This window comes from Protopterus annectens, chromosome 10.part0, assembly GCF_019279795.1.
Source record: "Protopterus annectens isolate FY-2018-M chromosome 10.part0, PAN1.0, whole genome shotgun sequence".
Classification (NCBI taxonomy): Eukaryota; Metazoa; Chordata; order Ceratodontiformes; family Protopteridae; genus Protopterus; species Protopterus annectens.
In genome coordinates this window covers 1,295,992,168-1,296,280,525 of record NC_056744.1, presented here as the reverse complement: position 1 = coordinate 1,296,280,525, position 288,358 = coordinate 1,295,992,168, and positions in this window count along the sequence as shown.

The following is a 288,358-nucleotide window of genomic DNA, read 5'->3' as shown; positions in this document are numbered from 1 at the left end:
TTATAATATCAGTTACATTATAAGAATAATAGGAGGAACATTATTCAATTAGAAATGTCAACACTGATCAACATAACAGTAAGAATACTATTACCCTTAATGTTATTGTCCTCAGAATGATCCTAATTATATAGAAGAATCTCGTAGCAATAAGGACAACACTGAGATTATATTAGTCACTCCATGGCATACAGGAATAAGTCATGACTATGCCACATGTGACCCAAGTTTAAATAACAGTTTGGCTGCCTGTAGGAGCTGGCAGAGCAGGATGAAAACTGCCTGCGCACTCATTCTAGGTGAGGGATGTGGCATTGCCGCACCACATGAGTGACATATAGCAGGTGCACAGAGTGTCTACCACATGAAGCCTGGGACCATGAAACTCACATCACCATGTGCAATTGCATTGTCAGCTGAAGGTAACCTTCCAAAGGCAGCTACAGTGGAGACTGGAAGAACCACTGCAGGTGTTGGGGGGGGGGGTTCTCCACTGCAGGAGAGGATAGGCCATGCCCACAGCATGAACAAAGCTGGCCTGCTCCCTACCACTCAACTCTTGCCATGAGTGGAAGAGTTCATGGGAGATTCCTGAGTTGGGATGAATGGGGAATAGGGCTCTCACCTGTCTGGTAATGTCCATTTCCTGAACTGCAGAACAACTTGCCAGACTGAGTGCAAGTAAAGAAGCCATCTGTCTCCACCCTACAATGGTGCAATTAACAACAATGTGGTTAAATTCAGTTTATTGGTAGACTCTAAAGATAAACCACAAATACTAAAAGTGTAGGTAGGTGTGTGTGTGTGTGTGTGTGTGTGTGTGTGTGTGTGTGTGTGTGTGTGTGTGTGTGTGTGTGTGTGTGTGTGTGTGCATTGATGCTAGTGCTAGGGAGGAAGAAGGGGATCTCTGATGTAAAATGGGTGTGGAGAGCAATCTAAAAATGTGCTGGGTGATGTGTTGCTTAGCAAGGCATTTGTGCACTGATGGGTGGTGCAGCTGGCAAATGAGACAGTGGGCTGAGATTTACACAGTATCACTTTTGTAAGTACAAGAAGCTTGCTGTGGATGTAAACAAAGGCTTGTTTGATGTACTGATATAGGGAATTTGTGATTACAAGCATAACATTTACAGAAAAAAGTACTTAGGGTATACTGTGCAGACTGAAAATTGAAAAAAGTTTTGTGAGAGAGCATGTTAAATTCAAATATGTGTTCACTGAAGTAGTGTAGAAGGTGTTTTCACGAGAAACATTGACCTTGCTGTGGTTGTGTAAACCATTTGAAATTCAGTGCAGAAGTAATTGAAATCCAGTTAGGAAGATCATTGAAAGGATGCACTGCTGAAAGGCAAAAGAACACCACAAGTAAAGGCACATGTGGGAACCCATGAACCAGTGAAGGAGCTCACAGAAGATTTAATAAGGAGGATGAAAGAGTCACTCAGCTTGTGATGATGTTTTATAACAAAAAGAGTCTCTAACATGCAAACAACACTTACAATGATATTCAAATGTATTCCTATAATGTAAGAGCTGGTTCTTTTGAAGCACATGCACCTACCTCTGACAGGGAGGAAAGGTTATGGTAAGGACTTTGTGAATTAAATAAAAAATCATTCAAATATTAGGGAGTAAAAAGACTAGTGAGGTTTATACAGCTGTTGGAACGTGTATGTTAACATGAGCATAAACTGAGAAACTTTGTGAATAAAATATGGCAAAGATAAGCGAAGAAAGCTTTTATGGGACATAGCTGAATTTACTGAAAACAGTTGGTCTCACACCCTATACTGAATTACACACTCAGAAGAATAGCTTGGGTAGAGTGAAGGAGTCAATACCCTGGGTGCAATGTGTTAGCAGAAATGATCAACAGTTGCCAATGATTCAGTATTGAAGTACCAGCGTTCAGATGAATGTTGATACTGTATTTGTGGTCAGAGCTGATCTTATGTGATTTATATGTGACAATGTAACTAACAATCTGCTTGGTTTTTTTTGTTTGTTTGTTTCTCTATACATATATGGGAATGTTTTGGGCTTAGGCAAGAAAGTTTTGATTGACAGTTAGTACTGGGAATGGATGCTGTTTATTATTATTAAGAGAACATACGCAGGCTGTTTGTAGGCATCTGTAAGAAACAGAGAAAACAACATCTTCTCAAGAATGATTTCTGGTGGTTGTTTACCTAATAAGGATTAATAGAGTATAGCAGATCAAAGGAAGACACATAAATTTATCTTTAGTTAGACTAAGAACCAAGGCCTCCTATAGTGAAGGTACTGATGAGGTCAAGAAATACTTTAATGGGTGTAAGGACATGTGGCATATATCCCATGGGTTTTCCCTACAGGATTTTTAAGATATTACACAGTGAAGACTCTAGCTTGGCTGGGTCTTTCTTGTAGTTTTCACCGAATGGTTTGTCTATGTGACCTTTTTACCCTTTGCTTTGAATAAACTAAGCATGGGGATGTAAAACAGTAATGCGACTGTCAGTATCTTATGTTTACTTTTGTATGGATTTATTTCTATTTGTTATTTTTTTCTCAGAAGGGATAACTTGACAAAGTTCCAGATAAAAACACTTCACAATGCCGAAATCATGAAAGATTGAATTTCAAATGGCCGAGACCATATGATCGATATCTCTGAATCCCGACATTGGGAATGGAGATCTGCATACAGTGCGGAATGGGAGATTTCTCTTTTCCTCACTGTAGTGTGAACTCAGAGTTGGAATATTTAACTAGTGGGGGTGTGGAGGGTGCAGGGGGGCCATGCAGAAACATTTAAATTGTTTTTTTTTTTGATTTGTTTCAGAATTTCAATATTCCGAAACATCAATCATATGGTCTCGGTCATATGAAATTCTATGGAGTTTCGAGATTCTGAAGTGAATCCAGATATATATATATATATATATATATATATATATATATATATATATATATTATATATTTTGTATATATATATATATATCTGTCTACTTTGTTTGATAGAAAACACATTTCACTGAAAGTCATTTTGTTAAAGCCTCATTTCACTGAAAATTAATTGCCTGAGCACAATTCACTGAAAGCTCTCTTCACTAAAAACTCATTTGACTGAAACACATTTTGTCTAAACAGGTATATGCCCTGTTCCCCACTGTAGTGTGATCCTGGAGTTAGTATATATAGTAAGGGGGTGTGGGGTAGGCAATATATCTATATATATATATATATATATATATATATATATATATATATATATATATATATGTATTTATAATTTTATATATATATATATATTTTTTTTAAACATTTTGACCTGGTTAGTCCCACTAGTCTAGTAGCCTATTTTCATGAGAGTCTTGGGATGGTATTTATACTACTGAGGGGTATTTGGCCAGAGGATCAGGGGAACTTCCCCTACTCTTGGTAGTCACGAAAATGGTGTGTGTTTGTTACACATCCTAACTTTCTCTTTCCTGTCCAGGTGTGGAGGAGCCAGGAGGAACAGGGAGAAAACATGTCTGATTCAGCTTTTGCTGAAACTGGATTGAAAGTTATTGAAAATGTAGTTGAAATGGTAGAATCGCTACCACAAGTTTTTCCTGATGACGTGGGTGCAGAAGAAACAGTGACATTGGAAGAAAAGCAGATTGTAGCTGAAACAGAGATGAATTCAGAGGAAAACAAGGAGATTGTTTGAAGGAGAGACAGTTACCTTTGAAAAATGTATAATTATAAAGCTCCAATTGGGGGTGGGGGTGAGATGATTATTTGGAAGAAATGGTAAACCAAAGTGAGCCAGAAAATGGAACAGCAATTTCATGAAGCAACATCATGGAAAAAATAGAAGAAGGAAAAGAAGAAGAAGAAGAGACTGTGCCAGAAAACGTTTCAGAGACAAAATCATATGAACAAATGGTTTAATAAGGAACAAAGAAGAAAGAAACAAAAACAGAAGTATACAGTACGTGTGAGCAGTAAAAAAGAATAACGTTTGGACAGATATGAGGTTTGGAACTCTGTCTTTTTGTAACTTAATATTTGAGACTGGACAGGCCATGGAAAATTGTTGGTTGCATATGAGCAAAAGAAAAACATATATCCATGGTCAGAATATGTGGTGCAAGACTTTTACAGACAAACACAAAAAAAAAAATAATCATCCTGTTTAGAACGGAAATTGAAGCAAAAGCACTGAAAGAACATTTGTCAACTATACAGTATGTAAGGAAGTAATGGACACTACCAAACTGTTTAATGAAAGAGGACTGTGGACTGAGAGATAGGAATGTGGAGTAGCACTGAAAATGGAAAATGATAATGTTATGCATGTACCTAGTATTATTAATGTTCATGGTAACAGGCGTTTTGTGAAATACAGGGTCCACCAAAGACTTGGTATTTTTGTGGAAAATAATTTAGTCAATGAGTGTGATAAAAAAGATGTTATTTATGTGGTAAAACAGGGCATAATGCAAAAAAAATGTGATTTAAAGTGCAAAAATGTCAAAATACTGGTCATTCATGGCTAGAATTTGAAATGGATGTGGAAGGAAATGTAAATGAAAATGAAGTTATACAGGAGAAATCGATAGAATGTGTTATACAAGAACATGTACAAAAAGATGTGACTGATAAGGTTGAACATGCATTTAAAGTAACAAGGAAAAAGAAACTAAGGAGACAAGTGAGGAAGAAACTGACGAGCATACAGTAAGAAATAAAAAGAATTTGATAGGGAAAAGAGTTAAAGAAAGGAAAAGAAAATTCAAAAATATAATGCTTAGAGAAAATAAGAAAGGAAAGGGATAAACATTTGCATACGTTCATACGTTGATTCATAGGTAGGTACTAGGCTATCAGCCCTAGAGCCTATGTAACCCTATGCAACAAGGTTCCATGGCTTTTGCCAGCCGAGAAAGTTATTTTCCTGTGCCCCTATCGAGCAGAGCCACAGAAGTGATTCTTGGGGTATTTCCTATTTCCCATCCACTCATCAAGATTTTTATTGAAGAGTGCTAATCTGCTTGACATAGATAGGTAGCCTGTTCCAGGGTATGGGAAGTCTCTGGGACAGGAATCTATCTCTCCAGCATGTTCTATTTATTGTGATGACAAAGTTTAGGTCCCCAGAGCTTGTATTCCGGAGGGATTGGATTTCTTTAGTTGTAGCATGTCCAACAGCTCTGGGTATGACATAGCTTTTTATGTTAGGCAGAGATCACCTCGGAGTAGGTGATATGCTACAGAGTAAAGCTGGAGTTTTTTGAAGCAGTCAGCATAGGACATTTGTTTGAGGCATGTAATTCTCTTTCTGAGGTACTTCTGTGGCCTTTCCAGCCGTTGAAGATGTCATGTGAGGTGTATTCCAAAAGGGGCATTGTACTCAATAATGGGTCTAATAAGGACCAAGTAGAGGGGAACAATGACCCTTTTGTGATGAGGTGTGCCACGTAGAAGGATTTCCTGACTACTGTGGCAATGTGATTATCAAAGGAGAGACTACTGTCCACCTGAGTCCCAAGGTCTCTTATCACACCTTCAGCATTAAATGGACTGCTGCCTACATGGTAGTTCATGGGAACAGAGTTTTTACCAAAGGGGATGACAATGCACTTTTTGGCATTTAGCTTGAGTCCATGGCTTTGACACCAGGCATCTGTCTCAGTAAGGCCCTCCTGTGGGATGTCCAAGTCATTTAGGGACTCTGCTGTGGCACCTAGTTTGCAGTCATCTGCAAACTTCATCAGCCAGAGGCCCTCTGTGTCAGCCCTTAGTTCAGAGAAGTAGATACCAAACAGGAGAGGACCCAGGACTGAACCCTGTGGTACTCCACTTGTCACTGGTTTGAAGTCAGATTTGGAGTCTGTAACTTTTACAGTGTGGGCTCTGTCAGTGAGCCACTTGGAAACCCATCCTGTGATGTATGGATTTATACCCAATATACCCAATTTAGTGAGATTATCAATAATTCCAGAATGGGGGATGGTGTCAAAAGTCTTGGTGAGGTCAAGATAGGCTGTGTGAACTACCTTACCCTCATCCATTCGCTTTGGTGACTGTTTCATAGAAGTCGACCAGGTTCAGGAAGCATGATCTGCTTTTCACAAACCTGAACTGGGTGGGGTCCAGAATTTGGATGTTACCAATGTCTTTGTTTATGAGTTACATGATGATATGTTTCATGGCCATGAAGACCAGACAGGTCAGGCTAATAGGGCGGTAGTTCCTGGGGTACATGGTAGCTCCCCCCTTGTGGAGTGGTATAACTGTTGCTGTGTGCCATTCAGTGGGTACAAAGCCTGACGTGAGGCTATGATTGTACATGGTGCTTAGGTGGGGAGCCAGTTCATTCTGAAGGTAGTGTAGAACGCAGCCTGGGATGTTGTCCGGTCCCATGGAAGCTGTGTTCTTAGCTTCGGAGAGTGCATTTTTTATCTGTGCAGTTGTGATTGCAAGGGCTCTGCATTCTTCCAGTATAGATATTGGCCCTTTAGGGGGTGAGAGGGGGGTAAAGTTAGCACTGAACCTATCAGCAAGGATGTCGACGATATCAGTTGGTTCTGTAATTTTCATGCTATTGTGCTATAACTCAGAGCAGACCTGGGTGTTGCCATTGAGATTCTTGGCATAGCTATAGAATGCTTTGTGGTTGTCCTTAGAATCAGTGGCAATCTTGTTTTCATAGCTAGCTTTGGAGGATTTTGTGAGGGATCTCAGTTTCTTACTGAGGCTGACCATTAAGCTCCTCCACTCATGGGATTTTACTCTCTTCTGCAACAGTTTCTTCCTTCTGTTGCACAGTTTGTTTATAGCAGGGGACCACCAGATTGGCTTCCTTTTTTGGAGGATAGCATCTTGGTTCTATTAGGGATCCATGCACTCATGTAAGTGATTATAGAATGCATTTGTGTAGGATTCTGCAGTCATAACTGTATTGCCCATCTGCATGGATGTCGTGAAGTTTGCCACTTCTGTCTTAAGAAGCATGAAGTTGGCTTTGCAGACATTTTTTACAGTGGTTTCCTTAATGGAGTGTGGGGGTGGGATGTGGCTATCTATGTTGATTAGCTTATGGTCAGATCTGACCAATGAGGAGTTGACTTCAGGTGTGGAACACTGGTCATTCATGTTGGTAATGACTAGGTATAGGATATTGTTGCCCCTGGTAGGGGTGTGGATAAGTTGATCCAGGGCATTGGAGTTTATGAATTCTAGAAAGCATTGAGTGAAGGAGTTGGTACATGAGTAGTTTTCCCAGTTAATGGTGGGGTAGTTGAAATCGCCCATTATTAGGGTGTTTGGTTGAACCCTAATACTTTCCAGTGTTTCAAGAAAAGAGGAGTGGGAGTCCTGGTGGGGGATCTGTAGCAGGCTAAAATCTGGATTGCAGTTTTGCCCAGAGTTAATTGCACTTGGATCATTTCGGATGCATTATATTGGGCAACTAGCCTGAAGGTTTGACTATCCTTGATGAATATGGACACACCTCCACCTTTGGTGTTCCAGTCCAGGTTAGATGGCCGAAAGGTATGGTATGAGTTATAGCCTGGTAATGTAGGGGTGTTCTCTGGAGCCTTGAACCAGGTTTCAGTCACAGCACAGATATCGATGTTCTCTATTTTAAGGAGTCCCTCGAGTGAGTGTATTTTGAAGCTTAGACTTCTATTGTTGAGTAGTATTACCCTCAGTTTTTGTTTGTCTGTACCTGTTACGGTGGTGGGTTTGTCATTTGAACTTTGCTTAAAAAAGGAACTATAGGGGTGGCAAGAGCCTAAGCCAGTATCTGGAATCCCAGGGGTGACAGGTGCAGGCAATCTCTGGCAAAGTGTCGTGGCCTGTTGACCATGTCGTTCCAGGCAGACAGATACTGGATCCCCTTAGAATGACACCAGAAGCTTAGCCAATTGTTGAAGTCAGTCATTTTGTCCTTTTACTGTGGTATCATTCTTTGCAAATGTAGGATGCTACTAAGGGCAAGAGTCATACCTGCCTGGATTACAAGTAAAGAGAGCTCTTCCATGTCTCTTTTCATGTAGTCCAGGGAGGTATGTCTTAGGTCATTCACACCAACATGGACAAAGACTGAGTCATATTTGTACTTATTGTGGAGTGACCTGAGTGCGTGGGTTATGTGGCAGATCCTGGCATCCAACAGGCAGCTAACAGTAGACTTCTCCGTATCTTATCTGGTGAATGGAACATCACTGTGCTTGACTATAGAGTCACCTATGACTAATGTGTTGGGTACGTTGTTTTGCCTTATGGGCTGTGGTTGAGTGGCACACTGAGTCTGTGGGTTATGTGTTTTTTGGGTTATGTTGAGTGGTGGAGGTTGCTTGCATTTCTGCTTCGGAGGTCGCTGTTGTTTGGGTAGATTGTTATTGAGAGCCTCCATGAATGTTTTGCGTATCTATGTGTGGGTTTTGGTTGTGTAAGTATAGTGGGACTATGTGATGAGTGTGGTGTGGTGCAAGTGTTTACCTTCTCCTCTTGACTGACAAGTTCAGCCTTGGATTGAGAGAACCTTGCCTCCAGTTTGGCTAGATAAATGCATCTCTCACAGGTTGTAGTGTTGGGTGGTAGGAGGTGCACATGAGGCAATTGCTACATTGCCCCAAGATGCCCAGATTCATCAGGTAGACAGGAGAGAACATCAGGAGCTGTCCCTTGGACATGCCTGGGTAATCATTATTTTCCTCTAGACAAGTAAGTAGAGCTGTTTTCCTCTAAGCAACTGAGGAAGATAAGTACAAAAAACTGTTAACCACTACGTAATGAGGAAGGTTGTTATACTAACTGTTCTTAAAAGCTGAAAATAATAGCTTTAAATGTGACCAGTATGAAAAAATGTAAGAGGAGAATAGGTATGTTACAATAGTGTGCTGCAGTAGATGCACACACTGTTGTTTTAGAAGATATCAGATCATTAACAGAGGAAGAAAGAACACAAACTGAAAAACTTTGGAATGGTACAGTAGTTTGGAACATGGGGAAAGTAACATGCTCAGACATATGTATATTATGTCAAAAAAGCATTAAAACATTAGATGTAACCATAGTGGAACTAGAACAAATTATGGTAATAGACTTGAGATGGAAAAATATCTGTATATTTTTAAGCATATGGAACGAAAAGAGAGAGAAATGATATTTAAAAATATTTTTGAATATGTTTATGTAAATGTGGCCATTATAGAGGTGGGTGATTTTAATTGTAATTTAAGAAAAAATGTGATGTTAAAATGGTTAAAGAAATTATAAGAAGTGGAAAGTTAAGTGTATGGGAAAATAACCACTAGACCTACAAAAGGAATGACATTAGGACAGAAGTAGATTATGTTTTAATACCTGATAGTTTAAAAGTTAAAAACAAAGGAATTAAATATGCTGGATTTTCAGACCATGTGGCTTTATGGGTTAAAGTACAGGAAAATGAAGACTATATAAGAATAAGAAAATGAATAAATAGAATTAATGAAAATGAATTAGATTTAGAAGAGAAAAAAATAACTTATTGAATTATGGAAAAATCATATGAATATGAGATAGTTTTATGAAAATTGGACTTTTTTGTGGCTTAATTTTACAGATAAATATAAAAAATGTTTTTACAATGTATAAGGAAGAAAAGAAGAAAATAAAAAGAGAGATATAAGATATTAAGTCAAGAAACATCCAGACACTTATTAGAGAAATAAAATTAATTTTATGAAAAAGAAAGAAATATATAAAATAAATCAAATTAAAATTAACTTGTTATATAAACAAAAGTACTGTTTAAAAGGAAAGAAAGAAGTGGTAGCACCATATTTGAGTAAAATAATAAAAGAATGAAAAATAATAAGAGAATTAAAAAATAAGGAAGGTAAGCAAATAAAACAGCAAGAATGAATATAAAAATAAAGAATATGTATTGGAATTATTTGTTAAAAGAAAACATAGAACAAATATATAAAGGTGAAAAAATAAATAAAGATAATAAGTATTTATAACAAAAAATAACTATGAAAGATTTGAATAAAATTCTAAAAGGTATTAAGATCAATTCTGCAACAGGACTATGCGGAATTGAATATGGTATGTATAAAGAAATGAGGGAGTAGCAAAAAATACTTTTTATAGAAGTTATGAATGAATGGTTAGAAACTGGAATTAAAGGAAAAGAGATGTGCACATGAGATATAAAATTTATATTTAAATAGGAAATAAAGAGGAAATAAAAAATTGGAAACCTGTAACATTGAATAATATAGATTGTAATTTTTTATTAGAAAAATAACAAAAAGGTTACACAAAATGGATAGAATATATGACCAAAATGTATTTATAAGAAAAGGAAAAGGAATTCAAGAGTTATTATGGATAATAAGAGAAATAATTGATGATAACATAAATAAAAATGTAGAACTGAAAGTTATGATAGGGGATATAAGTAAAGCCTATGGTAATACTCGCTATAAATAATGGGGAATTTTGCAAGCATATAATGTAAGCAAAAAAATATATATTACAAGTTATAAAATATGTTTATGAAGGAACTATGTGAAACTACAAGTAAATGGTTGGATTAGAGAAGAAATAAAAATAGATTGTGGAATAGGGCAGGGCTGTTCAGCTAGCAATGTAATTTTCTCATTAGTTATGAATGTAATAGTGAAGAAAATTAATAAAATGTTAAGTAGCAGTGGATACAAAATGATGCAGAAAGTACAATTGCCAATAATATATAATTATGTGGGTGATATTGTATTAATTGTTAAAAATAAAGTATGGATGGAAGAAGTAAATGAAAATGATTTAAGTATAAATAAAAAGAAAATAAAAGAATTTGGTTTTGAAGGTATGATAGGGGGTATTAAGTTCAATGAAAAAATATATAGATATATTAGGAATAATATTTGGAAGGAATTACTACAAGCAACAACAATAGGATAATGTATTCAAATAAGTAAAGGATATGACTATTTTTTGGAAATTATATAGATTTTCATATAGAAAAAAGGGCATTTGTTGAACACCATGGTAATAAGAAAAATTGCTTATGTTGCTAACATCTATATGATTCATAGTAAGTAGGAAAAGGTACTAATGATGATTCTATTTTCTTTTATATGGGGATTCAGACTAAATCCAGTCAAGAGACAGATTCTATATATGAAAGAAGTGCAAGGAGGTTTAGCTTTAATAGTACATGCAGCATCTTTAAGTATTAAAAGTAATAATGATAATAATGCATTTTAAATACAAAGAATTGTGGGCAGGAATGGAAGTAAAAAAAAGAAGTAAAAGCACTGTGAATGAAGAAATGAAAGAGTACCAAAACAAACTTGTGTTATTGAAAATAAAAAATAATATATGTGAGGAAAATAGAATGGAGTGGTTCTTGTATATTATGAAAGCATTTTAGTGCATTGATCCATGGAAAGATTTAGACATGGGTAAGAAAAAAGCCATAATGATGCAATATAATAGCTATAAAAAGATTAAAGAATATAATGATTTTTATGGAGACTGTCTATTGGAAATGGCTAGTCAAGAAAAAGCAAGATAGAATATGTAATAAATGTGGAAAGTTTGAGACTACTGAGCATGTGTTTTTGAAATGTGAAAGAGTTAATAATTTGTGGAAAGAAATATGCAAACATAATAGGATGAAAAGTTTGTTTAAAATTTGAGCAAATAAATATGGACATAATAGAACATAATAGAATTTGGTTATTATGGTGCACAAAAACTGGAAGAAGTGAAAGAAATGGACAGAGTAATATTTTATATTTCATGGACTATATGGAACGAAAGACTAAATTAAATTAAATACAATGGAAAATGGATTTTGACAATGATTCTTGAGAAAATAATGCTTTGTTTGTGGATAAAGAGTGTGGAAGAATGGGTAAATGGAAGTTTATTATGTATGGAGATTTGTAAATAGATTTAAATAATGTAACTAATGTAAATATGTAAATAATATATAACGTATATGTCAAGAAAAAAAAATACTTGTCATTGTTGTGAGTGAGACCCATTTTGGAGGAGCAACTCCTGTTTCTGCTCCGGGCACAGAGGTGGTCCAGAGAAACAAGGTGGCAGCTAGAGAGAGAGAATTAGATGATGGAGTGGTGAAAGAAATGAAGGAGGAATCACACATCGAGCCAGAAGAATGTGTGATGGATTCTGAGGAAATATTTCAATGATATCTGCTTGATGGAGATGAGTCAGCAAATGAGGGATGTATAATTACAACCCTCCAGTTGGGAGGGTTGCAAGATGATCTACTTAAAGCAATGGCAGTGCAGACTGAGCCAGAAAATGAAGACGATGTTTCCTGGGAGACATTAGGAGAAAATACAAAAGGAGGATGCAGAGACAATCCTGATGAATAGTGGTGAGATAGAAAAGAGAAAAGAAAACATGCAGAGAAAGTAAAAGAAGGCAAAAGTGGATTAGCAGAAAAGACCGAAGAAAATGAAAAACAGAAGTACATGGTAAAGAAGACAAAGAAATGGACAGGTATAAAAGCACATGTGGTAAGAGCATTTATTCTTATTAAAAAGAGACATTTTGTGACATTATATTTGAGACTGTTTTTTTCGATGGAACTTTTTCTTGGAGAATACAAAAAAAGATGAAGATTGTAACCCATGGAATCTTTATGTAATAAAAGCATTTAAAGGGGAACAAAAAATAAAATTCATGTATAATTTCAAACAGAGGCAGAAAGAAAGTCTTTGAAAGGACATTTGAAAACTTTATGTAAAGAAGTACTGGAATTGCAAAAGTTTATGACAAAACGAGTTTATGGACTGGTGGCAGGAATTATAATATTGTGTTAAAAATGCATTGAAAGATTTAGAACATAATGGTAGAAAGTACTTTGACAAAGAGAAAGGATTTTATGAAAGAAATCAAGAAAAATACAAGAATTGTGATACAAGCAGAGAGATTTTTACAAGTTAAAAGATAAGTATTGAGTTGCATAAGCAGATTAGTAAAAGAAGATGGTAATGCAATGAGAGATACAAATGTAAAAGGAGAAATAGAAAGAACTCAGGAAAGGATTATGAATAGTGTATTACAATATGTACAAGAAATGTGTAAAGAAAAAAGGTAGTGAAAAGACATGGAAAATAAAAAGTTAACAGAAAAAGAGAATATTGAGTTGGAAAATAATTCTCTTTAAATGAGCTAGATATTAGGACAAGTAATATAGTTTTGGCTGCAGGACTAGATGGAATGGGGTATGAAATCTATAAAAATTTAAGGGATTTGCAAAAAAATATTTTAAAGATTTTGACTGAAATTCATAGGGAAGACAGAAGACAATTAAAAACTAAAGACTTATAGTATTGAATAATAATAAGATCTTTATAAAAGTAATACAAAAGAGATCTGAAACTAACATGGAAAATATGGAAGACAGTATATGTAGCATAATGGGGAAAGGTTGTCAAGAATAATTAATGATAGTTTGAGAAACTATGTGTGATATTATGAAAAGAAAAGAAGTGAAAAAAAAAAATCATGATAGGAGACCTTAATATAGCATCTGACATAACTGGACATGAAATCTAATGGGCAACAATGAAAGAATGTAATATACGTGAGAAACTTAGAAAATGATGTATATCAGCATATAATAATAATAAAGTAAAAATACTTGTAAATGGCTGGTTACGCCAAGAAGCACATATAAAGAGTGATGTAAGACAGGGAAATCCAATGAGTTATATACTCTTTGCATTAGTTATGAATGTGATAGTATGTGAAATAAATTACAAAATCAGGAAGGTGGGGTATATAATACCTAAAGGATTAAAACTTTCAGTTTTGTTATTATATGCAGATGATATAATAATTGCAAAAAAATTGGATAAAAGAGTAATAATTTGCACAAATAAGTGGATAGAGGTGATAGGGATGGCATAGATAATGAACTGAAATAATAAAATAGCTAACCAGTAAACTGAAAAGCCTAACTCTCCTTTACTGTATTACCTAACTTCTCACTGATTGCTTTACTTCCACAACTGCTGCTCCTATAGAACAGTGCTATCCCCTTTAGCTACGCTCACTCTGTTCCCCTACCCTACTTAAGGTAGGGGTATATATATATATATATATATATATATACATATATATATATATATATATATATATATATATATATACATACATATATATATATATATATATATATATATATATATATATATATATATTATAATGAATGAAATTTCTGTATTAGATATAAAACTGGGAATAAAGATGTAAGTAGAATTCCATGGGAAAAATAATAGAAGAAATATAATAAACCTGTCTTTTCCAGAAAATAAGTAAATTATCATTCAAGAAAAAAAAAAAGATTTATTTGATAAATTCAGTACTCATGGGAAATAGCATACTTAGCACAGTGTATGTATGTTGCCAACAGTATTTGGAAAGGAATTATTGCAGATAATTGTTTTCATTTATGTGGGGTTCTAGATTAAACCCAGCAAAAAGAGGAGTTTTGCATGTAAATAAAGAAGGAGGTGGTTTAGGGTTAATTAATCCACTGGTATATGCTGCTTCATTAAATTTGTACAAAGTGTTAAAGTGGATAAATGAAAGAGACGAGCCATTAGTAGTAAAACTGTATAAATATAAGTATGATAAATTTTGGGGTATGGTAAAAATAGTAAAAGAGAAAAATAGTGTATAAATAGAGAAATAAAATGTTACCAAGGAAAAAATATTTTGTGGAAAATAAAAATTGATGATATAGAAAAAGATAGAAAAGTATGATGTAAGAAAGTAATGATAAAACATTACTATGTAAAACCATTGGAAAATCTAACAGATGAAAACATTGAATCTATAAAAATAGATGCAAAGAATGTAATCAGAAAGTGGAATGCAAAGATTTTTTTGTGGAGACTGGTAGCAGATAAATTGCCAGCAAAAAGAAATATTTGTGGTAACTTTTTTTATAGGAAGACAGAAGACAGACATGGTCATTGTCATGTTGCTAGACTGATGATTATATCAACATTTTTTTTCATGTACAGTAATGATGAAAAAACAAGGGATCGAGACAGAGAAAGGACAACTTCAGCTTTGAGGAAAATTATATCCCCGTGACAGCCCTTAAGACATATGGAAAATGTATGTTTGTTAAAGGGGGTGGCAAACAAACTGAGATGATAAAAGCCTGGAATCAAGTTATCCTTCACATTAATGCAGTGGTTGGCAGAAACCACACATTAACACAGCAGAAGAAAATGGCAAATGATATGGTAGAATGGTAGAATGTGCTAGAAGCAAGGCCAGGCAGAATGCAATTACCCATACAAGTGGTGTGAGGCTGGGGCCCAACAATTATACCATTGACACCAGATGGAGAATATTTCCTTTCTTTCCATAGGGATGACAAAGACACAGAAGATGATGGCACGGGAATAATCAGAGGAAGTGTGGACACTAGCTACATCTGCAGCAGTAATGTTTGTCTGCTAAGGAAGGTTGGCTATTAAAGACAAGGATGATAATAATGATTTATATTTATGATGCAGTCTGAGGAAAGTGGCAAACAGTCCCCAAGTTTAATGTCAGGATCTCCCACCCACCATGTTAGTAACTTTACTAGAAGGGACAGTGAATCACAAAGTAAAGCACATGCAGACTACTCAACCTTAATGCATATCTAAGTCAGTATCTCCAATCCCAGATGAACACTTTCAGGATGATGGCAGACAATATTAGGTAGCAGTGTCCACAATGGCACCTTTTGCAAAAGAGACACAGTTCCAGGAATTTGTTCCAGCTTTTCTAGTAAACATGTAAAGCATTGGCTATTCAGCAGCAAACGTGCTGTGACATTGTTAGGGATAAGGGCACTACCACAGAAAGTCAGTTGGAAATGACCAGAATCCTCCAGGATATGCATGAGGATTTCCACCACTACTTGAAAATGGCAGAGAGTAGGGATAATGCCATGATCACATTGATGTGTAGTAAAATGGCACACCAAGCATCAGTGGCTGCCTCCATTCATACACTAGTTAGGATTTACCAGATTCAAACTGGAGTGTGTCTTGGGGAGAGGAGGGGGTACTGTCCAGACTCATTGGGGCAGATCACATGATACTACAAGTGCTTGATAAGCACAAGAGATTTTATGTAGGCCACATCAGTGTTTATCTACACTAGCAGAACCTCTCATTTGGGGTCCTAATCACTGTCAGAATGGTGTCTGCAGTATCACCTGAATCAAGAAGTTCACAACATTGGAGGAGAGTAACTTTTCAAAATCACTTCCACTATCATCTAGCCCATCTTTAAAGATGTGTATGGTTCATTTGACCTTGACCAAATGTGATTCAAGTTTGACATTTCTGTCTCTTACAATTTCACCCTCATAAACACAGGTCAGTTTTTAACTTGAAATGGAATACGTTATTAAAAAATAAAGGTGGTGGGTACTTAGGACACTTTACAACTGTATGCATTTCATTCCTGTATTGGCACTGCTTAAAACATTAGGGATCTATGGAAAGAAATCTGCATGACATAACATAAGTTTGCAGTCATTAACAACAGTGCTCTATACATTGCCATTGTCACAGCTGGCTTCAAGAGAAGTAATACACATGTTTTCATGGAAACACAGTAATGAGAAAATTACAGACTAAAATGTGTATCTTGCCATGTAAACAGACCCTGGTGCCACTTCACCCTCACTACTGCACAGGGTGGCATTTTTTTTTCTCTAAGTCATAAATTATTGTGTGACAAAATAAAATTATGTAATATCCAGTACCTCAACAGACAGCACATGTTTTAAACAGAGAAAACATTGCATAATATAAAAAAATATGATATGTTTTCATCCAAATGCAATGTATGAACTCATGTTAACTAGTGAATTAACACTCTTTATTAATTATACCACTTGTGGACATTCAGTAGATGCATACTTAGGTAAAACAACTCAATAGAATATATTGTGCTTAACAGTTAATTGTGATTGCTCCTTATATGGTCATTTATGACATCATTGAACAGGTATCTGTGAGCACTCTGACATGACTTTTCCAAACAATAATATGAGTAAGTGTTCCAAAATAAAAAAATAATACATTATTTTACGATGACAGAGAATGTCAGATAAATAGTGACAGCAAACTATGCACCACACAATATAGCCCACAGATATCACTGCATGCTTCAGTCTATATGATTTTTACAAGAAAAGAAAGACTAACCTGAACATCATGGTCCATAGTTCTTGACTAGATGCCACCTGTTTATCTGTACAGCTGTATGTCATGCAAGGTCCTTCCACCTGGTATCCCTTATTACTGCTTCCAGCTGGTCATTAGTCATAGTGGAACTGGAACTGGGAGGTATAATGACAGCATGGATCAATTCACCACAAGTCATGGATATAATCATGTTGTAAATAATGCAACATGCAGTAAATATCCGGTATGCAGTACCTGGGTTATACTGAAGCGCACCTCCAGACTCACCCAGGCACCTGAAGTGGCTCTTCAAGAGGCCGAAGACCCTCTCAATGACAATATTGGTCTGGGAAAAGGATGTGTTATTGATCTCTTCTGCAACTCCACTTTAAATTTCACACTGGTGTCATCAGCCATGGCTCTAGTAGATATCCAGCATCAACTAAAAGACAAAAAAAAAAAAGTGTAGTGGGGGGGACAAAACAAAGCAAAAGTGGTTTAGTATTCAGCAATACATTTTAACATGAATAGCTACTTAAATAAAAATATATAAATAAAATATACAAAAAATTCTCCACTTACAAGCAAGATGAGCTACTTAAATACAAATATATAAATAAAATATATAAAAATAATTCTCCACTTACTAGCAAGATGACCACTGGACATCCTACCATGCAGGAGAAAAAAGTGGTAGACTGAGCTAGTGTGCCAACTATGGGAATCTTATGCACTGACAGTATGCTGGGCAAAGATGGTGATGTAACCCCACACATCAAACACTAACTGGAAACTGATGGAATGGTAGGCCTTCCTATTGTGGTACACCTTTCCCCGCTGACTTAATTACAATCTGAATACAATATATTACACTGAGTACCTCAGAGAAATGTGCCTCCCTATAACAGACATGAATAATCCTAGCTCGGTCCTGAGGTGATGCCAGAAAATAGATGTGCTGATCCACACATGCCAAGAGTACATTCAGGAATAGATGTACTGGTCTACACGTGCCAAGAGTACATCCAAGAACTCTTACAGTATCCTCAAGGAAGATACCTGTAATATCCCCATTGTGTCCCCAGTCTGCCTCTGGAGGGTCCCATGGCATGTATAGTGAAGGATATACATACCTTAGTGTCCACAGTGATAGTAAGTTCACACATTCCTCCAATACCCTATGGGGGTCATACATACTCTCTAAGATCCTTATGTCCAAACCTGTCAAATATTTCCTGATTATCAACATTAAAGTGAGTTAACCTCTTCCTATTGTTATGCAGCACCACTGGCAATACTAATTAAGAAGCCTTAATCCTCACGACTGGTACCAGTGGGGAAGTACATTGGGAGGATGACAAGTTAAACATGCAGTATTTCCAGATGCAGCTCTCTGTATCAAGTGCAATTTCCAGTAAGAGCACACAGAGATCACAGTCATTCTGGAGAAGGTTTCTCCATCTTTCTCCAAATCACCAGTAAGACTGCCCACTGGCACAGATACAGAACTGGGATCTCAGCTGAGTGACCAAGCCAAGACCTCCAGCACACACACTGTCCAACAAGTGCTTCATGTCCCTGCCCAAGTAGCTGACACACACACTCTTTGATGTTTGATTCACACACACACACACACACACACACACACACACACACACACACACACACACACACACACACACACACACACACACACACACACACACACACACACACACACACACACACACACTCACACCTGGGAAAGACTGGCACAGGTTTCCTAGCTATAGCCCCTTCTGCCCAGACTATAAGGTAGTTTCCCCAGCCACTAGTCACTCCTTATCAGCTACTTTAAGGACCTTAACAAAGGGTGTCCAATCTTACTATATAATGTTACTGTTAATACAAATAATAGTTTGATCAAGAGAAGGCTATTAGGAGTAGCCTCCACAGTGTCAACAAATAATATTTATACAATAAATATATATTTATATAATAAATATATAGTAAAGTAATGACTTTCTTCACTCACACAGTCTCTCAATTCACAACCTCAGACCCAGTACCTCTCCTTCCCCTACCAACATATCCCCACTTACTTCCCTAGCCTAGCTCCCAGCTCTGAGACTGCACAATTCCTCCCCATAGATTTGGACATAGATAATGAACTGAAATAATAAAATAGCTAACCAGTAAACTGAAAAGCCTAACTCTCCTTTACTGTATTACCTAACTTCTCACTGATTGCTTTACTTCCACAACTGCTGCTCCTACAGAACAGTGCTATCCCCTTTAGCTACGCTCACTCTGTTCCCCTACCCTACACTCATTCCCACCCACACTTACAGTACCACATTCTCCTTCAATTCCCATTCCAAATCAGGTTGTAATCAGGTTGTTCTCATTCCAAAAAAGGTTGTAATATTATAATATATGCAAACTAAGATAAGGTTACATTTATGCCATACATACCTTAACATTTCTTTGTTTTATATTTGTTTGTGTCTTTAAGCTTTGAAACACTGGTTATTCTATGATAATTGTGATGATTGATTAATTGGTTATTTAATTGTTTCTGTAACTATTATTTAAGGGATGATGAGCAACACTATCTTGTTCTCTGATGATGCCCCAAGTCTGTGGGTGAAAGCGCTCAGTATCAGTGGATTGTATCATGTATTGTCTTCTGTTTGGTTTGGATTCTGTTTATTAAAGTATTTTTAAGAGACCAGGATTCAAGGTTTGCTGAATTTTTGCTTACTAGTTTGTTCCACTCCTTGATGATATCGCTCTACTTTTTTGGCTGCCTGATTGAACCCTGGAATGTTATACTATGGACAGACCAACAAGAAGAGGTTTTTAACGTGATTTCACGTTTGTGTTCTAATATTCATTTTACTATTTTCGTACTGTGATATTACTATTCACTAGACATTTGTAATTACAAGACTTGTGTACTATTAGCATCATCCCGTGCTTTAAACACAAAGATTTTTACAGACCATTACGTATTTTCTTTATAGGAGATTGATTTGCGCTGTTTGTTACACAGCATCACCTTATGCCTTGATTACAAAGATTTTCAACAGACTGTAACAGACTGTCACGCATTTCCTTTATCGGAGATTGAACCGCGTTGGTTGCTACCCATTTATCTTACGCTGCAGCCTACAACGTTTTTCAGCTTGTATTGGACTCACTCTGATTAGTTTCATTTATTTTGACTTGTGTCACAGTTATTTCAGTCTATTTGCCAGCTATAGGAGATTGAACTGCCTTGTTGTTACTCATTTTCTTACGCTACAGTTTACAGCTACCTTTAGTTTGAATTGGACTTATTTTGACTTGTTTCACTATCTTTGGTTCTATTCACAGTCACCTCAGTTTATTCACTAGCTCCACCATGCAATGCTTGTTACAGGAGCACTTGGAGATTACCAATAAACTTATTCAGGCGCTGCATGAGCAACGCAACAATGCTGTTTTAGATGAGGAGATTCTCATCTCTGAAACACAAGAGCAGTTGCTCACTTTACATTCAACGCCTAACACGAGCATGCATAGGCAGAGGCCTGTTACTAGGCAACGATCTAACACTCCTACCAGAAACGTGACGACGTCAGCGAGTGGAGGTGCAGTGATTCCTCCTTCCAATCCTTCCAGCAACAACAGAGAAGAACGGAATTCACACACTGGGCATTTATTATCGAACCTTCCTTCTTCTCACAACGTGGATTTAAATCAATTTCTGCTACCACCTTTACTTAAGAAGAATGTTGTCAATTCTAGAGATATGGGGAGCCTGAATTCCCAGCTTGTTGAGTTTGAAAAGACATTGAAGGTTTTTAAATCCCTTCAAATGGACAATGCGTTCTTAGAACGCTCACTTGAGCTGAAACAAGTTCCGAAGGGGTTACAGATTTTTAAATTACCTCATGGGTTTGAGGAAGGTACTGCTGTTTTTTCTGACCTTTTATCTTTATTTGACAGAAAAGGTTTCGAATTATTGAAACTTATTATTCGTAATAATTCTGAAAAACTGAACATGTTGAATGAGAAATTATGCCAGTTGGATAGAAATATTAAAGCAGACCTCATGTTTGAACATAACAAATTCAGATTAGACAACATATTTAAAGACATGGACAGGTACATTAACAAAGGGCTTGACATAAAAAAATCACAAAATTGAAAGGGACAGTCAAGATTATAGGAATAACAAGGTTTATACACATTTTAAAGAATACAAAAACATGAGATACTACAATCAAGCCCAAGGACATCACAACCAGGACAGACGTAACCCCACGTCAGGCTTTAAACAAACACACAGAAACAATAGTAATAACAATGAGGAATCACAATCAGTTTTTTTAGATCAGCCAGTGTTAAGGAGGTCAGAAAGAATAAGAGAAAGACAGGGCAGTCACAAATATCCCTCACACAATCACTACAACAAGGGGGAACAGAGAATGAATTCTTGGTACAGATAGATAACTCTTACACTACAGTTCCTAACAATGTTAATGTTAACAATTTGATCACTAACCAAGAATTTGGTGACTGTTCAGTTACAAAATATTCAGGTTTTAGTGTATATAACTACACTAAACATAATATTGATAAGAATTATTTAGAATTATTTAGGAAAGGTTTTAATTTTGTACCTTCTTTTCATTTAGACATTGGCAGTGTGTTGATCAATTTGAAACTATACACCAGACTTTTAAATTTAAAAATATTCTTTTATCAAACTAATAATCCTATTTTAGATTCCGTACATTTTACTCCTAAGCATCACAGTACTTTCATCCCCCCACAACACTTTTTAATTCAGACTTTTGAGAAACTCTGTGAAAATCAAATTAGAAGAGTTTTAAACAAGAAAATGGTTACAAAACATAATTTGACCTCAGTAGAACAGTTTTGCCTAAAAGAATTAACCACTTCTGATCAATACAGGATTATGAAACCAGATAAAGGGGGTGGGGTAGTCATTATGTTGAATATTGACTACTACAAAAGAATGGCAGAATTATTAGATGACAATGACACTTATGAAAAAAGTGACTAGGTACGAAGTTAACAGAGCATACACCACAATTGATTGGATAATTTATGAGTATTTGATCGATGCAAGAATTGATCAGAACATTTTCAAATACATCACTGTGGAATTCCCTATTACACCTTCAATTTTTGGGATTCCCAAAATTCATAAGGATATACACCACCCCCCATTCAGACCCATTGTGTCAGCAAAAGGCTCTAAAACTGAAGCTCTAGCAGCCTATGTAGATTTTAAATGCAAAGATATTTTGAAAAGTTTACCACACATTCTTAGAGATTCATGGCATTGTTTGGAATTAGTTAGAGAATTCTCAAAAAACTTTGATTTTAAATCTAATTTTTTTATGGCTACCATAGATGTTGTTAATCTTTTTTCAGCTATTCCACACGATAAGGGGACGGAAATGTTTGAAACTTGTCTTAACACACACAAAAGACTTAATTTCACTGAAAACCGTTTACTCACTGAAATGCTTGAACTGGTCCTAGAAAATAACTTTGTATATTTTAACAACGACTACTACATACAGAAAAAAGGTGTTGCTATGGGGGCTAGATGTGCCCCCGTTTATGCAAATTTAGTTTTAGCACAATGGGAATCTGAATCTATTTTCTCCAGTATTTATTGGCAGAAGATTTTACTTTATCTGCGTTATTTGGATGACATTTTGATTTTTTGGGGGGGATCTAAGGAAGAGTTTAACGATTTTATCACTTTTTTAGGACAATCTACTGATTTTTTAAAATTCACTTGTCATGTCTTTGACAACAATATTGAATTCTTGGACATTAAGCTTACTGTTGTAAACAATAGAATTGAATCAACATTGTTCAGGAAGAAAACGTACTCAAATTTGTTCCTACACTTCGACAGCTGTCATCCGTTTCATCAAAAAAGGAACCTTGTCAAAGGTCAGATGGTCAGACTGTCTAGAATAATCAGTGACAATCAGGTGTTTGAACAGGAATTGGATGTACTTACGAGTATGTTTTTTGACAGAGGCTATCCTCATGATCTGGTTATCACTATCAGTAAGGAGGTGAAAATTATGAGGTTGACTAAATATAAACCTATTATTACTCTTGAAACACCAGAAGAGACCACCCCTAAGATTACTGTAGCTAGAAATGATACAATTATTATTCCATTTAACAATAGAACACAAGAGATTGTCACTAGTATTGAAGAAGCATGGGCTAGTATTATAGACATTAATGTGGAACATTCAGGTATTTTAGGAGTTGTACCTAAATTTACATACAGTAAAGGGAAAAATTTTAAAAACTTATTTGAGAACAATTTTAACGGCGAATTGCTTAGGCACTCAAAGATGAGCAAATGTGGCTCATGTCATATGTGCAGATTTATTAATGATGGTCCTTATATTTCCATCTACAATTATGGGAAAACTCTCAAATGTCCAGGCTGCTGTAATTGCAATTCCAGTATGGTTGTTTATGCAGCAACATGTACAGTTTGTCAAGCATTCTACATAGGGAAAACTATCAGAAAACTAAAAACACGTATTAGAGAACACGTTAGTGACATTAAAAGGCATAAAACATCTAACATGTTATTTAACCACAGTATAAACTGTACTAATTTTAAAAACATTTTTGTTTTTTGTCATTGATAGAATACCACCTAACACACACAAAGGTGGTGATGTAAAAACTATGTTAGAAGCCAAAGAATGTTTATGGCAACTCAGGCTTAATGCCTGCAAATGGCCTGGCCTCAATGAGCAAATAGCAATTTCCAGCATACTTAAACTTAGATCACATTTTATATGACAAAGTTGTATTATTACCTACTTATTGCTAGAAATTATATATTTTTATATTAATTTACATCATACCATGTTACATCTTTTTATACAGATCACACATTTTACACAATCTGTTCTTTTTTATATAATTCATTTTAGAAGACCTAGTATACTATCCAACTTTTTTAACATATTTATTTAAACACTATACAGTCATATACAACGTACATGTATTATTTATATTTATATTTATTTATATAATATACAATATATACATTTTTATAATTATTATTTATATCTATATTTATATTTATATTCATATTTAAATACATAAGGATTTATATTAATACTTTTTACTATGTTTACATTCTTATTTAGATTTAGATTTATATTATACAATTATATATTTATATTTATATTTATATTTAACATCTAGTATTTATATGTATATACATTTTTTTAATCAACACACTACATTTTAGGTACATTTTAGGACAATCAACAATCAAATACGCATATACTATTTTTGATGTTTTAAACAACATTATACCTAAATAAAAGGTTGTAATATTATAATATATGCAAACTAAGATAAGGTTACATTTATGCAATACATACCTTAACATTTCTTTGTTTTATATTTGTTTGTGTCTTTAAGCTTTGAAACACTGGCTATTCTATGATAATTGTGATGATTGATTAATTGGTTATTTAATTGTTTCTGTAACTATTATTTAAAGGATGATGAGCAACACTATCTTGTACTCTGATGATGCCCCAAGTCTGTGGGTGAAAGCTCTCAGTATCAGTGGATTGTATCGTGTATTGTCTTCTGTTTGGTTTGGATTCTGTTTATTAAAGTATTTTTAAGAGACCAGGATTCAAGGTTTGCTGAATTTTTGCTTACCAGTTTGTTCCACTTCTTGATGACATTGATTCACACACACACACACACACACACACACACACACACACACACACACACACACACACACACACTTACACCTGGGAAAGACTGGCACAGGTTTCCTAGCTATGGCCCATTCTGCCCAGACTATAAGGTAGTTTCTCCAGCCACTAGTCACTCCTTATCAGCTACTTTAAGGACCTTATCAAAGGGTGTCCAATCTTACTATATAATGTTACTGTTAATACAAATAATAGTTTGATCAAGAGAAGGCTATTAGGAGTAGCCTCCACAGTGTCAACAAATAATATTTATACAATAAATATATATTTATATAATAAATATATAGTAAAGTAATGACTTTCTTCACTCACACAGTCTCTCAATTCACAACCTCAGACCCAGTACCTCTCCTTCCCCTACCAACATATCCCCACTTACTTCCCTAGCCTAGCTCCCAGCTCTGAGACTGCACAATTCCTCCCCATAGATTTGGACATAGATAATGAACTGAAATAATAAAATAGCTAACCAGTAAACTGAAAAGCCTAACTCTCCTTTACTGTATTACCTAACTTCTCACTGATTGCTTTACTTCCACAACTGCTGCTCCTATAGAACAGTGCTATCCCCTTTAGCTACGCTCACTCTGTTCCCCTACCCTACACTCATTCCCACCCACACTTACAGTACCACATTCTCCTTTAATTCCCATTCCAAATCACCCAAACAAGAACTATCATCCCACATACCAGCACACTTCACCACATCCTAATCACTACACCTTTATAGCTAAAACTACTACTCCTTTTTAGCTAAAGATTCTACTCCTATACACACCCCACTCCTGAAAATATAAAATGTACTACTCACATCATAACTAACTAAAAGCAGTATTGTACCCATTAACTGTCTTCTCTCTACTCCTGCTTTCCATCCTCACCTCTTACCATGCACTTTATTTCACCTCCCACCACAATGGCAGACAGAATCCATAGCCAATAACACAAAACACATTTCCCTATATCACCACATGACCTTACTTCCTCCCAATCTATTTCCTACTCCTATTATAAACTAACAAACAAAACTAACCCTCACTTTTCCCAAAAACAAACTAAAATAATATACAAACTAACTAAACTCTACCTATACGTTCTCCAAACACTCACTTGCTGTGGAGATATACACCATAATCTGGGTCCAATTCATCAACCCACACCAACTTAAATCAGGCAAATCCTGTATACCAAAGACCTACCTCTTCTCTTCTCAAACATAAATGCAAGAAGTATACTTAACAAAATTCAGGACCTTCATGAACTCATAGCTCTATACAAACCAGATATAGCTGTGTTAACAGAAACTTGGCTTAAACCTGAACAGCACAATAATGAGATTGCACCCCTTTGCTATAATATTATACATAATGATAGGACAGGGAAAAAGGGAAGAGGCATAGCCGTAGTATTCCAAAATCATCTCACTATAGAACAATTGGAGTGCAATTCCCAAGGCATCTAAAATATAGAACTAATTTTTGCTAAATTAAAACTAAACTCCAGCAAACATGTAATTATTGGAGGTGGCTACATCCCACCAGGCAATAACATTGCTATAATGGAAAGCCTGCTATATTGGACGTCTACCTCCCTTCCACAAGAAACTATACTTTTAGAAGACTTTAATATTGATTGGTCTGATTGTTACAGACAAAATCCCTCCACCCACATTAACCTACATGGGCTTACCCAAATCATATGTACACTCACTAGAATTGACAAGACATCCAAACGACAGTCCATCTTAGTTTGGATAATACTGTCCGAACCCACTCTTGCACAACAATCAGGCTGTCTTCCAGACAGTCTGAGTGACCATCAAGCAACCTACCTTATTAGGAACAGATCCTACTACATAAAAAACCCATCCACAGAATAGTATGTAACAAAAAGAACTTCAAAGCTAATGACCTAATCGATGGACTAAAATGCTGTAATTGGTCTCCCCTAAAATAACTATCTTTTGATGAAGCCGTGCAATACTTTCACTCACCTTTCCTCAAAATCCTAAACTATTATGCACTATCCTGTACCACTAGAGTCAAAACTAACCATGCCCCTTGGCTAACAAAAGACACTAAAACTTTAAAGAAAGATAGGGGGCCGGATTCATGAAGGCTTGCATGGAGTCTAAGAGTAGAGTAAGACTCCAGACAGTCAATATGTCTGCCAAGCGATCCAGGAACAGCCGGCAGGGGCATGCATGAGAGCTCCTAAAACGACTCTTGCACGGGCAGTGTTAGGATATTCAAATTACCTCATTTGCTGCTGAAAGCTATGCAAATGAGGTCAATTTGCGATCCAGGAAACACTAACCTGTCCGAGTAAGAGTAGTGTTATTTGCAGAAATGTACTCCGTTGGTAACTGAGTACCATTCTGCAAATAACAAAATGGAGCTATGACAGCTCCAAATAAAGGATGCATCCAGTGGAGGAAGCATGCCAATGGCCAAATATAAGGCCATTGGCATCATTATGTGACGCAAAATAATAAAAAACTATTTTTTTCCCCGATCTCTGATATTTAAGTGTAGCGCAGCACCGCACAAATGTGTGGCACTCTAAAAACCAGAAAAAAAAATTCTAAAAATAGGCATTTTATTAAATATATTCATCTGCCTTGCAGGTGCATGGCAGGCTGCAGACAACATGGCTACTGAGTAGTGGTTGCTAAGGGGGGAAGCTCAGTCTGAGAGATGTAACCAAGCATTAGTAGGCAATCCTATGCAAATGAGTATAAGGATAGTGAATCCCAATTTACCCTGCTATGTGAACCATGTCCCTAGAGTGTAAGAGTAGGATTAGGGGAGTAACAGAGTAGAAGATAGGTGACATCATGAGGGGGGTATGTATCAAAGACTGTAAGCTTATTGGAGCAGAGTGGCATGTGTTTGCTGTGAGTTACTCAGGACTGGAAGAGGCATGTCTACAGTTGTCCGAACTGAAACCCAGAAACTGAAGGTGTACACCATGGCTATCACTAAAGTTTCTTGCAAAGATGCTTACCCTGTGTGCGCACGTGTGCGCACTTGTAAACACGTCTAAGCCTGTGTGCACATGTGTGTGCCCGTGTAAGCCTGTGTAAGGCTGTCTAAGCCAGTGTGTGTGCATGTGCACCCACCTAAGCCTGTGTAAGCCCGTGTAAGCCTGTGTAAGGCTGTGTGCATGCATGTGCACTTGTTTGTGCGTCGCTGCTCCCTGTGGAAACAGAAAGGGAAAAGGAAGGAAAAGAAGTAGTAGGAAGTTAACCAAGGAGAACTAGCAGAGCTGCCAGGTGAAATCAATCAGAATCAGCCAATTACACAGGCAGTACACTAGCCCAGCCCAGCCCAGCACTTAAAACTCTGCAAACAAGATTCCTCCATGTTTTTCTCAGAAACACTGCAACACTGCAGTCTACAAAGAGAAGTGAAAACTTAAAAAGCTTAACTGAGACAAAAAAATGTTAGGGGCTGCCATTGCTATTATAAGACAACATGTGCAAGATGCTGAGGGTGGTGCCATTGCAAATGCTGCTGAGCAACCCACAGTGAAGAGATGGAGAAGAGTGTACAGACCCAGGGTAACCTACCAGGGGCTACATGAGCTGGAGGTAGTAGAGCACTATAGAGTGGACAGATACCTCCTGCAGCAAATTGTTGAGCTGTGCAGGCCACACCTCACACACAGAACCAACAGAGGGGAACCCATCCCAGTGGAAATCAAGGTATGTGTTGGCCTAAGAATACTAGCAACAGGTACCTTCCAGAGACCAACTGGTGATATGATGGGGATTTCACAGGCATCAGCATCCAGGGTACTGCACCAGTTCCTGAATGCCATGTCAGCACATCTCGGTGATCATGTATATTTCCCCAATTCCCGTGAGGTACTGGCCAGCAATATGCGCCTCTTCCAGCAAATAGCGGAATACCCTGAGGTAGTGGGTGCAATTGACTGCACGCACATATACAATCAAAGCACCAGCCGGTGAGCGGAGTAGGGCCTACATCAACCGCAAGGGCTTCCACTCCATCAACTGTCAGGTCGTGTGCGATGCCCAGGGCATAATACTGAATGTGTGTGCTGGCTGCCCTGGAAGCTACCATGATTCCCATATCTGGCATCTGACACAGCTGTACCAGACATTTGCCATTGGGGACATCCCTGACGGTCACCTAGTGGGGGATGCTGGATACGCACTGGAGCCGTGGCTGATGACACCCATCAGAAATGCACACACACCTGAACAAGAACTCCATAATGAGGCACACGCACAAACACGAAATGTAATCGAGTGTGTGTTTGGGATGCTCAAGTCACAGTTCCGGTGCCTGGACACATCTGGTGGAGCCTTGTAGTACTCACCAACTACATGTACCCAAATTGTCATGGTATGTGCCATGCTACATAATATGATCCTGCGAAAACATCTGCAGCAGGAACAGCATGGGGCAGGGCCACACAGCCCCTTACCATTGCCAAGGCCTGCACAGGCATAGCATGACTCAGAGGAGGAACAACATGAGCCTGCCCCAGTAGGCAGAAGGAGGCATGCCCAGTATGTCTTGGCCTTGGCAAAGAGGCAACGCATAGCACATACACTGGCTCAGTAGGAACCCTGGAAATTATACCTCTCTCTGACTCACACATAAAATAAAAGGGATGCTTAACTTGACACTACCTGTTTCCAAACATGTATAGGGAGTGTAGTATGTGCATCCGACATAGGCAGCCCTGCAGCACCACCTGAGGCATGATTGCCATGTTTTAAGCAATATAAAGCAGTGTTAAGCAGCATTTACCAATATTTAGTATATGTAAACAAAATTGCTTGTGTTAACTAGCGCAATGTTGGGCAACGTTGAGCAATGTTGGGCAAGGTCGGGCAAAGTCTTGCAAAGTTGAGCAAAGTCAGGTAAGCTTGCTCATATTTGCTTTACTGTTCCTTAAGCAGTCTGGTCTGTCCAGCATGAAAATAAAAAGCAGTGACAGGGCTCGAATCCAGGATACTGTGTACTATAGTCACAGTACTGAACCACTAAGCCATGATAGCATTTCAGTGGCATTGCCACAGCAGGACAATTGTAATCTAATGCAAACACAAAGAAATGCTGTATCATGCCCTAAAGAGGCATATGGGTAACCTCCCCCACAGGTCTATGCAGACAGAGAACATCAGGCCAGGCGGTGTGATGTAGGTTGTGTAGGCTATGAAGTCGCAGTCTAATATATGTGACATTGGACGCTAGGATCTGTAGCAGAGTAGTATGCCTAAAGCCAGTACGATAGGCAACTGTACATACTGAAATAGTGTACCATACATAGCAGTGCAGGCATAGCAAATGTGTATAAGTGTCAGGTGAAACCTTCATCCTATGTACACCCACAGTAACAATCAGGTATGCCCCCGGGCAGAAATGTACAAAGAATAGCTGTTCCCCCTGTATCTAGAAATGTTGATAAGTCTATGCAAAGTGTCTCATGGAAGCCCTGCAGGTACAGCATGATCCCTGTTGATCTATGACACAAAGGTGAGCCCTGCTGTAAAAATTCAACTTGATTTGCCATACACATATAGTATAAATGCCTATACTGGGCGTGCTCACACACTTAAAGAAATGAAGCAAATGTCAGGCAGCAAATTACTGAAAGTTCATACTGGGAATGCTCACACACTTAGGCTAATTACAGATGTGATAATAAGGGATCTATGGACAAATGTGGATAGTCATCTCTACTTCCAGAAACACATTCACAAAGTGGTCAGCCAATCATGCTATGTCTACACACAAACTGCCAAGGTCTGTGCATGTAGGTCAAAGGAGGTTCCCACTACTCAGCGGTAATCAGACCTGTCAGAGTACCACAACACACTTGTGATGAATCTGACTAGGCATGTTCAGCAGCCAGAAAGACCACTGAAGTACCTTAACAAGAGGATTACTGGCCTCAAATAGTTGCCCCATGCAACAAGACTGAATGTAACCCAATCTGTACTCTGTTGCATATTGTCAACTCAGGAGATATCTGCCCAACAGACAGGTCCATGTCATGGCTACACTCAGATCTGTTCTAAGTTACAGCTCAATGGCACTAAATATACAGACCCAACTGATACTGCCAACATCCTGGTAGATAGGATCAGTGTTAACTTTACCCCCTCCCCACCCCACCCATAAAAGAGCACATCTCTATAATGGAAGACTGCAAAGTTGCTGTCATCATGGCTGCACAGGTAAAAAACACTCTCCAAAGCCAGTATCACAGCAGCCATGGAACCAGATAACATCCCAGGCTGTGTAGCATCTACTTCCCTGAAGTAAAATTTAACATGGAAGGTCTGTGGCAACTGAAATTTCCAGAGGACTGCAAATTAGGAGCCATAATTGTAAACACTAAAGATGTGGATATCCTACAAAAGGGCCTCACTGTGACAGATGGCTGTTGTCAAAGCCATGGACTCTAGCTCAATTCCAAAAGGTGCATTGTCATCCCCTTTGTTAAAAACTCTGTAGCCAAGAACTACAGCATATGTGGTAGTATACATCACACTGAAAGTGTGACAAGAGACCTTGGGTCACAGGTGGACAGTGGACACAACTGTGATAACCACATTCCCACAGTAGTCAGGAAACCCTCCTATGTGGCACACCTCATCACAAAATTTCTCATGCAGAATAAAAGAGAACATTGTTCCCCTCTACTCATCAGTCACTAGAACTATAATAGAGTACAATGCCACTTCTGCTATGTACCTCACAAGACAACCACAACAACTGGAAAGCCTGCAGCAATACCTCACAAAGAGCATTAGTGGCCTGAAATACATGCCATACACAGACCATCTCAAAATGCTCCATCCATACTCCCTTGCATATCGCCTACTCAGAGGTGTTCACTTCCTAACATACAAAGCTATGTCAAACACAGAGCTGTTGTTGGACATGCTCCACGTAAAACACTCACAATCCCTCTGACCTTCGGACCCAAAACCACGAGTGAAATACAAATGGAAGGGGTGTACCCATTTACCTTATGGATACCCACACCTTCAGGTTAGTGGCACTGCATGAAGCCTTGGAGACCATGCAAGTGCAACTAACATTGGTCAAAGCTGCTCATCAGATTGTAGCCTGCTACAAATCATGTACCTTGTCTCAGGAACCTCACTTAGTATTCCTGAGAACAGTGGAAAATACAAAGGTCCTGTCAAACACCATAATATGAGGAGATTACAACTACCCAAACATTGAGTGGGAGAATTACTCATGTACAACGTCCTTTGGCCAATGTTTCCTAGAGTTTATAAACTCTAACACCCTGGAACAGCTGGTCACCATGACCACTACAGGTGACAACATACTGGACATGATCATCACCAACATGGGGTACCAGTGTTCCACAACAGAGATAAACCCCTCGCTGGTAATATCAGATCATAAAGTAATCACACTGGACATCCACATCCCCCCACCCAGTCAATGAAACCACTGTGAAGACATATTCAAAAGCAAACTGCACACTTCCCAAGACCAAAATGGAACGTTCCAAAGACCTCTTGCTATAGGATAATGGTATACAATCTGCAGAATCATTCACAAGTGCATCCTATGAGCATCTACAGGGATGCATGGAATGGGACAACACAAAGAAATCCAAGATGCACTCCTCCGAAAATAAGACAACAATCAGGTGGTTGTTGCCCATAAATAAGCTAGACAACAGAAGGAGGAAATGAACACATGACAGAGCCAACTTCACTATAGGAAAGACATCACTGATCATTATTAGGAAGAAACAATGATCGCTCATAAAATAATCCAAGGACTGTTTCTAAAGACAAATAGCCAAGGAATGTAAGAATAACAACCACATAGCCTTTGGTAGCTATACCAGACATGTAGATGTCAACTTCCAAATATGCTGTCAGCTACTGAAAAAGGAAAGAAATATACTGAACCAGCTTTCATTGCCCACATCCAGGGGGACAAGTTCAGTGTAAACTCATCCCCATCACCCCCAAATGGCCCTGTGCCCATCACAGAAGGATGCTGAGCCCCAGACGTCGTGGGCATGCAGGTAAAGACAGCCATCTCCACAGCTAAGAACACAGCATGAATGGGACTGGATGGTGTCCCAGGCTGCATTTTACACTAGGCCCAAAAGGAACTACACCCTCATCCTACATCCACTGTCCAGACTCAAGCGTACCACAGGCTATGTACCCAAAGAATGGCATACACTAACAGTCATCCAGCTCCACAAAGGGGGAGCCACAACAGAACCTGGAAAACATTGCCCTATATGTCTACTTAACCTTGTCTACAAAGCTATTGAGCAAATTGTTATGGAACCCATAAACAGAGACATTGCAGACCTTCAGACACTGGACTCTACACATCTCTGCCTTGTTAAAGGCAGATCCTGTCTCCTACACCTAGATGACTTATTTCAAACAGTTACCAAGGACGTAGATGGAGGCGAAAATAGTCCACACAGCCCACCTGGACCTCACTAAGGACTTTCTACACCATTCCCCACTCTGTCATCATGGGCAAGCATACCAGCTTGAACATTAACAGCTACGTCAAAGGATGGGTGGCCAAGTGGCTCAAAGATCAAACACACATGTTCAGAGTTGCGGGTGCTATGTCCAACTCTAAGCCAGTCACAAATGACATCCCACAGGTCTTGGTCCTGGGACCCCACCTGTTCAGTAGATACTGCTCAGAGGTACAGGCAAGCATGGGAGTTGTATGGCTGAACAGGTTTGCAGATGACTGCTAACTGTGGTCCATAATCGACTCTATGGCTGACACAGACATCCTCCAGAAGTGTCTTACAGAGACTGATACTTGGTGTAAAAACAATGCCCTCAAGCTGAATGCCAGTGAATGCATAGTCATCCCCTTTGGGTAAAACAATGTGCACACAAATTACCACATAGGTGGTAATCCAGTATGTACAGAGAAAGTCATTATGGCCCTGGGGGACACAGGTAGATAGCAAACTCCCCTTTGATGGTCACATGGCCAAAGTGTTCAGACATTCCTTCTATGTAGCCCACCTAATGTAACCCACATTGTATAGTCTGATGATGTCACCATCCTACAAATATACCTGTGGAAAAGAGACCACACAGTAATGTGCATAGGGCGTTGTGTAAATGGGTACTCCTGTAGTATCATAAAGTAGTTAGGTAGGGGTTTGAATCCTGCATTTGACAAGTGTGCGTGTGTATTTGTGTATGGTCTCCTTGGGAAGGAGCAAACTTTTGGAGAGTAGTAAAACACCTTAAAAGTGGTATACTAATCATTGTCAAGTCTGATGATGTCACCATCCTACAAATATACCTGTGGAAAAGAGACTTCCTAGTAATGTGTATAGCACGACGTGTTAATGCTTACTCTTCTAGTATCATAAAGTAGTTAGGTAGGGGTTTGAATCCTGCACTTGACAACTGTGTGTGTGTTTGTGTGTAATCACCCTTGAGAGGAGCAACCTTTTTGAAGAGGAGTAGAACACCTTAAAAGTGGCATACATATCTATGTCAAGTGTGATGATGTCACCATCCTACGAATATACCTGTGGAAAAGAGAACTCCCAGTAATGTGTATAGCGTGTCATGTTAATGTGTACTCCTATAGTATCATGAAGTAGTTAGATAGAGGTATGAATCCTGCACTTGACAGCTGTGTGTGTAATTACCTTGGAGAGGAGCAACCTTTTTGTAGGGTAGTAGAACACCTTAGAAGTGGTATACTTATTTTTGTCAAGTCTGATGATGTCACCATCCTACAAATATACCTGTGGAAAATAGACCTCCCAGTAATGTGTATAGCACGTCGTGTTAATGCGTACTCCTCTAGTATCATGAAGTAGTTAGGTAGGGGGTTTGAATCCTACACTTGGTGAGTGTGTGTGCTCTATGTGTGTGACACTGTTGGTCAATGTGTTGTGGGTTTTGCTTTTACTACTGCATGACATATCAGTATGCATTGCACATGTGAGCTAGCTGTGTGGCAAATACATATACATACATGTAACCTCAATTATTGCATGTGTGGGAACCCTGCTTTATCCAAGAACACAGCTGTCATCCTTGCCAGACTGTGCTGCTGCTTCCCAGACCTTAGGTCACATCTGTATGCTTGTGACAATGCCAACCACTGCAGTGATGCCTGGCCTAGGTCATCCGTGTCATACACACTCATTACGCTTTCTATTGAAATGTGTGAGTGAGGGTTTATGGCCGAGGTATATGTCAGACCTGTTCAAATACAGCAAAGTCTGTCAATGATGACTATTCATCATAGGTGTACAACAACCTTTGTGGATATGCATGCAGACACCTTGTTGCTTATGTGATCCACCGAGGGATTTCAAAATACCTTAGGAAATGTGATTATCAAAGGAGAGATGACGTAACACTAGGTTGCATGTACACATCGGTACCTGTTCATGTTGGTGGCTACTACCTATGTGGTACTGTGGGGATACTATGTTCCGTAAAGGTGGATGACTATGCTTAGTTTGGCCTATAGCTTTACAGCATGGGTTTGACAACAGGTATCTGTCTGTATGATACCCTTGTGGAGGATGTGTGTGTCACCTGTAAAATGCATTGTAGGCCACAGTATGCATTACCAGACGTGGACAGACATATCCCTACTGTGATTGCTTGTACCTGAGAGAGCTATATGCCAAACAGGAGTGGTCTCAGTAATGGGTGCAAGTGAATACCACTGGTTACTGGCATAGTGTAGTACCTGAAGGATCCAAATGTTGCTGTGTGTCCTACATCTGTGTGTCAGTTGTCAAGACATCATCTAACGATTGGTTATTGTCAGGCTGTTGAAGTCATGTATACTACCAGAATGCAAAACAATGACAGATAGTAACAGTATCACCCACAGCACAGTGTCAAACAATGTCATACACACATGTAGTCAGGTTCCGAAATGTGTGTAGTACAATGCATACTGGCCACCAATAGAAACTATGGAGTGTTACTGTGTAATACAGAGCATGTCACCCTGCCCATGTGTCCATTATGCACGTATATGCAGACAGTGCACCTCCACCATGTTCACAACTGTACACCTGCAAATCTGTGCTACACACATCCCACATTTACTGTCCACTCTCTAACACATGTGCCAATACTGCACACATCAGCCAAGTGGCACGTGGGCGGACAATACACTATTGGAAGTAACACTGGTGTAAACAACACTACAATGACAATCATAGCTTTAATGCATCCTGCCTGCTCAGCTACACCTTCAAGCATATCATTACACTCTACTGCTGACAACATGCTAAAATTGCTATACTGTTATAAAGACACCCTGTGCATCAGCACCAAGGTAGCCTGTTCCTGCATCGATGTTACAGATGACAGGAGGTGGCACAGGTTTCATCATATGCACAGGGTGTGTTGTTGGGTTGCCAGTGGCCTACAGTGAGCCATCCAATCGACATGTATGTGTGTGTGTGTGTGTGTGTGTGTGTGTGTGTGTGTGTGTGTGTGTGTGTGTGTGTGTGTGTGAGGGGCAAGAATACTGGTATAGGCCAATGTTGATGTAATGTGTGTGGGTATGTGTTAGCCCTAGGTGTCTGGATTATGTGTGTGTGTGTGTCTGCATGCACACAATTCCAGCATGTGGCTGGCATATACGGGTATTTGTGGGACAGCCACAAACTGTACTTGTGAGGCTTTACAGATCACCATCTCTGGCCACGGATACAGTACCTGTGCCTGGCAGGGGTGCTACTGGCACTATCAGGTACTAAGCCAGACTGGGTACTTTCCCCAGAGGTAGATGGATGTACACTGGACCCAGGTCCCTGCTGGGACTGTCCAGAGCCATGTGCACGTTGTCTTCTAGGACATTCTATGGACAGTCCACCCCCAACATTGCTGGGGCTGGTACTGGCACTACAGGAGCGGCTGTGGCTTGTGGGATGTCCACGGCAACTGCCAGCTGCTGATGGTGCTGGCATACATACACGTCGACGACTCAGCTGCCCCGCACTGTCCTGACACATGGACATGACATTGCGGAGGACATCTAATGTCTCTCCCCAATGTCTATCAGTGACCTCAGTGTAATTACGGATGGCACCATCTAGGTCACAGATACTGTCAATTACGGCAGTATGTGCCGTCAGTCCCTGTCTGGTGTACTGTTCCATACGTGCCTGTGCCTCCATGACAGCCTGGAACATGAGTGAGGTTGTAAAACCTGTGGCACATCTGCCAGTGGCATGATGAGCAACAGTGCTCTGATGAGAACCCTTGGACATCTGCCTATGTGGTACCCTTCCAGACATCTGGGTATGGCTGCTGTGTCGGGATGCATGTGCCATAGATACCACACTGTCCTGGCCAATGCTGACTGTACGCTGTCCCTCAGCTAAGGGCATTGGTGATGGATGTATTGGCACTATGACTGTGTGCATGGATGGGGAGGACACGTGTACTGTCGATTGGTGGCCCAATGACAGACCCTGGCAAACATGCCTGTGCCTCAACACACCTTTCATCATTATCACTATTTTGCTCAGTGATATCAGTTTCCCTGGTGCAGTGAACCAGCCCAAAGTCAGCACCTGTGAGAGGAAGAAAGGAAACACACTTTACGACCTATACATGATGTCGGCACACATGAACACATGCACACATGAAGGCATGCACACATGAACACATGCACATATGCCCACAAATGCACTCCTCATTAAAACAGACACACACACACACACACACACACACACACACACACACACACACACACACACACACACACACACCACCAGCAATCCAGAACGTACTCAATAGTGGATGATGGTGGGGTACAGTATCACAAGGCAAAAAGTTATAGCACACGTGTCAGCATGCAGGACCTGTGTTGCTCAAGAGCATGAATTGCGGGTGTAGACAGCGCTTGCTAATAACAGTATACATGGCTTTGATGCATGTGTGTTGTTGTTCAGTGATTGGTCTCACCCTGGAATGCAATGTGTACATGGACACAACATTGCTGTGTAAGTATTAAAAGCTCTACAATGTCCTGTGCACCATCACTCACAGGTATACATACCATGGCTGGATGTGTATCTGTGTGTCACATAGATATCCATTTCTGATTAGAGCGTCTGTGTCTTTAGCAGATAAAAGTGGACACAGGTTTAGCACATGCATGCTATGTGTACACACAGGATGAGTGGTGCATGTATACCTGATGGAATACCATTGCTCAACATAGCCATTGTACAGTGGTTATGTTGAGTGTAGGACATAATGTGGCCATGCCAGTGCCAGTCATGACATGGCATGCTACAACACAACTATAACATTAAACATCACACATACACAGTGTGTGTCATGTGACCTATACACTCAATAGCATTACAAGACATATATGTGTCACTTTGTACAAACAGTGATTGCTATGCATATTGTGTATCATTCCATATGTTTGCACACACACAACATTGAGGTGCATAGCAGTTAATGCTATGTGTAGTACTGTGGTCACTGTAACTGGATGGGGTGTAGTACCATGAGCCATCATCATGCAGCATCATGTAGTCACTCAAGGCTACTAATGTGTGCCAGACCGGCACATACCATGCTGTACCAGAACTGCTGTACAATGGCTACATTCACCATTTCACAGCCAGTTGTTACATGGGTTTGTATGGTGCCCAATAGGGGGCATTGCCTAACATGAATGTGTTATATGTTAAAGAGTGTTGCACAGCCACATGAGAGGCATCTGCCCCTCAGGTATATTATGCATGCTGTGTGGATGACATTTGGGATACTGGAGTGTGACCTTACTGCGGGTGTCTGAATACGCCATCTGTAGCATGTGAACGTATACCGCGTATGACAAAGTTGTGTATGTTGTGTGCATGTGTATTGCCTCTGCCTATCCAATGTCCACTACAGTGTTGCCACAATTGTGTGGGATGCTCTGTGTATTGTATGTGTTTTAGGCAGCTACCCACATTACTGGGATGTGCATAGTCTCACAGCAAACATGCACAGAATGCATTATGCGTAGGTGTGTTATGTGTACATGGCCTACAGTTCACCTATGACATGCACATTTAATAACAATATTAAATGTAGAACACACTCACCAGCATGGGTCTGCTGCATTGCTGTCACACCAGAGGGACCTAGAAGGATATGAGACAGTTTGCCAGTGGCAACAAATGTGGCATTGCTACTGTGTGTCTGCAATCTTACAGTAGTACAACGGTTGACAGTCACAGGCCTACAGATTACATTCCTAATTATTAGTACTGTATAACACTAGGCACCACATCCTCTAACTACACAGTACACATCTCACATGAGCATGCTCTACTAATAGAGGTAACAGTAGTCTACAGCTATGCCATGTTACCTGCACGCTCCATGTCAGCTTGCTGGGTGGCTCTGGCCTCCATGATGATACATGTTGCTTGTTGTTGTTGCTGTTGGCCAGGAGCCACCTGGCTCAGGAGCAGCTCCTCCACTCTGGTGAGGGGGGATGGATGGGTACCCCACCACCTGTGGCAAGCTGTTGTCTACGGATATCTGACACATGCTGCCGGACATGTCTAATTAAATCACTGCAGTGATGGCGTACCTGCTCATATGTCCGGTTATGCATGCCTATGTCATTTACCCTACGGACAAGACCTTGCCACAGTGCAGTCCGCTCATGCTGGTCCTGGCTTGTTCTGGAGAACAGCAGGGCATAGTGCTGCACCAGGCTTGTTGTAATCTGTTCCTTCTCTGCCGTGCTGTAGGTGGGGTTACGATGGTGGGCCATTACCCTGGAAGACAATGAAACAATATGTGTGAGCATGTCATGTGGCACACTTAACATTCTAAAGTACAAATATCAAGTAACTGCTATATATAGAAACCTATTGGTTGTCAGAGGATACACTTTCAATACCACATATCAGTGCTCAGCCCACAACTGCCTGACAGTGCCTGCACACTCTATATATCAAACCATGTTTTGCACAGCAACAAGGATAAACCAGTATGTAAGACTATACAACAGTACATGGTACACTGTATGCGACACAATGCACCACCTAGCCACAGGAGGTATATATCAAGCTAATGCATCAGGAAATATTTATTCCATTGCAATGATTGAAAAGTCCAGTTACAGTATTACCAGTATATCACACTAGTCGTTGATGGCAAACCCCTGCCTAACATATGTGCACATTCGTTAATATAGGTGGCATACTGCTGAACTAGACTATACATGTTGCTAGATACGCACTTATATCCTGTAACACATATATGACCAAGGCCATGGTACAGGCATACCCACACACATATCAGACATACATACCAGACACAAAGGTATGGCAAACCAGATGAACTTTACCTGTGTACCATACAGTACTGTGTGTTAGTAGTTACAAAGCCTTATGCCTGAGGTATGTAATCTGTAAGGACTATAGGGAACACACAAAATAGTGGTTCCAAGAAATGTGGACATACACCATACTGTGCTGTGTAGGCATACAGCTTCAGGTAGTACTACAGTTTATACTTGAGTTGGATTCACCAGCAGTAACACTCAATAAGCATACATGTACTGCTTTAGCCTACAATGGGACACCCCAGTTGACACCAAGGGACTATGTCAGACCATATGGCATACTGCTTTTTCTGCCTAGCAATTGCATACACATCTTTTGCTGGGATCACAGCTAGAACACATAATACCATGACAGAAACAGATTCCCACTAAGCTATCACACATATACAGAACACTGACACATTCACCAACACAGTCACTATCACACTCAGTCAAACTCACATAGCAATTATTGCAACAAGTACATGTGGGTGTGTATCGCTTCATAGGTAGGTAATAGGCTATTGGCCCTAGGGCCTATAGAGGTCTAGCCATATGCTACCTTGGCCTTTGAATCACAGGTAAGTACATTTCATGTGGCCCTGTCAAGCAGAGCAACAGAGGTGATTCCTGGGCTGTATTTCCTATCTCCTAAACAATCCTCAGGATTATTTATGACGACAGCTAATTAGGATCTTTGTTTGCTATTGATAGGTGGTTTGTTCCAGAGTATGGGATGTCTCTGAGATAGGAATCTATCCCTCCAGCATGTGCTGTCTGTTGAGGTCACAAGGTTTAGGTCCCTAGAGCATGTAGCTCGTAGGGATTGTGATCTGTCTACATGGAGCATGTCCAACAGCTCTGGGTTTGACATAGCTTATGTTAGGCAGAGGTCACCTCTGTGTAGGCAGTATGCAACACAGTGTAGCTGTGGGTTTGTGAGATGGTCTGCATAGGGCATCTGTTTGAGGCCGGCAGTACTCTTTGTGAGGTATGTCTGTGCCGTTTCCAGTTGCTGTAGATGTCTTGTGAGGTACATACTGCAAGGGGCATTGTACTCAATAATGGGCTTTATGTGTGATGAGTAGAGGGGAACAATGACCTATATTTCCCAGGATGACACACCTTTTGTGATGACGTGTGCCACGTAGACAGATTACATGACTAGTGTGGCACAGTGATTATCAAAGGGGTGACTACTGTCCACCTGTGTCCCATGGTCTCTTATCACACCTTCGGTTTTAAGTAGACTACCACCTATGTGGTAGTTCATAGGTTCATAGGTTGGTACTGGGCTATCTGCCCGAAGGCATTTATTAGCCCAGCCACATTGTGTGGTATTCACCGCCCCTTTAGTAGTTCCCTAGACCCTTGTACTAGCAGCTAGTACCCTTGGCCCCTATCTAGTAGTGCTGTTGGTGTGATCAGCGGTGTGAACTTTCTGTTACCCATCATGGGTACAGAGTCTTTGCAAGAAGGTATACCAATGCAGTGTCAACATTAAGCTTGGGACCATGGTTTTGTCACTAGACATCTGTTGCAGTAAATATGACCCTGTCTCTCTCTCTCTCTCTAAATATATATATCTATCTATCTATGTGTATACATGTATATATATATATATATATATATATATATATATATATATATATATATACACACACATACATATAAACATACATTGGTGTACAATTAGAAATACATATAGGCACATATACAGTCCACCTTTCATGGTGGGGATATCAATTATGCAAAGGTTGTGAGGTATACCGTTATGTCATAATATTGCACAGTGTTGTGCGGAATGCATTGAAGGTATTCTCAGCCCATGTAGCTTTAGCAGGCCTCACTGGCTGCAACACTGCAAACCTGACAAATCATACCCACAGTATTTAACCACCACATGTCATATAACAGCACTGTATGCTGTCTTGTTTGCCACACACTACCACCTACATAGAAATATGCACATAAACTTCAACAACATATATATGTCCACCCTTCACAAACAGTTGCAGTATGTCCCTTGCTCTGTGCACATGTACAGATGCTAATATATCTGACACAGACAGATCTCTCCGTATCTGTGTGCCATACACACACAAGGTCCACACTGTTGTAAGTTTGTGTACCTCACAGCTGACCTGTTGGGCCTTGCTGCAACATGAACAGGTGTCACATGTGAGCACACAGTAATATTAGAGGGTGTATATATAGCTGCAAATGCTAGATTAGCATACTAGCCTGGTACAGCTGTTGCCAATGCTAAGCTACACATTAATATGACTATCATGCATTTCTTACTCCATCACATCCATGTTTATATAACCGTATGCGCTACTCCCACAAACAGACATTGTACACACTACTGTACAGAACACAGATAACATGGATCAGATGTTTGACATTTAATGCTGAACTACATATGTCACAGTCATATCCCACTGCACACAGCTACACACTGATGTCTCCATGTCAGTAGTTATGCAGGGTATCTTTGCATAGATACATACTGCTGCCACATATGGATGATTCAAACTATGTAGAGTACTCTTGATAAACATCTACTACATGCCAGTAAATACATAGCTGTTACATACCTTACATTTGTATTTGTTCGTATTTGTCTGTTTCGTGTGTTTTGTAATAGCGTTTATTTTTATAGCTTATGATTTTTTTCAAGAGCTCCTAAAACGGCTCTTGCACGGACAGTGTTAGGATATGCAAATTACCTCATTTGCTGCTGAAAGCTATGCAAATGAGGTAAATTTGCGATCCAGGAAACACTAACCTGTCCGAGTAAGAGTAGTGTTATTTGCAGAAATGTACTCCATTGGTAACTGAGTACCGTTCTTCAAATAGCAAAATGGAGCTATGACAGCTCCAAATAAAGGATGCATCCAGTTGAGGAAGCATGCCAATGGCCAAATATAAGGCCATTGGCATTATTATGTGTTGCAAAATAATAAAAAACAATTTTTTCCCCTGATCTCCAATGTTTAAGCATAGCGCAGCGCCGCGCAAACGTGCGGCGCTCTAAAAACCAGAAAAAAAATCTAAAAATAGGCATTTTATTAAATATATTCATCTGCCATGCAGGTGAATGGCAGGCTGAAGACAACATGGCTACTGAGTAGTGGTTGCTAAGGGGGGAAGCTCAGTCTGAGAGATGTAACCAAGCATTAGTAGGCAATCCTATGCAAATGAGTATAAGGATAGTGAATCCCAATTTTCCCTGCCATGTGAACCATGTCCCTAGAGTGTAAGAGTAGGATTAGGGGAGTAACAGAGTAGAAGATAGGTGACATCATGAGGGGTATGTATCAAAGACTGTAAGCTTATTGGAGCAGAGTGGCATGTGTTTGCTGTGAGTTACTCAGGACTGGAAGAGGCGTGTCTACAGTTGTCTGAACTGAAACCCAGAAACTGAAGGTGTACACCGTGGCTATCACTAAAGTTTCTTGCAAAGATGCTTACACTGTGTGCACACGTGTGCACGCCTGTAAACCCATCTAAGCCTGTGTGTGCATGTGTGTGCCCATGCAAGCCTGTGTAAGGTTGTCTAAGCCTGTATGCGCGCATGTGCACCCGCCTAAGGCTGTGTAAGCCCGTGTAAGCCTGTGTAAGGCTGTGTGCATGTGTTTGCGCTTGTTTGCACGTCGCTGCCCCCTGTGGAAACAGAAAGGGAAAAGGAAGGAAAAGAAGTAGTAGGAAGTTAACCAAGGAGAACTAGCAGAGCTGCCAGGTGAAATCAATCAGAATCAGCCAATTACACAGGCAGTACACTAGCCCAGCCCAGCCCAGCACTTAAAACTCTGCAAACAACATTCCCCCATGTTTTTCTCAGAAACACTGCAACACTGCAGTCTACAAAGAGAAGTGAAAACTTAAAAAGCTTAACTGAGACAAAAAATGTTAGGGGCTGCCATTGCTATTATAAGGCAACATGTGCAAGATGCTGAGGGTGGTGCCATTGCAAATGCTGCTGAGCAACCCACAGTGAGGAGACGGAGAAGAGTGTACAGACCCAGGGTAACCTACCAGGGGCTACATGAGCTGGAGATAGTGGAGCACTATAGAGTGGACAGAGACCTCCTGCAGCAAATTGTTGAGCTGTGCAGGCCACGCCTCACACACAGAACCAACAGAGGGAACCCATCCCAGTGGAAACCAAGGTATGTGTTGGCCTAAGAATACTAGCAACAGGTACCTTCCAGAGACCAACTGGTGATATGATGGGGATTTCACAGGCATCAGCATCCAGGGTACTGCACCAGTTCCTGAATGCCATGTCAGCACATGTCGGTGATCATGTATATTTCCCCAATTCCTGTGAGGTATTGGCCAGCAATATGCCTCTTCCAGCAAATAGCAGAATACCCTGAGGTAGTGGGTGCAATTGACTGCATGCACATACACATCAAAGCACCAGCCAGTGAGCGGGGTAGGGCCTACATCAACCACAAGGGCTTCCACTCCATCAACTGCCAGGTCATGTGCGATGCCCAGGGCATAATACTGAATGTGTGTGCTGGCTGCCCTGGAAGCTACCATGATTCCCATATCTGGCATCTGACACAGCTGTACCAGACATTTGCCAATGGGGACATCCCTGACGGTCACCTAGTGGGGGATGCTGGATACGCACTGGAGCCGTGGCTGATGACACCCATCAGAAATGCACACACACCTGAACAAGAACTCCATAATGAGGCACACGCACAAACATGAAATGTAATCGAGCATGTGTTTGGGATGCTCAAGTCATGGTTCCAGTGCCTGGACACATCTGGTGGAGCCTTGCAGTACTCACCAACTACATGTACCCAAATTGTCATGGTATGTGCCATGCTACACAATATGATCCTGCGAAAACAGCTGCAGCAGGAACAGCATGGGGCAGGGCCACACAGCCCCCCACCATTGCCAAGGCCTGCACAGGCACAGCGTGACTCAGAGGAGGAACAACCTGAGCCTGCCCCAGTAGGCAGAAGGAGGCATGCCCAGTATGCCTTGGCCTTGGCAAAGAGGCAATGCATAGCACATACACTGGCTCAGTAGGAACCCTGGAAATGATACCTCTCTCTGACTCACACATAAAATAAAAGGGATGCCTAACTTGACACTACCTGTTTCCAAACATGTATAGGGAGTGTAGTATGTGCATCCGACATAGGCAGCCCTGCAGCACCACCTGAGGCATGATTGCCATGTTTTAAGCAATATAAAGCAGTGCTAAGCAGCATTTACCAATATTTAGTATATGTAAACAAAATTGCCCGTGTTAACTAGCGCAATGTTGGGCAACGTTGAGCAATGTTGGGCAAGGTCGGGCAAAGTCATGCAAAGTTGAGCAAAGTCAGGTAAACATGCTCATATTTGCTTTACTGTTCCTTAAGCAGTCTGGTCTGCCCAGCATGAAAATAAAAAGCAGTGACAGGGCTCGAACCCAGGATACTGTGCACTATAGTCACAGTACTGAACCACTAAGCCATGATAGCATTTCAGTGGCACTGACACAGCAGGACAATTGTACACTAATGCAAACACAAAGAAATGCTGTATCATGCCCTAAAGAGGCATATGGGTAACCTCCCCCACAGGCCTATGCAGACAGAGAACATCAGGCCAGGCGGTGTGATGTGGGTTGTGTAGGCTATGAAGTCGCAATCTAATATACGTGACATTGGACGCTAGGATCTGTAGCACAGTAGTATGCCTCAAGCCAGTATGATAGGCAACAGTACAGACTGAAATGGTGTACCATACATAGCAGTGCAGGCATAGCAAATGTGTATAAGTGTCAGGTGAAACCTTCATCCTATGTACACCCACAGTAACAATCAGGTGTGCCCCGGGTAGAAATGTACAAAGAATAGCTGTCCCCCTGTATGTAGAAATGTTGATAAGTCTATGCAAAGTGTCTCATGGAAGCCCTGCAGGCACAGCATGATCCCTGTTGATCTATGACACAAAGGTGAGCCCTGCTGTAAAAATACAACTTGATTTGCCATACACATATAGTATAAATGCCTATACTGGGCATGCTCACACACTCCAACAAATGTAGTGGATTTCATTCAGCATCACACTGAAAGGTCATACTGGGCATGCTCACACACTTAAAGAAACAAAGCAAATGTCAGGCAGCAACATACTGAAAGTTCATACTGGGCATGCTCACACACTTAGGCTAAATATGGATGTGATAATAAGGGATCTATGGACAAATGTGGATAGTCATCTCTACTTCCAGAAACACATTCACAAAGTGGTCAGAAAATCATGCTATGTGTTCACACAAACTGCCAAGGTCTGTGCATGTAGGTCAAAGGAGGTTCCCACTACTCAGCAGTCATCAGACCCATCAGAGAGTACCACAACACACTTGCGATGAATCTGACTAGGCATGTTCAGCAGCCAGAAAGACCACTGAAGTACCTTAACAAGAGGATTACTGGCCTCAAATAGTTGCCCCATGCAACAAGACTGAATGTAACCCAATCTGTACTCTGTTGCATACTGTCAACTCAGGAGATCTCTGCCCAACAGACAGGTCCATGTCATGGCTACACTCAGATCTGTTCTGAGTTACAGCTCAATGGCACTAAATATACAGACCCAACTGATATTGCCAACATCCTGGCAGATAGGATCAGTGTTAACTTTACCCCCCTCACCCATGAAAGAGCACATCTCTATAATGGAAGACTGCAAAGTTGCTGTCATCATGGCTGCACAGGTAAAAACACTCTCCAAAGCCAGTATCACAGCAGCCATGGGACCAGATAACATCCCAGGCTGTGTAGCATCTACTTCCCTGAAGTAAAATTTAACATGGAAGGTCTGTGGCTACTGAAGTTTCCAGAGGACTGCAAACTAGGAGCCATAATTGTAAACACTAAAGATGTGGACATCCTACAAAAGGGCCTCACTGAGACAGATGGCTGTTGTCAAAGCCATGGGCTCTAGCTCAATGCCAAAAGGTGCATTGTCATCCCCTTTGTTAAAAACTCTGTAGCCAAGAACTACAACATAGGTGGTAGTATACTTCACACTGAAAGTGTGACAAGAGACCTTGGGTCACAGGTGGACAGTGGACACAACTGTGATAATCACATTCCCACAGTAGTCAGGAAACCCTCCTATGTGGCACACCTCATCACAAAATGTGTCTCATGCAGAATAGAAGAGGACATTGTTCCCCTCTACTCATCACTCACTAGAACTATAATAGAGTACAACGCCACTTCTGCTATGTACCTCACAAGACAACCACAACAACTGGAAAGCCTGCAGCAATACCTCACAAAGAGCATTAGTGGCCTGAAATACATGCCATACACAGACCATCTCAAAATGCTCCATCCATACTCCCTTGCATATCGCCTACTCAGAGGTGTTCACTGCCTAACATACAAAGCTATGTCAAACACAGAGCTGTTGGACATGCTCCACGTAAAACACTCACAATCCCTCTGACCTTCGGACCCAAAACCACGAGTGAAATACAAAAGGAAGGGATGTACCCATTTACCTTATGGATACCCACACCTTCAGGTTAGTGGCACTGCATGAGGCCTTGGAGACCATGCAAGTGCAACTAACATTGGGCAAAGCTGCTCATCAGATTGTAGCCTGCTACAGATCATGTACCTTGTCTCAGGAACCTCACTCAGTATTCCTGAGAACAGTGGAAAATACAAAGGTCCTGTCAAACACCATTATATGAGGAGATTACAACTACCCAAACATTGAGTGGGAGAATTACTCGTGTACAACGTCCTTTGCCCAATGTTTCCTAGAGTCTAAAACTCTAACACCCTGGAACAGCTGGTCACCATGCCCACTAGAGGTGACAACATACTGGACATGATCATCACCAACATGGGGTACCAGTGTTCCACAACAGAGATAAACCCCTCGCTGGTAATATCAGATCATAAAGTAATCACACTGGACATCCACATCCCACCCCCACCCAGTCAATGAAACCACTGTGAAGACATATTCAAAAGCAAACTGCACACTTCCCAAGACCAAAGTGGAACGTTCCAAAGACCTCTTGCTATAGGATAATGGTATACAATCTGCAGAATCATTTACAAGTGCATCCTATGAGCATCTACAGGGATGCATGGAACGAGACAACACAAATAAATCCAAGATGCACTCCTCCAAAAATAAGACAACAATCAGGTGGTTGTTGCCCATAAATAAGCTAGACAACAGAAGGAGGAAACGAACACATGATAGAGCCAACTTCACTAAAGGAAAGGCATCACTGATCATTATTAGGAAGAAACAATGATCGCTCATAAAATAATCCAAGGACTGTTTCTAAAGACAAATAGCCAAGGAATGTAAGAATAACAACCACAAAGCCTTTGGTAGCTATACCAGACATGTAGGTGTCAACTTCCAAATATGCTGTCAGCTACTGAAAAATGGAAAGAAATACACTGAACCAACTTTCATTGCCCACATCCAGGGGGACAAGTTCAGTGTAAACTCCCCCCCATCACCCCAAATGGCCCTGTGTCCATCACAGAAGGATGCTGAGCCCCAGACGTCATGGACATGCAGGTAAAGACAGCCCTCTCCAAAGCTAAGAACACAGCATCAATGGGACTGGATGGTGTCCCAGGCTGCATCTTACACTAGGCCCAAAAGGAACTACACCCTCACCTACATCCACTGTCCAGACTCAAGCGTACCACAGGCTATGTACCCAAAGAATGGCATACACTAACAGTCATCCAGCTCCACAAAGGGGTGCCACAACAGAACCTGGAAACCATTGCCCTATATGTCTACTCAGCCTGGTCTACAAAGCTATTGAGCAAATTGTTATGGAACCCATAAACAGAGACATTGGAGACCTCCAGACACTGGACTCTACACATCTCCACCTTGTTAAAGGCAGATCCTGTCTCCTACACCTAGTTGACTTATTTCAAACAGTTACCAAGGACATAGATGGAGGTGAAAGTAGTCCACACAGCCCACCTGGACCTCACTAAGGACTTTCTACACCATTCCCCACTCTGTCATCATGGACAAGCATACCAGCTTGAACATTAACAGCTATGTCACAGGATGGGTGGCCAAGTGGCTCACAGATCAAACACACATGTTCAGAGTTGTGGGTGCTATGTCCGACTCTAAGCCAGTCACAAATGACATCCCACAGGTCTTGGTCCTGGGACCCCACCTGTTCAGTAGATACTGCTCAGAGGTACAGGCAAGCATGGGAGTTGTATGGCTGAACAGGTTTGCAGATGACTGCTAACTGTGGTCCATAATCGACTCTATGGCTGACACAGACATCCTCCAGAAGTGTCTTACAGAGACTGATACCTGGTGTCAAAACAATGCCCTCAAGCTGAATGCCAATGAATGCATAGTCATCCCCTTTGGGTAAAACAATGTGCACACAAATTACCACATAGGTGGTAATCCAGTATGTATGGAGAAAGTCATTATGGCCCTGGGGACACAGGTAGATAGCAAACTCCCTTTGATGGTCACATGGCCAAAGTGTTTAGACATTCCTTCTATGTAGCCCACCTAATGTCACCTAATGTAACCCACTTTGTATAGTCTGATGATGTCACCATCCTACAAATATACCTGTGGAAAGGAGAACTCACAGTAATGTGCATAGCATGTCATGTAAATGCATACTCCTGTAGTATCATAAAGTAGTTAGGTAGGGGTTTGAATCCTGCACTTGACAAGTGTGTGTGTGTGGTCTCCTTGGGAAGGAGCAACCTTTTTGGAGAGTAGTAAAACACCTTAAAAGTGGTATACTAATCATTGTCAAGTCTGATGATGTCACCATCCTACAAATATACCTGTGGAAAAGAGACTTCCCAGTAATGTGTATAGCATGACGTGTTACTGCATACTTCTCTAGTATCATGAAGTAGTTAGGTAGGGGTTTGAATCCTGCACTTGACAACTGTGTGTGTGTGTTTGTGTGTAATTACCTTGGAGAGGAGCAACCTTTTGGAGAGTAGAACACCTTAAAAGTGGCATACATATCTATGTCAAGTGTGATGATGTCACCATCCTACAAATATACCTGTGGAAAAGAGAACTCCCAGTAATGTGTATAGCGTGTCATGTTAATGTGTACTCCTCTAGTATCATGAAGTAGTTAGGTAGGGGTTTGAATCCTGCACTTGACAACTGTGTGTGTAATTACCTTGGAGAGGAGCAACCTTTTTGTAGAGTAGTAGAACACCTTACAAGTGGTATACTTATCTTTGTCAAGTCTGATGATGTCACCATCCTACAAATATACCTGTGGAAAAGAGACCTCCCAGTAATGTGTATAGCATGTCGTGTTAATGCATATTCCTCTAGTATCATGAAGTAGTTAGGTAGGGGTTTGAATCCTGCACTTGGTGAGTGTGTGTGCTCTGTGTGTGACACTGTTGGTCAATGTGTTGTGGGTTTTGCTTTTACTACTGTATGACATATCAGTATGCATTGCACATGTGAGGTAGCTGTGTGGCAAATACATATACGTACATGTTACCTCAATTATTGCATGTGTGGGAACCCTGCTTTATCCAAGAACACAGCTGTCATCTTTGCCAGACTGTGCTGCTGCTTCCCAGACCTTAGGTCACATCTGTATGCTTGTGACAAGGCCAGCCACTGCAGTGATGCCTGGCCTAGGTCATCCGTGTCACACACACTCATTACAGTTTCTATTGAATTGTGTGAGTGAGGGTTTATGGCCGAGGTATATGTCAGACCTGTTCAAACGCAGCAAAGTCTGTCAATGATGACTATTCATTATAGGTGTACAACAACCTTTGTGGATATGCATGCAGACCCTTATTGCTTATGTGATCCACCGAGGGATTTCAAAATACCTTAGGAAATGTGATTATCAAAGGAGAGATGATGTAACACTAGGTTGCATGTACACATCGGTACCTGTTCATCATGTTGGTGGCTACTACCTATGTGGTACTGTGGGGATACTATGTTCCGTAAAGGTGGATGACTATGCTTAGTTTGGCCTATAGCTTTACAGCATGGGTTTGACAACAGGTATCTGTCTGTATGATACCCTTGTGGAGGATGTGTGTGTCACCTGGAGAATGCATTATAGGCCACAGTATGCATTACCAGACGTGGACAGACATATCCCTACTGTGATTGCTTGTACCTAAGAGAGCTATATGCCAAACAGGAGTGGTCTCAGTAATGGGTGCAGGTGAATACCACTGGTTACTGGCATAGTATAGTACCTGAAGGATCCAAATGTTGCTGTGTGTCCTACATCTGTGTGTCAGTTGTCAAGACATCATCTAACGATTGGTTATGGTCAGGCTGTTGAAGTCATGTATACTACCAGAATGCAAAACAATGACAGATAGTAACAGTATCACCCACAGCACAGTGTCAAACCATGTCATACACACATGTGTAGTCAGGTTCCGAAATGTGTGTAGTACAATGCATACTGGCCACCAATAGAAACTATGGAGTGTTACTGTGTAATACAGAGCATGTCACCCTGCCCATGTGTCCACTATGCACGTACATGCAGACAGTGCACCTCCACCATGTTCACAACTGTACACCTGCAAATCTGTGCTACACACATCCCACACATACTGTCCACTCTCTAACACATGCTGCCAATACTGCACACATCAGCCAAGTGGCACGTGGGTGGACAATACACTATTGGAACTAACACTGGTGTAAACAACACTACAATGACAATCATAGCTTTAATGCATCATGCCTGCTCAGCTACACCTTCAAGCATATCATTACACTCTACTGCTGACAACATGCTAACATTGCTATACTGCTATAAAGACACCCTGTGCATCAGCACCATGGTAGCCTGTTCCTGCATCGATGTTACAGATGACAGGAGGTGGCACAGGTTTCATCATATGCACAGGGTGTGTTGTTGGTTTGCCAGAGGCCTACAGTGAGCCATCCAATCGACATGTATGTGTGTGTGTGTGTGTGTGTGTGTGTGTGTGTGTGTGTGTGTGTGTGTGTGTGTGTGTGTGTGAGGGGCAAGAATACTGCTATGGGCCAATGTTGATGTAATGTGTGTGGGTATGTGTTAGCCCTAGGTGTCTGGATTATGTGTGTGTGTGTCTGCATGCACACAGTTCCACCATGTGGCTGCCATATACGGGTATTTGTGGGACAGCCACAGACTGTACCTGCGAGGCTTTACAGATCACCATCTCTGGCCACGGATATGGTACCTGTGCCTGGCAGGGGTGCTACTGACACTATCAGGTACTAAGCCAGACTGGGTACTATCCCCAGAGGTAGATGGATGTACACTGGACCCAGGTCCCTGCTGGGACTGTCCAGAGCCATGTGCACGTGGTCTTCTAGGACATTCTATGGACAGCCCACCCCCAACATTGCTGGGGCTGGTACTGGCACTACGGGAGCGGCTGTGGCTTGAGGGACATCCGCGGCGACTGCCAGCTGCTGATGTTGCTGGCATACATCCACGTCGACGACTCAACCATCCCGCACTGTCCTGACACATGGACATGACATTGCGGAGGACATCTAATGTCTCTCCCCAACGTCTATCAGTGACCTCAGTGTAATTACGGATGGCACCAGCTAGGTCACGGATACTGTCAATTACGGCAGTGTTATGTGCCCTCTGTGCCCTTAGTCCCTGTCTGGTGTACCGTTCCATATGTGCCTGTGCCTCCATGACAGCCTGGAACATGCGTGAGGTTGTAAGACCTGTGGCACATCTGCCAGTGGCATGATGAGCAGCAGTGCTCCGACGAGAACCCTGGACATCTGCCTATGTGGTACCCTTCCAGACATCTGGGTATGGCTGCTGTGTCGGGATGCATGTGCCATGGATACCACACTGTCCTGGCCAATGCCGACTGTACACTGTCCCTCAGCTAAGGGCATTGGTGATGGATGTATTGGCAGTATGACTGTGTGCATGGATGGGGTGGACACTTGTGTACTGTCGATTGGTGGCCCAATGACAGACCCTGGCAAACATGCCTGTGCCTCAACACACCTATCATCATTATCACTATTTTGCTCAGTGACATCAGTTTCCCTGCTGCAGTGAACCAGCCCAAAGTCAGCACCTGTGAGAGGAAGACAGGAAACACACTTTACGACCTGTACATGATGTCGGCACACATGAACACATGCACACATGAACACATGCACACATGAACACATGCACACATGCACACAAATGCACTCCTCACTAAAACAGACACACACACACACACACACACACACACACACACACACACACACACACACACACACACCACCAGCAATCCAGAACATACTCAATAGCGGGTGATGGTGGGGTACAGTATCACAAGGCAAACAGTTATATCACACGTGTCAGCATGCAGGACGTGTGTTGCTCAACAGCATGCAGTGCGGGTGTAGACAGCCCTTGCTAATAACAGTATACATGGCTTTGATGCATGTGTGTTGTTGTTCAGTGATTGGCCTCACCCTGGAACGCAATGTGTACATGGACACAACATTGCTGTGTAAGTATTAAAAGCTCTGCAATGTCCTGTGCACCATCACTCACAGGTATACATACCATGGCTGGATGTGTATCTGTGTGTCACATAGATATCCATTTCTGATTAGAGCATCTGTGTCTTTAGCAGATAAATGTGGACACAGGTTTAGCACATGCATGCTATGTATACACACAGGATGAGTGGTGCATGTATACCTGATGGAATACCATTGCTCAACATAGCCATTGTACAGTGGTTATGTTGAGTGTAGGACATATTGTGGCCATGCCAGTGCCAGCCATGACATGGCATGCTACAACACAACTGCAACATTAAACATCACACATACACAGTGTGTGTCATGTGACCTATACACTCAATAGCATTACAAGACATATATGTGTCACTTTGTACAAAAGGTGATTGCTATGCATATTGTGTATCAGTCCATATGTTTGCACACACACAACATTGAGGTGCATAGCAGTTAATGCTATGTGTAGTACTGTGGTCACTGTAACTGGATGGGGTGTAGTACCATGAGCCATCATCATGCAGCATCATGTGGTCACTCAAGGCTACTAATGTGTGCCAGACCGGCACATACCATGCTGTACCAGAACTGCTGTACCATGGCTACATTCACCATTTCACAGCCAGTTGTTACATGGGTTTGTATGGTGCCCAATAGGGGGCATTGCCTAACATGAATGTGTTATGTGTTGAAGAGTGTCGCACAGCCACATGAGAGGCATCTGCCCCTCAGGTATATTATGTGTGCTGTGCGGATGACATTTGGGATACTGGAGTGTGACCTTACAGCGGGTGTCTGAATATGCCATGTGTAGCATGTGAACGTGTACTGCGTATGACAAAGTTGTGTATGTTGTGTGCATGTGTATTGCCTCTGCCTATCCAATGTCCACTACAGTGTTGCCACAATTGTGTGGGATGCTCTGTGTATTGTATGTGTTTTAGGCAGCTACCCACATTACTGGGATGTGCATAGTCTCACAGCAAACATGCACAGCATGCATTATGCATAGGTGTGTTACGTGTACATGGCCTACAGCTCACCTATGACATGCACATTTAATTAGCAATATTAAATGTAGAACACACTCACCAGCATGGGTCTGCTGCCTTGCTGTCACACCAGAGGGACCTACAAGGATATGAGACAGTTTGTCAGTGGCAACAACTGTGGCATTGCTACTGTGTGTCTGCAATCTTACAGTAGTACAATGGTTGACAGTCACAGGCCTACAGATTACATTCCTAATTATTAGTATTGCACAACACTAGGCACCACATCCTCTAACTACACAGTACACATCTCACATGAGCATGCTCTACCAATAGAGGTAACAGTAGTCTACAGCTATGCCATGTTACCTGCATGCTCCATGTCAACTTGCTGGGTGGCTCCGGCCTCCATGATGATACATGTTGCTTGTTGTTGTTGTTGCTGTTGGCCAGGAGCCACCTGGCTCAGGAGCAGCTCCTCCACTCTGGTGAGGGGGGGATGGATGGCTACCCCACCACCTGTGGCAAGCTGTTGTCTACGGATATCTGATGCATGCTGCCGGACATGTCTAATTAAATCACTGCAGTGATGGCGTACCTGCTCATATGTCCGGTTATGCATGCCTATGTCATTTACCCTATGGACAAGATCTTGCCACAGTGCAGTCCGCTCATGCTGGTCCTGGCTGGTTCTGGAGAACAGCAGGGCATAGTGCTGCACCAGGCTTGTTGTTATCTGTTCCTCCTCTGCCGTGCTGTAGGTGGGGTTACGATGGTGGGCCATTACCCTGGAAGACAATGAAACAATATGTGTGAGCATGTCATGTGGCACACTTAACATTCTAAAGTACAGATATCAATTAACTGCCATATATAGCAACCTATTGGCTGTCAGAGGATACACACTTTCAATACCACATATCAGTGCTCAGCCCACAACTGCCTGACAGTGCCTGGCACACTCTATATATCAAACCATGTTTTGCACAGCAACAAAGATAAACCAGTATGTAAGACTATACAACAGTACATGGCACACTGTATGCGACACAATGCACCACCTAGCCACAGGAGGTATATATCAAGCTAATGCATCAGGAAATATGTATTCCATTGCAATGATTGTAAAGTCCAGTTACAGTATTACCAGTATACCACACTAGTCATTGATGGCAAACCCCTGCCTAACATATGTGCACATTCGTTAATATAGGTGGCATACTGCTGTACTAGACTATACATGTTGCTAGATACGCACTTATATCCTGTAACACACATATGACCGAGGCCATGGTACAGGCATACCCACACACACATCAGACATACATACCAGACACAAAGGTATGGCAACCCAGATGACCTTTACCTGTGTACCATACAGTACTGTGTGTCAGTAGTTACAAAGCCTTATGCCTGAGGTATGTAATCTGTGAGGACTACAGGGAACACACAAAACAGTGGTTCCAAGAAATGTGGACATACACCATACTGTGCTGTGTAGGCATACAGCTTCAGGTAGTACTACAGTTCATACATGAGTTGGATTCACCAGCAGTAACACTCAATAAGCATACATGTACTGCTTTAGCCTACAATGGGACACCCCAGTCGACACCAAGGGACTACGTCAGACCATATGGCATACTGCTTTTCTGCCTAGCAATTGCATACACATCTTTTGCTGGGATCACAGCTAGGACACATAATACCATGACAGAAACAGTTTCCCACTAAGCTATCACACATATACAGAACTCTGACACATTCACCAACACATTCACCATCACACTCAGTCAACCTCACATAGCAATTATTGCAACAAGTACATGTGGGTGTGTATCGCTTCATAGGTAGGTAATAGGCTATTGGCCCTAGGGCCTATAGAAGTCTAGCCATATGCTACCCTGGCCTTTGACACACAGGTAAGTACATTTCATGTGGCCCTGTCAAGCAGAGCCACAGAGGTGATTCCCGGGGTGTATTTCCTATCTCCCATACAATCATCAGGATTATTTATGATGACAGCTAATTAGGAGCTTTGTTTGCTATTGATAGGTGGTTTGTTCCAGAGTATGGGATGTCTCTGAGATAGGAATCTATCCCTCCAGCATGTGCTGTCTATTGAGGTCACAAGGTTTAGGTCCCTAGAGCATGTAGCTCATAGGGATTGTGATCTGTCTACATGGAGCATGTCCAACAGCTCTGGGTTTGACATAGCTTAGTATGTTAGGCAGAGGTCACCTCTGTGTGGGCGGTATGCAACACAGTCTAGCTGTGGGTTTGTGAGATGGTCTGCATAGGGCATCTGTTTGAGGCTGGTATTACTCTTTGTGAGGTATGTCTGTGTCATTTCCAGTTGCTGTAGATGTCTTGTGAGGTACATACCACATGGGGCATTGGACTCGATAATAGGCTTTATGTGTGATGAGTAGAGGGGAACACTGACCTATATGTCCCTGGATGACACACCTTTTGTGATGACGTGTGCCACGTAGACAGATGACATGACTAGTGTGGCACTGTGATTATCAAAGGGGTGACTACTGTCCACCTGTGTCCCATGGTCTCTTATCACACCTTCAGTGTTAAGTAGACTACCACCTATGTGGTAGTTCATGGGTACAGAGTCTTTGCAAGAAGGTATGCCAATGCAGTGTCAACATTAAGCTTGGGTCCATGGCTTTGTCACCAGGCATCTGTTGCAGTAAATATGACCCTGTCTCTCTCTCTCTCTCTCTCTCTATATATATATATATATATATATATATATATATATATATATATATATATATATATATATATATATACACACACATACATATAAACATCCATTGGTGTACATGTAGATATACATATAGGCACATATACAGTCCACCTTTCATGGTGGGGATATCAATTATGCAAAGGTTGTGAGGTATACAGTTATGTCATAATATTGCACAGTGTTGTGCGGAATGCATTGAAGGTGTTCTCAGCCCATGTAGCTTTAGCAGGCCTCACTGGCTGCAACACTGCAAACCTGACAAATCATACCCACAGCGTTTAACCACCACATGTCATATAACAGCACTGTATGCTGTCTTGTTTGCCACACACTACAACCTACATAGAAATATGCACATAACAACCTTCAACAACATATATATGTCCACCCTTCACAAACAGTTGCAGTATGTCCCTTGCTCTATGCACATGTACAGATGCTAATATATCTGACACAGACAGATCTCTCCGTATCTGTGTGCCATACACACACAAGGTCCACACTGTTGTAAGTTTGTGTACCTCACGGCTGACCTGTTGGGCCTTGCTGCAACATGAACAGGTGTCACATGTGAGCACACAGTAATATTAGAGGGTGTATATATAGCTGCAAATGCTAGATTAGCATACTAGCCTGGTACAGCTGTTGCCAATGCTAAGCTACACATTAATATGACTATCATGCATTTGTTACTCTGTCACATCCATGTTTATATAACCGTATGCGCTACTCCCACAAACAGACATTGTACACACTACTGTACAGAACACAGATAACATGGATCAGATGTTTGACATTTAATGCTGAACTACATATGTCACAGTCATATCCCACTGCACACAGCTACACACTGATGTCTCCATGCCAGTAGTTATGCAGGGCATCTGTGCATAGATACATACTGCTGCCACATATGGATGATTCAAACTATGTAGAGTACTCTTCATAAACATCTACTACATGCCAGTAAATACATAGCTGTTACATACCTTACCTTTGTATGTGTTCGTATTTGTCTGTTTCGTGTGTTTTGTAATAGCTTTTATTTTTATAGCTTATGATTTTTTTCAAGATATATTTTTTATTTCAATATAATTATTTTTCTTTTCAATATATTATTTATTTTGCAATATTATTTTTTTCAATATATTTTTCTTTTCAATATATATTTTTTTAAATATTTTTTTCAATATATTATTTTTTTTCAATATGATATATTTTTTCAGTATATTTTTCTTTTCAATATATATATTATTTAAATAATTTTTTTCAATATATTATTTTGTTCAATATGATATATATTTTTTCAATATATTTTTTTCAATATATTCTTTTAGTTTTTCTTTTTTTTTTGCTATATATTACCTTTTCTTTCAATATATTTTTGGTTGATCTTTTTTCTTTTTTCCTGCTGCTGTTGTCTGTGTCCGTACGTCTCTCTCTCTCGCTCTCTCTCTCTCTCCCTCCGTACTTGCAATGAAATGATTGCATGTGTGGACAGCAAGTACAGCCTGCTTTTATAGGCATCTGCACATGTGCATGTGATGGCCTCTGCACCAATTGGTGGCCACCATTTGGCAATTGCATGCAGCCTGCTGTGTGGTACTTGCAGTACTCACTGTCATAGCAACCCAATACTATAAATTGCTAAGTCAGGTAGGCATAGCCCTTTCAGCTTTCCAAAGTGGGGACCATGCTTGTTTGCTGTGGACACCGTTGTGTAAGTCAGAAGGTTGGTATACTTCTCATAACTGATGCTAGGGGTGTAGCCAGTGATTTGAATGTTGTACTCAGACCTGAATGTTGCCACTTCCAGTACACAGTTGACAGTGTAGAATTGTACTCACCCCTACAAATGCTAACACAAGATACATGGGAGTATGTAGTTTCTTTTCTACTTATACAATTAGCTGGCATACATACATAGTTATTGAGATGTTTTCATTTTGCACATGAACTGTTTGGGAACTGCTGTACTGTGGATATTAATGTACTCACTTCTGCACAGTTTGTGCTTTTTCTTTTGTTGACATTATCACAGGATGCTCATGAAAACTGGACAATTCCAGTACTGAGTATGCCTACCTACATCCTTGCTGTACCTTGAACACACAGGTATTTTGTACATTTGGGTGTTGATTGTCCTGCTATGATACTGTGTGGGGGTTGTAAAGTGCTGCTGTAACATTATTTACTGCTAGAATGTCTGGTTCTGTTATCACAGTCATGTAATGCAATTCCACAACAACTGCTGGTAAAGTTCCACAGAACAGGTTTTGTGTTATGGCATTCCTATCTTTCCTTTACATTCACTCATTCTGATGCATGATATATATATTTCAGCAACAACATGCTGTATATCTACTGTGGTCTAGTGGTACTTCATGCAGTCTAGTGTGTCCAAGGTCCAGGGTTCGAGATTGCCAGTAGTGTTTTATTTTGCTACTGAGTAGAACAAGGCCCCTCATATGCAGGGTGACTAAGGCACTTTTATGCAGTTGTAAGTGGGTTTGCGTGATGCTTAGCAATACTAAGCTAAGCGCACAGAAGCACAGTAGGGAAAACAGCTTGGGATGTGCAGGACGGGTGTAGGGAAGGTCCATAGCTACCCATTTCTTTAACAGCAACAGCTGTGCATCTACTAGTAATTTGGAGGGAAATTTTAAACCTTCCACCCCTGAGAGAGGGGTGAGGACAACGAAGCATGTTGTACTGCCAATTAAATTTCAGTTTATGTGTCCAGTGGACATTTGTGCAAAATGGGCAGCTATGTATGGGGCATATTTTTTTGCGGGAGCAAATTGCCCTGTTTTTTTCAGGTGAGAGTGGAATGTGGGGTAGGGGAAGTAGGTATATTTTGGGAGGTAGGTTGGGGAGGTAAACAGACAAGACAAACAAAACGCATACAGAGGCGGAATATGACACATAGGGTGGGTGAACACCATTGATGGGGAAAGATGTTTTGAAATCGCAAGCCCATGAGCCCACAGATGGCAACAGTGGAACTGAGATCCCCACCCATGGGCAATCACCACTGCACCTTCACAGGCCCGGAGGGTGGCTGTGCTGGGGCTGTGTAGGAGGGGTAGTGAGTTGCACCACTCTTGTCTCTAGCTGGCGTAGAAGATCAGTGTCTGAACGCTCGATCTGCCTATGCACCACAGCCCAGACTGTTTGGAGGGTGATAGATGGCCCTCCTCTGGCCACGCTTGCACGGGGGGATGAGCCCCATCCCCTGCAGTGATTCCACCCAAAGGTGGCACAGGACCAATGGAGGAGGAGGGCCTGGGCTGGGCACCGGACCTGCTAGTGCCAGGTGCCATCGCCAGCTGAGGTGGGACAGGTGGGTCCGCTGGGACCGGCCTTCCCATACGTTCTATGTTTAGGAGGATTTAATGACAATATGGGTTAGTAATAGCTAACAGCATTCCAATTTAGCTGTAACAGCATACAGTAGTATTCCCATTAACCCAACACACCAGAGTTCCAACAGTTGAACAGCAAGCATAACACATGCATATATAGAACAACAGTGGACATTCCAACAGCATGCAGGCTTGATTGATGGCAACAGGCCACCAAGATTGTGGTATGTGAACAGGGCACATGCATGATAGTAAATGCAGATATTTATGAACCAATAGGACATGTGTCCCAACAAATGTTATGAGATTAGACATACCCATTGAGGTGTGGAATTGCATTGTTTATGCACATACAGTAAGGTGTAAAAAGATACCTCCAGTAACAACTTATACATATTTATAAGTTTACACTAAATTCCTATTGACTGCAGTTATATATCCCCTACATGTATATTTACACTAGGCAATGTCCGTTAAATTGTGAAATGGGTTTTGCTAGTTCTTGATATACCTGACCTGTATCTGACATACAAACTGTCCTGGATGCAGATGTTACTGCTACATATTTATATATTTCATCTATATTTATATATCTACATATCTGGATGTGTTCAGGTGACATTCAGGTATATGTTGACAGCCCCCTACATTTCTAGCAGCACACTGACATTTCTGGGGAACACAATAACAAGCTACTCATGTGCCAGATTAACCTGTGCATGCCGGCCATGAACCGACAGTTGAGGACTGTATATATGCTTAACAGCTACTGGCAGTCCCTTCATGCACTTTATATGGGCCTACCCATGTTTGGGTTGACTGCGCTTAATACAACAGTACTATTTCTATAATGCAAGGGTACAACAACATATCGAAGAAAGTGACACGTGCACACTCCAGGAATTATACCTTTATTAATGGGTTACAACACTCTTTTTCAGGCTCTCTCACTTATTTTATATAACAGTACATGCAGAGAAATTATTCAAGACTTATTGTACCTTTATTAATGGGTTACAACATTCTTTTTCAGGCTGTCTCACTTATTTTATATAACAGTACATGCAGAGAAGTTATTCAAGACTTATTATACCTTTATTATTGGGCTACAACACTTTTTTTCAGGCTCTCTCACTTATTTTATATAACAATAAATGCAGAATAATTACTAACCTGCCTGGTGGCACAGCCTTAGCAGCCTATCTGCATAGGCTTGCTGATTCGCAGCACGGACACCTGCAGCTGTGAAGTAAATGAAGGGATATTGAGGCATACCTATCCATAATATGGACTACAATAGCAATTCTTACATACTTCATTCCATGGCTACATACTCAGTAGTGGGGCATTTTCCATTCCACCGGCCTCCTGTATCCACTGGTTCAGTCAGTCTTCCTTGCGTCTCTTCAGGTCTGAGTAGTGGTGTCTGACCTGCTCACCAGTCTTAGGGGCACCTGTGGCACTGGTGAGATCATGTGCTAGATGGTTCCAGGATTCCGCTTTGTACTCAGTGCCCTGAAACTGGCCCTGCAGGAGTCTTGCATCATGATGATGGACGAGGAGCCAAACCATTACTTTTGACTCCTCAATGCCCCACCGTTGTGCTCGAAAATGAGAGCCCTCTCCGACACCAGCCATACTGTCTGAAGATGGGAGCTACAACCAGTTATGGCAATTATTCTTGCCTATGGAGCTTAAATATGCCTCATTTCCCACACTTGTGATTGGCTGATTTTGAAAATTCTCAGCTAAAAGCAAACCTGCTTAGCAATGGGTAAACTTCCATTGATATATATATTGAGTGTGTTGGAAATGCATCCATAAGTAAAGCTGTCATGACTTAGTGGTTTAGTACTGTGATTATGGTGCATAGTATCCCAGGTTTGAGGCCTGTCATTGCTTTTTATTTTACTACTGGGCAGACCGGCTAGGAGGTGTGGCTGTGTTTAGTTGACTTTGCTCAACTTTGCCCAACGTTGCTCTACGGTGCTCTACGTTGCTCGACGTTGCCCGACGTTGCCCGATGCTGCCCAACGTTGCGCTAGTTAGCATGGTGTGCAGCTCAGCACAAACATGTTTTGCTTCCGCTAGTTGGCGCGATGTTCAGCTCCGCGCAAAGCCATTGCACTAGTTAAAGCAGTGCTAAGCTATGAGCAATTATACTTAACTGTGCTTAATACTAGTAAACTTTGCTTAGCAGTGCTTCACATTGCTTAAGGTACGTTACTTCTGAATTTATCAGTATGCATGACCATTCCACCTTCATATATATATATATATATATATATATATATATATATATATATATATATATATATATAATATCGTTCACTACTACATAGGACATTTCAATGCACTTTACTAACAATTAAAAGGTAAATGCCAGGAGTTATTTTTATGCACAGATTTCCTAAAGAAAATGGGAAGGGGTGTGGTGGGACTCGAACCGGGAATGCTTCCACTTTGTGCGAAGGCTCTACCACTACGCTATTGCTATTTGGCTTAATTTGCATATAAGTAGTTTATTATCCTCTTCGATGTCTTCTCTGCTAACTGTAGCTAAGCAATGGGCAAATCCACGCATACACGTGCAAATACGGGCAGCTATATCGGGAATAATAAAAAAAATAAAATGGAAAGCTTTACATTTTAAACTTGTACAGGGGTTTAGAATGTGGGGGAGTGTAGTGTTGGGTATGTTGACATTTGAGCGGACTCGCTCATTTCTCTTGACATTTGCTGTTTAGGCACTTGCAGGGGAGTGGATATTTGGACTGCTCGCCAGTCTGACATGCCTCCTGCAGTCGTGCATGCTCCATGTTAGCCTTAGAGTTGAGTCAGCACGTCCTCATGAATATGCATGATGCGCTGACATCATACTCTTAGACTGCCATTTCCGAGTAAGACTTAGTCTTACATGAAGGATTAGTGAATCCTGGCCAGGGACAAAGCCTGATTACAATTTCATAAACACAAAACTACTACCTTGAAACAAAACTATTTGGAACTCCACAGCAAAGCCAAAAAACTAATTAAACTTGATAAAAGCAATTACTATAAAACCTTGCAAGAAAAACATGCTGAAAACCCTCAAGAAATTCTGGGACACAATAAATAATTTACTGCACCCAGGAAAATCCACCACTCCTACACCTGTATTACCAAACAACCAGGAAAACACCCCCACAAAATTTAATAAATTATTTACCGAAACAGTCCAAGCTCTAGCCAACACCCAAAATAGTACTACCACCCCCACACCAACAGCCACCCCTACCCAGCTCAATAAACAAAACAGTTCCTCTAGCTTTTTCCTGCACCCAGTGCCTATACAAGCTTTTGCTAACCTTCTCAAAAAACTTAAACCAACCACATTGGCAGCTGATAAACTTCCAGGTGATTTCCTTCAAATATCATAAGCAACAGTAGCCTACCCCATGTCCATCCTCATAAGTAGATCAATATCTGAATATAAAGTACCAAACTTGTGGAAAATATCACATATTACTCCACTCCACAAAGGTGGTAACTCCCTTGAGCTCACCAACTACTGCCCAATTACAATGTCACTTTTGTCAAAAATATTACAGAACGTAGTTCATTCACAATTAATATTATACCTACTGAAAAACAATCTACTAACTAAACCTTCCCATAGCACCACAACAGCACTATTATCATTTTCCAACATAGTCAATCAGCATAGAAACAATGGACCTGTTGTGTCCTCCATATTTTTAGACCTATCTAAAGCCTTCGACATGGTAATCCATAGCATGCTTTTCGAAACTCTATCTTCCCTAAACATAAACTCCTCCACTATATAATGGTTTTAAAGCTATGTATCAGACCATTAGCAAGGACTTCTATGGCAAGACCAATTGTCCTCCCTATTAACCAGTATCCATAGGAGTCCCTCAAGGATCCAGTCTCAGTCCTTTACTATTCAACCTATTTACAAATCAGATAGCTAGTTCCTCACCCTCTGCCTCAATAGTGCAATATGCAGACAACACCACCATTATATGTGCCACCCCTACCTTAAATGAACTTCAAACCTTAACACAAAATAACTTTGCTTTAGCCGAAGCATGATTCACTAAAATCAAACTTATTCTTAATCCCAAAAAAATGTAACTAATTCTCTTCGGCTCTGGTAGATCTCCTCCACAAAACTACTAAGTGAAGTAATTGATAATAATCTTAAGTTTGACATACACATAGCCCAAACAATCAAGAAAGTAAACAAAAAGCTTAGTCTCCTTTACAGGAACAAACAGTTCATGACCAATCATAGCAAAGCCACTATTGCAAGGACTGATCTCTTATCCACCCTCCTTTATGCCTCCTCAGTCTTGACAAATCTTCGCCAGACTGAACTTAACAAAATGGAGTCATGTTACAACAAGATTGCCAAGTTTGCTACTGCCGCCTCTCATAGATGCCATCACTGTCTTTCCCTCAAGCAGCTCAACTGGCTCGAGCTGCCCCAATTACTGCTACTTAAGCAACACTCTATTGCACACAAGCTTTACTACCTCCCTGTCAAAACTCCAGCACTGCAGTATCTAATTCATCCCTACACCACCACCAGAACCTTACAATCCACTAGCCAAAATCTCTTAAATGTCATAAACACAAACATTATGCCAGTAAATCTCTCTTTGCCTGCACTATAGCCAGAAGCTGGAATTCACTTCCAAACCATATAACTTCTACAACATCTGCCTTCCAATTTAAAAAACTCCATAAAACCCAGTATTCAAACAACTGGCTTTGCCCATGAGACTCCCCAGGTTTATCCATGCCACTGTACTGTTGCAAGGATTCTGCTAAGGACCACCTGTTTGTTTCTCTTTCCTTCTGGAATACTTATTCTAACCAATCATATGTACTTTTCAGAACTAATTCCTATCCTAATACACATACACACTTAAAAAAAAATCTTGTACTTTTTCAAACTTAATGGACTGTATATTTTCCTTACAACAAGAAATTGTTAATATCTGCTCAATCTATGCTAAAATGTACTTATATGTGTATGCTCAAATTATCTCTTATGTACTGTATTATTAACTGGAGCTTTTCTTCCCGGGCCTCCACTGAAAATGGACCTGTGTCCAGTCGGACCTTCCCGGTAATCAAATGGAAAACAAAAAAAAATAAAATATGTAAGTACTCTCAGAACTTAAATATCTCTAGACAGGTAAGCCACAATGAAAGGTTTAAATATGTTTAATAATAATAAAAGAACAAGAAAATACTCAGTACATAAATACAGTGACAGCAAAGTCCAAAATCACAGGAAATATTTAAAACAACATTGCAAGATAGTCTCAAATAAATAAAAGTATGTAAGCTAAGCTTTGCTATATTCCTTACTATATCTAAGAGATTTTATATTCCCTAGTACACTTACTTAGTTAGAGCAGCAAGGCAGATGTGGTGAGTGGAACTTGATGTTGTCGGGTCAAAGGCAAAATAAAGATTGCTGTATCTCTCTCTCTCTCTCTCTCTCTCTCTAAGAGACTTCCCAAATTAATACCTCAAACATTACTGCTGGAATAGCTTGCAGAATTACATCATTTATTGTTATCTGACTCTATCCCAGGTATCCCCCCACTTCTGAAAGCTTGCGGTATTTAGCATCCACCTGTGAAAATACCCAGACAAGTGCTTTTGCTCAGATCTATGCAGCTGTTTGAAGTCATAAAACAATAAAACACTTCCACATCTCAAGCCTAGTAATTATTTCTCCTTCAAGACAATACAGTGAGCTGTCTCTTGCTGTCATAAAGTAATTTAATTTCAGCTATTTTTTGATGGAATGGAGTTAACCTCCCCCTGTGTTCCAGTTTTCACTGTTAAAATATATACATTTAAACAGTTACAATAGTGTATGCACATTTCTGTTCTCTTCCAGCAGGGCACACTATGGATCCATTTTTAAACTCAGTACTTTATAAAATATCTTTTCACCACACATATCTGTACAAACCTAGTGTGATATATATATATATATATATATATATATATATATATATATATATATATATATATACATATATATATATATATATATATATAAAACATACAGTTCTAATACATTTGCAACACAAGCATCTTACATGAAGCATGTTGACATTCACAAATGACACATAAACGTTTACAAAATTCCAGACAGCTGTGCTGGCAGTATCTACTTTGTTACACCTCTGTATGAATCATGCTAATATTCACAAATGACATACAATTATTTACAAATTTCCAGATAGCTGGGCTGGAAGTATCTACTTTTGTGACATTTCTTCCCCCCTCAAAGACTCAAGCTGGTCTTTCATGTGACCACTGAGAAACATTGCCTATCTGGGAATACCTTACCCCATTCACTGTCTTGAGATTCCAGCTGCCTTGGCATTGCTGACCTCAGTGCAGTGCTGCACTGTCCTATCATAGGCTTGCAACCCTAGACTCCACCATAGTAACTTGTGATTTTGCTGGCTGGTCTCCTGTAGCTATAAATCTCCCTCAGACTCCTTTTGCCTTCTACTGCAAATACTTAACACAAGGGCCTCCCTATCATGGTAAGGTTTCATCATGTTAACATGGTACAGTCTGTGCCTCTGCCTCCAGCCTAACATTTCTACCATGTAGTTAACATCACTGACCTTCCTTACCACTTTGAAGAGTCCCTTCCAAGCTGTCTGTAGCTTGCTATGTCTGACAGAAATGAGAAACATAAACTGCTGTCCCACAGCATATTCTCTAGCTTGAGCATCCCTTTCAAACCAGACATTTTTCTGCTGTTGGGCTTCTGCCAGGTTCTCCATGGCCAAGCCCATGAGTTCCCTGAGCCTTGTCCTGAGATTTGTGACATATGCTACAACAGACACCTTGTGGGTTTCACACTTACCCTCCCATTCATCACTAATCACATCTAGAGGTCTCCTCACCCTATGCCCATACAGCAAGTCAAAGGGTGAAAAACCTGTGGATTCCTGGGGCACCACCCTGTAAGCAAACAACAGATGGGGCAAATATTTTCCCAATCCCTCTTAAACTGGTCTGCAAATGCCTGCATCATGATCTTTAGTGTAGAGTTTAAGCTCTCTACCAAACCATTAGTCTGGGGTGGTAGGGTGCAGTTTTTAGGTGTTTCACCCCACAGCACTCCCACAGACTAGCCACCAGGTCTGAAGTGAAATTGGCACCACTGTCAGTCAGTATTTCTTTTGGAAAACACACCCTTCTCTCTCTTAGTAACCCTTTCCAGCTCCACAGAAAGTCTGGTATTCCCTAACAGTGGTGCATCACTGCCAGCCTGGGCATGTCTGTTAGTCACTGTTTCTTTTGGGAAACCTATCCTGATGAAAATATCTAACAAATATCTAACAATGCATTTGCCACCTTCCTGCCTCAATGGAGGGCAGAGCCACTGCCTCAGGGTATCTGCTAGCATAATCTACTACCACTAGGATATACTTCTTCCCTGTGGAACTTGGGATACTCATAGGTCCCACAATATCCATAGCTACCCTCTGAAATGGCTCCTCAATCAGAGGCAAAGGCATCTAAGGACCCTTGACTTTGCCTCCTGCCTTGCTTACCTTTTGACACTGCTCACAGGTCCTGCTGTACCGTTACATCCCTGGAAATCCCAGGCCAATAAAAGGTCTGCATAATATGTCTCTTTGTATGCTTTATGCCCATATGACCTACAAAGGGAATGTCATGGGCTATGGCTAGAGGTGCCAGATGATAGGCTATGGGCACGACCAACCATTCTCTCACCCTCTAGCCCTCCCTCAGGGGTCCACTCTCTATGCAGTAACCCTTTGTCCCAGTATACAGATTCCCCTTTTCCTTGACAATCAGGTGCCTCACTGGCTATTTCCCTCAGGCCTTGTAATGTAGGGTTTGAGAGCTGAGCCTTTCTCAACTCTCTCTTGGTAACCCTTTCCAGCTCCCCTTCCACAGGAAGTCTGGTTTTCTCTGACAGTAGTGTCTCGCTGTCAGCCTGGGTACTACTTCTACTCACCTTTGCCCTTGCAGTTACTCTGTCGAAGGGAACATCAGTACCCACAAGCAGCTGTGGTTCATCTTTAGTCTCACTACTACATGGTAGCTCCCTCCCTGAAGTAGCCACCTCACCAGTCCTGGCATCAAGTCTGTGGTTTGTCTGGGTCCCCCCCAGGCTACCAGATCCATGTGCCTGTCTCCAAGTCTGACTGCATGTCACTGCAGCCAAACAAGGCACTGCATTATCATAATCAACATCTGCAGGGATATCCTCAAACACACCTACTTGCTTGCTTCCTTTTCCACCCTCCCAGTCAAGGTGAACCCTAACCAAAGGTATTTGGAATCGGGTCCCTCCTAAAGCTCTGACTGGAGTAGACTTCCCTAGCAAGTAGTGCTCATCTTTAACCATTGTAGGCTTCATAATTATTAGGTCAGATGCTGTATCTTTCTTAGCAGTGGCCTGTTTCCCATCTACTAAGGTAGGATATAACCTCTTGTGATAGTTTGGTACCCTAGTTGTCTCCAGACAACTTACTGCTGGCATTCTGTCATTCCCACTTACTGGCTGTCCCACCTGTTGTTCCTCACCTTGCCTCCATGGACATCTATATGCTACATGGCCCCACTGATTACATTTAAAACATTTAACCCTTGGCCCTAGCTGTGTACCTGAACTAGTGGCTTCCCCTGCTATTGGCGGACTCTGTTGGGGTGGTTTAGGCTGCCTGCCATTGGTTCCCTTAGATCCATGAGCAGCACTGGTTATCCCTTTCTTGTGCAGTGATGCCCTGCTTGCTAGGCATAGGTCTCCCTTTTTTCCTAACTCACCTGCAGTATTACATTCCCTATCTGCTAGCCAGATTCTCATGTCCTCTGGCAAGTATTAACAGCTTGTTCCCTCACCAAAAGGTCTGCCAGCCCTTCAAAAGTGGTGCCCTGACACCCACTCATCCATCTATGAAAACAAGTGCTTAACTCAGCAATATATTCATACACACTTTCATCTGCCTTGCGTATTTGCTCATAACACTTTTTTCTATAAGATTCAGGTGTTAACTTAAAGCACTCTAACAGACAATTTTTAACAGTATTAAAATTTAAGGAATCAGTATCAAACAACTTAGAAATAGCAGCTACAGCTTTATCATGTAGTAAGGGGGTCAAGAACTGTACTCAGAGTCCTTGGCCAACATTATACTTACTATTTACAAACCCTTTCAAATATATGAATAAAACTATCACAATTATCAGCATTTGTGAATTGTGGAAGAAATTTACTGACCTTTATTGATTCTGGGGTTCAGTAACTCCCTTAGAGGCAGCATATCCTTTTTATGTTACCTCTGCTTCTAATTTTGCTCAAATTCTAGACATCTCAGTCTCTCTGCTGCTTCGAATTTCAATTGTTTCTCCTGCTGCAGTCTCTCTGCTGATGCTAGTTCCAAATGGCTAGCCTCCAGCTCAAGTCTCTTTAACTCCAGATGGATTTTTTTAAGTCCTCTAAGGCAGAGTTGAACTGTCCATTTTCTGAGAGCTGTACATCCCCAAGGCCAGCCTGGTTGTCCTCCTGGTTGCTGGTCTGTGATGAGCTGTGGTTAAGGATGCATTAATTTTTGCTATTGTCAGGTTGGCATTTACCAGACCTTTGTCTTGACACATCTCTGCCAACTGACTCTTTGGCAGCTTGCCATACTCCTCTGCTGACATCCTTGCCTGCTCACCCTAACTAAGCTAACAAAAAATAAATAAAACTATTGTGATGTGAAACTCTGAATATTCATGGTGTGTCTGATTGAGAGTACAAGCATCTTTAGTGACCACTGTTTACAGGCTACAGGAGTTCAATATCCATGCCACTAAATCCCAATATGTGGATATCCCACCACTTCCATCCAATAAATGAAATGCCCCACCACTGGCAACAGTAATTAAGGTCCTTAATCCTTACCACTGGCACTAGTGGGGGATGGACATTGGGATGGCAAGTTACACACAGTATTTCTAGATGCAGCTCTCTGCATCAAGTGCAATTTCCCTTAAGAGCAGAGAGAGACTGCAGTCAATGTGGGGCTGGTTTCTCCCTCTTTCTCCAGATCCCCAGTAAGATTCCCCACTGGCACAGCTATAGAGTTGAGATCTCAGCTGAGTGACAAAGCCAAGACCCCCAGCACCCTCTCTGTCCAACCACTGCTTCATGGCCCTGCCCAAGTAGCCAACACCCACTCTTTGAGGTTTGATTTGTATACACACACACACACACACACTGGCACAGGTTTACTAGCTATGGCCACTTCTGACCAGACTAGTTCCCTCTGTTACCAGTCACTCCTTACCTTAAGGAACTTAACAAAAGGTGTCTAATGTTACTGTTAATACAAATGGTAGTTTAACCAAGAGGAAGGCTATTAGGAGTGGCCTACATACTGTCACCAAATAAATATGCAGGTACTTAAATATCTCCAGGCAGATCAGCCACAATGAAAGGTTTAAATATATTTAATAATAATAAAAGAACAAGAAAATACTCAGTACATAATTACAGCAACAGCAGAGTCTAAAATCACGGGAAATATTTAAAACAACATTGCAAGACAGTCTCACATAAATAAAGTATCTAAGCTAAGCTTTGCTATATTCCTTACTCTATCTAACAGATTTTATATTCGCTAGTACACTTACTTAATTAGAGAAGCAAGGCAGATGTGGTGAGTGGATCTTGATGTTATCAGGTCAAAGACAAAATACAGAACGCTGTCTCTCTTTAAGAGACTTCCCAAATTAATATCTCAAACATTGCTGCCGGAATAGCTTGCAGAATGACATAATTTCTTGTTATCTGACTCTATTCCAGGTAAACCACCCCCCTAATTCTGAAAGCTAGCAGTATTTAGCATCCACCTGTGAAAATACCCAGACAGGGGCTTTTGCTCAGATCTGTGCAGCTGTTTGAAGTCATAAAACAATGAAACACTTCCATATCTCAAGCCTAATAATTATTTCTACTTCAAGACAACACAGAGAGCTCCCTAGTTTAGACATCCTGTCTCTTGCTATCATAAAGTAATTTAATTTCAGCTATTCTTAAGTTAACCCCCTGTGTTCCAGTTTTCACTGTTAAAATATATACATTTAAACAGTTATAATAGTGTATGTACATTTCTGTTCTCTTCCAACAGGTCACACTGTGGATCCATTTTTAAACTCAGTACTTTATAAAATATCTTTTCAACACACGTGTTTACAAACCTAGTTTGATATATATATATATATATATATATATATATATATATATATATATATATAGCATACAGTTCTAATAATTTTGTAACACAAGCATCTTACATGAAGCATGTTGACATTCACAAATGACACATAAACATTTAGAAAATTCCAGACAGCTGTGCTGGCAGTATCTCCTGTTTGTTACACTTCTATATAAATTATGTTAATATTTACAAATTACATATAATTATTTACAAAATTCCAGGATGGCAGTATCACCTTTTGTGATAACTGTATCTCTGCCTTTTTGGCTGGAGAGCATCATTGAGACCAAATTAGTTTTGCTTGGCCAAGACAACCAACTCATACCTGGAAATAGCAAGGCTAGCAGCAAGAGTTAGCATCTTTGTGGACTACAAAGCAGATAGCTTAGGTGAAATCCTCTTTATATAACATATCTGCAGACAGTACAATTCCACTATGAATCACAAATAGGTAAGAGAATGTTTCATTACCCCATGGTAGGTCACCTCACTGCTCATTTGCTTATGCTCTTTTAACATCATCGCACATTAGTATAAGTGTCCTCTATGATTAGCAGCTTAGCTGTGCTCATTCTCAGACACCATGTATAGCCTTAACTCATCTGCATAATGACTATGAACACCACTCAACTTGTCAGAAAGCCACAAATTCTACACTGAATACACAAAATACCTCTCAGCTTCTTTGCTCAAGAATTCTAGAAAAAAATAAAAGTAATCAGGAAACAAAGACACAAATTTGAAATAACATTTTCTTGTATCTATTTGCTGACCATGTAAATTCATTGTGCAAAAGTGTCCTTTTTCAGAGATGACCCAGGAGAACTGTCTGAGTGGCTTGCTTAAATGCACAAAGTAGGCCTGTACATTTGACTACTGGAAGCAATTTGTTAATAGCTCAGAGGCTAAAGTACTACACAACTCCAGTTAACTTGAAATGCATTTTCTGAATAACAGCTATAAAATGCTAATGATTAGCAATATTGAGTGGCTGACTGAGTGTTACCCTGGGTAATCTATCATCAAATAAAGAAGTTAAAGATGGGCTGGCAGTTAGTGCAATGGGTTAAGGCACCAAGCTCCTAAAGAGCTGCTTTCAGTAATTAAGGGTATAGGGTTGGTTTGAACTGTATCACTTTGAGCAAGTCACTAAACCAGACAGTGCCCCTGGACTTGGGTAATATATGCATTTTCTGAGCAATAACCATGATGCTCTAATTGTAATCCCCAGCTCCCTTAATGAATTTTCTGGGAGCCACCAGTAAGTCTTGAAGGGCCAAGGCATCATGAAGGGTGATATATTCTGTATCCTCTGACACACATATACACACACACACACACACACACACACACACACACACACACACACACACGCACGCACGCATGCATGTACACACGCACACACGCACACACACACACACACACACACACACACACACACACACACACACACACACACACGAACACATACACAGATGAATTTTCAGGATTAAAATCCTCACACTCAATTCTGTCCCAGCTGATTTGTCTCCTGCTTAATCCTCATGTTATTCAAATCTCCCATTCAGGGAATGGAGGGTGCTTCTGGAGGTGTGTGCATGTGTGTGTGTGTGTATGTGTTTGTAAAGACTAGATGATTCACTCCAGGATAATTTCTTCTTTAGTATTCCCACACTAAAAGTCTGCTTCTCGTTGCCTCACTGCTGACCATATCACTGATTTTATCTCATTTTCTGAATATTACTTTGATCTCCAGATGTCCTCTGAGCATTACCTTAGTCTTTTTGGGCAAACATACCTTTCAGAGATGCTGCCTATGAATCTTATCCACAGGCTTTCTGCCTCCACTTCATGCTCTGTGTAGTGCACCTTTCAGTACTATCATGTTGCTGTCTCTGTTTCTTAGGCATCGCCACTAGAAAACTGTGGACATTTTTATCAAAAAAAAATCTAGAAATATTTTGTGAAATTGCAGGAAAATTACATATAAAAACTCTGCCTAATTTTCATTAATGATAGAATTAATCATAACAGATTGTTAATTTCAACATTTGAGATAATTTAATATATTGTTGTAGTACAATTTCTTAGCAGTATCTCTAGTGGTCTTAAATATCAATTTACAAGCTAAATCAGCCACTTCAAAAAATATTCGTAGATACCCTTAACAACCTAGCCCCTTCTGCACTAAAAGAATAAAAATTAATCGTGCTCTTTGGCTTACCAAGGACACTAAAAAACTATTATTAACAAGAGACAAATCCTGGTAAGAATGGCAAAAAACTAAAGATGACCCAAATTGCCAAAAGTACAAACAACGCAACCAAGCAAAATAAAATTACAAGAAGCACTATTTCTCCCACCAGCTAACCTCCCACAAAATTAAACCCCAAAAATTTTGGAATACCATCTCTCAGCTCTTTAACTCAGGACCAAAGAACCCCCCCCTGCCACCGATAAAACCCCATCCCAAATACCTGAAGCATACTCAACTTACTCAGTCCCTCCAACCAGTCTTGAAACTCTCACCCCATGCAAAACCCAAACCCCTCCCAAACTATTATAAATCCCCCTCCTCATCTTCCAATAGCCCTCAAGACACTACCACAACTCACCAACATCTTCTTCCCCTTACTCTCCAACCTTTGCCCACTCACCACATACATAGGTTACTCCTCAAACTAAAACCTTTTTCCCCCTCCACTGACAACCTCCCACCAGAGTACTTAAAACTTTCTACTGATGCTATAGCTTATCCAGTTAGTATACTCATGGACTGATCCATCATGGACTCCTACTTCCATCTCTGGAAAAATCCATAATAAGCCCCCTACACAAAGGTGGTAAATCTTATGACATTTCCATTTATTGCTCCACCACTATATTATCGATCTTATCCAAACTATTAGAAAAAATGCATACATAAACAACTGCTTAATCCTACCCTACAAAACAAATTACTTACCCCACCCAGCATGGCTTCAGACCTTCACACAGTACAACTACTGCATTAGTCTCCTTCACAGATACAGAAAACAAGACCAGGGAAGCCATACTGCTAATATCTGTAATATTTCTTGATCTATCCAAGGCCTTTGACACCATTTCTAACCCAAAACTACTACAAAAATTGTCTACCCTCGGTCTTTCCCCTACTACGCAACTATGGTTCAACAGTTAACTAACAGACAGGCAACAATGTGTAAAATGGCAGGGAACCCTATCAAACTATCTACCTAATAGTACTGGAATTCCACAAGGGTCCATTCTTGGACCATTACTCTTTAACATCTTTGTTAACAATCTTCATACCGCCTCCCATCAAAGCTCTCTTATACAATATGCCAATGATTCTACTATCATTTCCTCCTCCAACAACATAAAACACCTTCAGCATCTAGCTCACTTCCATAGAGACTTGGCTAAACAATGCACAGCTCCTGCTGCACCCAAATAAAACAAAAATTCTCCTTTTCACACCTAAAAACCTCTTAGCCAACTTCAAGATCATTTCTCTAAACAATACTCAACTAGAAATTGTTTCCCAAGCCAAAGTACTAGGAGCAACCATAGACAATAAGCTCTCCTTTGATCTACATATTCACAATGCAATCAAAAAACTCAGTGCAAACTAAGAATGCTATACCGGCACAAAAACTTCATGAACTCAATCACCAAAACGACCTGGCTACTACTTACCCATTCCCTTCTCTCCTCTATGCTGCTCCCCATACTGACAAACATTCAGATTACCCTAAAAAGCAAACTGGAATCCTGCTATAATAAAATTTCCTAATTTGCTATAAATGCACCCTACAACACACACCACTGCACTGCTGTCAGTACCCTCAAGTGGCTCAAAAGTCTGCACCTCCTACACCACCTACAACTCAGTATGGCACACAAAGTTGTATATCAGCCTGATAACTGCCCAACACTCAACTCACTCCTCCAAACCTACATGTCCAGCAGAAAACTCTGATCTGAAGACAAGCAACTAGTAATAGTAACCTTACACATACCAAACAAAAAAGCTGGACAGTGCCTATACTCTTACACTGTAGCAAAACTCTGGAATGCCTTACCTCTACACCCTCCTTCCTCATACTCCATCCAACCATTTGTTCTTTCCCTCTCACCCCTCAAAAGACATATTTTCCTGATTAATTGAGTCCTGACCAGAAATATTAAGCATCCTCATTTCTCTCTGCCAAGTAACTGTCAGTCTTACTAATGTACTTGTAATGTGTACTATCAGCTTACCTAAAAAGATTGTAATTCGATAAACTAACTGTATTAATCTATATCTGTGTATTTCTTGATTGGAATAATTACTGTTATAAGTGATTGTCATCTGCCAATATGTCAATAGACCTACCCTGTAATTTGTAAGCTACACTTTCAGGGAAATGTACTGATCACTGTACTTCATTCTTTGTAAAATGTTTTTTACTTTGTGGAGCTTTTCTCCCTGCACCTCCACTGAAAATGGGTTTGTGACCCAGTCAGACTTTCCCAGTCAACAAATGTCAAATAAATAAATAAATATATTTTGATCTAAATTTGAGAAAGATGTTTAAATCTCTAATGGAATAATAGAGGTGGAGATGAATTCCATGGTTTTGGGGTATAATATTTTGAAGTTCTGGTCATTGCAGCTATCAGGGATCTATCGCTCTATCTATCTATCTATCTGTCTATCTATCTATCTATCTATCTATCTATCTATCTATCTATCTATCTATCTGTCTATTTATCTGTCAAAACTTTCTATAAAACTATCTGGCTATCTATCAATCTATCTAGATTTTGTAGTGAGGGGGTAAGGTGTGGATGGTCTCATAGTATGCAAGTTATTTTCTCAGATATAGTAGAATAGAATTGCTCCCCATTCATTTCAATATAATTTTAAGTAACCAGCAACAAAATATTACCATTTCTTGCTATAAAGCAGCCACTATTGAACTGATATCTTTTTAAGCAACAACATTTTCATTAAATATTTTAAGAAATTCATCATACAATATAAAAGATTTACCTACAAATGATCTAACCACTCCCCTTTGAATTACTGGCTTCTGAATTATGAGAATCAAAAACAGGTGAATCAAAAAGTGACAAAACTTTCTTTTTTGCAAGGGTGCTCTGCACTCCCTATGTGGGGGTGTTGGCTTAGAGTTTTGAGGCAACATATTGTAGAACAGCAAAAGTCCTGTGTAGTTGTACTTAAAATGCAGAATAACTTTGCAGTGTTGTGATTTGTGAAGATAAAAAGCAATGCTTACTATACTTGTAAGAATGTTCTAACTGAGGAATTCTGTATTATAGGCTTTAAATACTTTTGCTGTGCTAATGTATGTTAAGTGTGTCTGTCATAAAAGGGGATACTGCCAGCACAGCTATCTGGAATTTTGTAAATAAGTATGCCATTTGTGAATATCAACATGATTTATATAAGATGCTTGTGTTACAACTATATTAGAACTGTATGTCATGTATATCAAACTGGTCTGTACAGACGTGTGTTAGAGAGATATTTTATAAAGTGCTGGTGCTTAAAATTTAACCACAGTGTGCCCTGGTGGAAGAGCACAGAAATGTACATGCACTATTGTAACTGTTTAAATGTATATATTTTAACAGTGGAAACTGTAAAACAGGAGGTTAACTTCAGAAAAATAGCTGAAATTAAATTACTGTATAGGTTAGGCCAGAGACATCTGTACTGAGAAACTTCCTGTATTCATACTTCTTAACCATACTGAGTTCCTCGGTATTTACCAGTTTTGAGGGCAAAATAATGGCATGCCACAAATTTCTGGATGGCCCTTTCAATTACAGATTTTTGTTTTTATTTTTATTTATGATATTAAGTTATGCTGACATCATCATGCATGAGCCAGCCTGTCCCACAATGTCATCAACATGCAGGGGCATCTGTGATAACAGCAGCTTTGTGAAGCAGTGCCTGACTGCCTGTCAGACTGGGAGACTTGGGCGTGAGATTTAAAAAAACATAAAAACAAAGTTCAGACACAGTTGTTTACAGCCATGACACAGCCCACCAATGAGCAAGGAACTGATCCTTATTCAGCGTGAAGGTTGCTTTACAGGACTTTTCTCCCTAGTGAGAATATATTATGCAGAAAATGCAACTGAGTGGCAATGCTGATTGTGTAGTCGAAGAGCAGTCAGTGCAAGCTGGGATTGAGCAGTGGGATTTCTGTGAAATAATCTTCTTCTTCTTTCGGCTGCTCCCATCAGGGGTCACCACAGCAGATCAACTGTTTCCATTTCTTCCTGTCCTCTGCATCTTTCTCTGTCACACCAACCACCTGCATGTCCTCTCTCACCACATCCATAAACCTTATCTTAGGCCTTCCTCTTTTCCTGTTACCTGGCAGCTTCATCCTTAGCATCTTTTTCCCAATATACTCTGCATCCCTCCTTAGCACATGTCCAAACCAACGTAATCTTGTCTCTCTGGCTTTGTCTCCAAACCTTCCAAACTGGGCTGGCCCTCTAATATACTTATTCCTAATCCTGTCCATCCTTGTCACACCCAGTGCAAATCTTAACATCTTCAACTCTGCCATGTCAAGCTCTGACTCCTCGCTTTTTGTCAATGTCAATGTCTCCAACCCATGTAACATAGCTGGTCTCATTACCCTCTTGTAGACCTTCCCTTTCACTCTTACTGGTACTCGTCTGTCACAAGTCACTCCTGACACTCTTCTCCACCCACTCCATCCTGCCTGTGCTCTCTTCTTCACCTCTCTTCCACACTCACCATTACTCTGAACTGTTGTTCCCAAGTATTTAAACTCTTTCACCTTTGCCACCTCTACTTCCTGCATCCTCACCATTCCTCTATCCTCCTTTTCATTCACACACATATATTCTGTCTTCATCCTGCTGACCTTTATTCCTCTTCTTTCTAGAGCATATCTCCACCTCTCCAGGGTCTCCTCCACCTGTTCCCTACTCTCACTACAGATCACAATGTCATCTGCAAACATCATAGTCCACAAGGACTCCTGAGTGATCTCATTTGTCAACCTGTCCATCACCATTACAAATAAGAAAGGGCTCAGAGCTGAACTTTGATGTAATCCCACCTCCACCTTAAACGCATCCGTCACTCCCACCGCAGACCTCCGCTGTCACACTACCCTCATACATATCCTGTACTACTCTTACATACTTCTCTGACACTCCCAACTTCCTCATACAATACCACAACTCCTCTTTAGGCACCCTGTCATATGCTTTCTCTAAATCAACAAAGACACAATGCAACTTCTTCTGACATTCTCTGTACTTCTCCATCAACACTCTCAAAGCAAACATCGCATCTGTAGTGCTCTTTCCTGGCATGAAACCATACTGCTGATCACTAATCATCACCTCCCTTCTTAACCTAGCTTCCACTACTCTATATTTCTTTTAAACTGTGTGTTGTGTTTCCAAAACCTAAAGAATGAGAAAAAGATTGGATTTATATGGGGGATGGGAGCAGTTGACTTGCAGCCTGATATGGAGAAAATAAATCAAGGGAAAATGTTTAGCCATAAAAAATACTGGTTGAGACATGTTGGACTTTTTCAAGTGCAGAAGATTATGCCGAGTCACACCTAGTGAGCCTTGGGACGTGCATAGCAAACTTTGCTGAGAGGTTTGATTTTTGACGTCCTGTGCACTGTGACCTCTGAAACTAAGCATACCACCTCTCATTACCTTCATAAATATGACTTTAGTACAGAGAGCATTTAAATAGTTTACTTTATCTGCATTTTTACATCATCTTTTGCTAATGGTATGCTCAGAAACATATTTTAGTTTTTCCTTGTTTGAATTAATGCTTAAACTAGGAAATGAGGGCTGCATTTCTCGTAACCTGCAGTAAGATGAGTCATTTTCTCTGCTCTCCTTATCATTTGCCACTTCCTGTTCTTGACCAACCGTTAATGAGATTGGGATGTTATAATAAACTACAACCTGGATAATTTTTTCGCAATCACATCACCAGAGTGCATATGTGTGTGTGTGTGTGTGTGTGTGTGTGTGTGTGTGTTCAGTCATAGAACTGCAGGCCTTACACCTCATTTGCTCTCACACCATTATGATGACTCATATAAATGCAAAAGAGATGGAAAAAACAAATCACTACATTTTATTTACTTTCTCAAAAACACAAACAGCTATTGTGATTATGTATGTCGGAACATAACATACTAAACTGGTTGGTTCTACTTGGCCCCTTGTACAATGCACATCAGGTAATGAAACCCTAAGCTGTTGAGTGTCTCATGACTCTAACCATTACCGCAGGTCTGTGTGTTTATATGGCTATACCATATGCAGTGCTTTCCTTCAAATGTGTCACTTGTCCCCATAAAATGTATGTATTTGTAACATTTTTTATAACAGCAACAGTCAGTTTCTAAAAACCACATGCATCTCTTACGTGTGGCTTATTTTGTGCTATTTTAGTTGTAATCTAACATTTTAGTTTGAAAGCTCTCGCACTCCCTTTGCTCAAAGTGTACATTCCTTAAACTGATGTTTTCCTTACATCTGCACCCCAACCCTTACTTTTTTGACTGTACCAGTTCTGACAGTTCCAGAATTGCTTTGCTTCCCTTGGAAAAGAGAAGACTCCTTCCTTATAGTTCTGATGGGAAATGTGGATCACTAAAGTTAATCACAAAGAAGAATGGTTCCGTATTAACACAACCAGTACCAAATTCTTTCATAGTTCAAAGAAACTTACACAATACACACAAATGCAGCACTTTTAAATGACACAGTGTGGCTGCTGAACTGGCATTACATTTACTTGTACTGTGATGGGGAGGGGGGGCTTTGAACTGCATGTGCTTGCTTTGTGACTGTAGTACATTTTTTTAAAATCATTAATATCGGCTCTGCAATTTTTTTCAGAGGTGCATGCCAATATCTTGAGAACATTACACATTGTCATTTAGATTTTCCTGACATTTAAAGAAGCTAATGTGATTTTGCAGTGCGGTTATCTCTTTAGAATCCGGAGGGATGACACTGCTTTTACAGTGACTGAAACACTGATTACTGAAAGCTCCTGCATGGATTCATTGCAACTGGAAAGATTATAGAGAGGAAGAAGAGTGACTGACCATCACCCTGGCTTGAGTTTAGACATCTTTTGCATATGTGCTCCAGTTTCTACTTAGCTGTGACAAATGTACATTATTAACGCAACCAGGACTGAATTCTTTCAGAATTCGTCAAATAATGTCAATGCAGTAAAAAGATGTGTGTCAATAAAGTGGATATTATTTTCTGTGGTTTTAGTAACTTAACTTGCATAGTAAGAAAACATGGCAATCAGATAACATGTTTACTGCATTGACATTATTTGATGAATTATTACAGAATTTGGTCTTGGTTGCATTAATATCTAAGTACCGAGTAAGTACCGAAGAATGTAGCTCGTAAAGGATAGGTGGAAATTCTTTATTAAGTTAAACATTATCATGCACATCTTAATTTTAATAAAGCATTTTCACCTTTCATTTATAGAGTGCATTTTTTTCAATAATGCAGCCATATATGGTCATTGTAAGCCTGCTTTTCCCGATGCATAGGATGTAAATAGACTACCATACTAAACCATAAAGTGGTGAAATTGCAATGCAGTCATTTGTTTTAATTCTGGTTATTTATTTTTTGATGCCATAGCTTTTGAGTAATGAAGGCATCAAAGGTGTGAGTCATCTAAACTGTAGGTGAAAATACTTCATTAAGTTGAGCACTTTTACCTTTCAAAGTAAAGCATACCTGCCAGTCTCTCAGAACAAGAAATTTGGACTAAGCCAAAATTAATAGTGGAGTGGGACAAAAACCCAAAAATAGGGACAGATTTTTAAATATTGCTCCTGTAAACTCAGATAGTTGCTAGAATAGTAGGTTTTGCATTATTATCTCTTTTCTGAGGGATATGAAGTCTGAAATTCAAATGTCTGCCATTATTTATTATTATTTAGTGACTGCAATCTTCATATTGGTATCCCACAACTCCATTGGAGTGGGTGGAGTTACATAATTGTGTAAGCAAATTTTATGTTAATCAGCATCCTGATTTTTGTCCAGTTGTACCTACTTTTCATGGGTTATTTATTATTATTTAGTGACTTCAATCTGCATGTTGGTATCCCACAACTCCATTGGACTAGGTGGGGGTTACATGATTATGTAAGCAAATTTTATGTTAATCATCATCCAGATTTTTGTCCAGTTGTACCTACTTTTCATGGGCCTTTCTCTAGATTTTTGATGTTTCTAGGCTGAGAGGTATGCCTGTATTGTCTTCGGAGTGAACTAATTACTAATTTTGAAATGTGAAGGAATACAACTGTTTTATGACTTCCAGCATCTGCCAAGATCTGAGGTCTGTGTATTTTCACAGGTAGATGCTAAACACTACCAGCTTCCAACAGTGGGTGTTTCTCCTGGGAACTAGAGTCAGATGACAAGTGATGTCATTCTGCAAGCTATCCAAGCAGTAGTATTTGAGATATTAATTTAAAAAGTCTATTAGCAAGACAGGGCATTCTGTATTTTGTTTTGGACCTGACAAGAACCATTCAGCACATCTGCCTTGCTCTATAAGTAAGTTTCTAGGGAAAAGTAATTCTCCTAGATATAGTCAGGAATATAGTGATTAGTTTAGATATTTTTCTTTATTTATTTGAGACTGTCATGCAATGTTGTTTTAAATATTTCCTGTGGTTTTGAACTCTGATGCCACTGTGAATATATACTGAGCACTTTATTGTTCTTTTATTTATTATTAAATATATTTAAACCTTTCATTGTGGCTGATCTGTCTAGAGATAAGTTTTGAGAGTACTTGCATATTTATTTGGTGATGCTGTGTGGGCCACTCCTAATGGCCTTGCTCTTAGTCAGACTACCATTTGTATTAATATTAATATTACACAGTAAGATTTGACACCCTTTGTTATTGACTTTAAAGTAGCTGATAAGGAGTTGGCTGGTGGCAATGACTGCCATCTTATTGTCTGGGCAAAAAGGGGGCATAGCTAGCAAACCTATGCCAGCCTTTCCTCGGTGTGTGTGTGTGTGTGTGTGTGTGTGTGTGTGTGTGTGTGTGTGTGTGTGTGTAAATCAAACCTCAAAGAGTGTGTGCCAGCTACTTGGGCAGGGGCACAAAGCACTGGTTGGACAGAGGGGGTGCTGAAGGTCTTGGCTTAGCCACTCAGCTGAGATCTCAACTCTATAGCTGTGCCATTGGGGATCTAGAGAAAGAGGGAGAAAACAGCTGTGGACTAACTATGGTATCTGTGTGCTCTTAAGGGAAATTGCACTTGATGCAGAGAGCTGCATATGGTAATACTGTGTGTCCACCTGTTATTCTCCCAGTGTACATCCCCAACTGCTGCCAGTGGTGAGGATTGAGATTACTTGATTACTGGTTCAGTAGTGGGTCATCACATTATTGGTGTCAGTGGTCACATCACATATTAGGATTCAGTGGTGTGGATATTGAACTCCTGTAGGTGTTTGTACTCTCAAGCAGCCACACAGTAGACATTCAGAGTTTCATATTACAAAAGTTTTATTTATTTTTTGTTAGCTTAGTCAGGAAGGCAAGGATGTCAGCAGAGGAGTATGGCAAGCTGAAAAGGAGCCATTTGGATGAGATGTGCCAAGTCAAAGGACTGGTCCATGCCAACCAGACTAAAGCAGAAATAACCACAGCTGCATCGCAGACCAGCAACCAGGAGAACAATGACTGGCCTTGGGGATGTATAACTCAGAAAATGAACAGTTCAACTTTGCATCAGAGGATTTAAACATCCATCTGGAGTTAGAGATTTGAACTGGAGGCCAAATGTTTGGAAATAGAATCAGCAGAGAGGCTGAGACATCTGGAAGCTGAATAAACTAAGAGGCAGTGGCAGCATGAAAAGGAAATGCTGACTCTTCACCAGGGTCATGGAGGTAACAGGGAAGGGAGTAACCGGACCCGAGAAGCAATAAAAGTCAGTAAATTTCTTCCACAATTTACAGAGCATGATAATTTTGATAGTTTTATTAATACGTTTGAAAGGGTATGTAAATAGTATAATGTGGACTCTTTCTTTTAAAGACATAGTAACATACAAAAAAATCTAACAGTGTGACTACATAAAATTTGCCATACAATTTAAATAATAATGCTTTAACTAATCAGTATAAATATGTAAGATGTTACAAGATAAAGTATAATATATATAATGTTAAAATATGTGAAAGATATAATAGTTCAAGAGCTGTCTTTTTAAGAACTGGGGTCAGGGAGAAATATTCATTTATACCTGGTGTTATGTTGGACTGCAGCTTTATAATCCAATACAATTCCCTTAACTCAAGAGACAATTCACACCAACCACACCTATGGTGTGTTGGTACTTGTTCCAAAATAGCAAACTTAAAACATGTAAATCCATGACACTGAAGTGAGTGTTTATATAGGGAATTATTAATGTTCTCCTTTAGAATTGCATAAAGTTGTTCATAAATCCTAATTTTGAACTTCCTTTCTGTTTTCCCTATATAATCACCTCCATGGGTCTGGCAAATCGAAATGTATAATACACCTTTGGTCTTACAATTACCCTTGGCTAAGTTTACTTTGTAACCAGCTTCCGTTAAAACAATGCTAAGTTCCATAATATAATGGCATTGCCTACAGGCACCACATTTTGTTGTATCTTTTCAGGAAGGGGTGTTAAATAAATAGGTTGTTCAAAAAGTAGCTTCATATTACTCCCAGTTTTATAAACAATCTTTGGTTCATACCCCAAAATGTTCAATATACTGGAGTTATGTCTGAATATTGTCCAATTTCTGGAAATAATTTTCCTAACCTCTGTTGCACCTTCACCATATGGAATAACCAAACTATCACCGTGGTGACTGTAAGATTTTTCCTTTATAATAGTGTCTGTCAAGTTGCTTTTGCCTAATTTGTTTGTGTCTTTCGGCTTTTCCCGGTTAGGGGTCGCCACAGCGGAACTCCGGTCCGCTAATGATTGGCAGTTGATTTTTACATACCGGCTTGCCAGGCCTGATGCACAACCTTCAACGAAGGCACACCCATTCACGCATGTCTCCACGCAGAAGACGCTCTAGCTGAGAATCGAACCAGACAGCTAATAATGGCTTAAATTCAGATTTGATAGATCCCAACAAATTATTATTATTACAGCATTATTATTTAAACTCTATGGCAAATTTTATGTAGACACACTGTTAGATTTTTTTTGTATGTTACTATGTCTTTAAAAGAGAGAAAAAAAATGTTGGTAGTTAATTATTGTGTATCACTCTATAAATTGTTTGATCGGTGAATGCCTTTTAGTTCTGAATAAGTCTCTATTATTTAACTGAGATGAAAGCACTTAACTGTTTTTTTGGAAATAAAATGACTCTTGGTTTTACAATTTACTGGTACAGTTCTTGAAGAGGTATATAGCGCTTATGGTGTGAGCCACTCAAGGGCTTCTATGTTTTTTCAAGTTATTATTTATTGTCTTTTCTCCACATTTGCTTTATTAAAAGATTGCATTTTGCTTGATCTGAAGAAATTAACTGAATGCCGAATTTGAACTGATAGTTTATAAGTGGGGCAAAGACAGCCACTTCATCCATGTGGAAGATTTATTTATTGCACTCTCTTAAAGTCAACACTTGTGGTAAAGAAAATCTTCCCTGCATTTGCTTCATTTAGGTACGAGAGTCCATTTTTGCACTCAGCAAAGCTACCACTAGTGTCCATGGTACTCTAGGTCTAGTATATTCTTTGTCGTACATAATATAGGCATAATATATTCACATGCAAAGGAAAAGAGCAATGCAGCAGTTTAAAAACTTTATTCACAAACACATACAGGATAGAAACATGAAAAGTATAGGATGATGGAGGCCAATATTCATGGCTCAGAAAATGAAGTTATTTAGTTTGAGAAAGACCGGTAGGCCAGACACATCCTTCACTTGTAATGAATTTATGTTTCCCTTCCTAACAAGAAGCCATAACTAAATGTATAAATATATCCAGTTAGTTTCCTTAATAAAGCACAATGTTTAATAAATCAGTAAGTATAATAAATAATGTATTACAAAAAGTAACCAGCAAACTTTAAATTGAGTAAACTTGTGCATTCCTTGCAAAATGTTGCCTCCTTGTTACTACTTGGTACAGGTATTGCTTTTAGCATTCAGGAAGCAGGTAGCTCTGTGCCAACAAGCAGCAGAAATCTCAGACAATTATCTTTCCCTTGAATTGTTTTTACAATAACTCCTCTGTTTTAATATAGACAATTCTTACCTATGGCAATATACACCCTGCTGAACAAAAAATCATTTGCTTTCTTCTGAGCATACACATTGATAGAAACCTAGGCTGGTTATACTGGAATTGTGAGTTGCATGTGAAATGTAGCTTGAAAAGTCCAAATTACTTAGTGTAATAGTAAATGCACTGGATTAAACTAAAATAGGAGCATCTGAAAATTAGAATGCTGTATATCAGCATCTTTAGCCTTCTCATTGAAAGCATTCTGCACTGCTGAACACATTATTTCCAAACCTTTTCCCATATTTTATATGATTGAACAAATAGACAGTAATTTCCTCCATTGGTGAATTACCACAAAGGTGTTTAAATACATTGAGAAACCATAACTGAGAAAGAACACCCACACCCAAGACAAGCATATAATTGCTTTATTTGATTCCCCTCTAGTTTGTATTGAAACTGACTAGGATATTTAGGATGTGAAACTGTATTCTGCTTGCATACTTTAAATCTTTCTGTGACCATGGACATGGCTCAAGTTTCTTTATCGTCTTGGGTGTCTAAAGCGGTTTTCATTCATAGCATCACTTGTTTTTTGTGGCCCTGCTTTTCTTTCTGCTTTTATTACTAAACATGCTAGAAACGATAATTTTGTAACACAGGCATGTTTTACTGTACCCTTTGTGTTATATGAATGCAGGACATAAGTTTTTTATTAGAAACTAGTTAAGTAAATATAGTTATTCATGCAAAAGAGTTATCCAGCTACTTCATACAGTTTACTGAGGGGGGAAGTAAGCTTTTGTGCAACTGTCATATACATTCAAGATTTCCTCAGATAATAAATGGAAAATAAGCATTCATTACTCATAATGCTGCTTTAAAATAACCTTTCCCCAGCAGAGCTACATATGCCAAATCCCAGTTCTATAAGAGTGAGAGTTAGCACTTAAGTATTTATGAAGTACAAGACGTTACTTGCAAACAATATTTAAAAAGAAAAAGAAAATGACATTTATTTTTGAGTTTCCACAAAAGAAGACTAGCAAGGAAGGAATGATGAAAGGGAACAATTTTCAGATCCAGACTCTTTTGATGAGACTTATTTTAACAGGCAGACTGTTCAAGAAAGGTTGACGATGCAGAAATATTAAACACATGTCAATGTCTTAATGATGAGGGCAGTGTTCTTGTTCCTTTTTTCTTTCATGTCTCTCCTCTCTCTCTCTCTCTCTTTCTCAAAGGGAGTCTTTTCCATCATATAAGAAGAGAGAGCATTCAAAAAGCTCCCTCATCTTTGGATAACCCGAGTGTGACCTTTTTGCCTCTCGACAATGTCTGTCCCAGTTTCGTTTTCCTGACCTCATCTCCAGGAAGCCTGATAATATATACAGCAGACCAACATTCTTTTCCACATTATGCCCATTAGCCACAATACTAAGGGACTCAAATTACACCCAGTTGGACAGGACAGATAAGGTTCCATATTCCAAGGTCTTTCTTAATTAGAAAACCTCTGAGAGACTCTAGGACTATGACCTTCAGGAATGCAGCTTTCTCATCCTTCCAGAAAGTCACAGTAGGAGTTTCAGTCTTTGAAGCTTACTACTTCAATCATCCTATGGCAGCCAAGGGTCTATACTTTTCAGAAAAGTTGCTTTGCATAATTACCTCAGCCCAACAGCTATGTATCTGAAAGACATATCATAAAATATAGACTTATTTGGCCCACTGGGCAACCAGCAAAGGTATCAGTCTATTCTCTGCCCATTTTTTTGTTTGTTTTTTTTTTAGTTAGGGAAATCAGCAGGCTCAGATGAGGTCAAACAAGATATAATAAAGATGCTGGGTGAGATAGGGGAAAATTACTCCTGATGGTACTCATAGCAGTGTGGAGAAAAAAGTGTATCCCGGATGACTGGAGAATACGCATACTTGTTCCAGCATATAAGAACAAAGAGGACATTCAGAACTATGGGCGGTGCAGAGACATCAAACTCCTGTTACATTGCACGAAAGTTCTGGACAGGGTGATTGATAAACGGACACATAGAAAGTAAGATGGGAGATGAACAATTTGGATTCAGATCAGGATGCAGCAGAACTGATGCGATGTTTGCAGTGAGACAGACAGTTGAGAAGAAGCTTGAGATGAGGAAAGAGTCCAACTGAGCATTCCTAGACTTGGAGAAATCATATGACAAGGTCCCAAGAAAACTAATTTGGGCAGCACTATGGTGGATCAAAGTCGCATTAACATTGGTAGAATTAGTGCAGGTTATGTGCAAGGACCCAATGGCTCAAGTACAAACAGAGTTTGGTCTCACAGAGGGGTTCCTAGTGGGAGTGGGTGGACATCAGGATTCAGCTCTTGAGTCCACTGGTGTTCCTACTGGTGATGGACTACATTAGCAAACAAGTTGGAGGGGACAGATCAACAAAGTTGCTGTATGCAGATGATGTGGCATTGCAGGCAGACTCTGAGCAAGAATTTCAAAGGATAGTGGATTAGAATGCAAAACTGAAGGCACATGGGTTAAAACTGAGTACAGATAAGACAGTGGTAATGTCAGCAAATTGGGGAGATGAAGCTGAGAATTGAGATAGAAGAGAAGACAGTGCACAGGTTAATAGCTTCAGGTATCTGGGAGGGGTGGTTGAGGAGAAGGGAAGTCTGAATAAAGAGGTCAAAGATAGAATCAGAGGGGCTGCAGCCAACTGGCATAGAGTGTCAGGTGTAGTATATGAAAGAAGAATGCCAAAAAAACTAAAAAAAAAGGTGTGCAAAACAGTGGTATGACTAGTACAACTGTATGGTACAGAAACATGGGCAGTAAAGGCAGATGAGGAAGCTAGAGGTGATGGAAATGAAGTGCCTGAAATGGGTTGTAGAATCCACTCTGTGGGATAGGTGAAGAAATGTGGACATAAGAGCAGAAGCCAAAATAGCTCAATTGCAGAAAAAATCAAAGAGAACAGATTACGGTGGTTTGGGTACATGTGCAGAAACAGAGAAGACAATCTGGTGAGTAAGATTTGGGACAGACAGAACGAAGGTAAGAGGAAATATGGGCATCCGGCAAAGAAGTGGATGGATTGTGTGAGAGAAGGTCTGCAACAGTCAGGCAGGAGTGTAGTAGCGAATCATGAGATGGCAACAGTTAACATAACACCCCGTTCCCATGTAGAAAATAGGAAGAAGGTGGGTTGTTGTTGATGATGATGATGATGAAGATTATTAACATTTTTTTTTTGATATTCCTCCTTCAAAGTGCATTTGACAACCATTTCTAAATTAAGTGGCAGTCTATATTCCACTTCTCTTAATTCACTGAAGAGCTCTAAGACTTTTCTGCTTGTTACCTTCCTGCACTGGTTTACATATCTCCTGTGTATATTCATTTCACACTCAAGGAGCTATGTTTTTTAAGTACACATTTTGGTAGTCCCTTATGGTGGCTAGAAGAATTTATTCATTATAGACTTTTTCTGTCAACCCCCTTAGCTTTTTTTATAAAGGTGACATATAGTAATAATCTTTCATCATTAAAACTAACAAAGAATTTAATGTAAACTATTCTAGTTTTTTGCTTACATTTTTCCATGAGTTTTCAAAGTGTGGTGACTATCTTCTCCACTTTATGGATTCCATAGCTATCTTAGACTTTAAGCAGACAGAGGTGACACTTTCTGGAAAGATATGTAACAATATAGCTACCTTGGTAGAGAAAAATTGGACAAGAGAGCACTTTTGTTTGCTCCTAGAGAGCTATCCAACTGCATTGCCCTTTGTCATTTCAAAACATATGAAAGATCTCCTGATAACCTGTAGTGTGCATCCATGGCCTTTTTCTTCAGTGCCACCTGTAGAGTGACCACAGCCCAAAAGCACAGAAGTTAATATGTAGGATTACTGACTGGTAGATCTGCATTTGAAACAGGCTGGGGCACAACTGGGTGTCAGCAGTAGCATTATCTGTAAAGAAGAAAGGCCTGGCAATCTACTTCAGTAATATGCCACAAGAACTTTATGGGGTCTACCCACAGAGTCAGCTTGAGTTGATATTGACTTGAGGGCACTTACTTCTTTATTTACCTGTAGAGTATAACTGTATAGCAGCAAATTGTTCTTTCCTGAACTTGTTCATCAGACATTCCTAAGTTCAGTCCCAAACCATTAGCTTTTCAAGTCAAAATCAGAAAAGAAAAAGACTTCTGATGACTGTAAGAAGCTAACTGGTCCATTGACTTCCATGCAGTCAAAAAAAAATGCACCCTAAATTCTCCAAGTGAAGAGGGTTGGGCTGAGACTGCAGGAAATCCATGCTCCTCCTTAGGTCTTCAACAGAATAGGCTGCTGGCAGACATTTGAGCTCCTGACTTTATATCCTTTAGCAAATGCATATTAATGCAAAACCTATTATACTAGCAATTTTCTATAAGTGCAATATTTAAAGTTTCTCCCTATTTTGGGGCATTTGTGCCCCTTGTATTTTTGGCTTTGTCCAGATTTCTTGCACTAAGACATTGAGAGATATGGTACAGGTTGTTTTAGTTGCTGTGGATAACAGGCAGTTATAACTTGCGAATATTAGTTTGCTCTCTCAAATTTCTTTAAGGGCTCCTAGGCATGTTTAAAAACTAAAAAGAAGCAGTGAAATGGATAGCTGAAAGGTTATTTTAGAATATAAACAGACCAGAAACGTATTATTCACCCTGTGCGTTTCAGATGCCAATCTGTCTAGATGAGATTTTGTTGCCAGAATGGGGTTTGTTTAATGCCCACAACAGTAGCAATTGTGCTCAGAATTATTAAAAGTTATACAACATTGCCTCACTGAAACAAAGGATTCTCTGTGATGCGCAAATCTGCTCATACCAGGAGAACTGCTGAAACATGTTGGTCAAGAATTTGTCTGCCTTGCCAAAGTCCAAACAAAACAAAAAACTGCTTCTGTGTCAACATTTCTGTTCTCATAATCATGCCTTCTAACACTTTACACCTGGGGTAATTGCCCCATTTACCCAAGTGCTATGCTATGCTACTGATAGTTTATACTTACCAACTAAATGACCATGAGAAATCCTACCATGCAACAAGGGATGGCACAGTGAGCTTGTGTGCCAAAAATGAGAAATCACGGGCATTGCCTGTATGCTGGTCTGACAAATATTGGTGATTCACCCTCATGCATCACACTCTGCCTTGCAGTTAATGGAATAGTAGCACGTCTTGTTCCAGTATCACTTCCCTGTTATCCAGATGGGGCTGTAGTAGCAACATGGGTGCAATCTATCACACCAAAGACTTCAAGAAAGTGTGTCATGCCTTAGAAGGCATCCATAGTATTGGCTTGGTCCTGAGCTGACACTAGAAAATAGATAAACTGCCAATAATATGCCAAGGAACTGTTGAAGTATCCATGAGGCAGAAGCCTGGGAGATACCCAAGCTGTCTGTGAAAGGTCCTCATGGCAAGTATAGTCAGGACTATATATACCTTCATATTCAGAAGATTAGAAAGACCACAAATTCCCAGAGTTCCTGTCTGTAGGCCATACAAGCTCACTAAAGTCAATACAATGTACCTTTCTACAATAAACCTATCCCATAATTCCTGATTAGCAAACTTGAGGTGAGTAATCTTTCATCTTTATTCTTCTAAGCTGGTGAAAACCTCTTCTCCTACCAAAGTTTGCTGTGACCTAGACAAGCAACTCAGAGTGGATACAGCTACACTGGCAGCAAGAGCAAGCATGGGAAAGTTCAACTTGGAACAAAGCCACTTTTCAAAGGAGGCCTGGAGAGAAACACTCCAGATGCATGTCTTTGTAACATGGGAAGAAACCAGAGTACCCAGAGAAAACCCACACAAATGCAGGGAGGACTCCACTCAGAAGGCACCCCAGCTGTAAATCGAACCAGAGGACCTCTTGTTGTGAGGCGACAACGATACTGCTGCACCACTGCATTGTTCAGAGAATACATAATGGATAGGAAAGGTATGCATTGTTTTGCACCATCTGTGCATGGTGCAATTGTGCATCAAAAAACAACTATAAATCACCATATGTGCATGGTGCAGTTGTGCATCAAAAAGCAACTATAAATCACCATCTGTGTTTGGTGCAATTGTGCATCAAAAGCAACTATTTATTGCTCAAGTGCAGGAAGAGCCCCTTATTGTTTTAGGATCTCCACAGATTTCTCACACATTCTCCATTTACATCTCATTATTCCCTCATTTATTTAACTTTTTTCTCAAAATGGTTTAACACCTATGCCTCAATGCAGCTACTGTCTCAGAATCAAGCAAAAGCTGTACTTGCTCAAAGACAGTGTACTTACTCAATGCACCTATGTATAAATACTGTATGTATCACCCTATTTGTGCTGAGAGGCAACCCCTGAACTTTTTATTGTTGCCAGCAAATGTGTAAGGACATATTTTGCCTCTGTTGCACAGAGTATTTGTAATAACTGGAAGATTGTGGACATTTTGGCTGAGTTGATCAATAAGACAGAACAAGCATCTATTATTGTATATAAATGACACAACGAATTTGAAATTTCTGTGAGAGAAAGGCAACAGACATAAAAACACAAACAGATTCCCAAAGGCCCAAGGGCACTTTCGGCTTTTGTAAATATTGTTAATATATAAGGAAATACCTTATCCTTTAGTTGAAGTTTTTTGTAGAAGCACTGGTCTGAAGAAAGATTTCAATTGCAGTTCTCTGTTTATTGTTCATTTGGCACAGTGTAATAACCATGAACTTTGTTACATAGACAAAATGTCATGCAATTTATATCATAGAGTATATGAACATGTGGGTCTACCTGATAACACCGACACACCAAAACATAGACAATGAAATAACTGACACAACAAAACCAAAAGTTCAAAAACACGAAACTTCACATGCCCGACAAACCACAATCCTGACAATCAACAAAACAAATAACTTTCCCGAAAAACACACAAACAACACAAGCACACCAAAAACCTTACAAACCTACACTAAACTTTACATACACAATTATATATGCACTAACCTTAACCTAAATCCTAACCCTTAGGTCCATTACTATCGCACACTTACCTTAACCGCACCCTAACCCTAACTCACTTAATTTGCCCCTAACCCTTAAGTCTGTCACTATCGCACACTTACCTTACCAGCACCCTAACCCAAACTCACTTAATCCACCCCTAACCCTTAAGTCCATCACTATCGCAAACTTACCTTACCCGCACCCTAACCCTAACTCACTTAACCCACCCCTAAACCTAATGTCCATTACTATCACACACTTACCTTACCCACACCCTGACCCTAACATCCATCCCTATCGCACACTTACCTTAACATGTCGTTGATCACAGTGTCGGGATTCTCAACTGTTGGTCTTCTCTGTTGTCGATCTTCCGGTGTCTGTTATCTCGTTGTCGTTCTTCTCAGCTTTCAGCGTAATCAGATAGACCCGAACATCTATATGCCATAAAACAGTTGTGAACTAGGAGTTGGCCAATTATTGACCTTGTCAACAGGAATAGGTAGAAAGCAATTAGTCTATAATTAGAGTACTCAGTGGATGGTGCTCCTTTATGTAAAGGTAATATATTGACATTTTTCCTAATTGCAGGCACATGATTTTCTTTAAACAATCTAGTTATTAGTATATAGACTGGTTTAGCAAGAGAGTTAGTTGCTATTTTCAGATATGCAGGTAGGAGGTCATCCACTGCTAGGATGGTGTTTTTTGATTCAGGATATATATTTTATGGATGATGTTTTAAGGAGAAGTGGGCTGTGTAAGAGATGGATTGACTGAAGGGTAAGGAGCTGGTTTTGCATTATTTTTACATAATGAGGAGATTAACTATATGACATATGAATTGAATTCACGAATAGTTTTTTCTGAAGGATGTTCTGGTGTTGGAATTGGTTGTGAGGTGTGGCCTGGGTTTAACAGGTTTCTTATGTACATCTAAAGTGGTATAGGATTGTTTTGATTAGTTTTCGGCAGGTTATACTACTGATTTCTTTTGTCTAGTTTTAGACAACCACTCTCTTCACATCACTTCCTCTCACTAAACAAACTTTAGTGGCTGGAATTTCAGTACCTAACCCTACATCACAACTCCATTTCCATACTCAGCAACCCCTCCGCCTGTCTTGCTCTCACCTCCGATGTTACTCCCTACCCCCCCAGCCTCTCCAGAGTGCTGATCAGCATCTTCTCTTAGTTTATAAACCCAAAAGGAATATTGGCACACTACTTTACAAACACTCTGTCTCACTAAATTGGAACAAACTCCCTTTCCATATTAGATCCAACCTTTCCTTTCCCTGTTTTAAAAATGAGACTAAATCCTACCTACTAAACTTGAAATTATGTTGTTGCATTGACCACACACAGTCTTAGTCTCTCCCACTGTATAACCTGTTGCATCTCCTAACTTTCTTTGTTAGTAACTTCTGCTTAAACTAATCTCCTAAACCCTCAGCTCTACTACTATAGTCCTACTATAGCCCCCTCCCATTCTCCACATTATCTGCCCCCCCACTTCCTATCAATGTCTATACATTGCCCTTCTTTTGAACAATGATTATCTTTTTGTTTTTACTCTCATGTGTAGTAAATTTTAGTCCACTACTATCAGTGCAGCCCTTAATGTTCATCATTTTTTTATTTTGTTTTTCTCCATATAAATGTAGTTGTTAATAGTTTTTGTCCTGTATGTTTATCTTTGCTTATGTTTGCTGGGGGTCTTCCCCTTGGCTCTCCACTGAAAATGGGTTGCTTACTATCAATGCAATGTAACTAGTTAGTAACCTTTTCTTTTTACAATTATTTTATATTGTGATTGTTATTTAATATTTGTATATCATCACTTTATTTTTACTTTTGTTTGGTGGGGCTTTTCTACTTGGGTTTCCACTGAAAATGGGTTTGTTTGCAAACTCAGTTGGACTAATCCAGTTAACAAATGTGAAATAAATAAATAAATGTATAAATAAATGTTATTTTTTAATAATGTTTCTAAGTTGTCTAAAGTGCTGGAGGTTTTCCTAAGTTTTCTATTTTCTTTTTTTTTTTTTTTGTGTAAAATAGTTTTCTGTCCTTTCCTCTTAGTTTCATGAGTTTGGCATAGTTATGTTTTATACTCTTGAAAGTCTTATAGAATTCTTGTATGGCACCAGTGTTTGTAGCATGGTACTGGTATATAGTTTTAATGTGGAGATAAATGAGTTTATTTTGAAGCTGATTAGGTTGCCAACTAATTTATAGTGGTGAAGTTTTGAAAGAAAGTTGAGTACTTTCATTACTAAACTGAGTAAATGGTTACTAGGAGTGTCCGATAGGGTACCAGAAGATCAGATATTACTGGAGTGTGAAGTAAACAGCCAGTCTAGAAGAGATGCTTTGATGGAGGATTTATTATATATTGTTGGCATTTTAATAAGCTGCGTAAAACCATAGAAGTTAATGTTAATATTGGGAGTGTCAAATCCAGTTTTGGACCAATTATTAAGTCTTCTAGGATTAGGGTTTTGTGAGGTCCAGGATAGTATGTCTTCAAAAGTACATACATTATTACTAGGTGGGGATGTATATAGCAACTATATACAATTTTATTTTTTTATTTTAGTTATTTATTTATTTTTTGGGGAGTAGTTTGAGAAAGGACATATGTTTTGCATTGTTAAACTGGGGATAATTATATAGAGAGAACAAATTTATTGGGGTATGTAATAGCAGCATCTCTAGCCTTTTCATTGTTTTCTGTCAATTCTAAGAATATTATATTCTGGCTCTTATGATATCTGGTGTGGGATGAGCTTATAAATGCATGCAGTTCAGTTACAGTGGTACAGACACTTCCTAGGCTAACATTAATGAGTTTTAGCCCTGTTCTTTTTGAACTGTGGGTTAACAATGGTGGGATGGTAGAGTGTGAGAGAGTGACAGTTGAGACAGTTGCATGTGCAGGGACAGGATTTGGATGGATGTCACCACAGACTAGTAGAGGTGTAGGGTGATTTGACATAGCCATTTTGGTTTTTATGCTTGTTTTCAGTCCTAGTTTATAATATGGATTCTTATATTTTATATGTGCATTTGAAGAAGTGGGAGTGTAAAACATTGAAAAAGCTTTAAGATATAGTGATTGGTGAATCACTTCAGCTTGTAGTAGAGATTTGTGATACAAAGCTTTTGATGGAGTTGGAGAACAGGAATGTATAGTGTGTTGTTAAAGGAAGAAGTAAAAGGTGAGAGATTAAATGGAATAAATAGCTTAAGGTTTATAAGTAAGTATTAGGCTAGATGTCCTTGCAGGACATTATAGGCCTTGCCAGTTTACTTTTTGTGCTAGAATTAACCTATCACATTTGGTGTTACACTGGCCTTATACATCCCATGGTCTATAATTATATATTACTCCTATTGAGAAAAACTGGGATCATAGCATAGATAGTTTGAGGGAATCCATGCATGGGATAACGCATTTAGGAGCTGCCTCTGTCCATTATTAGTAAAGAGAGTAGTACCGTGGCAAATTTTCCATTACCTATCAATAGAGCCAAGATGTGCTTGAATATAGACAGGGATGAGCTTTGTTATACATGGATGATGAGTCTATTCCAGAGCAGCAGTATCCTTGTGAGATACTCTTATCCCTTCAAACCATTTTGTTTATGTAGCAGAAGATATGTAGAGCTCTAGACTTAGACTTTCGCATGCCATTTGATCTGTTGTTGTGCAATAAATCCATCAGTATTGGGTAGTAGAATGCCTTGTATGCCAGACACAGGTCACCTCTTATAGTCTATAGGATACCAAGTATAATGACAGGACTTTGAGTCAGTCCATGTAGGACATATTGTTTAGACCTTGTATTCTTTTAGTAAGGTATGTCTGAGGGTGTTTCAGTTGTTGCATGTGTCTAGACAGATACATGCCAAAGGGGTCATTATACTCAATGACTGGCTTAATGAGAACTGAATAAGAGGGACAATAGCATCCCTAGATCTAGACACAATTTCTTTGTTTTTAAGCTGTATAACATGGAATGACTTTTTACAACAATGGACAAATGTCGGTCAAAAGTTAGGTCACAGTCCATAAAAATTCCCAAATCCCAAACAACTTGGTCTTAGGGGGATATTATCAATGCCATAGTTCCTGCCAGTAGATGACTTCTCATAGGATATGTTGATGCAGTTTTTGGCAGTTAGTTTCAGTCCATGATTTTGGCACCAGTTATTTATTTTGGACAAACCTTCCTGCAGGATAGGTAAGCCATTTTGAGGATTCAGTAACTGCTTTCGTACTGGCTTACTTCAGAGAAGTAGATACCTAGCAGGAGAGGTCTCAGCACATTACCCTGGGGGACCCTACTGGTGGGGCTGGTCTCTTTGTGGAGGAAACATCCCCTATTTTGATTTCCTATGTCCTATCTGTGAGCCAGCTGGCAACTGAGCAGGTGACATAGGGGTTTGTTCCCAGTTTATTTAGCTTTTCTTCTGTGCTTGAGTGAGGAACTGTGTAAAAAGCGTTGGCAAGGTCGATGTTATGTGGTGGTACAATTTTACCTTCATCCACTGATTTGGTGACCTTTTCAAAAAAATCCACCACGTTCCCTTTATCCTGATTGATTAATTTCATAATGCATCTTTCCATAGCTTTGCATATGAGGCTTTAGAGTTATGGGTCTGTAATTGACTGGGTGTGTGGAAGGTCTTCCCATATTCAGGGGAATGACTGCAGCTGTTCTCCATTTGCATAGTACAAAACCTGTACTGAGGCTGAGGTTGAACAGTGTTACGTCATGTGTGATAGCTAGATGTGTGCCAGTTTCAGGTATATATTGAGTGACAGATGGCTGGGAGAGAGAGAGAGAGGTAAAGTTAGAGCTACATGTATTGGCCAGTAGGTTTTCTATATCTTCAATACCTTCAATGTAGGTATCATCATTCACAATCAGCTCAGCACATTACTGCATTCTGCTTCTGAGATTACAAGCATAACTAAAATAGGCCTTGTGAGTCATAGGTTCATAGGTAGGTACTAGGCTATTGGCCCTAGGGCCTATATAAGCCTAGGCAAAAGGTGCCCTGGCTTTCACCACCCAAGAAAATTATTTTCCTGTGTCCCTGTTGAGCAGAGCCACAGGAGTGATCCCCAGAGTGAATTTCCTATCTCCCATCCAATCATCAAGATTTTTGACTTGAGTAACTATTGTAACCTCAAGCTTGGCTTTGTTCAATTTTATTAAGCTCCTGTGTTATTTGTTTATTTCAGTCACAATGGCTCTATCATTCTTGTAATTACTTATACTTTTGGTCAAAATTCTATTTCTTCCATTGTAAAGCTTGCTGACATTATGGTTCCATCATGTAGGTTTCGTTCTGGGGTTTACACAACTCTAGTTCCTAAAGGGTACAGCTGCATCTATGCAGCTCTATGCAGCTGTTTGCAAACTAGTATAGTGTAGCAGTGTCCATTTATGTGTATTCAATGGAGTTAACTGGATTTTTTTGGAAACTGAAGCTTACCAATGTATCACTTAGGAGTGGGTACTTTTACTTGGATAAATTTCTAAACTTACCTTGGAAGGAAGGGATGCCAGGTTTCAATTTTACTTCAAAGGAGACAACTTTATGATCAAACCTAACATGTGATGAAGATACGCAAGAAGTGGTGCAAGATGCCCCCATATTAATATGGGCAAGATCCTAGATGGTGCTGCTCCTAGTGGGTATTCTGATTAATTGTTCCAGGGTGTTTATATTGACAAAGCCCAGAAATGTCTGTACTTGTGCACTGTAGATTTCCTAATCTATAGTTGGATATTTTAGATCACCAAGGAAAATTGTATTATGTTTAATACTGAGTGACTCTAGGTCCTGTAGATAGGTGATTATCAGTGACATGCTAACTAATTACTTGCAGCATTCCTTCTAAACAATTTAAATAACATGTATCCGTCCACTTTGAGCCACAAACCTTTGTATAAAAGAAAAACTAATTATAGCCTTGTGACAATAATTGCAGCACACAACACACACACACACACACACACACACACACACACACACACACACACACACACACACACACACACACACACACACACACACACACACAGTCTAACCCATTTGAAGTCAGTCTTAATGGAAGGAACTCTCCCCAAGACGGGCCTAACCAACTGGAATAAGTAACTTGTAGAAGTGCATGAGTAACAAATTCTGTGCTGGATCCAAATTAAAGTTAAGATCCCATGAGAAAATATAACTGCAAATGGTTTTACACAACATGTTACATTAGTATCACAACTGCAGAGCACTTACTGCACTGTGAACGTAGCAAATAACAAAAGAACATAAAACATTAAGCAAAACTATAAACTCTTAATACTGGAAAAGTATCATATTTATAACCATTATCACTAGCTTATCAAGCACGTTAAACCTGAAAATACTACAAAAGTTCTTGTAACAATTCTGTTAACAGCTTCACACAACTAATTAATAACCCCACACATTATAGCAAGACATCATGTTCTTTATTAGACTGGATCCTAGTATCAGACCCCAGCAAATTCGCCACCACAGGTACAATGTCAGACTCTCTCAGTAACCATATGCCAATCTATTCAACCAGACATCTCACACATGCACTTCGGTACAACTTGCTTATATATTCTAAATAACCTTGCACCTCCTACAAGGTTGAGACTAAAAGCAAATAATGCAAGTTGGCTATCCAAAAAGAGTGGGATGTTAATGCAAGGTAGATAAAAGTGTAGAAAGAATGGTAAAATGTTTATTTATTTAACATTTATTTACCGGGAAAGTCCAACTTGGAACAAAGCCAATTTTCAGCAGAGGCCTGAGGAGAAACATTCCAGATGCATGTTTTTGTAATATAAAATACCATAATATCTCAAAAACATATGAATGCTTTGCCACTGTACTAAAAAGCAAATAAATGAATATAAAATAATATACTATAACAACATTCAGAACAAAACTGGACACAACCCCAAAAATTCTAATCAGCCATTAAATAAATCTGATATCCTGACCAAAGATCCAGTCCTAGCCTCTTTCCCAATAACTCACCACACAAAACTGCAATAGAATAAAACTCTTATTTCATAGATTGCATCGTGCCCCTAACCAAGGATTCTCCAGCATCTAATTCCAACTCTGTCCAACAGCTGCATATCACTACATTCACTTTCACCTTCAAACCTGTGCCCACATCCTATATAAAAGTACTTAAACAATCCCAAACCATTCTATACTTCAGCTGATGATCTTTCAAGCAAGTACCTTAAAATATGAGATTTTAACATTGCTTATCCTGTCTATATCCTTTTAAACAGGTCAGTCCAGGAATTCCATGTCCCTCTATCTCTGGGAAAAAAACAAAACACAGATTATCCCTGTACACAAAGGAAGAAATTCAACACACATTACTAACTTTGCACCTATAGCAATCTTATCACCTCCCCCCATCCAAAAATACTTGAAAACTGTATTCAAAACAATTATTAAACTACCTCCTGCAAAAATAACTCCTATCCCCTACACAACATGGCTTCCTTCCTTCCCATAGTACTAACATTGCACTTCTAATCAGTATAGATACTGTCAATCAAGTTAGTCCTGATGCAGGGAAAGCATTCAACAGAATAAGCTGGAATTTTTTTGAGTAGGGCAATGGAAGCATTTGCATTCCCTGATACAATAATAAGATTAACTAGGATGATATATGAAGGATTAGAATTAAAAATCAAAGAGGGAGGGTTCCTGTCTGATAAACTGTGTCTGAACAGAGGAATGAGCCGGGATGTCCCCTTTTACCTTTGTTATTTGCGTTATAGTCACAACCATTGGCAGTTAAAATAAGGGACTCAGAACTTTAAAGACATAATTGGTGTGGCAATCAAGTTAAGTTGGATGTATTTGCAAACAATATTATTTTCTACCTGATTAAATTAGAAAAGAACATCTCAGTATTGCAAAACATTCTAAGACAGTTTTGAGTGTTTTTTAGCATATAAAGTTAAAGAAGATAAAGTTTGTACTCATGCATGAATTGGTTCAGTAATATACTTATAGTCAAGATAAAATAAAGTATTTAGGAGTAAGGGTTAAAAAGGATTCTGTTATGGCAGCTAAGGATATGTTGGAAGAGACTAAACAAAAGATAATACAAAAACTGAGAAACTGGAAACTCTTGTCTAATGGCTGGGAGGAATTCAAGAAATAAGGAGAGAATGGGATTTTGGGTCTAGATCCTTAAGGAGAATAACAACAGTCATGCAGAATATTATATTCATAAAGTAGCAGAAAGTATTCTAAGAACTAAGCCAACATGGGACTGGAGAAAGGAGATTCGGCCGATAGGGATGACTGCAATTGGGGGTATAGAGAATAGGCAAGAGGAAAATGAAATTTTTCTGCATGAAACTGACAAAGGAACCAATGTATTGGAAACAAATAATTATTGAGGGAAACGTAATAGAATGAAAAGAGGCCAAGAAGACATTTGGACTGCAGGCTAGAGACTGTCTTCCTTATCAGGATGGATTTCACAATATAGGCAGAGAGAAAGGGACAGAGGAATCATAACTGGAAGCCCTACTCTGGTTGAGTTTTTACTTCAATCTGGGGTATAAGTCACTGTTATAAAAAGGATAATTAGTAGGGCATATTAAATACTGCACTATAACGATGGGAACTAATCCGAGGATGCCAAAAAGATGGGAAAGAGAGATTGGATAAGCAATTCACAAAGATACAATAGGAGGACATATGTATGGCTCCCAAATGTATCAAATTCTAGGGGATTTAGGACTTTTTGTTTTGAAGTGTTTGCATAGGTATTTTTTTATCCCAAGTAGACTCCAAAGAATTTTTCCTCAGGTAAATGGCAAATGCTGGTGGTGTGATGGGGAAGGAAGAGGTAACTTGTAACATATGTTTTGGGAGTATACTGTGTTTACAGACTTTAAAAATTCCCTGTCTTGAATACTGGATGACCAAATCGGTGTAACTAATGAAATTATTTTTTTTAAGCTGGGATATAGGATCTGAATTGCGTAGACATAGTAAGGCCTTGTTAAGTTTAATTCTGTTGGCTGCCAAAAAAGCAATTACTAGAAAATAGAAATCAAAATCTAAACCATGCATATCTGAAGTAGTGAATATCATAACTGAAGTAAACGAACTGGAAGTGAAATCTTTAGAAAAGGGCAGCAGCAAATTCTTCTTCTTCTTTCGACTATTTCCCAGTTGGGATCACCTGTCTGCTCATGATTGGCAGTGGAGTTTTACGGTGTCGAGTTGCCAGCCACAGAAGGCACAAACACACACACACACACACACACACACACACACACACACACACACACACACACACACACACACACCTAGGGCCAATTTAGAGTATCCAATCCACCTACAGCATGTCTTTGGGATGTGGGAGGAAACCAGAGCACCCGGAGGAAACCCATGCGACCACAGGCACAGCCCCCCCCCACTTACTTTCATGTTATATTCTCTACTTTTGGATTTATATTGTTTAGAAAAAACAAAGTAAGTGGGGGGCTGTGTCCCCCAAACCCCCCTAAATATATATACTAACTCCAGGGTCACACTACAGTGGGGAAAAGGACATATTTATTTTAATTGCCTTACAGTGCTCTAGACACTGCCAGCACCAATTGTCAGTCAAATTAACTGTCAGTCAAATGAAGTGTCAGTGAAATGAAGTTTCAGTCATTTGGTCTGACTAAAATGTTTGTCAGTCAAATGAGCTTCCGATGAAATGAAGGTAACCCAAATTTGCTACATCTGGAAATGCTTCTTAAAGGCACATACACACACTCTGTTCTACATCCTCTATCTTTGAGAAATAGTCCATATACTAAATGACAGTATTCAATGACATGCAATTTTCAAAAATGATCTTTTGACATGCAATTATACAGAACTAATTATTTGATATCCAATCATACAAAATTAAACACATATAAAACAATTATGTCCTAGTTGCTGTGTATTTTAAACTAGGTCTGGAAATATGACCTGATCATGTAACATAAAAGTCAGAACTGGATCTAGCAATGGGGACTGTCTTCAAGGACTGCTCAACTTTAGGGACAACTGCGACATCATCGGGAATGGGAATGGATACCGACACATGTTCTTCGGTATGAACACTGTCACAGTTGCTCTGAGATCTAGAGTCTATATCACAGGTACAATGCTGCAATATTGTTTCTAATACAGGAAGAAGATGTCTGCAGTTTGTCCTTATTCTATACCCTCAGATTCCACTAAGTAGGATCTCAGCCCAGCACATGTACGTCTCACTTCATCAATTCAATCAAAGCCTTTTGTCGTTTGCATTCTCACTGTCTCTCCTTTCAATGGATGAAGAAATCGGCTCATTTTATCATAGCTGGATTTCTGAGAAGAATGCTTCTTAAAAAGTTGTTCTTTGTTTGCTCTGGTGTTTTTAGCATTAAGCACCAACAGACTAGAACTGATAGGCAGGATTATTCTGGTTTGCCTAGATAGAGGTCTCGGAGCAGGCAAGCCAAGTAGGTTGTCACGGGTATATTTCTGAGATTAAGTAAATTCAAGAAGGTATTGGTATTGTCATGCTTTGACCTCTCTAGTAATTGCTTTGTACTCTGTACTGCAGGTTCAGCAATGCCGACTGTGAGTATTCAGGACTGCTAGTAACATGAATAAAGTCCCACTCTTTTGCAAATCTCTGAAACAACTGACTGGCAAACTGAGAACCATTGTCAGAAATAACTTTGTGTGGACTACTGTGGACTGAGAAATGACATTTCATCTTAGTAATAACAGCAATGGACATTAAAATATGTAGCAAATTGATCTCAAACCAGTTCAAATAAGAGTCCACCCACACAAAGTAGTGCTGATTGTTCTACTCAAATATGTCAGTGGCTTCTGTTGACCAAGGTAGCTCAGGAATATGGCCTAGCTGAAGTGGCTCTTTTTGCAAATGTGGTTTAGTACTGTTGCATACTGAAAAAGAAGAAAGCACTTTATCAATATCTTTTGATAGAGAAGGCCAAAATACTAGCTCTCTCGCCCTTCTTTTGGTAGAATCATAACATGGGTGGCCATGATGAAAAATCTGAATGTATTCATGCTATAAGAAAGAAGGAACAACAACTTTTGGACCTTTGAAAATGATACCATCTTCCATCAGCATCTCATCTTTGTATGGAAAGTAAGGTTGTACTTATGGAGATACAGGGGATTACTTTGATGACCATCCTACATTGATGAAGTGGTTGAGCTTTTGCAAAATTGCATCAGTCTTTGTATGATCTCTCAGCCCGTCAAGTCTCATGGTAGAAAAATTATGCACTTCCATGACATAAAATTCAAAATTCTCTGCATCAAGTTGTTCTGTGGTATTTCTGGATGATCTGGATAAGGTATCAGCCACATAAAGAAGTTTATGTTTTGTAAAGACCATTTTGAAATTATACTTTTGCAATTTGAGCATCATTCCTTGTAGTCTTGCTGAAGCTGAATGCATAGGCTTCTTTAAAATGGTGACCAGAGGTTGATGGTCAGTTTCTATCTGGATAGCTCAGCCATAAATATAATCATGGAACTTTGAACATGTGAACAAATTTGCCAAAAGTTCCTTCTCAGTTTGAGCATACTGCATCTCAGATTGAGTAAGAGTTCTAGATGCATAGGCAACAGGTCTGCCCTATTGAAGAATAACTGCACCAAGACCGAACTTTGAAGCATTACAGGGAAGAACTACTGGTTTGTGGACATCATAGTATCTTAATGTAGGTGGGCTAGCAGTTTGTTGTTTGAGGTTATCAAATGCTGTTTGGTGTGGTTCTAACCATGACCATGTAACATTTTTGCATGTCAGCTCTCTCAAAGGTGCTGATAACTCACTAAAGTCAGAGATAAATTTGCCCAAATAGTTAACCATACCAAGAAAACACTATAAAGCTTGGAATTTGTCTGGAGCTGCCATCTCTAGAATGGCTGATTGCTTAGAAGGATCTGGTTGTAAGCCTGCACTGGTAAATAAATAACCTGCATAAGTAACTTCTGCTAGTCTGAATTTTCAATTCAGAGGATTGAACTTTAAATTCACTTCACACACTCTGTCCAGAACTATCCTGAGGTTTCTGTCATGCTCTGTTTCACCACTGCCTCAAACTAGTAAATCATAAACTATTATTGCAGATGGCTAGCCTGAAAAAAAAATGCTCTGTTGCATGCTGAAAGGCTTCACTGGCAGAATTTATTCCAAAAGGCATCCTGAGGAATCTGTATCTACCAAATTGGGTACTGAATGTAGTCAATAGTGAATATCTATGATCAAGCATCACTTGCCAAAATAAACTCTTTACATCTAAGACAGACAAAACAGTGGCATTTGACATGAGGGCGGCAATCTCCTTGACTGTACGCATAGGATGATCAGGTCTTTTTAATGCTTTCTTCAAGTCTCTTGGGTCAATGCATATACTGATTTCATCTGAATTTTTCTTATGAGCAGCTACTATGGAAGATACCCACTCAGTTGGTTTTGACTGCAAAAATCACACATTGCTGCTCCATTTTGTCTGACTGGATCTTGACCTTGTCCTGCATAGCTACTGAAACTCTTCTTGCTGGTCTGACCACTGGACTGACCTCTGAGTTTACTTTCATGGAGTACACATCTGGAAGTTTGCCTAGCTTGTTGTCGAACACATCAGTATTCTCTGAGAAAATAGTGTCACTTATGCTGGAACTGGGACATGTGCTTACATTTGTACTTCTTTAGTAAAAGAAAGTAGCTTCATTCTTAAACTCTCCCTGAGACCTAATAATAATGACTGCACAGGTCTTCTGACTACATAAAATTGCAAGTTGTAAATGTTTCCAGCCGAATAGCATGAAAGCACTACTGAGCCTTCGGTTTGAATCTATTCACCTCCATAAGCAGCAAGCTTCACACAATTGACCAAATTAAGTTGCTCACCAGCTTTCACTTTAGCAGATATTTCTGCTGACATTACATTACATTACACTTTGAACCAGTGTCTAAGTTGAGCTCTGTGAGTTTATCATTGATTAGGACAGTACAAAATACTTCATTCTTTGTCAACAAATCCACTGCATCAACCTTTTTAAAGACTACAGATTCACCATATACATAGAAAGTAGGGCTGCTGCTTTCTATATGACCAACTTGCTTTTCTGAGTGACCTTTCTAAATAACTGAATGAGGCTTGCATGATTTACAAAACTTTTGAAAATTATTCCATTTTTTACACTTATGGCATTGCTAGCCAAGTGCTAAGCACTTTTCTTTTTTAGAATCATGGACAACACCATAATTATGACAGTTAACAATAAGACTTGACTAGTATTTTGCTGACTCACTCTTATACTGCACTGAGCATGCCCTTTTTATGAGCTAGTCTTGGAACTTGCTAGAAAGTTACGGGTTCTCCCTGCCAGACCCACAGAGGTTGCTGCTGCCATGTGCTTAGGTCTGTTTCTGCTTGCCACATGTTGTATGCTATCTACACTTGCTCTAGAGGCTGCCGAAACCATGCTCTTATCACTTGCAAGCATACTTGTGTACCTTTCTTGTGAGCTCATGGATTTGACAAATCTGTATGGCTTTGCTTAACATTAAATCTCTGTCACGAAGCAAACTCTTTCTCACTGCAGCATTATTAACACCACACACAGGCCTGTCTTTTAGTAACTCATCTTTCAAGTCACTAAATCTGTAAGTTTTAGCCTTATTTCTCAAGTCAGTGATATAATCTGCAAAAGTTTCACCTGGCTTTTAGTCTCTTCTATAAAATAAGTGCCTCACTAATGTAACATTTGTCTGGGGATTGCATATTTCTCTAAATTTACATTTTAAGCACTCAGGGCCCTCTCTTGATTCAGCCGGTATCACAATATGGCAGTTTTCCCCGGCCTGCATATACTTCTGGTACATACACAAATGAACGCTCTCCTTCAATAGCCTCTCACCCAGCTAAGTTAAGCAAAATGAATGCCCTTGTGCATGCATCTTTATCAGAAAATGCTGTTTGTATGAAAATATCATATTCCAGTTTGAATACTGTCCAATTCTTTGCTATATTATGTTCAAACACAAGTGGACTAGGTCTGCAAAATGGCTTTGCCATAACAACACACAGTAGTAAAGGTGCTTGAAGTTATGTACGAACATACACACATAAATATATATGCCAGAACTTTATGCCAGTACCTGTAATTATGTCCAATAGAACAACAAACTCTTTGAAATAACTGTACTTTGCCAAATAAGTCTCTGTAGCACAAGAATACTTTGAAATCACTGTACTTTGTGAAACCACTCCTTATCAGTGTAAGAAATACTTTGAAATGACTGTACATTGCAAATAAACTGTACACAGCAGAAGAAGCTCAGAGTATGAACAATTCGAAACAAATGCACTTTGCAAATAAACTCTACACAGCACAAGAACCTTTCAAAATGGCTGCACTTTGTGAAATAACTGTACAGTGCAAGAAACACTTTGAAATGGTGGCACTCGGTGAATAAATATACACAACAAAAAAAAAAACATTTTGAAATGGCTGCACTTTGCACTTTGCAATATAACTGCTCTTTGCACACAGCAAACTCTTTGAAATAACTGCATTGTAATAAAGCACACATTTCTGCAAACACATTGCACACTCTGAGATACTTCAAACAACTCTAGTTATGCTTTGAATGGCTTTGTTCAATGAGAAATAGTAGTTTGTACCCAAAACACAGTCTTTTACTAAAAAGATGCAGTCGCCTTGCTCTTTAAGCTTAATTTACCCTTTTATTGCACTCGTTATGCCCTTTTAATCCCTTATCATGCTCATTATAGTTTTCTTGTGGCCAATTAATCTAAACATGCTTGTTAGGAAAACCAAAGGTAATTCTGAGCCCCATATGAATATCTCTGCTAGTTTTATCAAATATTGTAGTTTCAAACATTTCATTTAATTAATAATGCATTTTGTGCCTTTTGTTTGATTAATAATGTGTTTTGTGCCTTTTGTTTGATTAGTAATATGTTTTGTGCTACTCGTTTGATTAATAATATGTTTTGTGCCTTATGTGCTGTTTCATTTTCTTTGCCAAATTAATCATTTCTGCAGTTTTCTTTACCTTAAGTTCGTTTCTGGCCCTTTTTATTTATCTGAGCTCTGTTTCGCTCAACCATTTCAATCTGCCTTCACCTTCAACTCTGCACCTCATGGCTTGAAGAACTTGTTCTCTTAATCCCAGTTCTCACACCATGTCACTCGTCTTGTCACGATAAAACAGACAAACATTCATGGGTTCAGTTCAAGCAACTTCACTGCACACAAACACATCAGAAATGTGGCTTTGTAACTTAAATAAACCCATAAACAAACTGACTACCACACTCATACGTGTTAACACTCTGGCTGTTCTCTCAAAATGACACTGCTGCCTGCATGTGCTCACTATTTGTATACATGTGCTACGTCTAAAATGCTTCTTAAAGGTACATACACACGCTCTGTTCTACAGTATTATACTAACTTATCTTTAATTTCTCTATAAACACACTACAATTTCACTAAATATTTATCGTTGTCATATAATCTGTGTCAATTCTTAACCAATGTTTTCACATTATGCATATAATCTTGAATTTGATTTATACATCCACAACAACATCAAGAAAACCCATCAAAACTAGAAACCCTTCATAGAGTAAAGAAATTCCTTACAAACTCTGACAAGGTAACTAGATACCCCACTTACCTCTACCCTCTCTCCTGTATGGAGTTCTTACCATAACTAACCTACAGGCCTCACTTGAACAATGATACAACAAAGCTGCTACATTTGCTTGTAAAAAAACCTTACCGGACCCACCTCTGTATAGCACAAACAACAATTAACTGGCTCCAATGTCCTCACCACCTGTCTTTTGCCTGGTTCATCTTAACCCACAAAACCATCTATAATCCATTTGCCTGCTCAGCAACTAGCCCCATACTCCAAACCTAACAAACTGTCAAATGATAAGTAACCGCTTACCATCTACAAATCTCAAGGGGCTGCCAGGGACAGTCTCTAGTTAAATAACGTAGCAAGAACTTGGAATGATATTCCTATATCAGTCAGATCTGTGTCACACTTTCATCTTTTCAAACCAGTGTCTTTTAAAAGTAATGCATTATAAAATTTGCTATTGTAAATATTAATTGCATTAAATGTGTTATCTTGGAGGTTTTCTCCCCAGGCATCCAGTATAAAAGAGGAACTGTGCCCAGTCAGACTTTTCCCATAGACAAATGGCAATAAATAAATAAATAGATATTCCCATTATTTCAAATATATAGTTATAAAGAACCATAGTAGGGTGAGGCTTTGTTCAATAGAATTTTTTTTTCTTTTTTGAATGCTGTGCCATGCAGTATGTCTCATATTTCTAATTAAAAGCTATTTCTCTGTCAGTCATTTTGTTTCATATTTCCTAAAGGAATACATTTCTTATCTTTGAGACACTATGACAGAATTCTTTGTCTTCAGCATCTTTATTTCATTTTAGTAACTTGTGGATTAAGTTAGAAAGTGAAGAATGTAAACTGTCTGGCGGAGTCATTCTGTTTGAGAACGTTTTCCTTAGAGGAGCAAAATTTAAATACACCAAACAAGACCTCTGCAGCAAAAGAAGATTACACTAATGAAACAAACCAGAATACACACTAATGAAACTAACCAGAGTAATAGAAAGGTCACAGGACAGGTCACACATCTGAATCCTGTAATTCTTAGAATACAGAGCAGTGTACTTGTACAGCTACATCACAGACAGATAGCAGCACTCCCCAGGTCTCCCTAAGTGTTACTCTGGTACAGGACAGGCAGGGTTAGGTAATCACTAAGTCACTCAACACTATGTGCCAGCCTATACCAAGGTGTAGAGGCAGGGATGGATCAAACTACCCATCCTCCCTAAGCTAGTTAGCTTTATACATCTACAGTACCACCAATTACAGTCTCATTATGACTTGCGTGTTATCATGTCACATCACTTTCTAGGCTCACCCATCACTTCCATGTGACAAGTGATTTCTGCTTCCTACTACTTCCCTGTACCTCTTCTTCCTCATGCACTAATAGCGCATGGAGGCATAAACCTATGCAGTTGTCAAAACATAAAACAATTTCCCACAGAACTTCTTTTAAAAGTACACCATCACATAAATTTGCTACTCATGCAGTCATTAGTTCTAAACCATCAGTACCCTGTCATTTCACTACAAATATCCATGACATATTAAATTAAAATATGTTGCAGAATATGCAGTGCATTTATATTAGAAATGGAGATCCCCCACTAGTCAACTTCATAAGTTACTTACTTACATGTGATGACATACATCACAGCCCTTGGCTACTGTCTTGCTACTTCATAGTGCATGACCAAATTCTGTCTGTTTGGTAACATACAACAGGCCTCAAATTATGCCTAAATAATGTACACAGTATCCTAAATAAAGTCTGTATCCTCCATAGTCAGGTGCCCTTCTACTTACCTTATATAACTGTAGCATCTGAGACATGTTTAAAGCCTCACATCACAGACACTGACATTGTGCATTAAAGCTAGGATAACTTGCTCAGTGGTCAAATCCATAAAGGATGGGGGGAATCAATATCATGTATTCCAGAACATCAACTGCACATCCAGATCGCATGCATTAAAAGATAACTGGCTATCCACCACCATGTCATCTCTCACTAAATCAAGCAGCTTTAGTTCCAATGCCAGAGAAATATCAACAATGTCTTCAATTGTATAAAGTTCATTTAAAATCAAGGGTTGTCTATAGCGTTTTTCTCTTTTTATAGCATATAATAGGTAGAGGAAGAAAATTATTATTTTAAATAATGATTAGCAAAGTAACATGATGATTGACAAAAGCAACAGGGGATATTTAGTTCAGTCCATACTTTATGGGGGTGTGATAATAAAATAACAAACATGAAGCACAGTAATTTATTTATTTATTTATTTTATTTATTTAAATTTGTTGACCTGGAGTGTCCGACTGGACGTGGGTCCATTTTCAATGGAGGCCCAGGGAGAAAAGCTCCACAGTAAAATAAACAGACAGTAGTTACATTGGATTACATAGCGATTAACAATTTAACATAGAGATTACTTACAACATATTTACAGATGAAGAACATAGTACATCAGTAGACAACTAGAATCTTTATCTGTGAAGTACATAACAGGCATTAACAAATGTAACAATGAGAAGTTCCTGCTGTATAATAAGTACTAGGCTTATGAGCATCTGAGCTTGCTATCATCAAGGTAGTTAGTGGTAGGTATTAGAAGTAATACTAAACATTTAAAGCTGGGCTTCCCCACTCCTGTTTGATACATATTTAGAGCCCTTAGTTGAAAAAATTCATGAAATGGACATGTTAAGGTTATGCTTAGGAATGTATGGATGAAAAGATTGTTCTATTTGCTGATGATGTAATTCAGAAATCCGGATAAAGATATTGACCTCTTATTTAAAGTACTGCACAGTTTTGGAGTCTTAATGGGCTATAATGTTAATGAAACTAAAACCAGAGAGCTATAACTTTGAACTATATTTTTTCCCTCAAGATAGTTCAGATATTCCTGTACCTATGAGAACATGAAAGACTCAAATATCTGGGAGTTTGGCTAAAACAGGATGTTAGTTTCGATGGCAAAGAAAGGTGGGATAACATAGTGACACAGATAACAAATAAAATAAAACAATGGGGAATTGTATTTATGGAAGAAGATGGCAAAGTAATGCCCATGGAATTGTTTTTAGTGTCATGGATAATATACCTAGGGCAGGCTTCCTTCTGTTGATCTGAGAATAAGATGTGGAAGAGACTAATAAGGGAATTACAACAATTTTTGGGGAGAAAATTGGAAGGAAAGGGTGCAGTAGGACAAAGTGTGCCTGGCTAAAGAAAACAGAAGTCTAGGTATGATAGACTTTGCAACTTTAAGCATTTTATGTTTTGCAATTACAAGAATATCAATAGAAGTGGAAAATTATGTTAAATGAATTACGGGGTGTACAACAGAAACTGAAGCTTTGGGAGGCAGTGGAAAAGTTAGAAAATGGAGATAACCCCTGGGCTTATATTAAGGATATGGCCACAGGTAAAGCCAGACATGGTTTCAATGTATTCTACTCAAAAGGTAAAAAGTCACTAAACAGAAAGACATATGACCAGATAAAGACCCAGACCTTTGGAGAGCAAGAGATAAACACTTAAGATGGTGGGAACAATTGCTGAAGGCAGGAAAGATAAAATACTAGGAGATGCTTAAAAAGCAATTTAATCTAAATGAGAGGAACAATATAAACTATTTGCTGTTTCATAAGAGTTAATAAAAAGGAACATCTCTCAAAGGGTAAGCAACAAAAACTTGTTGAATTCATCTTGAAGCTAGAATGAACTTGGCCTCAGGGAAAAGGTTGTTAGAGAGGGTCATATAGCTTTGTTATTACTCTCAAACCAAACATATGTTCAACTCAGATACAGAAGGCATGAACAACTGGGTGCTTTTTAAATTGATGTAGAATGGAAACAGATAAGCATTAGCCTTGAAATATTCCACAAAATAGAGAAAGTTGAAAATATTTGCATGGAAATAGTTAAGCTAGTATTTTATACTCTAGATAGGCTCTCAAAAATGTTCCATTGTGTATCAGAAGTGTGTTGGAGATGTGAAGGATGAGAAGGAGGCATGTGGGACTATAACTTCTGGGAATGTAATCAATCAGAACAATTTTAAAAAGGCTTACACATACTAATGGGAGAAGTACTAGGGCAATAGGAATTTTTCAACAAGGACCTGTTTTTCTTTGGTTGGGATAAACATTAAAACTTGGGCATGAAAAAGCACTAGGAACATTGTTGGTTATAGCAGAAAAGAAATTAAACACAAAGAAAAAAATAACTATTAGAGAGGTTGAAAAGAAAATGAATGAGATTAAACAGAGCTGAAAATACTGGTGTAAACATAAATAAAATGTTGCTATGAGAGTGGGAACCAATGGAGTAGAGACTAAATTTGTGATATGCACATTTACCCTAAACTGGAATATAAGGTAGAAACAAAGCAGTGTGAAATGTCAGAAGGATAGTATCCACATACATAGTATAAACACAACCTTGGGTCTCCACTGAAAAGAGTTCATTAGGTTAGTGAGACTAATACTGTCAACAAAGGATAACAAAATAAAGTAAAATAAAATATGTGAGTTGCAGCATTATGTTAATAGTTTTGTTGGTATCTGTTTGATCCCCCAAATACATCTTATAGGTTCATAGGTTCATACTAGGCTATCTGCCCTGGGGCAATTATAAGCCTAGCCCGATTCTGTATGGCTTACGCCACCCCTTGATTTGAGTATACTGTGCCCTTTTTAAGGTTTAGTTTACTGTGCCTCTGTCTAATAGTGACACGGGAGTAATCCCTGGGACAAACCTATGATCCCCCATCCACCTATCGAAATTCTTCTTGAAGAGATTCAGTGAGGTGCTCTGCCTCACATGAACTGGAATTCTATTCCAGAGCAAAGGGAGCCTCTGGGTTATGAACCTGTCCCTCCAGCAAGTTCTATTTATTTCTGTGCTGAGGTTCAAGTCCCTCGAGCGTGTGGCTCTAAGGGATTTAGATTTACTGAGGTGGAGCATGTCCATTAATTCTGGATTTGACATAGCTTTGTATGTCAGGCATAGATCGCCTCGAAGTAGGCAGTATGCAACTGAGTAGAGCTGGAGTTTTTTTAACTGAGCAGCATATGGTATCTGTTTGAGACCCTTGATCCTCTTGGTGAGATACTTTTGGGGTCTCTCTAATTGCTGCAGGTGTTGGGTAAGGTACATCCCAAAAGGAGCATTGTATTCTATGATGGGCCTGATGAGGGATGAATAAAGGGGCACGATTACCTCTCTTGATCTAGATGTGAAATGCTTCATGATGAGGTGGGCTATGTAGAAGGTCTTTCTAACCACTTTGGCAATGTGGTTTTCAAAGGAGAGATTGCTATCAACTTGGGTCCCCAGGTCCCTAATAACTTTCTCTGTACTTAATGGGTTTCCACTTATGTGGTAATTTGTGGGAACATTGTTTTTGCCAAAGGGTATGACTAAACATTTTTTGGCATTTAGCTTTAAACCATGGCGCTGGCACCAGTTATCTGTCTCTGTGAGACCTTTTTGAAGGATGTTTGTGTCAGCTGGAGAGTTGATTATGGCGCCCAGTTTGTAGTCGTCTGCAAACTTGGTGAGCCATAGTCCTTCCATGTTTGCCTGTACCTCGGAAAAGTAAATACCGAACAAGAGTGGTCCCTGGACAGAACCCTGTGGGATGCCACTTGTGACCGGTTTCGAGTCTGACATGGCTCCAGCAACTCTCACTCTGTGGGTTCTCTCTTTGAGCCAGTTTGTGACCCATCTTGTGACATAGGGGTTTATATTTAAGCTGGATAGCTTATCTATGATGCCCGAGTGGGGTATTGTGTCAAATGCCTTTGCAAGGTCCAGATAGGCTGTGTGGACTACCTTCCCTTCATCTATGGCTTTGGTGACTGTTTTGAAGAAGTCAACCAGGTTCAAAAGGCAGGATCTGCCCTTGACAATGCCAAACTGGGTAGGATCTAGTGTCTGTAGGTCCCCAATGTCTTTGTTTATGAGCTCCATGATGATCCTCTCCATAGCCTTGCAGACTAAGCTAGTCAGGCTTATGGGGCAATAGTTTCCAGGGTCCGTAGAGGCTCCACCTTTGTGGAGTGGGACCACTGTTGCTGTACACCATTCTGTGGGCACATATCCTGTAGTGAGGCTGAGATTGTATAGCTGTTTTATTTGAGGGATTAGCTCCTCTTGGAGTTCATGTAGGATGCAACCTGGGATGCCATCTGGTCCCATGGAAGCAGTGTTTTTTGCTTTGGAGAGGGCAGCCTTCACCTGTGCATCAGAGATGTTTGGGAGGCAGCCCTCTGCCAGGATAGATACTTGCTCTTTTGGGGGGGGGGGTGGAGAAGTTTGCACTGAACCTGTGCCAGGATATTGGCGATGTCTGTGGGTTCAGTGTATTTTTTGTCATTTAGAATCAACTCAGAACAAGTCTGGGAGTTGCATCCCAGGTTCCTAACATAACTGAAAAAAGCCTTATGATTGTCTTTGGTGTCCTGTGCAATTTTTCTCTCGAAGCTGGCCTTGGAGGATTTTATGAGGGATCGTAATTTTTTGCTAGTACTGATCAGAGATGCCTTCCCTATTAGGGATTTTGCTCTATCATGTAGTAGTTTCCTCCTTCTGTTGTACAGTTTATTTATGGCATTATCTTGGATGATGTGATACTGTTGATGCATATAGTTTGATTTTAGTTTATGTTTACAATTTAAGTGTTGAAATTTGTTTACTTATGTGTCTACAAATATTGGAATAATTACCATCTATATAATGACTAAACTAGAAAGCTGTCTAGGATATATCACTGATGTTGCATCCACTGCTTAGACAATTAATACATTTCACAGATTTCACTAGATGAAATTTAGTGGCTATCATAAACCTGTATAATTTGTATGTCTGATTCTTTGCGACAACAACTGTACATACTTCTTGTTTATGTGAATGTTATTTACGATTCAATAAAGTTGTTGAAAGTTTAAAGAAAACATCAGTTGCAAAGCCTATTCTACCTGTATGCCATTCTTAAGTAGTCTTGTATCATTACTAGTCATAATTAACAACTTTAAATAACCCAGGTTCCATCTGTATACTCCAAGATCTCCTTGGTAACAGAGGATATACTGTGTTTGTTCACTGCAAGCCGTAATTGTGAAACAAAAATAGTTGGAGACTTCAACAATGATTAGTATATAGCCATTTACAAATAATCCAACACTTTGATCTTCTGCAGCCCTTGAAAAGCATTCCAATCCTTCACTCAATCCCTTCAGGTAGATTCAACACATTAAAATATCAATACAAACAGACAGTGCCAATCAATGGTGGCTAGTGACTTCAAATCAAAGAGGATGCTGCAGGAGACAGATGAATGGATGGGGCCAGTGGGAAGGGGTGTGGCCAACTAGAAAGGGGTGGAGCTATTCTCAAAACTACAACAACTGCAACTTTAATTAAATACACTGCCCTGGGTGCCATGTGGTGCCATGGTGCCCAATCACAACAAAATTAACTGTAGAAGAAAACATATTTCAAAGCATTGGCTACATGACAGTTTACTTAATATCTAGATGGAAACAAAAAGGTTGCGAGGCATGAAAAAATAAATTACTTTTTAAATACATTACTTGAATGCCAGTCAAAATAAAGTATAAAAAACAAGCAGCACTCCACTCAAACCACTTCTCCTTGCACTGCAGTTCTAATTATAATTTATATTCAGCTTTATAAAAGTACCAAGTAACATGCTGAAAGTAGCAATATCTGTGATACCCCCACTTGTAAAATGTTTCTTATCCAATAAAGACCTGCTGCCTGACAACTATCTACTTGTTTCATGGGGAAAACATAATCAAAGTAAAAAATGAACAGCAAACCAGAAATAAGCTCAAGATAAATTGCTTAAAGGAATATTGCACAGGTTATGGACCACACATGATAGATTGGCATTCTGTTTAGTTTACAGGTAAAGCCTGCAGAGATGACTGCAAGACTCCAACAAATGTAATGAGCTTCTGAAAATACTGCAATCCTGTCCTTTATTACAACTACTGTCAAATGCATTTCAATACCTAAGGCTTATACGTTATCTAGTTATGTAAATATTCTCTGCACAGCAACAACAGAAAGGCTTTCAGTGTTGGTAATTCTTTAACAGTATGCTTATTAAAGCTTACTTGCATCTTACAATCTCAGACAAGCTTACCTGATGGTCATTAAAGCATTGCTACTTAAACATAGAACAACAGGGCACTGCAACAGCATGCATTTTCTGAATAATAAGAAGCACAAATGGACAGTATAAATTATGTTAGAAAACCAGAACATTCTGCAAAATCAAGGACAGATGAAAAGCCATTGTTGTACTTGTGACTACCTTGGATAGGGGTATACTCTGCACACTTACACTGCATGACTGCTCCTTGCCCTTCTTGGACACATCCAGAGTCACTACATGGGGGAGTGGGGTGCAACAAGTATGTCACAATTTGAAATGTCTCTGGCTGACGGTGATGGCTCTGACACATTTGGCATACCGCTCAACCTCAGAGCAAGAAATCTGGACAAAGCCATACATAAAAGTGGGACAAAGACCCAAAAATAAGGACAATTTTTAAATATTGCTCTTATAAATTTAGAAGGATAATAGAATAGTAGTAGGTCTTGCATTAGTATGAATTTTCTGAAGGGTATGAAATCTGAAACTCAAATGTCTGTCATTATTTACTAACTTCAGTCTTTGATGATTTGCCACTAATTTGCCATAAAACCACAATTTTATGAAATACGGGCCAAAAATGTGCTGCAAAAATATAAAATTGCCACACAATACAGCTGGGTACCTGTCAAAGAAGGGGCACTTTTTTAATATTAGTACTGTTAACTTGAGCAGCTGACAAAATAAGAGAATCTACATGCATTTCTAAAATAAAAGTAATCTATAACTCTGATCATTACAGTTATTTATAACTGTAAACCCTCCATGTTTTCTTCCAAAATTGCCATTTTGCAGAGGGATTATTAGGGGGAGAGCAACATTTGAACCAAATTATGAACCAAAATCAGAGACAGATGAGAGGTTTGGATATTCCTAATTCTATAAAGCGATTTATTTGCACATACCTCTCAACCTGTTAATGCATGAAAATTGGACAAGGCCAAATATATTGGGGGAACATACAAACAGTACTAAAAATTTCTCTTGTATAAAGTTAGTTGATAGAATAACAGGTCTTGCTTTAGCATGCATTTTTCTGAAGGTTATGAAGTCTAAAACTCGATGTCTCTCATTATTTAGTGACTTCATTCCTAAATGATTTGCCAGAAAACCACAAATTTTATGAGGAACAAACCAAAAATAATAAGAAAAAAATCTATTCATTCTGCAAAAATCTGGACAGTTGAAAGGTATAGTTCAGCTGGTGCTGTCTTTGAGTTTGCTGACCTTCCTCCCTCACAAAATCATGGTCGAATGAAGCCTCTCCCATGCAACCATTCCAATGTCCTATTGCTTGGCTATTTCACCCCATTTACCATAAATACTGTAATGTATTTTACTTCTGTGATGATTTGGGTTTCACTTGAAAGTTTCATTTTGCATTTTACAGCACAAACACTACGCAGACATCTGCTAAACAAAGCAATGCAGTCTCACAATGAAAATAGACTTAGCATTAAAACTTCTCTGCCCTTGAAACTCACATTAATTGAAACAGCATTGAAACCCACATTCAAAGAAAATAAATGTTGCCAGTGGCAGATAAAGATTAACTTTGGGTTGTTTTCAAATCATAGACCCCTTGCACATGAAACATACATGCGTTCTTTGATACACCTTCCTGACTGTATTAAATTATATTCCTTTTATAATACAGAACAGTTGTTAGAGGCCGTTTTAAATTTATTATTTTGAACATTTTTCCAGTAAACGATGAAACAAAATGCATTCACCAATAATGACAAAACTGCCCAATTCAGAACATTTCCATCATAAAAGTCTACTCAAACTTGTACAATCCACCAGTATCAGTAAATATGCATAATCACTGAAGAAGTAAAAGTCATCTAAATAATTCCACATTAAAGAGATTTGTAACTAATGAAGAGGTTGCTGCTAGCAAACAACAACAAAAAGCTAGTAATATTGCAATTGGGAATGGATGCAAAACTAATAACAGGTTCATAGTTACTAGGTATCCGCTTCCCTGAGAGAGTCCAGTCACAATGTAAAATGTCCTTCCCATGAGAGTAGTCTCCAGGCTGCAGATGTTGCAGTCCAGATATCCTCCATTCTATGTGGTCATCACTGCATAGAATTCTGGGCATCTGACTACAGAGATGTCTTCTTCCTAATCCGGACAGCTATTGCAGCAGTCCAGATTCCTGTGAGTTCTGGGAATGCGGAGCATGCATGCACGGAGTTCTGAGACTCACAATTTTTTTCTTTTTTTCTTTCCATAGCTGGGGGGCTGCAGTCCTGCAGTCCTATAGCATGAGCCGCCCCTGGTGCCAATGGTATAGATAGCAGACAAGGATTGATATTGCCAGATTCAATTGTTTTACTGTGATTTCACACAGCAAATACAGGAAGGCAATCGCTGTCAAAGGCAATTCACTTCAATGTGCTTATACAAAAAAAAAAAACATTTAATCCACAAGTTTTATTCATCTTATAAAACAGGCAAATACATCCCCGTGTTTAGTTTTTAGATGATGTTATTAATTATGTTAACAAACTTTTCTAATTATTCTCAGTGCCCTATCCCACCAAAGTGGAAAACAATCGAGTCTACAGTAGTACCATGGGAAACAAGTGCAAACATGGGCTTTTAAACCAGAAAGTTGAAAGAGATGGAGAAACTGCCCAAACAGACAATAAACTACAATTTCTGGGCCAGAAACCACTCCTCTTGTGGTAGATAGGCTACCTAGTGCTTACCGCTCCCACTAACAAGCTAGAAGGTAGCCCTCCAACACAGAAAGTCTTGGGGGGCTCAGAAGCCAGAAGCTTACAAACAGTCCTGAATACAACAAATCTATATCTGGACTAGACTAGTTACAGGAAAGGTGAGAAACAAGTGCAAATGTGGGCTTTTAAACCAGAAGTTGAAAGAGATGGAAAAAACTGCTCAAACAGCCAATAAACTTCACTTTCTGGTTAGTAGTGACATTCAATCCATTCCCTATTGCAATATTACATACTAGAAGATGAACATTAATGGCCATATTCAGTTGCAGCTGAGACTAGCCATTTGGAAATTGTTTGCAGTCAAAGTAACACCTGCAAAACTCTGCTCTTCATGAAATTGATTATCTGCTAATATTGCAATAGTAGCATACATTTCACAAATAGATAGCTGAATATATTGGTCCCTCTCCTCCAAGCATTTGTTGCATCTGAATGTTTCAACACAGGGATGTTCAGTACTGCGAGTGACGATTTGTTTTAAGTTGCAAAACATTCTGTCATTGCAGCAAAGACATCTACAACATTACACTTTTTTCTTTTGCAGGATGGATATCTTCTCAACTTTACCATGATAATTTTAAAATAACTGTTTCCTTATGGTCCACTCTGTATATGTTTACAGAGTAACACACTGCATTTCCAAACAAAGAATGAAATACATGATACAATGCAGGATGAAATGGAGGGTTAAAGCATTGCCATACCTTCCACGATAGCAGCGAGCATAGCAGAAGTATGACCTGTATCTGTCCTCTAAGGCAAAATTCACACACATTAAGGACTGCTTATGCCACACTGTTTTTTTCCTGTTTCTCTCCTAGCTCCACAGCTCTTGAGAAGGTAATTTACAACAAAAAACATTTTCCCAGCTGGTGTCCCAACCTGTTGGGTATAAGGATCATAGTAGCCACAAGACCCAAAATTCTGAGGTATTCTCTCACAGTGACCAAAGTCTGAGTGGAAAACCCTAGGAATAGATCTAGATATAGATTTGTTTTTTCCTGTGGAAGAAAATCTCTTGGAATTGCAATGTCTAGTTGACATCCCAGAAAAGCAATCCTGTGAGAAAGAGTCAAGAAGACTTTTAAGTGTTGTCTTGGAATGCCAGCTTATGTAAAAATCTCTACCCAACTGAGAGATCCCTGACGCTTTCAAAAAGACTCTGCAAAGATAAGCAAGTCATCTATATTTAGAAAATGTGGATACCCTGCAGCCTGCAATGAGCTATAATTGGAGGTAGATACTTTGTGAACATTCTTGGTACAGTGGATATTTCAAACGGTAAGGCAGATAACTAATAATGTGATCCAGGCACACAGAACCTTAAGGAAATTCTAAAGTCTGAATGAATAAGAAAGTGATGATAAGCATTTTTTAACTAGTGTTACCAGGAAACTTAGAAGAGGTAGAAGTAACAGGTTGTTGAGTGACATCCCTTTGAATTTGGGCACTATCATAAACAGATTTAGGAAAGAAACTGGTCTCCAAGCAGTTCCTTTCTTTGGCATTAAAAACATCCTGGAATAAAATCCCATTCCCACCTGGGAAGGGGTAATTGGTTCAGTCTCTTCCTGGTACATCAAGTGATAAAGGACGGTTGGAAACAAAAGAGTCTGGTTTTAAGGATGAGGAATTACCCTCTACAAAGGAGGGATTCCTATTGTCATCTGTAATGTTGATGAATCATCTTATGAGCCCATTTGTCTGAAGAGTAAAATTCAGATTTTCTGGAAAAAAGGGGCTGCCAGGGTGGGAGAGGGATACAAAGCCTTTTAAACAGTCATTCTGACATACTGGACAGTCCTCAATTTTGGGAGTTTCCAAAATTCTCCTTGGAACCAACTTGTCATTTCTTCTTAAATGTCTGTTTACTTGCATTTTGACTGTTTATTTTGTTAGATAGTCCCTTGGAAAATCTGGAAAAGTATGGCTGAAAAAATGATAGAGATTCACTATACCAGCTTACCTCTTACATCACACTTTTCATCACCTCTGCAGATGTGGAGAGCCACAAAACCCCCCAATTACTCCAAATTTATTTTTACAAAACTAACAAAACCAAAACAGCATTTATCCAAACAATAACAAAACTTCATCAGCTCTCAGCATAAACACCCCAACAAGAACAACCGAAATTCTGGGCATTTAACAACAACCTACCTCTGGTAAAACTGGAAACCCCTATCCCCCGAAAAGAAAGAAAAGAGAGAAACAAAGAATACCTTTACACCTCTTCAACAATTCACCACTCCTCTAGCCAGTCAATTAACCTCTTCATCTCTCCCTCAGCAGTTCCACATTCCCACGTGTACCCCCCCTAGTGCCCCCCCCCCTTACTGTTTCTCATCAAGCCCTCATCCCAACTTAACAAGCCCTATCCCACTCAAACAGCAAATTCTTACTATTAGCAGTCAGATGTATCAAAATTACCCCAATCTCACATTATCAATATAACCATTTCATTTGCTACCATCCCTCTATTTGGAAAATTTTTCTATACCAGCTTTCCCCCATTTGATTCCTCCTATACGGATTCAGCTTCTATAGAGGAGCCAGCGAGGAGGTCTCAAACTAAAAATTGTCCCAAGATATATACACATACCTTCTTAACTACCTCACCTGTAATCATCTCTTGAGCAATGAACCAACGGCTTTCTAACCCCCACACAACTACTACATCCACCATTTTGTCAATGTAAACTCCATTAATAACTATGGCATAGTAAATAACACGCCCTTCTTCCTCTTGTTCTATTCCATTAATAAAATCAATTCCCTATCACAACTAATCTCTGCAACCCTCTTCTAACCCTCCTCATGCTGATCTGGACAACCTCACACAATGCTTACCAACAATGCCAGCCTCTGGCCTCAAATACCCAAGCACTAACCTGGTTCAATGTAAATTTGCATGGCAACAAGCATCTGCTCTCCTGTGGCAACCATTCAGGTTTTGCTCCTCTCACAATGACCTTCACTCAGTCATCCCTCAATCTCCCTCCATCCTGCTTCCCGATCTTCATCAATGACCCTCCTTCAGTCTCTCTCCCCCCTCTCACTCCACCACACAACTCTGTGACTCCTCCTTGATCAAAAATTGATGTCTCTCGGCAACTCAACTCCAACCCAACCAACAAAACTGTACTACTCCCAAGTAGAAAAACTTCTCACCGACCGGAAGATCTAAACTCCCCAACAAAATATAACTACTTCCATGTTCCCAATAATGGGACCTTCATAAACCCCTAAGTCACCAGTACCAAATTACTAAATAACTACCCATGATCAAAAGCTCAAACTTGACATTCATATACCCCAAACATTTTAAATCTGTTAACAAAAACTTCATTCCATGTGCGAAAATTCTCTTTACTATCTAACCACAAAAAACCCTTTCTCGCAAACTAACCTCTGCCCTCTATGCCTCCCTTTAACTTCTAATGCCAATCATGACTTCTGCCCCCTCCTCTCCTCCACCACTGTTCATACAACCCTAAATTCCTAATATCGCACAATATACTTTCTTCATTCTGAGAAACTGCATTGGTTGAAACTACACAGCTCCTTTCTCAAAACTAATCAACTCCGGTGTCCCTGTAAACCAAAATCAACCAAATGAAGAACCTTTGGTAGTATACTCCCTCCCATAACAAAACAACTGAAGTCTCACATCATCCAACAGCACCCCTAACCTAACTCCACTCTGAAATAAACTGGCGGTGATGCCTGGCTCTGCATAACTCATTGGTGAGCCCCTCCACTCCTACCTCCCCTTCCTAAAAAATTAACATAACCAAACTACCTATGAAATCTCACCTAACAAACAAAATACTAATGAAGACTGAAACTTAATCCTAAACTACAACCAAACTCCTTCTCAAGGCAAATCCCTACTCACCATATCCCTCCCAGACCATGTCCCCACAATTATATTTAAATATTCACACAACCCTACTTATCTACACATTGATGAAGGGCCAACAACTAAATCTCTAGCCAAAGGAACATTTTAAATCTTATTTTTAACATCACCTGAGAGGTTCTGAGAATGCAGCCATGCAAACCTCCCCAAAACAATAAAAGTGAATATGACCCTTGAAGTAGTATAAACAGAGTCACATACACACTATATACAATGAGCAGTGAATTGAACAGCAGAAGAAATTAAATTATTTAATGGAGATTTTTCGTCATGAGAAGAAACAGCAGACAAAGCATTGTTCATACTTTCACAATTAGGACAAATCTTAACATATGAGCCTAACAATTCAAAATTCAGAAAATTAAAGTTGCAGAAGCATACACTTTTTTCCCATTCTTTACAATAATCTGCCTATCCTTATCAGAAATAGTAAGACTGGAGTTAACTAAGTGCTTTAGCAGCAAGTATGATTAACTTTTTCTATAGCTGCTAGGTCAGGTTTGGGAATAGTGTATAAAAACTTAAAAGACTGAGGAATTTTATGCATTCTGTCTGCCATTTTAGGGGCAGCTGGGTGACTGTACAGAAAATTGCAGGTAGTAACACACACATATCCTCTAGAGCCAACAGAATTGGAATGGGTGCAGGTTCTAGAAATTCCTTGTGTAATAGCACATAGGATGTTTTCTTATGAACTCAGAAACCTATGTTCTCCTACTGAAAATACTGGTACTCATGCATCTCAATCTATTAGAGCAAGAAATCTGGACAAAGTAATAAATAATGGGGAAAAGGCCTAAAAAAAGGGACAAATTTTAAATGTTGCACTTACGAACTTCAAACGTTGATAGAATAACAGATTTCACATTAGCATTAATTTTCTGAAGGGTATGAAGTCTGAAACTTAAATGTCTGTCATTATTTTCTGACTTCAGTCCTCAATGATTTGATAATGATTTACCAGAAAACTAGAACAGGGAAGCCTTCCCTGTTCCCTCTCCCAAGACTGACAAGAGTGGCTCTATCTTGCTAATGAGGAGAGTCCAACAGCTGCAAAGGACATGGCTAATCTCTGGTCCATAGCTAAAAGATGAGTGATCTGAAGTACAGCAAATAGCCACCGGTGAGTCACCCACCTCTAGCACAGGCAAATTGCTAGCCTGCTGTGATGGCAAAAGCCATTTGTTTAACTTTTTTCTTTTTATGGCTGGAAGAAGGACTGACTGTGGGACTGACAATTTGTTTCACAGTCAAGCCGAAAATGATCCATTTTTCCTAGGGAAAAGCAGCAAATGCCAGAAAAAACAAAACACCTGTAAAAGTCACCCTTTTCACAGACAAACACAGTTGAAAAGTACATTTTACCAGCCCCACAAAGTAAAATAAATACAATTTCTCCACAGAAGAAATGGTTTTAATTTACATTAAACAATCTGTCATCTGACAAATAAAAAGTATGCTTCAATTTAAAAGTACAGCACAATCTTGCGGCAGTGAATTAAAACACAAGTTCCTAGCTTTAAAGTAACTTTCCTGAAGATTAAAGTATCAGTAATAAAATTATTAAATGGAAGGCTGTTTCCCCACAGGGAACTTATCTGCCCAGCAAAGACACAGCACAAGCCAACCATCGATCCTTGAAAGCCTCAGCAGGAAAGCTCTGAAGGGCTTCACACCCAAATTTGTCTTTTAGTGAGCTCAACTCCAGCTGCCAGAAAGTTTGGTTGTGTGGAAGGTGCCCTGAAAGTTAGCCACCTGGCAGGATATAACCCATATAGCCAAGGCAGCTGCAGTAGTGATCAATATATGATGAACATATGCTATTACTGACTAATAAGACAACACAATGTTATAAGGGGAAGAAGAGTGAATTGCATATGCTGCATTGAGACTGGGCAAAACATTTTAACAATAGGGGTAAGTAAGAATATGGAGTAACACAATATGTAGGGCAATCAATGTCTAAGAGGGTAAATGAGATTAAGGGTGCTATGGGGTCTTCAAGAGCATATTGCTTCTGTTTTGTTTAGGAGACATAGTTTGTACTGTATGTTATATGTATAACACATATTCGCAATAATTAAGAAAGTGACAAATAAAGCTGGGTTTGATCAGTATCTACAGGGTCTGTGAAAAGGATCTTTGTTGTATTCTTCTCCTTCATTTTCAATAAAAAGAATGCAAACAAAATACTGAGCTGCAGTGTTCAAATTAAGTTACTTTTGGACAGAGACAGCTTTGATTTTCACTAGCCTAAGTTCAAAGAATGGCTAGCAAAACATAAAAGGCAACTGCCATGCAAAACCAAAATAGCACTGCTCATAAAAACATGGAAGAAACTTGCAATTCTGAAACCAACCTCACTGTATGTAATGGAAAGAAAACAATAAGTAAATATAGTCACAACCAGAAAAACAAATGTGGAAACCAAACCAAGAAAACAAAAGTACGGATAACTCAGGAACTCCAATTTAAATATCCTGGGGTTTATTAGGCTCCAATAAAATCCACAGCAGCAAAAAATACGAACAGCACAGTCCGAACTCCACAAGCATAAACGCCCTTCAAAGTCACTGCGTTTTCGTTTTCAAAGTACACACTTCATCAGATGAATAATGAACTCACTTGACCATCTTTATATACTGTCACTAATAAATAGAATGATTGATAAATTGATAAATTAATTTATATTATGTTACAACTGAAAAGTTTTACCCTAGTCTAATACATTTGAATAATATAGTATAGTTTTCATTGTTTGTATTAACTATTAGCTGATTTTTTAAAAAAGGACTAAATGCTTTGATAGACATGTTAAAAGTTAAATAAGAATCCACTTTAAACATGTTAAATAATAATAAAAATGTCATTACAAAATACAAGCATAACCCATTATATAAAACTTTTGGCGACATCTAGTGACCATTAAAATTATTATATCACAACTTTAATACCTTCCTACCTTATTATAAACCATATGTGTAAATATGTTAAAATTCTAAAAATGATCTTAATGAAATCAATTTTTATATACTCAGTTACATTGTTAAAAATTGATAAACTAATTTGATATTACTTTAATATTAATTCAATAAAATACTTATCATTACAAAAATATTAATAAATGTGAATAAAAATGAATAAATAAATAACCTTGTAAAAAAAGTGGGATAAAGACTGTATTATATTGCACATAGGGACTTAAATATACAGAGCTATTTGATTTACTAGGAGTTAAAACACCCCTAGTATTACAATTTAGCTGCCCTTAATTTGAGTAGAGGTAGAATACTAGTATGTTCATTGAGCCCTGGTGGATTGTAAGATTCTAATGTCATTTGCCACCAGAGCTCTCTGTACTCCAACTTCTCTTCCCAGGGCCCTCCTCTAACATCTTTGTCTGTATGCTCAATGACAGAAAAAAGAAAACTAGCTTGATGACATTCTTGACTATGTTTAAACAAGGCATTAGTTTCCTTTCCATTTTTAATATCGTTAAAATGTTCAAATATACGTCTTTTCAACTTCCTTTCTGTCTTTCCTATGTAGAAAGATGGACATTTTGTACAACTTACAAAATACACTAGACCCATTGACTCACAATTATAGAAGTATTTATCATTAACTAACACTCTATTCCTACTCCTGATGTTAATTTCATTCCCATTAAGAATGTATATACATTGGGCACATCTACCACACTTGTAAGTGCCTTTTCTTCTTCTTTCATGGGAAGATAGGGCATGTTTACTTTCCAAAATGTTCCTCATACTTCTAGAATTTTTGTACACAATGTTAACAGGCCCCTTATTGATCTTATCCAAATCCATCAATTCTGTGAATCTGTTCCATTCATTACAAAATATGTGTCTTATTTTATTGTTGATAGCATTATATTCTAGAGTGAGGGCTGTGTGATAATCATCAGTGTTTGTTGTTCTACTCACACTTTGTCCTGTTGTCATATCATTGTCAATTACCTTTATTATAGGTTTGAACTTGGTCTCTCTACCATTCATGACCTCATTTCTAATATCTCTAATAAATTTTTCTGGATATCCTCTATCCTTAAACATATTTTCCAATAAATCACATTCCACAATAAAATCTTCATCGTTGCTGGTCATTCTACACCCTCTGACATATTGACCTTTGATAATATTCTTCTTTACGTGCAGAGGGTGTGAACTATCAAAATGTAAGTAGGAATTACAGTATGTTGGTTTTCTATAAACCTTAGATTCTAAACCTCCTTTCTTTTTATAGATTTCTATATCTAAATATTGTAATACATTGAGGGAACTTTGATAGGTAAATTTCAAAAAAATTTGTTGTACTATTTAAATATTCCATGAATATTCTTAATTTTTCTTCAGTCCCTGTCCAAAAAATTACAATATCATCTAAAAATCTGTGATAGCTTATCCAGGAAGAGCTAAATGCACTATTCAAGACAAATTCCTCTTCCCATTTTGCTAGAACCAAATTAGCGGAGGTGGGGGCACATGCTGCCCCCATAGCTACTCCCTGGATCTGCTTATAAAATTCACCATTAAAGCATAAGAAGTTATTCTGTAATACTGTTTCCATCAACCAGACACACACAAGCTTGTCATTATTAGTCAACTTTGGATACTCATAAACAATTTCTTCAAAATATCTAGTACCCTCCTTATAAGGAATAGAGGAAAACAAGTCAATGACATCTATTGTGACAAAGACAATGCTCTCTATGTTGTTAATGTTAGGTATTAATTTCAAGAGGTCCCATGAATCCTTTAAAATTTGTTTCTTTTCCAACCACACCTCTTTTACCTTGACATGCACAAATTTGGCTAGTGCATGTGTTTTTGACCCTACATCAGATACAATAGGTCTTAAAGGGGGGTCTGTCTCACTCTTATGAATCTTGGGTATACCAAATATCATAGGAATTTTTGGTTTGTCCACCCTTAAATAAGCTAGTGTCTCACCAATGATTAAACCTTCTAATAACATATCTTTCAGTTTCATATCTATCTTGTTATAGGCAATATTTATCTCATGTTTAGATACATGCTGATATTTATTGTTATCCCATAGGATTTTATACATCCTGCTTTCATACTCCATTTTCTCCATTATAACTATACCTCCCCCTTTATCCGGTTTCACAACCCTTAGGTTATGATCATCCTTGAGTTCTGTTAATATTTTCATTTCTTCTTTGGTTAAATTGTAATGAGGTCTTTGATCTTTTGTTACCTCTTTCCTTATCTCATTCTCAACTATTTTTTCCAAATTTCTCAACAAAGGATGGAGGGGGGGGGGTTATATGTAGATCTACGTCTTAAAATGTTTACACTGTTTTGGGGACCTTTATTAGGGAGCACCAATTGTAAATTTACTTTTCTCAAAAATAGTTTGATTTCTATTAATGATTTAGCTATATCACCTTGTATAGCAGGTATGTATTTTAAACCTTTAGATAATAATTCAAAATGACCTTTATGTAAATTCAAATAACTAAAATTGTAAATATGAAACTTGTTATATGTCCATCTATTGTTAAACTGGTTGATTTCAGTTGGGGGGTGGGGGTAATTGTTTTCAGAGTTCATGTCTAATATCTCCCTCTGCCCCTTCTTCCCCCTCTCCACTGAAAATTTTCTCCTTGTTCTACCTGTCGATTCATAATTCTTTCGGATCTCCTAAGTGGTGGAAATTCATCCTCATAGGATGAAAGTCTGTCTAAAGGTTCCAAATTATTACTAATATCCACTCTAGCCCTCCCTTTGTTGTTATAAATTACCTCCTGAAAATGTTTCCTAAAAGGTGGATTAGGATAACTTATCTTATTTTTATATTCATTCATGTCTCTCTCCATTTTCTTAATTTTTCTCTCAACCAGATCTTCCATATTACTATCTATCTCCTTTCTGATGTTAAAATATTTATTTTTTTCTTCCTCTACAGAAAACATGAGGTCACTAGTAACAACTTTATTTAAAATCTCAATTTCTTTCAAAAGCTCATCTTGAATTCTGATATTTTCCCTTACCATAAGTTTCAACATCTCTATCCCACACCTGTTAAACATTTCTAATAATTCTGAATGAAAAAGCGAACCTGGTACCACATTGTTGGGATATTTATACATTCTCAACCCTTTAGGTACAATATTTTTGCAAATACATTCATTTAAATAGGAATTTTCCACATTCAAAGTCCTATGCTTATGCATTAATTTAAACAAACTGTGTAAATTGTCTTTATATGCATTACTGTTCATTTTAACTGAAGTATCTTTCACACTGTGTTTAAAGGTGTATTTTTGCTGTAGCCAGTCATTAATCTCCTTAATAGGAGAAACAGTACCTTTGTTATTAGAACCGCGTTGTGTTCGTATGTCTCTTTTCTCCCTAGGTGAACTGTGGTCATTTCCTTCCCTCGTTCTGCTTTGTAACGCAATTGGGGTAATGGCAGGATCAAAACTACCCTCATTTGATTCAATTCGGCAGCCGGTGTCCCCTCTCGCACCCATGAGCTCCGATTCTTTTACAGTCCTAGGTTTTACCGATTGTAAAACCGACCCTTCGGTACTTGCGGGGATATTAACAGCATTCGGTTTTTGCGTAACAACGAAGGAGGAAGCAATAGGTGTAAGGAGGTTGACCAGCTCAGTTAGCTGGCCAATGAGCTTACGCGTTAACCCCAGGTCCTCCTGCGACATTGCAGCAGCTTCCTGGTTATCCATCCACGAAAACACTAATAACCAGAAAAACAAATGTGGAAACCAAACCAAGAAAACAAAAGTACGGATAACTCAGGAACTCCAATTTAAATATCCTGGGGTTTATTAGGCTCCAATAAAATCCACAGCAGCAAAAAATACGAACAGCACAGTCCGAACTCCACAAGCATAAATGCCCTTCAAAGTCACTGCGTTTTCATTTTCAAAGTACACACTTCATCAGATGAATAATGAACTCACTTGACCATCTTTATATACTGTCACTAATAAATAGAATGATTGATAAATTGATAAATTAATTTATATTATGTTACAACTGAAAAGTTTTACCCTAGTCTAATACATTTGAATAATATAGTATAGTTTTCATTGTTTGTATTAACTATTAGCTGATTTTTTAAAAAAGGACTAAATGCTTTGATAGGCATGTTAAAAGTAAATAAGAATCCACTTTAAACATGTTAAATAATAATAAAAATGTCATTACAAAATACAAGCATAACCCATTATATAAAACTTTTGGCGACATCTAGTGACCATTAAAATTATTATATCACAACTTTAATACCTTCCTACCTTATTATAAACCATACAAGAAATATGTTAAAATTCTAAAAATAATCTTAATGAAATTAATTTTTATATACTCAGTTACATTGTTAAAAATTGATAAACTAATTTGATATTACTTTAATATTAATTCAATAAAATACTTATCATTACAAAAATATTAATAAATGTGAATAAAAATGAATAAATAAACAACCTTGTAAAAAAAGTGGGATAAAGACTGTATTATATTGCACATAGGGACTTAAATATACAGAGCTATTTGATTTATTAGGAGTTAAAACACCCCTAGTATTACAATTTAGCTGCCCTTAATTTGAGTAGAGGTAGAATACTAGTATGTTCATTGAGCCCTGGTGGATTGTAAGATTCTAATGTCATTTGCCACCAGAGCTCTCTGTACTCCAACTTCTCTTCCCAGGGCCCTCCTCTAACATCTTTGTCTGTATGCTCAATGACAGAAAAAAGAAAACTAGCTTGATGACATTCTTGACTATGTTTAAACAAGGCATTAGTTTCCTTTCCATTTTTAATATCGTTAAAATGTTCAAATATACGTCTTTTCAACTTCCTTTCTGTCTTTCCTATGTAGAAAGACGGACATTTTGTACAACTTACAAAATACACTAGACCCATTGACTCACAATTATAGAAGTATTTATCATTAACTAACACTCTATTCCTACTCCTGATGTTAATTTCATTCCCATTAAGAATGTATATACATTGGGCACATCTACCACACTTGTAAGTGCCTTTTCTTCTTCTTTCATGGGAAGATAGGGCATGTTTACTTTCCAAAATGTTCCTCATACTTCTAGAATTTTTGTTCACAATGTTAATAGGCCCCTTATTGATCTTATCCAAATCCATCAATTCTGTGAATCTGTTCCATTCATTACAAAATATGTGTCTTATTTTATTGTTGATAGCATTATATTCTAGAGTGAGGGCTGTGTGATAATCATCAGTGTTTGTTGTTCTACTCACACTTTGTCCTGTTGTCATATCATTGTCAATTACCTTTATTATAGGTTTGAACTTGGTCTCTCTACCATTCATGACCTCATTTCTAATATCTCTAATAAATTTTTCTGGATATCCTCTATCCTTAAACATATTTTCCAATAAATCACATTCCACAATAAAATCTTCGTCGTTGCTGGTCATTCTACACCCTCTGACATATTGACCTTTGATAATATTCTTCTTTACGTGCAGAGGGTGTGAACTATCAAAATGTAAGTAGGAATTACAGTATGTTGGTTTTCTATAAACCTTAGATTCTAAACCTCCTTTCTTTTTATAGATTTCTATATCTAAATATTGTAATACATTGAGGGAACTTTGATAGGTAAATTTCAAAAAATTTGTTGTACTATTTAAATATTCCATGAATATTCTTAATTTTTCTTCAGTCCCTGTCCAAAAAATTACAATATCATCTAAAAATCTGTGATAGCTTATCCAGGAAGAGCTAAATGCACTATTCAAGACAAATTCCTCTTCCCATTTTGCTAGAACCAAATTAGTGTAGGTGGGGGCACATGCTGCCCCCATAGCTACTCCCTGGATCTGCTTATAAAATTCACCATTAAAGCATAAGAAGTTATTCTTTAATACTGTTTCCATCAACCAGCCACACACAAGCTTGTCATTATTAGTCAACTTTGGATACTCATAAACAATTTCTTCAAAATATCTAGTACCCTCCTTATAAGGAATAGAGGAAAACAAGTCAATGACATCTATTGTGACAAAGACAATGCTCTCTATGTTGTTAATGTTAGGTATTAATTTCAAGAGGTCCCATGAATCTTTTAAAATTTGTTTCTTTTCCAACCACACCTCTTTTAACTTGACATCCACAAATTTGGCTAGTGCATGTGTTTTTGACCCTACAGCAGATACAATAGGTCTTAAAGGGGGGTCTGTCTCACTCTTATGAATCTTGGGTATACCAAATATCATAGGAATTTTTGGTTTGTCCACCCTTAAATAAGCTAGTGTCTCACCAATGATTAAACCTTCTAATAACATATCTTTCAGTTTCATATCTATCTTGTTATAGGCAATATTTATCTCATTTTTAGATACATGCTGATATTTATTGTTGTCCCATAGGATTTTATACATCCTGCTTTCATACTCCATTTTCTCCATTATAACTATACCTCCCCCTTTATCCGGTTTCATAACCCTTAGGTTATGATCATCCTTGAGTTCTGTTAATATTTTCATTTCTTCTTTGGTTAAATTGTAATGAGGTCTTTGATCTTTTGTTACCTCTTTCCTTATCTCATTCTCAACTATTTTTTCCAAATTTCTCAACAAAGGATGGGGGGGGGTTATATGTAGATCTACGTCTTAAAATGTTTACACTGTTTTGGGGACCTTTATTAGGGAGCACCAATTGTAAATTTACTTTTCTCAAAAATAGTTTGATTTCTATTAATGATTTAGCTATATCACCTTGTATAGCAGGTATGTATTTTAAACCTTTAGATAATAATTCAAAATGACCTTTATGTAAATTCAAATAACTAAAATTGTAAATATGAAACTTGTTATATGTCCATCTATTGTTAAACTGGTTGATTTCAGTTGGGGGGTGGGGGTAATTGTTTTCAGAGTTCATGTCTAATATCTCCCTCTGCCCCTTCATCCCCCTCTCCACTGAAAATTTTCTCCTTGTTCTACCTGTCGATTCATAATTCTTTTGGATCTCCTAAGTGGTGGAAATTCATCCTCATAGGATGAAAGTCTGTCTAAAGGTTCCAAATTATTACTAATATCCACTCTAGCCCTCCCTTTGTTGTTATAAATTACCTCCTGAAAATGTTTCCTAAAAGGTGGATTAGGATAACTTTTCTTATTTTTATATTCATTCACGTCTCTCTCCATTTTCTTCATTTTTCTCTCAACCAGATCTTCCATATTACTATCTATCTCCTTTCTGATGTTAAAATATTTATTTTTTTCTTCCTCTACAGAAAACATGAGGTCACTAGTAACAACTTTATTTAAAATCTCAATTTCTTTCAAAAGCTCATCTTGAATTCTGATATTTTCCCTTACCATAAGTTTCAACATCTCTATCCCACACCTGTTAAATATTTCTAATAATTCTGAATGAAAAAGCGAACCTGGTACCACATTGTTGGGATATTTATACATTCTCAACCCTTTAGGTACAATATTTTTGCAAATACATTCATTTAAATACGAATTTTCCACATTCAAAGTCCTATGCTTATGCATTAATTTAAACAAACTGTGTAAATTGTCTTTATATGCATTACTGTTCATTTTAACTGAAGTATCTTTCACACTGTGTTTAAAGGTGTATTTTTGCTGTAGCCAGTCATTAATCTCCTTAATAGGAGAAACAGTACCTTTGTTATTAGAACCGCTGTGTTCGTATGTCTCTTTTCTCCCTAGGTGAACTGTGGTCATTTCCTTCCCTCGTTCTGCTTTGTAACGCAATTGGGGTAATGGCAGGATCAAAACTACCCTCATTTGATTCATCTCGGCAGCCGGTGTCACCTCTCACACCCATGAGCTCTGATTCTTTTACAGTCCTAGGTTTTACCGATTGTAAAACCGACCCTTGTACTTATGGGATATTAACAGCATTCGGTTTTTGCGTAACAACGAAGGAGGAAGCAATAGGTGTAAGGAGGTTGACCAGCTCAGTTAGCTGGCCAATGAGCTTACGCGTTAACCCCAGGTCCTCCTGCGACATTGCAGCAGCTTCCTGGTTATCCATCCACGAAAACACTAATAACCAGAAAAACAAATGTGGAAACCAAACCAAGAAAACAAAAGTACGGATAACTCAGGAACTCCAATTTAAATATCCTGGGGTTTATTAGGCTCCAATAAAATCCACAGCAGCAAAAAATACGAACAGCACAGTCCGAACTCCACAAGCATAAACACCCTTCAAAGTCACTGCGTTTTCGTTTTCAAAGTACACACTTCATCAGATGAATAATTAACTCACTTGACCATCTTTATATACTGTCACTAATAAATAGAATGATTGATAAATTGATAAATAAATTTATATTATGTTACAACTGAAAAGTTTTACCCTAGTCTAATACATTTGAATAATATAGTATAGTTTTCATTGTTTGTATTAACTATTAGCTGATTTTTTAAAAAAGGACTAAATGCTTTGATAGACATGTTAAAAGTTAAATAAGAATCAACTTTAAACATGTTAAATAATAATAAAAATGTCATTACAAAATACAAGCATAACCCATTATATAAAACTTTTGGCGACATCTAGTGACCATTAAAATTATTATATCACAACTTTAATACCTTCCTACCTTATTATAAACCATACAAGAAATATGTTAAAATTCTAAAAATGATCTTAATGAAATCAATTTTTATATACTCAGTTACATTGTTAAAAATTGATAAACTAATTTGATATTACTTTAATATTAATTCAATAAAATACTTATCATTACAAAAATATTAATAAATGTGAATAAAAATGAATAAATAAATAACCTTGTAAAAAAAGTGGGATAAAGACTGTATTATATTGCACATAGGGACTTAAATATACAGAGCTATTTGATTTATTAGGAGTTAAAACACCCCTAGTATTACAATTTAGCTGCCCTTAATTTGAGTAGAGGTAGAATACTAGTATGTTCATTGAGCCCTGGTGGATTGTAAGATTCTAATGTCATTTGCCACCAGAGCTCTCTGTACTCCAACTTCTCTTCCCAGGGCCCTCCTCTAACATCTTTGTATGCTCAATGACAGAAAAAAGAAAACTAGCTTGATGACATTCTTGACTATGTTTAAACAAGGCATTAGTTTCCTTTCCATTTTTAATATCGTTAAAATGTTCAAATATACGTCTTTTCAACTTCCTTTCTGTCTTTCCTATGTAGAAAGACGGTAATTTTGTACAACTTACAAAATACACTAGACCCATTGACTCACAATTATAGAAGTATTTATCATTAACTAACACTCTATTCCTACTCCTGATGTTAATTTCATTCCCATTAAGAATGTATATACATTGGGCACATCTACCACACTTGTAAGTGCCTTTTCTTCTTCTTTCATGGGAAGATAGGGCATGTTTACTTTCCAAAATGTTCCTCATACTTCTAGAATTTTTGTACACAATGTTAACAGGCCCCTTATATATCTTATCCAAATCCATCAATTCTGTGAATCTGTTCCATTCATTACAAAATATGTGTCTTATTTTATTGTTGATAGCATTATATTCTAGAGTGAGGGCTGTGTGATAATCATCAGTGTTTGTTGTTCTACTCACACTTTGTCCTGTTGTCATATCATTGTCAATTACCTTTATTATAGGTTTGAACTTGGTCTCTCTACCATTCATGACCTCATTTCTAATATCTCTAATAAATTTTTCTGGATATCCTCTATCCTTAAACATATTTTCCAATAAATCACATTCCACAATAAAATCTTCGTCGTTGCTGGTCATTCTACACCCTCTGACATATTGACCTTTGATAATATTCTTCTTTACGTGCAGAGGGTGTGAACTATCAAAATGTAAGTAGGAATTACAGTATGTTGGTTTTCTATAAACCTTAGATTCTAAACCTCCTTTCTTTTTATAGCTTTCTATATCTAAATATTGTAATACATTGAGGGAACTTTGATAGGTAAATTTCAAAAAAATTTGTTGTACTATTTAAATATTCCATGAATATTCTTAATTTTTCTTCTTCCTCTACTCAAATTAAGGGCAGCTAAATTGTAATACTAGGGGTGTTTTAACTCCTAATAAATCAAATAGCTCTGTATATTTAAGTCCCTATGTGCAATATAATACAGTCTTTATCCCACTTTTTTTACAAGGTTATTTATTTATTCATTTTTATTCACATTTATTAATATTTTTGTAATGATAAGTATTTTATTGAATTAATATTAAAGTAATATCAAATTAGTTTATGAATTTTTAACAATGTAACTGAGTATATAAAAATTGATTTCATTAAGATCATTTTTAGAATTTTAACATATTTCTTGTATGGTTTATAATAAGGTAGGAAGGGATTAAAGTTGTGATATAATAATTTTAATGGTCACTAGATGTCGCCAAAAGTTTTATATAGTGGGTTATGCTTGTATTTTGTAATGACATTTTTATTATTATTTAACATGTTTAAAGTGGATTCTTATTTAACTTTTAACATGTCTATCAAAGCATTTAGTCCTTTTTTAAAAAATCAGCTAATAGTTAATACAAACAATGAAAACTATACTATATTATTCAAATGTATTAGACTAGGGTAAAACTTTTCAGTTGTAACATAATATAAATTAATTTATCAATTTATCAATCATTCTATTTATTAGTGACAGTATATAAAGATGGTCAAGTGAGTTCATTATTCATCTGATGAAGTGTGTACTTTGAAAACGAAAACGCAGTGACTTTGAAGGGCGTTTATGCTTGTGGAGTTCGGACTGTGCTGTTCGTATTTTTTGCTGCTGTGGATTTTATTGGAGCCTAATAAACCCCAGGATATTTAAATTGGAGTTCCTGAGTTATCCGTACTTTTGTTTTCTAAATATAGTCACAGCTATTGGTCATAGGTTCATATAGGTTCATAGGTTCATAGGTTGATACTAGACTATCTGCCCTAGGGCATTTACAAGCCTAGCTAGAGTGTGTTTGGCTTTCACCACCCTTCTTAGATTAGTTGACTGTGCCTCTGTATAGTAGGTCACAGAAGATAGCCCATTTAAGGTTAGTTTACTGTGCCTCTGTCTAGCAGTAACACAGAAGAGATCCCAGGGGTAAATTTACGATCTCCCATCCAAACGTCAAGATTCTTCTTGAAGAGGGTCATGGAGGGGCTGGTATTTGGTTCAGAGTGAGAGGAGCCTCTGAGATATGAATCTGTCCCTCCAGCATGTTCTATTTATTTCTGTGCTGAGGTTTAAGTCACTGGAGCATGTAATTCTGATGGATTTGGATTTCTTGAGGTGGAGCATGTCCATTAATTCTGGGTTGGACATGGCTTTATATGTCAGGCACAGATCGCCTCTGAGTAGGCGGTAAGCAACTTCTTTATCAAGTTTCATCTTTTTTAGCCAGAGTTTTCTACATTGAACCTTCTTTAATATCAAACGATGTTCAGAAAGCCAGTTTTCTATAGTGTTAAAGCTGGGCTGGGTAGAGTCATCAGCATATTGGATACAGCTAACTTTTGGGATGACAGTATACAGGTCGTTAATGAAGATGGAAAACAGCAGGGGCCCTAGTATAGAGCCTTGTGGTACTCCAAGGGTGTTGGGTAGTAGGTTAGACAGTTTGTTCTGCCAAATAACAGCCTGCTGTCTGCCATTCAGGTAGGCTGTAAACCATTGAAGGGCCTTAGTATCTAGACAGAATGTTTACCGGGTGTGTATTAGAAGTTGGTGGTCAACCATGCTGAATGCCTTGGAAAGATCCAAGAAGAGGGCGGAGGATATGTGATTGTTGTTGCCATTATGGTTTATGGTGTTGGTAAAAGCTAGTAGGGCTGAAGTAGTGTTGTGGTGAGGACAGAAGCCGTGTTGGGTATCTGCCATGAGGTGATTCTGGATTAGGTGGTGCATGAGTTCTCTGTGAATACATTTTTCCATAATCTTTGCAAGTGGAGAGAGTATGGCTATTGATCTATAATTGGAGAATTCAGTAGAGCTGCCTCCTTTATGAAGTGGGATTACATAAGATATTTTCCAGATGGTGGGAATTCTAATTCTGTTATGGTTCGATTAATTAGTATTGATACTGGGTAGGCAATAGCATCAGCTGATTTTTGAAGGTACTCGGTTGGGAGTTGATCAGCAGAGAGTGCAGTGGGTTTTAATTTTTTGATCAAGGTACGGATAAGTGATGTGGCCACTGGTTGGATGCTGAATGAGGGTAGGTTTCTAGGGGTTGTACTTTCAGGACCAGGGGAGCTAGGAGGTAGTTGACTTGCTAGGGCTTGAATTGTCTCAGTAAAGAATTGGTTAAAACTACCTGAAACATCCTCGGGGCATTTATCAATAGTAGCAGCTGGGATGGTGGTAGAAGTTTGTCCAGGATGAAGTAGATTATTCAATCCTGCCCAAAACTTCTGAGGATTGTTTTGAGTTACTGTCTGTAAGTTGCAGTAGTATTGTTTTTTTTGTCTTGTAAAATGGATTTTTTAGTTTCATCCCTAGATTGCCTATATTTAATTTGATCTTGGGGGGTCTTTAGTTTACATAATGCCAGGACAAGTTGTGATGGGACAAAACAATCATGGGATTCAGATAAGGCTACTGACAGCAGTTAGTCCTAACATGAGTGGACAGCCACTTGGGGACATCCTTTCTGATTCAGAAACATGTCCAGTGCAGTGATTCCACACAGCCATACTGAGGCATTTCATGGGAGGAGCTAATGCTAATTAGCTATGCCCTCTCTCTCTCATAAATGCTTGAGAAAACTTTGTTACTCAGATGAGTGGTTCAGAAAATCTCTCTGCTTTGTAAATTATCTCAAGTTGCCTTGTTAATTAATATTGCCAAAATGCTGCATTCCTCCATAATAGTCAATGGGAGAGATTGGATTACAGGTACAACCAGCTAAGTAGTAGTGAAGATGGGGTGTGACTGCATGTATTTGCATGGCAGTGTGTGTGTGTGTGTGTGTGTGTGTGTGTGTGTGTGTGTGTGTGTGTGTGTGTGTGTGTGTGTGTGTGTGTGTGTGTGTGTCCATTGCATTTATGGTAAAGGTAAAAGCAGGAGACCTTTGTGTTGGTGAGAATAACAGCATTTTAGTTTTTTGCGATTTAATATCAAACCATGTTCAGAAAGCCAGTTTTCTATAGTGTTAAAGCTGGACTGGGTAGCAGACCATAAGTCTGTTGGAGATGTGGCGGAGCAGATCAGGGTGAAGCACATGCATTGCATTGGCTCAGCACCCCCTTCTTCACTTTCCCATACACATGAAGACCTTCATACAAACAAGCACATGCATACACATGTGCATGGGCACAAATACACACACACACACAAAATTGCAATGCAAGTGGCTTAAAAACCTTCACCCCTCAGGCTTGAATTGTCTCAGTAAAGAATTGGTTAAAACTGTGTGTGTGTGTGTGTGTGTGTGTGTGTGTGTGTGTGTGTGTGTGTGTGTGTGTGTGTGTGTGTGTGTGCGCGCATGTATACTCTCTAGTACTCTGAGACATGCAAATTAACTGATAATGTGAGCTAAATGTGTCTTTCTAAACATCGTTTGATATTAAATCCCAAAAAAACTAAAATGCTGTTATTCTCACCAACACAAAGGTCTCCTGCTTTGCATGTGTGTGTGTGTGTGTGTGTGTGTGTGTGAATGTGTCTGAATGGGTATGAGTGGTCTCTGATGACTATGTCTGTGTGAATGTGTGTATTGGCATGGATGGTCACAGTATGGGGGGGTGGAATTAAGGGATCAATGGTGTAGGTGTGTGTGTCTTGTTTTTGTGTATGTGTATGAGTGAATGGTTAAGCATCTCTGTGGACATGATCAGCTGAGGGGAGAAGGTTTTTAAGCCACTTGCATTGTGATTTTGTGTGTGTGTGTGTGTGTGTGTGTGTGTGTGTGTGTGTGTGTGTGTGTGTGTGTGTGTGTGTGTGTGTGCCTGTGCACATGTGTATGCAAGTGCATGTTTGTATGAAGGTCTGCATGTATATGGGAAAGTGAAGAAGGGGGTGCTGAGCCAATGTAATGCATGTGCCACCAGTGATATTACAGCTGAAAAGTGCTGTTTAACCTTGACAGTGATTACACCCTACTCTGAGACATGCAAATTAACTGATAATGTGAGCTAAATGTGTCTCTGAGATAGATTTTATGCAGTCACCTAAACTCCCCCTATTAGCTGTTGCAGTTTTTACAGCATTGAGGTTCTTGCTAAATGCCAGGTTTTGTTAGACCATATATTTATAAGTATAATAAGCGTCACCTGTGTTTAGGCCCACTCATTCTCTTAGAGGCAAGAATCAGGAATTAGGGAATGAGGCAGTGTAGTGGTCCTTTGGAGGTTCCCTTTCAGTCCCTCTTAATTCAGCTGACTTGTAATGGGTGAGGAATGTGTCTTCCAGTCCATAATATCATTGACTCAGCAGTATATAACTCGCCTAACTCTGAAATCCTACTCTAGCCTCTTCCATGGGCAATCACCTGCTCTCTAGTAGGTTTCATCAATGTTGTGGGCCATGCCACAACCCAAGGATGTGCAAGATGTCATCAGCGATTCCAGTCCATCCTTTTCCATCTGCCACTGATCGAATACAGGTTTTGTCAGTATAGGACAATATGCATGCACATACATGTGTGTATGTGTCTGCATCCATGTGCGTGTGTATGTGTGTATACGTCTGTGTGTGTGTGTGTGTGTGTGTGTGTGTGTGTGTGTGTGTGTCTGTGTGTGTGTGTGTGTGCACACGCATGCATTCACATCTTTAACAAAAACTAATCAAACAAGTACAGATACAATGTTTGATGTTAATGTGTGTGCTTGTTTCCTGGCAGCAATATCTCTCAATACTCGAAGAAACTGTTATGGAACACAAGCTCCCACATAATGTAAAGTAGATAGAAAACAGCTAAAGTGGATGTTAGAATGCATTTCATATTGGTGCTATTCTCTTTTGAATTCTCTTTGCATAATGTCATGTCAGGTGTTTGTTCTTATTTGCTAAAAAGCAGTAGGGTTACTTATTTCCTTAATTATTGACATAATTGTTGAATATGCACAGTATGCCCACATGTGAGCTAAAGGTATGAATAAGCTTATAAATGAATTTCAATCTTGAATTTGCCATGGTATCAACTGAGCTAGTGAACAGCATGCTCAAGGTTTCCTGTTACTACAGACATAGAAATCATAGAAATGTATATGACTCTTTGCCATAGTCTGAGAAATACAAGAAAAAAGTGAATGATATATAACACACACCATCTGAATTACAATCAGTAAGTAGCGTGTTGCTATAATTTTCAGATATAACATATGGGAAACTGGGAAAAAGGTGTATCGAAGCCTTTACATACTCTTCAGTACCTTTATAATGTGGCCCTGACAAGCTGATTTGCTCATCAGGCTCAGAGGGGGAAACTGTAAAACAATGTTAGGAACAGATATTAGGTATGAGCAGTCATGAAAATGAACTCAGAAATGCAAAAGGTATTATTGGCTAATGAGATAAAGCAGAGAGAAGCTGGAAGATAGGCACAGGTTATGTGCAAGGACTATGTGGCATGCACTGCAGTATGCTTAAGGAATTCATAACACAATTAAGTAAGCTGCAAGCTTGCTGAACAGCAGCTTTTCTGGTTTTAGCAATTTTCTAAGGTGCTAGATGACTCCACTCATAAAACATTTAAGCAGAATTTATCCAAGAAACCATAACTCATTGTTTTAAGCTGACAGACTAAAACAAGACATTCTTGTCTTCTTGACAATGCGCAAAAGATTTGAACTCAAGGCAGTAAAAAGAGGATGCTGCTGTCGAAATATATTGTTGGTAAGCTTGACTGGTTTATATGTAGATAGAGAGGCAGACAGACAAATAAGTAGGTATGTATGTAGAAAACGAGAGACTCCCAGTCCACTTCAAAAAGAACGTAATTTATTGTAGTAAGTGCTTTCGCTGGAAACAGTTCTCCAGCTTCTTCAGACTAAAAAATTACATGACAGTTACTCCCAGACTTTAAAAACCCCACTTGAAAACCGCATTTCCAATGAAATTCACAAGCTGTAATGATGTCATTCAAGCTCATTCTAATTTAAAGCAACAAGATAAAAAACATTCTAACCAACTAAATGCTGTTCCTTTGTTAAAAATGCTTGAATTTGACAAGTGAAAAATACAAAGCTGTTTTTCCTTATTAAAAGTAGATTTTATATTACACTTGGTTATTGTGTTACTCAGATTAAAAACTATATACAGAGTTCTATTTAACAACATTGTTCATAGTATTTTTGTTGATAATTACAGCGAATTTAATTGTCCATAGCCATCTGTATATAGTTTTTAATCTGAGTAACACATAAAACATCTGTTTTGACAGGCCATACAAACTTTCCAACCAGAGTCCCACGGCCAGCATTTCTAGGTTATCTCTCCATAACATAAGTCATGTCAGCAGATACAAAATTTATTTGACTTTAGGACAGGACATTCCACAACCGTATTGGTATCAACATAATGAGGCAGTATGTTAACTACTATCAAGCGGTCCATCCATCCATCCTCAACTCCTTTTTCCCATTTTACACATGGGGTCAGGGTGTCACTTCAGCAGTGACAATCATCTTGTGCTAAGGTTTATACCACCAGGTGGTTAGCCCTGCCACAGTAGTTCATCTGTGCCAGTTGCTCACACACACACTTGCACCTACGGCCAATTTATAGTGTGCAATCCACCTACTTCATGTCTTTCAAATGTGGGAGGAAACTGGAGCATGTAGAGGGTGCCCACATTCCCTATTATGTGATTGAAACTTTAGGTTATCGAACACATAAAGGTCGATCACAAAATGTCGAAGTCTGAAAATTGTGAATGGCCATTTCACACAGGGAAATGAGTCGTTTGGCCATTACATGGATTTTGTTCTTTCTCTGCCTTAAATTGATCTTGGAGTTGGTATACTAAGTTGGGGGGTGTGGGTGGACAGCCCCCCACTTTATTTCTGTTTATAACTTTTTTTTTTTTTAATGTGGCCAACTGCATTGTTTCCCTGTGTGGAAATGGCCATTTTCGAACTTAAGGGTTCAGTATTTTGTGATCAACCTTTAGGTATTCAATAGCCTAAGGTTTCAGTCATGTAATATAGAGCCACCCACATGACCACAGGGAGGACATGCAGACTCCACACAGAAGGCACCCCAGCCAAGAACTGAACCAGAGAACCTCTTGCTGTGAGGTGACAATGCTAACCGCTGCACCACTGCAGCACCGTCAATGGAAAAAAATACATTTGTACATATGTGACTTTAGTCAGATGTCTTATACCAGGATATCTTCTTACCATACTGGTAATAATTTTAGTTAGTTTCACATGACAGGACTAGAACATGGTATTGATAGAAATAAATGTTACTTTTCAATGTATCCAACTTCTTACTGCCACTAAATCCTTGAGCCAGCATTGATCACCAACTCTTATCTCTACAGGGACAGCTTGGTAGGGCTGCTGTCAGGATTTCTTTCTTCTACATAACAACCTTGGCATATGGTTATGACAGTTACCTCAGTGCATCCAAACTGACTAACAGATAAAGATTGCTCTAATGGACAACCACAATACATGGCATTTATGATCAGTCACTGTTATGTACTATGGTGCTGAGTGATTACTCAACTATCACTAGCAGTGCTAATGAATATCAGGCACATTGATACTAACTATTATCAGGTACACCACTGCTGACTGACCACTAATCATAAATAACTACATCTGTCTCACAATTTACAGACACACTGCTGCTGCCTGACCACTATCATGCACACCACTGTTAACTGACCATCATCTAAAGCATTGCTGACTGACCATTGCCATACATACCCCCTACTGAATGGATATTATTAAGTACAGGACTCTTGATTAACCATTAACCATTCACAGGTACAGTACTACTGACTGATCATTATCAGGCACACCACTGCTAACTGACAATTATCAGACACAATACTGCTGACTGACCACTACCATACACACCACTGCTGATTAGCCATTATCAGATATAACACTGTTGAGTGACCACCAGCATACACACCACTTGTTACAGACCATTAGCAGGTAAGCACTGTTGACTGACTATTATCAGTTATACCACTGCTGACTGACCATTAGCAGGTACAGCACTGATGACTGGCCATTATCAGTCAAACCACAGATGACTGACCATTAACAGGTACAGCACTGCTTACTGACCATTATCAGGCACACCACTGCTGAATGACCATTAGCAGGTATAATTGCTGACTGACCATTATTTTGCATGGTGCTCCAAACCAAAAAGCATTTTCTCTATATACTCCTTTCTGTACTTGCAAAGTTATCTACAAAAGTGCATAAACACAACTAATTGTGCCAAGTCCATTTAAAGAAAAAAAGAAAGAAAACTATAGTTTGGCAAAAAGGAGAAACCCTGCTTTCTGACAAACTTTATGTTTGCTTCCATAGATCTCAACTAATGCTTTTTTTGATTAGCTACATATTTTTCTCCCTTTCTTCTGTGTAAACCTATGACCTGCCAGTCACATTTTAGGACATCCTGAAACAACTTTTAGCACAATAGTAATTCATTCATTTATTTATTTATTTATTTGTTTGTTTGTTTGTTTGTTTGTTTGTTTGTTTGTTTGTTTGTTTATTTGTGTCATCTCCTTAAATTAAATGTGTTTGAAACTGGTCCTTTAGCCATCACAACTGTAAAACTGGGTACAATTTCATTGTGACATAGACCAGAATGTCCAAAGTGTATACATAACAGGCACAACACATTTGTTCAGACTGTAGCTGTTGCCTAAGAAAGAGTACAAATTTAATGCCTTTGGCATTTAATGGCACTGACATCAGTATCCAGAGCAGCTCAACAAGTCTCATGTCAAAGCAAAAGAAACAGCAAGCTTATGCTTAGAAATCTCTGCCCCTAAAGTAACATGAGCCAAAACCATGCTTAATATGAAGTGTCTAAAGTCCAATAAATAATCAAAAATCCTCCAGGATTAATATTCTCTGGACTCGTATGATATGTTATACTGTGTTTTTGGTCTTCATTTTTCCTCTGCTTATTCTGTCCTTTCTTGCCATCACCAGTGCTCTCAGACATGCAATGACAAATTGCATTTGTTTTCTTTTTAGTCCTCATAGTTCTGCATAAAGCTGAAATATAAAAGGTATTGCTACATTGAAGCCATTTATTCTTGCTACACTAATTCACGAGTCCTTTTTCTTATGGAATAAGCCTTTTTATTATTATTATTTTACTTGAAGGTGATGTGAAGCATAACTCCTAGTATCTTTCATAGTTTGAGAACCAATCCAACCATGACTGAGTGCATATTATGTCTCGTTACTGCTACCCTTAAAGCATAACATAATACAAAATGTTGGATTTATCTTGTGTTCTTTACATAATGTGGTGCATATTCTGTGTACAACTGCTACTAAAACACCAACTGAATCCAACAGTACATGCAAAGTTAATTTTTGGAAAGCTGTCAGCATAAAATAGTAAAACTAGTGTTCTTGCATTTACAACATGTGTGTGTGTGTGTGTGTGTGTGTGTGTGTGTGTGTGTGTGTGTGTGTGTGTGTATCTGTGTGTTTGTGTATGTGTGTCTGTGTGTTTGTGTTTGTATGTACGTGCAGGCCCACATGTATATATGTTTGTATATGTGTTTATGTGATTGTGTTATGTATGTGCGTATCTTCATGTGGATATGGCTGCATTTTCCTCACTTTAACTAGCTGAGGGGTGAATTTCATGTATTATTGTCATGGCAGCATTAAGAGTGACACAAATGAGCTACACCATAGTCAGTGGCCATATAATTACATTTTCTTCTGGTTGGTCTTGACAAAGTTACCAGTCAAAGAAATACTTGCTGCTGGAAGTCAAACAGTCCAAAACCAAACCATAAAAACTTCAAGTGTTGCTCAAGAAGTGCAGTACTGCAAGAAGTAGATCTTAGTTTGTGATTTTGGAGCACCTTTTTTGCGCTTAAAGTTACCAGTCAGAATTTTGCAATGTAGTCTTAAGTGTAGGATTTCAGAGGGTCCGGAAAGGTAAAACCCATTTCCTAATGACTGTATGCTTTGCTGACTTCCTCATGACTGTATTTTGGTGACTGCACCTTTGTTATACCTCATACTTCTTGTCCACGTTTTGATTATTGATAAAGTTATCATGCTCTTCCTTAAATACTTACATTTATTGTATAAAGTATAAACTCGCTCTACGTTTTGTTTTCACATACAGCTTGTTGAAGTGCACAGGATAATGATATAAGTGCCTTCAAACAGGGTATGTGTGATGGCAAAGCCCACACACGGGAAGTGTAACTAGTGTCTTTCATGCAAATAATGATGTCACTGTCTTACTTTCTCTTTTTTTTTACAGGTGTCAGAATTCCGATTATTGTTATTATTATATTGTAATTTTGATATTATTATTTTAATTAATGAATTTCAAAAATGAGAGTTTTTTCAGGTTGTTGTCTGCTGTGTACAAAAATAATTTTCATTGCCTTTGCGTTTAGTTTTTATGTTTTTTTAGTAACATGAATGGAACAAATTTAGATTAAAGCAGTTGCAGTTTCTCAGTCATTAATCCTGATACTGAGTTTAGAACCCTAAGAAACAGCAGGCTTCAAGGTCTAACAAATCACATTAGAGGAGTCACTGTTTCTAAAAATATGTTTTGGAAAAAATAATAAACACTAACCAGTTTCAGGAAGTATGTAACACAAAAATGAGTTGCAACATACAGATGAAATGTCTGACTTTAGAAAACATAAGATGAAGGAAACGCTAATTATAATATACAGTGCAGCAGTTGCAGGAATTTGCAGTGCAATCTATTCCTGGGATCAGACTAAATTCCACGCTGACTGGGGTCAGATGTACAGAAGCCTGTGAATGGCACCCAGTACTGTAGTTTTATTATTTTGCCTTTTGTTGTCTGTTTTATTCCATTAACAGACAATTTCAAAAATGTTGTTGATTCAAAACCTCCTTACCATAAAAACGAACAAGGAATCACAATAATTCCACCCAAAGTGCTTACATGACAACAAAACTTGTCCTTATGTTGGCATTTTGTAGACTATCACAACACATGTTGTTGTAGGAGGAGGACATTTTAGTGAAAACAGCTGTATCTGCATCAGTCAAATGTTGAGCACTTTACTAGCAGACACTGAATTTTCGAAGAATCCTTCTGTATCCCTTTCTGTCCTTGTCATACTTACAATCTTGTTTTGTATTTACAGCACCAGTACACCAATCACATTTTATCAAAACCATGGTGGTGCTGCGGTAGCGTTGTTGCCTCACAGCAAGACGCTGTCCGGTTTGATTCTCAGTTAGAGCGTCTTCTGCGTGGAGACATGTGTGAATGGGCGTACCTTTGTTGAAGGTTGTGCATCAGGGCTGGTAACTCGGCGCGTGAAAATCAACTACCAATCATTAGAGGACCGGAGTTCTGCTGTGGCAACCCCTAACTGGGAAAAGCCGAAAGACACAAAAACTAAGCCTACAATGTGTTGTAGTCTTTCCTGTGACTAAGTGCAAACTCCTTCACTACTAGCCTTCATCCAGATCCAATTAACTTTTGCTCCATTTGTGCAATTTTCCCTTAAACTTTACCAGTTCTCCATTAATACTTCCCTGTAATCAAGAACAGTGTGGTGATAGCATTTCAACAGTTCAAAGAACAAAAGTTCCTTGTTTGCTTTCCAGAAATAAAAAAAAAAATGTACGTATTTACTTTCCAAAGTACGTATTTATTTACGTTAAGTATTTATTTACATTTTTATTGAATGGGTCTGCTACACAATGCCTGTTTTCAGGGAATAATAAGTATGAGCAGAATGCAACTGAATAAAGTAAACAGCGACAATGGAGCAAGCGGAGGTCACGTAGCTTGAACAGCAGCTTGCACCGGGTGGTAGTATATCCAAGAATTGAATGTGCTGGAATAACACCGTATCCATAAAACAGACAGCCTTCCTTTTAGGAACAGTTCAATGTAAGAGCAGTTTGCAAACCCAAGCTGATGATCACTAACATATGCGTTACTCCAACACACCGCCCAAGTCTTCACACGAATCAAAGAATGAAAGAAACCACTCGGTCCAAAGTGTAGTATAAACTAAGATTTAATGTGAAAACAGCACACACTAGTTTAGCGCTTTCATCTGCTAGTAACGCAGACTTCCTCAGAACTAGTGTTTCCCTTCGTGATCATTCATTTTAAAAAACATTTGGCGCCAATGCTTTAATCATTTCTTAAAGAGACAAACATGTTGCTAAGCACACATTAAGTGTCATATGTAAAACTTTTAAAAACTTTTAAAAACTACACATATACATTAATATGTTCCTAAGACCTACATGTGTTGATGGTCCTAACATGGAAACAATACTATACATTTTAAATTTAAACAGTGTGTTCACCCTCTAAAAACCATCTTAATGTTTTAAATCCAGTGTTTAATGTAGTATACTTAAACTTTTTCTACACTAAAGCTGAACATATAAACCTTTAGTGAATATGATGAATTAGCTAAGAATCCAAAATTAAAAGTTTTAATACTGATAAAATCGTTGATACCTGGACTTCTGGTGGAGTCTGTCAAAATCTGCCATTTACTCTCCTTACTGGCCAATCTAGTCTTCCAATCACCCCCAAATGGTTCTTCTTTTCTTGATCTATGATAAAGAATGAGAATGTATGTTCCTCTCAAATTCTTTTATGTGTCTAAATAATGCATTATTACAGTCCTTCTTTTGAATTTTATAGTGATGCTCATACATACGCTTCCTAAGCTCCCTTTCTGTTTTGCCTATGTAATAGGCAGAACAGATTTTGCATAGAGCTAAGTAAACAACACGCTTAGTACAGCAATTCCCACCAATACTTCTAATTACAGTATTGTTAATATCACCCAAAACTAATCTACTACTGGTGTTAATAAACTTGCATTGGTTACATCGTCCGCATTTACTGGTAAAATCTTTCTTTCCTTAGTAGTCACCTTTGTTGGCCTTATACTTTCCAGTAACCTTTTAATATTCGGACCAGTCTTATAGACAATTCTGGGCTTAACCCCTACAATCTTCCTGTTAGAATCAATAACAGTAATAATGTCCCAATATTTATTTAGTATATCCAAAATTCTAATACTGTACGGAGTGTATGTTAAAACACATACTCTACCTGTAAACTCGTTCATATGCTTAGTTGATACCATACATTCTATCTTGTGACCCAGTAGGGGTTTGTATTTAAGCCCCCACTGGTTTTCTACATAGTCAATCACATGATTGATCATGCCACTGGGGTATCCTCTTTTTAAAAATAGTTGTTTGATAAGGCCCATTTCTGTTACCATTATTTCTCTCGTTGATGACATCCGAGCACATCTGATCCCTTGCCCCTTGATAATGTTTTTGAAGATATAGGGAGGATGTTCACTACCATAAAACAAGTAATCATTAGAAAAAGTACTTTTACGATGGATCTTGGAAGTGAAACCATTGTCAGTTAATTCAATAAAAACATCTAAATAGGCTATGCCTTGATTACTTATATTGTGTGTAAACTTAAGGTAGTGAGTTGTACCGTTGATGTATTCCAAGAATTCCACAATTTTGTCTTTTGGACCATTCCACAGAATAAAAATGTCATCTAAAAATCTCACATAGAAGGTAATAAACTTCCAAAATTGGCAGGAGGTAATGAATTCATTTTCCCAATCTGACATCACTAGGTTAGCGAAGACAGGGGCACAAGATGCCCCCATCGCTACCCCCTTGTTTTGCCTGAAGAATTCGCCTACAGAAGGACTGTAATAATGCATTATTTAGACACATAAAAGAATTTGGAGAGGAACATACATTCTCATTCTTTATCATAGATCAAGAAAAAGAAGAACCATTTGGGGGTGATTGGAAGACTAGATTGGCCAGTAAGGAGAGTAAATGGCAGATTTTGACAGACTCCACCAGAAGTCCAGGCATCAACGATTTTATCAGTATTAAACCTTTTTTAATTTTGGATTCTTAGCTAATTCATCATATTCACTAAAGGTTTATATGTTCAGCTTTAGTGTAGAAAAAAGTTTAAGTATACTACATTAAACACTGGATTTAAAACATTAAGATGGTTTTTAGAGGGTGAACTCACTGTTTAAATTTAAAATGTATAGTATTGTTTCCATGTTAGGACCATCAACACATGTAGGTCTTAGGAACATATTAATGTATATGTGTAGTTTTTAAAAGTTTTTAAAAGTTTTACATATGACACTTAATGTGTGTTTTGCAACATGTTTGTCTCTTTAAGAAATGATTAAAGCATTGGCGCCAAATGTTTTTTAAAAATGAATGATTATGAAGGGACACACTAGTTCTGAGGAAGTCTGCGTTTCCAGCAGATGAAAGCGCTAAACTAGTGTGTGCTGTTTTCACATTAAATCTTAGTTTATACTACACTTTGGACCGAGTGGTTTCTTTCATTCTTTGATTCGTGTGAAGACTTGGGCGGTGTGTTGGAGCAACGCATATGTTAGTGATCATCAGCTTGGGTTTGCAAACTGCTCTTACATTGAACTGTTCCTAAAAGGAAGGCTATCTGTTTTATGGTTACGGTGTTATTCCAGCACATTCAATTCTTGGATATACTACCACCCGGTGCAAGCTGCTGTTCAAGCTACGTGACCTCCGCTTGCTCCATTGTCGCTGTTTACTTTATTCAGTTGCATTCTGCTTATACTTATCAGTCGTTGGTTTCGGCGATGGCGGAAGCTGTGGAAGGGGCGTCGGCTTTATCGAACAGTGAGGAGGTGGTAATACTAAGGGCTGAAGTTGCCGTTCTGCAACAAGATGTGAAAAAACTCATGGAAATGGTGACTACTTTATGCAGAACAACACAGAATTGTGTCAGTAACGAGCGTACATCATCGCAAAACGAAACCCCAAGGGGTCATGCCAATGTGTGCAACGATGCAGCAGCTACTGTTGGGACATATACGGATATCCCAAACGGACAGGGATGCAACTCTAACCACGACAACTCTGTTCACAGAACATGTCGTATTGACATGGATCTAAAAGACGGAAACATAACGGAAACTCCGGAGAAGGATTTTACCTTCGACTTTAGTTTCTTTCAAAGTCGGGTTGAAGCAGAAAATAGAGGAGCCAAACCCAAAAGCGTACTACCGCAAAGGACTTATTCCACAACGGCTCGAATGCCAAATACCAAAACTACAGGTACTGTGTATAATGACAACTTGTTTCATTCTAGGGACACTCGTCGTGTTTCTAAAAGTGTCATGAATGATAAAGAAGGTGTTAGGGACTACAAAGCCATTAATAATTTTCTTAACAATGACTATAATTTTGAAGTACATACTTCTGATTGTAGATATGTTACCAACTCGAACAAATCATCCTGTGACCATGACAAGGGTGAAACTATAAAAAGCAAAATATATAGTATGGGTAACTATTTAATACAAATACAAAATATTAAGATGGACAAAGCTTATCTTACTCAATGTATCAAAACCAGGATTGTGCCTAAGGGTATCAGATTTTTTAAACTTCCTATGGGAGTTGAATATAATGAATCTATCATTACTGAATTCAACAGTTTGTTTGATGAATTTGGTTTTATGTACATGAAATTGTTGTTAAAATGTTATGATGACAAATTAAATGCTTTAGTGGAAGAAGTGGAAAAGGTAAATGAAATGATTTTAAGAGATCCCTCTTTTGAGTTATGGAGTGAGTTATACCACAAACAATTTCATCAGGCAGACATAGCTGTTGAGCATACTCACAATAGGAAAAGCAAGAAGTTGGAGCGTGACATTGAGTTATACAAAACCTTTAGAGTATACATTTGGCCTCACGATAGGAAGGCTAGAGGGGAAGAAAGGAACGTCCATCTTAGGAATAGGAGGGAGATGAACAGACAGGAGAATTTTCAGGGGGGAAGGCATCACCAAAATTATGGGAAAACGTACCATCAAAACACCAGGAAGTACACTTACGATTAAATGTGGGGAATGTGGTTGACTATGTTGGTAGTGGTCCTGATACACATACACCCTCTCCATCCAATGTTACCACTAGGGACAACAGTCATGACATTCCGGAACCAACTGGGTCAACCTCATTAGGTGATGAGTTCCCTACCATTAAAAATTTTGAAGGCTTCAAGGTCTTTAACTATACAGATTTAGTTATTGAGGATGATCTATGTACACTTTTAAGTAAAGGTATGAAATTTGTACCCTCACAGAAATTCAACTTAGTGGACCACATCAAAGAGATCAAACTATTCAGTAGAAGGTTGAATTTAGCTTTTATGTTTGATGAACACAATGAAGACAGGGGCGGTTACGAAAAGGTGGAACTTAAGAAAAGAAGTGCGTTTGTTCCCAGTGGTAACGCACAGGTCAATGTGTTCGAAAAAATGGTATGTAAGGACATCTACTATTTAAATAAGGCCATTAGTAGAGAGCAAAGAAATTATATATACCCCCCTGGAGACAATATTACCAAGCAAGAAAGAACCATGTTGAATGGGATTAGACACAACAGGGAGGTGAGAATAATGAAGCCGGATAAAGGTGGGGGGGTTGTAATTTATCCCAGTTTAGCTTACAAAGCAGAGATATACAACCTCTTACATCATTCGGGGAACTACGAGATGGTTTCCATTAATCAGATCAACATAGGCTTCAAAAGAATCGACCTGGCTTTGGAAGAGTATTTAATTGATCATCGTATCACCGAGGACATTTACAACTTTTTAAAGGTGGACCATCCGGTAATGGCTCGTATAGTGGGGATACCGAAGATCCACAAATCTCTCAGCAAGCCACCCTTTAGACCCATCATTTCGGGATCCCGTTCAAAGACATACAACCTTGGGGTTGCCATCGACAGATGGACCAAGCCTGTTACTCAGGATGTTCCCTTTATTTTAAAGGACTCTTGGGATTTTTTATCCAGGCTCACCCCTGATGTTTGGACCGAAGATTGCACACTGCTCACTATTGATGTGTGTGATTTATTCTCGAGCATACCTAAGGATGAAGGACTGGAAAGGTTTGCGAACAGTTTAGGGAGTTTCTCAAATATGTCATGGGACAAAATTAATTTAATTATTGATATGATGGGCCTGGTATTGGACCACAACTACCTGTCATTTGAAGGCGAATTCTTCAGGCAAAACAAGGGGGTAGCGATGGGGGCATCTTGTGCCCCTGTCTTCGCTAACCTAGTGATGTCAGATTGGGAAAATGAATTCATTACCTCCTGCCAATTTTGGAAGTTTATTACCTTCTATGTGAGATTTTTAGATGACATTTTTATTCTGTGGAATGGTCCAAAAGACAAAATTGTGGAATTCTTGGAATACATCAACGGTACAACTCACTACCTTAAGTTTACACACAATATAAGTAATCAAGGCATAGCCTATTTAGATGTTTTTATTGAATTAACTGACAATGGTTTCACTTCCAAGATCCATCGTAAAAGTACTTTTTCTAATGATTACTTGTTTTATGGTAGTGAACATCCTCCCTATATCTTCAAAAACATTATCAAGGGGCAAGGGATCAGATGTGCTCGGATGTCATCAACGAGAGAAATAATGGTAACAGAAATGGGCCTTATCAAACAACTATTTTTAAAAAGAGGATACCCCAGTGGCATGATCAATCATGTGATTGACTATGTAGAAAACCAGTGGGGGCTTAAATACAAACCCCTACTGGGTCACAAGATAGAATGTATGGTATCAACTAAGCATATGAATGAGTTTACAGGTAGAGTATGTGTTTTAACATACACTCCGTACAGTATTAGAATTTTGGATATACTAAATAAATATTGGGACATTATTACTGTTGTTGATTCTAACAGGAAGATTGTAGGGGTTAAGCCCAGAATTGTCTATAAGACTGGTCCGAATATTAAAAGGTTACTGGAAAGTATAAGGCCAACAAAGGTGACTACTAAGGAAAGAAAGATTTTTACCAGTAAATGCGGACGATGTAACCAATGCAAGTTTATTAACACCAGTAGTAGATTAGTTTTGGGTGATATTAACAATACTGTAATTAGAAGTATTGGTGGGAATTGCTGTACTAAGCGTGTTGTTTACTTAGCTCTATGCAAAATCTGTTCTGCCTATTATATAGGCAAAACAGAAAGGGAGCTTAGGAAGCGTGTGTATGAGCATTACTATAAAATTCAAAAGAAGGACTGTAATAATGCATTATTTAGACACATAAAAGAATTTGGAGAGGAACATACATTCTCATTCTTTATCATAGATCAAGAAAAAGAAGAACCATTTGGGGGTGATTGGAAGACTAGATTGGCCAGTAAGGAGAGTAAATGGCAGATTTTGACAGACTCCACCAGAAGTCCAGGTATCAACGATTTTATCAGTATTAAACCTTTTTTAATTTTGGATTCTTAGCTAATTCATCATATTCACTAAAGGTTTATATGTTCAGCTTTAGTGTAGAAAAAAGTTTAAGTATACTACATTAAACACTGGATTTAAAACATTAAGATGGTTTTTAGAGGGTGAACTCACTGTTTAAATTTAAAATGTATAGTATTGTTTCCATGTTAGGACCATCAACACATGTAGGTCTTAGGAACATATTAATGTATATGTGTAGTTTTTAAAAGTTTTTAAAAGTTTTACAAATGACACTTAATGTGTGCTTTGCAACATGTTTGTCTCTTTAAGAAATGATTAAAGCATTGGCGCCAAATGTTTTTTAAAAATGAATGATTATGAAGGGACACACTAGTTCTGAGGAAGTCTGCGTTTCCAGCAGATGAAAGCGCTAAACTAGTGTGTGCTGTTTTCACATTAAATCTTAGTTTATACTACACTTTGGACCGAGTGGTTTCTTTCATTCTTTGATTCGTGTGAAGACTTGGGCGGTGTGTTGGAGTAACGCATATGTTAGTGATCATCAGCTTGGGTCTGCAAACTGCTCTTACATTGAACTGTTCCTAAAAGGAAGGCTATCTGTTTTATGGTTACGGTGTTATTCCAGCACATTCAATTCTTGGATATACTACCACCCGGTGCAAGCTGCTGTTCAAGCTACGTGACCTCCGCTTGCTCCATTGTCGCTGTTTACTTACTGTTTTCAGGGAATACCATGGAAGAAACTCCCATATAAAGCACATAGAGTTCAGTGGCATTAATTAGACTAGATTTTACACAAATACATTAAAAGGAAAGAAGAAAATGGGGAAAAGAATTCCCAAAGTACAAATGCTGTTTGGGCACAGATATATTTGTCTAAAGACACCTTGAGGTGGATGTGTGGTGGGAGTAGGAGATTAGGGATGTGTAGGATTATAAAGTGAGGTAGTAGGAATTAGGTAATTGTTAAAAGTTAAGTTTGGGAGAACAAGGGGAAAGGTAGAGAAATTAAGGAAGGAGGAAGTGAGGTTATATGGGTGAAGTTCTGGTGAATCAAAATTGCTGAGCAAGTGTAGAATCAGTCTTTTGGTGTGGCATTTTGTTTAACTACAAGAAAATGGGTAGAGATTAAGGACATTACACACAGAGGAAAATTGAATAATAGATGGAGGCAAGCAATGGGTTAAGGCATGATGGATTGGTGCTTTTGGATAGGGTTTGTGTTGAAATGCACTTGAGTCTTGTAGTGATTGGTTGCTTTAGAGTGTGATGAGGGGTCAGCCTGGGAATACTTCCAAATTAATAATAGAGAGACAATAGACAGGTAAAGAATAAATCAGGGGTATAGGGGGAGACATAAGGAGGGGGGAGGTGGTTATTGAGACTTTATTAGTAATTTATTGTATTTGCTGCTTCATATGGAAGTGATCTCATTGAAGAAATGTTGGGCTTAGATAGTAGAACAAGCAGAAGATTTGTTTAAGGAAGCAGGGAGGCTATTGGAATTGGCTCTTCCATCTCCATCTGGGGAGGCAGGCTGTTATACAAGAGGCCAGAAGAAGTGGAAAGAGAAAGATCAGCAGCCGGCTACAGCTGGAGGAGAACAACTTATATAGAAGGGCACAGTGGCAGGGATGGTGATGTGGGGAGTTCTATTGATGGGGCCTCAAACAACTACAGGTAATGTTAGTAGTGTATAACCTGTGTTACTGGAATGTGATGCGGGGGTGGAGAGGGCAGGCAAACTGTTAAATAGCATGCAGGCACATTATCATAATAGGTTGCAGGACCTGTTTAGGTTTGAGAAGCAGGTTCAAGAGGTTAGTAATCAGGTGAGAAAATTGGAGTCCACTAGGGGTACAGTAGACTTAAAGCCAATGAGAGAGGAGGTAAGGTGTCAGGAGTCTTCTCCATTTGGGAGTAGGAAATGGTGGGCTAGGTTCTCACCCAGGTGAATGGCTTATGACTCAATCCTTTTTTTCAGGTGGCTCTGGGATTTTTATTATCCCACATATCATTTTGATGGTCAAAGAAAAGATTTAGAGAGGGGATTACATGGATGTGTTTGATTTAATTGATGCTGATGAAGTACAGAGGCTAGTGGAGGCAGATATATCATGGACAACAGACTTGCTGGGTTTGGGTAAGAAAATCCAAGGGAAGTTTAGGCCCAGGGCCTGGAACAGTTGGACCCTGGGTTTCATGTACTATTTGGCAGCAATGTTGAAAAAGGATGTTTCTTAGGCATTGCTGCTCTTGGCCTATTTTCTTACCATTATGGAGTCTCAGCTTGGCATCCACGCAATTCATGGATGTGGTATGATCAGTGTTTTTGGAAGAGAAAAGATGTAGATAAGACCCTGCAATGGGAAGTTAGACATGGAGATATTTGGTTGGTGACCATGTTGCGTATTGCAGAAAATCAGGCCAGGCATGGTAAGGAAATGGGGAATATGGCAGTGACTTGCGAGTCTTTTAATTAGAGTAGGTGTACTTGGACATTGTGTTGTTTTGCACATGTTTGTTCCACTTGTGGGGAAACACATGCATGCAGAAATGCTGACATGAAGGAGGGGTGAAACAGTCTACTGCATTGGCTCAAGATTAAGGAGGGCAGGTAGGTTTGAGTCAGCAGAATTTTCAAGGGACAGGGAAGTTTTGAGGGAAAACAGGTATGACTCATGTTCACAGAAAGACAAGGAGGGCAATGTTCTCAGTCACCCATTAGGTAGCAGCATTAAGGCATTTTTTGGAAGACTTTCCAAACCCCAAGTGGGTGAAGGAAGTCATACATGGATTTCAGCAAGGGGGTTTCCTATTAAATCTGCTATTGGGGGTAGCAAGCCATGTAAAACTTTGTGATCTACTGAGAGGAAGGCAGACATATAACAGGCATTCATAGATAAAGAATTTGCAGCAGGCAGGATCTTAGGCTCATTTGAAGAGCCTCCCTTTCAGTTTTATAGAGTGTCTCCATTGGGTCTAGTAGTCAAGAACAGACAGAGTGAATTTTAACTGATTTGCTATTTATTATTTCCCAAAGGTTTGCTTCCTGACAAGCTGCTGAAGTTGCATGATAAGATAGGTTGGATGCAGCTGAAATAGAAGGTCAGGATTAAGGATGTGATGGAACTGTTTAGGACTACTGAACTTTGCTTGTAGGGCTGTTGAACTAGGTAGGATGTTTTCCATATCGATTCCCAATTCATTAAGAGACAGAGAATAAAGGATAAGTCCAGGTAAAATCACTTTAGCTAGCAGATTAAGGAAACTCTTTCTCTCTGTGATACCCTCCCTGTGGGAAGAAAAAAGACAATTTGCTGAAGTTTCCTGTAGTTTATTCAGTTCAGTAGATAGATGGATGAGTGTTCCTGTTCTAATACATTACATTCAAAATGTCAGTTATTTTAAGGCAGTTGCAGAAAATGGTGGGAGGGTCCATGAGAGCTGATTGGAGGAAAATCTGGAAGATGGAAAAAAGGAGCCAATCCCAAAGCTTAGAGGTTAGTCCCATATTTGAATATTCCTGAAAGACCCATGAGGGTTTACCAGCTCAGCAGCCTGTGGAACCTCATTCTTAGTAAAAAGATTTTATTTTTATTTTTATTTTTTTATTTTTAACTTCTAACAAACAAAACATGACAACACATTATGAGCTATAACTATAGTACTGTATTTAAGAAAACACTTTCATGTGAACTTCATCAGGTCCTTATAATGGAGTGGTTTACACTTTATACATTGTAAAAACTTGCTTTTAAGAGGCTATCACAAGACTTTATTAGTCTGTTTTGTAAGACATGTAAAATGAGTGGCTGTGTCTGCATCAGTGGGGCTCATATTCCTTGGAGCCAAGCATGAATGCTATATTACAAGACCTTTTCCAGTCGATCACATGTAATATGAGAGGATGTGCCTGCATATATGGTGCTCATTATTTCCTGACATATAATATGAAAGGCTAATATTATTTTATGTAACAAAAAGAGGTTTGGGTGCCTGCTTGTAAAAGGCTCATATACATGATTAATGACCAATCCCCATTTATATTTCTCTTAATGAAGGGAGACATTTTTTATATACAGGGGTGGTAGTTACTTAAAGCTACACTAGGCAACTCTCATTTTTGAACAATACATGCATCCAGAGAAATAGAATACAGTGGAAAAACAAGTCACAGTATTAATTTTATCACAGAGCTCATGAATGTGCACAAGTAGAAGAAAAAATGTAAAAAGCAATTAAACTTTGATACCTCAGAACCTTTTGTATAGGCTTTCTGTACCCATGGAATAAAGATCCACCAAGTGCTGAACTGCAGAGTATACAAAAATGTTTAATAAATGCAAGAATCTCAGTTGTACTTTGAGCATAGGCAAATTGTGCCTATGGTGTAAAGAATATAAGAGTGTGGAGTGGTGCCCTCGAGCAACAATTTTCATTGTACTGCAGATTAAAGAAATGGTGTTAAATGCAGACACAGTGGCTATAGTATCTGATGTCAGGAGTAAACAACACTGGTTGAAAGTTATGAAAGTTGTTAAGGAAGATCTGAGTTTATGGCTGTGTTTTCTGGAATGCTTTAATGGAGTGTCGTTTTGGCAGAAAGAAAGAAGATTTAAGTTTGTTTATGGATGCTGCAGGGGCTTATGGTAGGGGAGCCTTTTTTATGGGGAATGGTTTGCAGCTAGGTGGCCCAAAGAGTGGCCTGATGAATGGAATTATGCCCATTTGAGCTCCTGCATTGGTGTGGAAGACCAAGTTAGTAAACCAGAAGGTGATGTTTTTCTTGGACAACAAAGCTGTGGTACAGTTTCTGGCCAGCAAAACTGCTAAGTCAACTCTGGTATTGATGATTTTTCAGAAGCTTGTTCTGCAGAGTTTGTTAATTAATTTTACTTTTTCAGCAAGGCATGTATGAGCCAGCGTCAACCATATAGCTGACCGTCATTCTTGGTTCAGTTTTCTAGGTTTCAAGTTGCTAGTGCCAGAAGAGAGTGATTCCAGATGAGGTGTGGAACATTGGAAATCATAGCAGGATGGTTACTCCAAAAATCTTGGGCTGGGTCTACTTCTAAGGCATATCATTAGAGGATAGAATGTGGTCTTTAGCAGTAATGATGCATTATATAGGACATAGGTGATGTTTGGGTGAAGCGGTTAGAACAACCAAAGTTCATTTGCCAGCTATTAGTTGAGTTGCGATATTGTTGGGTTGGAAGATGTCACAAAAGTGTGTTTAGTTATGGGGATGTTGAAGGTCTGGGAAAGGATATGAGAGAAGAATGATGATGGGTGTTTTCCTATGATGAAGCAAGTTCTAAGGGTGCTGTAGAAAGACTTGCATTCAGCATCACAAAACTTACCTGAATACACAAGTTATGCAGCATTGGTGGTGATTATGTCTGTTGGAGCTTCAAGAATGGGGAAATTGTTGGGTCTGTTGTTCTGGAAGGGTGTGTGTGTGTGTGTGTGTGTGTGTGTGTGTGTGTGTGTGTGTGTGTGTGTGTGTGTGTGTGTGTGTGATGGATTCTGCAGTACTGATTTGGCTTTGCTGATTGAAGACTGATCAGATGGGGTGAAGTAGGTAGCTTGTATTGCCAGAGGAAGGAGAGAGATTGTTATGCCTGGTAGCTTTGACCAGGCAGTTAGATAGGGTTTTTGTGGGACAGGCTGAGGATTCTGTTTTTTGTACTATGCAAGGAGGTTCATGTTGGCCCCACATTTTGTTATAATGGTGCAATGGGCACTGGACAGTCAGGGAGTTGAAGGAAGTAGGTTTTCTACCCATTCATTTCAGATTGAGAGGGCATCTGATTTGGCAGAGGAAGGCAAGTTGGTAGTGGTAATTGTAGGGCTCCTAGAGTTTATTTAGAATATATAAAATGAGTTTTTTATTAATAGATTAATAATTTGTTTTGTTTTGCAGATGAAAAGGTTATTATTCTAGGTCACTCATTTGTATTTTGGGCAGAGAGGATAAAAGTCATAAGGCCTGGAGGAAGCATGTTGAGTCTTTCAAGGAGCTGGTAGAGCATGGATTTAGAGGTTTATGTTTGTGACAACTGTCGGATAAGTTTGAAATGATACAAGCAGTGTCATGGGTTATTACAGTTAGGATTATTCATTTAGGAGGCAATAACTTAGGCTGGGTTCACCAAAGAAAGTTATTGGCTTGGATCATTTGTGATTTAGTTAAGTTAAGACAACTATATCCTTGAAACTTGATAATGTGTTCAGAGATTATACCTAAGAATAGTTTTAAAGCAGACTGTCAACTTTCTAGGTTTGGAAAGGGCTAGCCATTTTGTTAATCACAGAGTGTCCAGGGCATTAGCTGATAGAGGTGTGTTTCTGGTTAGTCATTGACATTTTGATGACAGGGACCCGGTTTGCTATAGGATAGATGGGGTACATTTGAGTGAAATAGGTTTGGACTTGTTTACTGTGCAGTTAGCTTTGACTTTGCATGATCTGGTTAAGCAGTTATGGAAGCGGATAAGGGGGAACAGAGTGTGTGCAGGCTGGTGGTTGGAGAAGGTTGAACCTGTTTTCTGTTCCTCCTTTCTCTTTAATTATTCTTGGGTGAGTGGAAGTATGCTGTCTCATGATTTGGGTGTTTAAGTGAGCGGAAGGTTGTAATGCTGCTTGTGTTCATAGAGGGTGAACAGTGAAAGCTGCCTGTATAGTTATATTGTTTTCATGTTTTTTTTAACAAATGTAATGAATGGTTCAGTATTTACTGTGTTATTATTCATAGCTGTGGATTTTGATTAATAAACTGGTTGTCATGCCATAATTTAGTGTGGTTCTTATGTCATGGTAGTTTTGGACAAATATAGTTTGGGCACAGACAGATTTGTCCAAAGACACCTTCAAGTGGATGTGGGGTGGGGGGTAGGACATTAGGGATGGGGAGGGTCCTAAAGTGAGGTACTAAGAGTTAGGAAATTGTTAAAAGATAAGTTTGGGAGAACAAGGGGTCAAAGTGGCGAAAGTAAGGAAGGAGGAAATGAGGTCATGTGGGTGGGGTTTGTTGAATTAAAATTACTGAGCAAGTGTAGAATCAGTCTTTTAACATGGATTTTGTTTATCACACCCTTCCCAGCCAGATGTATTGAAGATTTCTCAGAAGTTTTTTTTTTACTGGCATACGAAGGGCGGAGAAGAGAGGCTCAGGTTGAACTTCACTTCACTTCTGTTCCTCCTTCCTCTTTAATTTTTGTGAAGTGAGCTGGGTTACACTGTCTCACAAATTGGAAGCAAGTGAAAGGGTGTAACACTGCTTGTGTTCATTGAGTGTGAGCAGTCAGTGCTACCTGTAATGTTATAATGTTTTCATGTGTTTTAACAAATTTAATGAATGGTTCAATATTTACTGTGTTATTGTTGTGTTTTTTGGCTTTTCCCGGTTAGGGGTCGCCACAGTGGAACTCCGGTCTGCTAATGATTGGTAGTTGATTTTTACATGAAAAGTTACCAGCCCTGATGCACAACCTTCAACGAAGGTACGCCCATTCATGCATGTCTCCACGTAGAAGACGCTCTAGCTGAGAATCGAACCGGACAGCGTCTTACTGTGAGGCGACAATTCATATGTGTGGATTTGGGTCAAGAAACTGCTTGCAAAGGCATACTTTGGTGTGGTTCTTGTGTCAATGTGGTTTTGGACACTACTGTAAGACACATGAATAATCAAAACTATTATATTTCACAAACTATGATGAAAATAAAAAAAATGTTCAGAATAAGACAATGTTGTACAATACAAAGCTTTTATGCTAAGTGCAGTTAGCAGCAGTAAGAATGAAAAGGAAGGAAGGAAGAAAGAAAAAGAAAGAAAGGATAAATGAGTAGTAGCATCAACAGAATAAATCTATCCATAATCAGAAATTGATCAAGGAAAATTAAATGTAGCAACGGTACAATCATGTAAACATACTAGTGCACCAAAACTTAACATAATGGTAAAAAAAAAAAAAAGAGAAAATGTAATTAGTTTGTACAGCTTTCTGTTGCGAGTACAATTTAACTTCTACTTGTGTTCAAAGCTGTTAACTAGTTTTTGTTTTACTTATCATTCAGAGTCAGTGCAGACATTTGTATGTTCTTGGGGATGAATTTGTACATCTCCCATGATGCCTCCATCAAGGGAGGTTTGTAATTGTTTTTTTCACTGGTTGTACTTTAGTTTGCCAGGGCATTTGTGGTTTGGTCCTACCAATGTTAGCTGTATTACTTTCTGTTTTGTAGTTAATAAAAAAGTAAAGAGCTATTTGTAAATAGAAGTAGTGTAATAGTAAACTAATGGGATTATTGGCACACTTGCTATATGCATAGTAGAAGGTAATCCAAAACACATGAGAAGTAACTACAGGAAATGGAACAGGTAGCAGAATGAAGGAAAGGCAAACAATGACTAAAGATTTAAGGAGGGATAATATGGTTAATACACCAGTAATGAAAAGGTAGAGTTCAAATGAGAGGAAGCTGGGATGCTGGGGCAACATAGAGACTAGCCTAATAGAAGGGCTTACCTTCATAATGTCGATCACATATAATCGACCGGCCAAATCACTGAACTGTTTCTGCAAAACCAGAACTGCAAAATCTTTCAAATGTCAAAAAAACTTCAAATTTCGACATTTCTGACCAAGCGACACCTCCACACCAGTGCTAACATGGGTCAAAAAGGGGGCGAGATTTTGTCATTCAGAAATTTGGTGTTCAACGCGTTGAAGAGTCACAGTTCAGTATTCACGGAAGCGAGGTTGACCATAACATAATCAGCATTATGAAGGTAAACCTAATAGAAGAGGAATTCAAATGTTTCTGAGTGAAATCATTAGAACTGCACTGAGGAGTTAGTTAGCAGGGGTGGAATTAAAAGGCAAAGAAACATGAATTTTGAAAATCAATACATCTCAGGATAAAAAGTGTAAGGTAAGTTTAAAAGCTTGCAGGAAAACCTGGACATATAAAAAGCCAACTTTGAATATAATGCCTCACCATCATCACACCACTCTTTTCAACAGGCTATCCTGTCTCAAGGATCTGTAACAATCTAGGAAGTGTTCAGTGTTTGATATGTATAGATTCTTCTAGGTCTCTGTAATGACAGTAATATATGTCATATAGAGTTCAATGTTGGACTGGAAATCAGAAAACTCACTGCACAGGTTTCAGGCATTTGTATTTGCTAGCTTTAATCCGCTTATTGTTTTCCAGATGGGTTTGAGAACTGAAGAAATATGCCAAGTTATCTTAGAAAGATAAACAGTTCTGCCAACTTCTTCAAAGAGGGTGGTTCATATTAGCCACAAAATCACTTTTTATAGTTCTCCATTCAATAGGGCTTGCAAATGCTACTCTGCAAAGCCAGAGTTAAGCTCTGTCTAAAGGAACTAACATAACCTGAAAATTCAGGTTTCAGGCCAAAAGGTATTTTGTCACAGAAGGAAACTGTTAAATATTGCTATTTACAGGTGTTGTTGGTATTCCCTATGGTAGGACCTTTCAAAAGTACGGTCTGGTCAATCAGAAACCAGGCCAAAGACACTGATTCGGGGATTATAGGCTAGTGACATCACAGCCTTTACATCAATAAAATATCCTGAGTGTGAGTGAGAAACTACCCAGGAAAAAGACAGGAACTTTGCCAGCTATTTCCTGGGTTATGTTTCAGACTAGCTTCAAAAATACTAATTATTACTTTTTCAAAAGGTGAGTCTAAGTAGACCCAGACTTGCTTATAATCACTACATAAAGAAACTGCCAGTTCATTTATGTGTTTGCAGAGAAATGAAGGATAAAATCAGTCAAGATGTCAAAGAAAGAAGCCAGTAAGTATGGCTCAGTTGGTGTTCTTTAGCATACCTCACAGCATATTTCCTGGAAAAAAGAATAAATTAGGGCTAGGAGTCAGTAGACAACATAGATCAACACATAACTGGAAGAGGTGGAAAGTGTAATGATGGATTAGAAAATACAGAACAGGAGCAGCAGAGATTTAAGGAGGAGAGCTGGGGGCATGAAACAGGAAATTAAGTGTTCAAGGTGTGATAATGTTGAGATCCCATGAAGATAAGAATGAGGAAGATGTATTAGAACAGCAAGATATATTAGAGGTGATGCTATTATAGGGAGATCATACAAGGAGATGTGCGTTAGATTTACTTAGAGAATGGGAGACTTGTAGAGCACATCCTGATTGCAGAATGAACGTTCTCCAGCAAGGTGTTACTCCACAGATGATGCCTGCTGAAAAACAAGTCTGTCGCTTCAGAGCAACTGGAGCTCAGACTGAAAAAAAAAACAATGGCTGCCATTATTTTACACTCACTAAGCAGTGCTTTTGCTGTTTAGTGAGTGTAAAATAAAAAAAAATAATGAAAAAGTGTGTGTGTGTGTGTGTGTGTGTGTGTGTGTGTGTGTGTGTGTGTGTGTGTGTGTGTGTGTGTGTGTGTGTGTGTGTGTATGTATGCCTTTATGTCTGTGTGTGAAAATTTATTGAGATATTATTTTGTACTTGTTAAGCATCACTTTTGCGGTTTAGCCAGTGTAAAAAAAATGAAACAGAATAAATGTATGCGTGTGTGTGTGTGTGTGTGTGTGTGTGTGTGTGTGTGTGTGTGTGTGTGTGTGTGTGTGTGTGTGAGAGAGAGTGAGAGAAAGAGTGAAGACTGAGAGCAACGAAGTGATCCCCTGGCAGAAGCAGCAGTTAAGACGTTTGTGTACATCTCGACCTCTTAGCTCAAGATAACGGGATAAGCCTAAAATAAACATGGGACAAAGCCTCAAAATAGGAACATATTTTAAATGTTGTTGTTACAAAATCACAAAGTTGCTTGAATATTAGGATTTGCTTTAACATGCATTTTCTGAAGCAGAAATATATGTGCATGTAAGAGAGAGTGAGTGAGATCAACCACTGGCAGCAGCAGCAAAGATTCATAGATTCACTTTAGACTAACAGTCCTCAGGTGCCATTTTAAATCTAGTCAATTACACCATGTGAGAATCAAACCCTTCACTTTGTGGTTCTAACGTAAGCACCTTAACCAGTACACCAACCTCCCACTTTGCATACCTCTGGACCTTTCAGCTGAAGAAATCTGGATAAAGTCTGAAATAAAGGGGGACACAGGATCAATAATAGGAACAGATTATAATTATTGCTCACTCTTATAAAATAAAAGGATTTATGTTAGCATGAATTTTCTGAAGGAAATAAAATTCTGAAACTCATACTTATGTCGTTATTCAGTAACTTCAGTCTCCAATGACTGGCAACAAGCCAAATGTTTTAGGAGTTAACAGCCAAAAAATAAAGTAAATACCTGGATATTTTTCAAAGTTTTATATTTTGGATGTAAAATGATTCCTCCAACGCCATTAACATATACTACAAATTTGAAACATTGGGCTGAGGAGCTATTTTACATCAAAAATATATAAAAATAATATAATAAATAAAAAAAAATAAGTAAAACACAACAAATTTACAGACAGCCCACTCTCTAAGTGCAACAATACCCTCCAAGGTGTGTGTCATTGTGACATTATTTTCATAGTAACACACACCCTGTTGGGCAATATTACTTGCTATTACATTTTGTAACTGGGAATATTTAACTGGCAATTTTTCAGTGAAGTCCTGGGGAGAAAAGCTACATTACAATATTTGTTGATAACAGTCACATGATAGAAAATTCAACATTTGTTTAAAACATGTACATGCAAAAGAAACAATAAAATTACAAGAAGCACACAACTGGATTCCTGACCTATGCAGGGAAAATATTATTTTAGTAAGAAAGTAATAAAAATGTACCTTAAGTATCAGATGCAGTTAGAAGTGCCCAAAAAGTCTGTTAAACAGCAGTTAACATAGGGAAAATGCAAGAAGTAGACAGAAGGGAGGCAGAGAGCTTCCACAAGGACAAGTGTAGACATTGTGAATTTGGAAACTTTATCAGTAGCAGTAAGGGATGAAAGGAAGACCAAAAGAAAAAATGAATATGTAAACAGGCTAATTAGCCAGGGAGAGCAAAGGGTTCAGATGGACAGGTGACACAGGGGTACATGCAGGTCAGGGAAGGTGAAGGAGGGTATAGTAGGAATAGACAGAAGACAGTATATGATAGTGAAGACAGAGAATAATATGGAGATGTTAAATGAAAATGAGGAAGGGACAGATAAAAGATTGATGGACCTGTGCAGAAAATGCTAGGAAAGACATTGGGCAACAAAAATCTATAGCACTAAGGATAGCAATCAGGTCAAACAGTAAATGAAATAAAGGGACATAGTCAGTGCAACTCAGCAGTTAGAAGGACAAATTAAGTAAGATGATATGGGTTGAATGTAACTAGGAACTTGCTCATAGGACCAATGAGGTCAAGTGAGTGATACCATTTCTAAGGACACTAGATTGGTTGGGGCATGAATGAAAGGGGAAGGCTCCATGTTGTAAAGAGAGTCTCAGGACTAAGCCTGAATTGGAAGAGGGAGTAAGTATACAAGAAGACTTGAAGACACAAGATGAAGACAAGAAGACCGGTGACACATATTTTTACTGATGTATAAAGCAACAAAGGCCTTGTCAAGTTGGGTAAGTAGGAGAGGTACTGAAAACTGCCAGAAAGGCTGCACATAGATGTGAGGAAATGCCCTGGCATGCACAGTAGCTTACATGAAATACTACATTTATCTATCACCAGAACAGTTAAAAAACAAAAAGAAACATGGAATTTAGCTGTTGACTAGTTATGGACTAAGAAGCAAGATCATGACTTCAAGGGATACTGGGAATATGTACAGCAAATACAGGATAGCTATACCAGACAGAGTCCAACTAAATATATTTAGCAGGACCTTGACAAAATGCAAATTCAAAAGGTATATTCAAGTAACAGTTCCTTTAAACTAAGCTGGAAAGGGTATAGAAGGGCAAGCAAAGGAATCTGGACAGGATAAGCACACACTGTAGTGGGAGAATGAAAGGAAAATAGCAACAATGCAGGTTAGGTCCTATTAAGGGGGCAGAGCCTGTGGGGTATTACTGAGCAATAACAAAGAAGCAGAGTATTCCTGTGAGTGTTGCTTGAATATAACTTTGGAATTCTCATTTAATCAGGGATAGGCCATTAGCTCAGTGTATTCTCAGCCTATGGAATAAGTTTCAACTACAGGTCAGTCAGAGTACTACCATGTCAACCTTTTAAGGCTAGCTTGATGACTAGTTGGACAGACAAAATTTACATACTCATACAGTACTCATAAAGGCTGGCAAGGACTTTAAAATGTGACTACATAAATGTGTGCATTGTTAAGCTTATGGTCCTTGTGATTGCTTTTCTAGTGTTGTTCCTGTGTTCCCACATCAATTACATCATACGGTTGGTACTTAAGCTGTCCTGAATGAATCATGGTATATGCATTGAGAAACAGCTATGCTCAAAAGCTTTGACTGTTTTTCCAGATTGCTTGCAGTTGTAATTCATACTTTGCTTCTTTCCTTTTGATTTATATTTGATATGGGGATTTACTTATGCTACTGTGCCCTTTTTTGGATGGTATTCCTGAGCAATGCCAGGAATCTAGGCAATCAGATATGACAGTACAAGAGCTTCTAGAACAATGAGTGGTGGGTCTAGAACAGCTTTGTGAAACTGTGATGAATGAACATAAGGGCTAGAACATCTCACAGCCAATATCATGTTATAGAGACGTAAAACAGAATGCAGATCACAGGGTGTAGCGGCAGTCTGTGGAAGGGCTACAATAAAGTGAAGAACATCGAGGAAGAAAAGAATTGTGCAGCAGAAGGTGAGCCCACAAAGATAAATGTGCTGTCAGAAAAATTGAAGGGTGATGGGATAAGGCCTGTGGATAGATGTTATCCATATGTTGCCAGATGTTGCTAGTCAGAATGATGGAACTAAAGCAGAGAATGAGATAATGGATGAAGAAGAAAAAGATAATAGTAATAGGGACCAAAACATTCCAAGTCTACAAAGTGTCATCCTTCCATTCAGGACAGACTGGGTGAGAGAGATAGTGATTGCATTAGACAGTGGAAGCTTCACACAGCTAGTACAATAATAGCTTCCTGAATGCAATATTAATAAAAACAAATTGAAAACTCCAGCAAAGCTAGAACTTCCACTGAGTGACCTCCTAAACCTCTTGTATCAGAGGCACATGGGATATATGCAAATGACCCTTATAAACATCAGGTGTTTCAGCTAATTGGTGATTCTGAATGCCCATGCCTTCTTTCGTCATTTTAATGGATAATTTCAGGTCAGTAAAGCCAAACCCCACTTGCTGTGGATATGCATATTTTGGTTTTGTTATGACCTCATCAGCATAGCACAAGCAGAGTATTTGACTAAGCATAAGAAACACAGGGCTGTTATACCCAGCTGATGTCCATCACTGTAATATTAAGCAATACAAGCCATGGCACTGGTTGCAGGTAATGTTCATATTACAGTACTGTATTGCTTTACTTTTTTAGAAGTATGTAAAAGAAATCCAAATACAAAAAAGTCTGGCATCAAATTACAGGAAGGAAAACAAAAGGAAAAGACATAAACGACTGAAATTGGGAAAAGTGATGAACAGTTTTACTATGAAAAAACATGGAAAATGAGTACTCTGAATGCATCAGCAGTTTGACTCAGTGCCACACAAAAGGCTGCTCAGGGAACTCAGTGAGGCTCCAGCTGGATAAGAGATGGGCAAGATGGTGGTATGAAGGAAAGATTAAGCATATGGTATCATGAAGGATCCTTTCCAAGGGCAGCACTGTCACCTGGGGATAGCATTGCAAACTCACAGCCACAGGTTCCCTTGGTTTGATTCTAGGCTGGGGTGCCTTCTGTGTGGAGTCTGCATGTCCCCCCTGTGTTCACATGAGTTTCCTCAAGGTGGTCCGGTTTCCTCCTAAATTCCAAAGATATGCAGTAGATGGACTGGACACTCTAAATTGGTCATAGGTGTAGATGTGAGTGTGAAGTGGAAGAACTACAATGGCAGGGCTAGCCACCCATAAACCTTGGCTCTAGATGATTGTCAATGTTGAAGTGACACCCTGATCCCATGTGCAAAAATGTGAAAAAGGGGTTGTGGATGGATGAAGTATCCTTTCCAAGCCCAAAGAGTTCATTGAAAACAACAATGCTTTTCATTTTGTCCCAGAAAAATCAATTGGCATTGAAGAAACGATTACTTTCATCATGGACAATATCAATATAGGGCTACCATACTTGAAGGACATAAACAAATTGTTCAAATAGGTGGACGGATGTTATGAAATTTAGTGTACATAGGTATAAGATACTACATTTGAGGCAAGACAGCCCAAAGAAACATTATACAACAAAGTGTGATTTGTAAACCCCCCCCCCCAAAAAAAAGAAATCTAGTATAAACAGTAACTCCACTGAGGTACCTGGCAAGGATGAATACTCCATGGGAAAAAAAGGATATAACTTAGCTCCTAGAGTACTGTGGGTAATTCTGCAGACCATACAGGATTAGTTAAAGATAAAGAGAAACACTACAAGGGTAAAAAAAGGCAAGAAAGGCAGATATTATGAAAAAAGACTATCGGCAGGATTCACGATGGCTTGCACGGAGTCTAAGAGTAGTGTAAGACTCCATGCAGCCATCGCAATCCAGGAACAGCCTGAATGTGTGTAAGAGAGCACTTAAAACGGCTCTTACATGGACAGGGCGTGGATATGCTAATTACCTCACTTGCAGCCGCAAGGTATGCAAATGAGGTAATTTTGCGATCCAGGAAACAGAAACCTGCCCGTGTAAGAGCCGTGTTATCTGCAGAAATGTACTCAGTTGATAACTGGGTACCGTTCTGCAAATAACACAAGGGAGCCTTGTCAGCTCCAAATAAATGTTGCAAATGTCCCAGGCAGCATGCCAATGGCCAAATATGTGGCCACTGGAAACGTACCCTGATGCAAACATAAAATAATTTTTTTTTTTTTTTCGGCCGATGTTTAAACATAGCGCAGTGCCACGCAAATGGGCTGCGCTATAAAAAAACATAAAAATAAAAAAATTAAACCCAGAAATTTGGGTTTATGCAAAGCATGAATTTATAATGGAAGGGAATAGCAGGCTAAAACAACATGGCCACCGGGTAGGGGTTGCTAAGGGGGGAAGCGGAGTGTAAGACATGTAACTAAGCATTAGTTGGCAATCCTATGTAAATGAGTGGTAGGATAGTGAATCATACTGTTACAAAGGAAATGAGCACATTCTGTGCAGTGTAGGAGTAGGATAAGGGGGAGTAACAGAGTAGGAGATAGGTGACATCACAGGGGGGAATGTATGAAAGGAATGCAGCTCATTGGAGAACAGTGGCATGTGAAAGCTGTCAGTCACACATCATGGAAAGAGGAGTGTCAACAAGTAGGCATGGGAAAGCCAAGAAATGGAAGGTGTACACTATGGATAACACCAAAGTTTCTTGCAGGGCGTGCATGCGTGCGTGTGTGCACTGGTAAGCACGAGTAAGCTAGAGTGTGCGCGTGTAAGCATGATTGTGCACGTTTAAGGCAGAATACGCATGTAGGAGCCTGTATAAAGACCTGTAAGCTTGTTTGCACTGGTGTGCATGTGTTTTAACCTGAATAAGCAGATCCTAGTCAGTCTAAGCATGTGTGCACGCGTGTTAGCCACCCTTGAGCGTGTTTACGCTGGTATGCGCATCACTCCCCCCTGAGGAAACAGAAGGGAAAAAGGAAGCATGGGAAATAGTAGGAAGCTAGCAGGGATTACTGGCAGATCTAGCAGGTGAAAACAATCAGAAGAAGGCAATTACACAGACAGAACAGTAGCCCAGCCCAGCACTTAAAATTCTGCAAACAACAGTGCAGAATGTTTCTCTCAAGAGACACTGCAACAGAGGAGTAAGCTATTAGAAGTGAAAACTGAAAAAGCTTCACTCAGACCAAAAATGCTAGGGGCTGCCATAGCTGTTATAAGGAGACATATGCAACTTGCTAAGGGTGGTGACTATGCAAATGCTGCCGGACAACCCACAGTGAGGAGACGGAGATGAGTGTACAGGCCCAGGGTCACCTACCAGGGGTTACATGAGCTGGAGACAGTGGAGTGCTATAGAGTGGACAGAGACCTCCTGCAGAAAATTGTTGAGCTGTGCAGGCCACGCCTCACACACAGAACCAACAGAGGGGAACCCATCCCAGTGGAAACCAAGGTATGTGTTGGCCTAAGAATACTAGCAACAGGTACCTTCCAGAGACCAACTGGTGATATGATGGGGATATCACAGGCATCAGCATCCAGGGTACTGCACCAGTTCCTGGATGCCATGTCAGCACATGTCGGTGATCATGTATATTTCTCCAATTCCCGTGAGGTATTGGCCAGCAATATGCGTCTCTTCCAGCAAATAGCGGAATACCCTGAGGTAGTGGGTGCAATAGACTGCACGCATATTATTCATCAAAGCACCAGCCGGTGAGCAGGGTAGGGCCTACATTAACCACAAGGGCTTCCCCTCCATCAACTGCCAGGTCATGTGTGATGCCCAGGGCATAATAATGAATGTGTCTGTTGGCTGCCCTGGAAGCTACCATGATTCCCATATCTGGCATTTGACGTAGCTGTACCAGACATTTGCCAATGGGGACATCCCACATGGTCACTTAGTAGGGGATGCTGGCTATGTACTGGAGCTGTGGCTGATGACACCCATCAGAAATGCACACACACCTGAACAAGAACGCCCGTGTAAGAGCCGTGTTATCTGCAGAAATGTACTCAGTTGATAACGGAGTACCGTTCTGCAAATAACACAATGGAGCCTTGTCAGCTCCAAATAAAGGTTGCAAATGTCCCAGGCAGCATGCCAATGGCCAAATATGTGGTCACTGGCAACATACCCTGATGCAAACATAAAATATATTTTTTTTTCGGCCGATGTTTAAACGTAGCGCAGCGCCGTGCAAATGGTCTGCGCTATGAAAAAACAGAAAAATAAAAAAATTAAACCCACAAATGTGGGTTTATGCAAAGCATGAATTTACAATGGAAGGGAATAGCAGGCTAAAACAACATGGCCACCAAGTAGGGGTTGCTAAGGGGAGAAGCGGAGTGTAAGACATGTAACTAAGCATTAGTAGGCAATCCTAAGTAAATGAGTGGTAGGATAGTGAATCATACTGTTACATAGGAAATGAGCACATTCTGTGCAGTGTAGGAGTAGGATAAGGGGGAGTAACAGAGTAGGAGATAGGTGACATCACAGGGGGGAATGTATGAAAGGAATGCAGCTCATTGGAGCACAGTGGCATGTGAAAGCTGTCAGTCACACATCATGGAAAGAGGAGTGTCAACGAGTAGGCATGGGAAAGCCAAGAAATGGAAGGTGTACACTATGGATAACACCAAAGTTTCTTGCAGGGCATGCATGCATGCGTGTGCACACTGGTAAGCATGAGTAAGCTAGAGTGCACACATGTAAGCGTGACTGCGTGCGTTTAAGGCAGAATACGCATGTAGGAGCCTGTCTAAAGGCCTGTAAGCTTGTTTGTGCTGGTGTGCACGCGTTTGAACCCGAGTAAGCAGATCCTAGTCCGTCTAAGCATGTGTGCACGTGTGTTAGCCACTGTGAGTGTGTTTACGCCGGTATGTGCATCGCTCCCCCCTGAGGAAACAGAAGGGAAAAAGGAAGCATGGGAAATAGTAGGAAGCTAGCAGGGATTACTGGCAGTGCTAGCAGGTGAAAACAATCAGAAGAAGGCAATTACACAGGCAGAACAGTAGCCCAGCCCAGCACTTAAAACTCTGTAAACAACAGTGCAGAATGTTTCTCTCAAGAGACACTGCAACAGAGGAGTAAGCTATTAGAAGTGAAAACTGAAAAAGCTTCACTCAGACCAAAATTGCTAGGGGCTGCCATAGCTGTTATAAGGAGACATATGCAACTTGCTGAGGGTGATGACTATGCAAATGCTGCCAGACAACCCACAGTGAGGAGACGGAGAAGAGTGTACAGGCCCAGGGTCACCTACCAGGGGTTACATGAGCTGGAGACAGTGGAGCACTATAGAGTGGACAGAGACCTCCTGCAGCAAATTGTTGAGCTGTGCAGGCCACGCCTCACACACAGAACCAACAGAGGGGAACCCATCCCAGTGGAAACCAAGGTATGTGTTGGCCTAAGAATACTAGCAACAGGTACCTTCCAGAGACCAACTGGTGATATGGTGGAGATATCACAGGCATCAGCATCCAGGGTACTGCACCAGTTCCTGGATGCCATGTCAGCACATGTTGGTGATCATGTATATTTCTCCAATTCCCGTGAGGTATTGGTCAGCAATATGCGTCTCTTCCAGCAAATAGTGGAATACCCTGAGGTAGTGGGTGCAATAGACTGCACGCATATACACATCAAAGCACCAGCCAGTGAGCGGGGTAAGGCCTACATTAACCGCAAGGGCTTCCCCTCCATCAACTGCCAGGTCATGTGTGATGCTCAGGGCATAATAACGAATGTGTGTGCTGGCTGCCCTGGAAGCTACCATGATTCCCATATCTGGCATTTGATGCAGCTGTACCAGACATTTGCCAATGGGGACATCCCACATGGTCACTTAGTGGGGGATGCTGGCTATGCACTGGAGCCGTGGCTGATGACACCCATCAGAAATGCACACACACCTGAAAAAGAAGCCATAATGAGGCACACGCATAAACACGAAATGTAATCGAGCGTGTGTTTGGGCTGCTCAAGTCACGGTTCTGGTGCCTGGACACATCTGGTGGAGCCTTGCAGTACTCACCAACTACATGTACCCAAATTGTCATGGTATGTGCTATGCTACATAATATGATTCTGTGAAAACAGCTGCAGCAGGACCAGCATAGGGCTGGGCCAAACAGCCCCCCACCATTGCCAAGGCAATCACAGGCAGAGCGTGACTTGGAGTAGGAACAACCTGAGCCTTCCCCAGTAGGCAGAAGGAGGCGTGCCCAGTATGCCTTGGCCTTGGCAAAGCGGCAACACATAGCACATACACTGGCTCAGTAGGAACCCTGGAAATGATACCTCTCTCTGACTCACACATATAGTAAAAGGGATGTCTAAGTTGACACAACCTGCTATCAAACATGTACAGGGAGTGTAGTATGTGCGTCCAACATAGACAGCCCTGCAGCACCACCTGAGGCACGATTGCCATGTGTTAATCAATGTAACACCATGTAGTATATGCAAACTCGATGACCCTGACTAACATCCTACCCTCACCAAGCATGATGCCACAATATGAAGATGAGATGATCAATTACAATAATTGGCTTAAGTATTGCTGTTAGTCAAAGGGGATCCAATGTGTGCAGCAGCCTGGAATGACATGCTGAGCAAGACACGATGCTCCACCTGCTAGGGATGGCATGCAGCTATCAGTCCTGGCCTTTAGGATACTGGCAAAGGCTGTTGTCACCCCCACTGTGCCTTGAATAGGTAAGGCTCAAAACACAAACCCACCTCCATAGGTATCACAAGGGATAAGAACCTAGATGTAATGCTACCCAATGCCAGAAGTCTAAACTGCAAGATGCATGCAGTCTAAACTCCCCTCAGCATGGAGAATGTTGATATCTGTCCTGTAACAGAAAACTGGGTTAAGGCTCACAAGAGCACCCTAACACTACCAGGTTACACCTCATACCGTGCTTTACAGTCCCAAAACATGGAACAAACTACAAAAGGAGGGTGACTAGCAGTAATTGTCAAGGATAAACACACACCCATGTTGGTACCACAACAAGAAGCAGCATGGACTATCCACAGTCAAGTAACAGTGGCTTAGACTGCCTCCCAGTTTGTAGCCTGCTACAGACTACCCTCCTAATGCCAGGAACTGCACTTGGCCTACATTGGAACACATGGAAATATCAAGCTTTCCAAAACAACATTATATTGGGTGACTGAAAATACTCAAACATAGAATGGGAGCATTATTCCAGCTCCAATACCCTAGGCCAAAGGTTCCTAGAATCCATAAACCAAAATGCTCAGGAACAACGTACCACTCCCACAAGAGGGGTAAGCATACTGGATGTGATAATCAGCAACATGGGTACTCTATGGCCAGATGAAAAGTGTATCTCTCACTGGTAAGATCAGACCATAGAGTAATCACACTGGATATTCACATCCTGACCCCAGTCCCTGGCCAGAAAACCACAGTGAAAAACATGTGTAAAGGAAATGTTGCACTCCTCCAAACTGATGTGGAATCCATTAAAGGCCCTGTGCCAAAGACATGCATCTGGAGCATTTCTCCCCGGGCCTCCGCTGAAAACAGGCTCTGTGGAACCTAGTCGGACATTCCCGGTCAACAAATGATAAATAAATAAATAAATAAAAAATAAATAAAAAAAATATGGGCCACACCTCAGAACCCTTTATAAATGCATTCTATGACCACTGTCAGGAGTGCATGGATTATGCAATCCCAAATAAAACCAAGGCCCAATACCATAAACGCAGGCATCTGGCATGGTAGACTCCAGCCATTACCAAACCATGCAAGAGAACGAGGAAGCTACTGTATGATAGAGCAAACCCAAAAAGGGAAGTAATCTCTGATCAGTATTATGGCAATAAAATATAGCCACTCATAAAATCCACTAAGGCCAGCTACAACAAGTTGAATCTGTGAATCTTGGGCAATGTTACACCTGCCCCATGTACACAGACAACCCCTTCCTCCCCCCAAGAAATACAAATATATGTGAGAGATGCAACCATTTATCCAAACTGGAGGCTGAGCTCTCTCAACTCAGTACTGTCTAAACTAGTTAGGAGGAGAAGGTAACCAAACACACCACAAACCCAGTCTCACATAGACCTATCACAACTGCAAACCAAAGACATAAACACACAAAAACATTCCCGGAGGCTCTAATTAAAAACCACCAAATCAACAGAGGCCTCCAAAGCAGACACCCAAGCAACCACTACCCCCAAACATAGCACATGCAACACATAGTACACAAAGTCAGTGTGCCAAACAGTCACAGCCCGTAAGGATAAACAACATGCCTTATACATTTGTAATAGGTGACTCCATAGTCAGACACACTGATGTCCCCTCACCAGACTGAACAAGGAAAAGGGTACAGTAAGCTGCCTGTAGGCTGCTACAATCCGCCACCTAACACAAGCATGCAGGTCACTCCAAAGCAAGTACAAATATGACTCAGTCATTGTCCATGCTGGTGTGAATGACCTGGGACGTACCTCCCTGGACTACATGAAAAGAGACATAGAGGAGCTCTCCGATTATGTAGGCCAGGCCGGTATGACTCTGACCCTGAGCTGCATCATACCCTCACCAAGAATGATGCCACAGTACAAACACAGAATGATCAGCTTTAACAATTGGCTCAATTACTGGTGTCATTCCAAGGGGATCCAATGTCTGTCTGCTTGGGATGTCATGCTTGACAAGCCACACTGCTTTGCCAGGGATGGCTTGCACCTGTCACTCCTGGGCGTCTGCATATTGGCTAAGGCTCTTGCCACCTCCATAGTGCCTTTTGTAGGCAAAGCTGAAAAGACAAACCCACCTCCCTAGAAAACATAAGTGGAAAAAACATAAGGGTAATGCTGCTCAATGCCAGAAGTCTAAACCTCAAGATGCATGCTCTCGAGGCCCTCCCCAGTATGGAGAACATCGATGTCTGTGCAGTGATGGAAACCTGCATCAAGGCTCCTGAGAGCATCCCAGCACTACCAGGTTATACCTCATATCATACTTTTCAGCCCCAAAACCTGGACCAAACCACAAAAGGAGGGGGAGTATCCATATTGAGCAAAGATACCCACACGTCCAGGTTACTGACAATGCACAAAGCATCAGAGACCATCCATGTGCAAATAACCGTAGGCAAAACTGCTGTACAGTTTGTAGCATGCTACAGACCACCCTGTCAAACTCAGGAACCCCACTCAGCCTTCCTGAAGACACTGGATAGTATGACTGTCTCTCTAAATACCAAACAAGGTACTCACAAATTACCACATAGGTGGCAATCCATTACATATGGAAGAAGTAATCAGGGACCTAGGGACACAAGTGGACAGTAACCTCTCATGTGACACTCACATTGCCAACGTGGCTAGGAAGACCTTCAATATTGGCCACCTTATCATGAAAGGATTCACATCTACATCAAGAGATGTTATTGTGCCCCTATACTCTTCACTTAGGCCCATAATTGAGTACAATGCCCCATTTGGGATGTACCTTACCCGACACCTGCAGCAGTTAGAAAGACCTCAAAAGTACCTCACCAAGAGGATAAAGGGTCTCAAACATTTGTCATATGCTGCCTGGCTGATGAAACCCCAGCTATATGCAGTCACATACTGCATACTCAGAGGTGATGTATGCCCGATGTACAAGGCCATGTCCAATACAGAATTGATGGACATGCTCCACCTCAGAAAATCCAAATCCATCAGAGCCGCGAGAGATGTCAACCTCAACACATAAATAAATAGGATGTGCTGGAGGGACAGATGCATAACTCAGAGGCTCCCTACACTCTGGAACAGAATCCCACTCCATGTTAGGCAGAGCCCCTCACTGACTCTCTTCAACAGGAATCTTGCCAAGTGGATGGGAGATCATAGATTTACACTGGGGGTCTTCACTGTGTCACGTCTACACAGAGACACAGTAAAGTAAACCCTAAATGGGCATAATATTCACATAGCAAGGGGTGGCGAAAGCCACACACACTCTGGCAAGGCTTATAAATGCCGTAGGGCAGATTATCTAGTATGAACCTATGAACCTATGAAGATACAAATTGTACAGGACACTAAGGATTATCACAAGGCTTTCTGAACTAATGGTAGGAATCAAAAAATAGCTCCAACCAAACAATCAAATGAAAAACATGACTCGACCAATAAGTGTACTGCTTCACATAAACATCTTAACAGCAGAGCATATTTATTGCGATTTGATAAAACCAAAATACTGAAATACAAATACAAAATGGATGTTAAGCGCTTTCACTCATAAGATAGAGCTTCATCAGAACATCCTTCTTTTGTTATTCAATTAAGTGTATAACATTTAACAGAACATGATGTATTCATGTTATACGTAGCAGTATTTCATTAAGGAAGGAGCAACAGTTAATGCATTTTTTGGCACCACATTTTATATTTAAAGAATGTTTTTATTGGTGGAAGGATGTTCTGATGAAGCTCTATGTTATGAGTGAAAGCGCTTAACATCCATTTTGTATTTGTATTTCAGTATTTTGGTTTTATCAAATCGCAATAAATATGTTCCGCTGTTAAGATGTTTACGTGAAGCAGTACACTTATTGGTCAAACTGATGGTAGGAACCTTGTTGGGAATTCACAGATATGCTCTGAATTACCAAATATTACAAACAATACACCAAACCCACACACATTGCCAACATCCAACCTGACATGTTCAGTGCAAACTCCCCCAAAATGCCAAATGTCTATCCCAGCAGAGTGCTGGCCCCCTGACATTGCAGATGCTGAGTTAACAGCCAACATCTTCAAAGCAAAACACACAGCATCAATGGTATGAGATGGTGTCCTGGGCTGTGTCCAACATGAACACCAAGAAGAATGGAATGCCAAATAACACTACTGCTCAATTTCAGCCTTACCACAGGATATGTACCCAAAGAGCAGTGTACAGCAACAGTGGTCCTTCTCCACAAAGGTGGTGTCTGAATGGATACTGCAAACTATCACCCCAGAATCCTGACAAGCTTGGTCTGCAAAGCTATGGAAAGGATCATCATGGACCTCAGAAATAAAGATATTGGGGACCTACAGACACTGGACCCTACCCAGCGTGGCTTTCTTAAGGGCAGATCCTGCCCCTTAAACATGTCTGACCAATTTGAAACAGTCATCAAGGCCATTGATGAGGGGACTGTGGTCCACACAGCCTATATGGACCTTGCAAAAGCCTTCCATACAATACCACACGTGTTCATTATAGATAAGCTCACCAGCTTAAATATAAACCCCTATGTCAGTAGATGGGTTGCAAACCAGCCCAAGGACAGAACTGACATGGTCAGAAATGCTGCAGCCATGTCAGACTACAAACCAGCTACAACTGGCATCCCACAAGGCTCGGTCCTGGGACCTCCCTTGTTTGGTATATATTTCCCATAGGTACAGGCCAACATGGAAGGACTGTGTCTGAACAAGTTTGCAGAGGACTACAAACTGGGCACCTTATCTGACCCTCCAGCTGACACAAGCATCCTACAAAAGGGCCACATAGAAACACACAACTGGTGCCAGAGCCATGTCATCAAGCTAATTGCAGAAAAGTGTATAGTCATCCCCTGTGGATAAACAGTAAGTGCCCACCAATTACCACATAGGTGTTAACCCATTAAGTACTTTAGAAGTAATAAGAGACCTGGGGACACAATTTAATAGATATCTTGCATTTGACAACCATGTGGCTGTAGTGGTTACAGAAACATACCATATACCCACCTAATCATGAAGGTAGTCAGATCTAGATCAGGGGAGGTCATCGTGCCTCTTCAGTCATCCTTCATCAGCCTCACAACTGAGTACAATGGCCCCTGTGGGATGTACCTCAGCAGACACCTCCAGCAACTGGAAAGACCCCAAAAGTACCTCACCAGGAGGATCAATGAGCTCGAACAGATGCCATGTGTTGCCTGATTAAACAAACTGCAGCTCCACACAGTGCCATACTGCCTGCCCAGAGAAAATTTGTGCCTGATGTATAAAGCCATGTCCAAGATGGAATCAATGAACATGCTGCACCTTGTACAATCTGAATGCCAGTGAGCTATGCACATGAGAGACCTGAAATCCAGCACTGACACACATAGGACATGCTGCAGTGATTGATCCATAACCCAGAAGCTCCCTCCAATCTTGAGTAAAATCCCAGTACAGGTTAGCCAGAGAGTCCCTCATTGACTCTCCTCAACAGGAATCTTGATGAGTGGATGGGAGATGGTAGGTTTTCCCTGGGTACCACTGTTATGTCATGGGTAGACAGAGGCACAGTATACTAACCTTGAAATATGTCATGTCAAAATCCAGTTACAATGTGTGTTGAAGGACAAACACACTCTGACTAGCAGTAGAAATGGCCTAGGACACATCACTAGTGTTTGTCAATGTCCACCCAAGTTGTGGAATACACTACCAATGTTGGACAAGCCTGGTTTAAGTAGTCCATATCCTAACAAAATGCAACATGGTCATATGTGCACAACTGGCCCTTAACCAGTCTGGTGTGCTCACTATTGAATATGTAAAGCAGTGATATGACTGAAACCCAGGATACTGTCCACCACAGTGAAAGTACTGAACCAGTACACTATACGATATTACAGTGTTTGGTCAGTATGAAAGGATGTTGACAACTGTATGCAAACTATCCCATGGAAACCCTGCAGGCACAGTAAAATCCCTGTTGGGTTCAGACACAAAGCAGTTGGGCAGTAAGTACACAACATGACTCCCAACACACAACTATAAATGTGAAATATTGTTGAAGTTCACACACAACCACAAATGTGGTGGACTGCAGATTTCAACATATGGAAAAGCTCACACTGGGCATGCTCGCACACTTTGATAAATGAGACATATGTCAGGCAACAAGCTATGGAAAGCCTGAACTGGGCATGCTCACACACTTAGGCCATGTCTCAGTTTAGCAGTTGGCCACACATATCTGGTATTTGTATGTGTTAATCCAGGAACCAACCACAATACAGCAATCTGCCCAGTGCACACAGTTAAATGACTACAGAGACATAAGTTAAATAGTGGATCCCTCTCATATTCAAACATCTTCCACAGATACACAAGTTGTTCATAGAAACAGGGAAAGCTATGGCAATAAAGACCTGTAAACAGTTTATCAGCAACAAATATTGTGCATCTGAAAATTAAACATATGGGTGTAGAGGTCAATACTAGGCTGTTTGTCCTAGGGAATACAAGCTTAGCCAGAGTGTGCTTGGCATCTGCCTCCCCAGTACAGTAGGCTACTGTGCCTCTGTAAAGTAGGTCACAGAAGGCACCATTTAAGGCTAGTGTGCTGTGCCTCCATCAAGTAGGGACACAGTGGAGATCCCAGGGGTTGAATTTGCAATGTCACATCCATGTGGCTGGTGTTTGCTGGAAGAGGGTTGGCGAGGACTTATTACAGTAATTGGGCATCAATTACATACTGAGGGGAGCCTTATCTACAATGTCTGGACAATTTCACTGTCAACACTTTGATGTGATGAGTTTGAGGGATTGAAGTGTCGTGCCAATACTGTTCAGAGACATCCTCCCTCTGTGGGATATTGCTCTGTAATGTATTAGCTCCCTCCTTCTGTTGTACAGCTTATATATGGCTGGTGTACACCAGACAGGTCTCCTGTTGTGGAGGAGTCATGGGTTTATTTGGGATAGCATGATCAATGCAAACCTTCCAGATGCTCATAGAATGCAATTGTCAAGGATTATGCAGAGTGGCCTGTATAATCCCCCAGCATGGGTCCTTTGAAGTCTTCCACCCCAGTCTTCACAAGTGCAAAGTATGCTTTTGATAAATACTTTGTTTGCAGTGACTTCCTTGCCTGGGGATGGGGATGGGATATGGATGTCCAGGGAAAGTTGGGTATGGTCAGATATTAACAATGGTGGTCTACCTCTGGTGTGGAACATACAGTCCCCATGTTGCAGATGGTCAGATCCAATATGTATTCCCCCTTGTGGCTGTGGTGAGTGGTTCTGCCATAGCACATGGATTCACAAATTGTAGTGGCTGTAGGGTGATGTTGTTGAGGCCTGAGTAGTTCCCCCACACAATATACCTGTACCTGATGTTAACCACTGTAATGGTGTATGTGAACACCTTCATATCCTACACTGTTCCCAGGGAAGCAAATTGTGTGTCCTGGATATGGGAGGGGTGGTCTGAACTGGTTGTGTTGTGTGTTACAGGTCTTGTGGTCACGAAGCATGGTATAAAACATAACCTGGCAGTGCTGATGTGCATATCTGACCCTGAAGTAGGCGGCTGCAAATGCATATATATGCTATCCCCCTAACTGACAGATAGTAATAGATGTACATACTTCGTATCTGAAGAAGCATGCAAGAAGCATGCGAAAGCGCTCATTCCTGTCATCGTTTTGGAATAAAGGATATTTGGAAAATATTTTGAGTTCTCGTGGTGTGTCCTGTCTGGTTGGTTTCTGTGATGTACATACTTCTATATAAATAATGATGTCAGCACCTTATAAATACTGCAGGAGAAAAACAGATACCCAGTAGTTCGAATAGCGTGCTCCACTAATGCGTCTCTCTCAAGTGTCATAATATAGTTAGGTAGGGTTTTGAATCCTGCAAATGCTGAGTTTGGGTGAGGGGGGTTAGTGTGTGTGCAATTCTGTGTGAAAGAAATGTCCCTTTTGGCAACTAGAAGAACACACTACATGATGCACATTCCTCTTTCTAAACACTGATGATGTTAGCACCCTATTAGTACAGCAGGAGAAGGAAAACCTCCCCGTAATGCAAATAGTGCGCTCCGCTAATGCGTCTCTCTCTCTCAAGTGTCATAACATAGTTAGGTGGGGTTTGAATCCTATAAATGCTTAGTGTGGGTGAGGGGGATTAGTGTGTGTGCAATTCTGTGTGAAAGGAATGTCCCTTTTGGCAATTAGAAGAACACACTAAATGATGCACATTCCTATTTCTAAACACTGATGATGTCAGCACCCTATAAGTACAGCAGGAGAAGGGAAGCCTCCCAGTAATGCAAATAGCATGCTCTGCTAATGCTTCTCTCTCAAGTGTCATAACATAGTTAGGTAGGGGTTTGAATCCTACAAATACCATGTGTGTTTTTGTCACACAGTTTGTACATGTATGTTGGGTGTTGCTCTTAATATTGTATGATATAGATTATATCAGTAATGTCAATGCACGCATGAGGTATGTGTGTGCCACATAGACATATGTACCTGTGACCTTAAATAGTTCCCATGTCTGAAGCCTGCCTCATGAATACATGGAATTTGCGTTACACAACTTTATGACTGTGGTTTTCTGTGCAGGGGCTGCATTTGGTATGTGAATATACAGTGAGAGTAGTCTATGGTGTCATCTTACCAGCGAGGGATGCACTTCTGGTCTGGAGCATATAGTCCACATGTTGATGATGAACAGGCGCAGCATGTATTCCCCACCTGTGGGAGTGGTAACAAGTCGTTCCATAGCAATTGAGTGTATGGATTCTAGGAACTTTACACCTAGGGTGTTGGAGCTACAGTAATGCTCCCAGTCTATGTGGGGGTAAATAAAGCTGCCCAATATATTGTTGTTTGGAAACACCTGCAGATATTCATGTATTTTTAAGTAGGCCAAGTGGGTTACCTGGGTTTAGGAGGGTGGTCCGTAGCAGGCTATGAACTGGAAGTCAGTTTAACCCACTGTTAGTTGCATGGGAATAGTCTGTGATGTGTCACACTGTGGCAACAACCTGTGGGTGTGGGTATAGGTTCATAGGTTCATATTAGGCTATCTGCCCTAGGGCATTTATAAGCCAAGCCAGAGTGTGTTTGGCTTTCGCCAACCAGTTTAGATTAATGTTGCTATGCCCTTTTCTGAGTTTAGTATACTGTGCCTCTGTCTAACATTGACACAGAAGTGATACCCGGGGTACACCTACAATCCCCCATCCACTCATCATGATTCTAATTGAAGAGAGTCAATGAGGGACTCTGCCTAACCTGGACTGGGATTTTATCTCAGAGTGAAGGTAACCTCTGGGTTATGAATCTGTCCCTTCAGCATGTCCTATTGATGTCAGTGCTGAGGTTCAAGTCTCTCGAGCACAAAGCTCAATGGGAGTTTGATTTTCTGAGGTGCAGCATGTCCATTACTTCCGTGTTGGACATGGCATTATACATCTGGGACAGATCGCCTCTGAGCAGGCTGTATGCCACTGAGTATGGAGTTATGTTAACCGGGCAACATATGGCATCTGTTTGAGCCCTTTGATCCTCTTGGTGAGGTACTTTTGTGGTCTTTCCAGTTGCTGCAGGTGTCTGGTAAGTTAAATCCCAAAAGGGGCATTGTACTCAATTATGGTCCTGATGAGGGATGAGTAAAGAGGCACAATGACCTCCCTTGATCTAGATGTGAATCCTGTCATGATTAGGTGGGCTATATAAAATGTTTTTCTAACCACTTTGGCCACGTGGTCATCAAATGAGAGATTGCTGTCAACTTTGGTATCCATGTCCCTAATTACTTCTTCTGAACATAATGGATTACCACCTATGTGGTCATTTGTGGCCACTTTGTTTTTGCCAAAGGGGATGACTATACACATTGTGGCATTTAGCTTGTGGCCATGGCTCTGGCACCAGTTGTCTGTTTCTATGAGGCCCTTTTGGAGGATGGTCATGTCAGCTGGAGAGTCAATTATAGTGCCCAGTTTGCGGTCATCCGCGAACTTGGTCAGCCACAGTCCTTCCGTGCCGGCCTGCACCTCTGAGACATATATACCGAACAGGAGAGGTCCCAGGACTGAGCCTTGTGGGACACCACTTGTAACTGGTTTGGAGTCTGACATGGCTCCAGCAATTCTAACCATGTGAGTTCTGTCCTTGAGCCAGTTTGCAACCTATCTAGTGACATAGGGGTGTATATTTAAGCTGGTGAGCTTATCTATAATGCCCGAGTGGGGTATTGTATCACAGGCTTTTGCGAGGTCCAGGTAGGCTGTGTGGACCACCTTCCCCTTGTCAATGGACTTGGTGACTGTTTCAAAGAAATCAACCAGGTGTAAGATACAGGATCTGCCCTTAAAGTCACACTGGGTAGGATCCAGTGTCTGTAGGTCCACAATATCTTTATGTATGAGGTCCATGATGATCCTTTCCATAGCTTTGCAGACCAACCTAGTCAGGCCTATGGGGCGATAGTTTCCAGGATCCATTGAGGCACCACCTTTGTGGAGAGGGACCACTGTTGCTGTACGCCACTCTTTGGGTACATAACCTGTGGTAAGGCTGAGATTGAACAGTAGTTTTTTGTTTGGGTTTAGCTCATCTTGGAGTTCATGTAGGATGCAGCCCGGGACACCGTCTGGTCCCATTGATGCTGTGTTATTTGCTTTGGAGAGGGCGGCTCTTACCTGAGCATCTGAGATGTCAGGGGGGCAGCACTCTGCTGGGATAGATATTTGCCCTTTTGGTGGGGAGGGGGGGGAGAAGTTTGCGCTGAACCTGTCAGCTAGGATGTTGGCAATGTCTGTGGGTTTGGTGTAGTCTTTTGTCATTTTGGACTAATTATGAGCATATCTGGGAATTCCCACCCAGGTTCCTAACATAACTGAAGAAAGCTTTGTGATTATCCTTAGTGTCCTGTGCATTTCATCTCTCAAAGCTGTCCTTAGATGATTTTATGAGTGCCCGTAGTATTTTGCTAACACTGAACAGAGATGCCTCCCCTTTTTGTGGTTTTTGTCTATCATGTAGTAGCTTCCTCCTTCTATTGTATAGTTTGCTTATGGCTGTGGTCCACCAGACAGAACATCTGCCTTTGTAGGATTGGGTCATGTTTTTATTTGGGATTGCATGATCCATGCATTCCTGAAGGTGTTCGTAGAATGCGTTTATAAAGGATTATGTGGTCTGGGCTGTATTTTCCACAGGCCCGGGGGCTTTGAAGGATTCCACCTCAGTTTTGAGGGGTGTTGAATTTTCTGTAGAGAAGTTTTACACTGTGGTTTTGTGGGCAGGGGGTGGGGTTGGGATGTGAATATCCAGTCAGATTAGTATATGGTCTGATCTTACCAGTGAAGGGTACACTTCTGGTCTGGAGCATAGAGTCCCCATGTTGGTGATGAACAGGTCCTGTATGTTTCCCCCTCTTGTGGGAGTAGTAACAAGTTGTTCCATAGCATTTGAGTGTATAAATGCTAGGAACCTTTGAGCTAGGGTGCTGGAGCTAGAGTAATGCTCCAGTCTATGTTTGGGTAGTTGCAGTCCACCAATTAAATGGTGTTTGGAGAGACCTTCATATTTCCAGTGTTCTCAGGAAGGCCAAGTGGGGTTCCTGGGTTTGGGAGGGTGGTGTGTGCTAGGCTATGAACTGGAAGGCAGTTTTACCCACTGTTAGTTGCACATGGATAGTCTCTGATGCTTCGTGCTGTGCCACCAACCTGGAGGTGTGTGTATCTAGGATGAATATTGATACTCCTCCTCCTGTTCTGTTTCGGTGCAAGTTTTGGGGCTGACAAGCATGGTATGAGGTATAACCTGGCAGTGCTGGGGTGCTTTTGGGAGCCTTGAACCAGGATTCTGTTACTGCACAGATATTGATGTTCTCCATGCTAAGGACAGTTTCCAGTGCATGCATCTTGAGGTTTACACTGTTGTCGTTGAGTAGCATTACTATTAGTTTCCTATCCCTTGTGATACCTATGGAGGTGGTTTTGTCTTTTGAGCCTTGCCTAAAAAAGGCACTATGGGGGTAGCAAGAGCCTTTGCCAATATCCAAAAGCCCATGAGTGACAGGTGCAAGCCGTCCCTAGCAAAGCATCGTGGCTTGTCGAGCATGTCATCCCAGGCTGACAGGCATTAAATCCCCTTTGAATGACACCGAAACTTAAGCCAATTGTTGACATTGATCATCTTGTCTACATATTGTGGCATCATTCTTGGTGAGGGTAGAATGCTACTCAAGGTCAGGGTCATACCAGTCTGGGCCACATGCTCAGAGAGCTCCTCTAAGTCTCTTATCATGTAGTCCAGGGAGGTACGTCTCAGGTCATTCACACTGGCATGGGCACTGACTGAGTCATATTTGTTCATGCCTTGGAGTGGCCTGTGTGCTTGTGTTATGTGGTGAATCATAGCGCCCGACAGGCATCTCACCGTGACCTTCTCCTTGTTCAGCCTGGTGAGCGGGACGTCAGTGTACCTGATGATAGAGGCACCTATTACAAGTGTATCAGGTGTGATGTTTAGCCTTACGGGCTGTGACTGTTTGGCACACTGGCTTTGTGAGCTATGTGTTGCACGTGTTCTGTTCTGGGGTAGCGGTGTGTCTGCTTTGGAGGTGTCTGCTGCTTAGGCAGAATTTTATTTAGAGACTCTGAGTATGTTTTTGTGTGTTTATGTGTTTGGATTACTGTTGTGGTAGGTCTATGTGAGACTGGAATTGTAGTGACTGTGGTTTCCTTCTCCTCCTGACAGGTTTTGCCAGTACTGAGTTGAGAGAGCTTAGCCTGCAGTTTGGCTATATGGTTTCATCTCTCACGTGTTGGAATTTGTTGGGGTGAAGAGAGGGTTGTCTGTGTACATGAGGCAGTTGCAACATTGCCTCTAGATTCCCAGATTCACCAGCTGGACCGGAGAGGAGACTGACAACTGTCCTTTGGACATGCTAGAATAGTATTGGGAATTCCTTTATAATTAACAACAAAAAGGGCCAATGGGGAACAAGATACTCAGGTGAGTTTGTGAGGGTGTAGTGCTTTTAATTTGTTAGTGCTGGCATATATAAATGCTTTAGTGAGCAAGTGCCAGGTAACTCAAATGCAATGTGTTACAGGTAACTTAAATACATAAATGACAAACAGTAACTTTCTGTCAAGTGAAACAAGGAAATACGTACAGTAAGCAATGCAGATGTCACTAGGGATCCACAGAGGCACTGTAAAGCTGCGTTTCAGGTGGAATTAGTGTTTCAGGGAAATAACAAGCAAACAAGTATACAAACGAAGCTACATTCAGCAGGCCTGGATCTAGTCTATGCTACAGCAAACAAGGTGTTCCAATTTCAGAAAGAAACAGTTCAAATATGCAGGCACTATAAGTCTTTAGCCAGAAATTCCCAGCTCAGACGGGCAGAGTCCAGCCTCTCCTCCCACAAGAGTGCAGACCACGAACCTTCGTAATGTAAAATAACTGGCCTGAAGCCCAAGTACTTAAACCAGAACTAATACACATTTAGAATAACAGACACTGAGCCCTCAATCAGCAGTTCCCAACTTAGTAGGATGTATGCTACCTGTCCTGCCACCACAGTATCCCTGATATTTAATGAGACTCACCTCCTGTCATAATTAGTTGTGTGTTTTGGGGCTGTCAAGCATGGTATGAGGTGTAAACTGGTAGTGCTAGGGTGCTCCTGGGAGTCTTGAACCTGTTGTCTATTACTGCACAGATATCAACATTCTCCATGCAGAGTAGAGGTTGTACTGCATGCATCTTGCGGTTTACATGTCCATCATTGAGTATCATTACTTCCATTTTCTTATCTCCTGTGCTACCTATGTAGGTGGCCTTCTGTTTACAGCCTTACCACCAGAATGCAATGATGTGCAGACATTACACTATGGTAATTAATAGGGGTGTACCAAACAATACAATGACAATCATCCTGTTAATGCATCAGGCATGCTGGGATATACCCACAATGATATCATTACACTGTACAGTTGGCAACATGATAATATTACTACACTTCTATGTAGTCACCCTGTGCATCAGCACCATGTTAACCGGTTCCTGCATCAATGTTACAGATTGCAGGAGGTGGCACAGTTTCATCATATGCACAGGGTGTGTACTTGGTATGCCTGAGTCTGCCACTGATACAACCAATCAACATGTATGTATGTGTGTGTTAGTGAGGGACAACCATACAAGATGGGGCAATGTTGATGCGGTGTGTGCGTGTATGTGTTAGCCCTAGGTGTTAGCATTATGCATGTGTGTATGCATGCACACAGTTCCACCTCGTGGCTGCCATATACGGGTGTTTGTGGACAGCCACAGACTGTACCTGCCAGGTCATACAGATCACTGTCTCTGGTCATGGACATGTATCAGGTACTAAGCCAGACTGGGTACTGTCATCAGAAGCAGTTAGTTGATGACTGGAGACATATCCCTGCTGGTACTGTCCAGAGCCACGTGCACGTGGTCTCCTAGGGTGGTCTGATGACAGCACAGACCCAGCATTGCTGGGGCTGGTACTGGCACTATGGGAGCGGCCGTGGGTTTGTTGTCATCCGCGACGACTGCCAGCTGCTGCTGTTGCTGGCATACATCCACGTCGACACCTCAACCGTCCTGCGTTGCCCTGGCTCATGGACATGTAGTTGTGGAACAGATCTAATGTGTCCCCCCAACGTCTGTCAATGACCTCGGTGAAATTACGGATGGCAGCCGCAACGTCACGCATAGTGTCATTCATACCAGTGCGATGTGCTCTCAGCTCCCTCAGACCCTGTCTGGTGTACCGTTCCATACGTGACTGTGCCTGCATTACAGCCCGGAACATAGCTGAGGTTGAAAGACCTCATTGGGCACGTCTGACAGGGGCAGTATGACCACGGATGCTCCCACGAGAACCCCTGGACATCTGCCTGCATGGTACCATGTCAGGACTCTGGCCATGGCTGCTGTGAGGGGATGCATGTGCCACTGATACCACATTACCCTGGTCAATGCCCACTGTATGCTGTCCATCAGCTAGGGATATTGGTGACAATGGGTGTATTGGCAGGATGACTGTGCGCATTGATGGGGTTGACAGCTGTGTACTGTCGATTGGCTGACCAACAATGAACCCTGGCACACCTCCCTGTGCCATTACACAGGTATCATCATTATCACTATCCCAAGCAGCGGATTCAGGTTCCCTGCTGCACACCACCAGAGCAACACCAGAACCTGTGAGAGGAAGACAGGAAACACAGTTTACAATGTGTACACAATGTTACCACAGATGCACACGTGCACACATGCAGACATGCACACATGCACATATGCACACATGCACACATGGGCACATGCACACATGCACACATGAGCACATGGGCACATGCACACATGCACACATGGGCATATGCACACATGCACACATGCACACATGGGCACATGCACACATGCACACATGCACACATGGGCACATGCACATATGCACACATGCACACTCCTCAGTACATGAGATACAAACACACAGACACAAACACACCTGCAATCAAACACATAGCAATAACATTTGAGGGTATTATTACTATTATTATCATTAGTATTAAAGGATTGTTATCACACACTCACCAGCATGGATTGGCTGCCTTGCTGTTACACCAGGGGGACCTGCACAAATAAGACATTTATTGTCAGTGGGCACAACTGTGCCATTGATACTGTGAGTATGATACAGTTCAGTAGTACAACAGTTGGCTTTCACAGGTCTCTTGCCGATATTGAGAATATCACTCTTGCACAATAATTACCAGGATAACAGCTACAAACACAGTACACATCTCACACATGCATAAACTACCAGTGTAGAGAACAGTCAATTATAGATATGGCATGTTACCTGCACGCTCCAAGTCCTCATGCTGGGTGGCTCCAGCCTCCATCATTACACATGTGTGCAGATGTTGTTGTTGTTGTTGTTGGGCTGGAGCCACAACACTTAGGAGGAGCCCCTCCAGTCTGGTGAGGGGGGTGTATAGCCACCCCACCACCTGTGGCAAGCTGTTGCCTGTGGATATCAGATGCACACTGACGTACATTTCTAATTAAATCACTGCAGTGATGGCGTACCTGCTCATATGTCCGGTTATGCATGCCTATATCATTTACCCGACAGACAAGGTCTTGCCACAGTGCAGCCCTCTCATGCTGGTTCTGGCTGGTGTGGGAAAAGAGTGTGGCAAAATCCCGTGCCAGGCTCTGGTGTATCTCCTCTTCCTCTGCAGCAGAGTATGTGGGGTTGCGCTGGTGCACCATTGCCCTGGAAGGAAAAGAAAAATATGTGAGAAAGTGATATGGCACACATAATACTCTACTGTAGTGATATCACTGAACTGCCATATATAGCATCTATCTGTCTATTGGGGGATACACATGTAAATGACCACATATCAGTGCTTAGCCAACAACTGTGTGACAGTGCCTGGCACACTCCATACAACAAACAAGTATACTCCAGCAGTTGGCACACTGAGGTCCAATGCACAGCCTCACACTGGGGGTTTGTATCAAGGTAATGTATGGGAAACATTGTCAACCCATGCAATGCATGCAATGCACAGTACAAATTTCACTGGTAATGCACCATAGTCTTTGTTGCCATAACCATACCTACACCACAGTCACATACAGGGAACCACAGCACAACATATGGCAATGTAGTATGTTTGTATCCCAATACCTGACACATCTTTCTCTGGCCTCACACCAAGGACACACACTACCATGACAGACACAAAGTCATGCTGAGCAATTATACCATTACAGACCTTGCACACAGTCAGTGGCACACTCATCCCACCTCACAAAGTTGGTATTGCAATAAGTACATGTGTGTGTGCATTGTGTCATAGGCAGGTAGTATGCTATTGGCCCTGGGCCTACAGCAGCATACTGTTATGCTACTCTGCCCCTTTGGACACATGTAATGTGATTGTACTTGGTCCTGTCAAACAGTTACACAGGGTGACTCATATGGCATATTACCTATCTGCATAACATTCAACAGGAGTATATTTGACATCTACTAATGGGGAGCCTTGCTTCTTAATGCTGGGTGGTTTACTCCAGGGTATGGCTTATTTGTGGGTAGGAACCTATACCTCCACCATGTGCTCTTTACTGCGGTGCCAAGGATGACAGACATAGGTCATTTAGGCTGGAGATATTGTGAGGTGTTACCATGGTTGTTGGACAACTGTTATGGGTGTGACTTACCTATGTATATCCAGCAGTGGTAACCTCTGTGTAGGTAGTTTGAGAGGCACTCTATCTGTGTTTTTTTCAGTCACTCTGCATAGGTAATGTGTTTGAGGGCATTATTACTGTTTGTTAGGTATGACTGTGTCCTTCTCCCTTTCTGTAGTTGTCATGGGAGGTACATACCGTGTAGGACATTGTGAGGTGTAGAGGGGTACAGTGACCTACATTTCACTAGCTGACACACCATTTCTGCTGACACGTACCATGTACAGGTATTACAAGACTGGTGTGCCACTGTGAATATCACAGGGGAGGCTATTGTACACTTGTTTCCCATGTTCCCTCCTGACACATCCAGTAGTAGGCAGGCAACCACATATGTGGTGGTTAGTGGTGTAAGTGTTTTGGAATGGGGTATGGTACTCCAGTATCCACACTGGTGTTCAGTCCATGCCATATGTCTATCTATTTCTGCATCCCTATATATCTATGTATACATATATGCATATTACATATAGATGCATATATAAATATACATACACATACATATATATATATATATATATATATATATATATATATATATATATATATATATATATATATATATATACCTTTTTATTTATGCATACGAATACACACACTAACATACTGCTAAACATCCATTACTGTACAACCTACATTGGACTTTGCACTACAACCTACATTGATATGTGCACATAGCATCCTTCACATACATATGTATGTCCAACCTTCACTAACAGTTGCAGTATGTCCCCTGCCCTATGCACATCTTCATATATATATATATATATATATATATATATATATATATATATATAGATACAGATTGCTAACACATATGGAGGATTCACAGTATGTAGACTATTAGATTATTAGTTTACATTACCTTTGTTTGTCACTGCTGTTTGTGATGGCTTGCTGCTGGTTAGCTTGCTGTTTTGTATTGTTTTATTTTCGGTGGCTGTCTCTGTGTCTCTTTGGGTTTTTCTGTTTTTTTTTTTTTTTCAATCTCTCTCTCTCTGTCTCTCCCTCTGGATGTTGCAATGAAAGTATTGCATGTGTGGACTGGGAGTACAGGCTGCTTTTGTAGGTATATGCACATGTGCATGTGATGGCCTCTGCACCAATTGTTAGCCAGCATTTACTAATTGCATGCAGCCTGCTGTGTGGTAATTGCAGTTCTCACTGTGATTTCAGGACAGTGCTATAAAATGTTAGGTTAGGTAGGCATAGCCCTTTCAGATTTTCAAGGTGGGGACCATGCTGGTATGCTGTGGACACTGTTGTGTGAGTGTAAAGGTTGGTATGTCTCTCATATTTCAGGCTGTGTTTTAGGCACTGAAATGCATGTTGTACTGACACCTGACCATTGCTTCCTCCAGTTTATTCTTCTCAGCATGTATGTTAACTGACAGCTAATAATACTAATACTGTTTAAATGGGAGTATGTGCTTTCCTGTGGGACTTGTGGAGTAACTGGTATACAGCAGTGGCTCTTGCAATTTGTTGCTATGGCTTCACTATTTGGCCTTTACATTCACTCCTTGAATGCCTGCTAGGTGTCTTTACTGGAATGTGTTGCTATGGCTTTCCTATTTTCCATTTACATTCACTCCTTGTAATGCTTGCTATATTTCTTTCAGCAGCAATTCCTTATATGTTTGTTGTGGTTTGGTGGTACTGCATGCAGTCTGGTCTGGCCAAGGTGTGGGGCTTGACACCTACAAGGGTATTTTATTTTGCTGCTGAGCAGTAGTGGGGCCTTGTACTTTGTACTAACAGTTATGGATAGCAGGCACATGCAGTGCTTATAAACTGCTATACTGTCCTTATTTTATTAGTTGGCTACATCCTTTGATATTTCTGGGTTGTACTCCTACATGAGGGTGTGCTTGTGGAAGCAATTCTACATCTATTCACAGAGTGTGTGACAGCAGACAGAATGATATGCCTGTGAGTTTGTGACACTTGCAGGCCTCAGATACTCTCAGGTGTATCTTTTATTAGCCTCAGGGAATGGTTCATATCAGTGGGATACACCCGTGATATATTTCAGATATTCTGCAGTTGTGACTGTGGGGTATTTTGAGCATATGTATTACTACACCATTTCAGACATACAAGTAGTGCATACTTTCAGTAATTGACAGTTACCATTACGTGGGATAAAACACCTTTCTGCCTACTGTTAGTACATTTCACAGGGAGTCAGTGGGGCACGGTTAACATTTGTTTACAAATCAGGGACATCCCTGTAAATCAGTCACAGTTGCGAGGTCTGGCCACTTACCTTTTCAAATATGGCACTGTTTATCCTGATCTGATAGTGTGTGTGGTTTGCAAGATGCTACTGTCACATTATTACCTACTAGCTACCGACTGGCATGGCTGTTTCTCTTCTCACACTAATGTTATACAAATCCACAAGAATTGCCAGTAAAGATACAAGAAAAGCTTTGTGTAATAGCCTTCCTATATTCCCTTTACATTCAGTCCTACTATTTCATGATATATTGCTTTCAGCACAAAGTTCTTGTATATCAGTCATGGCTTAGTGGTAAGTCATGCAGGCTAGTGTTTCCAAGGTTCTGGGTACAAGACTGACAGAGAAATTTTATTTTACTGCTGAGCAGACTACAGGCCTTGTCATTCAGAGTGACTAAGGCACTTTTAAGCAGTTGTAAGCGGGTTAGCGCTGGTTTGCGTGGAGCTCACACATGCGCACTGTCACTTAGCTTCACGCACACATGCTTAGCTAAGCGCACACAAGCGCACACTCGCTTACTACTGCTTAAAAGTGCTTACTCTCTCGCACACCCGCGCTAATTTCTTTGAAAGAAAAGAAAATGGGGAGATAGGAAAGTGGTGAAAAAGGGGGCACAAAGAGGGTAGGACAGTAGGAAAACAAGCTCGGGATTTGCAGGAAGGATATAGGAAAGGCCCATAGTTGCCCATTTCTTTATCAGCAACAGCTGTGCATATGTCTGTAATTTGGTGTGAAATTTGAAACCTTCCACCACTGAGAGAGGGGTGAGGACAACAAAATATGTTGTACAGCCAATTGTAATTACCAGTTCACATGTCCAGCAGACATGTCTGCAAGATGGACAGCTATGTATGGGGTGTAATTTTTTTGCGGGAACAGAGTGCCCTTTTTTATTTTTTTTTTCAGGTGAGAGTGAAATGTGAGGTAAAGGAAGTAGGTATATTTGGGGAGGTAGATCAGGGAGGTTAGCAGACAAGACAAACAAGACGCATACAGGGGCAGAGTATGACACATGTGGGGGGGAAACGCAATTGACGGGGATGGATGTTTGGATATCGCGAGCCCATGAGCCCACAGATGGCAACAGTGGAACTGAGATCCCCACCCATGGGCAGTTGCCACTGTGCCTTCACAGCCCAGGATGGGGCTGTACTGGGGGGCTGTGTAGGATGGGCAGCAGGCACACCTGTGAGTTGCGCCACCTGAGCCTCAAGCTGGCGTAGGGGTTCAAGCACAGAATGCCTGATCTCGCTACGCACCACAGACCGGACACTTTGGAGGGTGAGTGGACAGTCTCCTCCGGTCATGCTTGCAGAGGGGGGACGAGCCCCATCCCCTGCAGCACTTCCACCCAAAGGGGCACAGGGCCACCGGAGGAGGTTCCGGCCTGGGCACTAGTGCCAGGTGCACTCGCCAGCTGAGGTGGGAGAGGTGGGTCCGCTGGAACCCGCCTTCCCTGTTGTCCTATGTTTAGAAATATTTTATGACATTTTGGGTTAGTAACAAACAATACCATTCAAAATTAGTTGTAACAGCATGCATCAGTATTCCCATTAACTAAACACCCATGAATTCCAAACATTGAACAGCAAGCATAACACATGCATATTTTGAACAACAGTACACAATCCAACAGCATGCAGGGTTGATTGATGGCAACAGGCCATCAGGTTTGGATATGTGAACAGGGCACATGCAGCAATGTACGTGCAAATATGTTTGAACCAACAGGACAAATGTCCATAGGAATTAATTGTGAATACACATACCCAGTTTGTTGTGGAATGGCATTATTTGTGAATATAGGGTAGGGTGAAGAAATATTTCATTAACAACTTCAACTACCTATACATATGCTGTACATCTCTAGTAGCTGCAGATATATATACCCTACAGGTCTTAGTACAGTTTCCTATATGTAACCTTAGGAATGTTGGTGATGGGACTGTTACTGCTACATTAATATACATTGCATTTTTATTCATACACGTTCATATCTGGCTATGTTCAGGTACAACATCCTGCTACATTTCATTTATATGGCTCTAGACAACTGTGGATGTTCATTATTTCATACAACCATACTATCTCCATATTGCAAGGGTACAGCAACATATCCAAATTGTGGGACAGGCACATTCCAGCTTCAGTACTTTATTTCAAACATTTCACTGTTTGGTTGTGGCTGTCTCATTCATTTCATTATGCACTCACTGCAGTATACTTTATTCAGAATTTATAACAGCTTTCTTGGTCGATTCATACCTCTTTCTCACACTCTCACTTGTTTTATTTTTACAATTCAAGATGGTACTTTATTCTAGGTGTTATTAACATGTCATACTTGATTACAACAATCCTTTCCAACAGACTCACTTGTTTCATATGGCAGAGTTTCAAAGGGGATGTATTTGACACATGTCTATTGTCTTTAGCTTGTTTATCACTGATATTCAGGCTGCAGCAGGTTATCTGATATTACAGTACAGGTGGGAAATCACTATTTCAGACTTGTTTAATATTTATTTCTGGATTACAGGCTGCATCACGTATCTAATCATACAGTACTAGCAGAATCTTTCTTCTAGTGTTATTTGAACTTTATTAATATGTAACTACACTGAACTCTTTTACAAGCTGTCTCACTTATATTGTATAACAATTACAGAAATATAATTACTAACCTTCCTGGTGGCACAACCGCTCCAGCCTATCACCATAGGCTCGCCAATTCGCAGAACGCACACCTGCAGCTGTAATATAAATGAAGTAATATTGGAACATACATCTCCATAATATCAGCTAGGATAATTCCTTACATACATAATTACATGGATACTTACTCAGTAGTGGGGCGTTGGGCATTTGCCGGGCCTCCTGGATCCAACGGTTCAGTTGGTCCTGCCTTCATCTGTTTAGGTCCGCATGGTGGTGACAGACCTGTTCACCAGTCCTTGGTATGCCTGTGGCACTGGTGAGATCATGTGCCAACCAGTTCCACGCCTCTGCCTTATACGCACCCCACAGAACCTGGCCCTGCATGAGTTGAGCCTCATGATCATGGACTAGCAGCCAAACCATGTATTTGGACTCCTCAACACCCCACCTCTGTGTTCGGAAGTGACTACCCTCTCTTACACCTGCCATCCTGACTGCAAATAGGTTCCACAATCAGTTCTGCTGTGTATTCCCGCCTATGGGGCTTATATATGCTGTTTTTCCCGCACTTATCTGTGATTGGCCATTTTGGAATTGTATCAGCTTCACAAAACCTGCTTTGTCATGCTTCTATTTCCATTCATGCCTATATATATGCTAATACTGCATTTTTCAGTACAGCTGTCATGGCTTAGTGGTTCAGTACTTTGACTATGATGCACAGTATCCTGGTTTCGAGCCTGGGCATTGCTTTTTTTTTATTTTACTACTGTCTAGACAGGCTAGGAGGTGTGTCTGTTTTAAGGCGGCTTTGATACAGGTTGCTCAACGTTGCCCGCCGGTAAGCTGGTTGGCGCTCTGCACAGCTCCGCGCAAATGGGTTACGCTGGTTAACGCATTATTTGGCTATGAGCACGCATATTACACTGTGAGAAATGTTGTGCAACTACGGGCACACAGTTTCATCATGTTAAAGTGCTGCTCAACTCTGGGCACTCATATTACACATGTTAAACCACTGGTCACCTATGGGCAAACATACTCAGCTTGTTAGAGCGCTGCTCAGCTATGGGCACTTCTCAAATATTTTTTTTTATTGTGTCAGATTTCTTCATAAAAACATGGCCCATTTCATTACATTTTACTTAAATTATAATTTTATATATATATATATATATATATATATATATATATATATATATATATATATATATATATATACATATATGTCAGGGGATTGTTTCGTGCTTATTTCACTAAAAATAAAAAAATGATGTTGTTGGGGCTCGAACCGTGACTATCTCCTCTTTGGCCGACGTCTCTACCGCTACACTATTGCTACTTGGCTTATTTTGCATATTTAGATCTTATATGCTTTTTCAATGACTGCTAACTGTGGCTGAGCGAAGGGCACACCCGCGCGAACGAGCGTAATTACAGGCAAACATTTTTGAAATTATAAAAAAAAATTAAACTGTTCATTTTTACGTTTTACATTTCAGTTGGGTTAATAGTCTGTGGGGGCATGTGTGCTGTTGTGTTTCTTGACATTTCCGCAGACTCGCTTGTGGGAGTTTCCTTTCAGGACTGTGATTCTTCTGGGGGCATGTCCCTTTGCAGGACTCGCAATGTGGACACGCCCCCTACATTGCTACATTCACCGTGTTAGCCTAGGGTGTGATTCAGCATGCCCTCATGAATATACATGGCATGCTGACATCACCCCGTTTAACTGCAGCCTCCATGTAAGACTTGCTAACTCTTACACGGAGGCTTCGTGAATCCTGCCCTATGTTAACTAAGGTTGCATAGAACAGATAGGAAAACATGGTATGGGTGTATCTGTTTAGAATAGGGAACTGAGGAGTTCAAAAGAAAGGCTGAGGGATGTAGGAAGAGATGCCACATATGAACAGACAGAAGTGGATTCTGTCTCAGGCTAAAGCTGTTTTACATTATGGATGGAATAGATAGCCACAATGTCAAGACCAAAGCATTCCTTGAAAAGTCTGTGGAACTGATGGATGTAAATGAAATTCCAGCAGGGAGGAGTGCTTGTTAAATGTTAACTTTACTTAGGAAGCAGACTAGAAATAATTTCATCTATATAAATAGATATATTCATAAAGCTGAATTTTTATTGCAACATAAACAAGATTTGTGGGATATCAAAATACAAAAATCAAAAGCTTAAGTAACTTAGCTTTGGATATTTTGTCAGGTATGATCCAAAAACGTTTATCCTTTTAGTCATTTGTGTAATAGGTTCTTACTTCAGTATGAAAGATTTGCTTCAAGGCTGTGTTTTACTCACTAACGTTTTGATTAGCTGACAGGGGCTACAGAAGTAGTCTGGGTGGGAGTAACCTTACTGTGCATATGAAATGGAGGTATACCCTTAAGTTGCTCATAATTTTGCAGTGCTGCCCTGATTTTGTCTCATATTTTAATACCATACCTTGTAATTTTTTTTTTGTGGAAAATCACTGAGGATTACAGTATTACAGCTGGTCAATAAGGTAAGACATTATAGTTTCTTGCTTATTATTGTTCAGAAAATGTATGTTGATGCAAACTTTGTTACTTTGTTTCTATTAACCTTTCTATCCCCTTTATTTTAGCTTTTGTATAGAATTATTGTGAAAAAAAGGAGAGTGGTATAGTTGGATGCTTTCACTTAAGATCCATCACTCACTGAAAGGTGAAGGTCAAAGACTGCATATCTTTGTCACTCTCTGCACAGCATCAAAATATATTCAGTAAGGAGGCACATCTTAATAGCTAAATTTCAAAAGTGGATTACACAGTCACCTCCAAAGCAAAACAAAAAGGATGGGCTGGCAATATGCATGCATTAAAATGAAAACCAGAGATTTGAAACACAAACAACTTATAAGCATTTAAACCTAGAGAGCACAGCATAGTGTGTGATGAGTTAGTTAAAGACAGAGTGCGTGAAATCTGTATTTTTAGCTCATTTCTCCAATATTTCAGCTTAAGCAAAGGTTTCTATACTCTCTCTGCCTTCAGTTACTATTCCTGCTATCTACTACAATCCACTCTGCTACAGGCCCCATGAGGAGCTCAGTGTCTCTCCAACCTAACACCACTCTTAAGTATTCAACTGCGGTACCACCCTTATCATTCTTATAAGAAAAGTGCAGTCCGGGTCTGAACTGTCTGCAAACAGCTAAAGTTAACTTTGAACCTAACACCACTCTTAAGTATTCAACTGTGGTACCACCTTTATCATTCTTATAAGAAAAGCGCAGTCCGGGTCTGAACTGTCTGCAAACAGCTAAAGTTAACTTTGAACTTAACAGCACTCGTAAGTATTCAACTGCGGTACCATCTTTATCATTCTTATAATGAAAGTGCAGTCCGGGTCTGAACTGTCTGCAAACAGCTAAAGTTAACTTTGAGTATGTGTCAACCTGTTTATGCCAATATTCATTGTCCCCTGGAGAGCAGACTGCTTTGGCTTGTAAGCAGCCCCCACCCCACAGACACACACACACACACACACACACACACACACACACACACACACACACACACACACACACACACACACACACACACACTCATCTTCCACTTTCTCTCTTATTCCCTTCTGTTAGCAAATAGTATCCATAACTGATCAATAATGTGTGTTTGTTAATTTAAACTGAGACCACAGCTGCCTACTGATACAAGGTTATCCTGTTTTTCCACCTGAGAAATTGTTAAAAAATGACTTACAGTTTCAGAGCAGTCCTTGGTCAATTGTGATTGTTTCTTAAACACAAACTTGTCTTTGCTTTGACTTATTAGCAGCAGTACAAAAGAACTACCAGCTTACACCCTTGTTCTCCCCTCCCCCTTCCCTGTTTATTACCTTAAGACAATCCCAAAGTTAATAAATATTATCTGTGGCAGGCACCATTTTTAAAACTACAATCCACTCTGCTACAGGCCCCATAAGGAGTTGAGTGTCTCTCCAGTAAGTGTTTTAAAACTGTAAATGCCTATTTATGATGAATTGTGTTAGACATTTTACAACTGTATATGTTTATGCTGAATTGTGTTAGACATCTAATATGATTTATGCTTTATTATTGGAAATTACTATGGCATGCTAGCATTTTGTCTGCACCAAGTTGTTTTTAGTATAATAGTTTGGTCTATTTGCATAGCTGCACCTTGTTCACTAATGTTATTCATGTAAATGTGTTGTGTGTAGACAGCTCATACTGGTGTCTAATTGTTTCTATATAATTGTGCTGTTACTAGTGGATAGAATCATATTAGAGACCCACAACAGAGTGCTGCTCGCTATATTTTTATCTGTGACTGCATAAATGTCTGAGGTTTCTTCTAACAGATGTTTTTCCAATTGGCTCAGTATCTGCATATACTAGTAGTTGGTTCAAGACATAATTTCTTGCATGCAGTAGCTGTTTGCTCAGTTTCTTTTTTGTAATCTTTATAATATACCTTTACCATCTCAAAAGTGCTTACTCTCTTTACTCTTCTTTTCTAGACCTAACACCATTCTTCAGTATTCAACTGTGGTATCATCTTAATCATTCTTATAAGAAAAGCGCAGTCCGGGTCTGCACTGTCTCCTAACAGCTAAAGTTAACTCTGAGTATGTGTCTACCTGTTTGAGCCAATAGTCATTTTCCCATGGAGAGCACTCTGCTTTGGCATGTAATCAGCCCCCCCACCCCACACACACCCACACAAACACACACACACACACACACACACACACACACACACACACACACACACACACACACACACACACACACACACACACACACACACACTCATCTTCCACTTTATCTCTTATTCCCATCTGTTAGCAAATAGTATCCATAACTGATCAATACTGTGTGTTTGTTAATTTAAACTGAGACCACAATAGCCTATTGATACAAGGTTATCCTGTTTCTCCACCTGAGAAATGGTTAAGAAATGACATACAGTTTCAGAGAAGTCGTTGGTCAATTGTGATTGTTTCTTAAACACAAACTTGCCTTTGCTTTGGCTCATTAGCAGCAGTACAAAAGAACTACCTGCTCACACCCTTGTTCTCCCCCCCCCCTTCCCTGTTTATTACCTTAAGACAATCCTAAAGTTAATAAATATTACCTATGGCAGGCACCATTATTAAAACTACAATCCACTCTGCTACAGGCCCCATGAGGAGCTCAGTGTCTCTCCAGTAAGTGTTTTACAACTGTAAATGCCTATTTATGTTGAATTGTGTTAGACATTTTACAACTGCATATGTTTATGTTGAATTGTGTGAGGCATCTAATATGATTTCTGCTTTATTAATGGAAGTTACTATGGCATGCTAGCATTCTGTCTGTACCAAGTTGTTTTTAGTATAATAGTATGGTCTATTTGCATAGCTGCACCTTGTTCACTATTGTTATTCATGTAAATGTGTTGTGTGTAGACAGCTCATACTGGTGTCTAATTATTTCTATACAATTGTGCTGTTACTGGTGGATAGAATCACATTAGTGACCCATGACAGAGTGCTGCTAACTATATTTTTATCTGTGACTGCATAACTGTCTGAAGTTTCTTCTAACAGATGTTTTTCCAATTGGCTCTGCATATACTAGTGGTTCAAGACATATTTTCCTGCATGCAGTAGATATTTGCTCAGTGTGTTTTTTATAATCTTTATAATATATCTTTACCATCTCAAAGTGCTTACTCCTCTCTGTTCTCTTCTTTTCTAGACCTAACACCACTCTTAAGTATTCAACTGCGATACCACCTTTATCATTCGTATAAGAAAAGAGAAGTCCGGGTCTGAACTGTCTGCGAACAGCTAAAGTTAACTTTGAGTATGTGTCTACCTGTTTGAGCCAATATTCATTTTCCTCTGGAGAGCACTCTGCTTTGGCTTGTATGCAGCCCCCCCCCCCCCACACACACACACACACTCTCATCTTTCACTTTCTCTCTTATTCCCTTCAGTTAGCAAATAGTTTCCATAACTGATCAATACTGTGTGTTTGTTAATTTAAACTGAGACCACAGTAGCCCACTGATACAAGTTTATCCTGTTTTTCCACCTGAGAAATGGTTAAGAAATGACTTACAGTTTCAGAGCAGTCCTTGGTCAATTGTGATTGTTTCTTAAACACAAACTTGTCTTTCCTTTGGCTCATTAGCAGCAGTACAAAAGAACTGCCTGCTCACACCCTTGTTCTCCCCTCCCCCTTCCCCGTTTATTACCTTAAGACAATCCCACAGTTAATAAATATTACCTGTGGCAGGCACCATTTTTAAAACTACAATCCACTCTGCTACAGGCCCCATGAGGAGCTCAGTGTCTCTCCAGTAAGTGTTTTATAGGTTCATAGGTTCATAGGTTCATACTAGGCTATCTGCCCAAGGGCATTTATAAGCCTAGCCCATATAGTTATGTGGCCCCCCTTTAGTTTGAATAAAAACTATGCCTATCATTTTTCTGTGCCTCTGTCAAGCAGTGACACTGAAGTAATCCCTGGGGTATATCTGTACATGCCTGTTTATGGTGAATTGTTCTAGACATTTTACAACTGTATATGTTTATGTTGAATTGTGTTAGAAATGTAATATGATTTATGCTTTATTATTGGAAATTACTATGGCATGCTAGCATTCTGTTTGCACCAAGTTTTTTTTTTTAGTATAATAGTATGGTCTATTTGCATAGCTGCACCTTGTTCACTAATGTTATTCATGTAAATGTGTTGTGTGTAGACAGCTCATACTGGTGTCTAATTATTTCTGTATAATTGTGCTCTTATTGGTAGATAGAATCACATTAGAGCAGGGCAGCTTCTGCTATTGGACTGCCGGACTGCAGCCCTCCCACCTAGAAAAAACAAAAGAAAAAAAAATCTGTGGAACAAAAAAATCAAGTCCCGACTCCTCTGTGCATGCGCGGACAAATTGGGGAACTAAGACTGCCTTTATCAGCAATCAAAATGCAGACAAAGAGGTACCCAGCAGTCTGTGCTGTGAGATACCCAGGATTCTGTGTGGTGACGACCGCACAGAACAGAGGAGCTCCAGACTGCTTCCCCTGCAGGCAGGGCCAATGAGGGGTGAGCTGGGAGCTCTCATGGGGATTTAGCTGCGCGGGCTTCGTGAGTAGATTATACTGCTGAACACATGGTCGCTGGCTGGATGGGCTTTGTATACATGGAGTATGTTTGTGAAACAGGTAGGTGAAGGCTTCGTACATGAAACAGGTAGTGTGTGTGTGTGTGTGTGTGTGTGTGTGTGTGTGTGTGTGTGTGTGTGTGTGTGTGTGTGTGTGTGTGTGTGTGTGTGTGTGTGTGTGTGTGTGTGTGTGTGTGTGTGTGTGTGTGTGTGTGTGTGTGTGTGTGTGTGAGTGTGTGAAATGCCCCAGTTGCTATATACTGGTGGTTAGAGAGAACAAATGGTGGTGAGTAGAGATACTCAGGCTTGAATCCTGTACCTTGGATGCAGGTGGCAAGGACCTGAATTCCCTATCCACCACCATTTCTAAAAAAATTGCAGATTTTTGCATCATATTTGTTCTGTTCCTCATAAAATCTGTGGTTTCTGTATCTGTATTTTTCCTTGCAAAGTCAGTGGTGCACTGGTAGCATTGCTGCCTGACAGCTACAGGTTCTCTGGTTTGATTCTTGGCTGGGGTGCCTTCTATGTGGAGTCTGCATGTCCTCCCATCTTACAAAGATGTGTCTGGAGTTTCTCCCTGCTCTGCTGAAAATTGCCTTTTGTTCCAAGTAAGAGTGGTTTCCTGGTTAAATGTTTAAAAATAACAGGCATTTGAATTTCAGACTTCATATTCTTCAGAAAGTACATGGTAACACAAAACTGTTTATTCTAGCAGCTATCTAAGTTTATAACACGGATATTTTAAATTTGTCCCTATTTTTGGAACTGTATTCCCCCATTATTGGCTTTTTCCAGGTATTTTGTGCTAAGGCAGTGATATCTATGGTGAGAACTGAATTCATTGAATGTTTGGGGGCTGTATTCCCCCCCACTACTGGCTTTGTCCACATGTTTTTTTGCTAAGAAGTTGAGAGCTATGGTAGGAACTGAATTCACTGAATATGTTTGGGGACTGTATTCCCCCATTATTGGCTTTGTTCAGGTGTTTTGTGCCAAGAGGTTGACAGCTATGGTGAGAACTGAATTCACTAAATGGTAGCCATTTAAGTTTGTCTTCCTCTCTTTCACAAAACAGCTGATTTGGCATAGGGGTATGTTTCTCTGACTGTTTTGCACAGGGTCCCCCTGGGTTAAAGACGTGGCAGTGAAATGTATGGTGGTAACACAGCATTTTATTCTAGCAACTTTCCAACATTGTACAAGCAATGTTTAAAATGTGTCCCTGGTTTCTGGGCTTATGTCCCCCCCCCAATAAATTTTGGCTTTTTCCAGATTTCTTGTGCTGCAAAGGTCAGAGATACAACTGTGTGTCGATTAGATTTTACAAGGAGCTGAGAGCTGCAGGGGAACACAACTTTAGTGCTGCTTATTCAAAGTCTGCTTGCATTGTTAAAAGCACAACAAGTAGTTTACTTGCTTTTGATGCAGAAGGTTGTGGGTTCTACTCCCACAGTAGACAGATGCATTGCTGATACTGTACTGTGTTGTAAAGTGGGTGGATGCTGCAGTCCTTTTTGGCAAATATACCTAGAGTAGTAACTATGAACCTGTTATCAGTTTGCCATACAGTCCCTATTGCAATATTACTAGCTTATCATTTTTTTTAATGCATGCAACATAGGCAATTTATTCCTCAAGGGCAACAGGCACTTTATTTGTAGATGAATAAACAATGACATATAAATTTGTTTGCTAGCAGCAACCTCTTCATTGTTACAGATTTCTTTAATGTGGAATTATTTAGATGACTTTTACACTTCAGAGATTGTGCATATTTACTGATACTGGTGGACTGTAGAAGGTTGAGTAGACTTTTATGATGGAAATGTTCTGAATTGGGTAGTTTTGTCATTAGTGCATGCATTTTGTTTCATTGTTTACTAATGTTCAAAACAATAAATTTAAAATGCCCTCTGACAACTGTAATGTATTGTACAAGGAATACAATTTAATACAATCGGGAAGGTGTATCAAAGAGCATGTGTATGTTTCGTGTTCAAGGGGCCTATGATTTGAAAACAGCCCAAAAGGGGCCTATGATTTGAAAACAGCCCAAAGTTAATCTTTATGTGCCACAGAGAAAATGTATTTTCTTTGAATGTGGGTTTCAATGCTGTTTCAATGCATGTGAGTTTCAAGGGCAGAGAAGTTTTAATGCTAAGTCTGTTTTCATTGTGAGACTGCATTGCTTTGTTTAGTAGATATCTATTGGGGTTTGTGCTGTAAAAATGCAAAATAAAACTTTCAAATGAAATCCAAATCATTGCAGAAGTAAAGCAGTATGCACATTACAGTGTTTATGGTAAATGGGGCAAAATAACAAAGAAATGGGACACTGGAATGGTTGCAGGGAGAGGCTCCAATCGACCATGATTTTGAGAGGGGAAGGGCAGCAAACTCAGACAGCCCTGGTTGAACTATACCTCTCAGCTGACCATATTTTTGCAGAATGAATAGATATTTGCTTCTTACTTTTGGTTTGTTCCTCATAAAATGTGTGGTTTTCTGGCAAATCATTTAGGAATGAAGTCACTAAATGACAGACATTGAGTTTTACGTCATAACCTTCAGAAAAACGCATGCTAAAGCAAGACCTGTTATTCTACCAACTGTCTTAAGTTTATACAAGAGCAATTTTTAGTAGTGTTTGTATGTTTCCCCCAATATATTTGGCCTTGTCCAGATTTCCTGCATTAACAGGTTGAGAGGTACGTGCAAATAAAACTGCTTTATAGAATTAGACATATCCAAACATCTCAACTGTCCCCGATTTTGGCTCAAAATGTTGCTCTTCCCCTAATAATCCCTCTGCAAAATGGAAATTTTGGAAGAAAACATGGAGGATTTACAATTAATAAATAACTGTAATAATCAGTTATAGATTACATTTATTTCAGAAATGCATGTAGATTATTTTATTTTGTCAGCTGCTCAAGTTAGCAGCACTAATATTAAGTGTCCCTTCTTTGACAGGTTCCCAGCTGTATTGTGTGGCTATTTTATATATTTGCATCACATTTTTGGTCCATTTTTCATAAAATTTTGTTTTTTTTGGCAAATTAGTGGCAAATCATTAAAGACTGAAGTTAGAAAATAATGAAAGACATATGAGTTTCAGATTTCGTACCTTTCAGAAAATTCATACTAATGCAAGACCTACTACTCTATTATCTTTCTAAGTTTATAAGAGCAATATTTAAAAATTGTCCTTATTTTTGGGCCTTTGTCCCACTTCTATGTATGGTTTTGTCCAGATTTCTTGCTCTGAGGTTGAGAGGTATGACAAATGTCTCAAGTCCTTCGCAGTCAGCCAGAGACATTTCAAATTGTGACAAACGTGTTGCACCCCACTCCCCCATGTAGTGACTCTGGATGTGTCCAAGCAAGGCAAGAAGCAGTTATGCAGTGTAAATGTGCAGACTATTCCCCCCACCCCATCCAAGTTAAACACAAGTACGACAGTGGCTTTTCATCCATCATTGATTTTGCAGAATGTTCTGGTTTCTGTCATATTTTTATACTGTTGATATATGCTTATTATTATTCAGAAAGTGCCTTTTGCTCTGTGTTTAAGTAGCAGTGCTTTAATGACCATCATGTAAGCTTGTCTGATATTGTAAGATGCAAGTAAGTTTTAATGAGCAGTATTGCCAACAGTGAAAGCCTTTCTGTTGTTGCCATGCAGAGAATACTTACATAACTAGATAATGTATAAGCCTTGGGTATTGAAATGCATATGACAGCATTTATAATAAAGGCCAGGATTAGATTATGTTAAGATCATTACAGGCTTTATCTGCAAACTAAACAGAATGCCAATCGATCATGTGTGGTCCATATCCTGTGCAGTAATCCTTTAAGCAATATATGTTTCTTGTTTGCTTTTCATTTTTTACTTTGATCATGTTTTCCCCATGAAACAAGTAGATATTTGTCAGGCAGCAGGTCTTTTTTTGGATAAGAAACAATTTTACAAGTGGGGGTATCACAGAGATTGCTACTTTCAGCATGTTACTTGGTACTTTAATAAAGCTGAATATAAATTATAATTAGAACTGGATTGCAAGGAGAAATGATTTGAGTTAAGTGCTGCTTGTTTTTCTTATACTTGATTTTGAATAGTATTCCAGTAATGTATTTAAAAAGTAATTTATTTTTTCATGCCTCACATCCTTTTTGTTTCCATCTAGATATTAAGTAAGCTATCATGCAGCCAATGGATTGAAATATTTATTTTCTTCTACACTTCATTTTGTCTTGATTGGACTCCATTAATGACGGTTTGGCACCCAGGGCAGCGTATTTAATTAAAGTTTTTGTGGTTTTGAGCATAGCTCCTCCCCTTTCTAGTTGGTCACACCCAATCCCATTGACTCCACCCATTCATCTATCTCCTGCAGCCCCGCCTTTGATTTGAAGTCACCAGCCGCCACTGCATTAGAGACCCACAATAGAGTGCTGCTCACTATATTTTTATCTGTGATTGCATAACTGTCAGATGTTTCTTCTAACAGATGTTTTTCCAATTGGCTCAGTATCTGCATATACTAGTAGCTGGTTCAAGACATATTTTCTTGCATGCAGTAGCTATTTGCTCATTTTGTTTTTTGTAATCTTTATAATATATCTTTACCATCTCAAAAGTGCTTACTCCTCTCTGTACTCTTCTTTTCTAGACCTAACACCACTCTTAAGTAAGTCAACTGCGGTACCACCTTTATCATTCGTATAAGAAAAGCGCAATCCGGGTCTGAACTGTCTGCAAACAGCTAAAGTTAACTTTGAGTATGTGTCTACCTGTTTGAGCAAATATTCATTTTTCCCTGGAGAGCACTCTGCTTTGGCTTGTAATCAGCCCCACCACCCCAAACAGACACACACACACAAATACACACACACACACACACACACACACACACGCACACACGCACACACGCACACACACACACACACACACACACACACACACACACACACACACACACACACACACACAGACTCATCTTCCACTTTCTCTCGTATTCCCTTCTTTTAACAAATAGTATCCTTAACTGATCAATACTGTGTGTTTGTTAATTTAAATTGAGACCACAGTAGCCTACTGATACAAGGTTATCCTTTATTTCCACCTGAGAAATGAGTCCTTGGTCAATTGTGATTGTTTCTTAAGCACAAACTTGTATTTGCTTTGGCTCATTAGCAGCAGTGCAAAAGAACTGCCTTCTCACACCCTTGTTCTTCCCTCCCCCTTCCCTGTTTATTACCTTAAGACAATCCCAAAGTTAATAAATATTAAATGTGACAGGCACCATTTTTAAAACTACAATCCACTCTGCTACAGGCCCCATGAGGAGCTCAGTGTCTCTCCAGTAAGTATTTTACAACTGTAAATCTGATCTCTGCCTAATACACAAAGTTATGTCAAACCCAGAGCTTTTAGACATGCTCCACTTAAAGAAATCCCAATCCCTATGGGCTACATGCTGTAGGGACCTAAATCTTGTCACCACAATAAACAGAACATGCTGGAAGGATAGATTCCTGTCGCAGACACTTCCCATACTTTGGAACAAACTATCTATCTATATCAAACAAAGATCCTCATTAGCACTCTTCAAGAAAAATCTTGATGACTGGATGGGAGATAGGAAATTCACCCTGGGGATCACTTCTGTGGCTCTGCTCGACAGTGGCACAGGAAAATAATTTTCTTGGGTGGCGAAAGCCAGGGTACCTTTTGGTTAGGCTTAGATAAGCCATAGGGCTAATAGCTTAGTACCTACCTATGAACCTATGAACCTATGATACAAGGTTATCTTGCTTTTCCACCAGAGAAATGGAGAAGAAATGACTTACAGTTTCAGAGCAGTCCTTGGTCAATTGTGATTGTTTCTTAAACACAAACTTGTCTTTGCCTTGGCTCATTAGCAGCAGTACAAAAGAACTACCTGCTCACACCTTTGTTCTCCCCTTCCCTGTTTATTACCTTAAGACAATCCTAAAGGTAATAAATATTACCTGTGGCAAGCACCATTTTTAAAACTACAATCCACTTGGCTACAGGCCCCATGAGGAGCTCAGTGTCTTTCCAGTAAGTGTTTTACAACAGTAAATGCCTATTTATGTTGAATTCTGTTAGACATTTTACAACTATATATGTTTATGTTGAATTGTGTTAGACATCTAATGTGATTTATGCTTTATTATTGGAAATTACTATGGCATGCTAGCATTTTGTCTGCACCAAGTTGTTTTTAATATAATAGTATGGTCTATTTGCATAGCTGCACCTTGTTCACTAATGTTATTCATGTAAATGTGTTGTGTGTAGACAGCTCATACTGGTGTCTAAATATTTCTATATAATTGTGCTTTTTACTGGTCTATAAAATCACATTAGAGACCAATGACAGAGTGCTGTTCGTTATATTTTTATCTGTGACTGCATAACTGTCTGAGATTTCTTCTAACAGATGTTTTTCCAACTGGCTCAGTATCTGCATATACTAGTAGTTGGTTCAAGACATATTTTCCTGCATGCAGTAGCTATTTGCTCATTTTGTTTTTTGTAATCTTTATAATATATCTTTACCATCTCAAAAGTGCTTACTCCTCTCTGTACTCTTCTTTTCTAGACCTAACACCACTCTTAAGTAAGTCAACTGCGGTACCACCTTTATCATTCATATAAGAAAAGCGCAATCCGGGTCTGAACAGTCTGCAAACAGCTAAAGTAAACTTTGAGTATGTGTCTAACTGTTTGAGCCAATATTCATTTTCCTCTGGAGAACACTCTGCTTTGGCTTGTAAGCAGCCCCCCCCCCCCCACACACACACACACATACACACACACACACACACACACACACACACAGACACACACACACACACACACACACACACACACACACACACACACACACACACACACACACACACACACACTCATCTTCCACTTTCTCTCGTATTCCCTTCTGTTAACAAATAGTATCCTTAACTGATCAATACTGTGTGTTTGTTAATTTAAATTGAGACCACAGTAGCCTACTGATACAAGGTTATCCTTTATTTCCACCTGAGAAATGAGTCCTTGGTCAATTGTGATTGTTTCTTAAGCACAAACTTGTATTTGCTTTGGCTCATTAGCAGCAGTGCAAAAGAACTGCCTGCTCACACCCTTGTTCTTCCCTCCCCCCTTCCCTGTTTATTACCTTAAGACAATCCCAAAGTTAATAAATATTACCTGTGGCAGGCAACATTTTTAAAACTACAATCCACTCTGCTACAGGCCCCATGAGGAGCTCAGTGTCTCTCCAGTAAGTATTTTACAAATGTAAATGCCTATTTATGTTGAATTGTGTTAGACATTTTACAACTGTATATGTTAATGTTGAATTGTGTTATACATCTAATATGATTTATGCTTTATTATTGGAAGTTACTATGGCATGTTAGCATTTTGTCTGTACCAAGTTGTTTGTAGTATAATAGTAAGGTCTATTTGCATAACTGCACCTTGTTCACTAATGTTATTCATGTAAATTTGCTGTGTGTAGACAGCTCATACTGGTGTCTAATTATTTCTATATAATTCTGCTATTACTGATGGATAGAATCACATTAGAGACCCACGACAGAGTGCTGCTCACTATATTTTTATTTGTGACTGCATAACTGTCTGATGTTTCTTCTAGCAGATGTTTTTCCAATTAGCCCAGTATCTGCATATACTAGTAGTTGGTTCAAGACATATTTTCCTGCATGCAGTAGCTATTTGCTCAGTTTGTTTTTTGTAATCTTTATAATATATCTTTACCATCTCAAAAGTGCTTACTCCTCTCTGTACTCTTCTTCTCTAGACCTAAAACCACTCTTAAGTATTCAATTGCGGTACCACCTTTATCATTCTTATAAGAAAAGCACAGTCCGGGTCTGAACTGTCTGCAAACAGCTAAAGTTAACTTTGAGAATGTGTCTACCTGTTTGAGCCAATATTCATTTTCCTCTTGAGAGCACTCTGCTTTGGCTTGTAAGCAGCCCCCTACCCCAGCCACACACACACACTCATTTCCACTTTCTCTTTTATTCCCTTCAGTTAGCAAATAGTATCCATAACTGATTAATACTGTGTGTTTTTTAATTTAAACTGAGACTACAGTAGCCTACTTATATAAGGTTATCCTGTTTTTCCACCTGAAAAATGCTTAAGAAATGAGTTGCAGTTTCAGAGCAATCCTTGGTCAATCGTGATTGTCTCTTAAACACAAACTTGTCTTTCCTTTGGCTCATTAGCAGCAGCACAAAAAACTGCCTGCTGCTCACACCTCATTCTCCCCTCCCCCTTCCCTATATATTAAGACAAGACAAAAGTAAAGTTAATAAATTACCTGTGGCAGGCAACATTTTTTTTAAACTACAATCCTGCTACAGGCAGGCCCCATGAGGAGCTCAGTGTTTCTCCAAACAAGTTTTTTACATGTGTAAATGCCTTTTTGTTGATTGTGTTACAGTTTTTTACTGTGTATGTTAATGTTGGAATTTGTGTTGTGTTATACATCTAATATGATTTATTATTGGGATTTGGAAGTTACTGTGTTGTTTTTTGTGCACCAGTAGTTTTTTTTTTTTTATATATGGTCTATTTGATAGCTGCACCTTGTTCACTAATGTTATTCATGTAAATGTGTTGTGTGTAAATAGCTCATTCTGGTGTCTAATTATTTCTATATAATTGTGCTGTTACTGGTGGATAGAATCATATTAGAGACCCACGACAGAGTGCTGCTCGCTATATTTTTATCTGTGACTGCATAACTGTCTGAAGTTTCTTCTAACAGATGTTTTTCCAATTGGCTCAGTATCTGCATATACTAGTAGTTGGTTCAAGACATATTTTCCTGCATGCAATAGCTATTTGCTCAGTTTGTTTTTTGTAATCTTTATAATATATATTTACATCTCAAAAGTGCTTACTCGTCTCTGTACTCTTCTTTTCTAGACCTAACACCACTCTTAAGTATTCAACTGCAGTACCACCTTTATCATTCTTATAAGAAAAGCTAAGTCTGGGTCTGAACTGTCTCGAACAACTAAAGTTAAATTTGAGTATGTGTCTACCTGTTTGAGCCATTTTTCATTTTCCCCTGGAGAGCACTCTGCTTTGGCTTGTAAGCAGCCGCCCCCACCCCAAACACACACACTCATCTTATACTTTCTTTCTTATTCCCTTCTGTTAGCAAATAGTATCCATAACTGATCAATGCTGTGCATTTGTTAATTTAAAATGAGACCACAGTATCCCACTGATACAAAGTTATCCTGTTTTTCCACCTGAGAAATGGTTAAGAAATGACTTACAGTTTCAGAGCAGTCCTTGGTCAATTGTGATTGTTTCTTAAACACAAACTTGCCTTTTCTTTGGCTCATTAGCAGCATTACAAAAGAACTGCCTGCTCACACCCTTGTTCTCCCCTCCCCTTCCTTGTTTTTTACTTTAAGACAGTTGCTAAGTTAATAAATATTACCTGTGGCAGGCACAATTTTTTAAACTACAATCCACTCTGCTACAGGCCCCATGAAGAGCTCAGTGTCTCTCCAGTAAGTGTTTTACAACTGTAAGTGCCTATTTATGTTGAATTGTGTTAGTCTTTTATAACTGTATATTTTTATGTTGAATTTTGTTAGACATCTAATATGATTTATGCTTTATTATTGTAAGTTACTATGGCATGCTAGCATTTTGTCTGCACCAAGTTGTTTTTAGTGTAATAGTATGGTCTATTTGCATCGCTTCACCTTGTTCACTAATGTTATTCATGTAAATGTGTTGTGTGTAGACAGCTAATACTGGTGTCTAATTATTTCTATATAATTGTGCTGTTACTGGTGGATAGAATCACATTGGAGATCCACAACAGAGTGCTGCTCGCTATATTTTTATCTGTGACTGCATAACTGTCTGAGGTTTCTTCTAACAGATGTTTTTCCAATTGACTCAGTATCTGCATATACTAGTAGTTGGTTCAAGACATATTTTCTTGCATGCAGTAGCTATTTGCTCAGTTTGTTTTTTGTAATCTTTATAACATATCTTTACCATCTAAAAAGTGCTTACTCCTCTCTGTACACTTCTTTTCTAGACCTATCACCACTCTTAACTATTCAACTGCGGTACCACCTTTATCATTCTTATAAGAAAAGCGCAGTCCGGGTCTGAACTATCTGCAAACAGCTAAAGTTAAATTTGAGTATGTGTCTACCTGTTTGAGTCAATATTCATTTTCCCCTGGAAAGCACTATGTTTTGGCTTGTAAGCAGCCCCCCCCCCCCCCACACACACACACACTCATCTTCCACTTTCTCTCTTATTCCCTTCTGTTAGCAAATAGTATCCATAACTGATCAATACTGTGTGTTTGTTAATTTAAACTGAGACCACAATAGCCTATTGATACAAGGTTATCCTGTTTTTCCACCTGAGAAATGATCAAGAAATGACTAATAGTTTAACAGCAGGCCTTGGTCAATTGTAATTTTTTCTTAAGCACAAACATGTCTTTGCTTTGGCTCATTAGCAGCAGTACAAAAGAACTGCCTGCTTACACCCTTTTTCTCCATTCCCCCTTCCCTGTTTATTATCTTAAGACAATCCAAAAGTTAATAATTATTACCTGTGGCAGGCACCATTTTTAAAACTACAATATACTCTGCTACAGGGACCATGAGGAGCTCAGTGTCTCTCTAGTAAGTATTTTACAACTGTAAATGCCTATTTATGTTGAATTGTGTTAGACATTTTACAACTGTATATGTTTATGTTGAATTGTGTTAGACATCTAATATGATTTATGCTTTATTATTAGAAGTTACTATGGCATGCTAGCATTTTGTCTGCACCAAGTTGTTTTTAGTATAATAGTATGGTGTTTCTGCATAGCTGCACCTTGTTCACTAATGTTATTCATGTAAATGTGTTGTGTGTTGACAGCTCATACTGGTGTCTAATTATTTCTATATAATTGTGCTGTTACGGGTAGATAGAATCACATTAGAGACCCACAACAGAGTGCTGCTTGCCATATTTTTATCTGGGACTGCATAACTGTCTGAGGTTTCTTCTAACAGATGTTTTTCCATTTGGCTCAGTATCTGCACATACTAGTACTTGGTTCAAGGCATATTTTCCTGCATGCAGTAGCTATTTGCTCAGTTTGTTTTTTGTAATCTTTATAATATATCTTTACCATCTCAAAAATGCTTACTCCTCTCTGTACTCTTCTTTTCTAGACCTAACACCATTCATAAGTATTCAACTGCGGTAGCACCTTATCATTCTAATAAGAAAAGCGCAGTCCGGGTCTGAACTGTCTGCAAACAGCTAAAGTTAACTTTGAGTATGTGTCTACCTGTTTGAGCCAATATTCATTTTTCCCTGGAGAGCACTTTGCTTTGGCTTGTAAGCAGCCCCCCCCCACACACACACACACACACACACACACACACACACACACACACACACACACACACACACACACACACACTCATCTTCCACTTTCTCTCTTATAACCTTCTGTTTGCAAATAGTATCCATAACTGATCAATACTGTGTGTTTGTTAATTTAAACTGAAACCACAATAGCCTATTGATACAAGGTTATCCTGTTTTTCCACCTGAGAAATGGCTAAGAAATTACTAATAGTTTAAGAGCAGGCCTTGGTCAATTGTAATTTTTTCTTAAGCACAAACTTGTCTTTGCTTTGGCTCATTAGCAGCAATACAAAATAATTGCCCGCTTATACCCTTTTTCTCCATTCCCCCTTCCCTGTTTATTACCTTAAGACAATCCAAAAGTTAATAATTATTATCTGTGGCAGGCACCATTTTTAAAACTACAATATACTCTGCTACAGGGCCTATGAGGAGCTCAGTGTCTCTCCAGTAAGTATTTTACAACTGTAAATGCCTATTTATGTTGAATTGTGTTAGACATTTTACAACTGTATATGTTTATGTTGAATTGTGTTAGACATCTAATATGATTTATGCTTTATTATTAGAAGTTACTATGGCATGCTAGCATTTTGTCTGCACCAAGTTGTTTTTAGTATAATAGTATGGTGTTTCTGCATAGCTGCACCTTGTTCACTAATGTTATTCATGTAAATGTGTTGTGTGTTGACAGCTCATACTGGTGTCTAATTATTTCTATATAATTGTGCTGTTACGGGTAGATAGAATCACATTAGAGACCCACAACAGAGTGCTGCTTGCCATATTTTTATCTGGGACTGCATAACTGTCTGAGGTTTTTTCTAACAGATGTTTTTCCATTTGGCTCAGTATCTGCACATACTAGTACTTGGTTCAAGGCATATTTTCCTGCATGCAGTAGCTATTTGCTCAGTTTGTTTTTTGTAATCTTTATAATATATCTTTAACATCTCAAAAATGCTTACTCCTCTCTGTACTCTTCTTTTCTAGACCTAACACCACTCATAAGTATTCAACTGTAGTAGCACCTTATCATTCTAATAAGAAAAGTGCAGTCCGGGTCTGAACTGTCTGCAAACAGCTAAAGTTAACTTTGAGTATGTGTCTACCTGTTTGAGCCAATATTCATTTTTCCCTGGAGAGCACTTTGCTTTGGCTTGTAAGCAGCCCCCCCAACCCCCCCCACACACACACACACACACACACACACACACACACACACACACACACACACACACACACACTCATCTTCCACTTTCTCTCTTATTCCCTTCTGTTAGCAAATAGTCTCTATACCTGATCAATACTGTGTGTTTCTTAATTTAAAATGAGACCACAGTAGCCTACTGATGCAAGGTTATCCTGTTTTTCCACTTGAGAAATGGTTAAGAAATGACTTACAGTTTGAGAGCAGTCCTTGGTCAGTTGTGATTGTTTCTTAAACACAAACTTGTCTTTGCTTTGGCTCATTAGCAAAAGTACAAAAGAACTGCCTGCTCACACCCTTCTTTTCCCCTCCCCTTTCCCTGTTTATTACTTTAAGACAATCCCAAAGTTAATAAATATTACCTGTGGCAGGCACCATTTTTAAAACTACAACCACCCTTGTCACTATCATATGTTCATTTATCAGTTAACTCTGTTACCTGATTGTTTCCAGCCCCCTCATAAGAGCAACTAACAGTGTCTCTACCCACTTCGCTCCCCACCCTGCCCTCTATTCTCTCCCGCCCCCAGTGGTCCCACCTTTATTACACTCACAAACTCCTCTCATCTTTCCAATTGCCAACCACAGCGCTAACCCAACACTACCTCCTCCATCTTCCCACTACTATCACACCTCCTCAACTAACATGTACAAGCATACCTTACCTATGCTCACTGCATGCACTCTCCTTGCATATCTTACATCTTACCAAAGCTCCATCATTCCCCCACTGTACTACTACTCACATCACCAGTCATGTCTCACCCTCACTCAGCTCCCCTCCCACCAACTCAAGAACCATCCCTATACACCCCCACATATTCTACCAACTATATTACTCAAGCATAAAGCATTCCTACAACTTAACATAGTAACCCTCCCACCATACCTATTACCCACAGAGCACAATCATAAAGTTTCCCTTATAAACAAATACATTTAGAAACTGAGAAAACTAATAACCTCATGCATATCAAAACTAGCCCTAAGTGGAGACATCCACCCCAACCCTGGCCCTACAATCTCCAACCCCAGTCCTCATAATCAGACGAGAAACCACAACTTCTGCCATATTACAGCCAATAGAAAGCCAAGTGACTTCCTTCTACTAAGCCTAAATATTAGAAGTATATCCAACAAAGTCCATGAACTCCATGCCACCATAGACTTGTACTCCCCAGATATAGTCATCCTGACAGAAACCTGGCTAAAACCTCACATTACCAGTGAGAAAATACTCCCTACCAGTTAAGGGATACTAAGAGTAGACTGGTTAAACAAGAAGGGAGGCGGTGTAGCTATAATATTTAAACAGCATCTAAACATCCAGATCTTAAAATCATCAGCTCCACAAATGGGCAATGAAGAAATAATATATACCAACCACAAAATAAATCAAAACAAAACCATCAACATAATTTGTTGCTACTTTCCGCTTGGGCAAAACATCCCTCCACTAGAAAACCTCCTCAGCTGGTCTACCCACCATCTCCCCCAAGAAACTCTAATTTTAGGTGATTTCAATATTGACTGGCAATCCTGTTCTGGCAACCATCCAACCCATCACGTAAACCTTCATGGCTTACCCAACTAGTCCAGTCGCCAACCAGGATAAATAAAAACTCCAGCAAGCACACTACCCTGGATTGGATACTAGTCAGTAAGACCCCCCAGTCATACATAACAGGCTGCTTATCAGATAGCCTCAGTGATCACTCCCCAACATTCCTACTCAAAAATACCTATACCAAGTTAAACCTGTTATCTACCATCAAATACGTAAAAAACTACACTTTAACCTACTCTCATTCATCTCATCCCTCAAAGAATGAAACTTGCATCCTCTAAAGTACCTCAGTCTTGATGACGCAGTTGAATTTTTTAATACTACCTTCCTGAGCATCTTTAATTACCATGACCCCATAAAACTTTCCAGAAACAAAGCACAACCCTCCCCATGGCTACAGAAAGCCACTAAGTCAGAAATGAAAAACAGGGATAAAGCATGGGAGCACTGGCACAAAACCAAACCCCCTTCAACTAGACAGAAATTCCTAGAACTACGCAATAGAGTCAAAAAGCTAATAAAACAGGACAAATTCCAGTACTACCAGTCTTCCCTAGACTCCTCCCAGCACAGCCCCAAACAATTCTGGTACTCCATAAACTCCATTTTCCACACAGGTAAAGTCAGTACCCCTCCTCCTAACATCCCTCACTCCTCAGAAAATATTGCTACCTCATTCAACACACACTTCACACAAACCATACTATCACTAGCTAAACAACACAACCCCCCTCCTCCAACCCATACCTTCAACTAGTAATCTCCTCTCTGCCTTCTCTTTTTCTCCTGTACCTACCTCCAACATAAAAAACTCTTAACTAAACTTAAGCCCACCAAATTAGTAGCAGACAACCTCCCAAGTGAATACCTACAAATTGCAGCTGATGCTCTGGCCTACCCAGTATCCATCTTGATTAACCGATCTCTGTCAGAAAGTTACTTTCCCACACTGTGGAATGTATCACATATAATTCCCCTCCACAAAGGCAGACCCTCCACAGAACTAACCAGTTACCTCCCCATAGCTATTCTCTCTCCACTCTCCAAAATACTAGAGAGATGCATACACTCTCAGGTCTCAGACTGCCTCCTTACTAACAACCTCCTTTCCAATACTCAGCATGGTTTCTGACCAAACCATAGCACCACCACTGCCTTACTCTCCTTTACTAACACTATCCTTCAGCATAAAAACAATGGCTATCTCTCCTCTGCTACTTTCCTAAACCTATCTAAAGCATTTGACATGGTCCCACACAAACAACTTATCTCTGTCCTCAATAACCTATCCTTCTCACAATCAGTCACCAACTGGTTTCAGAGTTACCTGTCTGACCACCAACAATCTGTTGTATGGCAGAATGACATATCTCCCCAACTACCTGTCTCCATAGGGGTTCCCCAAGGATCCATCCTTGGACCCCTTCTCTTCTCTTCTCTGTTTTCACCAATAATCTAGCCTCTGCCACCAAACATGGCACACTCATACAATATGCAGATGACTCAACCATCATCTGCTCAGCCCAGTCCCTACCCAAACTTCAAAAAGTCACACAGGAACTCTTTTCCTCTGTTGAAACTTGGTTATCCGATGCCCAGTTAATACTCAACCCAAACAAAACTAAACTACTTATCTTCCAACTCACCAAACATACTCAAAACAACTCTCACTTTAACATCACAGCAAAAGACAACACCACTATATACCCAGCTGAACACACCAAATTGCTAGGAGTGGAAATATACAATAAACTAAAATTTGACATTCACATATCCATGACCATAAAAAAGTCCACAAAAAACTAGGAGCGTTATACAGAAATAAGCAACTTCTCACCAAAGCAGCAAAGATTTCAGTAGCAAATTCCCACCTTATATCCACCCTACTTTTTGCTTCTCCAATATATACCAACCTAAGGCAATGCAATCTAAACAAGCTAGAGATCTGCTACAACAAAATCACCAAATTCGCCACAGGGGCATCCTACCGTAGTCACCACTGTCTCTCACTTGCTGAACTGGGCTGGCTTGAACTCCCTCACATCCATCAATGATATCAACTCTCACTCGCCCACAAACTAGTAAACCATCCACTAAATGTCCCATCCCTCCAGAATCTACTCCAACCCTATCGCACCACCAGACCACTAAGATCCATCAACAAAAATCACTTGCAGATCACTAAAGCCAATAATTCTGCTGGTGAAGCACTATTCTCTTGCACCATAGCCAAATAATGGAACTCCGTCCCACCCACAATTACCTCCATACCATCATGCACCCACTTCAAAACGTTAATAAAAGCGCACCAAAAAACATGCTGGCTATGCCCTTGCAACTCCCACTCTAATATCACCCACCCCATCCAACCACTACCTTTCTTTCCACTCCACTAACTACCTTGATTAAAGCAAGCTCAGATGCTCATAAGCCTAGTACTTAAACAGCAAGAACTTCTTATTGTAACATTTGTTAATGTCTGTTATGTACTTCACAGATAAAGATTATAGTTGTCTACTGATGTACTATGTTCTTCGTCATGTGCCTCTGTTACAGGAGTTTGGGAGGTCACCCATTGAAAGTTCTAGCTTGGCTGGAGTTTTCATTTAGTTTTTACTGATTGGTTTTTCAGTGTGACCTTCTCATTCTTTGTTTTAATCTGAAAATATGTTGTAAGTAATTGCTATGTTAAATTGTTAATTGCTATGTAATCCAATGTAACTACTGTCTGCTTATTTTAACTGTGGAGCTTTTCTCCCCGGGCCTCCACTGAAAATGGACCTACTTCCAGTCAGACTCTCCCAGTCAACAAATGTAAATAAATAAATAAATAAATAAATAAATATATGATCTATACTTTCACTGTCTTTGTTCCTAAGATCACACAAGCACTGACTATACCAGGATTTTTATTTCACATTGTATTATATGTAACTGTGGTTGGTCCATTATCCTAGCATATACTACAGCAAGTCACTATTTGTTTGAATATTATGTTAGAAAATACCTAATGTTGTGTTTAAACAGAACTGCCCAATATTTGCTTAACTTTACCCTACATTACATTGTCTTTTATTGTTAGTTATGTATTGTGCCACTGTTTATTTTTCTGTATTTTACTGTATTTTTCTATGTGGAGCTTTTCTCCCAGGGCCTCTGCTGAAAAAGGACATGCATCCAGTCCCGGTAAACAAATGTAAAATAAAATAATAAATGAACATTTACAGTAGATGAACAGGTGAATGGACTTTTTAAACCTAAATACAGATAAGAGCCGAGCAACTCAAAGAATTTCATTGGTCTGTGTTTTAAGTGTTATTCTAGCACTCTATCACTTTAGAACTCCCTAGAACAGAGCTGTAGTAACCAATTCTGCTCCCAGTGCTGTTCCTCAATCTGGCACTCCTTCAACTTAAGAACAAGGCTCATATTCCCAATTACTAGGGGAAAATGCCCTTCTTCTTATTTTAAACTGTAGCAAACCACTTGCTACAGTTTAAACCAAATACAGATCCCTAAAATATTTCAGTCCTGATCATAATTTCAATAACAGCATTCTATGAAAGCTGGTAATGCACTAAAGACCAATTGACACCTGCTAATTATGCCTTCTACAACTGTGCCCAGAGCTACCTAGCTACACTACTGCTCTGGAATTCAGAAAAATGCACATTGTTTGTGGTAATTGCCTGAAGCAGGTAGATCAATTTCTGTAATTGTGAAAAAAGTGGTTTATTGCCAGCTATGGCCAGAATGAAAAAGAACTCATTACTGCATATTTCTGAATCTCACTGTAGCTAACAATAAAGTTGTCAGACCTGACAGTAGTAGGCAAAGGCACCCACACACACACACACACACACACACACACACATACACATGAATACACTTGCACACAGGCACTAACACAAGTACAAACACACAGATCTTTTCTCCAGCTTGTCAAATCCTTCTGTAAACAGCCATGGAATGAGCAGCGAGTCCCACTAGAAGGATGGAACTTAGGCTAGCAATGTACAGCTGCTTTCCCCTGTAATTGAAGTCTTTATTCTACAAGGATCATAAAAGTTTTTATAGTGCAGTAAATTCTTTGCTGCATGTTGAAATGCATACAGCCATTGGCACAGAAGATTACGTAACTGTTAACAAACTGACTCCTGTGATCCAGAGGTCTAGGGTTTAATTCTGTCAGCCTTCATTGCCTAACTTTCTATCACATTAAACCAGACAGTGCTCTTGGGCCACATCTAAAAAATGTCCATGGAAGTCAGTGTTGTAGCCTAGTAAACAAATACAAATAAAATAAATAAGTTGCTTCAACAAATGTGTCAGTGCACTAAGGCATCTGACTAGACTGAATTGCAGCAAAAATTCCTCTGTCCTATGCATCCCCACATCAGCTTCAATGAAACCTTGACTGCACTGATAGCCTTTTAACTGGAGGAAAATCATCACACTAAGACAAAATCACCTTTATGTATATCACATCTAGCAGCAAGCAGTCTATGAAGACATACAACAACAAGGTGAAGATACTTTTTTTTGCATGTGTTTCTGTTTATTAATTCAGATGCTTTTCCAAGAGGGTCTTATTTCTAGACATGATATTTTGTGTGTGTGTGAGTGCATGTGAGTGTGATTGCATTTATGTACCTCTGCATGTGTGTGTGTGTGTGTGTGTGTGTGTGTGTGTGTGTGTGTGTGTGTGTGTGTGTGTGTGTGTGTGTGTGTGTGTGTGTGTGTGTGTGTGTGTGTGTGTGTGTGTGTGTGTGTGTGTGTGTGTGTGACAGGACCAAGAATATAGCAAGAACAGTTTATTAAAAGCACAGGAGTAGTGTTTAATCAATCAAGCATAAATACAACAGGCAGAACAAAAGATTAGGATTATATAAGGTGAGTTATCCAGAAATGGCAATGGATGAAAGAAACAGTACAGGCTGGGAGGGGAAAGGGCAGGTAGGTAGGGTGCTCATGATGCGTGCCAGAGATTTGGCTCAGACAACTTTGGGATGGAAGAGGATGTGGGATTTGCAGGAAATGGGGAAACTCCAAAGAAGAAAATGAGGGTACGAGAGTGTATGGGAGTTTTTCTTTTTTAGTCAAGTGGTAAAGAGCATTATGGGAATGAAGAACAGGTGGAATTAAGTAGCCAGTAAGCAGGGTGCAGTGGTTAAAGTTAGGGTGAGAAATTAGTAGTGGATTATGCAGTCCGAAAAAATGGAGGGGTTAATGCTGACTGCAGACCATCAGTGCAGAATTTGCTTGGTTAATATCAATGTGTGCATTGTTCCGTCTCCTTTTTTTTCCTCTAAGCATTTAGCAAAAACTAATTTTTGTCATTGTACCAGTCTCTTAATTTTCTTAATCTTATAAGTTTATAGGTTCATAGGTGTTTACTAGGCTAATGACCACAACGGCCTTTTTAAGCCTTGCCATGCATCCCAAATCTCTAACAAGTTATTGTACCCTTGATAAGTGTAAGCAGGGGCTTGGGAGATGAAATATTTACAAACAGGGGCCTGAGGAATTAACCATTTACAGGCTGCCTGTGTCCAATAGAGACATAGGTGCCAAACCAGGGTTGAATTTCCTGTTCCTCATCCATTTGTCCAAGTTACACTTGAATTGTGTTAGGGATGAACTCTGCTTCCTTCACATGGATGGGAAGCCTGTTACAAAGAAGAGGTAGTCTCTGGGATACATACCTGTCTCTCCAGCAGGTCCTATTTATATCACAGGAAAGGTTTAAATCTTTAGAATGGGTAATTCTTCTGCTGTTTGTTTTTTTGGATATGCAGAATATCCATGAAAGTGGGGTCCAACAATGTCTTGTATGTCAGGACTAGATCTCCCCTCAACAGCCTGTAGGAAATAGAATACAAGGATATGGCCTTGAGCTGGTCTATATAGGAGATGGTACTAACAACCTGTATTCTTTCTGTGAGGAACCTCTGTGGATATTCTATTTGTTGGATATGTCTGGTTAGGTAGAGACCAAAGGGGGCACTGTACTCAATGATAGGTCTGATGTATATGGAATACAGTAGAACAATTACTTCCTTGAACCTAGATGCCACACTTTTTGTTTATAAGATTTCCTCACTGCTGTAGAAACAAAAGGCTAGATTACTGTCTATGTGTGTCCCCAAATCCCTAACTACTGGGTCAGCTCTTATGAGTGTTTTGTCAACATGATAGTTACTAGGGGTGGATGACACTTCCCAAAGGATACTATTATACATTTCTTGGCATTTAGCTTTAGTTCATGGCTCTGACATCATTTATTTCTCTGTGTCTGCCCTTCCTGTAGAACATTTGTGCTGGTCGGGGATTCAATGACAACTTCTAATTTGCAGTCATCTGCAAATGTAGTCAGCCAGAGATCATTGACATTGGCCTTGATTTTAGAAAAGTAAATACCAAAAAGGAGCAGTCCCAGGACTGATCCCTGATGGACTCCACTTGTGAATGGCCTGTTTGTAGAGGTGGACTCCCCAATTCTAACTGCTTGGGTCCTCTCTGTGAGTCAGCTAGCTATCCACCAGGTGACATAAGGGTTTGTACCTACCCTCTTGAATTTGTCAGCAATGCCCAAGTGGAATATTGTGCCAAATGACTTGTCCAGGTCAAGGTAAATAGTGTAAACTATTTAGTCCTCATCCATTGATTTGATGACCTTCTCAAAAATGTCTACCAGGTTGATTAGGCATGGTCTTCTCTTGACAAAATCAAATTGGGTTGTATCCAGTGTCTGTAGATTTCCTATGTCACTGCAGATTATTTCCATGTTAATTCTTTTCACAGCTTTGCATATGAGACTAGTGAGGCTTATGGGTCTGTAGTTTCCAGGATATATAGATGGTCTACCTTTGTGCAGAGGGATGACTACTGCTGTTCTCCATTCATGAGGCACAAAGCCTGTTTGAAGGCTACAATTAAATAGCAGTTCAGAGGGGTCATGATAGGTCATGCTTCATGCTATTTAGAAGGCATACTGGAATATTGTCTGGGCCCAATGATGCAATGTTCTTGACCTTAGAGAGAGCATTAAGGACCTGTTCCCCAATGATAGCAGGGGGAAATATATTTGATGGTATTTCTTGATGGAAGGTTGGGGAGGGGTAAATTTGGAGCTGAATTTGTCGGCCAGTAGGTGTGCTATATCTTCTGTTTTTTTCTGTTTTAATTTCTCCAAGCCTTTTGGGTTTCTAATACCATGACAGGAATGGACCCTATTCCTAAATTAAAGTACAATGAAAGTTCATGAAATTAGTATTGTTTCAATCTATGATTTTAGCCAGAAGCTCTTCACAGCACCTGAAATATGCACAGCACTGACTCCTTCTGCAATTCATATGGAGTTAACATATCTACTGTAAGTATGATTGTAAATTCATTTTTTATAAGACCCATTGCTCCTACTACTATTGGAACTGTCTAGGTATCCTTTCAAAGACATCTCATTATGTAATCTGTGGTTTAGCACAGTAAAGTGTAATTGGCTTGTATATTATTGCACTGTGAAAGGAGTGGAATACAAGTGAGCATTTATGCCATTTAAACTTTAAAAAAAAAAAACATCATTCGGAAACAAAGGGACTGCTTAATGCCAGTTGTATAACACAGTTTTGTGGCATACAGTATGGTGGCATGGCCCCTGTCCCACAACACAGTCTTGCTTTGTCCTCTGTGGAATATATGCTTTGTTTTGAGGGGTATGACAGCTGCATCTGCTTTCATTTTCTTTCATACTTGAAGAGTTTTTATTCATACTTCATCATTCCTGAGCTGTGGCTAGTGTTTACAATCAACTGGTGGTTCTGAATGTGTGAAAGTCCTTGACTGAATGAATGGCTTTATGATGTGAACTCCATTATTGGTGGAGTCCCCAACCTGGGGCAGGAATTCCTACAAGACAACAGCCGGTCTTCTCACTGAATGTTCAGTCCTTCCCATAACTAGTCAACTCTTATGGTCTGGTTCTGTTTTTTTGTTGGTTCTGTTCTGAATACAGGTCTCTAGTGTTTCTGATCAGCAAGCTGTTATTGCTGATGAAGTGATAGATCCCATGTCTAAATGGTGTCAGCACACAACTGTGTCATACAAATGAAAGTTGGTTGGGAGGGTGGCCTAATGGTTAAGGTGTTTGCCTTACAAACACAAGGTGCAGGGTTTGAGTCTTGCAAGGGATAATTGGCTAGGCTTAAAATGGCTCGCAAGGGCAGTTAGCTTAGTACTAATCTCTGAACCTATGTGTGTGGAGCGTTTCTCACCAGGCTCCTGCTGAAAATTGGCTTAGTTCCACGTCAGACTTTCCCAGTAAACCAATGTTAACTAAATAAGCAAATCCTTCTTCCACATTGCCCTCATTTCTGCCTACAAGTCCTGGTAGTTTATAACTTTGTGTCTCTCTGTACTAAGACACTATAGTCACTGTGTATAGCAATCTCAATAACCAATGCTACTTTTGTCTTCCTTTCATGGACTACTATGTTTGTTTTTTTTCACATCTGTTTTTTGAACTGTTGGTAATGGAAGATCCAATGTGATGTAAACTTCATAATTTTCTATAATGCTGTGTGGTTCATGTTTCCAGTGTTGTTCAGCTACTTCAAAATTCTAATGTTTGCACAATCCACATTGCAACAATCTTGCACATTATTATGCCTTTCTGTATACAGTCCTTCTGCCATTAGTACATCACACTCAGCAACAAGATGTGCACCTGCTTCCAATTCTGTTTTACAAAACCTGCGTTTGTCTTTTTCTCCCATGTGTTCAATGGACTTTGTAAAACAATGTGTACATAGTCCACTATCTTGGGCTGCCAATATAAACTTTTTATCTTTTGTTTTAAATTCACCTTTCCTTAATCATTCCTGCATTCAATCCTGATCAACCTGAGATTGTGCCAAGAGTTTTCTGTAAATGCAACTATATTTGTGCATTTTTCCACATTTCATGTCTTCTCATCTGACCATTCAGCTTATAGTCTTTCATTTGTTTTTTTGTTTTTTTGGCACAATCAGTTGCTGCCTGATTTTTATCTACTTTTGATTTGATTTCCTTTCCTACTTGACACCCATATGCTTCTGCTAAACAAAGCATGGAAGTCATCTTAGACTTATTCTCCTCATGATTTAAAACTTTCACTACTTTTGGGTCTTGTGAGGTCAGCAGATATGTATGGAGTCCTACGATTGCAGATCTATACATGTAATCAATTTTGAGGAGGTCCATACCTCCTTCAGAGCAAGGAATATGTAGTCTTGGTATACACTGATTTTTATAAATCATTTCATAAGCGTGAGTCATCCTTCTTGCTTTTCTGTCCAACAGATCCAACACCTTTTGGAGCCAGTTAGTCAATTCTAAACTGCAACTTAGGACAAGAAGAGCAAACTGGTTTATAGCTTGGACTTTGTTCGTAGATGTCAGTGCTGTTTTCATGTTAATTTTAGTCTTCAAAAATATTCCTTACTAAATTTTCTTCACATTTATTCATGTTTTATTGTTGATCCTTAATCACGTCCCAAATATATATATATATATATATATATATATATATATATATATATATATATATATATATGCACTCCCTCTTCCTCAAGTTCTTTTATATCATAATCCTGTCCCAGGCTGATGTTTTCTTGGTGCTGCAGCTTTCCTGCTTTAAAGGTCACTTTTGCACATTTATCAAAACCAAATGACATTCTTATATCAACTGAAAAAGTTTTGACCACTTGCAGTTGTACTTTCAGTTCTACATCTGATGAAATGTACAGCTTTAAATCATCCACAATAAGAAGAAGATAAGTCCTTACACTTTGTTGTTTTCTCGGAGCCAAAGTGTAGGGATGACCTAATCTGTTAAGTAGACAGCTTAATGGGTTAAGGGAAAGACAAAAGAGCAGCAGTGACAAAGACTCACCCTGGAATATCCCCTTTGAATGTTTATCCCTGGAATAATAGTTTGGCCTTTATCATGGCTTAACTGCAAAGTGTTTTGCCACTGTTTCATGGTCACCATAACGTAATTGATCAGTGTAGGGTACATCTTATGCATTTTTAAGCATTCATTAATCCATGAATGTGGAATACTGGCAAATGCTTTTTTGTAGTCAATCCATGCCATACTTAGATTTCCCCATTTTACATTTCCCATTATGACTTTATTTAACAACAAATGATCCTTTGTTCCATATGACTTTTATTACCCTTTTGTTCTATTGCCATGACTGAGTTTTCTTCTAAATGACTCACTCAGCATCAATTCCAGTGTATAGTTTATACAGCACTGTTGGAAGGCAAGTTATTGGTCTATAGTTTTTTGGATAGCTTGGAGGTTTGCTCTTAAGTAGGAGCATTGTTTTTTCCTGTTGTTAACTACATGTGTCTGTTTAAGGTGTACATATAAATAGTTCTTACTCATGGCTAAATGTTCATGTAAAGATGTTAATACTTTTAGCCAGAAGTTAGGTACATGCATCTGGGCCTGGGGTTTCCAATTAGGAGATTTTTAAAGTTTGTTTCAGTCTCTCTGATTGTTATTTCATCTCATTTCATATCCTGTATATTTGAACTTCTTATTCTTTCTTTTACTTCTATCCATTCAGCATCTTTGTTATGTTCCATAGAATCTTCATTGATATTTCTCCAAAATATAGCTATTTCTTCATTTTTCTCTGATGTTTCAATTCCTTTTGCCTTGATTCTCAATTCTCTATAAAGCTTTTTTGGAGAATCAGTAAATTGCTTATTTTGAACTTTTCCTTTATATTTATATGCATATCTTTTAAGTTCTTCTGCTGTGCTGATAATTTTAATTTATTATTTGTGATAGTGCACGATAGATCCTGATCTGTTCTGATACTGCACATTGCTTTTATCATGTCTATCTTTCTGAGTATTTTTTGTTGACCTGTTCCCTCTTCTATACTCTTCTAACAATGATACTTCTTGTCTTACTTGCTTTACAGTTTTCTATATTTGGTGCTTCCATGATGGCACTTGATTTCTCCCGTTCCCTCCCTTACTGCCCTGTGTTTTTGTGGTAAGACTTTATCTGTTATTAATTTATCTACACAGTGATATATCCTGTTTACTTCTGTTATATCACATGCATTTCTAGAAACAGTCCTAATTACTGTGTTCAATTGTTTTACCAAACTTCTAGCTTTTTGGGTTTTGATGAATTTCTGTATTCTGTTTCTTTCATTGCTCTTAATATGTCTGTCCATCTCTATTAAATCAAGCAATTCTTCTCTTAGATCATTTTCTTCTAAACTGATGGCACATTCTTTGTTCTCCATTTCCTGCGGCATTCTACAGAAAATTCCAGAGCATCATCCCATGCCAATCTCTTCAGTTTCATCCTTTGTCATCAGTTGCTCTTTAATATGGGAACTCACTGGCCACAAGTTGCCAAAATTTCCTGTTCCTTCCCTTGCTGTGTAACTCCAACTGAACTTTTGTACTAGCTTCCTATGGAAGGCTCCAAAGTCTCTTCATATAGCAACTTATCAGATATTTCCCACTCCCCTGGTTTTTCCTTAATTTGGGGATTCATTGCTCTATTCTCCTGTGATGTTATAAGAGTTAGATTTTCTACACAAAACCTTTACTTCACTCGTAATCCATAACCTCAGTTTCTAGTTCTTTAACTTCTTCATTACTAATCCTCTTTTTTACTTTTCTTCTTTGCTTTCTTATTTTTTTGTATTGTAAGATTTTCCATATATGGGTGCCTTTGCCTGTATTTCTCTTCAAATATCTTTGGCACTGCTCTTTTTGTATTGATTAACTCATTACATCCGAGTGATGCCTCCACGTGCCTGTGCAGTTGACTCCTACTGACACATCTAGGTGTCAAATATTGCTGGTTCATATTTGCATCAATAATTCCAAAACCATGCTATGTATAAGGTTTTAAAAGATTTCATTACAAAGTTTACACAATGGCAAAATCAACTGCATTAATATTTTACTTCTTTCGTGTGCAGGTAAAGAGATATTAACTGTTGTTTTCATGATATTAATTTATATTGATATAATTTTCACATTTTCTAAATATCTCAACAACCATGTAACACAGACAGAACTCCTTAGCCTCATAAGAAAAGTGTCAGCTAGATGAATAAAATGTTGTTGACAGTATGTGTGTATCTTGAGTGGTTGGGGAGATATTGTAAGTTGTTTACTAAATATTAAAAATATAATAGTTACTGTGTTTACTGTGATTTATAAAATTCATTGTATGACCTAGAACTTAAAGAATACTACTACTATAAAATAATTTGTGCTGAAGGGTTTCCCATTTATACTTCTTTCATAACCCTCTGATTCCAGATATATAAACATTTGTTTGAAATATGATGACATAATTTGATTCTGTAAATAAGCTCAGGCTCCACCCATTGGAAGTTACAGTGCAGAATTCCGAAGTTCCATGAGTGAATGAGATAATTTTGCTTTCACCTTTGCATAAATATTGCACTATATTACATTTATTTTTTTCCATGTCCATATTTCTTCTTCAGATGTCTCCTGCTTCTTCTGTTTGTCCTAATTTGGGGGACTCATTGTTCCATCATGCTGTGATATAACCCACATTAGACTTTCTGCACTAAATCCTTTACTTCACAGGTATTCCATAACTTCAGCTTCTTTTTTTTAACTTCTACTTTACTAATCTTCTGTTCTACATTCCCTCTTTGTGATCTTATTTTTTGTATTGTAAAATTTTCCATATCTGAATGCCTTTGCCTGTGTTTCTCTTCAAATATCTTTGCAGCTGCTTTTTTGTATTGATTAATTTGGCTTTCTCTTTTGCATTAATATTGTACCATATTAGATCTCTTTCTTTCTCGTGTCCATATTTATTTTTCATACCTTTCAAAAATCTCTACATTTTGTTCCTCAGTTGATTCTTTTTCCAAACTGCCAAAGGCGTCTTAGTCTATATAATCTTTTTCATAAATCTGTTGTATTAATGAACAAAAATTTTATTTTGAAACTTCTTTTATTTTGAAAATGTTTTTATTAAATTTTTATAAAACATAAACATTACAAACTTTGTAATCAGAAGTATACACACATAATTAAAAGTAAGGGAAAAAAACTAATCTTATAAATACAGAAACAAAGAAAATAACTATTTACATTTTACAAGCGTGACCATCAGCCTTCTAGTCATGCATTTCTCTTCACTTCCAGAATGTTTTTTTTTATTTTTGCTTGTCAAGCAGTTCTTTACATTTTGCCCATACATTGAGGCAAGAGGTCATTCTGTTCATTCTCAATCTGATTGCAATAATTTGTAGATGTTACTTCAGTTGCTTAATTTATAAATTCTTTAAATGAAGGAGTAAATTCATTTTTCCAGTTTTGTGTGATCACTTTTCTGGAGATGGTCAATACAGTCCACAATTCTGTTTGTGTCTTTCGGCTTTTTCCGGTTAAGGGTTGCCACAGCGGAACTCCGGTCCACTAATGATTTGTAGTTGATTTTTACGTGCCGAGTTATCAGCCCTGACGTACAACCTTCAATGAAGGTACTCCCATTCACGCATGTCTCCATGCAGAAGACGCTCTAGCTGAGAATTGAACCGGACAATGTCTTACTGTGAGGCGACAACGCTACCGCAGCACCACCACCGTGGTAGGGAATAGGAGTATTAAAAAGAATTAATGATATAGATAAAATAAATGCATCTCCAAAAATGCCTTAAAAAGAATTAATAATATTCCAAAAAGGAATCAAGGCAGTACAATCAGAAAACATATGTTGCCAATCTGCTTTAAGTTCTTTCTTACATGTCCAACAAAGTTGATTTTCTTGTACATCAATTCAATTTTATGAGGGGTGAAGAAGGACCAATGTAAAAACTTCCATGTAAACAAGTGCCATCTAACAGATGAAATAGTATGTTTAGATGATGATTGAAATAATTTTTTGTCTTCTTCACTTGGTGGTCTATTATTGATTTTGGTCAAATAGTTCCAATATGTATCATTACATGTTTTAGTTTCCCTCTTTACCAATTTATACAATTTGGAAAAGAGACCATGTCCCAAGGAATTTTGTTGCAATAAAAATATGATACATTCGATCAGTTTTGGGCCATGATCCCTTAACATTGGTTGCATTGACTTAATTCCCCCTTCTATATATAGTCTACAAGATTGTTTAGCTAACCACATATCTTTATCCAAATCATATTTATTATTAATATAATCTATTGAGTGCAGTCTTTTGTCTTTCATTAACTGAAAGCAGTACAACAGATTCTTCTCTTTAAAGGCAATCATTGTTTCTAAATTTGAAGTAGGGATATTACTTTGAGTACATGCTATAGGAAACATAATGAAAGTTAATGCTTTATAAGACAGATTTCTATATATACAATTTCTGAAAGTATTTAATATAGTCAAAATAATGTAAGAGTCACTTGTTTAGTGACTTTTCCCTATAATGTAATCCTTTAATAACCAAAACAAACTGTTATTTAATAAAAAATCATTATTAGTATATCTATTACAGTTACAATGCATAAAAGGTTTTCTAAAAATTATTTCCATCCAGTATGAGTGTTGTTGACCCAAAGGCATAAGGGGGAATTTAATAAAGCCTACATATTTTTTTCATGTAGGCATCACACTGCACTGCTAACATTGCTGCAAATATTTTTAGATTCAGTGAGTGCTGCTGAGTGGCGCACATGAGTAAGCCAACATGGAAACTTCTATCACATGCAAATCACCTGATAAGAAGGTGAATCTTATGCAAACGAGGCAGGCAGAGCAATCCAGCAAACAGATAGGCAGCTCGGCAGACCCCGTGTCTGTGTCTGAAGTGTACATGGAAAACTTCTGTCTACAGGAATTTAGACAGATAAAAGGTGATGTAAAAATGTAGATAGATGGACAAAAATGGCATACCATGTACAGATATGAGTGAAACTATCTTCTGTGTGTCTGAAAAATTAAAGGAAGTAAGTTAAATTAACTTTATTTCTTTTAATAATCTGGGCATATTTGCATGGTGTGCTGCAGTGTGCAAACATGCTTTATAAAGAAATTTAAAAAAATTGGAAAAACAAAATTAATATTATGTGACAGAAATGTATTATAAGACCCTGCATGGAGTATCTGCAATGGCGGACTGATGCTGTTGCTAATGTGTTAGGACTTTCAAGCGTGTAGTTTCCAGGCTGTGAGCATGGATCCCTATGTAAATGAGGTGGAGTTAGTGGATAGCATAAAGGGGTAATCGTGTCCACTATCCCCTCCATGTAGGCAGAGAACTATGCTTGTGTTTATAGAGAAGGTAGCTGACATAAGGGGATGGTGTGTCCAGTAACTTTTAAGCTTATTTCAGCTTAGCTGCACCTGTTTGCGAGGTGCACTGCTGTGCTGAACATGCCCTTTCTGGTGGGGTGTCTGCACTCACTTCTAAGCTTTGTTTACCTAAGAGGAGCATGTTTCTGTGTGTTTGCATGGTGTGCTTCTATGCTGAGCATGGAAATCTGGGGGGAAGTGAGTACTAAGTGCTAAGCTTTGTTTACCTATGGGGCGCTCATTTGCATGGCGCACTGCAGTGCTGAGTGTATCTAAAAAACAATGACGTATTAATTAGTTTTGACTCCTGTTTAACTTAAATGCTGTTAATGATATACCAGGCAGGTGGAATGCATCATAGTTAGCCAATCACACAGTCAGCACCTACAGTAGAACACTATAAAGTATGCATACCCGCTACAATCTGATTCTTCCCCAATACTCTGCACCATTGGAGTACACACTTGGGAATTTTAATTGAAAGAATGCTAGGGGCTCCTGCAGGTCTGCTACATCTGCTGCTGCTGACAATATGCCTAGACAGAGATGCAGAAAAGTGTAAAGGCCAAGGGAAACCTTCCAGGGGCTACATGACCTGGAGATTGTAGAGTGCTACAGGGTGGACAGGGACATACTACAAGAACTCATCTAGTTTTGCCGCCCTCAATTCAGACCCAGAGTCAACTGAGAGGAACCCATCCCAGTGGAAACAAAGGTTATGTATAACCCTTAGCATACTAGCTACAAGTACTTTCCAAAGACCAAATGGGAACATGATGGTGGTATCACAAGCATCAACATCCAGGGTACTCCACCAGTTCCTGGATGCCATGCTATCACATGCTAGTGAGCACATTTCTTTTCCCCTCACCCCTGAGGCAAGGGTCAGCAATATGCAACATTTCTACCATGTAGCATACTACCCTGAGGTACTGGGTGCCATAGATTGCACTCATGTACACATCAAGTCACCACCTGTGAGGAATAAGAATCTACATCAACTGCAAGGTGTAACATTCCATCAACTGCCAGGTCATATGCAATTCCCAGGGCATTATCATGAATGTGCAGCCCTGGCAGCTATCATCTCTCCCATATCTGACACACATCACAGCTGTACCAGATGTTTGCTCTGGGGGGCATCCCACATGGCCATTTACTGGGGGATGCTGGCTATGCACTGGAACCGTGGATGATGACACCCATCAGAAATGCACACAGCCACCAAAGAACACCATAATGAGGCACACGTACAAAGTTGGAACATCATAGAGCATGTGTTTGGGCTTCTGAAGTCATGGTTCTGGTGCCTCGATATACCTGGTGGAGCCCTGCAGTACACTCCAGCCAGCTGTGCACAGATATTCACAGTATGTGCCATGTTATATAATATGATCCTGCGGAAATAGCTGCAGCAGGATTAGCAAAGGGAAAGGATACAGAGCATCCCACCAGTGCTTAGGTCAGCACAGCCACACTCACAGGACTCTGAGGAGGAACCCCTGATGATGCCCCTGTAAGCAGACAAAGGTGTGCCCAGTACACCTTGGCTTTGGCTATGAGACAATGCACAGCACATTCACTCCCAACCTACAGCCCTAGGGACTGACACCGTACTCCTACTCACATACATATAGTAAAATTGTTGATGCCGGACAACCCACACAACCTGCACCTATCCATGTATTGGCTATCTACACCTTGCATTACACAGAGTCAGCCCTAAACTACAGTTCTGTCAACTGCTGCATTCGCAAGGTAAGTCTCTAACTTACACAGTACTTGTCAGGATTAACATAATACAGTATCATATGTATGGATCTGCTACATTTATGCAAAGAAATATAGTGGGTTATTTGGACAGCTGTAATTGATAAGACTGTAGTATACTGGAATTAACTTGAAACAACTGAAATGAGACTGAAACAAAGTCTTTATCTGTTAATTACCCAAACTCATGCTGAACAGGTGCCAGTCTCTCCTTCATGAGCCAAGTCTTGTGTACTTTTCAGAATGAATTCTCCAAACACTGTAGTTCATTCAATAAGGCTTTATTAGATGTTCACAATATCGGAATACTGTCTTTATTAACAGTGCTGATAAACAATAACAATCTGTAGAAATGCTAGGGTGCTGATTAGTATCGAAAGTTACTGCATGTCATATTCTGATTGTCCTGAATGATGTAAACTAAAATAGTCTTTATTTGACCTGTCTTCTGTACTCAGCCTTGAGTCTCTGTATTGTAGCTTAATCTTCTCTGTAATGACAGATCAAATTAACTAACTAACCTTAACTGAACTACTATCCTGAACACAATATATTATATTGCTTCAGTCCAGTGATTTTCCTTTGTAAATCACATTCACTCCCCCTAACCTTGGTTGTCTCGTATGTGCTTTATTTAACATTCCATTAAGGAACATTCTGTAGCTGGCAAGATTGTATCTTTCCCTTGAGAAAAGAACATCCTGTATTTCTGTATTTTCTGCACATTTCATGCTTATCTTTCCTTTCTAGTAAACTGTATTTCTCTGAAACTGAATGCACACATTTCTGACACTACATATTTTACCTTTTAGTCTGCATAATGCCTAATAACTACTTTAAAATGGAGGTCCCTACTCTAACAGTTGCTCCTAAGGTCCCCAATGAACGTCTATAGGGACTTACTTTTGAAGTTACCTTACATCTGTATTGCTAACTACTATATACAGCTTCATGATACCAGACTCATAATTTAAAAATACATTTTATTTATTTATTTGGTAAATAAACTTGCAATTTTAATTTTGACCACTAGATGCCACTTCAGCATTTATGGCCTGTTTGGATTGAAGTCTCTTATCTTTATGATTTAATTATAACTAGGCAATTTTTTTTAATCTGGTGAATAAACTTGCAATTTTAATTTTGACCAATAGGCTTGAAGTCTGTTAACTTTATGAGTTCATTTTCATATTACCTAAATTCATAGTTTTTAGCGTCTTTAAGTCTGAATTCTGATGCATGAGTGATATATCCAAGACCTGTACATTATTCTGAAAATGAGTATCTTTTAATTCTGTGGCTTTAAAAGTGGATTAGAAACTGCAATACACATTGTTAAGTTAGACAGAGTATGAACTGTTATCCCTGCCTATTTTTTCTCTCTCTGTATGCTGTAATGGTAAAAGTCCTGTTGTTCACAGATTTAAATCATTGAAACATTGTACTGTTTGTTTTTATTGTATAGCCTATGAAGCATGATGGCTATTCTCTGAAGACTAATTGAAATTGGCACTAAAGAGATACCTCTATAACTGGTCTCAAGCATAATTGCCATATACTGTATTAACTTGTGTCTATAAATTTTCATTTAGATTTGCTAATAATGCTATTTACCTTTTTAACTTGTATGTGCTATAATAGATGTATGCCTCATAAATTTGTGTCTGAAATATTCTATGAATATTTATGAGCTATAGTAGTTTGCTAAAACCCATGTTTTCTGTATTTCAGATCTATACTTTTGCATTTTCTGTTAATGTCCTTTTAAATTTCTGACTAATGTACAATTCTTCTTCTTCTGGCTTTTTCCCATTTAGGGGTCACCACAGCAGATCATCTGTGTGCTCATGATTGCCAGTTGAGTTTTACGGTGTCGAGTTGCCAGACCGGCACCCAACCTTCCACTGAAGGTAGACACATGCACACACTCATACCTAGGGCCAATTTAGAGTGTCCAATCCACCTACAGCATGTCTTTGGGATGTGGGAGGAAACCAGAGCATCCGGAGGAAACCCATGTGACCACAGGGAGGACATGCAGACTCTGCACCCCAGAAGGCACCCCAGCTGAGGATCAAACCTGAAAACCTTTTGCTGTGAGGTGACAATGCTAACCGCTGCACCACCATGGCCACCCTTCTGACTAATGTACAATAATTATGTAAAATACAGTTTAATTTATAAATGTAAACTGTAATCTTTAAACTAATTAACAAATTAAGCCTGCCTGTTATGCCTTAAGTGCACTGCATAACTATTACTGCCTATTTTTTTGATAACTTATCTTAATAGTTTACAAGCTTATGCTTTCTGTATTTCAGGTCTATAATTTTACATTTTCTGTTAGTGTCTTTTTTTTAACTTTCTGACTAATGTAAATAATTATGTACAGTGTAGTGTAATCTGTAAATTAATTAATAAATTAAGCCTGCCATGCTATTCCTTGAGTATACTGAATAACTATTACTACCTATTATTTAGATAACTTATTTTAATAAGCCTGTAACAAATAATTCTGTCACTTTCCCCTTAACTAATAACTGAATGATGTAAAGAATGATGTAGTAGAAATGTATGATGTAATAAGCCTGTTACAAATAAGTCTGTCACTTTACCCTTAACTAATGACTAAATAATGTAATTCTGTTACTTTCCCCTTAAAACTAATGACTGAATAATGTGAAGTAACTGAGTATTATTTTTATATTTTGAGATTTGATTGAACTGTACTATACTGAACACATAACTGAGTATGAATGTCATATTCTGAATCTTGACTGAAATTTGATACATATTTATATTAAATATTTAAAATAGCTGTGTATATTCTGGAAACCAATTAAACCTAATACTAAAATATTTTCTTTTGCCAGTGTTGACTGAACACAGATAACAAACTAAAATCTGTTTTCATGGTAGTATTGTCTGAACATAGATAAACTGAAAACTAGTACTGTTGTACAATTGTCTGAAAACATGAGAACACTTTGACAGTGTTACCTGAACACAGATAAACTGAAATTGGTTGTTGTTATATTCTGGAGACTAAACTATTAATATATTTTTGTCAGCATTGCCTGAACATATATAAAAACATAAACTGAAACTAGTACTGTTATATAACTGTCTGAAATATACATACTTGCTATAACTGATAAACTGAAAACTAGTATTGTTAAATAAGTGTCTGAAAACATACATATTTGCATTAACTCATACATTTTAACTTCAAACAAACATTGAATAAATAAGTGAAACACAGACAGTCAACTTCTGCATTACAGCTCTTGCCAAATTTTACCCTGCATTGTCCCAGTCACTGATAAGGTAAAGGAAGGCCTGCTTTAATGTTAAAGCGTCCTTTTTACAGTTAGAACAGACCAAATCCTATGCACGGGGGAATGCACGGTCCAAACCAAGTAGAAAGCACCAAATAGACCAGCAAGGCAGCAAGGAGTTCCAATATATTTATTTCAGTACTTAAACAGACTAGTTTCGGCAGAAAGCCTTCTTCAGTGTAAGACAGTACAGTCAAGTTCCTTTTTCTCATCAGTTTAAATACATAGCATGAGCCAATGAAAAATTGAGCTCATGAATATTAATGAAAGTGAAAACAAATTTTAACTTAGTAGTTTTGACAATCAAATATACAGTGGGTAACACTTATAAAGCAGTCAATCCTGGACAGAGAACATGACAACCATGAATAGATGTATACAAATAATCTGACATATTGATAATGCAATAAAATATAACTATAGCCATATATTTTTATATTTTTGAACCACAAGCACTAAATATTGAACAAGAATTCGTCAATAACACTAGTGGTAATACAATGTATCGAATACTTATGTTAAATTGGCTTAAATAACCCAGGCCACCTATGTCAAAATAGGTGCTATTGAGCAGGCTGGGTGATCGACATGTCCTGAGTATAGAACCATCACCAACAACAGTGAAACTGAAACATATAAAAGTAAAAATAAAAGATAAAAACACAAGAAAACATAACATCCGAAGCTGAAAATGAGGGGATGAATTCGGGTAATATCATGTGACTGTATGAGTATGTGAAAGAAAACATGTGTAGTTGCTAGTCAAAAACCAGCATATATTGAATAAATACTGTTCCTACAAATATTGGGATTGTCCACCTAGTCGCTAACTATATTATATATATAAACAACGCCCATACCATGGTTAGTACTACAAATGAGCCCATATGGCTCAGTGTCCTGAACACAGATCCATCCATACCGAACAAAGGTATATTTGTGTTATTTGCTCAAATGTATAAAACCAGATTGTTTCTTGAGATCAATGTGACTAAGAGCTTAATATCAAATTGGTCAACATTGTTATTAGAAGATAACCATATTCTCCTATAAATGATCATTTAGACCCGGATGAAATAAACCCCCCAATGTAGTAATCCAATATTTCTCTTTTCGATCCAATAACCCATGCCAACCTTGCTTATTTGTTCTGTCTCCAGAAATACGATCAATAACAATGAAGCTAAATTTGGCCTGAGGGTGTTTGCACGTATGTTGATATAGGGCACTGGTCTCCTTATGGTTTTTAATATCACTCCGATGTTCATTCATCCTGGATCTGAGAGCTCTAGAGGTTTGGCCTACATAGAATGCCCCACAGTGACAAGAGGCAAGGTACACCACCCAATCGCTGCTGCAATTACCAAAGATCTTAATATCAAATATTCTACTGGTATTACGACTGGAGAACTCCTTGGATTTAAGCATATGTGGGCAGGAACCACAATGACCACAGGAAATGAACCAAACAGTTCATCACCATGAAGTGTCAGTTGTTTATAAATAGTACCCCCACTTGCCATGTGTTTGAAATGTGACAAGTAGGAGCCTAGGGTTTTACCCCGTTTGTATGAAAAAAGACATCGTGGTCCCAAAATACTTCACAGCTTGTCATTGGCCAGTAGAATATTCCAATGTTTATTGATAATGTTCCTGATCATATTGATATTTCTGCCATAAGTTGTAATAAATCTGACACATGTACCATGAGAAGATTGATTTTTGTTCTTGTTCTGGTATTGTAATAAATCTTCCTCTCTAGAGTATTAGCTCTACTCTGGGCAGACACAATATCAAATCTATCATAACCCCTATTGGAAAACCTCTGACTAAGATCCCTGCTGGCTAATTGATATTCCTCTATGTTAGAACTGAGACGTTTAATACGATAAATTGAGATATCGGAATACTCCTGATGGTGTGACGGGGGTGTAAACTTGATGCATGTAACAAGGTGTTATATTGCGGGTACTTGCGGAAAACTTTGGTGGACAAGGTATGATCTGGGTTCCTGTAAACAGTGACGTCAAAAGTTGATGGAATTTCTGTCATCGTCACCGAGAATTCCAGTCCCCAAACATTGTCATTGAGATATTCAACAAATTCCTGCAAGTAACCCACATCCGCCCGCCACACCAACCAGCAGTCGTCCAGGTAACGTCTCCAAATGTCCATTTCCACCTGAAAGATGTTATGTGATATATCATATATCATGTATTCTTCGACATAGGCCATGAAGAGGTCAGCATATATTGGAGCGAATGATGCTCCCATAGCTGTTCCTTGTAGCTGCCAATAACATTGGCCTTGGAAATACAGAACATTCTTGTTTAGAACATGTTCAGACAGACATATCAAAAGGGTATTAAACCCAGGTGCATATAAATTAGCCCTTTCCAACCAATATTGGATAGATTGCAAACCTGCCCAGTGTGGTATGCTTGTATATAGTGATTTTACATCCAATGTGCATAAATACCATTCGGGTTCCAATTGGGTATCCCTGACTAACTGCAAAAATTGTGTGGTGTCCTGCAACCTAGATCTTATATGCCCTAATAGAGGTTTAAGATATTTAGTAAGAAAGGCCGATAAGGGTTCCGTCAGTGAGCCTATTCCAGAGACTATTGGTCTACCAGGTGGTTTGGTTAGAGACTTATGAATTTTGGGTAAAAGATACAATATCTGTTTAGAGGGTTCAGAAACCATAAGTGAGTCCAAACATTTTTTATTAATAATACCCTCCTCATAGGCTGACCGCAAAAAGGAGTCAATCTCATCCTTAAACACGAGTGTTGGGTCTATGGACATGTGCATGTAACACTTGGCATCAGACAGTTGGGTTAAACCTTCCTGGACATAATCCGCAGTATTCCAAACCATAACTGCACCTCCCTTATCAGCAGGGACAATAACTATATCTTTATTGTTACATAAATTGTCCAAAGCTATCCTATCATCCGGAGTTAAGTTGCTAGCTAACATGACATGTCCCATATTCTCAAAGTGAATATCCTCAAAATAGTATCCATAAAATGGAAACGTGTTTGTTCATAGGAGGTTGGAATGAAGACTTGCCAAAGCGAAAGTCCTCAGATGGTTCTAACTTATTATCATCAAAAAACAATCTTAAATTTAGAGTCCGGCAGAAAGCTTGTAGATCTTGTACTATGTGATATTCCTGACTGAAAAAAGAGGGAATATAGTTAAGACCCTTGTTCAAAAGAGCAACCTGTTCATTTGTTAGTATAGCTTTAGATAGATTCAACACATTCTGAGTGGACTCAGGCATAACTCCTATTTCAGGAAGTTGTCCAAAAGTCCTTGGAAGGAGACCTGAGTAATTGGTCTTTCTGTGCTTTCTGCCCCCCCGGTGTCCCTTGCCCCCTCTAAAGGGGAAATTTTATTTGTTTTCTTCCTGTTTGGTGAGACCCTCTGCCACTGGGCAGGTTTGCAATCTATCCAATATTGGTTGGAAAGGGCTAATTTATATGCACCTGGGTTTAATACCCTTTTGATATGTCTGTCTGAACATGTTCTAAACAAGAATGTTCTGTATTTCCAAGGCCAATGTTATTGGCAGCTACAAGGAACAGCTATGGGAGCATCATTCGCTCCAATATATGCTGACCTCTTCATGGCCTATGTCGAAGAATACATGATATATGATATATCACATAACATCTTTCAGGTGGAAATGGACATTTGGAGACGTTACCTGGACGACTGCTGGTTGGTGTGGCGGGCGGATGTGGGTTACTTGCAGGAATTTGTTGAATATCTCAATGACAATGTTTGGGGACTGGAATTCTCGGTGACGTATGACAGAAATTCCATCAACTTTTTGGACGTCACTGTTTACAGGAACCCAGATCATACCTTGTCCACCAAAGTTTTCCATAAGTACCCAATATAACACCTTGTTACATGCATCAAGTTTACACCCCCGTCACACCATCAGGAGTATTCTGATATCTCAATTTATACGTATTAAACGTCTCAGTTCTAACATAGAGGAATATCAATTAGCCAGCAGGGATCTTAGTCAGAGGTTTTCCAATAGGGGTTATGATAGATTTGATATTGTGTCTGCCCAGAGTAGAGCTAATACTCTAGAGAGGGAAGATTTATTACAATACCAGAACAAGAACAAAATCAATCTTCTCATGGTACATGTGTCAGATTTATTACAACTTATGGCAGAAATATCAATATGATCAGGAACATTATCAATAAACATTGGAATATTCTACTGGCCAATGACAAGCTGCGAAGTATTTTGGGACCACGATGTCTTTTTTCATACAAACGGGGTAAAACCCTAGGCTCCTACTTGTCACATTTCAAACACATGGCAAGTGGGGGTACTATTTATAAACAACTGACACTTCATGGTGATGAACTGTTTGGTTCATTTCCCTGTGGTCATTGTGGTTCCTGCCCACATATGCTTAAATCCAAGGAGTTCTCCAGTCGTAATACCAGTAGAATATTTGATATTAAGATCTTTGGTAATTGCAGCAGCGATTGGGTGGTGTACCTTGCCTCTTGTCACTGTGGGGCATTCTATGTAGGCCAAACCTCTAGAGCTCTCAGATCCAGGATGAATGAACATCGGAGTGATATTAAAAACCATAAGGAGACCAGTGCCCTATATCAACATACGTGCAAACACCCTCAGGCCAAATTTAGCTTCATTGTTATTGATCGTATTTCTGGAGACAGAACAAATAAGCAAGGTTGGCATGGGTTATTGGATCGAAAAGAGAAATATTGGATTACTACATTGGGGGGTTTATTTCATCCGGGTCTAAATGATCATTTATAGGAGAATATGGTTATCTTCTAATAACAATGTTGACCAATTTGATATTAAGCTCTTAGTCACATTGATCTAAGAAACAATCTGGTTTTATACATTTGAGCAAATAACACAAATATACCTTTGTTCGGTATGGATGGATCTGTGTTCAGGACACTGAGCCATATGGGCTCATTTGTAGTACTAACCATGGTATGGGCGTTGTTTATATATATAATATAGTTAGCGACTAGGTGGACAATCCCAATATTTGTAGGAACAGTATTTATTCAATATATGCTGGTTTTTGACTAGCAACTACACATGTTTTCTTTCACATACTCATACAGTCACATGATATTACCCGAATTCATCCCCTCATTTTCAGCTTCGGATGTTATGTTTTCTTGTGTTTTTTTATCTTTTATTTTTACTTTTTATATGTTTCAGTTTCACTGTTGTTGGTGATGGTTCTATACTCAGGACATGTCGATCACCCAGCCTGCTCAATAGCACCTATTTTGACATAGGTGGCCTGGGTTATTTAAGCCAATTTAACATAAGTATTCGATACATTGTATTACCACTAGTGTTATTGACGAATTCTTGTTCAATATTTAGTGCTTGTGGTTCAAAAATATAAAAATATATGGCTATAGTTATATTTTATTGCATTATCAATATGTCAGATTATTTGTATACATCTATTCATGGTTGTCATGTTCTCTGTCCAGGATTGACTGCTTTATAAGTGTTACCCACTGTATATTTGATTGTCAAAACTACTAAGTTAAAATTTGTTTTCACTTTCATTAATATTCATGAGCTCAATTTTTCATTGGCTCATGCTATGTATTTAAACTGATGAGAAAAAGGAACTTGACTGTACTGTCTTACACTGAAGAAGGCTTTCTGCCGAAACTAGTCTGTTTAAGTACTGAAATAAATATATTGGAACTCCTTGCTGCCTTGCTGGTCTATTTGGTGCTTTTTACAGTTAGGCCTTTTAAACCTCTTCTTTTCATTTCTTGTGCAAGGCAGGGTGGGTAAAGTTCTTGATTGTATTTAGTATCAGGTCCTTAAAATAATATTTGCATCTTTAACAATTATAGCATTGCTTACTGCATTGAAACTAGTACTGTTATATAACTGTCTGAAATATACATACTTGCTATAACTGATAAACTGAAAACTAGTATTGTTAAATAACTGTCTGAAAACATACATATTTGCATTAACTCATACATTTTAACTTCAAACAAACATTGAATAAATAAGTGAAACACATAGACAGTCAACTTCTGCATTACAGCTCTTGCCAAATTTTACCCTGCATTGTCCCAGTCACTGATAAGGTAAAGGAAGGCCTGCTTTAATGTTAAAGTGTCCTTTTTACAGTTAGGCCTTTTAAACCTCTTCTTTTCATTTCTTGTGCAAGGCAGGGTGGGTAAAGTTCTTGATTGTATTTAGTATCAGGTCCTTAAAATAATATTTGCATCTTTAACAATTATAGCATTGCTTACTGTGCTGACTTTATTTACATTTTCTGCATGAAATAAACATTTGCTGCTAATAAACTCTTGCAAGTCTGTAAGCAAACAGATAACCTCAAATGAAACTAAAGTAGTAACACTGTGCATTTCTGCAGCTATATAAAATTAATTTTCTTGTGATCTCAGATTTTAACATACTGTTCTGTGAGTGAAAATCCACCCACTGTCTCACTATAACTGTTTCTTTACCTGATATCATTTAACTTTTTAGTAATACTGAATGCTGCAAGAATTTATCATTACTGTCTACAATTTTCTTGGATAAATAGTAAAAACTGTAAATGCATTAAATTGATCTTTACCATACTGCATTATGGCATACAGTACTGTCTTTAATTTGGCTTGCTAAACTGGCTGTAATCTGGTCTAGTCTGTTTGGTAAACTGAATTTCTGCATGAAATATATGCAGTCTTTAACTGATTTCACTATTTTATGCATAGGACCTGAACTCTTAACTGTACCGTCACTTTTACAATGTAGCATTGACTTTAAATTTTACATTCTATAAACTAGCAAAACATTAGTTTGTCTCTGTCAATATTGAGATACTGTTTATGCATTGCAACACTTTAATACAAAGCTCACAACTAATGACTGCTAAACAAAACAATAACACAAAAAAATTGTCAAATCTGTAACTGTAAACCCTTTATTCTGCAAATTAACTTGACTGTCATTTCTGATATACCTTACAAGACATAGAGGTATATGGTTACCCTTTTTTTCTAACTGGCCACACCCAATATGTCTTTCTGAGCACTTCGGCTGTGTCAGCTGAACTCGAATTTATTTTATCTTTAACCCATAAATCTGCAAGTTCTGGTCATAACCAATTTCTTAAAATCTGTACATTTGGAAATATCTTGTCACTGAAGTCTAAAACAGCATATAATTCTAATGACATATTCATAACTAGTACAGAGCTGTTACACTTTGAACTGTTAGCTGCTGTAATCTTTGACCCTTTAAATCCTGACAAAACTGCATTTGTGCCCTCTAATAAAGATCTATGTGTAACTGAAGTTGATTTGTCTGCAAACAATGAAATGTTGTCATTTCTTTTAATATTAAACAATGACAGGTTAATGCCCTGGTTTGGTGCTAGACTGCTGCACCCTTTAAAGATAGCTATGGCATGCATTCTTTCTTTCTTCTGCTCTGAAATGGTAGCAATTTTACTTTGCGCTGAAGTCTATTTTTCAGTTATACTTGAATTTACTTTATCAAAATCTGCACTCTGATTGATCTTATCCCCCCTCAGTACAATATTTGCACTTGCATCTGAAAACAAGAAACTGAGACACTGCCTGCATGTTATGTACATTAACTGCGATGATGTCTGTATGTTTAATCCTGCAACATAATTCTGTATTTTGAATTACATGTGCTGATGCCTTTACATTTAAATCTGAAACCGTGCTGATAGAAGCTGACTCATGCTTTCCTGTAGCCTGCTTCTGTGAGTTAATTCTTGAACTAATAACCTTTACCTTTAAAAGAACATTTCTAGACTGCTTTACCCAGTTTTTAAAATTAAACCAAATATTTACTGATGTTTTAACTGTAGAAGTATTACTTGACATGTTTATATGCAAATTACTTTTACTGATGAATTTAAACTTTTCTGAGCTGTTAACTAAAAAGTTCATATAAAGTCTTGCATAACTTTATGATTCTTGAAGAATGTGTCCACTCGTTTGCAGCTTTTTAAATCTTTTTCTTGCTGCTTGGCAGTGTGATGTCACACTGGAAACTTGAAAGTTTGTGGAGATAGCTGTTCACTGGATAATGTCTTTTATGTTCTGAAGGAACACTGCTGAAGTTTATTGATTTAGTGCTGGTCTGCTGAAGTTTGTTGAGGCTTTTTCTGAAGTAAACACTGGTGAAAGCTGTGTTTACTGTATGTGCAGGTCATATGCTGTGTCTGTTTTTTGCATGGGGTAGTGCTGTCTTACTAAAAGGTCTGCTCTTTAATGAGAAACTGTAGTTCCATCATTTCTGGCGGCTTATTCTGTATAGAATTCACAGTCTTAAGTTATGGAAAAACACTGGTGTGCTGGTGTGCTACTGAAAAGTCTGTTATGAAACATTTGCTGCCACTGTAAACTGTTAATGAAACCTTGACGTTAAGCTGGCTGCTACACTAAAAACTGTACTTGAAAGGGTTACTTAACTGCAGCTGTTTCTGTTTAAGTTCTGAATTGTTGCCGATAAGATTGCTTGGAATACTTGCTCTGTAGAACACATGTAGTTGAATGAAACATGGAGTGCTGCACTGAAATGAAAACACTGCTATTCCATAGTCTGTAGAACACATGTAGTTGAACAAAACACTACTATTCTGTAGACTGTTTGTAGAACACACGTAGTCTGACTGCTGATGCAAGGTTTCTATGGGGTTTTGGGGTTAATGTAACTGTTTTACCTCATTCATAATGGCTTGCCATTGTAAGACTTGATAAGACTGTAGTATAATGGAATTAACTGGAAACAACTGAAATGAGACTGAAACAAAAGTCTTTATCTGTTAATTACACAAACTCATGCTGAACAGGTGCCAGTCTCTCCTTCATGGGCCAAGTCTTGTGTACTTTTCAGAATTAATTCTCCAGACACTGTAGTTCATTCAATAAGGCTTTATTAGATGTTCACAGTATTTGAATACTGTCTTTATTAACAGTGTTGATAAACAATGACAATCTGTAGAAATGCTAGGGTGCTGATTAGTATCCAATGTTACTGCATGTCATGTTCTGATTGTCCTGAACAAAATAAACTAAAATAGTCTTTATTTGACCTGTCTTCTGTACTCAGGCTTGAGTGTCTGTATTGTTGCTTAATCGTATCTGTAATGACAGATCAAATGAAATTAACTGCTATCCTGAACACAATATATTATATTGCTTCAGTCCAGTGATTTTTCTTTGCAAACCACATTAATTCCCCCTAACCTTGGTTGTCCCATATGTGCTTTATTTAACATTTTATTAAGGAACATTCTGTAGCTGGCAAGATTGTATCCTTCCCTTGAGAAAAGAACATTCTGTATTTCTGTATTTTCTGCACATTTCATGCTTATCTTTCCTTTCTAATAAACTGTCTTTCTCTGAAACTGAATGCATACATGTCTGACACTACATATGTTACCTCTTAGTCTGCATAATGCCTAATAACTGCTTTAAAATGGAGGTCCCTAATCTAACAATTCACATGGGACTACAGATACATAGTCCAATAGTAGGTGTTATCTAATAATCACTAAGTATCATGGTTGAAATATTCACTACTTCAGTCAAGGGAGATGTTAAACAATGGGGGTCACATGATATTTGGACTACTGTCTATCCCAGCAGATCATGTGCTGTTGTTCCCCTATCCTCAACACAGCACTGTTTCCATATAACTGTTTTAACAGTAAGTAAGCAATGGTATATCAGCAGACCTGGCAATCTCAGGGCTATAACTTAGTACTTTAGCACCCACTCTATGTCCCACATAAAGCAGAAATAACAATGTACATATTTATGCTGTTGAATATGTGACAAATGACTCCTCTCTGTCTGGCAGCCTGTGTGGCTTAGTGGATTAGGGACATCAGCATGGTTGATGGTGTTGATGGTTTTAATCTGGAAGTATTCACATCTTTTGCATGAGGTATTATTAGTTGGTGTTTTCACAAACTGTCATTCTATGTATGGTGTAACATTATCAACCTCAGTCACATATTAAGTACAGAAGACAGCTGGAGAATGCCATGGACATTTTGAGTGAAGTGCAGTACTGCAGAAACAGAGACAGAGTTCAGTGTCTGTAACATACCTCTCAACCTCTTAGTGCTAGAAATCTGGACAAAGCCCAACAAAATGGGGTGGGCAAAGACCCACAAATTGGACTTAAATACTGCTCTCATAAATTTAAAAAGTTGCTAGAATGACAAGGTTTGTTTCAACAGACATTTTTTTTCTGAAGGATTTGAAGTTAGAAACTAAAATGTATGTAATTATATAGTGACTTCAATCCTCAGTTCATCCAAGTGATTTGCCAGAAAATCACAAATTTTATCAGGAGCAGACTGAAATTATGAGCCAAAACTCTGAACAATCTGTGAAACTCTGGACAGTTGAGAGGTATGGAACACACAAAATCCCAGACTGGATTACAGGTAGGTGTGGCCTGGAGTCATATTATAAGTACTGACAATCCCACTTGGCATGCCCAAATACTTTAAAATGAGCGCAATTCTGTTGTCCCATTATCAGAATGACCTGTTATGTATAGATATGTTTATCTTACAGACAAATACATATGGTTTCACTTCATAATCTCATATTACTGAAATCCCAAATTTCAGTAACCGAGACTATAAAGTTAAACCATTCACAAAACCGAAACCCACAATCCGGAATCACACAATCACGAACATACATACACCATACACCACATAACACACACACCATTCCTCCCACAGCACACAAACCACACAACTCTACACTACAGATAAGCAGGGGGCAAACCCCCCATGTGGGGAGCTGTGCCCCCACACCCCCTTACTTATATATACCAACTCTGAGGTCGCACATAACATAAAAAAAAACCTCATACCACGCCATCTTCCACTCACTCGGACACAAATACACATCATACATACACAAACACTAACAAATCCAGCACTCATATTCACCCTTATACCTCCCTACCTTTACCCAAACATACAACATACAAAAACACACACAAACACTAACTCACCTGCAATTTCAGGCACCGTAACACTACATGCGATGCACCGGAAATGCATAAGCACGGATTCGAGATATTCATATTCACTCTTACGCACTTTCAGCATTCTGGTTTTAGGCTTCATGGTCTCGAATTACTGAAATTCGAGATTTCAGTAATTCCAGATTCTGAAGTGTAACTATATATATATATATATATATATATATATATATATATATATATATATATAGATATAGATATATATATCTGTCTGACACTATCTCTCTCTCTCTCTCACACATACATAGTATATCTATCTCTATGTAGGTGTCAAATAGAGATATACACACACTATATATATATATATATATATATATATATATATATATATATATATATGAAAAAATGATACATAGACTCCCCATATAGCTACATAGCACATATACATATACACACACAGATACATTTATATATACATCCCTGTTAATTAAATAAATATGTGTATGGATGTCTGTATTGTCCTACATACCCTAATAATGGTAAGTAAATCTGCACTATCACACATCCACATTGTTGCTCAAAGGATCCAAATTAAGGGTGCAACAGGACATAATCCACTTACCTACAAACCCCTGTGCCTGCTGGATGTCACAATGTAGAGAGATGCAGGTGAGCAGGTGGTGTAATGTACAAATCTTGCCAATGCATCCATGGACAGGGCACATTGCTCCTGCCCAAAAGATTTGCTTATCTAACTGCAAGTAGCCACATATGGCCATACTGTACACACATAGCTAGGATAATGACAGTTATCCCACTGCTAGGATACTAGATGCAGACAACAGTATGAAACAATATCACTCTACAGGCCAAAGATGGTGTTTAACACAAGCCTAGTTTCTGTAATGATCAAGCACTGTGCCTGCATTCACATATACAACAGACACAACCTGTGGCATGTGCGATAAGTACTGTGATATATAGTGAATAAGACTCAGTAGGGGTTCTAATCTCACTGTAGGCTACTTGGTGCACATATGTGCATGTATGTGTATGTCTATCCCCCTGCAGAACAACTGCCATGCCCTCATGGGTTATCCACCTGCAATGATTATGTGCTTTTTGGCCCTGTAACTTGCTGCTGGCTTCAAAACTGCCCTCTTCTACAAGGTCTAATGATACCATCCACCTTAAGACTACCAGCTGGCATTTTAGTAATAGAGTTAAGCTCTGGCATGTATGATAAATTCTGTGATCTATAGTGTATAAGACTAGATCAATACAAGTTCTAATCTCACTTTAGGCTACTTGGTGTGTGTATACACCTGCAAAACAACTGCCATGCCCTCATGGGCTATCCACCTGTAATGGTTATGGACTTTTTGGCCCTGTAACTTGCTGCTGGCTTCCAAACTGCTCCCTTCTACAAGACCTGATGATGTCATCCACCTTAAGACTACCAGCAGACAGTATAGTGTCAGACTAAGCTGTGGCTTATGCAGTAAATACTGTGATCTATAGTGTGTAAGACTAGATGGGTAGGGATTCTTTTTTTTTTTGTGCAAAATCATTTATTTTTTTTATGAAAACCTATACAGTGAGCATTACAATGATAATTGACAGGTAGCAGTATGACCAGTGAATACACTGCTGATTAATAAAACATAAAAGCTAAAAGTCCATCCTTAATTATATATGTCAACTTCAAATTAGAATGTGTTCAAAAAGAGATTTTCAAAATTCTGTAAAGTGGGTGTGGGATTTCTGAGTGTAAGGTAAATATTTGTGAGCTACTAGGTGTTTAGTACCTAATTGTTTGAAACCCGCCCAGGTGAGTGATGCTCTAACCTTCCAATGTAATGTAATGTAGTATTTTAACGAAACTAGTGTTATTAATATATGTGTTTGTAGTTTAGTCAGGCCAGTAGGGGTGGTGTGTAGGAGAGCTAGTTTCCAAGATAAGGTTGCTTTTTTGTAACCCTTTTTTTCTAGTTGGACTGTAAGTGAGCATCATAGTTTATAGGTGCACTTGCAGCTCCAGAAGATGTGGAATAGATCGGCCTTGTGATTATCACAGTAGGGACAGAATAGAGAGGTTGTTGGGTATATTTTATTTAGAATGATTAGCGTAAGATAGGCATTATGGAATATCATGATCTGTGTATATTTAAGGTTTTTAAGGGAAATAGGTTTGTAGTTAAGCTGGATCACTTGAGATATTTGTTTGTTTATGATTGAAGGATCTGTTTCCTTCCAGTAACTAAAATAAATAACATATTTTTTGCATTTTGATTGATAGACTAAGTTTGTAGGAGTTATATAATAATTTTTGTTTGAGAATAGGAGGTTCCATATGGTTTTGCAGGTTTAGATGTCATCTGCTTTGATATCAGGATTGTCTATGATATATTGGTTAAGGTCTCAAATTTGCCTTAAAATGATTATATAGCATTTGGGTACCTTTAATTGTATACTCATTTCAGTGCTAGTATTTTTGTTGAAGGGAAATATATCAGAGATGGTTAGTTTCTTGAGGAGGGGAAAATTGTTTAGGTTAATCATAATGTTATTAATTTTGAGATTAGATTAAAGGTGGATTGGTTGTAGGGAAGTTAATGCATAATATAGATTTAATGCCTTGAAAATCTTTTGTATGAAAATGATTTTATATTTAAAGATTGGGTGTAGTTTAAGATTTTTTAAATTCTCATTGTAAAGGAAAGGGAGGGCTCTGGAGTTGATGCATAGTATTTTGATATAGTTGTGTAATAGTTTGACCCAGGTTGGAGACCATTGTTGTGGTGATGGGGTGTGGTCAGCTATTGTTATTAGTCTATTACAGTTTATGATATTGTAGTAGAGTTTAAAGTCTGGCAGCCCTAACCTTTATGGTAGTTCAGTTTATTATAACTGATTCTGATTGATTTGGGGACCCAAATAAATTTGGAAATTGCAAAGTGGATGGTTTTGAAGAATTTTAGGTTGATAATGGTATTGGAGGCATTAAAATATATAGAAATTTAGGTAGAAGATTTGTTTTGATTGTGGCTATTTTAGCAAGGAATGGAAGTTTTGTCCATCTGCTAATATCATGCTGTATGTCTGACCAGAGTTTAATGATATTATTTGTATATGATTGCTTAGGATCTTGGTGTAAGGATATTCCCAGATATTTTAATGACTGGTTAGTTTTAATGCCAGCTGTCTAGGAGTATGTGGAGAGAGTTAATAGGGAAGATATTTGTTTTCTTTAGATTTAGTTTGTAATTCAAGAAAGTTGAGGTGTCTATAGCTGATAATAGTTTCTGGAGGTCTGAATTAGGTAGAGAGTAGTAAAGCTTTAGATCATCAGCGAAAGCCACTAGTGTCATTTTAGTGTTAAAGATATTGACGATATGGTGGAAAATTTCCAGTGCCCCTGTTGAGCAGAGTGATAGAAGTGATCCCCGGGGTGTATTTCCTATTTCCCATAATCTCATCAAGATTTTTCTTGAAGAGTGTTAATGAGGAACTTTGCTTGACATAGATGGGTAGCTTATTCCAGAGTATAGGAAGTCTCTGGGACAGAAATCTATCCCTCCAGCATGTTCTGTTTATTGTGGTGACAAGGTTTAGGTCCCTAGAGCATGTAGCTCAGAGGGATTGGGATTTCTTTATGTGTAGCATGTCCAATAGCTCTGGGTTTAACATAGCTTTATATGTTAGGCAGAGATCTCCTTGGAGTAAGTGATATGCTACAGAGTAAAGCTGGAGTTTTTTGAGACGGTCAGTGTAGGGCATCTGTTTGAGGCCAGTAATCCTCTTTATGAGGTACTTCTGTGGCTTTTCCAGCTGCTGCAGATATCTTGTGAGGTACATTCCAAAAGGGGAGTTGTACTCTATAATAGGTCTAATGAGTGCCGAGTAGAGAGGAACAATGACCTAATCTTTTCCTGGATGAAAACCCTTTTGTGATGAGCTGTGCCACATAGAAAGCTTACCTGACTACTGTGGCGATGTGATTATCGAAGGAGAGACTACTGTCCACCTAGGTCCCATAGTCTCTTATCACACATTCGGTGTAGACTGCCATTTATGTGGTAGTTCATGGGTACCGAGTTTTTACCAAAGGGGATGACAATGCACTTTTTAGCATTGAGCTTGAGGCCATGCCTCTGACACCAGACATCTGTCTCACTGAGGCCTTTCTGTAGGATGTCCATATCATTTGGGGACTCGACTATGGCTCCTAGTTTGCAGTCATCTGTGAACTTCATTAGCTAGAGGCCTTCTGTGTTAGCTTGTACTTCAAAGAAGTAGATACCAAGCAGGAGAGGTCCCAGGACTGAACCCTGTGGTACTCTACTTGTCACCGGTTTGAAGTCAGATTTGGAGTCTGCAACTTTTACAGTGTGGGTTCTGTCATTGAGCCAGTTGGCAACCTATCTTGTGATGTCAGGATTTATACCTAGTTTAGTGCATTTAGCTATAATTCCAGAATGAGGGATGGTGTTGAAAGCCTTGGCAAGGTCAAGATAGGCTGTGTGAACCACCTTACCCTTGTCTACAGCTTTGGTGACTACCTCAAAAAAAGTTGATCAGGTTCAGAAGGCATGATCTGCCTTTCACAAACCCAAAGTGGGTGGGGTCCAGAGTTTGGAGGTTACTAATGTCTTTGTTTATGAGTTCCATGATGATACATTCCATGGCCTTGCAGACCAGGCTCGTCAGGCTAATAGGCAATAGTTCCAAGGATCAGTGGTGGCTCCCCCTTTGTGGAGTGGGATAATTGTTGCTGTGTGCCATTCAGTGGGCATAAAGCCTGACGTGAGACTATGACTGAACATGGTGCTTAGGTGGGGAGACAGTTCGTTCTGAAGTTCATATAAAATGCAGCCTGGGATGTTGTCCAGTCCCATGGATGCTGTGTTTTTGGTTTTAGAGAATGCAGCTTTTACCTGCATAGATGTGATTACAGGGACTCTGCATTCTTCCTGTATAGATATGGGCCCTTTAGGGGGTGAGGGTCAAGGGTATGATCAAAGGTTTTTCTGTGTATTATGAAACCTGATGTTCAGGGGAAACGATGTTTGGGATGATTGGTTTAATTCTATTTGCTAGTATTGATGCAAATATTTTCATACCAAGATTTATTAGGGCTATAGGTCAATAGTTCAGGGTTTTTTTGAGGTTGGAGTTTGGTTTGGGTATGAAAATCATTTTAGATGCATTTAGATGTAAATCACTTTCACCATTGGTAGTAATGTGATTAAATACATAAACAAAAAAGAGAGATGATTTTTGTGGGAAGGCTTTATAGAATTTGGCCATAAGACCATCTGGGCCTGGTGATTTGCTGGGTTTGAGTTTGTTAATTATCATAATAATTTCTTGCTGGAAAATCGGGGAGGATAAAATTTTTTGTTGATCTGGACTGATTTTGGGAAAATTTAATTGGTTTAAGAAGGCATCTAGGTCCTGTTTATTATGAGAGAGGTTTGATGGGCTACAGGATTTTGTGTATATACTTTCGAAGATACGTAGTGTGTAGTGTAGAGAGTAGTGTGATAGAGTTTATATTGGTAAATAAGTTCTGTTATGTTCTGGGAGGGGTTGTTTTTTTTAACAAGCCTCACTAGGAATTTAGAAGTCATCTGAGCCCATTCAGAGTAATTTACTAGAGTTTTAATTTCTTGGTATGTTAGGTTTTTGGCATTGAGATCATATAGCCTTTACTGGAGTTGTGTTACTTGAATTTCAGTTTCTTGATTAAAGGATGATTGGAGTTGGGATTCAAGCTTAATAATTTGACGTTTAAGATTGGCTTCCTCCTGGAGAAGTTTTTTTTTTTTTATAATATGATTCTTTACTTATAAAGGTACCTATAATTATGGATTTAACAGAGGCCCAATAAATGTCCATAGGTAAGTGATTATAGATTAAATTGTCTAAAGCTTGATCCAGGATGGCATCTATTTCTTGTAGAATTTCTTTTTTCCTTAATAGATTAGAGTTAAGGACTCGTTATAACCTTGATTACTGTTAGTTTAATTGTTATCCCAATCAATAGTTAAGTTAATCTTCAAATGATCTGATAGGTATCTGGGTTCTGTGTGAAAGGAGTTTTTGTATTTAATATATATATTGGAAATTAGGAAAAAATCCAGTCTGGAACAAGACTTGTGCTACATAGAGTAGAAGGTATATTTATTTTTGAGAGAGTTATTGGGTTGGAAAATATGGGGGTCAAATAGGTTGAAGTCATTTTTAAGTTCCTCGAGTGCTGATATGGCATGGGTATTGCATTTAGAATTGGTATTGTATCTGTCAATATCAGGGTCTTGGACTGAATTCCAGCCCCCTCCTAGAATGTAGTAATGATTGGGGAAGTCAAGTAGTATTTTATATATAGACATTATAAATTTGTGTTGATTTACACAAGGTGTGTGTAGGTTTAATATCAAAATAGGTTTGTCTAAAAAGGCTAGTTTAATTGTCATATAGCACCACCTTCCATTCATGTCCATATTGTATTTTATGATTTCACCCTCAAAGTTAGTTTTAATAATGATTGCTACATCTGAGCTATTTGGGGATTTGCCAGAAGCAATGATGATCTTAACACATTTTTTCTTCTGGGAGGGTTTCCATTGCTCTGGTTACATGTGGGTTTCTTGTAGGAGGATTAAATTAGCTTTGAATTTGTGGATCAAATGTAAAAGTAGTTTTCTTTTTTTTTTTTCAAGTTGAATCCCTTTGATATTCCAAGAATCAAATGACCACACACTTACTATTATATCTGTGGATATAATATTATATCTATGGATGTGTAAAGGATCAGTGTGATGGGTATAGTTGGTACAGTAGATGTAAGAGAAAGGACACTGACATATAACTCTGCCTGCATCAAACTTGCTCACTAAACTATTATGCCCTGAAGAGATGGGGGAATTGGATGATAAAGAGTTATAACGAGTTAAAGCAGAAATGGTTAGGTGGAACTCTTCTTATTACTAGTGCTTTGATAGCTTTTAGCCCCATATTAAAAACATATATAATGCAGATAACAAACAGCATGTCTTCCTAATGTAACTTCTACTAGTCTTCTAGCTCTCCATAGTTTTTTTAATTGTGGGGGAAAGTAATGGCGTGTAGTATAGTGTAGTGTAGTAAAATAGAATATCCCCCAAAATGAGTGTAAGGTGTAAGGGTTCTTAGAATTGGTTAAGGTAGTGTAAACATTTGTATACCCTCTGATATCATGTTGACTAGTGTGTTTTAGTTGGGGCATTGATCTGTGTTATTAATTATAGACATAATACTAGTAGTTTAAATAACCGGTGGTATTAATGTATGACTTAATGCGTCAGGTTGAATGTTGGTGTTTCCAGGTATATTTCTCATCTCTGAACAAGAAGCTTCAGGGTGATAAACCCACAGATTTTATAGGTTATTAGTTTTATATCAGAATAGGTATTGTTATATATTATTATTCTGTTATTAAAATCTAGTATGCATAAGAGCACACTGAAAACATTTTTTTCTCGAAGAGGTGGTTAACCATAAAACAGTAAGCAAATTAGAGCATATATATTACTTATGGAGACTGTAGCATTTGTCAAGCTTATGAAGCAATTAACATCACAACTTGTTCCATATAGCACACTCAAAAAAAATGTTCCTCAAAATAGAACAGTAAGCAAATCAGAGCATATATATTACTTATGGAGAATGTAGCATTTGTCAAACTTATAAAGTGGTTAACATCATAACTTGTTCCATATAGCATACTGAAAAGATGTTTCCTCGAAGAGGTGGTTAGTCCTAAAGCAGTAAGCAAATCAGAGTATATATATATATATATATATATATATATATATATATATATATATATATATATATATATATATATATATATATATATATATATATATATATATTACTTATGGAGACTGTAGCATTTGTCAAACTTATAAAGCAATTAGCATGACAACTAGTTACATTAACTATTTTTAACAACATGTATCTGTCAATTAAGGAGAAGGTATTATTATTATTAGAAAATGTCATGTTAACCAGTTCAAGATGACTATCTTAGGTATGCTAGTGGATAGATAGACGTAAGAGTAATAGTATACACATTTTCGTTTGGTTATTTTTAATTTTTTACTTCCCTTCTTTGTTGTCCTTTCCTCATCTTCCCTTTTCTTTCTTCATTTGTGATGAATGTGTTGCATTGCTATGTTAGAGGGAAAGAAAAAAAAAAAAACAGTGTAGTATTCATAGCTGTTGTCCAAGTCTGGTGAAACTTTATAGAAGTATAGGCAAAATAGCATATAATAGTGGATTCCAGAAGTTTTAAATGTCAAAGGATGGAAATGTCATGCAATATTTTGTAATGCAATTGTATGTTTTTTATGTATTTAAATTATTCCATGTGTAGTTGAGTGGAATACCAGGCCAGAGAATGGTGAGAATGGGAAGATTGCTGTGTTGACCTCTACATGGATGTGTAGTCTGTTTTTGCATGACAGGATTAGCTTGTGGAGCCAAGTTAAAGGTGTTGGAGAAAGAAATCTAATTGTAGTAATTCAAAACTAAAGATTTTCTGGTTAACTTGTGCTTTTCAGGATCAAAAACAATAGATGTGTTGAAAATCCAACATTATGAATGCAGTTCTTGCAGATTTCTTTTTCTTGCTTGCCTGAAAACGTCTGAAAATGTGATAGTGGCGTTTAAAGAAAGATAAGGCATCTGGGAAGACAAGTTCAGGGGTTAACCAGGAAGATTGAGATGACTTGATCCACATATGCTCTATTAATGGAACCAGAATCATTTTCACATGAGAAGTCTGTGGATTATTTCTTTTAGATTATAAACAGTACCAAAATGGTAAGATGCTTATTTTTACCTTATTTCTGCCCTGTTCACTCGTCGTCAATTAGCAGTCATTTTATTTATGCCATGATGTTGCTTATTTTTATTTTATTTACTTCGGGAACTGCTTTGAAAGCACTTAAGAAGGATTTCTTTGCTTCAGATTTATTGCTGACATTGTATTTGATCTCATCCAGAAAAAGAAATGGATTCCACTAAAGAACGTTCAGCAGAACAAAAACAATGTAAATGTTAGAAGAGTGTTGCACCACAAGTATTAGTATTTCATTTGAGTATTCAAAACTTACTAAACAACCAAAATGGCAAAAAAACAGCTTCAAAGCAACAGCTTCATTAACAAGCTTTTACCATAAGTCCACAATATATGAAGTATATAGCTTTGCTGTTGTAAAAGTCAAGTGGTGTTGTAATTCCCCAGCTTTAAAACATGTGAATGTCATAAAAACAGAAAAGACGAACATAAAAGTGAAGAACCCTTCTGATGTAAACAACGGACAAGCGCTTTCAGCTTTTTCAAGCCTTCTTCAGATCAGTTCAGTGTTTAAAAATTGGTGTCATCCAGTGAAACAACCTACAATAAATGATGAATGTTGACCAATCAAGTTAGTCATTTGGTACGCACCTCCATAGCATTCCGACGAACATGAAATTAAAACTATTTATTTAAAACTCTTTGTTTAAAACACAACATGACAGTTTCACATTTCTAAGACAGACTCAGACATATTTTCAGAAGGGATATCCGTAAAATCTTTTCAGTAGGTTCTAGTTAAAAGAAGGAGCTCTGCATAAAAGCTAAGATTTGAGAGAAAAAATGAAAATAAATATAAATAAAAATAAAAATGGTCATTTGGGGCGCTTCTTTTTATTTCATTTCAACAATTTCTTTGGGACATCAGAGCCTAAGTCAGTATATCTAAGGTTTCTGCCAATGAAAGCAAGTCATGAGTAAGCATAACTCATTGCTTGTCTATTTTTAAGAAAGGGTTTTAAGGGAACACAACCATTAAGGCCAGGGGGGTTGTCTGCCCTCAGCCGCATTATCCATTTAGCTTCCTGTCTCTCAGTTAGATTGGTCAGGTCTCCTTCTCTAGAAGTAAAATGTATCTTGGAAATGACCATGAAAACAAAGCTATGTCCCTCATGCTCACGTAAATGAAGGAAAAGAGAATTTGTTTCCTTTCTGTTACATATATCAGAATGATGTTTGATAATTCTTTCCTTTAGCTTCATATTAGTTTTTCCAAAATAAAATGCTGTACAGGAAGTGCAGGTAGCTATGTAAACAATATTGCTGGTTAGGCAATTAGCTAATCCATGAAAAACAAATGTCTGTTTAGTAACCGTTTGCTTAAATGTGTTGCTACAATTGATTACATTGCAGACCTTGCAGAAGCCACATTTCTTTCTTCCTGATGAATTATTATGTGCGTAGTTGTTGCATTTCCCATCATTTGAGCCTAAAATCCTTTTAAGATTCTTTTTTGAAAAGGAAACTTGGGTTATCTCCAACAATCTCTTTTAACTTTTTGTCCAAAGTTAGAATCGGCCAGAACTTTTTGATCACCTGGCATACGTTATCATGGCCCATAGTATAAACCAGAAGAAAGTGAGCACTCCAAAGGACACCAACTTTATTCCACAAACAGTTAAGCGCTTTCCTGTCCACTACAGAGACGTCCTCAGAACAAAAATCATAACCTTACCCAACCAAGTTAAATACACCCATCAATTATTCAATTAAACAACAATTAAAATCCTTAAAGCAATATCGTAACTTCCAATATGACACAATTCACCACCACATATTTAAAAATCTTAAAAACAAAGTTTAACAAAATATTACATAATTTTATGTTTAAAAATGTATTTACATAGGTTAACAAGTCAAAAATGTTCCTAAAAACTGAAACTCTCTAAAAACTAACCTGAAATTTGATCAAGTTTAAGAATACTGGCAATACTAATAGTTTCATTAATGCCTGGATACCTAGAGGCATCCATAAACAGTTGCCATTTCAGTTCTAATACAGCTAAATGTACATCCAAAATTCCACTTTTTTCATCCTCATTGAGATGTTGCAAGACCAAAAATTTAAAGCAATATGTGTTGTATTCACTTATATGTCTAGATAATGCACTGGTTGCCCTACCATGCCTGATGTCACCTAAATGTTCACTCATTCTAATTTTTGATTTCCTACTAGTTTTACCTATATAGAAAGTGGGACATTTCTGACATTTAGCCATATAAATCACCCTTTTATTATTACAATTATAATGGCCCCTAATATGCAACCTTCGTCCATTGATTTTAACATAATCACCAGTTTCAAATATATGTGGACAAAAAGAACAGGCATTACATTTAAAATTCCCCACTCTTCTATTTGCCTTGTGAGGAAATCTTTAACTCCTTGACTAACTATTGGCTGCTGTGCGTTCTGGGCTCTAGCTATCAACCTATTCCTGCCTAGCTGCCTGTCCTGCTTTAGGGTTGATAACCTACCCTACCTGAAGACCCTGGGTCCCTGCATTAAATAATTCCTGATTTCTCTTCCTAAAATCAAGGAAAAGAGGCTATCTTCTCCCAGAACTCATCCCTTCAAGGAAGTCAGAAACCTGCCTAGCTGCCTGTCCTGCTTTAGGGTTGATAACCTGCCCTACCTGAAGACCCTGGGTCCCTGCATTTAATAATTCTCGCTTTCTCTTTCTAAAATCAAGGAAAATAGGCTATCTTCTCCCAGAACTCATCCTTTCAAGGAAGCCAGAAAGTATGTTTGTTACTGTTTGAAAAAGATATTTTTTCTATACTAAGTAGGTAGTAACTTTCCCTTCCCTGCCAGGATAGCCAGCAGCGTTACTACTCTGCACTCCTCTACCATCATCCCTTCCCTCTTGTTGCTCCTGCACTTGATTTCACTCTTCCCACCCATTCTCCTAAACCTACTCCCCCCCCCCCTCGAGCTACTGCAGCAGTTCAGTGTGTACCCACTACAGGGCACCCTTTTCCCAGTACACCTAGCCTTCAGCTTCCGAATAGAATCTCTTAGGTAATTAGTTTTACCTTACTCGTTTCATTCTGTCCCACTTTCCCCTTTTATATTTACCATAATTCTCTTATCTACCCAACCTACTCAAACAATCATTACCTCTATTACCTCCTTCAGCTACCTCCTCCTAACTTACCTCTAGTAGTCAACATTCCACTGATTGTTTTCCTCAGGTCTTCTTTCTTTACTTAGCTCTACTCCTCTCTTCTTCATTACCTCCTACCTATCTATATCTCATCCCCACCTTTTCTTCCCTATCACTACTCTTTGCCTTTCCTTACTTCACCTATCTGACTAGAATATGTCTTATCCTCTTCCCGCCTCCATTGCCTGTTGCTGAATTACTTTCTATTATCTAGTCTTGACTTATCTGTACCTCCCCCTACATATCTCCCTCCTGCTGTTCTACCTTACATCCTTCTGACCTATTAGATATACCTGGTCCTTACCTTTCCTGGTCTGTACCTCCCCCTGCCTACTGCTCTCCTCCCCTCACTACCTCACATCCTTTATTACCTATTAAATATACCCTGTCTTTTGAGGCACCATTTTTAACTCCTTGACTAACTCTTGGCTGCTGTGCATCCTGGGCTCTAGCTACATACCTATTGAAAGTACTTGCACTGTATCACTGTTGTTTATTTAAATGGACTTCACCTTTAAACATGAATACAAGGTTACTATCTAACTGCTATTTTCTGTAAAGTGTTACCGTGTCTGTGCTGGTGTAGTCATTGCCGTAAATAGTGGTTTGCTTATGTGCTTTTCTGTTGAACTGGTTCATATTGGCATAACTGTAGATTCCAATGTTGTGTTTCTGGGTCTGACATTAATATACACAGACAGCGTTAGGTGTATCAAGCATTTTTGGCTTAATTGCTGCTTTTTCAGTACTCTACAGCCATATTTTGCTCTATTACCTAACTTGAAAGTGCAGGTCTATCTTCTAGTCGCAAAGACTTTTAGATTATGCGGGGTACACGTGGAGCAGTGGAATGCTGACCTGCCTACCTGTATGAAGTCCAATAGCCACTTTCTAACATATTTTGGCTTGCCGGTTTACAGAAAACGTCATGGTATACTAGCATTTCACTACCTGTATGATGTTCAATAGCTACTTTCAAACATTATTTGGCTTGCCGGTTTATAGAAAACGCCATGTTATACTTGCATTTTTACTGTACGTTTCCCTGGAAGAAAGCCACTCTCTAACTTATTTGGCTTGCCTGTTTACTGTAAACGCCAAGTTAGACTAGCGTTTTAGCTTTAATTTCCTATGAATAAGCATTTTCACTCCAGTCACAATGCCATGTTTTAAAGCAGTTTTGACAGTGGGTTAATTCACATTAAACTAGTTAAACTGTGTTATTGTTTATGTGTCTGTGCAGCATCTCACTATCTCCTCGCTTAACAGTATTCCCACATCAGCCCAGCGAATAAAATGTTGTTGCAACTTTTTCTGTTAGATTAGTTAACTTAATGGAGGAGCCTCACTATTCCCTATGTATCATGTAATATATTTACTATATAGTAGTGGGCTTTGTGGTATTAGGCTTTACTTTACGTAGGTTTCCTAATTATTACCATAGAATCTAGCTAACCTTTTGCTGACATAGTTAGCATGTTCATTCTGGTAAGAAACTTGCCTAATGGGTTAAGGTGTATAGTTGTTTACTATTTTGTACTGTTTCATTCTCAACATGTTAAGCAGAACATCTTATGGAATGGAATTTAATCTGTATGATAGTCATGCATCCACTGTATTGAACTGCTAATACTCTACCTATATTTGCTATAATGATTCTAATTGCTTGTATTCGCTTACTGGTTATTGAGAATGGAACTTAATCTGCATTACAGTCATGCATACACTGTATTGAACTGCTAATACTCTACCTATATTTGCTTTAGTGATTCTAATTTGTTTGTATTTGTTTACTAGATAATACGCTCTCACTATACTATTGTTGTAACTGACTGATATAACCTAAAAGGTTTATTTTGTTTGCTCACCCCTCTTACACAGCTAAATTGATTTAGAGTGTATTATTTTATATTGTTTAACTGACTAGGACATTTTTTTACTTGGCACAACTGCTAACTGTTTTTTCTTTGTTCTTCACTACTTTCTCTTCTTTCTCCCTTTGTCTACCCAGCCTGTCTAGCTGCCTGTCATGCTTTAGGGTTGATAACCTGCCCTACCTGAAGACCCTGGGTCCCTGCATTAAATAATTCCTGCTTTCTCTTCCTAAAATCAAGGAAAAGAGGCTATCTTCTCCCAGATCTCATCCCTTCAAGGAAGCCAGAAAGTATGTTTGTTCCTATTTGTAAAAGATATTTTTTTCCATACTAAGTAGTAGTAACTTTCCCTTCCCTGCCAGGATAGCCAGCAGCGTTACTACTCTGTACTCCTCTACCTTCATCCCTTCCCTCTTGTTGCTCCTGCACTTGACTTCACTCTTCCCACCCTTACTTCTAAACCTACTTTTCCCCCCTCGAGCTACTGCAGCAGTTCAGTGTGTACCCACTAGATGGCACCCTTTTCCCAGTACACCTAGCCTTCAGCTTCTGAATAGAATCTCTTAAGTAATTAGTTTTACCTTACTCGGTTCATTCTGTCCCACTTTCCCCTTTTATATTTACCATAATTCTCTTATCTACCCAACCTACTCAAACAATCATTACCTCTATTACCTCCTTCAGCTACCTCCTCCTAACTTACCTCTAGTAGTCAGTATTCCACTGATTGTTTTCCTCAAGTCTTCTTCCTTTACTTTGCTCTACCCACTCAGTTCGCCCTGCGGGCACACTCTGCTCCCCTACCCTACCCCCAATTCCCACCCACCCCCACTGCATCTGACCGTATACCTCTCTAACCACACCCACTTACACCATTAACCAATCCCATCCCACAATCTCATTATAGCTTTCCATCTTCTAAGACAATCCTCCTATTTTAACATACACTTCACCCTTCCACTCTCCACCCTCTACTTTAGAAGCACTATGCCTATTCCATCCTTATCACCTTACCTCAAAACACTACTTCTATTTTCAGTTCTTCCTTTCCTTTGCATTCCTTACACCCTAACTGCCTATGAACATCTCAGTTACTCTAGCTTCCACCAGCCCAAAAAACAAACATCCCCTCCTGCTTTACCAACTAGCCTTAAACACATAAACATAACATCCACTACCAACTATTTCCACCCAACGTATCATAGAGTCACCCATATTAACTACAAACACCACCTTATCAAGAGAGGACATAATATACTGAAGCCTTCTCTAATCCACACATATAGACTACACCTGCACCTCCTACAAGATGGCGATATTCATCCCAATCCAGGCCCTACCAACATTAGTCCTGCTTCCCCTAGTAGAGCTTCTGCCTCACCCATTCAAACCCCTACAAGGCCTCATAACTCCCTCTTCTTAGCTCACTTAAATATATGAAGTGTAAACAATAAAGTTGCACACCTTCATGCCCTACTGGATGTACATGACTTTGACATCTTTTGCTTAACCGAAACATGGTTAAAACCAGCAACCCAAGACTATGAAATCACCCCTCCTGGATATAACATTTTAAGAGTGGATCACCTTAACAAGAAGGGTGGGGGTGTGGCTTTAATATACAAAGCAGGGCTCCAATGTTCACTACTAGATGCTCACCCACCATCCAATACCAACTCTGAAATTATTGTCACTAAGCTACAGCTAAATATTGTAAACCCATCTACATTTTATGCTCATATCTTCCTCCAGGTAATAACATCAACTCCCTAGAAAATATCCTTTGCTGGCTGTCCATTAACTATCCACAGGAAACCATTGTGCTAGGTGACTTTAATATAGACTGGAATACCTTAATACTGACAACCCAACTAATCACATAAATCTACATGGCTTCTCCCAAATTATCACCTCACCTACTCACACCCATAAACCCACCAACTAAGAAACCACCCTAGATTGGATCCTAATAAATACCCAGTCCATAATCTATAATGTAGGTATACTGCCAGATGACCTTAGTGATCACTCCCTAACCTATATTATTAGGAAAAAGCTTAATATACCCTGCCCTACAACTTTTAGAACTACTCACTCAAATAAACATTTCAACCCAGAACACTTCCGAAATGAACTGAGTGTATGTAACTGGACACCATTAAAATACCTCCAACTTGAGGAAGCTGTGGCATACTTTAATTCCAAGTTCCTTGAAATCCTTGACTACCATGCCCCTTCCTGTAGCCTTATGAACACCACCAAAACAGCTTCATGGCTTACTAAGGAAACTAAGAAAAAAATGTTGCTAAGAAACAAATTCTGGGCCAAATGGCGTATCTCTAAAAACCCATCTGATCACTTAAAATTTAAACAACTCAGAAACTCTACTAAAACATCTATAATATCAGACAAAAAAAACTTCTTCCAACTTCAAAATACCAACCAGCAAAGTTCACAGAAATTCTGGTCAGGTATCACTAGACTCATTCACCCAGGCAATTCTAAAACTCCAACCCCATCTGGAATTACCCTTGACACTCACAAACAAATTGCTGACTCCTTCAATAACTTCTTTACTGAAGCCATCCAGTCACTTGCTAACTCTCTACCTCAAGTATCCTCTAATTTGCCCTCCTCCTCACATAGCTCATCGCCCATTTTCCAACACTGCCCTGTCCCCACATCCCTCATCTGTACCCTCCTTCAAAAACTCAAACCCTCTACCCCTTCAGCAGACCATTTGCCTTCTAAATACCTTCAAATTGCAGCCAAAGTTATTGCCTACCCAATCTCTATCCTTATAAATAGAACCATTATTGAAGGTACTATCCCAGCCATCTGAAAGGTTTCACATATCATCCCACTACATAAAGGTGGCAACTCATCAGAACTTTCAAACTTCTGTCCAATTGTCCTCCTCTCTCCAATAGCAAAAAGCATGGAAAAATGCATCCACCATCAACTATTAGACCATCTTCTTCAAAATAACATATTAGCCATCTCCCAGCATGGCTTTCGACCTTTCCATAGCACCACTACTGCCCTCCTTTCCTTCTCTGACCACATCAACAATAATCGCAACAATAATACCCTGCCCTCTGCTATCTTTATTGATCTTTCAAAAGCATTTGACATGGGTAACCATCAGCTACTGCTGAATCTTCTCAAGTCCCTCTCATTTGATACTCAAGCATTACAGTGGTTCAAGTCATATCTAGACAATAGGCAACAGGCAGTGCTATGGGAAAACACTCTATCCTCCCACCTACCTGTCACCCTTGGTGTACCCCAAGGATCCATATTAGGCCCTCTTCTGTTCTCTATATTCATAAATGATCTATCTATTAGTATCCCCCAAGCTGTAACTATACAATATGCAGACGACTCCACGTTAATATCCTCAGCCACAGGACCGTCTGAACTGCAGTCCCTCACCCAGAATACCTTTGAGCTTGTAGAAGAATGGTTTCTACAGCAGTGTCTCCTCCTTAACCCCAAAAAGACTAAACTCTTGCTGTTTACTCCTACACAAAAGTCCACCCCACTTAACTTCACTATCAAATCTAAAACTGGTACAGTCATATCTCCTGACACTACTACAAAACTCTTAGGAGTAACTATTGACCACAGCCTTAACTATGACACTCACATCAACATCACAATCAAATCAGTAAACCGAAAACTTGGCTCCCTCTACAAAATAAAGCCCTTCCTTACTCCCATAGCTAGAACTACTGTTGCCCAAACCCACCTTATCTCTACTCTCTTTTATGCATCTCCTATATATGCAAATCTATCCAAATGCAACCTCCACAAGCTGGCAGTCTCTTACAATAATATTGCCAGATTTGCTACCAGCTCCCCTTTTAGAACACACCACTGCCTAAATCTGAAGCAGCTTGGTTGGCTTGAATTCCACAATCAATTTTTACTTCAACTGAATATTGCCCATAAAACCCTTTACCACCCAGAAAACATACCAATTCTCACTAGTCTAATCTGCCCATATAAAAATCTTACAAACCTACGCTCAGCCAATAAACTTCTGGTAGCCATACATAAACCCAACAACAAAGCAGAAGATTCCCTTTTCTCTAATACTGTGGGGAAAAGTTGGAACCTATTCCCAGTGAACTTACATCACTATCTTCAACTACACTCTTCAAAAAGAAACTAAAACAATACCTTAAAAAACATTGGCTATGTCCCTGTTCAAACCCTGACTAAGACTATCTCTGTCTATTTACATCACAATCAGTCTTCCCAAGTTTCTTAATCACTTTATTGCCACTTTAAGGCCTCTACCATCTAGTTGCTCTAGTTGCTCATATTCACCTAAGATGTAATTTACTTATTTTCTGTCTCCTGAGTTTCTCCCCCTCCAATTACTCTCCCAATCCTGTTTTCAACTACCTGATCTTCCATATACTGCAGAAGAATTTCTTCCCACAGCATTCACACACACAAAAAAAAACACTAAGTATTACCTTATCTTATTTTTGTGCTATTCTTCTGTTCCATCAATGTTTGCTAAATTACCTTAATCACCTGTTTTTGTCTAGCAACCTATCTGCATCTGAAGTTTAATGTTCTGTATCTTATTACTTAATACTTTGGGTGTCTATTCTGTTTTAATGTGGAGCTTTTCTCCCCGGGCCTCTACTGAAAATGGACATATATCCAGTTAGACTAGCCCGCTCAACAAATGTAAAATAAAATAAAATAAATAAATAAATAAAGCGTGTGTAGGTCTCACCCCTTCAAGAATGTTCTTGTTACATTTATCTCTTCTAAAAACATACTTGGGGTTCTTTCCAAGTTTGGAACCTATACCTACATCACACTGCAAAATTTCCCAATGGTCATTTAGCACCTCAATAATGGAATTAGCCATCCCATTATATGTAATCACCAAAGACAAGTTAAAATCATCCATTAATTTCCTACAATTAGTATTTCTAACAAATCCAAAACCCAAAATTGGTTTGTATACCCCATGCTTACCTCTTTCGTTAAATTTTCCAAAAGCCAGCCAGGATATCCCCTTTGCTTGAACATGTGACAAATAAAGTCCAGCTCAACCAAGAAATCAGCTTCAGAGCTAACCATCCTAGCTGTCCTTATCAATTGGCCTTTTACCACTCCTTTTTTCTGATATTCTGGGTGGCAACTCCCATAATCTAGGTATGAGTTAGAAAAAATTTTTTTCCTATGTATTTTAGTTAAAAAAATTTTCTGGAAATAATCAATGGTTAAATCAGCATCTAAATAAACAATATGCTCATTGTTGTATTCAAAAGTGAATTTGAAAAACTCTACAGTTCTATTAATGTATGTTGAAAATTCCTTAAGGCTGTCCTCTGTACCTTTCCAAATCAGGAATAAATCATCCAGAAACCTGGTATAGTGTATGATGTGGTCCCTGTGCTGGCTATTGAATAAGTACTCCTGTTCCCAGTATGACATTATAAGATTAGCAAAAATGGGGGCACAAGCGGCCGCCATTGCCACTCCTTTAACTTGTTTATAATATATCCCTTCAAACCATATGTAGTTGTTCTTTAACACTAGGTCCATTAACACAATTATTTTATTGATCTCATCTTGATCAAACATTTTAGTTTTGTGAAGCTGTTGTTCCAACCACATTGTCCCTGTATCATGGGGAATAATTGAAAACAAGTTTACTACAACAATAGTAACCAAAAAAACATTTGATAGTTCAATACCATTTAACTTATTAATGAAATGCCAAGAGTCCTTACTAATGTAATCAAAAAAAGACAACGCTTATTGCATCAAAAAATCCAAATACTTGGAAATAAAATAGGTTTTACTTCTTTTACTGTCCACTAAGGGCCGAAATTTCAAATTAACCCTTTGTGTATCTTAGGTATGCCAAAAATATTTGGCACCCTAGGAAACTCATTTTTTTAAATAATGGTACTCATCCACATCGATCTGGCCCTGAAAAAGCATGTCATCCAATGCCAAATCAATATTTCTGTATGCCAACATAATTTCATTAAAAGAACTTTCATTATATGAATCCTCCATTAAAATGTTACTCGTGCCGTCTAAATAGTCACCTCTCTCCATGACCACCACCCCACTTCCTTTATCAGGCTTCATAAATCTGATGGTGGGGTCTTTAACTAATTCAAGCATAAGTTTTTTTTTTCCTCTTCTGTTAAATTCGAATAATCAGCCTGCGTATTATACCTATACCTTTTCCTTATTTCTTTTTCACAGCTTTTTTCAAACAGTTCCACCATTTTATTTAAGGGCTGATTAAAAGTACTAGGCTTTTTGCATTTACCTTTAGACTGACCCCCCATGTTTGTGTCATGACCAAACCAAATTTTTAAATTTAATTTTCTTGTGTATTTCTTTAAATCAATAAGAGACTCCACCAAATTCCCATTTCTACATGGGACAAACGTGAAACCTTTTGCTAAAAAATCAGCATGCTCCACATTAATTTCCATTTTTGAATAATTATAAATTTTGAAATCCCCTTTGGTATTGGTCACTATCTCGAGGCCCACCATGTTAAATTCAAGCTGTTTATCCAAACAATCCACCAGTAACTCTAACATTTCTTCACCCTCGTTGTCAGTGCTATTGGTTGCTAACATGTAATACCTACTTGCATCGTCAATCATTACCCAGCCGGGCCCATTAACAACCTGTTCTATAACATTTAAATTATTTCCAATGTTATTATCCGACAAAATTTGCTGGTTATTGTCAGAATAAACAAACAATTCCATAAGGGTGTTGTTAATCTCCTGAAAACCACCCTTGTCTATTCCTCACCAACATTATGTCCAACCTCCCCAACCACTCGGTCAAGGTCCATTTCTATAGGACTGCCATCGTACACATCATTACTATCAAATTTTGCCTTTCCAGTGCCATATGTGTTTAAATTATATGCCACTTCCATCCCCGGCTTAAAAACACCCTCAAGACCACAGTCATCTCTATCAGCACAACCAACATAGGTCTCACAAACCATAACCTCATGAAACCCACTCTCAAAAATGGCATTAGATGAATCACTATGCATTTGAACATTAGCATTTCCCAATTTAAAACCTTTTACATTTATTTCAACATTAAATGCATCCAGATTTTCAATCACCTTATAATGTATACAGTCCCCACCAATTAATTGATATTCTAACACATCAGTCGACATTTCAAATGCTATGCCCATATTTTTGATGGTGTTACTAGCCGCAGCATTCAAATCAGTTAAAACAGTACCTTTGAGTTTGGCTACTTTCCTGATTGTGTAAACCACATCATCTATGTTTGATTCCTTGTTAATGTCCATAGTTGGAGCCATGTGCTCACCATAACCTTCACTACGACTCAGACTTCATGTCTGTGAAGAGGAGTTAATGAGAACAAGAATTTCTCAAAAAGAGAAACAGTTTTTCAATCTAACTAAAGAAGAAAATCAGGCACTTAAAGAACTTAAAGAAAGAAATGGTATTGTGGTTAAACCTGCTGACAAAGGAGGAGCCATAGTGGTAATGGATGCAATGATGTATATCCAATGGATGAAATAACTATTAAGTGATCGAAAGACCTATTCCTTGATTAGCAAGAATGAACTAAATATTATGAAATGGAAGATCCAGCAGGTTCTTTATGACATGCTATTGCAAAGAGAGATTAATGAGTATCTGCATGATCTTTTCATCACTGAGCACCCCACCATATCAACTATCAGTGGATTACCAAAAATTCATAAAGATCTTAAACATCCACCTTTATGACCAATTGTGGCTGGTAGAGGATGGTTGATGGAATCCATTTCTATATTTATTGAACAAGAACTAAAAAAGATGCTACCTAGGGCCTCTACTGTGATTAAAGATACAGCTGAGTTTCTACAACATCTGTATATAGCTCTAAAACATTGTGATGATCTTGAGAGTCTGCTATTGGTAACCCTAGACGTGAATAGTTTATTCACTTTCATACCAAATAATTATGGCATTGAAGCAGTAAGAGAATTTCTAACTGATGAGAAGGTAGAATCACGTTTGATATGTGATCTTTTGGAAATCGTGTTGGAGTACAATGTGTTTACCTATGACAACATCTACTATTGGCAGAGATGGGGGGTTGCCATGGGCACACCCTGTGCCAATAGTTATGCAAACTTAGTTTTAGCCAACTGGGAGAGAGCTTGATCCCAGGATGCTAATAACATTTGGAATGACCAGATAATTCTGTACAATTGGTTTGTGGATAACACCTTTATTGTATGGAAGGGCAAAGAAGAAGATTTAAGAAGCTTTGTCAACTTCCTGTCACAGACCACTACTTTCCTGACATTTGATGTAAAAACATCTAGAGAGATGATTGACTTTCTGGGTGTGAGATTATTTCTTGATCCGGAAAAGGGAATAGACACTTGCCTCTATAGGAAAGACATGTGGCAAAACCACATGCTGCACTTTTCCAGTATGCATCCCAGGCATATTTTCTCTAACATTGTTGAAAATCAATTTACAAGGATTTCAAAGCTATGTACAGAAGAGGCAACCTTTCTCCAGGAAGAAGAGAGGCTTCTTAATAATTTCAGCCAACGAGGCTATGGAAAGAGAAGTTTAGAACTAAATAAGACCAGAATTAATGACATACATAAAGGAAAAGGCAAACCTTTTTATTCCTCTAAGGTTAGAGAAGGCAAAAGTACACCATCCTTAGCTATACCTAAAAGAACATCTAACCTAAGGGTCAATTTGACTTACACTATGGACCATGATAACGTATGCCAGGTGATCAAAAAGTTCTGGCCAATTCTAACTTCGGACAAAAAGTTAAAAGAGATTGTTGGAGATAACCCAAGTTTCCTTTTCAAAAATAAAAATAATCTTAAAAGTATTTTATGCTCAAATGATGGGAAATGCACCAACTATGTACATAATAATTCATCAGGAAGAAAGAAATGTGGCTTCTGCAAGGTCTGCAATGTAATCAATTGTAGCAACACATTTAAGCATCCGGTTACTAAACAGACATTTGTTTTTCATGGATTAGCTAATTGCCTAATCAGCAATATTGTTTACATAGCTACCTGCACTTCCTGTACAGCATTTTATTTTGGAAAAACTAATATGAAAATAAAGGAAAGAATTATCAAACATCATTCTGATATATGTAACAGAAAGGAAACAAATTCTCTTTTCCTTCATTTACGTGAGCATGAAGGACATAGCTTTGTTTTCATGGTCATTTCCAAGATACATTTTACTTCTAGAGAAGGGGACCTGACCAATCTGACTGAGAGAGAGGAAGCCAAATGGATAATGTGGCTGAGGGCAGACAACCCCCCTGGCCTTAATGGTTGTGTTCCCTTAAAACCCTTTCTTAAAAATAGACAAGCAATGAGTTATGCTTACTCATGACTTGCTTACATTGGCAGAAACCTTAGATATACTGACTTAGGCTCTGATGTCCCAAAGAAATTGTTGAAATGAAATAAAAAGAAGCACACTAAATGACCATTTTTATTTTTATTTATATTTATTTTCATGTTTTCTCTCAAATCTTGGCTTTTATGCAAAGTTTGTTCTTTTAACTAGAACCTACTTAAAAGATTTTATGAATACCCCTTCTGAAAATATGTCTGAGTCTGTCTTAGAAATGTCAAACTGTCATGTTGTGTTTTAAACAAAGAGTTTCAAATAAAGAGTTTTAATTTCATGTTCGTCAGAATGCTATAGAGGTGTGTACCAAAGGACTAACTTGATTAATCAACATTCGTCATTCGTTGTAGGTCGTTTCATTGGATGACACCAATTTTTTAAAAACTGAACCCAGCTTACCTATTTGGATCTGAAGAAGGCTTGAAAAAGCTGAAAGCGCTTGTCGGTTGTTTACATCAGAAGGGTTCTTTACTTTTATCTTCGTCTTTTCTGTTTTTATGATATTCACATGTTTTAAAGCTGTGGAATTACAACGCCACTAGACTTTTACAACAGCAAAGCTCTATACTTCATATATTGAGGACTTAATATGGTAAAAGCCTGTTAATGAAGCTGTTGCTTTGAAGCTGTTCACCATTTTGGTTGTTCAGTAAGTTTTGAATACTCAGATGAAATACTAATACTTGTGGTGCAACGCTCTTCCAATATTTACATTGTATTTGATCTCCTGATGCTGGAAGTGAATTGAAGTGTGTGGTGGTATTTCATTTGGTATCTGATCTGCTTTTGTATCAAAAAGCTACAAAATGGAGATAATTTTTGATGTTCCATTTTAATTTGTAGAGGAAGATCTTGGGCAAAAAATATTTTATTGCCATTCCAAACCACGTTTCTTTTGTTTTTTTTTTTTTTTTTGCAGCTGTAAGGATTCTGGTCACGTGTTGAAAATTAAGCAGTTTTACATATACTAATCTTGTTTAATGGAATCTAATGATGGGTGTAGGGCTTGGTGTACTCTTTCTATTGTTATTTTGGCTTGCTCAGTGGTGTTTTCAAGTAGAGCCCTAAATACAGCCAGAATTGTTTCCAGTAGTTTATTTTGCGCATTACATTCTGGAATACCCCTCAAGATGATATTATTATGTCTGGATCTTGCTTCTAGGTCCAGGATTTTTTGCTGCATTTCTTGTATAGGATTGTTGTAAGCTTTAGATTCCTTCTGTAGTTCTTCGATTTTATTTTCATTTTCAAAGATTCTGGTTTCTGATTTTTCCACTCTGGTTCAATGTGATTAATGGAATTCCCAAAAGATTTTAACTGGTCTGAGAAATTTTGAATGGCTAATTGTAGAGGCTGTAGAGCAAGTTTTAGGTCAATAGAGTTTTATTTTTACTGGATGATTTACTGGTTTCTTGTTGCTTCCCAGTTCCAGGCCTTTTAGTATTAATGTCTTTTTCTGGAGATATAAGTGCTGAAAACTAAATTTTAGCAGTTTGAGAGTCCATGGTATCTGAGTCAGTTGATATTATTTCTCTTTTGTTACTTAGGAGATGGAAGAAGATAGTTGGCCTCTGGTGGATTCAGTAAGCCAGCAAGCAGTGCACATGTGAAGGAATCCTGGCAGTATCAAAGGTAATCTTCCTATTTTTCAGTATTCTCTTCTATTTCTGGAAGTTTTTCCAAGTTGTAGTAGTTAGTCTTGATGACAATCAAGTTTTATTTTTCCCCTGGATCACTTTTTTGTCAGAAAAAGTAATTATTTATATTGGTATTTGGAGAGCTAGGTAACTGCAGTGTTTATAGGTCAGCTGCCATTTTAGATCTCTAGATAGGTAGGGATTCTAATATCACTGCAGGCTACTTGGTGTGTTTGTATGTCCTGATGGCATAAATATGATCACCTTGGTAACTTAAAAATAGGTGGAGTTTTGCAGTATTTTATTTGTAGCATGTGATGTCACCCCCCCAAAGTACTGATCACAACAAAGCCTGTTGATATCACCAAGCATAATATGTTCTGAACTGACAGTACTAGCACATATGAGGTGTGTTGCAGGCATTATACACTGTGATCTGTAGTGTGTACCATTATATAGGTAAGTGTTGTCATCTACATACAGCCAACTTGCACTACGTGTGTCCCTTGGCATGTCCTGTACACAGTGATCGGAAGTGGTGCTAGCCTCAATGTAGCCATGTCTGTGTGTGAGCCTGTTACAGCGTTTTACATCATGTTATGGAACCATAGGATGTTTGAACTTCACTAGCATAATGGCGATACAGCCCTCACAATCATAGACATCTTTATACCCATAGTTACAGGATCAGCACATATTGCCCCAGTCCAAGAGGGACACAGGCAGACATCCTCTGTTGAGATGATGGTTGTCTAGCCATTCATATATATGGCATGTGCTGAGGTGCACAGAGGTGCTCAGTGTGCCATTAGGTAGTATTTTGTTTCAAGGGTATATTTAAGTCTGCTAGACAAATCTCTCCTACAAGCATGAATTGTTAACTTCACATATGAGGTTAATGTCCTTACAGTGAGTTCTCCACCTACTATTCCTCCTAGAGATAGGCAGCATATGCAGTCAAGCAGGGTCACACAAGCTTCAATTGGGACATGAAAGTGCTTACTCCAATAAATATTTTATCTACTTGTATACCTGCTTCAGCTGTGGTGCTGTCTTTCTTTTTATTTTTGGACTTGAGGTGTTTTATTGAGGACAGCTTTATGCACTAGACATTGTGTGCTTTTGCTGTGATTGAACAGGGCACACATGAGAGTTCACTATGTAGTTCATGTAGATCACAGGCAGGGATATTGTTGGGTCCCATAGAAGCTGTATTCTTGGCTTTGGAGAGTGCTGTTTTAATCTGTGCATTAGTAATACTGGGTGCCTGACAATCAATTGATATTGTGATTAGTCCTTTGTGGGTAAAGTTGGCACTGAATCTGTCTGCCAGTTTCAGCCAGCATTGTTAACCAAATTCAGTCAGTAGTAATGTGTATTGTGGATGAATGGATTCCAAGTGGTAGAGGACCCAGGAATGCACCTCTTTGAGCACTGCTGCTTACAGATCAGCTATTGGAGGTGGATGTCCCTATGTTGTGTATGTATGCCAGCAATTGGCCACTTAGTGACCCCTGCAATGACAGTATCATGGATGCCTATGTGGGTGCTTTGTAAATGTTGCCTGAGCGGGGCATATAGTCAGACAACTTGACTCATTCTAGGGGGTTGTATGCCCTGATGTACCCTCACCTAGGTCCATTGTGACTCCCTTGGAAATGTCCACCACATGTAACAGTCATGTTCCCCCTGTCAAACATCCAAACTGTGTACAGTCAACTGTATGTAGAACCCATATATGTGTGCTAATCAGCTCCATGATGATCACCCCTATAGGCATACAGATATGGATGTTCAAACAAAGAGGTGTATAGTTATGTTGGTCAGTGGATGCACCACCTCTGTGCAAGGGTATAACAGTTGCCGTTGTCCACTCAGAAGGTGTGCAGCCAGTAGTGTTGGTATGACTGCAAGGGTTTCCAAATGGTGTTAGTCATCCTTGTCAGATCACATGTGCGATGCAGCCTGGAATGTTAGCATGTACAGTAGATGTTGTTTATCTTCCAATGAGAGGCCATGTATGAACTGCCCTGTAAATAAGGAAGTTATGGGACAGGTTGTAGGAATGTCATGTGTCACATGGTGGGGAAAAGGAGTGTAGTTGATGCAGACAGTGTGGGGTGTACAGGTTAGGTATGAGTACAGACCCATCATATTTGGCATCATGATGTATGAGATCACTGACAATCTGGGCCTGTCCTTTGAGGTCATGCATGTAACTACACTGTGCATTGTAGTTCCCCTTTGTATGGGTGGCTACATTTGTCACTTACCATGGCTACAGATCACAACAACACTATGTGCTTCTTTTAGCTGAGGAGGTAGTGCCTCCATGTTAGGGTGGCACCCTCACCCTAACTGTCACAAAGCACTATCTACCTTTTATTGTACAGCCTGTTAATGGCACTTGTCCACCAGTCAGGTTTGCTGAACCATGATGAGCCTATGTCCCTCCTGTCATGTACAGCCAAGTTCATACAGTTGTAATGCTGCTGACATAAATATTGTGGGAAGAAATAGCTTGTATTAAACCCTAGGGTCGATAGCCTAGTACCAACCTATGAACCTATAATGCATGGGTGTAGACCTCTGCATACTTTCCTGTCCCATCTGAAGGGGAGGTGCAGTCATGCTATGTCAGTCATCCCACAGGAGGTAATAAATGTCTGTCTTGACATATATGTCTGTATTGTCTGCAAGGGGGGTATGTGGTGGTAGTTCTAATGTAAAGCACACATCTGCTGTGACGCAGCATGTGCAGGTTATAAAATGGGATGCAGAACATGCCAATCATAACTAATGTCAGGCAACTGTCTGTACTGGACACAAAATAAATGTTGATGGGTCATTTCCAACAGGACAGCTTATAGATGTATGTGTTCTCAAAACCCTGGTGACACTTATAAAGGGTAGCAGACCTGTTCACAGATTAGGAATGCATGAGTACACTGAATGCAACCATTGTCCTTGTTAGCCTGTTATACATGTATGAACCTATGGAACCATGCACTTATGGGGATGTACCTTGCTGAAGACATATTTATGCTGTGCTAAGATGCCATCCTGTGCTGCTTTATTGCTGCTGTATCCATAGGTTATCCCAGCAGGCTCCTAAAACTGAAACATAAACAGGTCCATGACACACCTGTCATTGTGTAACTATACAGCCATTACAACATCATACAACATAAGGTACATAAAGTATGTGGTGTACCCATGACAAATGCCAACATACGGTATCAGCCGTTGAACACCACATGTGACATGGCAAAAACAGCACTGCATTACACAAGTACATTTTAACTAATATAGTCACTCTGTGCATCAGACACATAGCTTGATTTCCCTGAGTTGATGGCAAGGATGACAGGGATGTGGCATAGGTATCATCATTGCACAGGGTGTTGTGTGGAGGTGCTGAGACCTAGGCTGACCCAAAAGGTTGACAGCATGTGTGTAAGTCAGGAAGAGGAGCAGATCAGATGGAACATGGAAAGGTGACGTGTGTGTCTGTAGGTGACCTGCATTTGACAGTGGTGTGTGAGGATGTCCATGTACACAATCAAGCTCAGTGCTAGCCCTACATGTGTGTGTGTTTGACAGATTTGGACTGTACATGGTAGAGTTGACAGGTCACCGTTTCTAGCCCCAAACATGGGAACTGGCTCTGCCAGGAGTTGCACTGGCACCTCCATATCCAAGGTCAGAAGTGGTGCTAGTACCTGACTGTGACTGGTGGGACCATGTCCCCCACTGGAATGCAGAGGACCACAAGCCAATGGCCTGCCGCATCATGGTGTGGGCAGCACACTACCCTCTATAGCACTGGATGTGCTTCCACTACAGCAGCGTGATGTGCATGGCCACAAGGACTCTTAGCAGATGGGGTTGCTGACCTACCTCTATAAGTCCAATGCTCAACTCTAACCACATATTCAAGCACTGAAGATTTGCATTCCAAAACAGACACTGTCTCAGCCCACCTTCTGTCCACTGCATCAGTCAACTGATCCAGGGTGTCAACAATGTGGTGCAGGCAGTCACAGATGTCAGACTGTGCTGCATCCATAACCTAGACATATGTCTGGTGTTCTGTTCAGAACATCCTTGTGCCTTCATAATGGCCTGAAACATGTGCTGAGTGACACCTGCAACCAGTGGTGGATGGACAGCAGGCCTCCTATAAGCACCCCTGTCAATCTGCCTGTGTGGGACCTCACCAGCTGTCTGGCTATAGCCAGTGTCTACACTCACTGGAGCCATAGTTGCCACACATTCCTGTTCAATGCTGCCACCCTTTGACTGTCCAATATCTGTGGCCTCCAGAGACTGGGTATGTGGTGTGGGCATACTGACTGTGTGTGGTGACAATGGAGGCAGAAGAGGGATATCTACCTCTGGGACAGATTCAGCCCCCAACACCCCAACATTTACCTCACTGTGCCCACTATCATCTGAGTCCCAAGAGACACTGGCATCAGATTGTGTAGGGGAAAGACACTACCCCCCCCCCGGTCACCTGTAATAAGAAAGAAAAACAGTGGTATATGAATATCTGCACTATTGTGTATGAAAAATCATGATACTCAAAATAACAAAGACCCACAACTGGATTAGTGGTCAAACATTTTTCTTCTCCGCTTTCATCCAAAAAAGACTTCCTCGGAACAAAATACATATTCAATTCAAGACCTTTATAACAATCACTTCAAGAAAAAACATTTTAGAGTAATTGCCTCATTTAAACCAGGAGGCTTATCTGCTCTTAACTGTCACTGCCAATGTGTTTCATTTTGTTCAGTGACACTCCTGTGATTACCCCCCCCCCCACAAGATCCTTAAATATCTGTTCCAGGTTGGAAAATAAAAACATTCCACTCTGTTTACACATGAAAATATTTTTGAATAGGACATTATTCTGGCCCTTAACTTTAACAGAATATAAATGTTCCTTACCAAAACAGTGTTATGCTCACCAGGAGCAGGACCATGGCCTTGACCAATACCTGATGGACCTATGAAAAGTTGAGGGTGAGGTAATGTCTGTACCAATGCATGTGACAGCACAGCAAGGTAATATGTCCATATATCTCACATTTACAGTAGCTACTGTGTTACTTGTTGTATTGGTCACATTCTGAGTATGAGAGCACAACTGAGGTTAACCCCCCCCCAAAGAACAAAGATCTGACACCCATATAAAAGTATGTACAGTCTGACGGCTCAAGGACACACCAAACTGTTGCCTAGTACTCTGTTAGTGATAACATTAACTAATATACTTACCTTAAACACATGTCTTAATTGGAGTGGAAAGGGTAGCCTCACTCTGGCTCTGCCTCTACAACAAGGCTGACACAACTCCCTCATTTACTCCTACACCTTGTCCCTGGATGAGATACCCTTACTAATGAGGTGGGCCATGTAGAAAGCTTTCCATATGGTGGAGGCAATATGGTGATCAAAAGTCAGTTTGCTATCAACCTAGGTGCTCAAGTCCCTCACGACTGATTGCATGCTTAGGACATTTTTAATAATGTGATAATTTGTGGAGACATCATTCTCTTCCAAAGGGGATGATGATACATTTTTGGCATTCAGTTTGAGGCCATGTTTCTGGCACCAGTCATTCGTTTGGGTAAGACACTCTTGGAGGATGTCCACATCCCTAGAGGAATTGATGACAGCAACCAGCTTGCAGTCATCTGCAAACTTGATCAACCATAGCCCACTGGTTTTGGTCTGTACCTCAGAAAAAGTATATCTCAAACAACAGAGGCTTCAAGACCAATCCCTGGAGTACACAGCTCATTATGGGTCTACTGATTGAAATGGCTTCCCCTATTTTGACTAGCTGGGTTCTATCAGTGATCCAATTTGCTACCCATCTGGTAACATATGGACTGATGTCTAGTTGAGAGAGTTCTTCTATTATACCTGAGTGGGGAATAGTAATGGAGGATTTGGCCAGGTCAAGGTAGGTGGTGTGCACCATCTTCCTCTTGTCCATGGCTTTGGTGACTGTCTCAAAGAAGTGGACCAAATTTAACAGGCATGACCTCTCCTTGATAAAACCCAACTGTGTGGGATCGAGTGTTTGGAGGTTGCCAATGTCCTTGTTAATAAGGTCCATGATAATATGCTTCATGGCTTTGCAAATCAGGCTAGTTAGGCTGATAGACACCTGCTAAGGCATTAATGGCAAAGTACATGTTCAAATAGAACCCTGGTGCACACATCCATCCATATAAAGCCATGCACATACTGATGGATGTTGAAAATGCATGTCACAGCCTGTATGTGTGCATGTGTATCTTGCAAATACACCTGCTGTAGCAGTGACTAAGTAGCTCAGTCTATTAATCTTGCAAACAATACATTTTACCATACACAGTCCTGAGTGCAAATCCAGTGGTGTGTAGAAGTGAATGTACAGTATTGTGAAGGCAGCAATTAATGACTGAGTCATGCACTCTTTATCCACACAATGCATTTCAAATGACATGTCTGCTTTTCACATGGAAGTGACAGGCCTGCAGGTAGGAACACTCTATACATATCCCTATAGCAAAACTATATGTGCATAAAGTCATAAAGTGTCACGTCATGCATTAATATGGATTCACAGAGAATGTCAATGCAGGTACTGCAAATGAGAGTCATTAATATCAGAGTCCACCACACAATCATTCCAAAGTCACTGTGTAGATTATCACAGCTTCACAGATAACATACACATTAGAAGTCCCTATTTGTATCATGTCTGCCCTCATACACACTGCAAATACTACCAGACTGTAACACATGGCCTGGCAGTTCTCAAATGGTGGACATATTATTATATTTATACCCCATCTTACTCAAGGTGTTTATAACATCCCTGTATTCTTCCATATAAGACCCATTATTGAGTACAATGTGTGTTTCTGCATGCACCTCACAAAGCACATGCAGCAGCCGGAGAGACCACAGAAGTTCCTCACCAGGAAAATCCAGGGCCTCAAACATCTACCCTACACAGACAGACTAAAGGGCCTGTCCCTCTACTCAGTCTCCTACAGACTCCTCAGAGGTGACGGTGACCTCTGTCTAGCATACAAAGCAGTCTCAGACCCCACCTTGATGGGACTGCTGCATATCTACAAGTCAAGCTCCACTCGAGTAACTGGCACGTGTGACCTCAACCTGGACTGTGACATCAATAGGACTGCTGGTGAGACAGATTTGTGTCCCAAAGACTTCACATTTTTATGGAATAGACTCCCTCTTCACATCAAGCAGACTACCTCATTAACCCTTTTTAAGTGCAACCTGGATAACAGGATGGTGTACAGAAAATACACCCCTGGGATTCAACCTGTGTCCTTGCTGGACTGTGGCACCGGGTGCTGACTTGTTGGAACATGGGCTCAATTCTTGGCTAGGCTTGTAAGGGCCTCAGGGCCAATAACCTAGTAACTTCCTATGATCCTATGATTCTTTTTACATGTCGCTGAAGGGCACATTTACCTGCTATCACAGGCCTCACTGACATCCATTATTATGTCTTTGGCTTTCTAGTGGTGTACTATTGCACCAGAGTCCAAGGTACACTCCCACTTTTTCCACTACTTTTTAATCAAGTTTGTGTGTTGTGGTGCAGCGTGCAGCTCCACTGATGCATGCTTAATGAGTGTAACTGGCAATGACTATGTTTTGTTTAAACCACCTGTTTTAATTAAGAGTTGTGTGGAATGGCAGGTTAATGTAGTGGTCTGGAGGTGCAATGGTCTTGGGTTCGAGATATGGGACAGTTGTTTGTTTTGTAAGTGTATATTACAAGTTTAAAAACACATATAGTCAATATAGCTCTATTTAGCTGAGCTTAGCGACACTGCGCAATGCAGCGCATCACACAGCAACATGCTAAGAAATAAAGAAAAGAAAAATGGGGAGTAGGAAAGTGATGAAATGGGGTGCAAGCAGGGAGAAAAATATATTGAAAGGCAGGTAGGGATGTGCAGGAAGGGTGTAGGAAAGAACCATAGCTATCCATTTCTTGTGCAACAACAACCGTGAACTTTGACAGAATTGGTACATGACTTTGAACTCTCAACCCCAGAAAAAGGTGTGAGGATAACATAACTGCATTGTAAAGTCAGTTGGATCAAATTACATGTGTCCAGTGGACACGTGTGAAATGGAGAGCTATGTATGTGACGATATTTTTTGGAACAGGTGCCTATCTTTTTTTTAAGGTGAGAGTGGAATATTGGGAAGGGACATAGTTACAGGTGGGGGAGGTAAGTCAGGTGAATATGCATTTGCAAACAGACAAGGCAGCAGATGGGGCAGTGTGTAACACATGAGGGGGGTAAACATCTTGGATAGGGAGGGTGTTGTGGAATCAAAGTCCCCTGTTCCTCCAGACTGAAGCAGCATGACTCACATCCCCACCAATGGGAGTTTCAGCACTGCTCCTTCACTGCCCCAGGGGTGGAAGTGCTGGAGGCTGGGAACCAGGGCAAGGCTGCCCCACCAGGTTGGCCAGCATGCCCTCAATCTGGTGCAGGCGGTGATCAAACCCATGGTAGACTATCCTGTGCACTAAGACTGGTAGCTCATTCTGGGTGACAACACCCACTCCACTACCACTCCCAGAGGGGGCCGGGCCCCATCCCACAGGTAGTGCAGGGGCAGTAGAGCTGGCACCACCAGTCTGGGTCCCAGATGTGCTGCGACCCACTGACATGGTCTGTTGAGGCAAGGTAGGCAGATCAGCTGGAACATGCCTACCTTGACGTGCTGTGGTAAATGAGATATAGCAATAAGTTAAGGATAATAATAACCAAACCATTGTTAGTATTAACAGAATGGAACATCATTTTAATTAATACAAATACATATTAATGTATATTATGTATAGCAAAAAACTTCCGACTCTCCACGTAAAAAAACTTTACTTTTTATTTATAAAAACAAACAGAAGGTAAGCGCTTTCGCGTATGCTACCATACGCTTCATCAGACAATTTGAATATAATAATATCAGCAAATTTATAGGGAGGCTCAGCCAATAAACAAATACATTAAATTAATCAATTAACCACATATGTAATTAGAGAAACATTCAAACCTTAAAACATTCAGAGATTTAAAGGAAGACTGTATTTAAAAACTGCTGGTTTAAAAGTTCTAATTAAAAAATATATAAGCAATAAGACACATAAACAGACATACATACATAAAATAGAATAGAATAAAACGAACCCTACATGACACTTCAAAAGTATTCAAAAAATTCATTGCAACGGAGCAAGTGTTTCTTATTCTAAACATGATGCTTCAGAAGCATTCAAAAGTTCATTACAACTGAACAAATGTTCCTTGTACTAAACGCATAGTAATACAATACTGAGAGGCAACCAAACTAATATTTGATGCAAACTCTGCTAGCATAAATCATTAAATAACTTATGCGACAGTTATAACTCACTTAAAGTATATGACTGTACACGCTATTCCTTAATAAAAATCTTTAGGGCAACTTTTGCTAGTATGTACGGAAGGCAATTCCATTCAAAAAAATGCTTGATATAAATATATAAATTAATAATTAAACGACTGTATAAATAAATAAATAAATAGATATGTATGCATGTAAATATATAAATATGAATAAATATAGATAGATAAATAAATAAATATGTATAAATAATTCAATTCAATGCAAATATATAAATATATAAATATAGTCAAAGTGTATATATATAAACATAAGTATAACTTAAGACTCACTGTCACTAAATTCTATTGTATGATAAAATAGGAAATTTTTTTTTTTTTTTTATGAAATAATGTCAAAGAGACCATTATAACTTCTTATTAAATAATCAATATAAAGTGTAGAAATGAAAATAGTAAAAATGAGAATAGTAAAAATTTTTACACGTAGATAAATTAATTTGTCAATGAAATAGGATGGAAAGGGAAAACTCTACAAAATTCTTATATCATATGGATAACCAGTGTGTCAAAATCATAGCGCCATGTATCATAGAAGCAGTTATATGCAATTCAGAACTCATAAACAGACAATTCAGAACTCATAAACAGACAAATGGACACTGTAATAAATACATAAAAGAGAGTATGTATATTATGTGTAACACAACAATAAATAACATAACAGTCAGTATGATAACAGTATGCCAGTAAGAAGTAAACCATAAGGCCAACCACACAGTTAAACAAAATATGTTAATATTGAATCATAATAACACATAACAATAATACATCACATTTTGCAAAAATGTAGTTAATCAAAATATGTTAATAATTATAATAATAAATAACAATAATAAATAAATGTAGATAAAGGGTGGGTAGAGTGAGTGAGAGTAACAATCCAGTACTGACCAAGCAGACTATATCCTTGCAAACACTGATAATAAATACTCTACAGGCGTGTAGTGTCAGGTTTGAGTACAGTGACTACAATTCTCCTATAGCTGATGTAGCACATGCAGGGTCCCTATTATAACAACGAAAAGGCAATCTGTCGAATAGTTAAAAAGTCGAATATTCCGGACTTTGAAATCAGATCTGTGGGGGGCTGTGCCACCCACATCCCCCACTAATTATATATACCAACTCTGAGATCGCACTACAGTGAGGAAAGGGCAAATTTTCCAATCTTCACTGTACTGCGATTTCACAAAACCGATCTTGAGGTCCAGCATATTCGACTTTTCAGCCATTCAACAGATTGCCTTTTCATTCATCTAATAGGGACCTGCACATGCATACCTCTCAAGCTGTTAGCATAGGTCAGTATGGGCTGAGCAATAACAAATGGAGGTACACAACTATGCAACACTTTAACATAATATGGAGTTCTATAACTACCAAACTGTTCTGTAAGCGGATTTGGTAATACATTGCATTCCAGGTAATCATTTTTCTGGTAATCCTGTGACAGATGGATTAGGCAGTTTTAATTACATTATGTTAAATTGTGACACCTGAGAGGCATGTTTGTGTACAGTATGTAGAGTAGTATGTGTGCTGTACATTTAAGAAGTATTTCTATGACCTGAACATGCATATAAATAGCAAGCACGTGCTAGCTTCAGTGCCATTTTGTGAGTACAGCCACAGTGTGAACATCTATGTATGAGACTGCTAGTTTGTATAGGTTCATAGGTATGTACTAGGCTATCAGCCCTAGAGCTTATATAAGCCTAGCCAAATGAGGTTCCCTAGCTTTTGCCACCCAAGAAAATTATTTTCCTGTGCCCCTGTCAGGCAGCGCCACAGCAGTGATCCCCAGGGTGAATTTCCTTTTGTCAAGATTTCTCTTAAAGAAGGCTAATGGGGATCTCTGCTTGACATAAATGGGTAGCCTGTTCCAGAGCATGGGAAGTCTCTGGGACAAGAATCTATCCCTCCAGCATGTTCTGTTTATTGTGGTGACAAGGTTTGGTCCCTGGAGTGTGTGGCTCAGATAGACTGGGATTTCTTTAAGTGTAGCATGTCCATCAGATCTGGGTCAGACATGGCTTTGTATGTTAGGCAGAGGTTGCCTCTGAATAGGCAATATGCGA